Here is a 241,863-nt window from a genome sequence, read left to right as displayed (position 1 = left end):
GACTCAGCTCCCCAGGACACACTCAGTATCCCAGAAAAACTCATCACCCAGGGCACACTCAGCACCCCAGGACACACTCAGCACACCAGGACACACTTAGCACACAAGGACACACTGAGCACACAAGGTAACACACAGCACTCCAGTTCACACTCAGCACTCAGGACACACTCATCACACCAGTTCACACTCAGTACCCCGGAAAAAGTCAGCACCCAGGACACACTCAGCATTCCAAGAGAAACTTAGTAAATCAGGAAACACTCAGTACCCCAGGATACACTCAGCACACCAGTACACAGTCAGGACCCCAGAAACACTCAGCACCCAGCACACAGTCAGCACCCAGGACACACTCAGCAACCCAGGTCACACTCAGCAACCCAGGTCACACTCAGCACCCCAGGACACACTCAGCACCCAGGACACACTCAGCAACCCAGGTCACACTCAGCACCCCAGGACACACTCATCACACCAGGCCACACTCAATACCCCGGAAAAAGTCAGCACCCAGGACACACTCAGCATTCCAAGAGAAACTTAGCAAATCAGGAAACACTCAGTACCCCAGGATACACTCAGCACACCAGTACACAGTCAGGACCCCAGAAACACTCAGCACCCAGCACACAGTCAGCACCCAGGACACACTCAGCAACCCAGGTCACACTCAGCAACCCAGGTCACACTCAGCACCCCAGGACACACTCAGCACCCAGGATACACTCAGCAACCCAGGTCACACTCAGCACCCCAGGACACACTCATCACACCAGGCCACACTCAGTACCCCGGAAAAAGTCAGCACCCAGGACACACTCAGCATTCCAAGAGAAACTTAGCAAATCAGGAAACACTCAGCACCCCAGGATACACTCAGCACACCAGTACACAGTCAGTACCCCAGAAACACTCAGCACCCAGCACACACTCAGCACCCAGGACACACTCAGCAACCCAGGTCACACTCAGCAACCCAGGTCACACTCAGCACCCCAGGACACACTCAGCACACCAGGACAAACTTAGCACACAAGGACACACTCAGCACACAAGGTAACAATCACCACTCCAGTTCACACTCAGCACTCAGGACACATTCAGCACCCCAGAATGCACTCATCACACCAGGACACACTCAGTACACCAGAAAAAGTCAGCACCCAGGACACACTCAGCATTCCAAGAGAAACTTAGCAAACCAGGAAGCACTCAGCACCCCAGGATGCACTCAGCACACCAGGACACAGTCAGTAACCAAGAAACAGTCAGAACCAAAGACACACTCAGAAACTAGGACACAATCAGCACACCAGGACACACTCAGCAACCAAGGACACACTCAACACTACAGGTCACACTCAGCAGCAAGGACACATTCAGGACCAAGGACACACTCAGTGACCCAGGAAACACTCAACCCACAGGACACACTTGGCAACCAAGGAAGCACTCAACAACGCAGGAAAAATTAAGCACACCAGGAAATACTCAGTACACCAGACACACTCAGCACCGAGGACACACTCAGCACTCGGGACATGCTTAGCCCCCAGGATACACTCAACAACCCAGGTCACACTCAGCACCCCAGGATACAGTCAGTACCCCAGAAACAGTCAGCACGCAGGACACACTCAGAAACCAGGACACAATCAGCACCCCAGGACACACTCAGCATCCAGGACACACTCAGGACCAAGGACACACTCTGTGACCCAGGAAACACTCAGCAGCCAGGACACACTCAGCATCCCAGGATACACTCATCACACCAGGACACACTCAGTACCCTGCACACAGCACCAAGGACACACTCAGGAGCCAGGACAGACTCAACACCACAGGTCACACTCAGCATACAAGGTCACACTTAGCATCAAGGACACACTCAGTATCCCGGACACAGCACTCAGCTCACACTCAGGAGCCAGGGAACACTCAACACCCAGCACACACTCAGCACCCAGCAGTCTCTCAGCAGCTAGGACACACTCAGCACCCAGGTCACACTCAGCACCCCAGGACACACTCAGCAACCAAGGACACACTCAACACTACAGGTCACACTCAGCAGCAAGGACACACTCAGGAACCCAGGACACACTCAGTACCCTGGAAAAACTCAGCACCGAGGACACACTCAGACCCCAGGAAACACTCATCACTGCAGGACACACTCAATACCCAGACAAACTCAGCACCCAGGACAAACTCAGCACCCAGGACACACACAGAACCCCAGGAAACACTCAGCAACTCAGGACACACTCAGAACCCAGGACATATTCAGGATCCAAGACACACTCAGCACCCAGGACACAAATGCACTCCAGGACACACTTATCACACTAGGACACACTCAGTACCCTGGAAACAGGAACCACACACACTCAGAAGCCAGGACACACTCAACACCTAGCACATGCTCAGCACCCAGCAGTCTCTCAGCAGCTATGACACACTCAGCACCCCAGGACACACTCAGACACACTCAGCAACCAAAGACACACTCAACACCACAGGTCACACTCAACAGCCAGTAAACAGGAGGACCCAGGGCACACTCAAGGCCCTAGGACACACTTAGCAGCCACCACACACTCTGCACACCAAGTCACACTCAGCACCCAGGACACACTCAGCACCCCAGCAAAAACTACGCCCACCAGGAAATACTCAGTACCCCAGAAACACTCAGCAACAAGGACATAATCAGGATCCAGGACACGTCAGTACCCAGAATACACTCAACACCCCAGGTCACACTCAGCACCCAAGGAAACACTCATCACACCAGGACACACTCAGAACCCTGCACAGAGCATCGAGGACACACTCAGGAGCCAGCACACACTCAACACCACAGGTCACACTCAGCATCCAAGGTTACTCTTAGCATCAAGGGCAAACACAGCACCCCAGGTCATACACAGCACCCCAGGACACACTCAACACACCAGGACATACTCAGTACCCCGGACATAGTCAGCACCTAGGACACACTCAGCATCCCAAGAGAAACTTAGCACCCAGGAACCACTCAGTACCCTAGACAGACTCAACACCCAGGACACTCAGCAGCCAGGAAACACTTATCACCAGGTCAAACTCAGTCCCCAAGGATGCACTGAGCACCCCAGAACACAATCAGCACCCCAGGATACACTAAGCAAACCAGGAAACAGTCAGTACCCCAGAAACAGTCAGCACCCAGGACACATTCAGAAATCAGGACACACTCAGGATCAAGGACACACTCTGGGACCCAGGAAATACTCAGAAGCCAGGACAAACTCAGCACCCAGGACACACTCAGCACCCAGGATACACTCAACACCCCAGGGCACACTCAGCACCCAGGACACACTCAGCATTCCAGGATACACTCATCAAACCAGGACACACTCAGTACCCGGAAAACAGCACCCAGCACACACTCGGGAGCCAGGGCACACTCAATACCCAGCACACACGCAGCATCCAGCAGTCTATCAGCAGGTAGGACACACTGAGCACTCATGTCACACTCAGCACCCCAGGACACACTCAACCCACGGGACATACTCAGCAACCAAGGACACACTCAACAACACAGGTCATACTCAGCAGCCAGGACACACTCAGGGACCCAGGAAACACTTAGTACCCCGGAAAAACTCAGCACCCAGGACACACTTAAACCCCAGGAAACACTCATCACTGCAGGACACACTCAATACCCAGGACAAACCCAGCACCCAGGACACACTCAGAACCCCAGGAAACACTCAGCAACCCAGGATATATTCAGGATCCAAGACACACTCAGCACCCAGGACACAAATGCACCCCAGGACACACTTATCACACTAAGATACACTCAGTACCCTGAATACAGGACCTACACATACTCAGAAGCCAGGACACACTCAACAACCATCACACGCTCAGCACCCAGCAGTCTCTCAGCAGCTAGGACACACTCAGCACCCCAGGACACACTCAGACACACTCAGCAACCAAGGACAAACTCAACACCACAGGTCACACTCAGCAGCCAGTACACACTCAGCAACCAGCAGTCTCTCAACAGATAAGACACACTAAGCATCCAGGACACACTCAGCACCCCAGGACACACTCAACCCACAGGACACACTCAGCAACTAAGGACACACTCAACACCACAGGTCACACTCAGCAGCCAGGACACACTCAGGAGCCCAGGAAACACTCAGTACCCTGGAAAAACTCAGCATCCAGGACACACTCAGATTCCAGGAAACACTCATTACTGCAGGACACACTCAATACCCCAGAAAAACTCAGCACCCAGGACACACTCAGAACCCCAGGAAAAACTCAGCAACCCAGGACACTCTCAGCACCCAGGACCTATTCAGGATCCAAGAAACACTCAGCACCCAGGACACAAACGCACTCCAGGACACACTTATCACACTAGGACACACTCAGTACCCTGGACACAGGACTCACATACACTCAGAAGCCAAGACACACTCAACACCCAGCACAGGCTCAGCACCCAGCAGTCTCTCACCCACTAGGACACACTCAGCACCCCAGGACACACTCAGCACCCCAGGACACACTCAACACCACAGGTCACACTCAGCAGCCTGGACACACTCAGAGCCCCAGGACACACTCAGCATCCAGCAGTCTCTCAGCAGATAAGAAACACTGAGCACCCAGTTCACACTCAGCACCCCAGGACACAATCAGACCCACAGGACACACTCAGTAACCAAGGACACACTCAACACCACAGGTCACACTCAACAGCCAGTAAACACTCAGGTCACAGGGCACACTCTGAGCCCTAGGACACACTCAGCAGCCACCACACACTCTCCACACCAGGTCACACTCAGCATGATTGACACACTAAACACCTCAGGTCACACTCAGCAACCCAGGAAAATTGCACACACCAGGAAATACTCAGTACCCCAGACACACTCAGCACTGAGGACACACTCTCGCATCTAGGACACACTCTCGCACCCAGGATACACTCAACACCCCAGGTCACACACAGCACCCCAGGACAAACTCAGCACCCAATGAAACACTCATCACTCCAGGACACACTCAGTACCCCGCACACAGCACCAAGGACACACTCAGGAGCCAGGACACTCTTAACACCACAGGTCACACTCACCATCCAAGGTTACACTTATCATCAAGGACTCACTCAGCACCCCAGGTCATACACAGCACCCCAGGACACGCTCAACACACCAGGACATACTCAGTATCCCGGACATAGTCAGCACCAAGGACACACTCAGCATCCCAAGAGAAACTTAGCACACCAGGAACCACTCAGTACCCCAGACAGACCCAAAACCCAGTGTGGAGAGCCGTGCCACGAGCAATCGCCATTATAAGATGGTGCTGGCCTCTGCTGTGCCTAACTAGTAAACAAGCCTTGTACGCAGGTGTGAGAGTGAACTCACGCCTAGTCACTGCCTATCTCGGGGCATAGTAATGGGGTGATGGGCGAGCAACGAATCAGGAGCTGACACGCCACATCAGGTGCTGAAACGCCATGGCTGAGGGCTATATAAGCAACGCCATTTTCTGGGGTCTGGGTCTTCCCTCCTGAAGAAGCAATAAAGCTTTGTGCTGCAGAAGAATCCGGTTGTCCAAGTGTGTTCTTGCCGGCGAGAACGGTAGCTCGGGACAACCCAGGACACTCAGCAGCCAGGAAACACTTATCACCAGGTAAACCTCAGTCCCCAAGGACAAACTGAGCACCACAGAATACACTCAGCACCCCAGGACACACTCAGACACACTCAGCAACCAAGGAAACACTCTCGCACCCAAGACACGCTCAGCACCCAGGATACACTCATCACACCAGGACACACTCAGTACCCTGGACACAGCACCCAGCACAGACTCAGGAACCAGGGTACACTCAACACCCAGCACACACTCAGCACCCAGTAGTCTATCAGCAGCTAGGACACACTGAGCACCCAGGTCACACTCAGCACCCCAGGACACACTCAACCCATAGGACACACTCAGCAACCAAGGACACACTCAACACCACAGGTCACACTCAGCAACCCAGGACACACTCAGCACCCAGGACATATTCAAGATCCAAGACCCACTCAGCACTCAGGACACACTTATCACACTAGGACACACTCAGTACCCTGGACACACGAACCACACACACACACACAGAGGCCAGGAAACACTCAACACCCAGCACATGCTCAGCACCGAGCAGTCTCTCACCCGCTAGGACATACTCAGCACCCCAGGACACACTCAGACACACTCAGCAATCAAGGACACACTCAACAACACAGGTCACACTCAGCAGCCAGGACACATTCAGAGCCCCAGGACACACTCAGCACCCCAGGACGCTCTCAGACCCAAAGGACACACTCAGTAAGCAAGGACACACTCAACACCACAGGTCACATTCAACAGCCAGTAAACACTCAGGACACAGCACAGGGAACACTCAGTACCCTAGTACACACTCAGCATCCACCACACACTCTGCACAACAGGTCACACTCAGCACCTAGGACACACTCAGCACCCCAGGAAAAACTACGCAAACCAGGAAATACTCAGTACCCCAGACACACTCAGCATTGAGGACACACTCTTGCACCCAGGACACGCTCAGCACCCAGGATACACTCAACACCCCAGGGCACACTCAGCACCCCAGGACAAACTCAGAACCCAAGGAAACACTCATCATGCCAGGACACACTCAGTACCCTGCACACAACATCAAGGACACACTCAGGAGCAAGGACACACAAACCACCCTAGGTCATACACAGCATCGCAGGACACACTCAACACACGAGGAAATACTCAGTACACCAGACAGAGTCAGCACCCAGGACAAAATCAGCATCCCAAGAGAAAATTAGCACACCAGGAAGCACTCAGTACCCTAGACAGACTCAAAACCCAGGACACTTACCAGCCAGGAAACACTTATCACCAGGTCAAACTCAGTCCCCACCCAAGTACAAACTTAGCACCCCAGGATACACTGAGCACACCAGGACACAGTCAGTACTCCATAAACAGTCAGCACCCAGACACACTCAGAAACCAGGACACAATCAGCACCCCAGGACACAATCAGCATCCAGGACACACTCAGGACCAAGGACACACTCAGGGACCCTGGAAACACTCAGCAGCCAGGACACACTCAGCATCTCAGGAAACACTCATCACACCTGGACACACTCAGTACCCCAGACACACCAACCAGCACACACTCAGGAGCCAGGGCACACTCAACACCCAGCACACTCTCAGCACCCAGAAGTCTCTCAGCAGCTAGGACACACTGAGCACCCAGGCCACACTCAGCACCCCAGGACACACTCAACCAACAGGACAAACTCAGCAACCAAGGACACACTCACACCCCAGTAAACACTCATCACTTCAGGACACACTCAATACCCAGGACAAACTTAGCCTCCAGGACACACTCAGCACAACAGGAACAATTAAGAACACCAGGAAATATTCAGTACCCTGGACTCAGCACCAAGGACACACTCAGCACACAGGACACACTCAGCACCCAGGATACACTCAACACCACAGGTCACACTCAGCACCCTATGACAAACTCAGCACCCAAGAAAACACTCATCACACCAGGACAATCTCAGTACCCTGCAAACAGCACCCAGGACACACTCAGGAGCCAGGACAGTCTCAACACCACAGGTCACACTCAGCATACAAGGTCACACTTAGTACCAAGGACACACTCAGCACCCCAGGTCATACCCAGCACCCCAGGACACAGTCAACACACCAGAAAATACTCAGTACACCAGACATAGTCAGCATCCAGGACACACTCATCATCCCAAGAGAAACTTAGCACACCAGGCAGCACTCAGTAACACAGACAGACTCAACACCCAGGACACTCAGCAGCCAGGAAACGCTTATCACCAGGTCAAACTCAATCCCCAAGGACGCACTGAGCACCCCAGAACACACTCAGCACCCCAGGATACACTCAGCACACCAGGACACAGTCAGTACTCCAGAAACATTCAGCACCCAGGACACAGTCAGAAACCAGGACACAATCAGCACCCTAGGACACATTTAGCATCCAGAGTGTTCTCAGGACCAAGGACACACTCAGGGACCAAGGAAACACTCAGCAGCTAGGACACACTCAGCAACCCAGGAAGCACTCATCACACGAGGACACACTCAGTATCCCGGACACAGCACCCAGCACACACTCAGAAGCCAGGGCACACTCAACACCCAGCACACACTCAGCACCCAGCAGTCTCTCAGCAGCTAAAACACACTGAGCACCCAGGTCACACTCAGCACCCCAGGACACACTCAACACACAGGACACACTCAGCAACCAAGGAAACACTCAACACCACAGGTCACACTCAGCAGCCAGGAAACACTCAGACCCCAGGAAACACTCATCACTGCAGGACACACTCAATACCCAGGACAAACTCAGCACCCAGGACACACTCAGCACCCAGGACAAAAATGTACCCTAGGACACACTTATCACACTAGGACACTCTCAGTGCTCTGGACACAGGACCCACACACCCTCAGAAGCCAGGACACACTCAACACCCAGCACAGGCTCAGCACCCAGCAGTCTCTCAGCAGCTAGGACACACTCAACACCCCAGGAAAAACTAAGCACACCAGGAAATACTCTGTACCCTGGACACACTCTGCACCGAGGACACACTCAGCACCCAGTAAACGCTAGCACCCAGGATACACTCAACATGCCAGGTCACACTCAGCACTCCAGGACAAACTGAGCACCCAAGGACACACTCATCACAGTAGGACACACTCAGTGACCTGCACACAGCACCGAGGACACACTCAGGAGCCAGGTCACAATCAACACCACAGGTCACATGCAGCATCCAATCTTACATTTAGCATCAAGGACACACTCAGTACCCCAGGGCATACACAGCATCCCAGGACACACTCAACACACCAGAACATACTCAGTGTCCTGGACATAGTCAGCATGCAGGACACACTCAGCATCACAAGAGAAACTTAGCACACCAGGGAACTCTCAATACCCTAGGCAGACTCAACACCCAGGACACTCAGCAGCCAGGAAACACTTATCACCAGGTCAAACTCAGTCCACAGGGACGTACTGAGAACCCCAGAACACACTCAGCACCCCAGGATACACTCAGCACACCAGGACACAGTCAGTACTCCCGAAACAGTCAGCACAGAGGACACACTCAGGAACCAGGACACAATCAGCATCCAGGACACACTCAGGACCAAGGACACACTCAGGGACCCTGGAAAAACTCAGCAGCCATGACACACTCAGATTCCCAGGAAACACTTATCACACCTGGACACACTCAGTACCCCAGACAGAGCACCCAGCACACACTCAGGAGCCAGGGCACACTCAACACCAGGCACACTCTCAGCACCCAGCAGTCTTTCAGCAGCTAGGTCACACTGAGCACCCAGGTCACACTCAGCACCCACAGGACACACTCAAAAACCAAGGACACACTCAGACCCCAGGAAACGCTCATCAATGCAGGACACACTCAATACCCAGGACAAACTCAGGCCCCAGGACACACTCAGCACACCAGGAAACACTCAGCAACCCAGGACACACTCAGAAACTAGGAAATATTCAGGATTCAAGACACCCTCAGCACCCAGTACACAAATGCAACCCAGGACACACTTATCACACTAGGACACAATCAATACTCTGGACACAGGACACACACACACTCAGAAGCCAGGACACACTCAAAACTAGCACATGGTCAGCACCCAGCAGTCTGTCACCCGCTAGGACACACTCAGCACCCCAGGACACACTCAGAGACACTCAGCAACCAAGGACACACTCAACACCACAGGTTACACTCAGCAGCCAGGACACACTCAGAGCCCCAGGACACACTCAGCACCCAGCAGTCTCTCAGCAGATAAGACACACTGAGCACCCAGGTCACACTCAACACCCCAGGACATACTCACACCCACAGGACACAGTCAGTAACCAAGGACACACTCAACACCACAGGCCACACTCATCAGTCAGTAAACACTCAGGATTCAGGGCACACTCAGCGCCCTAGGACACACTCAGCCGCCACCACACACCCTCCACACCAGGTCACACTCAGCACCCTGGACACACTAAACACCTCAGGTCACACTCAGCACCCAGGACACACTCAGCAACCAAGGAACAATTAAGAACACCAGGAAATATTCAGTACCCTGGACACAGCACAGAGGACACACTCAGCATCCAGGACACACTCAGCACCCAGGATACACTCAACACCACAGGTCACATTCATCACCCCATGACAAATTCAGCACCTGGAAAACACTCATCACACAAGGACAATCTCAGTACCCTGCAAACAGCTCCCAGGACACACTCAGGAGCCAGGACAGACTCAACACCACAGGTCACACTCAGCATACAAGGTCACACAGGACCAAGGACACACTCAGCACCCCAGGTCATACACAGCACCCCAGGAGACCCTCAACACACCAGGACATACTCAGCACACCGGACATACTCAGCACCCAGGACACACTCAGCATCCCAAGAGAAACTTAGCACACCAGGAAGCATTCAGTACCCCAGACAGACTCAACACCCAGGACACTCAGCAACCAGGAAACGCTTATCACCAGGTCAAACTCAATCCCTAAGGATGCACTGAGCACCCCAGAACACACTCAGCACCCCAGCATACACTCAGCACACTAGGACATAGTCAATACTCTAGAACCCTTCAGCAACCAGGACACACTCAGAAACCAGGACACAATTAGCACCCTAGGACACATTTAGCATCCAGGACACACTCAGGACCAAGGACACACTCAGGGACCCAGGAAATACTCAGCAACCAGGACATACTCAGCAATCCAGGAAGCACTCATCACACACTCAGAAGCCAGGGCACACTCAACACACAGCACACACTCAGCACACAGCAGTCTCTCAGCAGCTAGGACACACTGAGCACCCAGGTCACACTCAACACCCCAGGACACACTCAGCAACCAAGGACATACTCAACACCACAGGTCACTATCAGCAGCCAGGAAACACTCAGACCCCAGGAAACACTCATCACTGCAGGACACACCCAATACCCAGGGCAAACTCAGCACCCAGGACACACTCAGAACCCCAGGAAACACTCAGCAACCCAAGACACACTCAGCACCCAGGACATATTCAGGATCCAAGACACACTCAGCACCCAGGATACAAATGCACTCCAGGACACCCTTATCACACTAGGACACACTCAGTACCCTGGACACAGGACCCACACACACTCAGAAGCCAGGACACACTCAACAACCAGCACACGCTCAGCACCCAGCAGTCTCTCAGCAGCTAGGACACAATCAGCAACCCAGGAATAACAAAGCACACCAGGAAATACTCTGTACCCTGGACACACTCTGCACCAGGACACACTCAGCACCCAGGAAACACTAGCACCCAGGATACACTCAATATGCCAGGTCACGCTCAGCACCCCAGGACAAACTGAGCACCCAAGGACACACTCATCACAGTAGGACACACTCAGTACCCTGCACACAGCACCCAGGACACACTCAGGAGCCAGGGCACACTCAACACCACAGGTCACACACAGCATCCAAGGTTACACTTAGCATCAAGGACACACTGAGTACCCCAGGTCATACACAGCACCCCAGGACACACTCAACACACCAGAACATACTCAGTGTCCCGGACATAGTCAGCACCCAGGACACACTCAGCATCCCAAGAGAAACTTAGCACACCAGGGACCACTCAGTACCCTAGGCAGACTCAACACCCAGGACACTAAGCAGCCAGGAAACACTTATCACAAGGTCAAACTGAGTCTGCAGGGATGTACTGAGCACACCAGGACACACTCAGCACCCCAGGATAAACTCAGCACACCAGGACACAGTCAGTACTCCCGAAACAGTCAGCACCCAGGACACACTCAGAAACCAGGACACAATCAGAACCCCAGGGCACAATCAGCATCCAGGACACACTCAGGACCAAGGACACACTCAGGGTCCCAGGACACACTCAGCATCCCTGGAAACCCTCATCACACCAGGGCACACTCACTACCCCGGACACAGCACCCAGCACACACTCAGGAGCCAGGGCACACTCAACACCCAGCACACACTCAGCACCCAGCAGTCTATCAGCAGCTAGGACACACTGAGCACCCAGGTTACACTGAGCACCCCAGGACACACTCAACCCACAGGACACACTCAGCAACCAAGGACACACTCAACACCACAGGTCACACTCAGCAGCCAGGACACACTCAGGGACCCAGGAAACACTCAGTACCCCGGAAAAACTCAGCACCCAGGACACACTCAGAACCCCAGGAAACACTCAGCAACCCAGGACACACTCAGCACCCAGGACATATTCAGGATCCAAGACACACTCCACACCCAGGACACAAATGCACTCCAGGACACACTTATCACACTAGGACACACTCTGTACCCTGGCCATAGGACCCACATACACTCAGAAGCCAGGACACACTCAACAACCAGCACAAGCTGAGCACCCAGCAGTCTATCAGCAGCTAGGACACACTCAGCACCCTAGGACACACTCAGACACACTCAGCAACCAAGGACAAACTCAACACCACAGGTCCCACTCAGCTGCCAGGACACACTCAGCACCCAGCAGTCTCTCAGCAGATAAGACACACTGAGCACCTAGGTCACACTCAGCACTCCAGGACACACTCAGCCCTACAGGACACACTCAATAACCAAGGACACACTCAACACCACAGGTCACACTCAACAGCCAGTAAACACTCAGGACCCAGGGCACACTCAGCACCCTAGGACACACTAAGCAGCCACCACACACTCTGCATAACAGGTCACACTCAGCACCCTCTAGACACTAAACACCTCAGGTCACACTCAGCACCCCAGGAAAAACTAAGCACACCAGGAAATAATCAGTACCCCAGACACACTCAGCACCCAGGACATGCTTAGCACCCATGATACACTCAACACCCCAGGTCACACTCAACACCCAAGGACAAACTCAGCATCCAAGGACATACTCATCCCACCAGAACACACTCAGTACCCCACACACAGCACCAAGGACACATTCAAGAGCTAGGACACATTCAACACCACAGGTCGCACTCAGCATCCAAGGTCACACTTAGTCTCCAGGACACCCTCAGCACCTTAGGGCCTACACAGCACCCCAGGACACACTCAACACACCAGGACATACTCAGTGTCCCGGACATAGTCAGCACCCAGGACACACTCAGCATCCCAAGAGAAACTTAGCACATCAGGATCCACTCAGTACCTCAGACACACTCAGCACCCAAGATACTCAGCAGCCAGGAAACATGTATCACCAGGTCAAACTCAGTGCCTAAGGACGTACTGAGCACCCCAGAAAACACTCAGCACCCCAGGATACACTCAGCACACCAGGACACAGTCAGTACCCAGAAACAATCAGCACCCAGGACACACTCAGAAACCAGGACACAATCAGCACCCCAGGACTCCCTCAGCATCCAGGACACACTCAGGACCAAGGACACACTCGGCAACCCAGGAAACACTCAGCAGCCGGGACACACTCAGCATCCTAGGAAACACTCATCACACCAGGATACACTCACTACCACGGACACAGCACCCTGCACACACTCAGGAGCCAGGGCACACTCAACACCTAGCACACACTCAGCACCCAGCAGTCTCTCAGCAGCTAGGACATGCTGAGCACCCAGGTCACACTCAGCACCCCAGGACACACTGAGACACACTGGACACACCAAACACCTTAGGTCACACTCAGCATCCAGGACACACTCAGCACCCCAGGACACACTCAGCACCCAGGGTACGCTCAGCACCCAGGATACACTCAACACCACAGGTCACACTCAGCACCCCAGGACAAACTCAGCACCCAAGGACACACTCATCACACCAGGACACACTCAGTACCCTGCACACAGCACCCAGGACACACTCAGGAGCCAGGACACACTCAACACCACAGGTCACACTCAGCATCCAAGGTCACCTTTAGTACCAAGGACACACTGAGTACCCCAGGTCATACACAGCACCCCAGGAGACACTCAACACACCAGGACATACTCAGTACACCGGACATAGTCAGAACCCAGGACACACTCAGCATCCCAAGAGAAACTCAGTACCCCAGACATACTCAGCACCCAGGACACTCAGCAGTCAGGAAACACTTATTACTAGGTCAAACTCAGTCCCCAAGGATGCACTGAGCACCCTAGAACACACTAAGCACCCCAGGATACTCTCAGCACACCAGAACACAGTCAGTACCCTAGGACACACTCAGCACTCCAGTTCACCCTCAGCACCCCAGGAGAAACTCAGCCCACCAGGCAGCGCTCAGTTCCCCAGACACACTCAGCACCCATGTCACACTCAGCACCAAGGTCAAACTCAGCTCCCCCCAGGACACACAGCACCCCAGAACACACTGAACACTGCAGGAAATACCCAGCACCCCAGGACACACGCTATACTCCGGACGCACTCAGCTCCCAGGACACACTCTGCACCCCAGGACACACTCAGCACACAGGACACACTCAGCACCCAGGACATACTCAGCACCCAGGACACACTCAGCACCCCTGGAAACACTCAGCTCCCCAGGACACACTCAGCTCCCCAGGACACACTCCGTGCCCCAGGAAACAGAGCATCCAGGACAAACTCAGCACCCATTTCACACTCAGCACCCCAGGACCCTCTCATCAACCCAGAACACACTCAGGACTCCAGGACATACTCAACACCCCAGGTCACAATCAGCACCCCAGGTCACTCTAAGCACCCAAGACACATTAAACACCCCAGTTCACACTCAGCACACCTGGACACACTCAGCTGACCAGGACACACTCAGCACACCAGGACACACTCAGCAGTCAGGTCACACTCAGCACCCCAGTTCACATTCAGAACCCAGGACATACTAAGCACACCCTGACACACTCAGTACCCGGACACACTCAGCATCCAGGACACATTCAGCACCCAGGACACACTCAGTACCCAGGACCCACTTATCACCCAGGTCAAACTCAGCTGCCCAGGACACAATGAGCACCCCAGGATACACTCAGCACACCAGTACCCAGTCAATACCCCAGAAACACTCAGCACCCAGGACACACTCAGCACCCCTGGACACAGTTAGCACCCCAGGACCCACACAGCATCCCAGGACACACTCAGGATCTCAGGTCACACTCAGCACCCCAGGACAAAATCAGCAGCCAGGACACCCTCAGCACACCAGGACACACTCAGAACCCAAGGTAACACTCAGCACCCCTGACACACTCAGCACCCCATGTCACACTCAGCATCCCAGGACACACTCAACACCTCAGGACACACTCAGCACACCAGGACACATGAAGCAACCCATGTCACACTCAGCACCCCAGCTCACACTCAGCACCCCAGCTCACACTCTACCCAGGACACATTAAGCATCCCAGAACACAGTCAACATCCCAGGAAAAACTATGCATACCAGGAAAAACTCAGTACCCCAGACACACTCAACACCGAGGACACACTCAGCAGCCAGGACACTCTCAGCACCCATGTCACACTCAACACCCTAGGACACACTTATCACACCAGGACACAACACCCAGGTCACACTCAGCATCCCAGGTCACATTTTGCACCAAGGACACACTCAGCACCCCAGGTCACACTCAGCACCCAAGACACATTAAACACCCCAGTTCACATTCAGCACACCTGGACACAGTCAGCTGACCAGGACACACTCAGTACCCCGGACACACTCAGCACTGAGGACACACTCAGAATCTAGGACACACCTAGCACAACAGAACACACTCAGCACCCAGGACACACTTATCACCCAGGTCAAACTCAGCCCCCAGAATACACTCTGCACCCCAGGACACACTCAGCATCCCAGGATACACTCAATACACCAGACACACTCAGTAACCCGGACACACTCGGCACCCCAGGACACACTCAGCACTCCAGGAGAAACTCACCACACTAGGAAACACTCAGTATCCCGGACACACTCAGAATCCAAGACATACTCAGCACCCAGGACACACTCAGCTCCCCAGAATACACTCAAGAACCAAGGTTACACTCAGCACCCAGGATACACTCAACACCCAGGGATACACTCAGAAACCCAGGTCACACTCAGCACCCCAGGATAGAGTCAGCACCCCAGGACACAGCACCCAGGACACACTCAGGAGCCAGAACACCAGAACACACTCAACATCCCAGGTCACACTCAGCACCCAATTTATACTCATCACCCAGGACACAGTCAATACCCCAGGTCACACTCAGCACCCCAGGTCACACTCAGCAGCCCAGAACACACTCAGTATCCTGGACACACTCAGCACCCAGGACACACTCAGCAACCAGAATACACTTATTACCCAGGTCAAACTCAGACCCCCAGGACACACTCAGCACCCCAGAACACACTCAATACCCCGGACACACTCAACACCCCAGAACACACTCATTTCCCCAGGACACACTCAACACCCTGGAAAAATCAGCACACTAGAAAATACTCAGTACCCCGGACGCACTAAGCGCACAGGACACACTCAGCACACAGGATACACTTAGCACCCAAGACACATTCAGCACCCCAGGACACACTCAGTTCTCCAGGACACACTCACTATCCCGGAAAAACTAAGCACCCAGGACACACTCACTATCCCGGAAAAACTAAGCACCCAGGACACACTCAGTACCCAGTTCACACTCATCACCATAGGATCCTGTCAGGAACCCAGGATACACCTAGCACTCCAGGACACACTTATCACCCAGGACACACTCAGCACACCAGTACACAGTACCCCGGGCACACTCACCACCCAGGACACACTCAGCACCCCAGGACACACTCTGCACCCTAGGAAACGCTCAGCCCCCCAGGAAACACTGAATACCCTAGACACACTCAGCACACCAGGACACACTCAGTACCCCGGACACACTCACCACCCAGGACACACTCGGCACCCCAGGACACACTCTGCACTCCAGGACAAACTCAGCACACTAGGAAATACTCAGTACCCCGGAAAGACTCAGGACACCCTCAGCACCCAGGATATACTCAGCACACCAGGACACACTCAGTTCCCCAGGACACACTCACTACCCCAGAAAAACTAAGCACCCAGGACACACTCAGCACTCAGTTCACACTGATCACCACAGGATCCTATCAGGAACCAAGGACACACTCAGCATCCCAGGACACACTCAGCACCCCAGGAGAAATTCAGCACACTGGAAATACTCAGTACCCAGGACGCACTCAGCACACAGGACACACTCAGCACCTAGGACACACTCAGCATACCAGGACACACTCAGTACCACGGACACACTCACCACCCAGGACACACTCAGCACCCCAGGACACACTCAGCACCCCAGGACACACTCTGCACACAAGGACACACTCAGCCCCGCAGGAAACACTCAATACCCATGACACACTCAATACACAGGACACACTCAGCACCCCACGACACACTCAGCACCCCAGGATAAACTCAGCACACTAGGAAACACTCAGTACCATGGAAACACTCAGAATCCAAGACACACTCAGAACCCAGGACACACTCAGCAGCCAGAACACACTCAGCACCCAGGACACAATCAGCACCCTAGGACACACTCAGCATCCAGGACACACTCAGGACCCAACACACTAAGCTGCCCAGAACACACTGAACATCCAAAGTCACACTCAGCACACAGGATACACTAAACACCCCAATTCAAACTCAGCAACCCAGGTCACACTCAGAACCTCAGGACACACTTAGCACCCCAGGACACACTCATCACAACAGAACACACTCGGTACCCCAGATACAGCACCCAGGACACACTCAACACCCAAGGTCCCACACAGCAACCGATGTCACACTCAGCATCAAGGACAAACTCAGCACCCCCAGTCACACTCAGCACCCCAGAACAAACTGAGCACACCAGGATATACTCAGTACCCCAGAAACAGTCAGCACCTGAGACACAATCAGCATTCCAAGAGAAACTTAGCACACCAGGAAACACTCAGTACCCCAGACACACTTAGCACCTAGGACACACCCAGCACCCATGATACACTTATCACCCAGGTCAAACTCAGCCCCCCAGGACACACTGAGCACATCAGAACACACTCAGTTACCCAGGATAAACTCAGAACACCAGTACACAGTCAGTACGCCAGAAACACTCAACACCCAGGGCACACTCAGCACCCAGGACACGCTTATCACCCAGGTCAATCTCAGCCACCCAGGACAAACTGAGCACCCCAGAACACAATGAGCACCCCAGGATACACTCAGCACACCAGGACACAGTCAGTATCCCAGAAACACTCAGCACCCAGGACACACTCAGCAGCCAGGACAAACTCAGCACCTAGGACACAATCAGCACCCCAGGAAACACTCAGTATCCAGGACACACTTAGTACCCCGGATGCACTCAGAACCCAGGACTCACTCAGCAACTCAGGACACACTCAATACCCCAGAAACACTCAGCACCCAGGACACACTCAGAACCCCAGAACACACTCAGTTCCCCAGGACACAGTCAGTACATCAGAAAAACTCAGCACACTAGGAAATACTAAGTACCCCAGACACAATCAGCATCTAATGTCACACTCAGCACCCAGGACACACTCAACACCCCATTTCTCACTCAGCACCCAGGACACACTCAGCTCACCTGGACACACTCAGCATCCAGGACACACTCAGCACCCAGGACACACTAAGCCTCCAGGACACACTTATCACCCAGGTCAAACTCAGCTGCCCAGGACACTGAGCACCCCAGAACACAATGAGCACCCCAGGATACACTCAGAATACCAGGACACAGTCAGTACCCCAGAAACACTCAGAACCCAGCACACACTCAGCAGCCAGAACACACTCGGCACCCAGGACACAATCAGCATCCTAGGACACACTCAGCATCCAGGACACACTCAGGACCCAGGACACACTAAGCTGCCCAGAACACACTGAACACCCAAGGTCACACTCAGCACCCAGGATACACTCAAGACCCCAGGTCAAACTCAGCAACCCAGGTCATACTCAGAACCCCAGGTCACACTCAGCACCCCAGGACACCATCATCACAACAGGGCACACTCAGTACCCTGGATACAGCACCCAGCACACACTCAACACCCCAGGTCACACTAAGCACCAAATGTCACACTCAGCACCCAGGACACACTCAACACCCAAGGTCACACTCAGCACCCCAGAAAACACTGAGCACACCAGGACATACTCAGCACCCCAGACACAGTCAGCACCCAGGACACAATCAGCATCCCAAGAGAAACTTAGCACACCAGGAAAAACTCAGTTGCCCGGACACACTAAGCACACAGAACACACTTAGCACCCAGGACACACTTATCACCCAGGTCAAACTCAGCCCCCCCCAGGACACAATGAGCACCCCAGGACACACTCAGCACCCCAGTACACATTCAGCACCCAGGAAACACTAAGCACACCCGGACACACTCAGTACTAAGGACACACTCAGCACTCCAGGACACACTCAGCATCCAGGACACACTCAGGACCCAGGACACACTAAGCACACCGGGACACACTCAGCATCCAGGACACACTCAGCACCCAGGACAGAATCAGCATTCCAGGACACACTCAGCATCCAGGACACACTCAGCACTCGAGGACACACTCAGCAGCCAGAACACACTCAGCACCCAGGACACACTCAGCACCCCTGGACACACTCAGCACCCCATGTCACACTCAGCACACAGTGGACACACTCAGTACCTCGGACACACTCAGCACCCCAGGCCATACTCAGCACCCCAGAACACACTCAGGACACCAGGACATACTCAGTACCCTGCACACAGTCATTACCCAGGGAACACTCAGCATCCCAAGAGAGGCTTAGCACACCAGGAAACACTCAGTTCCCCAGACAAACTCAGCAACCAGGTCACACGCAGGAACCAGGACACACTTATCACCAAGTTCAAATGACAGCTCCCGATGACACACTGAGCACCCCAGAACACACTCAGCATCCAGGACATACTCAGGAGCCAGGACACACTCAGTGCCCAGGACACACTCAGCAGCCAGGACAAACTCAGAACACTAGGACACACTCAGCATCCTAAGACACACTCAACTCACCAGGTCACACTCATCACCTCAGTTCACACTCAGCCCACAGGATACACTCAGCACACCCAGACATACTCAGTACCCCGGACACACTCAGCATCAAGGACACACTCAGCACCCAGGACACACTTATCACCCAGGTCAAACCCAGCCACCCAGGACAAACTGAGCACCCCAGAACACAATGAGCACCCCAGGATACACTCAGCACACCAGGACACACTCAGCAGCCAGAACACAGTCAGCACCTAGGACACAATCAGCACCCCAGGAAACACTCAGTATCCAGGACACACTCAGTACCCCGGACACACTCAGGACTCACTCAGCAACTTAGGACACACTCTGTAACCCCGGACACACTCAGCACGCCAGGACACACTCAATACCCCAGACACACTCAGCACCCAGGACACACTCAGAACCCCAGAACACACTCAGTTACCCAGGACACACTCAGTACCCCGGAAAAAGTCAGCACACTAGGAAATACTCAGTACCCCAGACACAATCAGCATCTAATATCACACTCAGCACCCAAGACACACTCAACACCCCAGTTTCCACTCAGCACCCAGGACACACTCAGCTCACCCAGACACACTCAGTATCCAGGAAACACTCAGCACCCTGGACACACTCAGCATCCAGGTCAAACTCAGCCTCCCAGGACACACTGAGCACCCCAGAACACAATGAGCACCCCAGGATACACTCAGCACACCAGGACAGTCAGTACCTCAGAAACACTCAGCACCCAGGACACACTCAGCAGCCAGAACACACTCAGCACCCAGGACACACTCAGGAGCCAGGACATACTCAGTGCCCAGGACACACTCAGAAGCCAGGACACATTCAGCACACTAGGACACACTCAGTACCCAGGATACACTCAGCACCCAAAGACACAGTCAGCACACCCAGACATACTCAGTACCCTGGACACACTCAGCACCCAGGACACACTCAGCACCCAGGACACACTCAGTACCTCAGTACACAGTCAGCACCACAGGACACACACAGCACCCCAGGAAACACTCAACAACTCAGGTCACACTCAGCACCATAGGAAACAATCAGCAGCCAGGTCACACTCTACATACAGCACACACTCAGTACCCCAGGACACACTCAACACCCCAGGACACACTCAGCACCCAGGACACATCAAGCACCCCAGGACACAGTCAACATCCCAGGAAAAACTCAGCATACCAAGAAAAACTCAGTACCCTGGACACACTCAGCACCGAGGACACACTCAGTACCCCAGGACACTCTCAGCACCTCGGGACACATTAGGCACCCCAGGACACACTCAACACCCCAGGACACACTCAGCACCCAGGACACATCAAGCACCCTAGGACACAGTCAACATCCCAGGAAAAACTCAGCATACCAGGAAAAACTCAGAACCGTGGACACACTCCACACACAGGACACACTTAGCAGCCAAGTCAAACTCAGCTCCCCAGGACACACTGAGCACCCCAGAACACAATGAGCACCCAGGACACATAAAGCAACCCATGTCACACTCAGCACCCCAGCTCACACTCAGCACCCAGGACACATTAAGCACCCCAGGACACAGTCAACATCCCAGGAAAATCTCAGCATACTAGGAAAAACTCAGTACCCTGGACACACTCAGCACCGAGGACACACTCAGCAGCCAGGACACTCTCGGCTCCCATGTCACACTCAGCACCCAGGACACACTCAGCAACCGAGGTCAGCACCCAGGACAAACTCAGCAACCGAGGTTATACTCAGCACCCCAGGACACAATCATCACACCAGGACACAATCAACACCCAGGTCACACTCAGCATCCCAGGTCACATTTCGCACCAAGGACACACTCAGCACCCCAGGTCACACTCAGCACCCCAGGACACACTCAGCACACCAGGACATACTCAGTACCCCAGACACAGTCAGCACACCAGGATACACTCAGCATCCCAAGAGAAACTTAGTAGACCAGGAAATACTCATTACCCCAGACACACTCAGCACCCAGGTCACACTCAGCACACAAGGTCACACTCAGCCCCCAGGATACACTCAACACCCCAGGTCAAACTCAGCAACCCAGGTCAAACTCAGAACCCCAGGACACACTCATCACAACAGGACACACTCAGTGTCCCAGATACAGCATACAGGACACACTCAACACCCCAGGTCACACTCAGCACCCAATGTCACACTCAGCACTCAGGACATACTCAACACCCAAGATCACACTCTGAAATCCATGTCACACTCAGCACCAAGGACAAACTCAGCACCCCCGGTCACACTCAGCAACCCAGAACACACTGAGCACACCAGGACATACTCAGTACCCCGGACACAGTCAGCACCCAGGACACAATCAGCATCCCAAGAGAAACTTAACACACCAGGAAAAACTCAGTACCCCGGACACACACAGCACCCAGGACACACTTAGCACCCAGGAAACACTCATCACCCAGGTCAAACTCAGCCACCCCAGGACTCAATGAGCACCCCAGAAAATACTCATCACCCCAGTTCATACTCAGCACACCAGGACACACTCAGCACACCAGGACACACTCAGCAGTCAGGTCACACTCAGCACCCCAGTTCACACTCAGCACCCAGGACACACTAAGCACACCCTGATACACTCAGTTCCCCAGACACACTCAGCATCCAGGACACACTCAGCACCCAGGACACACTCAGCACACCAGGACACACTCAGCACCCCAGTTCACACTCAGCACCCAGGACACACTAAGCACACCCTGATACACTCAGTTCCCCAGACACACTCAGCATCCAGGACACACTCAGCACCCAGGACACACTAAGCACACCCTGATACACTCAGTTCCCCAGACACACTCAGCATCCAGGACACACTCAGCACCCAGGACACACTCAGCAGCCAGAACACACTCAGCACCCAGGACACACTCAGCAGCCAGAACACACTCAGCAGCCAGGACACACTCAGCAGCCAGGACACACTCAGCACACAGGACACACTCAGCAGCCAGGACACACTCAGCACCTCTGGACACAGCACCGCAGGACACACACATCATCCCAGGACACACTCAGTACCTCAGGTCACACTCAGCACCCCAGGACAAAATCAGCAGCCAGGACACCCTCAGCACCCCAGGACACACTCAGCACCCCATGTCACACTCAGCACCCCAGGACACACTCAACACCTCAGGACACACTCAGCACACCAGGACACATGAAGCAACCCATGTCATACTCAGCACCCCAGCTCACACTCAGCACCCAGGACACATTAAGCACCCCAGAACACAGTCAACATCCCAGAAAAAACTCAGCATACCAGGAAAAACTCAGTATCCCAGACACACTCAGCACCAAAGACACACTCAGCAGACAGGACACACTCAGTAACCATGTCACACTCAGCACCCCAGGACACAATCATCACACCAGGACACAATCAGCATCCAGGTCACACTCAGCATCCCAGGTCACATTTCGCACCAAGGACACACTCATCACCCCAGGTCACACTCAGCACCCCAGGTTACACTCAGCACACCAGGACATACTCAGTACCCCAGACACAGTCAGCACCCAGGACACACTCAACATCTGTGGGAAGCCACATGTGCCATTGCAGGGAGGCGCTGGCTTCCGCTGGCCACCACGCATACATAGGCAGTAAAGGTTTTTGCCAAGATGAGGTTTTGAGAATTAACCAAAATTAACCAATCAGATGAAAGACAAGTTAACCAATCAGATGAGAGAGAAGTTAACCAATCAGATGTAGACATGCAAATGAGGTGGTAAGCATAACCCAAGCACAACCAATCCGGGTGTGAGACACGCCTCTCCTAGGCCTATATAAGCAGCACCAGTTCTGGGCTTGGGGTCTCTTCGCCTCTGCAATCAAGCTCTCCCAATAAACGTGTGCAGAAGGATCTTGTTGCAGTGTCGTTCTTGCTGGCGAGCCAGGCGGTGCGCGAAAGAAGCATCCCAAGAGAAACTTAGCAGACCAGGAAATACTACCCCGGACACACTCAGCACCCAGGACACAATCAGCACCCAGGACACACTCAGGAACCAGGACACACTCAGCACCCCAGGACACACTCAGCCTCCCAGGAAACACTCACCAACCAAGGACACACTCAACACCATAGGTCACACTCAGTACCCCAGTAGAAATTCAGCACACTAGGAACCACTCAGTACCCCAGAAACACTCAGAATCCAAGACATACTCAGAACCAGGTGTACTGGCTAGTTTTGTGTCAACTTGACACAGCTGGAGTTATCACAGAGAAAGGAGCTTCAGTTGGGGAAATGCCTCCATGAGATCCAGCTGTTGGGTATTTTCTCAATTAGTGATCAAGGGGGAAAGGCCCCTTGTGGGTGGTGCCATCCCTGGGCTGGTAATCTTGGGTTCTATAAGAGAGCAAGCTGAGCAAGCCAGGGGAGGCAAGCCAGTAAAGAACATCCCTCTGTGGCCTCTGCATCAGCTCCTGCTTCCTGACCTGCTTGAGTTCCAGTCCTGACTTCCTTGGTGATGAACATCAGTATGGAAGTGTAAGCTGAATAAACCCTTTTTTCCCCAACTTGCTTCTTGGTCATGATGTTTGTGCAGGAATAGAAACCCTGTCTAAAACACCAGGACACACTCAGCTGCCCAGAACACACTCAGCACCCAAGATCACACAGCACCCAGGATACACTCAACACCCCAGGTCAAACTCAGCAGCCCAGGTCACACTCAGAACCCTAGGACACACTCATCACAACAGGACACTGTCAGTGCCCCGGATACAGCATCCAGGACACACTCAACACCCCAGGTCACACTCAGCATCAAGGACAAACTCAGCACCCCCGTCACACTCAGCACCCCAGAACACACTGAGGACACTAGGAAAAACTCAGTACCCCGGACACAACAGCACCCAGGACACACTTAGCACCCAGGACACACATATCATCCAGGTCAAACTCAGCCCCCCCAGGACACAATGAGCACCCTGGAACACACTCAGCACCCCAGGACACACTCACCGCCTCAGGACACACTCAGCAGCCAAAACACACTCAGCACATAGGACACAATCAGCACCCCAGGACACACTCAGTATCCAGGACACACTCAGTACCCCAGATGCACTCAGCACCCAGGACTCACTCAGCAACTCAGGCCACACTCTGTACCCCCGGACACACTCAGTACCCCAGAACACACTCAGCACCCCGGGACACACTCACCACACCAGGAGAAACTCAGCACACTAAGAAATACTCACTACCCAGGATGCACTCAACACACAGGACACACTCAGCACACCAGGACACACTCAGTACCCCGGACCCACTCTCACCCAGGACACACTCTGCACCCTTGGACACACAGCTCCCCAGGAAACACTCAATACCCCAGACACACTCAACACACAGGACACACTCGGCATCCCAGGACACACTCAGTACCCCAGAAAAACTCAGCACACTAGGAAATACTCAGTACCCCGGACACAATCAGTTTCTAATGTCACACTCAGCACCCAGGACACACTCAACACCCCAAGAGAAACTCAGCACACTAGGAAACACTCAGTACCTGGGAAACACTCAGAATCCAAAACACACTCAGAGCCCAGGACACACTCAGCTGCCCAGAACACACTCAGCACCCAAGGTCACACTCACCACCCAGGATACACTCAACACCCCAGGTCAAACTCAGCAACCCAGGTCACACTCAGAACCCCAGGACACACTCAGCACCCCAGAACACACTCATCACAACTGAACACATTCAGTACCCCAGATACAGCATCTAGGACACACTCAACACCCCAGATCAGACTCAGCACCCAATGTCACACTCAGCACTCAGGACACACTCAACACCCAAGGTCACACTCAGCAACCCATGTCACACTCAGCACCAAGGACAAACTTAGCACCCCCAGTCACACTCAGCACACCAGGACACACTCAATACCCCAGACACACTCAGCACCCAGGACACAGCACCCCAGAACACATTCAGTTCCTCAGGACACACTCAATACCCCAGACACACTCAGCACCCAGGACACACTCAGCACCCCAGAACACACTCAGTTCCTCAGGACACACTCAGTACCCCAGAAAAACTCAGCACACTAGGAAATACTCAGTACCCCAGACACAATCAGCATCTAATGTCACACTCAGCACCCAGGACACACTCAACACCCAAGGTCACACTCAGCAACCCATGTCACACTCAGCACCAAGGACAAACTCAGCACCCCCGGTCACACTCAGCACACCAGAAAACACTGAGTATACCAGGACATACTCAGCACCACAGACACAGTCAGCACCCAGGACACAATCAGCATCCCAAGAGAACTTAGCACACCAGAAAAACTCAGTACCCCAGACACACTAAGCACCCAGAACACACTCAGGAACCAGGACACACTCACCACCCCAGGACACACTCAGCACACTAGGACACACTCAGCACGCCAGGACACACTCAGCTCACCAGGTCACATTCAACACCCCAGTTCACACTCAGCACCCAGATCACAATGAGCACCCCAGGATACACTCAGCACACAAGGACATACTCAGCACCCCAGGGCACAGCACCCCAGGACACACAGCATCCCAGGACACACTCAGGACCCTGGTCACTCTCAGCAGCCAGAACACACTCAGCACCCAGGACACATTCAGCATCCCAAGAGAAACTTAGCACTCCAGGAAATACTCACTACCCTGGACACACTCAGCAGCCAGAACACACTCAGCACCCAGGACACAATCAGCACACGAGGACACACTCAGCATCCAGGACACACTCAGGACCCAGGACACACTCAGCACCCCAGTTCACACTCATCACCCAGGACACAGTACCCCTGGACACACTCAGCACCACAGGACACACTCAGCACACCAGGACATACTCAGTACCTCGGACACGCGGACATACTCAGCACCCAGGACACACCCAACACCCAGGACACACTTATCACCCAGGTCAAACTCAGCCCCCCAGGATACACTGAGCACCCCAGAACACACTCAGCTCCCCAGGATACACTCAGCCTACCAGGACACAGTCAGTACGCCAGAAACACTCTGCACCCAGGACACATTCAGCACCCAGAACACCCTCAGCACCCCAGGTAACACTAAGCACCCAGGACACACTCAGCGCCCCAGGACACACTTATCAGCCAGGACAAAATCTGCACACCAGGTCACACTCAGCATCCCAGGTCACACTCAGAACACCAGGATATACTCAGTACCCCAGACACAGTCAGCACCCAGGACACAATCAGCATCCCAAGAGAAACTTAACACACCAGGAAACACTCAGTACCCCGGACACACTCAGCAGCCAGGACACACCCAGCACTCAGGACACACTTATCACCGAGGTCAAACTCAGCCCCCCAGGGTACAATGAGCACCCCAGAACACACTCAGCTCCCCAGGATAAACTCAGCACTCCAGTACAAAGTTAGTATGCCAGAAACACTCAGCACCCAGGACACACTCTGCACACCAGGTCACACACAGCACCCCAGTTCACAATCAGTACGCTGAACACCCTCAGCACCCCAGGTCACACTCAGCACCCAGGACACACTCAGTGCCCCAGGACACACTTATTAGCCAGGACACACTCTGCACACCAGGTCACACTCAGCACCCCAGTTCACAATCAGCACGCTGGACACCCTAAGCACCCCAGGTCACACTCAGCATCCAGGACACACTCAGTGCCCCAGGACACACTCAGTAACCCGGACACACTCAGCACCCAGGGCACAATCAACACTCAGGACACACTCAGCACCCCAGTTCACACTCAGCACCCCAGGAGAACTCAGCCCACCAGGAAACACTCAGTACCCCCAGACACACTCAGCACCCAGGACACACTCAGCACCCAGGTCATACTCAGCTCCCCAGGACACACACACTCAGCACCCCAGAACACACTCAGCACCCCAGGACACACTCAGCACACCCGGACACACCCAGTACCCCAGACACACTCAGCACCCAGGACACACTCAGCACACAGGATACACTCAGCACCCAGGTCACTGTCAGCACCCCAGGACAGACTCAGCCCCCCAGGACAGACTCACCACCCCAGGACACACTCACCACCCCAGGATACACTCACCACCTCAGGACACACTCAGCATCCCAGGACACACTCAGTACCTCGTACACACTCTGAACCCAAGACACACTCAGCACCCACGACACACTCAGCACCCAGGTCACACTCAGCACCCAGGACACAATCAGCACTCAGGACACACTCAGCACCCCAGGACACACTCAGCACCCCTGAACACACTCATCACCCCAGGAGAAACTCAGCCCACCAGGAAACACTCAGTACCTCAGCCACACTCAGCACCCAGGACACACTCAGCACCCAGGTCAACCTCAGCTCCCCAGGACACAGTCAGCACCCCAGAAAACACTCAGCACTGCAGGACACACACAGCACCCCAGGACACACTCAACACCCCATGACATACTCAGTACTCTGGATACCCTCAGCACCCAGGACTTACTCATCACCCAGGACACACTCAGCACCCCAGATACACTCAGCACCCAAGGTCACACTCAGCACCCCAGGACAGACTCAGAACCCCGTAAAAAAGGCTTAAGAAACAAATCCTAGGTAGGTGAAATGGTTGAGTGGATAAAGGCACTTGCTCTCAGTCTCTATAATCTGAAGCCTACATGGTGGAAAGCAGGAACTGATTCCACAAAGTTGTCCTGGGCTGGTAAGATCATTCAGTAGGTAAAAGTGCTTCTCAAATAAGAGTGAGCACAATCTTAAGCATCTATTTGTAACTTATTGGGGGATATATCTTGGTGGTGTAGTGATTACCTAACTAACATGTGTGCGGCACCGAGCTTACTCCCCAGTCCCACAAAACTAAAATCTGGATGTAGAAGATGAGGAATCATAAATATGTCCATTCTGTAGGCATTTCTTACTCAACATTCAACCTTGAGATAATTGTTTTTTTAAATTTTTTTATTAGGTATTTTCCTCATTTATATTTCCAATGCTATCCAAAACGTCCCCAATACACTCCCCCTCCCATTCCCCTAACCACCCACTCCCACATTTAGGCCCTGGCATTACCCTGTACTGGGGCATATAAAGTTTGCAAGTCCTATGGGCTTCTGTTTCCAGTGATGACCTACTAGGCCATCTTTTGATACATATGCAGCTAGAGTCAAGAGCTCTGGGGTACTGGTTAGTACATCATGTTGTTCCACCTATAGCGTTGCAGTTCCCTTTAGCTCCTTGGGTACTTTCTCTAGCTCCTCCATTGGGGACCCTGTGATCCATTCAATAGCTGACTGTGAGCATCCACTTCTGTGTTTGCTAGGCCCCGGCATTGTCTCACAAGAGACAGCTATATCTGGGTCCTTTCAGCAAAATCTTGCTAGTGCATGCAATGGTGTCAGCGTTTGGAAGCTGATTATGGGATGGATCCCTGGATATGGCAGTCTTTAGATGGTCCATCCTTTCGTCACAGCTCCAAACTTTATCTCTGTAACTCTTTCCATGGGTGTTTTGTTCCCAATTCTAAGAAGGGGCACAGTGTCCACACTTTGGTCTTCGTTCTTCTTAAGGTTCATGCAGTTAACAAATTGTATCTTATATCTTGGGTATCCTAAGTTTTTGGGCTAATATCCACTTATCAGTGAGTACATATTGTGTGAGGTCCTTTGTGATTGTGTTACCTCACTCAGGATGATGCCCTCCAGGTCCATCCATTTTCCTAGGATTTTCATAAATTCATTCCTTTTAATAGCTGATTAGTACTCCATTGTGTAAATGTACCACATTTTCTGTATCCATTCCTCTGTTGAGGGGCATCTGGGTTATTTCCAGCTTCTGGCTATTATGAATAAGGCTGCTATGAACATAGTGGAGCATGTGTCCTTCTTACCTGTTGGAACATCTTCTGGATATATGCCCAGGAGAGGTATTGCTGGATCTTCTGGTAGTATTATGTCCAATTTTCTGAGGAACCGCCAAACTGATTTCCAGAGTGGTTGTACAAGCTTGCAATCCCACCAACAAGGAAGGAGTGTTCCTCATTTTCCACATCCTCGCCAGCATCTGCTGTCACCTGAATTTTTGATCTTAGCCATTCTGACTGGTGTGAGGTGGAATCTCAGGGTTGTTTTGATTTGCATTTCCCTGATGATTAAGGATGTTGAACATTTTTTTCAGGTGCTTCTCTGCCATTCGGTATTCCTCAGGTGAGAATTCTTTGTTCAGTTCTGAGCCCCATTTTTTAATGGGGTTATTTGATTTTCTGGAGTTCACCATCTTGAGTTCTTTATATATATTGGATATTAGTCCCTTATCTGATTTAGGATAGGTAAAGATCCTTTCCCAATCTGTTGGTGGTCTTTTTGTCTTATTGACGGTGTCTTTTGCCTTGCAGAAGCTTTGCAACTTTATGCAGTCCCATTTATCCATTCTCAATCTTACAGCACAAGCCTTTGCTGTTCTATTCAGGAATTTTTCCCCTGTACCCATATCTTCGAGGCTTTTCCCTACTTTATCCTCTATAAGTTTCAATGACTCTGGTTTTATGTGGAGTTCCTTAATCCACTTAGATTTGACCTTAGTACAAGGAGATAGGAATGGATCAATTCGCATTCTTCTACATGATAACAACCAGTTGTGCCAGCACCATTTGTTGAAAATGCTGTCTTTCTTCCACTGGATGGTTTTAGCTCCCTTGTCGAAGATCAAGTGACCATAGGTGTGTGGGTTCATCTCAGGGTCTTCAATTCTGTTCCATTGGTCTACTTGTCTGTCGTTATACCAGTACCATGCAGTTTTTATCACAACTGCTCTGTAGTACAGCTTTAGGTCAGGCATGGTGATTACACCAGAGGTTCTTTTATCCTTGAGAAGGGTTTTTGCTATCCTAGGTTTTTTGTTGTCCCAGATGAATTTGCAGATTGCCCTTTCTAATTCCTTGAAGAATTGAGTTGGAATTTTGATGGGGATTGCATTGAATCTGTAGATTGCTTTTGGTAAGATAGCCATTTTTACTATGTTGATCCTGCCAATCCATGAGCATAGGAGGTCTTTCGATCTTCTGAGATCTTCTTTAATTTCTTTCTTCAGAGACTTGAAGTTCTTGTCATACAGATCTTTCACTTCCTTAGTTAGAGTCACGCCAAGGTATTTTATATTGTTTGTGACTATTTAGAAGGGTGTTGTTTCCCTAATTTCCTTCTCAGCCTGTTTATCCTTTGTGTACAGAAAGGCCATTGACTTGCTTGAGTTAATCTTATATCAAGCTACTTCACTGAAGCTGTTTATCAGGCTTAGGAGTTCTCTGGTGGAATTTTTAGGGTCACTTATGTACACTATCATATCATCTGCAAAGAGTGATATTTTGACTTCTTCTTTTCCAATTTGTATCCCCTTGATCTCCTTTTGTTGTCTAATTTCTCTGGCTAGGACTTCAAGTACAATGTTGAATAGCTAGGGAGAGAGTGGACAGCCTTGTCTAGTCCCTGATTTTAGTGGGATTTCTTCCAGCTTCTCACCATTTACTTTGATGTTGGCTACTGGTTTGCTGTAGATTGCTTTTATCATGTTTAGGTATGGGCCTTGGATTCCTGATCTTTCCAAGACTTTTATCATGAAGCGGTGTTGGATTTTGTCAAAGGCTTTCTCAGCATCTAACAAGATGATCATGTGGTTTTTGTCTTTGAGTTTTTTTATATAGTGGATTACATTGATGGATTTCTGTATATTGAAACATCCTTGCATCCCTGGGATGAAACCTACTTGGTCAGGATGGATGATTGTTTTGATGTGTTCTTGGATTCGGTTAGCAAGAACTTTATTGAGGATTTTTGCATCTATATTCATAAGGGAAATTGGTCTGAAGTTCTCTATCTTTGTTGGGTCTTTTTGTGGTTTAGGTATCAGAGTAATTGTGGCTTCATAGAATGAGTTGGGTAGAGGACCTTCTGATTCTATTTTGTGGAATAGTTTGTGAAGAACTGGGATTAGATCTTCTTTGAAGGTCTGATAGAACTCTGCACTAAACCCATCTATCTGGTCCTGGGCTTTTTTTGGTTGAGAGACTATTAATGACTGCTTCTATTTCTTTAGGGGATATGGAACTGTTTAGATCACTAACCTGATCTTGATTTAACTTTGGTACCTGGTATATGTCTAGAAACTTGTCCATTTCATCCAGGTTCTCCAGTTTTGTTGAGTATAGCCTTTGTGGAAAGATCTGATGGTGTTTTGGATTTCTTCAGGATCTGTTGTTATGTCTCCCTTTTCATTTCTGATTTTGTTAATTAGAATACTTTCCTTATGCCCTCTAGTGAGTCTGGCTAAGGGTTTAACTATCTTGTTGATTTTCTCAAAGAACCAGCTCCTCGATTGGTTTATTCTTTGAATAGTTTTTCTTGTTTCCACTTGGTTGATTTCGCCCCTGAGTTTGATTATTTCCTGCTGTCTACTCCTCTTGGGTGAATTTGCTCCCTTTCGTTCTAGAGCTTTTAGGTGTGTTTTCAAACTGCTAATGTGTGCTCTCTCTAGTTTCTTTTTGGAGGCACTCAGAGCTATGAGTTTTCCTCTTAGAAATGCTTTCATTGTGTCCCATAAGTTTGGGTATGTCGTGGCTTCATTTTCATTAAACTCCAAAAAGTCCTTAATTTCTTTCTTTATTCCTTCCTTGACCAAGGTATCATTGAGAAGAGTGTTGTTTAGTTTCCACGTGTGTGTTGGCTTTCTATCATTTATTTTGTTATTGAAGATCAGCCTTAGTCCATGGTGATCTGATAGGATGCATGGGACAATTTCAATATTTTTGTATATGTTGAGGCTTATTTTGTGACCAATTATGTGGTCAATTTTGGAGAAGGTACCATGAGGTGCTGAGAAGAAGGTATATCCTTTTGTTTTAGGATAAAATGTTCTGTAGATATCTGTCAGATCCATTTGTTTCATAACCTCTGTTAGTTTCACTGTGTCTCTGTTTATTTTCTCCTTCCATGATCTGTCCATTGGTGAAAGTGGTGTTTTGAAGTCTCCCACTAGTATTGTGTGAGGTGCAATGTATGCTTTGAGCTTTACTAAAGTATCTTTAATGAATGTGGCTGCCCTTGTATTTGGAGCATAGATATTCAGAATTGATAGCTCGTCTTGGAGGATTTTACCTTTGATGAGTATGAAGTGCCCTTCCTTGTCTTTTTTGATGACTTTGGGTTGGAAGTCGATTTTATTAGATATTAGGATGGCTACTCCAGCTTGTTTGTTCCTACCATTTGCTTGGAAAATTGTTTTCCAGCCTTTCACTCTGAGGTAGTGTCTATCTTTTTATCTGAGATGAGTTTCCTGTAAGCAGCAAAATGTTGGGTCCTGTTTGTGTAGCCAGTCTGTTAGTCTATGTCTTTTTATTGGGGAGTTGAGTCCATTGATATTAAGAGATATTAGGGAGAAGTAATTGTTGCTTCCTTTTATTTTTGTTGTTAGAGTTGGCATTCTGTTCTTGTGGCAGTCTTCTTTTAGGTTTGTTGAGGGATTACCTTTTTGTTTTTTCTAGGAGGTGATTTCCGTCCTTGTATTGGTTTTTTTCTGTTATTATCCTTTGAAGGGCTGGATTCGTGGAAAGATAATGTGTGAATTTGGTTTTGTCGTGGAATACTTTGGTTTCTCCATCTATGGTAATTGAGAGTTTGGCTGGGTATAGTAGCCTGGGCTGGAATTTGTGTTCTCTTAGTGTCTGTATAACATCTGTCCAGGCCCTTCTGGCTTTCATAGTCTCTGGTGAAAAATCTGGTGTAATTCTGATAGGCTTGCCTTTATATGTTACTTGACCGTTTTCCCTTACTGCTTTTAGTATTCTATCTTTATTTAGTGCATTTGTTGTTCTGATTATTATGTGTCAGGAGGAATTTCTTTTATGGTCCAGTCTATTTGGAGTTCTGTAGGCTTCTTGTATGTTCATGGGCAACTCTTTCTTTAGGTTTGGGAAGTTTTCTTCTATAATTTTGTTGATGATATTTGCCGGTCCTTTGAGTTGGAAATCTTCATTCTCATCTACTCCTATTATCCGTAGGTTTGGTCTTCTCATTGTGTCCTGGATTTCTTGGATGTTTTGAGTTAGGATCTTTTTGGATTTTGTATTTTCTTTGTTTGTTGTGCCGATGTTCTCTATGGAGTCTTTTGCACCTGAGATTCTCTCTTCCATCTCTTGTATTCTGTTGGTGATGCTCGCATCTATGGTTCCAGGTTTCTTTCCTAGGGTTTCTATCTCCAGCGTTGCCTCAATTTGGGTTTTCTTTATTGTGTCTACTTCCCTTTTTAGGTCTTGGATGGTTTTATTCAATTCCATCACCTGTTTGGTCTGGTTTTCCTGCAATTCTTTAAGGGATTTTTGTGCTTCCTCTTTAATGTCTTCTACCTGTTTATCAGTGTTCTCCTGCAATTCTTTAAGGGATTTTTGTGCTTCCTCTTTAATGTCTTCTACCTCTTTAGCGGTGTTCTCCTGTATTTCTTTAAGTGTGTTATTAAAGTCCTTCTTGATGTCCTCTACCATCGTCATGAGATATGCTTTTAGATCCGGGTCTAGCTTTCCCGGTGTGTTGGGGTGCCCTGGAATAGGCGAAGTGGGAGTGCTGGGTTCTGATGATGGTGAGTGGTCTTGGTTTCTGTTAGTAAATTATTACGTTTACCTTTTGCCATCTGGTAATCTCTGGAGTTAGTTGTTGTAGTTGTCTCTGTTTAGAGATTGGAGCAGACCCTGTGTTCCACTCACCAGAAGTCTTAAGATCCCGTGGCGGGTGTCCTGGGTAGCTGGCAGGTGTCAGCTGACTCTGTGCCCTAGCTACCCTGGTGCTGTTCGGACCGGGAGGGGAGATAATTGGTTTTATGTAGGTGCCACATATAAAATATATTGAAGTATTTTCTTTGACACAAAAACTTACACTTCCCATTAACACTATGAGGCAACTTATTTAGATCATTGGTCAACTCAAATCTTTGGATGTAGCAATAATGAAAATGAGAAAAATCACACTGAGAGATCCCACTGATTCATTGAGCAAAAAGGAAGGAAGCATAGTTCTTTAGCTATTTAGGCATATGGAGATAATGTCATTGCCACTGCCTATGCAAAAGATGTGCAGGGCCTACAAACTAGATCTCCTAGCCAGGAAACCTTTCTTCCCTGTCAGTTCCCCACTACTCCACAGTCTCTGTGGAATGTGCCTCCTAACTTGGACAATACACAAACTGTACTACTTGCAAAGTTATATCAGCAAGATGGGGCTGCAACTGATGGTAGCTTGAGTAATACCTCTCTTCCTTAGCAAGGCCATTCTGAGGCAGTGGACTGCAGGAGTAGTCGGTTTTGAAGCACAATTGGAAATAGGGGTGGAGAATGCTGTCATGCCAGATAATGAGCTAGCCTGGCAGAATTTTGTTATCCCCATGTCTCAAAAGCTAGAGTGGAGGCAAACATTTCTTAAAGACCCAGTTAGAAAGTCTCCATATAACTTATTTTAAATGTTTACCTTTTTGTTTTGTAGGTGAAGTGATCCATTTGGAAGATGACAGAATTACGAATTCACTACACAGTAGCAGGAAATGTTAACCACAGATGGAATCACAAGAAGAGGAGAAGTACCTTGAATAAAAGAAGTACTGTTAAGCAGATATTTCAGTTCAGAACAAGGGCTGGCTGATAGAATCTCAATAACTTTGCCTTCCTACATTATGCTTTGATTATCTTGAGAGTCATTTAAATACTTCAGGGACATTAGCCCATCTGATATTCCTGACCCTCCAATGATATTCACACTATTATCATCCCCATTTTATAGATAGGAACAATACAAAGAGATTAATTTGTATACTCAACTTCAAGAAAATACCCATGTAGTTGTAGATATATTGGCAGTACAGCCTCCAAAGCTCTCATAGACACACATGGGGGCTTCCAGGCAAATATTTAAGGTATTCAGCAGAGCTTACACACATCATTGGGTCACTTTGACATTAGCATCGTATGAAATTAAGAGTGAATAATACACTTGTGTGGAATATATAAAATACTTACCTCTTTGCCTCTTCTATTAAGACTAAATGTCTAATAAAGAAGTTTTTAAAAAAGAAAACAGGAATAAAACCTCCACCAAAACTGTTTCTCCACCCCTCCCCTTCTCCCTCCCCCTTCTCCCTTCCTCTCCCTTCCTCTCCCCTTCTTTCTCTCTCTCTCTCTTTCTCTCTCATTCTCCCTCCTCTCCCCCTCTCCCTTACTCTCCCCTTTTCTTTCTCTCTCAAACACACACACACACACACACACACACACACACACACACACACATCATCATCATCATCATCATCATCTCAAAGCTCAAAGTCTAAAACGTTTTGAGATATTTCAATGGAGTACCTGATAGGTTTTATATTCTATACTATAAGGGTGCATTTGTAATTCATTTTGTTAAAAGGTATCTGCCCATACATGCTGTTAAGGATTTGTTTGCTCTAAGTTAACCCCCCAGCTCAGGTAGGAATGCAGGATTCACACCAGGAGACACCAACCATATTCAGCATTCTTTGAATGAACCCAGCAGTTCAGAGTGATGGTAGTTAGAGAGAAGTAAAAATGATAAGGAGAAAGCACAAACAGCATGACTGTCAAGGATGAGACTGACCATCTGACCACCTAGAATTAACTAAAACCCAAATGGCTGGGTACACTTGTGAGGGAATTTTTTTTCTTAACTAGATAATTGAAGCTGGAAGATCTACTTTTCAGCCAGATCTTTTGTTTGTTTTTTTGTTTTTATTTTTGTTTTTCGAGACAGGGTTTCTCTGTATAGCCCTGGCTGTCCTGGAACTCACTTTGGAGACCAGGCTGGCCTCGAACTCAGAAATCTGCCTGCCTCTGCCTCCCAAGTGCTGGGATTAAAGGCATGTGCCACCACGCCTGGCTCAGCCAGATCTTTTGAGGAGGGATGATTTACCTTTACCCTGTGCCATACCTTCTGCTGTCAGCCTATATAAAGAACATGGAGAAGGAAGCACTTTGCTTGCTCTTACTCTTGCTGGGCAAGTCAATTCCTTCACTGGTATTAGAGCCTACTTTTTAGGAATTCTGGAACTACAATGAAGACATCTAACTTTGTGGACTGAACAACTACTGGAATCTTGGACTTTCTGATGTGAAACAGCATTATAGGACTAGCTAGACCACAGCCTGTAAGCCATTCTAATAAATCTCATAATCTCATACACACACACACACACACACACACACGAATACAGGACCTGTAGACTAAAGTAAAATAAAAGTTTTTTGAAAAGGTAATATTTTTAAAAGAAAAAGCACTGACATGATATTATGAGTCAAGGAATCTCCAAAAATGCCATTGAGTTAGTTATCTACTCTCCTGGGAATATCCTTAAGCATGGTTTATATACCTATTGAAACTTCATTGGAGAAAATTCTTTTTTTTTTTTTTCAAGAAATGTCAATTTTTGGAGACAGTGTCTTGTTTAGGGATGGAAGCCCATGTTCACTTCTATCTCTCAGTGCAGGGACTCCATATATCTTGAACCTGTGTAGGCCCTGAACATGCTACCACAGTCTCTTCTCTATGGGTTCGGTGTGTGTGTGTGTGTGTGTGTGTGTGTGTGTGTGTGTGTGTATTGGTGTTTAGAAGGCATTGTTTCCTTAATGGCTTCCATTCCTTCTGACTTTTATACTCCTTTCACCTCCTCTTTTACAAGGTTCCCTGAGCCCTGAAACATATTATCTGAAAATAATTATAAAAATACAAAGGGCACAACCCTCTTCCGGTCAGAAAAGCACCAGGGCAGCTGGGGCGCAGGGTCTGCTGACACTCACCAGCTACCCACAACACCCACCACAGGATCTTAAGACTTCTGGTGAGTGGAGCACAGCTTCTGCTCCAATCCAAGTGCTCGGGACCTGAGACTGCATTAGTTAGGGAAGCAGAAACCGGCCTGAGTAGGGCCACAGGCCTCATCCGGCCGGATCAGCGCCGGGGTAGCGGGAGCGCAGGGTTGCCTGACACCCGCCAGCTACCCACGACCCCCGCCGCAGGATTTTGGGACTGCTGGTGAGTGGAACACAGCTTCTGATCCAGTCCAATCACACGGGACCTGAGACTGCTCTGGTTGGGGAGAGAGAAATCCGGCCTACACAGGGCCACAACCCTCTTCCGGTCAGAAAAGCACCAGGGCAGCTGGGGCGCAGGGTCTGCTGACACTCGCCAGCTACCCACAACACCCGCCACAGGATCTTAAGACTTCTGGTGAGTGGAGCACAGCTTCTGCTCCAATCCAAGTGCTCGGGACCTGAGACTGCATTAGTTAGGGAAGCAGAAACCGGCCTGAGTAGGGCCACAGGCCTCATCCGGCCTGATCAGCGCCGGGGTAGCGGGAGCGCAGGGTTGCCTGACACCCGCCAGCTACTCACGACCCCCGCCGCAGGATTTTGGGACTGCTGGTGAGTGGAACACAGCTTCTGATCCAGTCCAATCACGCGGGACCTGAGACTGCTCTGGTTGGGGAAGCAGAAACCGGCCTACATAGGGCCACAACCCTCTTCCGGTCAGAAAAGCACCAGGGCAGCTGGGGCGCAGGGTCTGCTGACACTCGCCAGCTACCCACAACACCCGCCACAGGATCTTAAGACTTCTGGTGAGTGGAGCACAGCTTCTGCTCCAATCCAATTGCGCGGGACCTGAGACTGCATTAGTTAGGGAAGCAGAAACCGGCCTGAGTAGGGCCACAGGCCTCATCCGGCCTGATCAGCGCCGGGGTAGCGGGAGCGCAGGGTTGCCTGACACCCGCCAGCTACCCACGACCCCCGCCGCAGGATTTTGGGACTGCTGGTGAGTGGAACACAGCTTCTGCTCCAGTCCAATCATGCGGGACCTGAGACTGCATTAGTTAGGGAAGCAGAAACCGGCCTGAGTAGGGCCACAGGCCTCATCCGGCCGGATCAGCACCGGGGTAGCGGGAAAGCAGGGTTGCCTGACACCCGCCAGCTACCCACGACCCCCGCCGCAGGATTTTGGGACTGCTGGTGAGTGGAACACAGCTTCTGCTCCAATCTTTAAACAGTGACAACGATAACAACTAACCCCAGAGATTACCAGATGGCGAAAGGTAAACGTAATAATCTTACTAACAGAAACCAAGACCACTCACCATCATCAGAACCCAGCACCCCCACTTCGCCCAGTCCAGGGCACCCCAACACACCGGAAAAGCTAGACACAGATTTAAAAGCATATCTCCTGATGATGATAGAGGACTTCAAGAAGGACTTTAATAACACACTTAAAGAAATGCAGGAGAACACTGCTAAACAGGCAGAAGACAATAAAGAGGAAGCACAAAAATCCCTTAAAGAATTGCAGGAGAACACAGCTAAAGAGTTACAAATCCTTAAAGAAAAACAGGATAACATAATCAAACAGGTAGAAGTCCTTACAGAAAAACAAGAAAACACATCCAAACAGATGATGGAAATGAACAAAACCATACTAGACCTAAAAAGGGAAGTAGACACAATAAAGAAAACCCAAAATGAGGCAACACTGGAGATAGAAACCCTAGGAAAGAAATCTGGAACCATAGATACGAGCATCAGCAACAGAATACAAGAGATGGAAGAGAGAATCTCAGGTGCAGAAGATTCCATAGAGAACATCGGCACAACAATCAAGGAAAATGTAAAATGCAAAAAGATCCTAACTCAAAACATCCAAGAAATACAGGACACAATGAGAAGACCAAACCTACGGATAATAGGAGTGGATGAGAATGAAGATTTTCAACTCAAAGGACCAGCAAACATCTTCAACAAAATTATAGAAGAAAACTTCCCAAATCTAAAGAAAGAGATGCCCATGAACATACAAGAAGCCTACAGAACTCCAAATAGACTGGACCAGAAAAGAAATACCTCCCGACACATTATAATCAGAACAACAAATGCTCTAAATAAAGATAGAATACTAAAAGCAGTAAGAGAAAAAGGCCAAGTAACATATAAAGGCAAGCCTATCAGAATTACACCAGATTTTTCACCAGAGACTATGAAAGCCAGAAGATCCTGGACGGATGTTATACAGACACTAAAAGAACACAAATTCCAGCCCAGGCTACTATACCCAGCCAAACTCTCCATTAACATAGATGGAGAAACCAAAGTATTCCACGACAAAACCAAATTCACACATTATCTCTCCACGAATCCAGCCCTTCAAAGGATAATAACAGAAAAAAACCAATACAAGGACAGGAACCACACCCTAGAAACAACAAGAAGGTAATCCCTCAACAAACTTAAAAGAAGACAGCCACAAGAACAAAATGCCAACTTTAACAACAATAATAACAGGAAACAACAATTACTTTTCCTTAATATCTCTTAATATCAATGGACTCAACTCCCCGATAAAAAGACATAGACTAACAAACTGGCTACACAAACAAGACCCAACATTTTGCTGCTTACAGGAAACTCATCTCAGAGAAAAGGATAGACACTACCTCAGAATGAAAGGCTGGAAAACAATTTTCCAAGCAAATGGCATGAAGAAACAAGCTGGAGTAGCCATTCTAATATCTGATAAGATTGACTTCCAACCCAAAGTCTTTAAAAAAGACAGGGAGGGACACTTCATACTCATCAAAGGTAAAATCCTCCAAGAGGAACTATCAATCCTGAATATCTATGCTCCAAATACAAAGGCAGCCACATTCATTAAAGAAACTTTAGTAAAGCTCAAAGCACACATTGCACCTCATACAATAATAGTGGGAGACTTCAACACACCACTTTCACCAATGGACAGATCATGGAAACAGAAACTAAACAGGGACACAGTGAAACTAAGAGAAATTATGAATCAAATGGATCTGGCAGATATCTACAGAACATTCTATCCTAAAACAAAAGGATATACCTTCTTCTCAGCACCTCATGGTACCTTCTCCAAAATTGACCACATAATTGGTCACAAAACAGGCCTCAACAGATACAAAAATATTGAAATTGTCCCATGCATCCTATCAGATCACCATGGACTAAGGCTGATCTTCAATAACAAAATAAATAATAGAAAGCCAACCTTCACGTGGAAACTAAACAACACTCTTCTCAATGATACCTTGGTCAAGGAAGGAATGAAGAAAGAAATTAAGGACTTTTTAGAGTTCAATGAAAATGAAGCCACAACATACCCAAACTTATGGGACGCAATGAAAGCATTTCTAAGAGGAAAACTCATAGCTCTGAGTGCCTCCAAAAGGAAACTAGAGAGAGCACACATTAGCAGCTTGACAACACACCTAAAAGCACTAGAATAAAAGGAAGCAAATTCACCCAAGAGGAGTAGACGGCAGGAAATAATCAAACTCAGGGGTGAAATCAACCAAGTGGAAACAAGAAAAACTATTCAAAGAATCAACCAATCAAGGAGCTGGTTCTTTGAGAAAATCAACAAGATAGATAAACCCTTAGCCAGACTCACTAGAGGGCACAGGGAAAGCATCCTAATTAACAAAATCAGAAATGAAAAAGGAGACATAACAACAGATCCTGAAGACATCCAAAACACCATCAGATCCTTCTACCAAAGGCTATACTCAACAAAACTGGAGAACCTGGATGAAATGGAGAAGTTCCTAGACAGATACCAGGTACCAAAGTTGAATCAAGATCAGGTTAATGATCTAAACAGCCCTATATCCCCCAAAGAAATAGAAGCAGTCATTAATAGTCTCCCAACTAAAAAAAGCCCAGGACCAGATGGGTTTAGTGCAGAGTTCTATCAGACCTTCAAAGAAGATCTAATCCCAGTTCTTCACAAACTATTCCACAAAATAGAAACAGAAGGTACTCTACCCAACTCATTCTATGAAGCCACAATTACTCTGATACCTAAACCACAAAAAGACCCAACAAAGATAGAAAACTTCAGACCAATATCCCTTATGAATATTGATGCAAAAATCCTCAATAAAGTTCTTGCTAACCGAATCCAAGAACACATCAAAACAATCATCCATCCTGACCAAGTAGGTTTCATCCCAGGGATGCAGGGATGGTTCAATATACGGAAATCCATCAACGTAATCCAGTATATAAACAAAATCAAAGACAAAAACCACATGGTCATCTCTTTAGATGCGGAAAAAGCATTTGACAAGATCCAACACCCATTCATGATAAAAGTCTTGGAAAGATCAGGAATTCAAGGCCCATACCTAAACATGATAAAAGCAATCTACAGCAAACCAGTAGCCAACATCAAAGTAAATGGTGAGAAGCTTGAAGCAATCCCTCTAAAATCAGGGACTAGACAAGGCTGTCCACTTTCTCCATACCTATTCAACATTGTAGTTGAAGTCCTAGCTAGAGCAATTCGACAACAAAAGGAGATCAAAGGGATACAAATTGGAAAAGATGAAGTCAAAATATCACTCTTTGCAGATGATATGATAGTGTACATAAGTGACCCTAAAAATTCCACCAGAGAACTCCTAAGCCTGATAAACAGCTTCGGTGAAGTAGCTGGATATAAAATTAACTCAAACAAATCAATGGCCTTTCTCTACACAAAGAATAAACAGGCTGAGAAAGAAATTAGGGAAACAACACCCTTCTCAATAGTCACAAAAAATATAAAATATCTTGGCGTGACTCTAACTAAGGAAGTGAAAGATCTGTATAATAAAAACTTCAAGTCTCTGAAGAAAGAAATTCTAGAAGATCTCAGAAGATGGAAAGATCTCCCATGCTCATGGATTGGCAGGATCAACATTGTAAAAATGGCTATCTTGCCAAAAGCAATCTACAGATTCAATGCAATCCCCATCAAAATTCCAAATCAATTCTTCAACGAATTAGAAAGTGCAATCTGCAAATTCATCTGGAATAACAAAAAACCTAGGATAGCAAAAACTCTTCTCAAGGATAAAAGAACCTCTGGTGGAATCACCATGCCGGACCTAAAGCTCTACTACAGAGCAATTGTGATAAAAACTGCATGGTACTGGTATAGTGACAGACAAATAGACCAATGGAATAGAATTGAAGACCCAGAAATGAACCCACACACCTACGGTCACTTGATCTTCGACAAGGGAGCTAAAACCATCCAGTGGAAGAAAGACAGCATTTTCAACAAATGGTGCTGGCACAACTGGTTGTTAACATGTAGAAGAATGTGAATCGATCCATTCCTATCTCCTTGTACTAAGGTCAAGTCTAAGTGGATCAAGGATCTTCACATAAAACCAGAGACACTGAAACTTATAGAGGAGAAAGTGGGGAAAAGCCTTGAAGATATGGGCACAGGGCAAAAATTCCTGAATAGAACAGTAATGGCTTGTGCTGTAAGATCGAGCATTGACAAGTGGGACCTCATGAAACTACAAAGCTTCTGCAAGGCTAAAGACACCATCAATAAGACAAAAAAACCACCAACAGATTGGGAAAGGATCTTCACCTATCCTAAATCAGATAAGGGACTAATATCCAATATATATAAAGAACTCAAGAAGGTGGACTCCAGAAAGTCAAATAACCCCATTAAAAAATGGGGCTCAGAACTGAACAAAGAATTCTCACCTGAGGAATACCGAATGGCAGAGAAACACCTGAAAAAATGTTCAACATCCTTAATCATCAGGGAAATGCAAATCAAAACAACCCTGAGATTCCACCTCACACCAGTCAGAATGGCTAAGATCAAAAATTCAGGTGACAGCAGATGCTGTCGAGGATGTGGAGAAAGAGGAACACTCCTCCATTGTTGGTGGGATTGCAAGCTTGTACAACCACTCTGGAAATCAGTCTGGCGGTTCCTCAGAAAATTGGACATAGTACTACTGGAGGATCCAGCAATACCTCTCCTGGGCATATATCCAGAAGATGTCCCAACCGGTAAAAAGGACACATGCTCCACTATGTTCATAGCAGCCCTATTTATAATAGCCAGAAGCTGGAAAGAACCCAGATGTCCCTCAACAGAGGAATGGATACAGAAATTATGGTACATTTACACAATGGAGTACTACTCAGCTATTAAAAAGAATGAATTTATGAAATTCCTAGCCAAATGGATGGACCTGGAGGGCATCATCTTGAGTGAAGTAACACAATCACAAAAGAACTCACACAATATGTATTCACTGATAAGTGGATATTAGCCCAAAACTTAGGATACCCAAGATATAAGATACAATTTGCTAAACGCATGAAACTCAAGAAGAATGAAGACCAAAGTGTGGACACTGTGCACCTTCTTAGAATTGGGAACAAAACACCCAGGGAAGGAGTTACAGAGACAAAGTTTGTAGCTGTGATGAAAGGATGGACCATTTAGAGACTGCTGTATCCAGGGATCCATCCCATAATCAGCTTCTAAACGCTGACACCATTGCATACACTAGCAATATTTTGCTGAAAGGACCCAAATATAGCTGTCTCTTGTGAGATGATGCCGGGGCCTAGCAAACACAGGAGTGGATGTTCACAGTCAGCTATTGGATGTATCACAGGGCTCCCAATGGAGAAGCTAGAGAAAGTACCCAAGGAGCTAAAGGGATCTGCAACCCTATGTTGGAACAACATGATATACTAACCAGAACCCTGGAGCTCTTGTCTCTAGCTGCATATGTATGGAAAGATGGCCTAGTCGGCCATCAATGGAAAGAGAGGCCCATTGGACTTGCAAACTTTATATGCCCCAATATAGGGGAATGCCAGGGCCAAAAGAATGGGAATGGGTGGGTAGGGAAGTGGGGGGCGCTATGGGGGACTTTTGGGATAGCATTGGAAATGTAATTGAGGAAAATATGTAATAAAAATATTAAAAATTAAAAAAAAATACAAAGGATTTTGTGTATAAAATGACTGTAATTCTTTTTAAGATTGGGTATTCCATTCACATTCTCTGACAAAAATCATTGGTCTTCATCAAAAGGAGTGCCCCATATTCCGTGTTATTTTGTTTTGATTTAATATACTAATCTTGTTACCTCTTAGTAAGTGGAAGAGTAGAGGAACTCTTATAAATGATGGAAAGAATCCAAGAAAACTAAGCTTTTGCATCTTTTCCTTTTTAAGAATGTCACCTTTTTGTTCCTAAACCATATACAAACAAACAACAAAAACAAACTCAGCAGGTTGTGTTTATATATTTGTGTAAACATACATATGTAACAATAATAATCAAAGAAAAAGAGGCTATCAACTTGACAGTATGTGGTGGAGATGTGGGAAGACTTAGGGGGAGGAAGAAGAGGGGGAAAGCAATGTAAATATTTCAATTAAGTATAATTTATTTATTATAGAATATAGATTCTTTTCTTATGCAATAGATCCTGTTCACAGTTTTCCCTCTCTTCACTCCTCTCAGCCCCTCACTACCGTGGATCCACTCCCTCTCTCTCTCTCCCATCAAAAAAGAGCAAACAGGCCTCCAAGAGTCAGCAACCAAACAACCAAACATGACAAAACAAAACACAGTAAGACAAAGCAGAAGCCCTCACATTGACTCTGGGCAGGGCAATCCAACAGGAGGTAGAAAGAGTCCCAAAAGCAGGCAAAAGAGCCAGAGTCACACCTGCTTCCACTCTTAGAGGTTCCACAAAACCCACCAAACTAATAGATACAACTTGTAAGGAAAGAACTTGGTACAGATCCATGCAGGCTCTGTGTTTGCTGCTTCAGTCTCTGTGAGCCCCTATACACTCTGCTATTTAATTCAGTGAGTCACATTCTCCTGGCATTTTTTCCTGCCCTCAGACTTCTACAATCTTTCCTTCCCCTCTTCCAGGTCGTTCCCCAAGCTACAAACAGAGGGACCCAACAGAGACTTCTGATATAGACTCTCTTCTCATAATGTCTGGCTGTGGGTCTCTGCATCTACTTCCATCTATTGCCAGAAGAAGCCTCTTGACAACTGGACAAAGTACCAATTTTTAAGTATAGCATAATAATCATTAGGAATTATTTCATTTTTTTTTAGACAAGTCATGTTTTGTTCTACTATAGGTCTCTGGACTATCCAAATTCTGGTTCTTAGCCATATAACAGTGTAGGGAATTGGCTCCCTCATGTGGAATAGGCCTCAAGTTAAATCATACATTAGTTGGCTGTAAGCTTATATTTTTCAAAACCTACTTTAATAAGTGTACTTAAATTCTTTAACCTCCCTTATAGCCCACCACCCATCAGAGGTGGTAGAAAGGAAAGGCTAATAGGGCAAAGGAGGATGTGGACCTGTTTAGAAATAGTTATTTGGGGCAAATCCAATCTGCATTGTCAGAATATCAGCAGTACAGTTCACATAAATTAGCAGAGGTAGCTTGATGCACTTGCAAACACCATTCACAAACCCACAACAGAGGTTTGATCTAGAAGAAACAGCAAGGCTTTGCCAATCAGCTTGAGTCTGCAGAAGCAGCAATAAGCTGCTGGAACACCACCATAAGTTCTTTGGTGCATTTCTCTCGATGAAGTCACTATAGATGATGATCAGCAAAGAGTGGTAAGGTGAACCAATACCACACAGTGTCGTCTACTGACTGTTGGGTTATATTTATATCCTTTCCAAACATCATATGTTCTCTCAAGCATCTGCTTTAGCAAAGCATCACATGCTCTTTTTCCAGGCAGCTTCCAGAGAAACAACACATGTCTGTTCTCAGCAAAACATCCGTCCTTCCACTTGTTGGCTTCAGCAAAACATCTCTCCTAAGACAGTTTCCAGAAAAAACATCACATGACACAACGGAGTCTCCAAAGAAACCAGAAATTTCCACTTCAGTTGGCCACTCCCACATGTTCTACACCATCATTGTTCATCCCAGAACATCTTTCAGGCAGGGCAGATTGTTAGTCAAAGGCTTTGTGACTAGGTTAGTGTCCAGGTTTCCATTTCAATAGCCCACGGTATACCCTCCTGCATCAAAGGGACTAGAACTTAGGGATGAAGGATCCATGCAAGCACCAGCTCAACTTCTCTTTGTTCAATGGGCTGTGTGGATGTTGTCCTCAACAATGGGGCACCTGCTATGAGTTTTTTGAGACCCTGTGTTGTAGCATCAGCCTGGGTTATTTGGAGATCTCTACAGGGCCTCCCTCAACCAAATACAACCCAGTCCTGCCACTGGTAGCCTTGCCTGGATACAAGAGAAGACCAGTTGAGATTATGTATCCCACATTATTAGGAGTTCCCACTAGGATCACCCCTATAGATTCCAGGGAGTTTCTACTGCACTAGGTTCCCACAGTGCCCCAAAATGCACCTCAGTTCCAGCTGCTTACCCCTATACTCTCTTCCTCCATCCCATTTCCCACCACACCTACTCCATCCTACTCCCTTTCCCACCCACACACAGTCCACCTGTAAAATCTATTTTATTTCCCCTTCCCATTAAGATCCATGCATTCTTCCTATTTACCCAATTTTTCTGGATCTGTCAATTGTAGCTTGGTTATCACCTAATGACTAATATCCACTTATAAGTGATTACAAACCATGTTTGTCTTTCTAAGTCTGAGTTACCTCACTCAGGATGATTTTTTTCTAGTTCCATCCATTTGCATGCAAATTTCATGTTTTAAAAAAAGTTTCATAATACTCCATTGTGTAAATGAACCACATTTACAAAATATATCACATTTTCTTTCTTTCTTTCTTTCTTTCTTTCTTTCTTTCTTTCTTTCTTTCTTTCTTTCTTTCTTTCTTTCTTTCCTTACTTCTATTATTTTTGTTTGTTTTTTCGAGACAGGGTTTCTCTGTATAGCCCTGGCTGTCCTGGAACTCACTCTGTAGACCAGGCTGGCCTCGAATTCAGAAATCTGCCTGCCTCTGCCTCCCAAGTGCTGGGAGGTGTTTCAATTTTCTTGTATCTGTTGAAACTGCTTTGTGCCCAAGTCTGTGGTTAGTTTTGGAGAAAGTTCCATGAGGTGTTGAGAAGATATATTTTTTTGTGTTTTGGTGAAATGTTCTGTACATATATGTTATTTGATTTCATTTATATCATCTGTTAGCTCTCATATTTTTCTGTTTAGATTTTGTATGGATGACCTGTTCATTGGTGAGAGTCCCATCATTGTGACTTAAGTTGTAGTAGTGTTTCTTTTACAAAAGTGGGTGCCCTGGTGCTTGGGGAATAGATGTTAAGAATTGCAATGTCATTTAGTGGATTTTTCTTTTGATGAATATATAGTGTCCTTCCCTATCTCTTTTGATTATTTTTGGTTTGAAGTCCATTTTGTTAGATATTAAAATGGCAACAGCCATTTACACCAGCTTGCTTCTTAGGTTCATTTGCTTGGAATATCTTTTTCTAACCTTTTACCCTGATGTGATTGTGTATCCTTGATGTTGAGGTATGTTTCTCTTTATTGGGGGGATTGATATCATTGATGCTGAGAGATACCAATGGCCAATGATTGTTGATTGCTGTTATTTTCTTGTTATTGTCACTGTTGTTGGTAGTATGTGTCTGCTTCCCTTCTTTTGATTTTGCTTATGCAAGATTATTTATTTCCTATGTTTTCATGGATCTAGTTAACCTCTTTGGGTTGGAGTTTTCCTTCTGCATCTTTTGTAGGGCGGGATTTGTAGATTAAATATTGTATAAATTTGATGTTATGATGAGTATCTTGTTTTCTCATATATTGTAATTGGAAGTTTTGCTGGATATAGTAGTCTGAGCTGGTGTCTCTGGTCTCTTAGAGTCTGGAGTACATCTGTCCAGTCCCTTCTAGCTTTTAAAGTCTCCATTGAGAAGGCAGGGACAATCCTAATAGCTCTGCCTTTATTTGTAACCTAAGTCTCCTCCACCACCCCACCCCCGGAAGCATTTAATATTCTTTATTCATTTTGTATATTTTATGTTTTGATTATTATGTGGCATTAGGACTTTATTTTCTGGTCTAATCTATTTGTTGTTCTGTACCTTTATGAACATCTACTTTAGGTTAGAGAATTCTTCTTCTATGATTTTGTTAAATATTTTTCTGGACCTTTGAGTTGGGTTTCTTCTCCTTTTATTCTTCTTAGTTTTACATTTGACTTTTCATAGTGTCCCAGATTTCCTGGATGTTTTGTATCAGTAATTCTTTAAGTTGAACATTCTCTATGACTAATGTATCTATTTCTTCTATAGCATCTTTCATGTCTGAGATTCATTTTCATATCTTGTATTCTATTGGTGAAGCCTGCCTTTGTAATTCCTGTTTGAATTCCTAAAATTTTCATTTCCAGAGTTTGCTGTTTGTGTTTTTTTCTTGTTGCTTCTATTTCCATTTTAAAGTCTTGAACAGTTTTATCCATTTCCTTCAACTATTTGTTTTTTCTTGGATTTCTTTAAGAGATTTATTTTTAAATGAGAGATTTATTCATGGGTTAGTATTGTTTGTGTTTTCCTGGCTTTAAGGGATTTATTCATTTTCTTTAAGGATCTCCATCATCTTCATATAGTTGATTTTAAGGTCTTTTTCTTGTGTTTCAGCTATGTTGAGCCTGCTATGGTAGGGTAGCTGGGCTTTAGTAGAGACTCATTGTCGTGGCTGCTGTTGAGTTTGTTCTTATGCTGATATCTTGGGTAATTATAGATCTAGGCACTGATTTCTGGGTTTGTCTTTGTTGGGTGGATGCTTTGTTCCTTGTTTTTTGTTTCCTCTTTGGATTTTCAGATGACTGTGGGTTACCTGATTTACTAGCATGCATGGGTGCTGTGTTCACAGGGAATGCCCAGCGGTGTTGGGGACTAGGATGCAGCGACAAATGGGGTGATGGAGCTCAAGAGAGGATGCTCTGTGGGATCCACAGAAGATGTGGGCAGAGGAGGGAAGGAGGCTGAAGCTGGTAGTCTGTTGCAGCACAAAACTGAGAGGTTAGGTCTAGGTGAATAGAGAGAGTGGGGAAGTTCTGTGGGCAGCCACCTGGTTTTCTGGTAGCCATGGCCTATGGTTGAGCAGAGGATCTGCCTGAGTTGGGGGCTGGGATACAGCAATGAGTTGGGGAAATGAAGTGGAGGAGTGGTAGTCTGTGGGATCCACACATGTGGGCAAAGGGGCAAGGGAGACTGCATCTGGTGTTCTGTTACAGAACTTGGGATGAGCCTGAGGAATTGGGTCTAGAGTAGCAGTTCTCAACCTGTGGATCATGACCCCTTTGGGATGTGAAAGACCCTTTCACAGGGGTCACCTAAGACCTTCACAAGACACAGATATATGATTAATAACAGTAGCACCAAAAATATTTTTATGGCTGGGGGCGGGGAGGGTCACCACAACATGAAGAAATATATTAAAGGGTCTCAACGATGTAGGACCATGAAAGGCAGTCTGCTTTCTGGTTGAATTAAGATTGGAAACCCCGGTGGCCCTGCTGGCGATAACCATGCAAGGAGTGGTAGGCGTTTTGCCAGCTCCTGAACACTAGGCCCCTGACACAAGGCTCTCTCCTCTTTTCCTTTTCAGCCCCAGGCTAGATCTGGCCCAGCGGTCCCCACTCCATTCTCAGCTCTTCCGTGGAATCCAGCATGGGGTGCCCAAGAGCCTGAGAACTAGAAGGCCCTGGCTGGGGGGGGGGCACCAAGCCAGCTCTGGCACTCCCCTGGACCTCAGACTGCACTCCCCGCCCCCCGAGCTGTGTCTAGTGGCTTCACAACGCCCTGTGCCAGCATGGGGTAGGTGCAGTCAAAATTCCCGTGTCCCTCCTCTATCAGCGGCCAGAGCCCTGTGACGGAGTGGATGCAGGACACCTCTTAACCCAACATAACATTAGGAAGGTTAAGAAGTGGTGTAGGGGAACAGAGAGAACAAAAAAGGTCTGCAGGCAGGTTACCTCGTCTTTCAATTAAATATATATTTTAAGAAGAAAAACATAAAATAATTCTTTGGCAAAAAATACAACAAATTCCTCTATATTTCAGTTGTCTGATACTCCTTATGTTAACACCATGCTGCAGACACAATTATATATATTTTTAGTATAGCAGCAACTCAATCTACAGATTTCTCTGGATCATGCCTGGAAGCTAGCTCTAAAACTGTAAGAATAAGAAAGACTTCTGGTCCTCAGCCAGGTGGCCTGAGGAAATCCTAAGCAATATAAGCCTGTAAGTATAGACAAGTAAGTAGCCAAGGAGCTTGAAAGGTCGTCTGAAAGACACAGCTAACTGCTTAAGCCTGAAGGGAACTGAGTGGAAACCATTAGAATAGATAAAGGAATGTTCATGGGCCTTTGGAAATGTAAGAGACATAGTGTCTGCTCCCTGCCTTAGGAAGTTGAAATTTACCAAAGCACTTTTAATGACGTGAGCATGAAAAGGCAGGGAGGGGGTCCTGTCTCAAAAGAACAATACTATGTAAAGAAATAGTTGTTAAGTACTAGCAGATTTACTGAATTACACACACACACACACCCCACAACACACACAGAGTTTAGTACTTAGAATACAATTACCATGAAGCAAAACAGTCACTGAAATATTTGACAAATGTCAAAACAAAAGACAATCAGATTCATCAGGGACTCTCCATCTGGAGAAATTCATTACTTAATAATTTAACAAAGCCAAAGTATATCACTACCATTTATTTATTTTTATTTTTTATTTTTTATTTTTATTTTTGTGACAAGGTTTCTCTATGCAATCCTGGAACTTATCATGTAGATCAGGCTGGTCTCTGCCTCCCAAAGGCTAGGATTAAAGGCTTATATCCTCACTCCTTATTCCACTAACATTACTTTTGAAAATTAAAACATTACACCAAAGAGTCATTCTTGAAAGCACATATATACAAGTAATATTATATGGACTGAAAAGATTTTACACATACACATACACACACACACACACACACACCAATTAAAGAAAAAGAGCCCATGCATTTGAAAGAGAGCAAGGAGGGACACTCAGGATGGCCTATAGAAAAGAAAAAGAAGGGGAAAATTATATATATATATATATATATATATATATATATATATATATATATCAAAAATAACCCAATAAATAAGAGGGAAATCATAGATCATACCTGGCACTGGAAACTCAGCTAACTACCAAGGGCTAGTGAATACATGGATTTGGAGGAGAATTTACAACCACCACTTTTCTAAAACAGCATGATCCCTAATTACACTGTATTTGCTCTTATACTCAGAGATGACCATTATAGAAAACCACAGTCAATCAAAATGCAAAGTTGTGGAGCCCAGGCCCAGCTGATACATCTACAAATCAACCCCTGCACATTAAGGCTCAGGGATCATTGCAGAAGAGGAAGAATGTAAAAGCTGTGAAACTGTATCACCTAGAAACGTCACAAGCTACACATACAATTCACCAACATGACTTTTTAAACATGAGCGGCACCAGGAAGGACAACAGTAGATATGCTAACATGGAAGGGGGACAGGGGGAGCCCTTAAAGCCTAAACCCAATAGAAGAACTGCAGGCAACTAAGGAATGCTGAGAACAGAGAACTAGTCTCTCCCAGATAAGAACACACCAATTGGTTATCCAATACCAATCCATCAGCTCTGAAAGAATACATACAAGAAATATTATACAGACTGAACAAGGTGTATTTATGTATTTAGAAATATATGTGGATATATATTATGTATATATATATATATATATATATGTGTGTGTGTGTGTGTGTGTGTGTGTGTGTAACAACACTTAATGTAAACAGAGACCATGAATTTGAAAGAACCAGGAGGTATATGGGAGAGCTGGGGGTTGGGCAAGGAAAGGGGGAAATTATGTAATTGTATTATAACCTCAGAAATAAAAGACATAATTTTAAAACTAAAAAACAAAACAAAACAAAACAAACCCCCCAAAAAACAAAAAACAACAAATACAGGATTGGTGAGATGTCTCTGTTGGTAAAGCCACTTGTCATGAAGCCTGAAGACCTAAGTTCTGTAAGACCCCAACTCAATGTGTTTCTTAGACTCCTGGAAACAAAGCCCAGCATGGAGTTCTTTGTTCTTTCACCTTCAGCCTGAAAGAACCCAGGCACCTGACCCATTGTGTAAGGGACCAAGAATGTTTACTCAACTTCCCCAGTCTTTGTGATCTTATCCTTCCCTCACTTTATGGTTCACTCTTTAAAAACCCCCGACTGCAACTGCTTGGGGTCGATCTTCTCTGCCCTGAGCTTGGCCTCAGCATGCTGATTCCCGATTAAACCTCATGCAATATTGCATCAAGAACGGTTACTGGGGTGTCGTCTTATCCCGGGACTTGAGCGAGGGTCTCCCCGAAATGGGGGTCTTTCAGTTCTATACCCAAGACCCACATGGTAGAAGGAAAACCATCCTGTCTACATGAACAAATGAATGGATAGTATTTGCTTATTTCATTTGCTTGTAGCTTCAGGAGGTAACAAGCCCATCATTCTTTAGCCTAGAAGACGCAAATGTCCCATTGCTGTACATTATAAACTGGCCAATCACTCCCTTTTTCTTGAAGATTATCTGGGTACTTCTCTTTGCCTCATGTGATTCTTTGTGAAGTACAGATATCCCAGAGTCAGATGGGCTGATCCAATCACATCACCTTCCTTCCTACTTTGTTTCTTACTAAACTCTGTATCTTAGCATTATGAATGATACTCCCTAAATATATAAATATGTCAATATGATAATGCTCAGAGCACTACAATGTGACTTGATACTACACTTTTAAAGTATTAATTGTAAGGCCAGGAAGCAATTAGAACATATCTTGGAGAGAGTATCTTTTCAGAGATAAAGAAGTGAGGACATTGAGTAGGGCTTTAATTCAATGTAGCTGGTACCCTTAAATGATGAAAATAATTGTGTATGTACTGGAGAGAAGGCTCAGCAGTTATAGCTGCTCTTCTAAAGGACCCATGTTCAATTCTTAATACCCACAAGGTAGCTCACAACTGTTTGTAGCTTCAGTCCCATGGCATCCAACACACACTCATGGTCTCTGTGGACAGCAAGTCTCTGTGGAGAGACCTGCATGTGGTGTACAGAGATATATGCAGGGTAAAAAACTACCATTACACATAAAATAACATTAAAATGCAATGGAAAACTGTACAGAGAAACAGCTCATATACCTCAAATCAAGGAACTTGCTCTTTGGAAGAACACATTTTCAAGTGCCAAAGAGAGACGATGAGACAGGCCCTGTGAGTTACATCTAACACATGCCACAGTACAGAAAATGAACAGAGGAAGCCACAGGAGTGGAAGTTTCTTGAAGACACTTTTCTCCTAAGTGTCTTAAGTATTAGGAAGTGAGGAGATGAGATGAGGGCATTCTTGAGACCGACCTGCCTTCAACTGCAAGGTCAGAATGCACCAGGAGGTAGATAAACGGTGGATTTGAATGCAAATCCAAACAAAATGTGGGAATGAAAGGTGCGACAAAAAAACACTGAGGGTTGTGGAGTTCCTAATAGAACTATCCTGGACAGGGAGGGTGAGGGGCTATTACAGGCTGACAGTAGAAATCCCTTCTAATGTTTGAGCAGTCCTGGAAAGGACCATAATTACAACCATCCTTTTGGCTGTTTAATCCTGAACAAATTGTTTTCTAGTACTGGAAATTGAAGGCTCCCTTGCATACTAGGAAAACTCTACGACTAAACTAGCCCAGACCCATTTCCCCCGGTTTTATTAAGTTGCTCAAGCTGGGCTTGAAGTTGGTGGGTAGCTCAGGAAGGCCTTGATGTTACACTCCTTTTCAGCCTGCAGAGTATCTAGGATTACAAACATCTGCTACAATGCATGGAAAAAAAATATTTCTGAAAGGAAGGCCTCTTAGTTAGCTAGGGTTTCTATTGCCATGATAAAATGCCACAACCAAAAACAAGTTGGAAAAAGGTTTATTTCAGCTTATAATTGTAGTTCATCATCCAGGGAAGTCAGGGGGGTAGGATTCAAGGCAGGAACATGGAGTAAAGCTGCTTACTGGCTTGCTCAGAGTGCTTTCTTATACAATTCAGGTGTGCCTGCCCAAGGGCAATGGGATGGACCTTCCCACATTATTAAACAGGAAAATGCCCTTTAGACTTGCCCACAGGCCATCTGATGGAGACATTTTCTCAACTTAGGTTCCTTTTCCCAGACAACTCTGGTTTGAGTCAAGTTGTGTGTGTGTGCACACATACACACACACTCAGACCAAAACTAAAACACAAAACATCAAAACAACCAGAACAGATACTTTAAGCAACAGTCAGAAAAGAGTAGAGTGAGAATAATTATGTATGCTTCTTCTGAGATAGTAGGAAAGGCCTGTCCCATCAGAGGCTAGGCAACAAGTAGCTACATGAAGACCATAATTAAATTTGTGGATGAAGATAGAGATTTAAATTATGGAAGTATGGGTTAATGCATCCTTAGCTGGCATACACCTGGACAGGGCATCAGGCAAGCTAGGTAACCAGGTTTGACATGGTGTACTATCTTTGCTGTTATTTAATCTGAGACAAGGTCTAATGTAGGCCATCTGTCCTCACACTCATTGAGTAGCCAAGGCTGGCCTTGAACTGCTCATTCTGCCTCTGCCTACGGGAAAATGGGTACTATGGTGCATCTGTAAGAACGATGCCTTGAAAAGGATGAATATTAACCCTTGAATTAAAGTAATGTGCTGCTACTGAGGTTCCAAGATGAACCAGGTTACAGAAAGATGATGAAAGTTCCCATCAGACAAGGTACTTTGTGGTCAGCAAACATCAGATTCAACAGATTAACTATGTATTCCAGACCCACTTTTCCTGCTACAAGCCCCAAAAGAACCTTATGCTTCTAGCTTCATGTGCCCAGTAAGGTGAAAGAGAAAGCTGTGGGAGTTAAGCCAGATTGCAAGAGATCAGTAGAATGGACAGGCCATGGCCATGAGGGAGACTACAAAGATCAGAAAGGCTGCTCAGAAAGTGGTAGTACAAAGGACAATGTCATTAAAAAATAGCATTGTAGTAGGTATGTTAATGCATTTAAGATTTTAATTTTTGATTGAGTACACTCAACGTGTATGCTGTCTATTTTAGTTTGTTTTTAACTACAAGGAAACCATTTATATTTCTACACATTATTACCACTGATTTTTGTTGGGTCACACAATTATGACATATGTGATAAGTAGTCACACTGTTGACTTAGAAAGGACAAAATACACAGCAGCCTGCATCAAGCTAAATCACAAGAATTTTATCTACTATGCCCCTTTAAGGATGTGTTTGGCACCAGTATATAGAAGGAAAAACTGTGTTGTGGGTCCAGCTGTGCACCACTCTAAGGACTGGGATTGCAGGTGGTCCCCACAGTGCCTGGTTTAGGATATTTTCTGGAGGAGAAATGCTACTATTTGAACTCAGAACACCATGTTCAAACCCTTTTCCCATGGGCTACATGCCCAGCACTGGTATTTTTATTCTTTTTACAAAGCTATACAGTAGGAAATAAAGACATTCTACTTTCATTTGAAGAGACACTATTTATTTTGTTAAAGTCAAGCAAGAGGATCTGTTGATAAGTGGTAAGCATCAAGCATGAATGTGCATATTTGCCAGGGCAGAGTTCAGGGTAAAGCCACAAAAGCTGACCACAAGCAAGGTCAGTATATTTACAGAGAGTTCCATAGCTGTGCCCATGCCCATGCCTATGCATGCCAAGGACCAACCATTAGCACCAGATTGTTTCTTATGCAGTAATATCACAAGTCATAGACATATGTACATGGACTCTCTGGAATTCTTGGGTCCCTGCTAATCAGACATGGAACAGGCAAGCAGGGGGTGGATAAGAAGGTCATAATTGTTATGTGTTTCATTACAAGCATGCTAGAGCACTACATATTGTTTCCCATAACAGACAAGCTTGAAGCAACATGAAAAAGCAGGTTACAGACAAACAAAATTCCATTACTCACATGTTACACACATATCATTAAAATGTTCACAACACTGTATTTGGGGTTAAAGAACCACAGGTAAATAGCTTGGTGTAAATTAAAAACAAAATAGTCTGCAATTCCTTGGAAAGTTTGTGGAGAGCCAATATCGTGTTTTCTGACATGACCCACATTCACAGCAAGGGATGACCAAGTGGAAGGAGAAAGAGGCTGCAGTGGCAGATCAGGGACTTCAAAAGGTAGAATAGTTTCATTTAACAGGAATCACCACTTTTTCAAAGATTTTCTTCTGACTGACAGTGATAGGCTGTCAACCATGTCATCCATGGTTTGCAGTACAAAATCTCGCCCATCTTGACTCAGCTGTATGGAGGACACTATATCATCTTCACCAGAGCTTCTGCTGTCAACGTCTGTTCCTCTGGCTCAAAAAGCATGGATTCTGGTCCTTTAAGACAACTGTGTGTGGGAGTGTGAACACGTACACATACACATGGATGTAAATGTGCATGTGTATTTTGGAAAAGGTGTGGCTACTGCTAAGAGAGGGAAATCTTCGTATCTGCTGCAGTCTCAGGGGAACATAGGAATTAAATAATCCCTTGGTAGAACAAAGACTAGTGATGCCTAAATACCAAGTCACCAAGAGACTTGTTCATCACTTACCATGCATTTAGTTACAGAAACACCTTTTGAACAACACCAAATCTACACACATTTAACATAAGCAAGTTATACACGCCATTGGTTGCTGAACATTTCCCATGTGTTTATCTGCCATACATATATCCTCTTTGGTGAAGGGTCTAGTCAAGTCTTTTGCCCACTTTTTTTTTTTTTTTCAAACAGCTCCTACTGTTGGATGTTGGAAGTTCTTTATACAAATCTTTATCAGATAGATGTATGAAGTCATGAAGTGGGATATGCTGCTAAACCCAGAACTCAGGATGTGGAGGCAGGAGGATCAGGAGTTCAAGGTCATTGGACTATATAGGGAGTTTGAAGCCAATCTGGGTTAGACTCTTCTAAAACAAATAAATAATAACAAAAACAAAATGAGCAACAAGTCAGACACATGATTTAAAAATGTATTTTCCCAATCTGTCCTGTCAACTGGAAACCAACAGAATGACAGTGTAGCTTTCATGAATAACACTCTATTTGTCATCTTGCCATTTGAACTGTTAAGGACAAAACTGTTTCAAATGTAAGCACTAGCCACTCCACAGGACCTCTGACCACTAGATGGAGTCTTAAGTCTTAAGGTATGTGGCATGTGGCCCATGGTAACAGATATAAAAAGAGATAAACCACTGATTATCATTAAAGATCATATACACAAATTAGTGTTCCAGGGAAGGAAACTTCAAAATATTCCATTGGTCTCAGGAAATAAAAAGCAAGCAATAACATTATTAGTAGACACACTTTTATCCAATTAATATCACTTGGCTAGAAATTATTTAAGATGTGACAAGAAGGATACTAGATATCTGTTTAGGGTATTTCAAAACATGCACACAAGTTATGTGATAATTTTACTCTTGGAAATGAATGGACCCAATATGTAGGTTGTTCATTATATAGTTAGTTTTTAACTACTAGGAAACTGTTCGTGTTTTCTACACATGAATAAATATCATCACTGATTTTACAGAGTCAGAGAATGTCACCATGATAGAATGAGGAATGCTCACATTGTTAAATGAACGAGGACAGAACACACAGCAGCCAATGTCTGGCTAAATCACAAGGGTCTTTCCTCTCATGCACTGTAGGACTGTATTTGGCATCTACATGAGGGAGGAACACTGGTGCCACTGCTGCAAAGGACAGCTAGGGAACCCTTGTTGTCTAGCAAAGCCTGGCATTCTGTGAAATCACATGTGATATGAAACTATGTTCAGCAAACCAACAGAAATGAAAATCATAAATAAATCATCACATACTAGCAGGACATTATTGCTTTTTTACTAGCCTCGTGGCTCCAGAGTATGTCTCTCCAGAGATGGGCAAATAGGCTTGGGTTCACTCTTGTAGTCTCAGGCATTAATCTCCAGGGCTTGGTGTCCACCTTCTGCAGGAATGGGACTCTCATTTGCTTCTCTCAGGCTGTAGGCTGTCAAACAAACACTTGAGCTGCTCTTCACCCAGGTGGATTTTATCTTCCAGCTCTCGCTGCTCAATGATGAGAGCTGACTTCATCTTCACGAAGTGCTCATAGTCAGCCAGGTTCTCCTCACTGAGGTAGGTAGCCAGGATGTCGAACACAATGCGCTCACGACGGTCCAGGTTCTCTTTAAGCTCCTTGGCATCCTCATGCTGCTGAGTTAGGACTCTCTGTTTCTCCAACAGTGACTGCTATTTAGGGGGAGGGAGACAGAAAGTTCAGTTGAGGCAGGACTAAAGTAGAGACTGGCTAACCACTGAAAAGCCCTGCAGGTTTTGGAGGCTTGGAAATCTTGAAGCCGCATGGGATCCTCATAGGAATGACTAGGATGTAGTCTGCATGTAACTGTGGCTAGCTTCTCTACAGTTCTTCCTTCCTTACCCCTCCCAAAAGCTACTCGTAGGCTCCTTCTCAGTTTTCTCTGTCTGTGCCTTCTTTTCCATAATATAATATGCAAAGAATGTAGAGTTTGATTAAAATACAACCTATGAAATAAAGCCAGAAAGGAAGACACTTCTCTTGAGTACAAGAAAACTGAGGGTACACATGGTGGTACATGCTTATAATGCCCCTGACTCCCTGCATCTACTTATCTTGTTCTGTCATTTGAAAGGAAACCAAGAGAATGGACCCCAGATGTATCAGGGCACCATGCTCTAGAGAGTACACAGGCCATGCACAGATAATATGATGCTTCTAAGAGCTGACTTTCTTAGCACCTTAAGGACAGCCTCTCTGAAGGATTCTCAACACTTCCCATTTCCCAGACAGATGTGTTTGCATGTACCCGATCTCCAGGAGAAGGATTATCATCTAAATTATTAAGGGCATTTTCCACACGGGCCAGGCGTCCCGACAGTGACAGCAGGAGGTTCACCACTTTGTCCAGGTCTCCAATGAACATCCGGAACTTGTCAAACTCATTGGGCTTGCAGACATCTTTCACAATGGCTTCCACCTCATCCCCAAGAGCATTGTTGGCTTGGATGTCTTCCAGCAGGCTCTCACGTGCTTCCCGGAGCACCTGCAGCTTGCGGCTGATACTGTCGATGAGCTCTTGCTGTAGGGCACAGAGAGGCATGGGGACATTTGTTAGGATGATCCCAAGCTGTTGCCCAAAGTAAGTGTACCCAAATTACACACAGCCTAGGCAGAATTCAGCCAGATTGGGTGTGTTAGTCTTTGCATCATCAAATAATGGGGGGGGGTTGTAAAACCAGTGGGAGGAGAAGGCCTCCTGGTTCAATATAAGCTTCCTTGTTTATATGAGCCAAAGAGGTAAGTCAGCAGATAAAGGTGCTTGTTGCCAAGTCTGATGACTTGAGTTCCATTCTTATACCAACTGTACTCTAACCTCCACACACATGCTGTGGTATGTGAATGCATAACCCGCACCCCAACATACACAAATTTTAAAAGAAACTGTATTTACTGAATATATAAATTCTGATGTGTATATATAAATATATATATATATAAAATAATAGAGGGCTGGTGTATAGATCAGTGATAAAGGATTGCCTAGTATCTAAGAGGTTTTGGGTTTCAGGCTCAGCACTATTAAAATAAACAAGCCAGGCAATGGTGGCATACACCATTAATCCCAAAACTCAGGAGGTAGAGGCAGGCAGATATATGAGTTAGAGCTCAGACTGGTCTACAGATTGAGTTCCAGGATAGCCAGGGCTACACAGAGAAACCCTATCACAAAGATTTAAAAAAAAAAAAGGGAAAAGAAAAGAAAAGCCTGTCAGTTAATCTCAAGCTGTACTACTGAGCAATTGTGATAAAAACTGCATGGTACTGGTACAGCAACAGACAAGTAGACAAATGGAATAGAATTGAATACCCAGAAATGAACCCACACACCTATGGTCACTTGATCTTTGACAAGGGATTCATCCAGTGGAAAAAAGACAGCATTTTCAACAAATGGTGCTGGTACAACTGGCAGTTAACATGTAGAAGAATGCGAATTGATCCATTCTTATCTCCTTGTACTAAGCTCATGTCTAAGTGAATCAAGGAACTCTACATAAAACGAGGGTCACTGAAACTTATAGAGGAGAAGGTGGGGAAAAGCCTTGAAGATATGGGCACAGAGGAAAAGAAGCAACGGCTTGTGCTGTAAGACCGAGAATCCACAAATGGGAACTCATAAAATTGCAAAGCTTCTGTAAGGCAAAAGACACTGTTAATAAGACAAAAAGGCCACCAACAGACTGGGACAGGATCTTTACCAATCCTAAATCAGATAGGGGACTAATATCCAATATATATAAAGAACTCAAGAAGCAGGACTCCAGAAAATCAAATAACCCTATTAAAAAATGGGGTACAGAGCTAAACAAAGAATTCTCAACTGAGGAATACTAAATGGCTGAGAAGCACCTGAAAAAATGTTCAACATCCTTAATAAAATAAAAACAACCCTGAGATTCCACCCCACACCAGTCAGAATGGCTAAGATCAAAAATTCAGGTAGCAGCAGATGCTGGCGAGGATGTGGAGAAAGAGGAACACTCCTCCACTGCTGGTGGGATTGCAAGCTGGTACAACCACTCCAGAAATCAGTCTGGCGAATCCTCAGAAAATTGAACATAGTACTACCAGAGGATCCAGCAATTCCTCTCCTGGGCATATACCCAGAAGATGTTCCAACTTATAATAAGGACACGTGCTCCACTATGTTCATAGCAGCCTTATTTATAATAGCCAGAAACTGGAAAGAGCCCAGATTTCCCTCAACAAAGGAATGGATACAGAAAATGTGGTACATTTACACAATGGAGTACTACTCAGCTATTAAAAACAATGAATTCATGAAATGCTTAGGCAAATGGATGCATCTGGAGGATATCATCCTGATTGAGGTAACCCAATCACAAAAGAACACACATGATATGCACTCACTGATAAGCAAATATTAGCCCAGAAACTTAGAATATCCAAGATACAATTTGCAAAACACATGAAAATCAAGAAGAAGGAAGACCAAAGTGTGGATACTTCGCTCCTTAGAACGGGGAACAAAACACCCATGGAAGGAGTTACAAAGTTTGGAGCTGAGATGAAAGGATAGACCATCCAGAGACTGCCCCACCCAAGGATCCATCCCATATACAACCACCAAACCCAGACACTATTGCATATGCCAGAAAGAGTTTGCTGACAGGACCTTGACATAGCTCTCTCTTGTGAGGCTATGCCAGTGCCTGGCAAGTACAGAAGTGGATGCTCACAGTCATCTATTGGATAGAATACAAGGCCCCTAATGAAGGAGCTAGAGAAAGTACCCAAGGAGCTAAAAGGGGGTCTGCAACCCTATAGGAGGAACAACAATATGAACTAAACAGTACTCCCCTGAGCTGTGTTTCTAGTTGCATATGTAGCAGAGGGTGGCCTAGTTGGCCATCAATGGGAAGAGAGGCCCTTGGTATTGTGAAGATCATATGCCCCAGTACAGGGGAATACCAGGGCCAGGAAGCGGGAGTGGGTGGGTTGGGGAGCAGGGCGGGCGAGGGTATAAGGGACTTTGAGGATAGCATTTGAAATGTAAATGAAGAAAATATCTAATAAAGAAAAAAGAAAAGTGTAATGATCCATATGAATACACACATGTAATGAGCCATACTGAATCACCTTACTTTAAAATTTATTTTAAAAAAATTACACTAGAAAAAAAGAAAAGGAAAGGAAAGGAAAGGAAAGGAAAGGAAAGGAAAGGAGAAGAGAAGAGAAGAGAAGAGAAGAGAAGAGAAGAGAAGAGAAGAGAAGAGAAGAAAAAAGAGAAAAGTCTGTCAGTTAATCTTGATTGTCAACTTGACTGGACTGAAACTTATTAGCAAAGTCCTGAAGTACATACAGGTTATAATGTGTCCAGAAGGATGTTTTCAGAGACAATTAGGTCTTGGAGCTCTGACCTAATTAATGGTTTTAACCATCTACCATTTCAGAATTTGAAAAATCTATTGGAAAGTGGAGCCTGGTTGGAGAACTGACAGAGTGGACATGATCTGAGGTGCTTCATCTTGCTCTTCCTGTCGCTATTTTGTTCTGCATCCTAGCTGCGATGAGCTCAACAGCTCTACTCCACCATGTCACACCTACTACGGTAGTATTTAGTCTATGAAACCATAGTTAACAAGAAACTGTCCTTCTCTGAAGTTGTCTGTTAAGTATCTCATCACAAAAAGGTAAAAGTAACATATGTAAAGGAATGTCAGTGACATTCTGAGACATCTTTAAGTGTAATCTACTGTCTTCGATCTGATCAGAATACAAATAAGTTACTATGGAAAATTATATGTAACATAAACCATTCAACTTTCACTTTTTTGTCTTTTTTTTTTTACAGTGCTGGTGATATAACTGTGGGTCTTATTGATCTTAGGCAAGCATCACTAAAATATATAGACCTATTATTTTAGCCACTGTAAGTGTGTGGTAATGTGGAATTTAGCACATTCATACTGCTATGCAGCCACCACCATTTATTTCTAGAATCTTGTCTTTTTGAGACAGACCAGTAAACAGTAACACTATAAGCCCGCCCGCCTGCTACACAAGCCACTTAAAGCAGTGCTTCTCACACTATGGGTTATGACTCCTTTGGGCGATAGAATAATTCTTTTACAGGGGTTGCCTAAGACCATTGGGAAACACACATATTTACATTATGATTCCTAACAGTAGCAAAACTATAGTTATGAAGTACCAATGAAAATAATTTTATGGTTAAGGGTCACCATAACATGAGGAACTGTATGAAGGGTCATAGCATTAGGAAGGTTGATAACTACTGATTGAAAGAATAAGTTTTATTTATTATTATTTCTATTTTTGTGTGTAGTCTTAGGAATGAAACTCAGGACCTCTTACATGTTAGGTATGTACTCTATCACTGAGCTATATTCCTAACCTTAAAGCACTAATTTTGTTTCTGGTGTTTTATTGTTACTGTTGTTGAGATAGTCTTTCTGTATAGTCCGGAGTGGCTTACAATTTATGGTCCTCTTGCTTCAACCTCAATGCTAGGATGATGGCTGTACCCTGACTTCACTGTATGTGTATATGATGTGCATGTATGTGTGTGAAAGCCAGAGGTTGGCATGAGTGTCATTTTATATTGAAGCAGGGTCTCTCACTTGAAACTAGACAATGATGAATTGGCTATTCTAGCTAGCCAGCTTGCTCTGTAGAGTCGCTGTCTTTGTCTCCTAAGCACTGGAATTACAGGCAGACTGCCACATTCATTATATATTTATGTGTGTTCTGAACTCCAATATTCATGCTTCCATAGTAAGCATTCTACCCAAGAGCCATCTCTCTAGCCATCAAGCATTGATTTTCAAAGAGCAAAAGTAAAATAAAATGTGGAGTTGGATATAGTTGTTCATGCCTGTCTAACACTGAGGTGGCTGAGGCAGGAAGACTGCAAGACCAGCCTGGGCTACATATGAAGTACCAGGCCAGACAAGGCTATGTAGCAAGATTCTCTCTCAAAAACTAAAGTAAATATAACAAATACAAATGTGTATAGCACACACAAAGAACCCCACCCCTCATGTACACACACTTTTTTGTTTTAATTAGAAGGAAGATTGGGATGCAATTTATGGGTAGAGTACTTTCGTCCCAAAAATGGGGTGGATGAACCGCCAAATTAATCTTTACTATCTAAAAATATAAGTCTGGCTGAGTGTACTGTTGCAGGTATGTAATCTCAGAACCCAGGAGACTGAAGCAGGAGGACAACATTAGAGGCCAGCCTGGATTCCATAACAAGTTATAGGTCAGTCTGAGTTATATAACGAGTCTATGTCCAAAAATAAATAAATAAAATATAATAAAAAAATGTTCAAACTTTGATTCCCTGAGACCCAAAGTAGTTGCTTCTAGTGACACAGTATCCTAGCTCCTGGTGCCTCTCAGAGCAAATACAGACACTATACAGACAAAGGGAGGTGAGATCACTTTTAAATTGTTTTGGGGGGTGGCATTTCTTTTTTTTCTTTCTTTCTTTCTTTTTTTTTTTTTTTTTTTTTTTTTTGAGACAGGGTTTCTCTGTATGGCCCTGGCTGTCCTGGAACTCACTTTGTAGACCAGGCTGGCCTTGAACTCAGAAATCTGCCTGCCTCTGCCTCCCGAGTGCTGGGATTAAGGGCGTGCAACACCCTGCCCACTGGGGTGACATTTCTGAAATGGACTTGCTATGTAGCTCTGGATGGTGTACAAGCTGGCTATGTATCTCAGACTGACTATGAACTTGTGCTAACCCTCTTCCCTCTTCCTTCTGAATGCTAGGATTATAGATATGTGCTACCATACCTTAATTTTAAAATATTTAGATATAATTTGTAGGGTAGAGTGTTAGAGAAAGAACCCAGGGCCTAATACAAGCTGGGTAAGCATTCTCCCAATGGGCTATGGGTATGCACTTCTAAATGCACTGCAATATGAAATAACAAGGCCTAACTGTAAGGAAAGTATATAGACTGTGGCCTAAATTAAAATGCTTCAAATTCTGTGACTTGTTCTATGAGGACAAAAACTGAAAATGTTGTTTTTAAAAATATGAACATGCAACTAGAATAAAATACATAATAATCTAATTCAAAGTCTCTTGTGAGACCAAACACCCATCTCCATATTTAATTCCCAGAATCCACTGAATGATGTTTTTAATGAATAAATAGTTCATGGTATTCCCTCCCTAACATTTCTAAGGTAATTAAGATCAATCTATGCTATCTTTCAAATTACCAGGTTGGCATCAATAGAGATAACACTGTCCTTGCAGTGACTGCCATGGGTGCCACATAAGGTGATCCTGAATTAATCTCCAACCTTCTTTCTTAGTTAACAAAGCTGAAGCCTTCCCTTCTGCTGCTTCTCCCCAAGACCACCAAGCTCTTCCCACAGGGCATCTACACCTGCTTCAGCTTTCCCTCACACAGCACTCATTTATGGGGCTTGAGCTCTGGCACTGATCTGGGTCTCTACAATCAGGCATTTCTCTCTCTATGTATATATTCACTCACCCTGTTCCAACTGTCCAATACCTGATGTAGAATAACAAGGGTTGGCAAACTTTTCCTATTAGGGGCTAGAGAGGAGCAATTTTACTCCTCGTAGGTTGTTACATGGTCAGTGACAGTCAATATATAAACAAATGGATATGGCTATGTTTCAAAAAACCTATTTCCAAAAGTAGGCAGAACAGTAAGGTTTACCAAGCCTATGTTAAACATCTTTTTGTTGTTGTTGGTGGTGGTATGGTTGGTGGTGGCCTTACATAATTCCTGAGAACACAGAGACCCTTACAGAGAGCTCCTTTCTCTCTAGTCTGCCTACAAGGGTTTTGTAGAAGGCTTAGAATAACATTAAGCATGAACAGCTTATTCATGCCAATGCCTTCCATGAAAATCAAGCACAAATGCCCTCAGAGATGCTGTGGAAGGTGTCTGCTGAGGTGAGTGGTCCTATTACCTTTCAATGGCCCAACATATAATTTTGAGGGAAGGGTTACTTTATTTTATTTTTTGAAGAAGGATCTCACTGTGAAGCCAAGGCTAGCTTTGAACTTACCCCACAGCATAAACTGCCTGCCTCAGTCTCCTGCCTCACTCTCCTGCTCTCCTGCCTCAGCCTTCTCAGTGCTGGGATTACAGGCATTAGTCACTATGCTCAGAAGGCAAGGAATTTTGTTTGTATAAAGGCAGATCTTGCAATTTCTCCCAAGCTGGTTCAGAACTTCTGGCCTTAAATGATTCTCTTGCCTCAGCTACCTTAATAGCTGTGAGTTGGAGCTACTGAGGTGGCATCAGACTTGTACTTCTCTTTCTTACCTTCTTAACAGAAAGGTCATGATCCAAGTCACCTGCTGAATACTCTTCAGGCTCCTGCAGGTCTTTCATCTTGATAAGAAGTTCTGCTTTGGGGGCTGATGTGCTGTAATAGGTAGAATTGGTGGCCAAGGACACAACCCCTGGCATACCTGGGTCCTGTTTCCTGGGTGAAGAGGCCAAAATTTTAATCAGCTGTGACACATGCACACCCTTTGAACTTAGTACCTAGGTTGTAACAAATGGCACTGAGAGAAGGACAAGAACCAGGGAAATGAGAAAAGAAGACTAAGCCCAAAATGTTTTCAAAAACAAAATAAAAAAAAAAACAACCTTTTTCTACTAATACAAGACTCACAGACTGTTATTCATTTCTGCCATTGTTTTTTAGTACTAATTTAGAAACTGTGGACCTTGCTATATTGGGCAAGTACTCTCATACCTAGCTATATCCCCAATCTAGACTATAGGGTTTTAATTTTTAAAAATGTGTGTGTGTGTGTGCGCGTGCGTGTGCGTGCTTATGCATGTGTTGGGCTATCCTATGCTCTGCTGAATCTTGAAAACAACCTCTGGGTTCTATATACTAGATACCAACTGCATGCCCCCAGATATAGCAAAGAAAATGTCTTTAGACACTGTCACATGGTCACATGTCTTCTGTAGAAGCAAAATTGTTTTTCTTATCCCATCAGTGATTTGTATTACATTCAAGGCCATACACATTCTAGGTAAATACTTTACCTCTGAGTTGCATCCTCAGCCCCTAGGTAACTGAAATTTAAACACACAAAAAACATCTCTAATGAAAGAAAATGCTGTTCAACTAGAGGCAGACTTTGTAACGTGCTTCAAAAATAGGTGAAAGGCAGGTAGACAAAAAGAGATACAGATTAAATATATGTAAAGATTACATGATAGCTGTATAGACCAACCTAAGATAAATAGCCAAGTGTGGTAGCACATACGTGCAACATCAGCTGTTAGGAATCTAAGGCAGGAAGATTTTTTGAGTTCAAAGCCAGTCCAGTTAACTTGTCTCAAAACAAAATAAAATGGGTGTGACTTGTAACTTAGTGATGACAAATTTACTTAGTATATAAGAGGACCTAGGTTCTATTTCAACATTATCAAGAAGGGTGTGGGAGGGAGATAGGCAGGTATGGTGGTAGATCCTATAAATCTAGCATTCAGGAAGCTGAGGTAGCAGGATCAAGTTTAAGGGAGCCCAAGCTTCTCAGAGAGACCCTACTTCAAAAACAAATGGATGGACAGGCACATCATATGCATATTAAATACAGAGATTAGATGATGGACATAAGACAGGTAATGGGGTGGACAGTTAGCTTCATATTAGTAGATGGGCTATTTCACACACTATAAGATCTTTAGTAGTACCTACTGTCTTTCCACTAGATGGCAGGAGTGCCCCATTCTCCAGAGTGATAGACAAAACTGGAGAGGATTTAGCTGTAAATTTGCTAAAATTTAGCTAAGATTTGCTGCAGTGGGCATCATCTTGCCTCTGCTAGATCCAGGTATGGTAATTTTAAACCTTACCAAACAGTGCTAAGGTTGAGGACCCCAAGGAAAACCATCACCTGTCCGCAGAAGCAATCATGAATATAAATACACCCCCTAAGTTCCTTCTTTCACTTCTAAGCCTATGAGATAGGGACTGAGAAACAAGCAGCTATGGTGTGTGCCATCTACTTACTTGTCCTCTGTGACTCTGGGTAAGGGGACTTTAGGGAGCAGCTTTCTCCGCTGCTGAGCTTCCTCTAGGAGGTACTCATCTTTGGGAAAAATTCCCTCCATCAGATCCATGGTAGTTTTGATCTTCACACTGGGGTCCAGGATGTCAGCCAAAGACTTGTCCTTTCCCACAATCTCCCTGGCTAATTCTTCAGACTTCAAGTCATCCATGGTCTTCTCCTTGCCCTTCCCATAGTTGAGGGAGGGAGGGGAGGAACAGCTATCTCTGACAGGAGGTGCTGGGGTGCTGGGTGGCCGGGGCTCTGGAGGGCGGGCTCTTTGAGGGGCTTCCACCTCCTGTCGTGTGTACACACAGAAGCGGGAGTAGCATTGCTCTGATGTACTCAGTGTCTTGATCTGGTCCCTCTCTAGCCCACTGGGCAGTGGGGGCAGCTCAGCTGGGCATGCGAGACTCTGACGGCTCTCCTTCTCAGGCTGGCTTTCTGAGTGCACGATTTTTATGGGCACCATCTTCACAGTGGTGTTGTTGTCCATCACCCGCTCGATTCTGCAAAAACAAGGGCTGTCCTCTGAAATCTTGACATGTACAGATTTCCACCCACGACCCACACAGGGATCCCAACACAAAGACCCACTGTCAACCAGCCAAATAGAAAGATAGCAGGAGGATGGAAAGTGTCCTCATCTGACCCCTCATGGTCTCTGGATGCCTAGCAGTCCAACTCAAACTCTGCCACACACCTGGACAAAGACAAAGAGATCCTGAATGACATAAGAACTGTTTAACTCATTTTTGTTTTCTTATGAAAATAGGCATTGAATTCCCAAAGGGCTTGCATTGGGAAGACAAATGCTCTATCGCATGAGCTACAGCTATAATATACTCTTTGATTTCTTGTTTTTATTCTGAGGGCAATACAAATGCATCAAGCACCATTTATTAATTCACCCTTTGTAGGAAAAATTATCAGTGGACAGAATCACCACAAACCTAAAAGTAGGCTGTTGCATATCAGCAGGTACCTGGGTGTTCCTCCTTCTCCCTAGAATACATATTGAGAGTTGCTGTGTTTAGAATTATTGCTGAGCACCTCTACCTATGGGTTCCACTCTGGGGCTTTGTCATGTGTTCCATGTGTCTCCCACATATTGATACCTAAAGCCACCCTGTGAGGGATACAATGCAGTATACTGAGAACTTACTTGTTCTGTATTAATCTCAGTGACTCACCTTGGGCAAACATAGTTTAAAAACTACAAGTTTCTAGCTAACTCATGCCTGTAATCCTAGCACTAGGGAAGCTGAGGCAGGAGGATTACTGAATTTCCGGCCAGTCTGTCATAAATAGCAAACGAAGTCAAGGAAGGGGGGGGGGGGAGGGAGAGGGTGTACCAGCCAGTATTCACTGGGACAAAAAGCCATTTCCTAGACTCACACAGGTCTTGAGCCCCAGTGTAAGACTTTGTTTCACCACGAAGTCCATTGTGCTCACTGTAGTTCTAGTGACTTGAGAAGCTAGAGCACCCTAAGCTGACTGGCATGAGAAAATGGTATACAGTTTGTCTACCACACACGTCATCTTATTGCGTTTCCTACTGGTATGGAAAACAAAACATGTATATGTACCCAAATTCTTAGGTTGATTTTTTTTTTTTGAGATAGGCTCTCACTATGTAGACCAAGCTCATACAGATCTGTCAGTCTTTCCTCCAGATGTCCTGAAAATTGAGCCTCATGAATAGTATTAGTGTCTTTATTAAAGAATAGTAGAGAACTTCCTGCCTCCTCTACCATGTGAGCACACAAGAAGGTGTCACCTATGAAGCACTTTTCTGAATCTGCCACACCTTCTTGACCTTGGTCTTCTAGTCTCTATAAAACAGGAAGGAGCAAGCCATGTCTGTTGTTTCTAAGCTACTTAGCCTGTGGGGTTCTATTAAAGTAGAAACTACCAGACTAGAGCTTTTCTCTCCAGATCCCTAACAGTGCTACCAATTGAAAGATGACTAACACAGCTGAGGCACACACATAAAACTGTGGATTCAACACAGTCACTAGAGACTGTGCTGGTTGGTATTTTTGTTAACATCACACAAGCTAGAGTCCTCTGGGAACAGGGAACCTCAACTGGAAAATGCCTCCATCAGATTGGCCTAAGTCTAGAGCATTTTCATGATTAATGATTGATGTGGGGAGCCCCTCCCACTTTGGCAGGAGGTCCTGGGTTGTATAATAAAGCATGCTGAGTACACTGTGGGGAGCAAGCCAATAGTAGTGGTTCTCCCTCCAAGGTCTCTTGCTTCAGTTTCTGCTCATACTTCCTTTAATGGTGAACTGTAAACTGTGAGAGGAAAGTGACCCTTTCATCCCCAAGTTGCTATTGGTCGTGGTATATAGCATAGCAGTAGGAACCTAACTAAGACAGAGATGCAATAACAACATAACTGATGTCCTTTCTAAACTTAATCTTTATTGTTTGATAATTTCATACATACTTACTTATGTTTTCATCAAATCCACCCCACATTCCTCCACTATTCCTTCTCACTTTTATGTTTTGTTTTGTCTTTTAAAACCACTGAGTTCACTTAGTGCTGTTAGTATGTGCATAAGTGCAGGACTATCTATTGGAGCATGGGGAGCCTTTCAGGGGCCACATCTTGAAAGAAAATTGACTCTCCCTCTCCCAGTAGGTACTGATTGCCAACAGCTTCTTAGATAGGTGATGGGACTTTGTGCTTCCATTTATGCTGGGATTTGTATGGCTTGATCTTGTGCATGCAGTCAAAGGCACTGTGAGCTCACGTGCACAACTGCCCTGTCCTGTCTGGAAATCAGTTTCACTATAGTCATTTACTACCTCTGCTACTCTTCCACAATGATCAATGAACTTTGGGAAGAGGACGTGTAATACTGATGTTGCATTTAGGGTTGAAAACTTAGAAGTTTCATATTTTCTGCATGTTTAAAAGTTGTAGATCACTGTGTTAACTGCTATCTATTACAAAAGAAACTTTTCTGATGAGGGTTAAGAGATGTACCAATCTATGGGCATAAAGACAAACACTTAAGGGAGGGTTTAATGCTAAATCCACATAGCAGAATGATAGTAGTTCTCTCTTACAGTCTACGCACTGTTAACAGTAGAAGACATTAAGTTCTGTTTTGTGAAACAGGTTTTAAAACCTTCCTTAAAATTTCTGTCACTATTGCATGAGTAGGCATATCTTGTCAGTTCATTATTATAGTTCCCAGAGTTCAAAGCTGGGTAAGGCTATTAATTACTCCCCTAGTATCATCCATAACACCTTCTTGTACTATGAAGGTGCTTAGCTAGTGGGAATGAAGCTTTAATATCATTACCAACTTCTTTTCTCCATGTTTTATGACTCAAGTATGTGGTGTCTTCTACAATAGGCAATAGGCATGAAGTTCTGGAAGGTAACCAAGAGCAATCACAATAACCTATTATGGTTAGGGTCTATGAGACCTCACTGACCAATAACTTGAAAAGAGGTAACCCATGGCACTCGGCCTTTTATCTGGGTTATTCCAGAGTTTAAAGGGGTTAGGCTGAGAAGCTAAGGATATAGCTCCTTGAGTCCTTGGCTATCTTAGCACTTTGGAGGTTAGAGGCAATAGGATAAGGAGTTCAAAGAAAGGTTAAGTTACATAGACAGCCTAGGCTACATAGTGGGTTCAAGACCAACCTAGACTATACATCAAGAGCCTGTCTCAAAAAAAAAACAAATAAAAACTGAAAGAGTGAAGGAGTATTTTTTTGTTTTGTTTTGTTTTGTTTGAGACAGGGTTTCTCTGTATAGCCCTGGCTGGCCTCGAACTCAGAAATCTGCCTGCCTCTGCCTCCCAAAAGTGCTGGGGTTAAAGGCATACACCACCACGCCCGGCTTGTGAAGGAGTATTTTAAAGAATATGAGAATACTGGACATTACTCAACTTTACTTAAAGATCTTATACTTAGGCTAAATCTGATTTTGATCATTGGCAAAACATGCATAGTTGGCATGTATCAGAGTTTAACGCAAATGAAATGCATTAAGATCAAAGGGGATCCTGATGTCACTAAATCACAACTGGTCAATTGAGCTGTGTCTCATCCTCCACACAATTTTCTGCGACTGAGTTTTACCCCAGTGCTTGAAGCTGCAACAATGCTCCAGCAACAAACACTCGAAGCCTGCATGGGATAAATACATAGCATGCTGTCATAAGACAATACCTTGCTGAGTTGTCTTCATGGATAAGCAGGGGAGGTTTATCTGTCAGCTTCTGTGGGGCAAACTGAGGCGAAGGGGAGCGAGAAGTTTCCATGGCTGATGCCTGTAGGTGTTGACACTTGGAAGAGAGCTGGGTTTCTGGTTGAGGGAAAGTTGTGTCTTCATTCACATGCTGGCTGTCTTGCGGCTGGGCACTGCTGAGCACAGAGGAGCTGTGAGAGAGGGACAGTCAAATCACATATATACATCCACGGACTCAGTAAATGATGTTGGTAAGGACTTGTGGACAGCCACAAGTGAAGCCACACGTGAAGATGTGCTGTTTAGGCCCTAGTACTTCCTGGGCTCAAGATTAGGCAATCAAGGCCTCTTTAGGGTACAAGGTCATGCTCATTATCCACAAAGTGTGTTTCTGAGCAGGCAGGGGGTTAAGGGGGAATCCTGGACTTGGGGTCCTGAGTCACCAGTGTGTACTCCTCTGAGTTATGTATACTCTCGAGGTAGAGTCCCAGATTAGTTCAGGCTCCACAGATTAGATTAGAGCTCCACAGGAGGGAGCTCTGGGTCTTTCTTGGAATGGGACAATTCAGGCAATATGGGATTGGCCTTTGAGTTCTGTTTCAGTAGGTCCTGCAGTGTTCTCAGACTAACTTCCTAACACAGGGCATCAGCTTGTCTAGAAGATGATGGAATAAAAATTAGGCAAAAATTCCAATTATGATCTTTTCTCTTGGATCACTTTAAGGACTACATATTTTTTAAACACCTGCGCTCACTGCCACTTGTGATCTGTAACACATGTTAAATGTTAGGCTATATGTGAAACATGTTATATAAGGAATATATGAGGCATTAATGACACATATACACAAACCTGGTATACACACACACGCGTGTGTGTGTATATATATATATATATATCAACTACATTTCTTTAATAACCCCCTAAAATAAAATAAATACCTAAAATAAATATCCTCTCTTAAAAAGAAAAATCATGTTTTTGTGAAAATTGTCAGATCCACATATATTTGGGACTATTTACTTCAAGTTTTAATATTTTTACATGGCATATGGGAAATGCTCATATACACAGGGATAGGCCTTTCTAAGATGTGCCAAGAATCAATTCAGTCATAAAAACCTTAAAATTAGACATGCAAAATGAGAAAGACAACTGCTTATTGGAAGCAGCTATGACTTACAGAGTTTTCCCTTATACTATCCAATCTCATGAACATGCACATATACACATAGGCCTGCCTATGACACACAGATAGAAGCTGGTCTGGATGTATGATTGTCTATGCCATTATTAAAGCCTATACGTTGACTACTAGCAAACTTAAAACAACTCAGAGTGCAGTGCCTCTGCCAACATACCACACCAAACAAAGCCCAAGGAGAAAAACAAACCTCTGATTTAAGGAAAAGAGCAATTCTCAGTCTAAGATTGACTTCTGGGCTGGGCATGGTGTTTCATATAATCCCTGTATTTGGGAGGCCAAAGCGAAAGGAATGCATGTACTTAAAAGCAAGCCTAGGCTACAAAGTGAGTTGTTTCAAAAACAATCAGTTGATTTTTGAGGGATAGAGTATATAGCTCAGTGGTTGAATGCTCGCCTAATGTGTCAAAACCCTAAGTTTGACTCCGAGGTTGGTTGGTGGGAGTGGGGGTAGGGGTAGGAGCATACTACCAAGAAAACTCCACTGCTGACTCAGACAAGGGCAGCACAGATATAAGTAGCAGTGAGCGGATATATCATAGTCATTGAGAAGAGGAACCCATCCCTGTTTCATACCTAGAGTACTTGAGGTTCTGCACTTGTTACAACCTGCACCTGATGTATAATATCAGTGTTACAGGTGGGATCTGCAGGGCTATCATGTCAGTGCCCTGCCTTGTGGATAACCCTGTTGTGTCCTGGGGAAATGGGAGGGGAAGGTCCCTTCCTCGGTTAACATGTTCCAGAACAGAGCAGAACCAATGCCTCTCTGCTGCCCTGTATCCCTGCAAATAGAAGTAGTTAAACTCCACTAGCAATAGAGCTAGAAACTGATATCCTAATGACATAGCAGCAATAAAGGCTCAGAGGAACTTATTTCCTCTGGCAGAGAGGATGAAATCTCTGGCCTGTGCAGAGATTTAACATTCCTAGACAAGTTATTGACCTAGCTAAGGAACCATCCCTCAAGAGGGTGGGTTCATCTTCAAATCCTGCTAAAAATGATAGAAAGAATAGCTTTTTAATTAGACAATGTACTTTTGCTTCCCTGAATTCCTGCTCCCCAGTGTAGTCCCTACAAGCTGCCATGAGATTCTGTAGTGTCTGTCTGACTTAGAAAGGTTTAACTTTTTTCTTTTGCTGTTTGTCTTTTCTTTTCAATGCTGGTCAACGCCTAAATATACTTTCTCTAATACTTTTGACTTTTTCATTCTTTTTAGGCAGATACCAACTAAGCTACATGCCACCCCTCTTTTCATTCTTTCTATAAAGCTCTGTTCCCCACCATATGGTTGGCCTCCATACTGGCTTAACTCAATCAGCGTTGCTTCTTCTTTCTCTCCTCCACTCTCTCCCTTCTGCAAAGCTGCTTAAGTCTACAGCTTGCCTACCCTGGGGTTCTTTTAAACTCTAATGAAATTGTCCTCAAGCTTATGCTTGAGTCCATTCTTAATTCTTGTATTATAAGGGGACCCCAATTTCCCTGATATCACCAAGAAAAAGCAAACAACTTAGGTTCTCATGAGCCATTTAGGAGGCCAGGCACACTTGTGTTGTTGCTCAGGAGATTAAAGACTATTTAGAAAACAAACTTCAACAAAACTACTAAACTTACCAGAGCAAGAAGACAAGACTCAAAGAAGTGCCATTTTCTATTTGTAGTATACAGACATTCACAGAAGCTTCTAGTTTGAAGTTTCACCAAAGTATCTTAAGCAGAATAGTGGATAGTTTAGGGAACAATACCTAGTTTAACAGCTGTTTTTGTTGCAAAACTCTTATTAGTGCCACTCCTAGCCATAAAGCTTAGTTCTTTCTGAACTTTCACCTGAATCAGTATACACACACCTTCATTCACTATATATACTATATATGGAAAATGAATTGATTACATTTCTGGCCAAATCCAGGGAAAAAGAAATTCTCAGTATGTCTCTGCCTTGCTCATAGCACTATCCAAATTTATATAAAGAGAAAACAAAGGACAAGAAATATGCACATGTAAATTGAGTTGTGTGGGAACTGGGAGATAAACCAGGGCTTTAGGTAAAGGTCATTTTGATTCCCAGCAAGGTATTTCCTCCAGGGATCCTAATTTCTAGGACCCCATTCTAGGACATTAGATTGCTGTCAAACTGAGGATGCATTCTGAGAAGAGCGAGTCATGTGTTAGCTGTCACCTGTGTCATTTCAAAAAAGTTGGAATATACATGAACTGCTTACCCTGCAGTTCCTGAAATGTAGTAGCCATGCTCCCAGTCAAAAGTTCCTAGTACTTAGTATTATTTGATAAATAGTCACTCTATTATATAACCAGAATCAAATGAACTCTAATTTGTTGCTAAAATCTATGCATTATTAGTCACTAACATTAGTCACTCACAATCGTCCTTCTCTTTTTCTCTTGGTCCTTTTCCAGCTCAAGCTTTCAGAATCAACACTATAGAATCACCAACTAATTTGAACTGTCGCAGTTAGTAAGAATCTAGTAAACCAGGTCACAAATATACACAATAAAAAAGGACTAAAATGTAGCAATTTGGAGTTCTGTCAAAACCAAATTCAAATCTATGTTTTTAATGGTATCCAAGAGATATATAATACACACAGGGTCTAGTAGGGCATATCTGTGATATGCTTGAATGTAGGCATATTTATAAATAGATGTAAACTGTATATGCTATATATGTCATCTGTGCAGATATGTAAATGTACATGTGTGCCAGTGGTGTATGTATGGCATATGTGTATGTGTGTTGTGCTATGCATCCTTACTGTGTTGTATGTTATACATGTATATGTGTGGCTGTGTATATGTGGCTATGTCATGTACATATATCCCATGTCACTCTACTTGTTTGTCTGTCTGGATCTGCCCTCCATTTGTGCATATATTCTTCTGTCTAGAACTACTTCTATGGCCTTCACAGTCTCACTCCTCATTTTTGCAGCTAAACTCCACCCAAGTCTGTGAATTCTACAGCTTGACTCACAGCAAACCTTCAACAGAGCTCATTATAATATACTCATTCCCACAGAGACTCTTAATGCTGATTAAGAAACTTGGCAAATTCCTGCTAATAAAACTGATGACATACTTTGTGGTGGCACCATAGAAAGGTACAAATGTGTCTGTTCTGGTATAGCATGTTCACAACACCAATGGGAGAAAACAGACAAAAATTCTAGAAATCTTATTAACTCCACTATTATTTAAATCGACATATCAGATCCTGCTCTGGAGACAAGCAAACTCAGACCTCAATGGGAAGTTTCTGCATATGAGGAATGGCTGTTTTACTTCCAGACTCTATCTGCTCACTACAGCAGCTGAGGAATCTGGGTTCAATGCTCTCAGTTTCTTTTCTCTGCTCCCTGTAGTCACATCTTGGGCATGCCTGTCTTCTTACTACATGGGTCCTTATACATGCCAACCCTATTACAATCTTCATGTCCCACCCTAGCATGGGACTCTAAAGTGACCTTATAGTTCATTTCTACTCAGCCTGTGCTCCTGTGTGTAGAGCAGCCTGTGTGTGGAGACCTATAACCTATTTTCTTCAGTGTCTAAAAGGCAACCAATTAGATATATAAATACACTTGTTGCTGTCACTCACTTTTAGTCAATGTGAAGAATGTTATATACAGAGGGGTGGTAGGTACTTTTACAAGATGCAAACAGCTAAGTTTTTGGTGAAATAACTTTATGTATGGACAATCTAGATAAACATTTTTTTTACTGCTCTATCGTCACTAATTAATTCACCACTGTTTGCTAATGGAGTTTATAATCACCTTTATAAAGGATGATGGGGAAATTGTCCACTTCTTTTAGATGTGTTAATAAGGAAACACTATAGAGTCTTTTCCATCCATTTTTGGCTTTTGCTGTCAATGACAGGAACAGGACTCTGATTCATGGTCAGTTATTGCTCTATCAATGGCATAGTGTATGAGGCCTTAGTAAAATATGAGTCTCATGTATCCTAGGGATTTCACTGGCAGATACTTCAAATCATGATCCATGGTATAACCAGCCTTGTGTTATCTAACCAGTAAACAAACCTGAGGATGCTTTGTATCCTTTCAGATACATGGTCATCACAGGCTATACTGTGTCACATAGGTGTACATTACTCACTTTTCTTGTTACTGTAATAAAATAGCCAATAAAACATAGAAAGAAAGCTTTCTTTGGACTCCTGGTTTTGGAGGCATTTCAGTCCATTATTATGCTGCGATTCTGCGGGAAACCCAGGAGAGTTTAAGAACTGCAGAGTCCGATGCAATCATGCAGAAGAGTCTTTTTATTTTCAAGTCAGACTCAGATCGCAGACCTTCCCACAGCATAGGACAGGAGTACAACCACGAGCTTGGAAGGCTTGATGCTTATATACAGCATAGTTAGAGATTCTTTGAATACTTGGGGGGTGGGGGGGAGGCGGATGAGGCAAGTCATAATTCAAACACGATACCATTTGGTAGGGTGGAATTTCGAGGCTAAGAGGGGGATACTTCCGACCTAAGAAGTGTCTTTATGGGGACTAGTTTTATGACCAGCCATAACTGTCTGTGGCCTCTGATCACCTCTCTTCCACAATTCAAATGTGGGACCCTAATCTCCTTTTTCCAAGGACAGGAACCAGCTGCACCTGGAAGTGCCCAGCCAGTTATCAGGGAGAGTGCTAACCTCAGTGTCACAGAGGCGAGGGAGGCTGTCATCCATTGTACTCAAGCTGGTACCTGTGGCTCCTCAGGTTCTCTCGGGAGCGGCCAGGAAGGGGGAGGAAGCTTTGCAGTTATAGTAGGAAGGAGCAGGGGGTGAAGGAAGAGGGGACTTCTGCGAGAAAGGGCAGAAGCAAGCCACCTGTACACTTCATCATAGCTGAAGATGACATGGTGAAGTAGTTCGATGATAGTGGGAACATATGATGGAGCCTTTTCATATCTTAGTGGAACAGGAAGCAGAGAAAGCAGGCCAGAATAAGGATAAGGGGCAGGAATAACCTTCAAAGGCTCATCCCTATTTCTACCAGCTAGGCTCCACAACCATCAAAATTGTGCTATGAGCAGTGATTGAACAATTCAAACCATGAGCCTATAGGAGGCATGTCAGATTCAAACCATAGCTGGGAAGCTGTAAGTATCGAGGCACAGAGATCCCACAGCATAATAGGAGGATTTGGGTGGAATTCCTCTGAGCCATGCATCTAAGACACATGCAACAACAGATGACAAAATCACTATACAACTGCTGAGACACAAATCACACAACCTAGGCAGAATATAAAAAACTCAGGCAGAACAGCCTCGCCTTCTGAATTAGGAAGGACATTCCCCCAAGAGGCCAAGCCAGCCACTTAGTGATTTATAAACATCAAGGCTACCAATAGAAGTCTGGGCTATGACAGAACAAACAAACTTTCAATAGATGATAACACTGAGTGTGGTAGTTTGAATAAGAATGCCCTCCTAGGCCTTAGGATATGTAGCCTTGTTGAAGAAGGTGTGCCACTGGGGGCAGGCTTTGAGGTTTCAAAAGACACGTGCCATTCCCAGTGTGTTCTCTCTCTGCTTCCTAATTGCAGATGAAGATTTGAGTGCTGAGATATTCCTGCTGCCATGCTTATGTTTCACTATCATGGACTCTAACCCCCTGAAACCATAATTAAATACTTCCTTTAATAGGGTGCCTTGGTCATGGTGTTTTGGTACAACAATAGAAAAATAACTATGACACTGAGATATTTCCTCCTTTCATTAAAGCATGATGCAAAATGCTAACATGCTTTACACATATCTATATATTGTCAAGAATAGCAATATACGCTGAAGAGGTGGCTCAGTGACTAAGGTAATTGCAGTGTAAGTGCTGAGAACCAGCAATTCCATTGCTTCCATGTTGAGGTGGGAGGCAGAGAACAGGAGAATTCCTAAGTTTGTATGCCAGTTACCTGGTATGTGCAACAGTGAAACAATAAGAGTTCCTGTTTACAACAAGGAGGTGAGGACTACTATCTAAGGTTGTCTTCTGACCTTCACATATGTGATGTGGCATATACTTCTATTATAAACACACACCCTCTACCTACACACACACACACACACACACACACACACACACACACACAGAGCAAACAATGAATAGGAGCAGTTCTGCACTGTGGCCTGAGAATCACACTTGAGAGCTAGCTGCCCAGTTGGTTTGTGAAGTGCCCAATTAACTCATAGAACAACTAGGCTGGAACCCAGAATCCCTGCCTTGGAAATAGCTGTCTTTCCAGGAAGGGGAAATGTCAACATCACTTAAGTCCCATGTTCTCTTTAGTTTCACATTTACAGTTTGAATGTGGCATCTCTTCTGGTTGTGAGTATAGAGAAAAGTGTTTGGGAAAGAGTAGACTTATTCATCATCAATCATAGATAACTAGTCTTCCCTACAGAGGGATATATCAGCTAGATCTGTGTATAGAAGTCAGACAGCTAAGAGACAGGACACCCAAGTCATTCCATATGTAAGTCTGGTACATGAGACCTCATGGTGAGCTCCTGGTATTTCTCACCACCCTTCCCACATTCCTGATACTTCTTAGCAGTCACATAAATTCCTTGTCCAAGTACAAGCAGGAAGCTCTTCCATCAACACAGCATCTCCTAACTGTCAAATGAAGTGGGAAATGTGGCAGTGAAATATAGCACTAGAGCACCAAAGAGGCAATCAGTTAAACAATTGACCAATCAACAAAGGCACAGAGTTCATCAGAAACATTTAAAGAGCATGAACATTTAAGAATAATGATACTGGTTAGAAATGCCAATTAATCATCAGACATCCTAAAGCATAAGCAGCTGTAGAAGAGGGACTGTCTGATTATCCTCTGACTGTCCAATTTCTAGGGATGGAAACAACATGGTTGAGTATATATTATTTCAAATGTTTGGGGGAAGAAGTATTTGAATTTGGAATTAAAAGACTTTTTGGACTATTTTCATGTATATATACATATAATATACATATATATGTGTGTATATATATATATATATATATATATATATATATATATGAATGAACCTAATTATATGGAACTTAATTATAAGCTTGAATGCAGTAATTCTAACTTATGCCATGCACTTATATTTATAGATATACATTTACATTTTACGTTTCATATATATATATATATATATATATATATATATAAAAGATAATTTTTAAAGAGTTATTTATTATTATATCTAAGTACACTGTAGCTGTCTTCAGAAGCACCAGAAGAGGGCGTCAGATCTCATTACAGATGGTTGTGAGCCACCATGTAGTTGCTGGGATTTGAACTCAGGACCTGCAGAAGAACAGTCGGTGTTCTTAACCACTGAGCCATCTCTCCAGCCCCGAAAGATAATTTTAATATATTATTTTTAGTGTACCTGCATTTTGACTGCAACTCATCAGAGTATAATGTGAGGTCAAATGTAGAAATTTGTCTTTTGTGGCAATATGTAGGCACCGTTTCTGACTCAAGAGAATTTCAGATTTTAGGTTTGTGAATGATTAACCTGTAGTTGCTAAAGTAACAGGCATATTATGCTTATGATGCTAAGGAAGAGAACTATTTCTGCAAGTTTTGTTAAAATATATGGATCTTTTAATTTAACAGTTTCCTGTGTTTTTCTTTGGGGATTTAGGGAAGATGTACTTAAGACAAGGTCTCACTATGCAGCCAAAATTGATCTCAAACTTTCCACATGGCCCACAAAAGCCTGCTTGAACTTGAGTAGTTGAGATAGCAAATATACACTACCATACCCAGTTGTCAAAGTCTTGTGTCTTGCTGGATGTACTTTGGGGAGAACACAAGCTCAGAAGCATCCTGACATTGGTCATGTGTTTACTACAATTCCTCCTGGCTAAAGCTTTTCTCTCTATGCCGCCCTGTGTTTTTCATGCCATGTGGGAAAAGCAATTTAGAAAACCAGATGAGTTTTATTTCCTCAATGTCTTCACAGATGGATAAAAAAGGTTTGCAGTTTCCTTGGAATTTCATTTTAGCTTACAGAGACGCAGATGCCAAGTAATAATGAAGCTGAATTGGAAAAAAGGATAAATCATTTGTGGTTAAATGGATAGGGGAGAAGACATATTTAAAGAGAAATTTCACTCACAGATGATGCAAACCCAAATTAACAGGCACTGACTTTTTAATAGTATTCAGTAATTTTTAAATGGGGTAGTGGGCTGGGGAAATGTCTGCTGTGCAAGCATGAGGACTTGAGTTTGGATCACCAGCATCTATGTAAAAGCTGGGTATAGTGGTATGTGTGGTAGTAACCCTAATGCTGGGGCAGGTGTTGGAGACAAGAGGATGCCCTGAAGCTCAACTGGCCTGCCAGATGAATTATATCAATGAGTTTTAAGTTAAGAGACTTCCTCAAAAAATAAGGTGGAGAATGATCAAGAAAACTACCGATACAGACTTCTGGACTCTACAAGCACACAAATACATGTGCACAACAGTGGCCTGAATTTGGAGATTATACTCTCTAACTGCTGCTCAAGTATCCCAGGGATCTATGTATGCTCTTACAACATTTATTCTGAGAATCTGTGGCAAGGCCTTTCTCATTTCCGTGGCTCCATCCCTTCATACTTGGTCCCAAGATTTGATGTAGCAAGAAACTGGGCTCTTCTTAAAGATAGTCAGAAGGCCCTGGAAGAGGGTTGAATAGTCAAGGATGACATGCCTCCAAATCTATTTCAAAACCAGCCTTCCAAGCAATCTGGATGTGAAGAAAACATTAAGAATCTGTTTTGTAAAACTTCCCCTCCCAAATTCCTTCTCTCCCACTTTTCTACCTACTACATGTATGTGGGTATCAAAAGCTATATTCCAGGCATTTTTATTCTTGGCTCGGAATGTCCCTTCCAAAGAAAATAATCATTATCTATAAAAATGGTGACACTGAAAGTTCCTTGGCACTAGGTCTAGGGGGAATCTACCCATATTCCAACAGTCAGAACAACTTTCTGAGCCCTGGGCCAGGATATCTCTTTGAAATGATATACCTTCAAAATAAAATCTGTGGAGCTCCACTTAGGTGTAGCAACATTGCCCCACATTTAAAGAGGCCAGGAAACTTTGTTTTTAAAACCTCATTACACCCTGCACTACATAAACTCTTCTGTCCCCTTTCCTGGCATTCTCATATACATATTCTTTCTCTTCATCCTTCTCTCCACCTGTCCCCTCCCTCCCTACTTTTCTTGAGGCAGGATCTCATGTGTCTCAGGCTGATCTTGAGCTAACTATATAGCCAAAGACAGCCCTGAACTTCTGATTCTCCTGCTTCTATCTCCTGAATGGTGGAATTCAGGTGTGCACCATAATGTCCAGTTTATGTAGTATTGGGATTGAACCTAGGGCTTGCTGGATGCTAGGCTTTACCAACCAATTGGGGTATATCACTAGCCTTAACATTCTCCTTATATCCTTCACAATGTTTATTAAAATGAGCACTTATATACACTCTGTTGTTACTGTTATTTCACCTTTGACAATACTGGGAACTGCAAAAACCTAAGGCCTCGGTTCTATAAAACAACCACTCTACCACTGAGCTACATTTCCAACCTTATACTTTTTATTTTCACATAAATTGCCCAACCTGGACATGGATTTAGATTTTCCTGCCTTAGCTTCCCAAGTAGCTGAGATTAAAGGCTTGGCAATGCTAGGTCAGGCCACTTGTGATTTTAAAATTTTAGCATATGCCTTGCTATGTAGAACAGGGATTAGCAAATTAGAAATTTTAATCCTTGGTTTGGCATGTCACTTTCATTAAGAAAAAATATGGGTATTAAATTGCTGGTGTGTTACATGGTATATAAACTGAGTTTTATCAGAATATACTGCTCTGGAAGAATTTGGTCCTGTGAAAACCTGCCCCAAAATACTGTGAGCCCTATGGGAGAAAAACAGACAGGGGCTGGAAAGATGGCTCAGTGATGACAAGTACTTGTTGCTCTTGCAGAGGACCTAGGTTTTATTTCCAGCCCCTATGTGGTGATTCACAAACATCTGTAACCACAGTTCTAGGGAATCTAACACATACATATAAAAAAATACATGCATGCATGCATGCAGTGAGGCAAAACATTCATTTACATATTTTGGGGGGAAAAGAAAAAAAAGAGAGGCTGAAAAAAATCCAAGACTGCACACAGTACAATTTACTGACAGATTTACTAGTAGAAATGTGGTCATAGGTTATAGCAAAATCAGTTGGAGACCTACCATTTGAGTCAGAAAGAGGAATATATATCTAATGACTTCATCCTACATGTAATATATTGTTTATCTTAATTTAATATCTAAGAAGCAGGAGCATGCCTGGAGCAAGGATCTGGTTAGCTTATTTGCGGTATATTGGGTAAATATGTGAAGCAAACAGACCAGAATCAACTATGGAGGTGATAAATGAAGATTATAACATTCAGATCAAGCTTGAATCCCTTTTCCAATTTTCATTTCTTTGTTTGAGACAGCATCTTAATATGTAGCTCACTCTGGCATTGAACTCAGTGTCCTTCTACCTTAACAACTACAAATGTTAGGATCACAAACATTTCTAAAGTCCTCAGAATAGCCAATTCAATTTCCAAATACTTTGCAGACTAAGAACATAGCTGAGTACATAGGACATGGCACTGTCCTCTAATACTTGAGCACTCCAATCTCCTACAAACAGTCAGCAAGTCCTACCAGAAGCAACAGCTTGTTTTAAGCTAGGATTTACATCTGTCTTCTGAGTTCTCCATTTCTCTTACAATACAACATAACACATCCTCCTTAGCCACTCTTTCTTCTTTGCAAAGCATTGAAAACCATTTCAGAATTGACAGAACTGTAGACGGTTGCATGTAATGCCATGCAATTGGTAACTAGACACTGGCAACAAAAACACATAGTTGCTAAAAGCTGATGGCTGCTAAAACACAGAACTGGCAATACAGAGTAGCCAAATATGGGCCATAACAAGAGGATTCAATAACAAGAGGTTACGGTTAGAAATAATCTAACCCAAACCAACTGTAAATGTGTGAAAAGTAGACACCATACTGCACAAATACATTGTAACCTAAATGACGATGATTAAGAAAGGCCCATTTTTACTAGGAATGTGAACAGTAATGAATAAAAAAAAATCAGTAAATATATGAAAGAACATTGCCTTTCTCAAGCCCCTAAGAAATACATGTTAAAAATGGGTTACTTAATAAACCACAGAATTGCCCTTCCAGTCAGCATCAGCACCAGGTCACCTTGGGCACAGAGTCGGCGGACACCCCCACAGTCCCTAGAGGACTCTCCCCGAGATCTTAGGACCACTTGTGTGTGGAATTCAACTTCTGTTCCAATCCAATCGTGCAGGACCTGAGACAGCATTAGGGAAGCAGAAAACAGGCCTGACCAGGGGCACAAGTCCCTTCCGGTCGGCGCCATCACTTGCTCACCTTGGGCGCAGAATTGGCGGACATCCCAACGGTCCCTAGAGGACTCTCCATTCGATCTTAGGACCACTGACCAGACAGCTCCACGCTCCTCAAAGGAGACAACACATCACAGGCACTATAACATGCCCAGGATCTTTGACAACAGGATCCCAGGATAAAAGGAGCTTGGTCACAACAGTATTTCAGGGTCTCAGAGGAACTTCACTGCCAAGAACTCTGGCACACCCAGAATCTCAGGTTCGCAAGAGCCCACAAGCAAAGGATCACAGAGAAAGCTGGACTCTGAGGAGTCCTGAATCAACTGGGATTATAGGAAGGACAGGCTCCAATCAGAGGACAGCAAATACTTGAGATAATCAGATGGCAGGAGGCAAGCATAAGAACTGAAACAACAGAAACCAAGGTTACTTGGCATCATCAGAACCAAACCCTCCAACCAGAACAAGTCCTGCATACACCATCACACCAGAAAAGCAAGACATGGGTCTAAAGTCACTTCTTATGATGATGATGGAGGACATTAAGAAGGAAATACAGAAAAACGCAGGTAAACAGCTAGAAGTCTTTAAAGAGGAAACACAAAAATGCCTTAGAGAGTTACAGGAAAACAATTCCAAACAGGTAATGGATCAAACGGGTGATGGAATTGAACAAAACCATCCAAGATCTAAAAATGGAAGTAGAAACAATAAAGAAAACCCAAAGGGAGACAACTCTGGAGATAGAAACCCTAGGAAAGAAATCTGGAATCATAGATGCAAGCATCAGCAACAGAATACAAGAGATGGAAGAGAGAATCTCAGGTGCAAAAGATTCCATACAGAACATCGGCACAACAATCAAAGAAAATGAAAAATGCAAAAAGATTCTAACTCAAAACATCCAGGAAATCCAGGACACAATGAGAAGACCAAACCTACGGATAATAGGAGTTGATGAGAATGAAGATTTTCAACTTAAAGGGCCAGCAAATATCTTCAACAATATTATAGGAAAAAACTTCCCAAACCTAAAGAAAGAGATGCCCATGAACATACAAGAAGCCTACAGAACTCCAAATAGAATGGACCAGAAAAGAAATTCCTCCCGACACATTATAATCAGAACAACAAATGCACTAAATACAGATGGAATATTAAAAGCAATAAGGGGAAAAGGTCAAGTAACATATAAAAGCAAGCCTATTAGAAATACACCAGACTTTTCACCAGAGACTATGAAAGCCAGAAGAGCCTGGACAGATGTTCTACAGACACTAAGAGAACACAAATGCCAGCCCAAGCTAATATACCCAGCCAAACTTTCAATTACAATAGATGGAGAAATCAAAGTATTCCATGACAAAACCAAATTCACACATTATCTTTCCACGAATCCAGCCCTTCAAAGGATAATAACAGAAAAAAAACAATACGAGGTCGGAAACTACACCCTAGAAAAAGCAAGAAAGTAATCCTTCAACAAACCTAAAAGAAGACAGCCACAAGAACAAAATGCCAACTCTAAAAACAAAAATGATAGGAAGCAACAATTACTTTTCCTTAATATCTCTGAATATCAATGGACTCAATTCCCCAATAAAAAAACATAGATTAACAGACTGGTTACACAAACAGGACCCAACATTTTGCTGCTTACAGGAAACCCATCTCAGGGAAAAAGACAGATACTACCTCACAGGGTAAGTCTCGAAAACAATGTTCCAAGCAAACAGTCTGAAGAAACTAGCTGGAGTAGCCATTCTAATGTCGAATAAAATCAACTTTCAACCCAAAGTTATAAAAAAAGGCAAGGGGCACTTCATGCTCATCAAAGGTAAAACCTTCCAAGAGGAACTCTCAATTCTGAATTATCTATGCTCCAAATGCAAGGGCAGCAACATTCATTAAAGAAAATTTAGTAAGCTCAAAGCACACATTGCACCTCACACAATAATAGTGGGAGACTTCAACACCCTACTTTCATGAATGGACAGATCCTGCAAACAGAAACTGAACAGAGACACAGTGAAACTAACAGAAGTTAAAACAAATAGATTTAACAGATATCTACAGAACATTTTATCCTAAAACAAAAGGATATACCTTCTTCTCAGCACCTCATGGTACCTTCTCCAAAATTGGTCACAAAACAGGCCTCAACAGATACAAAAATATTGAAATTACCCCATGTACTATATCAGATCACCATGGAATAAGGCTGATCTTCAATAACAACATAAATAATAGAAAGCCAACATTCACGTGGAAACTGAACAACACTCTTCTCAATGATACCTTGATCAAGGAAGAAATAAAGAAAGAAATTAAAGACTTTTTAGAGTTTAATGAAAATGAAGCCACAACATAACCCAATGGGACACAATGAAAACATTCCTAAGAGGAAAACTCATAGCTTTGAGTGCCTCCAAAAAGAAACTAGAGAGAGCATACACTAGCAGCTTGATAACACACCGAAAAGCTCCAGAACAAAAGGAAGCAAATTCACCCAAGAGGAGTAGACAGCAGGAAATAATCAAACTCAGGGCTGAAATCAACCAAGTGGAAACAAAAAGAACTATTCAAAGAATCAACCAAACCAGGAGCTGGTTCTTTGAGAAAAATCAACAAGATAGATAAACCTTTTTAGCCAGACTCACTAGAGGGCACAGGGACAGCATCCTAATTAACAAAATCAGAAATGAAAAGGGAGACATAATAACAGATCCTGAAGAAATCCAAAACACCATCAGATCCTTCTACAAAAGGCTATACTCAACAAAACTGGAAAATCTGAATGAAATGGACAAATTTCTAGACAGATATCAGGTACCAAAATTAAATCAGGATCAGATTAACGAACTAAACAGTCCCATTTCACCTAAAGAAATAGAAGCAGTCATCAATAGTCTCCCAACTAGAAAAAGCAGATGACCAGATGGGTTTAGTCCAGAGTTCTATCAGACCTTCAAACTATTCCACAAAATAGAAACAGAAGGTACTCCACCCAATTGGTTCTATGAAGTCACAATTACTCTGATACTTAAACCACCTAAAGACCCAAAAAAGAAAGAGAACTTCAGAGCAATTTCCCTTATGAATATCGATGCAAAAATAATAAAATCCTTGCAAACCGAATCCAAGAACACATCATAACGATCATCCATCCTGACCAAGTAGGCTTCATTCCAGGGATGCAGGGATGGTTTAATATACGGAAATCCATCAATGTAATCCACTATATAAACAAACTCAAAGACAAAACCACATGACCATCTTGTTAGATGCTGAGAAAGCATTTGACAAAATCCAACACCCATTCATGATAAAAGTCTTGGAACGATCAGGAATTCAAGGCCCATATCTAAACATGATAAAAGCAATCTACAGCAAACCAGTAGCCAACATCAAAGTAAATGGTGAGAAGCTTGAAGCAATCCCTCTAAAATCAGGGACTAGACAAGGCTGTCCACTTTCTCCATACCTATTCAACATTGTACTTGAAGTCCTAGCCAGAGCAATTCGACAACAAAAGGAGATCAAAGGGATACAAATTGGAAAGGAAGAAGTTAAAATATCACTATTTGCAGATGATTTGATAGTGTATATATAAGTGACCCTAAAAATTCCACCAGAGAACCCCTAAACCTGATAAACAGCTTCAGTGAAGTAGCTGGATATAAAATGCTCAAACAAATCAATGACCTTTCTCTACAGAAAGGCTAAACAGACTGAGAAAGAAATTAAAGAAACAACACCCTTCATAATAGTCACAAATAATATAAAATACCTTAGTGTGACTCTAACTAAGGAAGTGAAAGATCTGTATGATAAGAACTTCCAGTCTCTGAAGAAAGAAATTAAAGATCTCAGAAGATGGAAAGATCTCCCATGCTCGTGGATTGGCGGGATCAATATAGTAAAAATGGCTATCTTGCCAAAAGCAATCTACAAATTCAATGCAATTCCCATTAAAATTCTAACTGATTTCTTCAACGAAATAGAAAGGGCAATTTGCAAATTCATCTGGAATAACAAAAAACCAAGGATAGCAAAAACTCTTCTCAATGATAAAAGAAACTCTAGAGGAATCACCATGCCTGACATTAAGCTGTACTACAGAGCAATTGTGATAAAAACTGCATGCATGGTAGTGGTATAGTGACAGACAGGTAGACCAATGGAATAGAATTGAAGACCCAGAAATGAACCCACATACCTATGGTCACTGATCTTTGACAAAGGAGCTAAAACCATCCAGTGGAAAAAAGACAGCATTTTCAACAAATGGTGCTGGCACAACTGACAGTATCATTTAGAAGAATGAGAACTGATCCATTCTTATTTCCTTGTACTAAGGTCAAGTCTAAGTGGATCAAGGAACTCCACATAAAACCAGAGACACTGAAACTTATAGAGGAGAAAGTGGGGAAAAACCTTGAAGATATGGGCACAGGGGAAAAATTCCTGAATAGAAAAAAGTGGCGTGTGCTGTAAGATTGAGAATCGACAAATGGGACCTCATAAAATTGCAAAGCTTCTGTAAGGCAAAAGACACTGTCAATCAGACAAAAAGGCCACCAATAGATTGGGAAAGGATCTTTACCAATCCTAAATTAGATAGGGGACTGATAGCCAATATATTATATATAAAGACCTCAAGAAGGTGGACTCCATAAAATCAAATAACCCCATTCAAAAATGGGGATCAGAGCTAAACAAAGAATTCTCACCGGAGGAATACCGAATGGCTGAGAAGCACCTGAAACAATATTCAACATTCTTAATCATCACGGAAATGCAAATCAAAACAACCCTGAGATCCCACCTCACACCAGTCAGAATGGCTAAGATCAAAAATCCAGGTGACAGAAGATGCTGGTGAGGATGTGGAGAAAGAGGTACACTCTTCCATTGTTGGTGGGATTGCAAGCTTGTACAACCACTCTGGAAAGCAGTCTGGCAGTTCCTCAGAAAATTGGACTACCAGAGGATTCCGCAATACCTCTTCTGGGCATATACCCAGAAGATGTTCCAACTGGTAATAAGAACACATGCTCTACAATGTTCATAGCAGCCTTATTTATAAAAGCCAGAAGTTGGAAAGAACCCAGATGTCCCTCAACAGAGGAATGGATACAGAAAATGTGGTACATTTACACAATGGAGTACTATCCAGCTATTAAAAACAATGAAATTATGAAATTCCTAGGCAAATGAATGGATCTGGAGGGTATCATCCTGAGTGAAGTAACCCAATCACAAAAGAACTCACATGATATGTACTCACTGATAAGTGGATATTAGCCCAGAAACTTAGAATACATAAGATACAATTTGGAAAGCACATGAAACTCAAGAAGAATGAAGACCAAAGTGTGGACACTTCGCCCTTTCTTATATTTGGGAACAATACACCCATGGAAGGAGTTACAGTGACAAAGTTTGGAGCTGAGACAAAAGGATGGACCATCTAAAGACTGCTGCACTTGGGGATCCATCCCATAATCAGGCTCCAAACGCAGACACCATTGCACATGCCAGCAAGATTTTGCTCAAAGGACCCTGATATAGCTGTCTTTTGTGAGGCTATGCTGGTGCCTGGCAAACACAGAAGTCTATGCTCACAGTCAGCTATTGGATGGAACACAGGGCCCCCAATGGAGGAGCTAGAGAAAGTACCCAAGGAGCTAAAGGGGTCTCCAACCCTATAGGTGGAACAACAATATTAACTAACCAGTACCCTCAGAGCTCGTGTCTCTAGCTGCATATGTAGCAGAAAATGGCCTAGTCGGCCATCATTGGGAAGAGAGGCCCCTTGGTCTTGCTAACTTTATATGCCCCGGTACAGGGCAACACCAGGGCCAAGAAATGGGAGTAGGTGGGTAGGGGAGTGGGGTTGGGGGAGGGTATGGGGGACTTTCGGGATAACATTTGAAATGTAAATGAAAAAAAATCTAATAAAATTGGAAAAAAATAAACCACAGAATTCCAAATTAATGCTTAATATTGGTAAAATTGTGAGAAAAACAGAACTTTCTAGACTGCTGGTGAATGAGGCATAAATAGCAAGGATACACTTCACAGATCCACAACTTGTTATCTCCTAAATATGTATCTATCATGCCTTAAGACAACCCACATGGAAGGGTATGACTCTCTCAGTACAATATGCCTACTAAAGTATTATTTGTAATTGTGAATGGCCAGAATCAGCTTTAAATATCTATACTGTAAGACAGATTTTTTCATATCTTAGAATACCATGCATAATACATATAAAATCTTTTTGTATTTTTAAAGGCAGTTTGCATATACCATGTGGAGAATGACTGGGTATGTAAAATATATATTCGTGCTAAAACAAGACTTCAAAGCACACACACTTTCATGTTCTACAGTAGAATCACTGGGTGAGGAGATTAAGGATGATTTTAATTTTCTCTCTTTAATTTTTCATATTAATTTGAACTATCTTCCCACCCTATCTAAACATTTATTTTAAAGGGGTGGGGGTAAAAAGAGTTAAGTAATTAAATAGATTCTGAATCTCTTCAGACATCCAGAAATGTCTACAATTCTATCAGTGATCTGACTGTTAACTTGCTCTAGCAGAAGCCAGGTAAAACCTCTAATGTCCAAGAAAGGGAAAGATGGATAGCTCAAGGTAGACATAAAATGCAATTTTTTCCCCCATGATACATCTTCCTTCCGTCCTTCCCTCCCTCCCTCCTTCCCTCCATTCCCCCCCCCTCTCTCTCTCACACACACACACACACACACACACAGATCTAAAGTAGTAAGAGCCATATAAATACATTCTAAAAGGGCATATAAATTATTACCTTCCCCAACCTCCAGCATCCAAAGTCAGACTTTGGGGGAGTGGCCAGTCTGTGCAAAGCATGCAGCAGTTAACAGGCTTTTACTAAGTCATTTGTCACTGCAGCTGGGTAGCAGAAGCCTTCTGTAACCCATCTAGTTGACACACACTTGTGATTATTTCCAGAATGTAGGAAAAAATATCTTTGTGTATGCTTTAATGAATAAGAATGCCCCTGTAAACTTTCTCCTTAAGACAGAGGTACGTGTGGGTATGTATATGTGTGAGCATGTGCACATATATTTACACATAAAATATTTTCCTACTATATATAAAATATATAGACTAGTCCCTTTTTCTACCACAAAAAGCAATACTCTGTGACAAAAATCATCAAAAGTACTTATATCTACTTCAACCAGAAAATATGCCAACCATTCAAATTTGTTCCGGTATTTTATGCTTGAAAATTATTTTCCAATCATTTAAAAAAAATGTAGCTGGTAGACAGCAAGCTATTTAGTTATAATGCTACCGGATTCTGGAAAACCTTTCCTTAATTTGCCTTTCCTCCTCCTTTTTTTTTTTTTTTTTTTTTTTGCCTCTGCACTGGCACAATCAATGCCTAAATGTGCAATTCAAGATGACACCTACTCCCATGAGTCAGTGAATACAGACTCAGATAGTGTATGTATGTGTGTACAGAGACAGCTATGCAGCAGTTTCCCTGTGAAAATGGCATTCCTTCTACACATGCAAAAAGCTTCCTTGCCTGCAGCAAAGGCAATTCATCATTTAGCAACATGGCCCAAAACAATAACCTGCATTTTTAATCACAATGAAAGAGGCAGAATGAAAAATGTAAACACATGTACACTAACACATTTAAAGAAAGACATTATCATGATCAAAACAATAAACTATAAGAACTAAAATATTAAAAGCCACAGAGATTCCATTTTCTCCTTATAGAGTTTTTTCACTGCAGTTAGCAAGCTCTGGGAATGTACACATGGATCATTTGCATGACCAAGCATGCACACCTGGTTTTACAACCCCACTACCCCCCAGTTTGGATGTGGCTAACTCACCATTTTCTTTCAGTGTCCACACTCAGTGTCTCAGGAGTGAGAATGCCTGTATCTTATGGCTACTGAAAAAGAAACGGCAACGCAGACAAGTCTTCACAGATCCCTCCTGCCTGCGTTCTTGGGTAATCAATGTGCAGAACTCACACAGAGCTATTTTTCCACACAGCAAGGGCTACCAGTCCCACCAGTTAGGGACGACAGCTTTCAGTTCCAACGTGCTTTTATCCAGCTTTAAAAAACCCAGGCTGAAAAAACTGCCTGTGCCCTTAAACATGCATGCAGCATGGACAAATGTGCCCCCTGTCACATGTGTGCATGCTTGCAGAGTGTTCCATCTAGAATCTGAACCCTGATTTGCATGATTTTTCATCTTTAGACAGAACAATAAACAATGAGAATGTTTGCAGATCTTGCTAGATCAGACCCACGCCATTGTGAGCTGACAAACAACCTGCCCTTTAAGACTGTAGAACAAAAGAGGCATTGGGAACTACACCCTCCTCACAAATAGCACAAGTGATTTTTAAAACAGTTCCCCTCGGGGATAAGATGCCCTGAGAAGGAGCACTGGAGTCTCTTACCTGCATCCCTGATTGCTGCTGTAGACTGTGGCTCATTCAGCCTGCAAAGGCAGCTAAGTGCTTCAGGGACCCAAAGCCCGCCTCTGCCACCGCAGAATCCTGCTGCCTACAGCATTGTGGAGTCACGAAGGCATGCTGGCAACAGCTGGAATATCAGAGCCTGCTGTCTTATGATGTACAAGTTTATGAAGGTTCTGTCAACTCCAGAACCCAGTATTTCTGGTCTCAGGGAATATTCCCAACACTTCCCATGATTAAGCTGTAAGAGGCTTCTACTTTTAAAACCCCTAATAGGCATGGAGAAAGGGTGTCCTTTCTTTTTATATTTTCTGAAAGTGGAAAATACAGAAGAACCCACTGCAAGAATGTCATTCATGAATTCTACTTAAAAACTCTCAGCAATGCTATATCACAGGCATACATAGTCCAACTCTACAACTACAATGAAGTTAAAGAAGATACTCAATAGCCTATTTTATGTCAATGGATATTCTTACGCTGATTACACACTCATTAGGAATGTAATCCATCAACTGACAAACAAAGTGTTTTAGAACTTTTTCTGTGTGCAAGGGCACTGGGGCAAGAAGACAAAGCAACCAGACTGACCCGATTCACTCAATTCATCACATCACAATGACTTGCATTTAAAGGCTCGGTGCCCCACCTCCACTCTGACCACAAACCCCCAACCTCATTGGCATGGTCCTAAACAGAAATTGCCCCCTCACAAATTTTCTTCATAGCTCCTTCCCACCTAGACAGCCCTCAACATCTGAGTCCTGGGCTTAGCCAACAGGGCTTTTGCTTTCCAGCTTGTTTCCATAAAGCTCTTCTCAATACACAGTAATTATTTCAGTTTCCTGCGCATTTTACCAAGTAACATGTTATTATGCAGCCTCCAATATAGCACACTGCTAATCTATTATCATTATATCCATTAAGCATTTACGTTTTTATTAGTATATATTCACTTTTACAGCATTATGGGTTTCACTTCTACATTTTCATACATTTAAATCACAGTTTACTCATTATTATCTTATATATAATATTAATTATATATAATATATCACATATATATTATATATAATTATAATTATATATAATTATTATCTTATATTATCTTCCTTAGCCCCCTTCTTATCCACAATCTTCACAAATACTAACCTTTCTACTACTTTCATGTCATATACATATACATGTATATGTATTTAATCTAGCTTCCACATGAGAAAGAAAAAAAAAGTTTTTCCTGATCTAGCTTATTGTACTAAACACGATGATCTCCAGTTTCATCTAATTCCCTGCAAATGACATTTCATTTTTTTCTTTGTGACCAAATAAAATATATATACTCTCCAGCCTACATTTTTCTTTACTATTCTGTTTATGGGATACTCAGGCCAACTTAATAACTTGGCTATTGTGAACAGTGCTTCAGTGGACAATGATGTGTGGGTGTCTCTGTGGTATACTAACTTGGATCCCACTAAATGCTTAAATGTAAGAGAAAGGTTTACAAGAGGTTACTAAATCTGGATGACCTGATACAAAACAAACACAGTGAAGATTTGCTCCTGTATTTTTGATTGCAAAGCTCACACTCTTTCCAGTGTTTTTCATGTCCACATAATATTTTTTATATGTCCTCATATACAGTGATGTCACCTCCCTGACACCCCCATCCTTGCCTTCCTCTCCTAAGAGGCTTGTACATGTTAAAGTGTTGATCAAGTATTCTATCAACTGGGTATATCCCTAACAAAAACATTTCATTTTCAAATGAAAAAAAATTACAGGAAACTTAAATAAAAGAAACAAGTTTCCATATAATAGACCAAGTGTTCTCTATTATTAAGCTTCAGATTTGCATGATATCGTATACTATCATTTGAATCTTAAGTATCTCTCATAGTTCTGTGTTTTAAAGGCTTGGTCCCTTGAGGGCCACTACTATGAAATGGAAGAACCTTTAGGTAATAGGGACAAGAGAAAGGAAACTAGGTCACTAGGATTATATACTTGAAGGAGACTGTAGTCCATCAGTTCCCTCTTCCTCCCCCTCTGCTTCTCTGCTACCATGAATTAAATGGATTTTCCCCCATCACGTCTTTCTTCCATGATGTGCTGCTTCATTATAGGCCTAAAAGCAATGTAACCAACCTTAGGTGGAAACCTCTGAAACCATAAGCTAAAACAACCTTTTTCCTTTGTAAGTTGACCACGTTAGTCATTTTGTTGTACTGATGGAAAACAGTCTGATATATATTTACCCTAGCTAATCAACCAATATCGGTACATTTTGAGACTGATACACTACCTATTGTACTAATGAATCACCTCAACATTAATGCATTAATAATTGTATTATTATATTTTATAGATTATTTTATATTTTACTAATTATTATATATTATTTATTGTTCCTTTCCTGGCCCAGGATCCCAGGCAGGCACCACATTGTATATAGTAACTTCGTTTTATCAAGTCCCTTTCATTGTGATGGTACTATTAACACTGAAAGTTTCTCCCTCCCCTCAAATGTGTATGTTAAAAGCATAACTATGCAGACATGGTGATATGTTCTTATAATCCCAGAATTCGGGATGAAGGTGTTGTGTAGCAATTTACTAGGTAAGGACATTCCACTAGAGGGAAACTCTTTAAGATGCAGAATACAAAAAGGTAGGTGAAACAATAGCATGTTCTAAGAGGAAGTGACTCTATCCTATAGGGAAGCTTGTTAAAACAGGAGGTAAAAAAACAAACTCAATAGCTTCAAGAAGTCCCTGGAACTGACTACATTCACTGGGCTCTTTTCAAGAGTATAAAAACAGTAAAGGCTGCTGAGAAGACTCAGACAAGACTGGAAGAAGCAGAGAGTAGTTGAGCTGCCTAGAAGACTCTCAGACATACTGAGCTGCCTGGAAAAGACTTAATAACTGAGCTACCTGAAAATGACACTTTCCAACTTGCTGTCTGTAAGTTGTATAGTGTGCTCCAGGTCTCCAGCTTTTATAAGTTGTTATAAGTTGATATCCCATGTTGGGATGGGCTTTGGTGATGCAGCTGTCTTTGAGACCTTCTTGTTCCTGTAAATAACCCCATTAAAACTCACTTGTTCACTGTACTGGCTATTTTTGTGTCAACTTGACACAGCTGGAGTTATCACAGATTAAGGAGCTTCAGTTGAGGAAATGCCTCCATGAGATCCAACTGTAAGGCATTTTCTCAATTAGTGATCAAGGGGGAAAGGCCCCTTGTGGGTGGGACCATCCCTGGGCTGGTAGTCTTGAGTTCTATAAGAGAGTAGGCTGAGCAAGCCAGGGGAGGCAAGCCAGTAAAGAACATCCCTCCATGGCCTCTGCATCAGCTCCTGATCCCTGACCTGTCTAAGTTCCAGTCCTGACTTCCTTTGGTGATGAACAGCAGCATGGAAGTGTAAGCCAAATAAACCCTTTCCTCCCCAACTTGCTTCTTGGTCATGATGTTTGTGCAGGAATAGAAACCCTGACTAAGACATTCACCAAGTTGGACTTTGGCACTATCTGTACTTTGGTTTGTCATCAGATCCCTATCTGGGATGAGTGACATTTGTTCACATCTCTCAAGGAACAATGTCACACAGCAGAGGGTGAGGCAAGAAGATTGTAAATTCATAGATAACCTAAGCTATAGTCAAATCCTTTCTTAAAAACCAACCAACCAAGTGACTTTAACCTCTTAAGAACTGTGAGGTAGAGCACTTGGGGAATAAAAGTTCATGCAAATGTCTATCTCAATAGTCAGACTAGTGTCTTTATGTGTGAACACAGAGGGAAAAAATGTTTATCTTTAGGCCAGAAAATGAGATCTCACAAGGCACCAAATCTGCTTATGCCTTAACCTTGGACTTCAGCCTCCAGAATGGTTTGAAATACCTAGTGGTGTCTGCATGGTACTACATGGTTTTAATCCTGACACCCAGGAGGCAGAGGTAGGAGGATCTTTCTGAGTGAGGCCAGCCTGGTCTACAGAATGAGATCCAAGCCATCCAGGACTATATAGTGAGACCATACCTCAAACAACAATAGAAATACACGGTAGTAGAACCTTTTGGCTATGACTAGACACACTGGAGTGTATGCCCTTGAAGACACTATCTTATCCTAAGTCCACCCCTTCCCTTTCTACTTCTTGATGGTATGAGGTGAGCAGCTTTGATCTTCTAGTCTAAGATATTTTGCTCCATCATCCTGAATGGAGTAGGAGATAAATAATTAGACTTCCCTTTGTTTTGGTATTTTTGATACTTCTAAGGATTTTTCAGGCACCTGTAACATGTTATTCATTTGATTTTCCCTCCCCTTATAATTAGATTATGTCTATGAGTTTCTAGGTAAAAACTACAGAGGTGAATTATCATTTGTTATCGCCATACAAAGGGTACATACTGCTAACATGTCTTATTTCTATGGTATCAATCCAATCATGTGGTTAATTTGTAAGCTTTCTCCATACTCTTCTGTCTGCATTCTTCTATAGAATGTTATTATATTACTGAAGGCCCAGAGTTATGCTCCACCTCCTTGAGGATAGACAAACTAAACTTTCCCACTGCTGTAACAAAATATCTGAAAAAATTAACTTAAAGGATAAAGGCTTTATTTTGGTTCATCATTTTAAAGATTCAATCAAAGATTACCCTGATTCCATTGCTTTGCTTTGAGCCTGAGTGAGGCAAGGTATCACAGTGGCCAATTATATGAAGTAAGGTCAAAATATCACAGCACCTCTGGTAAATATGGTGCTATGACTGTATAGCATTCAGGAAGCAGAAAGGAGGATGGAGACTGAAGGTAAGATAGCCAAGGATAGACTCAGGTGACACGCTTCCACCAATCACACCCAGCTCCAAAAGATTCTACCATCCCCCAGTACTCAACTTACTTGCTTAGAGCTCTTAATATCTAGTTACTTCTCAAAAGCCATCAGGTTGCTACCACGCCTTTAGTATAGCAACTCTGGGAGATACTTTAGATCACAATCATGAGAGTAGAGTATACTCACATTTTGTCTGCATGATACACTTGTCTACTGACCATGTATTAATTTACTCATTCATTTTTGTAAACACCATGAATTTATTTTAAATGTTGGCTGATATCTATCACTATTTTATTTTGTTGCTTCAAATGTTCCAGCTTTATTCATTATAGGATTCAGGGACCCTGAAATGTGTCCTCAGTGTGTGTGTGTGTGTGTGTGTGTGTGTCTGATCTCCTTCCTTTCCAATCTCTTCCAGGCTTACCCACCTTTGATATTTCCTAACCAGTCTTCAAGGTAGCCCTGGTCCTTCCTATGGGATTAAGACTTAGGTGAGGGCTGCACTTTAGAAATATTTATTTATTCATTCATTCATATTCATTCTCTCTCTCTCTCTCTCTCTCTCTCTCTCTCTCTCTCTCTCTCTCTCTCTCTCCCTCCCTCCCTCCCTCCCTCCCTCCCTCCCTCCTTCCCTCCCTCCCTCTTTCTCCCCATTTATAGCTGATTGAATTATTAGTATTAGATAAACATCACAGCATCAATTCACATTAGCTGTGTCTATGTAGGAAGACAGATTTGATGGATAAGATAAATGAACAGAAGTAATATTCTTAAACTAGCATCACTGTAAAGCTACCTTTTAGTGTTAATTGTAATTAAATAATCTGAAAGGATATTTAAAACCTGTTTTATTTTCTCTGTTTGTAGAGCTGCTAGTCTATAACCACTGAACAATTTGGCAAATCTGTATGCAAACAAACTGCAAAATCTATGTCAGCTTAATATGGAGGGTAATAGGCCCAGCTATAAAAGGGTTCATTTTCTACTAGATAGAATGATGTGTGTACTTGGGATCCCACTAGTTGGATGGTTGAGGCAGGAAGACTATAAGCTCATAGCTAGCTAGGATTACATGGTGAGTTCCAAGCCAGATAGACTACATAGCAAGACCTTATCTCAATGTAGCAAAACAAAAACAAAACAAAAGCACTGAGGGTTGTATTTGAGAAAAGCTGACAAAGACACTTCTCAGGGTACTGTGGTCCCTATTCATATATCATCTCTCTTTGTCCTTTGTTTTCCTTCCCAAATATATAACATGTAGCACTTTCAAATTGGAGTCAAGGTATTTCAAGCAAAGCCTGCTGGCAATGCACATTGTGACAAAGTATATCCTGCTGTGTGTTCAGAACCAAGGCTGCAGCACAGTCATGAGATACACACACCATGGGTCAACACTGCTATAAACATTTCAGATTTCTTACCCATTTGACTTTTAATATGGTTTTACCTTATATATTTAGAAATATTTTATTCTTATCAAAGTCCTGTGACTCACATTCAGTTAGGTAACACAACCTGAGGTTATGACCCACAGCTTAAGAAACTGGGATTTAAGGTAAGCTTACAAACAAATAATAACATTGAGGATACCCCGCCCCCATGTATGTACCTACAAAGCCTATGTGTGTTAAGGAAAGTCAAGAGTTCCAATTCCTGTAGCTGCTTATTAGATAGCTTAACCTCAACAGGCCTTTGCTTTCCTAAGAATCGTTATAGTTTCATAGCTCTAATATACAAGAGCTAATATACAGAGAAAGTAGCAAAGGGAAAAGTCAGTCAAGCTTTCTTGCCTATACTCATAAGAGGCTGCCTGCTTCTAGAGCCTACTTTTTAGTACTCTGAAAACTAAATGTCTATAAGGGCATTTCTAGATTGGGTTAATTGAGGTGAGAAGATTCACCCTATGTATGGGCAGTACCATCCCATGGGCAGAATAAAAGGAGAAAGTGAGCTAAGCAGCAGCATTCATTTCTCCTGATTCCTGATTAAGGATGCAAATTGAAGCTGCCTCACACTTCTGCTGTCATGAGTTTCCTACCATTGAGAATAGTACCCTCCAATTATGAACCAAAATACACCCTCCCTTAAGCTACTTTTTCAGTATTTTGTCGCAACAATGATAAGAGAAACTAATAATAGACATGAAAACAAAGTCTGTCCCTGTGTGGTGGCACACATCTTTAATCTTAGGTGGTTCTCTATGAGTTTGAGTCCAGCCTGGTCTTCAGAGTAAGCTCCAGAACAGCCAGGGCTACATGGAGGGACCCTATCTCGAGAAACCAACCAACCAACCAACCAACCAACCAACCAACCAACCAACTAGTCTTATGCCTCTGTCTTTTTCTGGCAGTTGCTGTTTTTCATTTTTGGGATGATGGTCTTATGTTTGCATAAACAGAAAGAGTGCTTCAGTTCAGAATTCTGCCTGGTCTTATGAAATGGAAGCTCTGCTTCCTCATCCCTGTCCACCCTCCCCTATCCCTCTACATCTAAGCTTAAGTTTCACCTTTTTAGCCTGACCCACCCAGCACTGGATGTATAATTACCTAGCACAGTCCTTTAGAAAACGCAGGCTGCAATTGCTGGACAGCTAATTGAGGGCCAGAGACAATAAACATCTGCCCTAGAGCCATGAACACAGGGTAGAGCTCTCCCATAATCAATCTCTGTTACTTCCAAAATCCACTTGGCAGAAGCTGGTTTTCTAAAGAGGAAATTGGTCTTCACATAATTTCTACACATCAAGTTCTCTCTCAAGAGCAAACAACACAAAGTGAGTTTGCTTTGTTGGTTAATGTATATTACAGCAAAATGTCTCTAAAGATTTTTCCCTCACATGAATTCAGTTTTCAGAATTCCTCTATAGGAGTAAGTTCTTTCCTTCTCCCCCATCCCAATAAAATACAATCTTGAAGTCAATGACAAATCAGCTGTGGTGGTCACCCCCAGATCTCATCTCAGCCCAATTCTGTAGCACATCCCAGGAGAAGCTCAAATGTAAGGAGCAAAACTCAAACGTAGTATGTTAACTTTCTTATAGAGGTTAAAATATGATTGTAGAAAACAAGTCAGTTTAATGATTTCTTCTGAGATGCTTATGTCTTCTTAACTCTGGAACAAGTGCAGATAGTAAAGCCCATTTCACTTACTAATATTTAACTAAACGTTAGTAATCTTTAGTAAAATTTCAACGCAGAGCATATACTACGATGGAATGCTGATCAAGGACTCAAGGAAGATTGAGCAGCAAGCCATCTACTCATCTACTCACCTATTCTTCCTTCTGTCTGCTCATTCACTGTTTAGTATCCCCTACCCACGCCTCCAACAACCCCTCACTTATCAATCCAAACAACCATTTACCTAACTGAGGGATAATGAGTTAGACAAACTCTTTGGTAGGCCATCAGAGAGATGCCCTGGCTACTTCCTAAAACTGGTGAGCTTCTAAGATGTCTGGTTTCCTCCTCACCCTCCAAACCTGAGTCAAAAGCCTGACCTTTAAGACCTTGTGGGCTTTCTTCCTGGCAGTAGGGTGGCTGCTGATGGACTGGTTCAACAAGTTCACAGCAGCATCAGGACATTCTACATAACAGTTGGGCCAATTAACCATCCTGTTTTCAAACCTTAAATCATTCGAGGAAAACTCTTCAGAGACTTTAAAAATCCCCAGCTCTTTTGTGAACAGACTGGATTTTTAGCTTTCTGATTCCTCTCCTCCCCCCGGGCTTTAGAAAGGGTCATTTTTCTCTGTGCGTCTATTGCATAAACATGTTTCCTCATCCCCAATAAATAAATGCCTTTGAACTGCTGATTCTGTTTGTGTTCATTTGTTGCTACCTGTCATGCTCACGATTGTTCTTGCGTTTTATGTCTTTGACTGGCAGGGAAAATGAATCTAATTGAAGAGCCCTAGACTATATTCATAACGACATATCCATCCATAATCAACTCATTCATCCTTCTATCTATCTGCCTATTCATCTATTCAGGCGTCCAACCATTCATTCAGCTACCTACCCTTCTCTGTATCCATCTACCCAAGGACTGGTTTATCTGTCTGTTCCCTCACCCATCTATCAATTCACCAGTGTATTCATTCACCAACCATTTATTTGGCACCTAATCTATATAGAAACTATGTCTGACAAACAGTGAAAAATTAAAATCCTGTTCTTCCAAATTGCCTATCAGAAATGAGGAGGGAGAGTCCAGAGAACAGGACAATGGGGTGGAAATATATTCATGGTATCATTCTCTCCCCACTACCCCAATCGGCAGAAGACATCATTGTTCACAATATAATGGGCATCTACTTTGAGGGTATAAGGAAAAACTAATTTTTGTGTTACAAAAAGTAATACATGAACAAAATGAAAGTAACTCAGTATGGCAATTGCTTTTTGCAAAAAGGGTATGCTCTGCCCCAGGATAAAGCTAGTGGAATTGCAGCACATATCACCTAGATGGTTTCAGTCTTTTATCCCTAAGGTAAGGGAGTCGGGTTGCCTGTTCCTTATTGGCTGGGTTTAACCTTAGTGTCTACTAATGACTGGCTAATTTAAAAAGCCGTGGCATGAAATGGAAAAATAGAGAGAGAAAGGGTAGAATTTAAGCATTTTAGGAATTCTAGGAAGCCAATTACACCTGGTCAAACAAAATTTTCTAACAAAGGACTGAGAAAAGGAGTTCTGGTCGAGGAAAGGACAGAAAAGGAAGGAGCCATCATGTTCTTAACCTGATGTTAAGAAGAAAAATGTCTTACAAAGCCAAACTCTGAAAAGCAGAATTACAGAACAGAGTTGGGAGCTATACAATAAGGCTGCAGTTATACAGTGTTCCGAAGGCTCCAACTACCTACCATCTTGCTGCCCCATTAGCCACATATAAGACAGAAGCTCCTTTATTACTCTCCATTGTAAGTGCTCTCCCTTCACTTGTGAGTGTGAGAAAGCTGACAGAAGAACAAAACTCACCAGCATAAAAGGTGTATGGGAAAGGTGTATGGTTATTACAACCAGCATGGTCATCTCTCCTAGTGTAAGGAACTGAATTGAGACCTCTCCCAAATTAATGTGTTGAAGTCCTATATCTTCAGTAGCTCAGAGTATAACTATGTAGGCAAACGAGACATTTAAAGTGGTGATTAAGGAGAAATGAGGTCACTAGGGTGGCTCAAAACTAATCTGTTTGGTGTCCTTGTAAGAACTAGAGATTAGGAACAGAGAGACCCACAATGTAAACAAATGAGGACATAGCAAGTAGATGGAGTCTACATAAAAGACAATCAGAGGACAACAGAGGAGCTGGTTGCTCCTTTGACTATATGTATTCCAAGGATGGAACTCAAGTCCACAGGCTTGGTGGCAGGGTCCTTTACTAGGTGGACCATCTCACTAGCCCCTGTGAGAACATATTTTTCTTTTTTTAACAATAGATAGGCCTTTAGAAGTCACATATTGAACATTTAAGTGACTCTCAAGTCAGTGATTGAATGCATTTGCAAGAAACAGACCATGCTGGTTGTAATAAACTTGAATATTCAGTCTGAAATCCCTGAGAACAGTAAAAATCTCTAGGAAAATATCTCCAGAACAGGGAAGATAGTCAGAACAAGTGAGGTGGGCTGCTCAAGACCGAGTGTGATGGAGGGGAGAAAAATGCCACTGGATCTGCCATTTTGTGATCAGCCTTCCCGGCTACCCAGTGCTTTGTTTTCCCCTTAATCTCCACTGATTTCTGATGTTTCCTGTACCTTTTTGTTTGTCTGTTTGTTTATACTAGAGAAGGTCTTGCTCTACAGCCTAGAGTTGATCTTGAATTTATGAGCTCCCTCCTCAGCCTGAGGGCTGGGATTACAGGCATATGCTGAACGGGCAGTTCCCCCAACCACCAAAAAAATGTACAATTATGTACTTTCTGTTTAGCTCTAAATACTTGTAATTCTTTCCTTGCTACACAGTAATGTCCTACAGGATCTTATATACATGTACAAAAAAGATGTTACTAGCTGCATGTAATATAATACCTCTTCCCTGAAACCCCAGCAAGTTCTGAGATAGGAAGATCAGCATGAATTTGATGACAACCTGTGCTACACTATGCAGGGAGTTTTTGGGTGTGAAGTGACATTGTATCTCAAAAATTAAGAAAATTTTAAATTAAAAAAGTTATTTCTATTTGATTTGGATGAATAACCAGTAAACAAAAAATGTCTATTTCAACGTTTTTGTGTTGTCTAAACAAAACACAACAAAACCATTTATTTCCAAGCATCAATTAGCAGATCAATAATTAATTTCTTATAGAGACATGTTTATGTTTATTTAAACCTGTGCAGGGATACTAGGTATCTTTACATCTCTGCATTATAAACTTTTATTATTCATTTTTTAAAGTTCATTGATATTTTGCCTGCATGTGTTTCTATATGAGGGCATCAGAAGACAGTTGTGAGCTGCCATGTGGGTGCGAGGATTTGAACCTGGTTCCAATGAGTCACCTCTGTAACACCCTTATTTTTATTATTCTTTAATGTCCCAAGCATATTATTTCTTGCTGACCCTCCAGAAATGTATAAATAATCTCTGGAAAAAACTGAAAATGAATTTTTAACATTCCTATTACAGAATTTCATTGGCTTGACACTCTTACACTTACACACACACACACACACACAGAGAGGGGGAAGAGGGAGATAGGGAGGGAGAGGGAGAGATCACGAGATCGCAATTCTGAAAATTGCTAAGTTTGTAACTCAAAAGCAGATTGCTACTGGAACTAATTTCTTCAGAGTAGTTAAGCAGTCAGCTGAGAGGCACAGCCATGATAAATAAAGCAGAGGGCCCCTCCTCCCTTCCTCATATCCCTGTAAGCTCTGACAGTGCCACTGACATACATAATCACATGTGCACACACACCACATGCACATTATAGCTGTCCATGGTGACATTCTCTATACATAGCAGTGTGCTGCACCCCACTACCCTGCACAGCTGGTGCTCAGCACGTGACTGACTCAGAATCCAGGAATAAAGCTCTAATTGTCCTCCTCAGACACTGCTAAATTCTGTAGGCGGATTATTCAGCAGCCTTTCTTACCCATGGGTGCATCGGTTTAGCTGTGCAGACTGTTAAGTAATGGCAGGGATTTCTGAGGTAGGCACACAGAGTATCAATCTGGTCACCTCAGAGTCACATAAACATGTGATACTCTTGAATAGAGCTAACAACAGTTAGTAGAAAAACATGTGAAATAAGACCCCAACATAAAGCTCTTGAGAGCATTCATCTAAATTGGTTATTTCTGCAATGGAACCTTGAGCTTTGAAGTCAGTGTTTCGTTTGCATATCACATCAGCCACATAGGATGTACAAGGCATTAGAAAGATTGTGGTGCATGCTGATTTGCATCCTTCCACCAGCCCTTGTAACCCAGGGTTATAGTACATCTGCAAATATACACTCTTCACTTTCGCCTTCCACAGAAAGGGCAAGATCACAATGTGTGCACATCTAATCAAATTTATCCTAGGCAGAGCTCAATAGTTATCCACTCCAACAATCTGGAATTGATTGTTTCAGGCCACACTGGAACAACATGGATCTTGCCTCTCTCTGGAGAGTCAATTGACTTCTATTTTAAAGCTCAGGTTAACTCATTAAATAAGCCCAATTTAGAAAATTTGGCCAAAATCCTTTGAGACAATACTGAGACCATGGCCTACAAACACAGCTGTGTGCCAGACAGTAAAAGTATCCCTTCAGTTAAGTACTTTGTTCAAGGATTTTAAACTGGACATTTATTTTGTCCTCATAAAGCATTTCACTGAAGAAAATTACAACAGTCATTTTTAGAACACTAAAGGCTATTACTGCCCTGCTTCTCTGGGCAGGGCTGCAGAACCCACAGGTTTTCTCTCCTCCAAACTTTAAGATCTCAGTGATGGAAATCACACTCAATTAGCAAAACCCAGACTTATTCTGTTAGCCTAGCATTCACCTTCCATAAAGTTGTTCACCCTTAAAACAACTTTTCAGCAATCCCAAATCCACCATTTACCTACCTTGGAGCAGAGCATCCCTCCTCAGCTTGTAGTGTACAGAGAAGTGTTTCTTTGTGGTCACCAGAGTCCTCTGCCTGCCTGTTTGGTTCAACAGGCACTTCCTGTGAAGAACAACACTGTAAGACACGGAGTCATCAAACTGCCTGCATGCCTAAGACAGCTGTTATTATGAAACCCTTCATTTGTGGGTTCACTTTGTGTGCCTGTCTCACAATGCCTGTGGTAAGACCCGTTGTTTCAGACTTGAGACCTGGTCACAGGACATGGCTGTTCATTTCTGCAAGGCACTTTATTGAGACCACTGACCTAGGACCCCTGCATCCACTTCAGTTCTAAGCAGGAAACAGAACTCCTATGTGAGAGCTGTTACCATGTGACACAATTGGCTAAAAGAAACACAATAAAAGACAGCTGGTCACAAGTCATTACTGTGAAACCTCACGGTCTAGGACTTGTGGGGGCTGGGCTCTTAGTCCTAACTGAGAAGGCACAGAGTTCTCAGAGATCATACTGAACTGTAGATAAATCAGAGTTCTAGAAACAGCAGAAACAAGCTTTCCCTAGCTCTGCATGGAGTTTCAGTACCAAATGCCAAAAGCCAACAGGCAACTATCCCTTCATGCACAACATGATGGGTAGCTTCTAAAAAGTTACTACTCCTCCTTTTATAAGAAAATGAGACTGTTAATACTATATTGTTACATTTCCCCCCACAGGTCAGATACATAGAAAAAACACAGAGAGAAACAGAGGAAGAAGAGAAGCACAGGAAAAGTGACTGACACTGAACACTAAAATACTGATAAGAATATATAGTTTTCTAAAAAGCCCAAAGTTAACTCAAACATCAAACTTAAAACAGTGCAAGAGGGCCTGGTATGGTGGGCATAGCTCAAGTAAGATGATATAGCCTAATAATCATGAGGCCCTAGGTTCTACTCCCAGTACTATAAGGGGAGAAACAGTGGATTAGATTAATGCATCACTAAATGCATTTTACCAGAGCAAAACTCTATAATCTTAAGTACTGAGAAAAGAGGACCACAAGTTCAAGATTTGTCTGAACTGCAAAATGATCCTGTCTCAAAAAAGAAAAGTAAGGTAAAAAGACAACTGTGGTTATAGATCCATAGTAGACTGATTGTCTAGAAAGTATAAATTTCAACCCTAGGAACTGAGGGGCAGGTATAAATAAAATAAATACTAGATAGTAAATGACATCAATTTTATTATTTTTAACCCCACCCCACCCCATATCAATATTTAAAAGTAGATGGGTGGGGTTTGCTAGAGAAATGGTTCAGCAGAATCCTTGCTGCTCTTGGAGAGGACTGGAGTTCAGTTCTTAGCACCCACATTAGGCAGCTTACAATTTCCTGTAACTCCAGCTCTAAGGAATCCATCTGGTATCCATGACACTAGCACACATGTGGCATACAAACATACATATACATGAAAATAAAATCTTTAAAGAAATGGCTTGTATATGTTTACACAAATCACCCATTTTCACGTCACTAGATAAAGTGACTGCTTCCTATAGTCTCCCAGCACCTAGAGTTACTTGCTGAACATGAGACTAGATACAAACTAATTAGGTACAAAGATGGTGAAGTATAAGTTAGGGAAGAGAGAGCTGGAAATAAAGAGATGTTTCTGCACAAAAATGGCACTTACAATGATAGTGCTGGATGCCATTTCATCCCCTCATCTTTCAAACTAGAAATGATACTCTCTCATCTCAGTGAGCTATCATATATGTTGGATATGCCCTAAGAATCTTAAAGTGGTGCTCAGTGCAAGCTAAGTTGTGGCTTATTATACACTGCATACCTGTGAGTAGTGATCTGTGGACGGTGATGAACGAGACCGTTCATGAATATATTGTGGCCTCTGCTGCTGATCTAGACCAGCATCCAGAATATCATCTGCTGAATGGTATCGTCCAGAACTCCTGGCTTCCAAAGGTTTCTTCTGTTCCTTCCAAGATGCTTGATATTCTGCGAAGGTTCCAAGCCTTCTGGGTGGGTTCAATTTCTCTGATGCCTTTTCGACTTTTCTGTCATCGCTGAGGATCTCTCCACAGGAGGTGGCCAGTGACCTCTTCTGGAACCAGGGCTCTGTACTCTCACATTCATGGTGCCCTGTTTGTGGCCTCTCAGTCTTCTCTCTTGGGAGCCCACAGTGAACTTGCCTCTGGCCTGACTTCTGGAGAAGAGATTTGCTTGTTTCCTCAAAAAACTTCCACCTGTCAGCAAATGTACCCACGGTATCTACCTCAGGTGTCCTGACAGTAGGATGAGGACGGTAGGCCCCTGAGAGCCCCACTTCATTTATTTTCTCTGGCTCAGAATAGGACTTTAGTTTCTGCTCTGCTGTGAACCGTTTCCGGCCTCCAATTCGAAGAACATGGGGTACACCACCTCCAGAAGAGGGTGGTTTGGCTAGACCTGTCTCACAGAAGCGTGGGGCAGAGTCTGGCTCCCCAGGGAAAGAAGATAAAGAAGATGAGGCACTGTGGTCAAAAGTCCTGTGTTCTGATGGTCCTGAATACTGATCTGCTGGGGTGGGATCTAAATCTCGGCGTTGGAAAGAGGTGGCTTTCAGAACACGTGTCTGGGCCTCTTTCAGGTGCTCTTTATAGGTGCTGGGGAAGGAACCTTCTGGAACTGCCCCCACATCAGCTCTCCAGTCACCAGCACAGTCTTCAGCTTCACTGTCTCCAGCTAGTGTCACTGTACTTTTGCTCTTCTGCAGCTTTGCTCTGCGCATTTGGATCTCATTCCTCAGTGTTGTGGCAAAACGGTCACTCCTCCGTGTGGGTTTACCCACCTGGGCATCAAACAGTGGTGGCTTATCATTTCCACAATCCTTGCTGTTCCCGGGTCTCCATGCACCATCTTGGGTCAGAGAATGCAGCATGGGTGTCCTCTGACGAGAAATTCTCCCACTCTCTCCATCCACTAACTTGAAGTCATTGCTAGGACACTGCAGACCAGTTCTCACAGTGCGGCTGGCTCTAGGAGGCTCTTGGATTCCAGAGCAGCAGCCTTCAATCCCTGCATTTAGCTGGTGATACCCCTCTTTTTCATGAGAGGCCGGAGTCTCCTCATGCTGCTGTAGGTAGGTCCTCTGGCCTACTGGGCGTAAGAGAGGATATTCAAGGTCCACAGGAGTTGTATCTGAATGCCAATAGTCACCTTGGGGTATCACAACCTGGGCACTCCCCTGTACAGGCTGCCTGAGGGACCCAGGAAAATAGTGGCTCCGCCCTCTGTCATCTAGCTTCTGGTTAGCAGAACCAGGCCACCTCACCTGAGTAGGGTTGTCATCCTGAGATGGTTCAGGAGGCTCTTGCAGACCTCCACCAGGAGTTATATGAAGCAGTTCCCTTGGTGATGAGGGGACCCTTGGGCTCTCGTCACTGCACTGCTGTTGGTGCTGGCTCCCATGATAAGACTTCAGAAAGTGCACATCGGAGAATTGGAGCCTACCTGGAGGCCCTGAGGGCCTACCTGACCTATCATCAGAGCATAGCCAACGGCAATCCAGGTGGCCTTCTGCCTGGTAACCCACATTTCCTATTTCTTTGCCACTGCTTAGGTGTGTGAGCTTCCACTGACGATCGGTAGTTTCCATTCTATGGTCCCCCCGGGGTTGCACATGGGGCAGGGTGATAAAGTGCTGCATACTGGCCAAGTCTGAGAATGGAGGGCCCCGGGCTTTTTCACGGCCCCTGGCTGCCACAGAAAAGCTATCACTGCGCAAAGGAAGTCCAAGAGGTGGGGGAGAAGGGGCTTTTTTCTTGTCAGGAACATACCACACAGGCCCAAAATTGGATCTCCCATGAGTGGCTATTTTGGGCTCAACATTATCCTCCGGCCTTGGACTTTTACTACTGTTACCAGGAGCCCTAGGTATGAAACATGATGGCCTGTCCTGTAGTCCCTGAGGATCACCTGTAGACTGGCTTTGTCGGCTGCTGCCTGGTCTGGAGGCCTCCCAAAGGCCAACTTTATAGAGAATGTTCTCAGTGGAAGAGGCATCAGCCTTGGGCAAGGTGTGGTCAGGGGTGCTGGAACATGTGGAAAAGGAGCCATAAGCTGAGTCTCGCTTGCTGTGGCCACCCAGGTGGTCAATGCTGCTATTGGACTTGGCAGATGAGAGGTGTCCAGATGGGTAGAGCTGGGAGCTGTGGTCGAGGCTGTCTATGCTGCCCATGGAGCTGAAGTGGTCAGAAGTGCGCTGTAGGCTTGTATGCTCCCATGAGCCAGATAAATCATGAGAGGAAGAACTACAAGGAGAAAAAGCACAAAGAAAGGTTTGCAAAGAGCAAGGTCTGAAGATAATAGCATTGTGAGTACAGCTGGTCCTCTTCTGAGGAGGACACTTAACATAACTGACTGGGAACTGGGAGAAGAGGGCATTTCTGAGGGCACACTAAAAAGGCTGTCAAACTACTGAGTGACTTTTAAAAATCCTTTTCAATGCTACCACATTTTCTTAAACTAATGCCCCCAGTGATGCAGGTAGTGCCTGAAATAACATTTCCACGGTCCTTCATTGGTTAAGAGCAGAGACTGGAAAATGACAGCTCATAAACTAAGAATGGTACTTACATTTATTTTTTATTATGTGTGCATATATACATGATGTGTGTGCATGCAAGCATGTGCCATGGCACATGTGTAGAATATCAGAGAACAATGTTTATGGAATTGTTTCTTTCCTTCTGCCTTTCTCTGGATTCCAGGAATTAAGCTCAAGTCACCTTGCACTGCAGGCACTTTTACCCACTGAGCCATCTCATGAAATAATTTAAACAGAAATAACACCTGATAATGTTGAAACAATTAAAACTCTTCCAACTTAGCTGGGCGTGATAGCACATACCTTTCATCTCAACATGTGGCAGAGGCAGGAGGATGTGAGGTTGAGGCCAGCCTAGTCTCATGAGCAAGTTTCAGGACAGCCGGGACTGTGTAGTGAGACCCTATCTTGAAAAACAAAAACAAAAACAACCACAAAATCTAACTTAAAAATCCAGGGCTAAAAGGATTCAGTGCAGAATTCTATCAAAACTTCAAAGAAGAAACATCAATATTCCTCAAAGTGTTCCATAGCAAAGATATTCTCAAATTATTTTTATGAAGCCAGTATTACCCTGATACTAAAACTGGACAAAGACTCAACAAAAGAAGAAAATTATTTCTGCAGGAACATGATGGAAAAGTTCAATAAAAATACTTGCAAACCAAATTAAAAAAAAAACCCAACAATAAAAAGATTATCTACCATGACCATGTCACCTTCATCCCAAAGATGCAGGGATGGTTCAACATACATAAATTATTAAACATAATCCACCACATAGACAGACTCAAAAAATAGAAACCACATGACATCTCTCTCTCATTAGATGCAGAGAAGATCTTTGACAAAATTCAACATTCATTCTTGACAAAACTCTTGGAGAGTCTGGGAACACAGGGGATATATAATAAAGGCAAGCCCATAGCCAGCATCTTCCCAAACAAGAGAAAAACTCAGGAACAAGACAGGGCATCTACTTTGCCCTATTCTGTCCAGTCTAGCACTTAAAGCCTTAGCTAGAAGGAGATATAAGGGATACAAATAAGAAAGGAAGAAGTCAAAGTAACCTTATGTGCAGATGATTTTATACATAAAGACCCTAAAGACTCCACAAAAACTCCTATAGTTGATATGTGCTTTACTAAGTATCAAGATGTAAAATTAACATATAAAAATCAATAGCCTTTCCATATACAAACAGCTAGCATGTACCAAGAAATTGGAGAAATAATTCCATTTATAACAGTATTCAAAAACAAACAAACAAAACAAAACAAAACAAAAAAACTTTAAACCGGGAGCTGAAGCTGTTCCACAGCCCACTGTGTACAGGTCTTGCCAGAAGAGAGCTGTTCTTCCAGGAGTGCTCTTACTCCTGGACCAAGAGGTGAAATCTTTACTTTCTCTCCAATAACTTTCTGGAGCGGGGGCCCGCCAGGAGTTCACAGGGCCCAGGAACTGTGGAGCAGCTGGGCTGGGACAACATCCTTCAAGTCACCATCTGCACCCTGAGCTTGGGCTGTTCCACAGCCCTCTGTACAGGGGGCTGGCAAGAAGAGAGCTGATCTCCCAGGAGTACTTTCACTCCAGGGCTCAGAGGTTAGATAGCCACTTTCTCTCCAATAACTGTCCAAGGCAGGACCAGCAAGGAGCACACATTGTACAGGAACAGTGGAACGACTGGGACAGGATCCTTCCGGTCACCATCTGCACCCAGAGCTTGGGCTGTTCCACAGCCCTCCATGCACAAGTTCAGCCAGGAGAGAGCTGGTCTCTTAGGAATGCTGACACAGGCATAAAGGCCCACAGGAGGGACAAACTCCAGCCAGAGAAAGCAAGAACACCTAACATCAGAGATAAACAGATGGCGAAAGGCAAGCGCAAGAACCATACCGACAGAAACCATGGATACTTGGCATCATCAAAAACCAGGTCTCCCACAAAAGCAAGTCCTGGATACACCAACACATTAGAAAAACAAGATTCTGACTTAAAATCATAATCTATCATGATGATGATAGAGGACTTTAAGAAGGACATGAATAACTCCCTTAAAGAAATACAGAAGAACACAGGTAAATAGGTAGGAACCCTTAAAGAGGAAACACAAAAATCCCTTAGAGAATTACAGGAAAATACAATCAAGCAGGTGAAGGAATTGAACAAAACCATTCATAATCTGAAAATAGAAGTAGAAACAATAAAGAAATCACAAAGGGAGATAACTCTGGAGATAGAAAACCTATAAAAGAGATCAGGAGTCATAGATGCAAGCATCACCAACAGAATACAAGAGATAGAAGTGAGAATCTCAGGTGCAGAAGATACCATAGAAAACATTGATGCAACAGTCAAAAAAATACAAAATGCAAAAAGATCCTAAGGCAAACCATCCAGGAAATCCAGGACACAAGGAGAAGACCAAACCTAAGGATAATAGGTATAGAAGAGAGTGAAGAGTCCTAACTCAAAAGGCCAATAACTCTCATCAACAAAACTATAGATGAAAACTTCACTAATCTAAAGAAAGAGATGCCCATTATGGACCAGTAAAGAAATTTCTCCTGTAACATAATAATCAAAACACCGAATACACAAAACAAAGAAAGACTATTAAAAGCACTTAGGGAAAAAGGTCAAGTAACATATGAAGGCAGATTTATCCTGGGCAGATGTCATATAGACTCTAAGAGAACACAAATGTCCACCAAGGCTACTATACCCAACAAAACTCTCAATTACCATACATGGAAAAACCAGAAAATTCCATGACAAAACCAAATTTACACAATATCTTTCCACAAATCCAGCCCTACAAAGAATAATAAATAGAAAACTCCAATACAAGGACGGAAACTACACCCTAGAAAAAGAATAAAATAATCTTCTTTTAACAAACCAAAAACAAGATAGTCACATAAACATAATCCCACTTCTAACAGCAAAAATATCAGGAAGCAACAATCACTTTCCCTTAATATCTCTTAATATCAACGGACTCATTTCCCCAACAAAAAGACATAGACTAACACACTGAATACATAAACTGGACCCCCATTGTGTTGCATACAGGAAATGCACCTCAGTGACAAAGAGACACTACCTCAGTGTAAAATGCTGGAAAACAATTCTCCAAGCAAATGGTCCAAGAAACAAGCTGGAGTAGCCATTCTAATGTCAAATAAAATCGACTTCCAACCCAAAGTCATCAAAAAAGACAAGGCGGGACACTTCATATTGGTAAAAGGAAAAATCTACCAAGATGAACTCTCAATTTCGAACATCTATGCTCCTAATGCAAGGGCACCCACATTCATAAAAGAAATTTTACCAAAGTTCAAACTACACATTGGATCTCATACAATAATAGTGGGAGACTTCAACACCCCACTCTCATCATTGGACAGATCATGGAAACAAAAACTAAACAGAGACACAGTGAAGGTAACAGAAGTTATAAACCAAATGATTTAACAAATATCTACAGAACATTTTATCCTAAAACAAAAGAATGTACCTTCTTCACAACACCTCACGGTACCTTCTACAAAACTGACCATATAGTCAGTCATCAAACGGGCTTCAACAGATACAAGAAGAGTGAAATAATCCTATGCACCCTATCAGATAACCATGGACTAAGGCTGGTCTTCAATACCAACAAAAACAATGGAATGCACACATACACTTGGAAGCTGAACAATGCTCTACTTAATGATAACCTGGTCAAGGAAGAAATAAAGACTTTTTAGAGTTTAATAAAAATGAAGACACAACATGCCCAAACTTATGGGACACAATGAAAGCAGTGCTAAGAGGAAAACTTATAGCTCTGAGTGCGTCCAAAAAGAAAATGGAGAGAGCTTATACTAGCAGCTTGACAGCACATCTGAAAGCTCTAGAACTAAAGGAAGCAAATTCACCCAAGAGGAGTAGACAGCAGGAAATAATTAAACTCAGGGCTGAAATCAACCAAGTGGAAACAAAAAGAACTATACAAAGAATCAACCAAACCAGGAGCTGGTTCTTTGAGAAAACCAACACGATAGATAAACCCTTAGCCAGACTAACCAGAAGGCACAGAGACTGTATCCTAATTCACAAAAGCAGAAATGAAAATGGAGACATAACAAAAGAAACTAAGGAAATCCAAAAAAATCATCAGATCCTACTACAAAAAGTTTATACTCAACAAAACTGGAAAACCTGGATGAAATGGACAATTTCCTAGACAGATACCAGGTACCAAAGTTAAATCAGGATCAGATTAACAATCTTAACAGTCCCGTTACCCTAAAGAAATAGAAGCAGTCATTAATAGTCTCCCAAACAATAAAAGCACAGAACCTGATGGGTTTAGTGCAGAGTTCTATCAGACCTTCAAAGAAGACTTAATACCAATACTCTTCAAACTATTCCAGAAAATAGAGACAGAAGGAACACTAGCCAATTTATTCTATGAAGCCACAATTTCTCTGATACCTAAACCACAAAAGAACCAACAAAGAAAGAGAACTTCAGACCAATTTCCCTTTGAATACCAATGCAAAAATACTCAATAAAATCCTCACAAACCGAATCCAAGAACACATCAAAATGAACATCCATCATGATCAAGTAGGCTGCATCCCAGGGATGCAGGTTTGATTCAATATACGGAAATCCATCAATGTAATACATTATATAAACAAACTCAAAGAAAAAAACCACATGATCATCTCATTAGATGCTGAGAAAGCATTTGACAAAATCCAACACCCCTTCATGATAAAAGTCTTAGAAAGATCAGGAATTCAAGGCCAATATCTAAACATAGTAAAAGCAATCTACAGCAAACCTGTAGCTAACATCAAACTAAATGGAGAGAAACTTGAAGCAATCCCACTAAAATCAGGGACTAGACAAGGCTTCACACTGTCTCCCTAACTATTCAATGTAGTACTCGAAATCCTAGCCAAAGCATTTAGACAACAAGAAGAGGCCAAAGGGATACAAACTGGAAAGGAAGAAGTCAAAATATCAGTATTTGCAGATGATAAGATAGTATACTTAAGTGACCCCCAAAATCACCAGACAACTCCTACAGGTGATAAGCAACTTCAGCAAAGTGGCTGGATATAAAATTAAATCAAACAAATCAGTGGTCTTCCTCTACACAAAGGATAAACAAACTGAAAAAAAAAATTAGGGAAACAACACCCTTCACAATAGTCACAAATGATATAAAATTCCTTGGTGTGACTCTAAGCAAGTAACAGATCTGTATGACAAGAACTTCAAGTCTCTGAAGAAAGAAAGAGAAGATCTTCTCAGGAGATGGAAAGATCTCCCATGCTCATGGATTGGCAGGATTAATATAGTAAAAATGGCTATCCTGCTGAAAGCAATCTACAGATTCAATCCAATCCCCATCAAAATTCCAACTCAATTCCTCATAGAGTTAGAAAGAGCAATTCTCAGATTCATTTGGAATAACGAAAAACCCAGGATAGGAAAAACTATTCTCAACAATAAAAGAACTTCTGGAGGAATCACCATCCCTGACATCAAGCTGTATTACAAAGCAATAGTGATAAAAACTGAATGGTCGGGGGCTGGAGAGATGGCTCAGCGGTTAAAAGCACTGACTGCTCTTCCAAAGGTCCTGAGTTCAAATCCCAACAACCACATGGTGGCTCACAACCATCTGTAATCTGATCTGATGTCCTCTTCTGGTGTGTCTGAAGACAGCTACAGTGTACTTACGCATAATAAATAAATAAATCTTTAAAAAAAACCTGAATGGTATTGGTACAGTGACAGGCAGGTAGATAAATGGAATAGAATTGAAGACCCATAAATGAACCCACACCTATGGTCACTTGATCTTTGACAAGGGAGCTAAAACCATCCAGTGGAAAAAAGACAGCATTTTCAACAAATGGTACTGGTTCAACTGGCGGTCAACCTATAGAAGAATGCAAATTGATCTGTTCTTATCTCCTTGTACAAAGTTCAAGTCTAAGTGGATCAAGGACCTCCACATAAAACCAGATGCACTGAATCTAATAGAAGAGAAAGTGGGAAAATGTCTCAAACACATGGGCACAGGAGAAAAGTTCCTAAACAGAACACCAATGGCTTGTGTTGTAAGATCAAGAATTGACAAATGGGACCTCATAAAATTGCTAAGCTTCTATAAGGCAAAGGACATTGTCAATAGGACAAAACAGCAACCAAAAGATTGGGAAAAGATCTTTACCAATCCTAAATCTGATAGGTGGCTAATATCCAATGTAAAAAAACGCAAGAATTTAGACTCCAGAGAACCAAATAACTTTTAAAAATAGGGTACAGAGCTAAACAAAGAATTCTCACCTGAGGAATATCAAATGGCTGAGAAGCACCTAAAGAAATGTTCAACATCCTTAGTCAGCAGTGAAATGCAAATCAAAACTGCTGTGATCTCAGTGACACCAGTCAGAATGGCTGATGCTAGCAAGGATGTCTGAAAAAGAGGAACACTCCTCCATTGCTCGTAGGATTGCAGCTAGTAAAACCACTCGGGAAATCAGTTTGGCGGTTCTTCAGAAAATTGGACATAGTACTACCTGAGGACACAGCTATACTACTCCTGGGCATATACCCAGAAGATGCTCCATCATGTAATAAGGACACATGCTCCACTATATTCGTAGCAGCCTTATTTATAATAGCCAGAAGCTGGAAAGAACCCAGATGTTCCTCAACAGAGGAATGGATACAGAAAATATGGTGCATTTACACAATGGAGTACTATAAAAAATAATGAATTTATGAAATTCTTAGGCAAATAGATGGAACTAGAAAATATCATCCTGAGTGTGGTAACCCAATCACAAAATAACACACATGGTATGCACTCACTGATAAGTAGATATTAGCATTTTCTTTAAGGACAAACTGCATCCCTAATGAATAGAATATGTTCCAGATTAGTTATTACCATAAACTCATCCAGATACAAATAGCACAAAGCCCAGTTTATACATAGATGTGGCTAGCATAGATGCTTCTCTAATGGGGTGACTGGTTAAGCTGGTAAGTGGAAGATTCTATTACGTTCAAGGCACTCCAATGAGGAAATATGAAACACATTTTCACCGTTTTCTTGCTCAGTTGAGAATCTGTGGTTTTTTCAAAATAAATACTATCCAGTCTTGTTGCTGTAAATATTATGCATTTGAGAAGTACTTCCTTCACGTCACATAAGCACTTACTCTGCAATCTGTTATCAGAGAGGCATGTACTAACAGCCTCAATGAAATCTGAGATGCTTATAAGAAGAAGAGTTGCTGAGCTTGCGACAGAACATGGGTAGAACATGTGCCTAGTATGCAAACAGCTCTGGGTTCCATCTCTATTTGGGGATGGGAGAAGGGAACTAGATGTGGTGGTATACACCTGTGATCCTAGTACCTGAAAGGCTTAGGCAGGAAGATGGCCAGTAGTTCACGGACAGTCAAGTCTATTTAGCAATTACAAGACTAACCACAACATACACAGTGAGACCTTATCTCAAAAATAAGAAGGATGAGGAAGTTAGGAAGATGATGAGGAGTGGGAGGTAGAATGCAGAATGAAAGTGTAGGGGTGAGGCGGGGGAAGGGGCTACTGGGATGAAAAAATGGGTAGTAACTAAAAGTCAATATGAGCAAAGTACAAAAATATATGTGTACTAAAATGTCATGAAGCAAACTATTATTTTGTATGCTAGAAAATATAATCAGGAGAAAAGCACCTGGGTAGCTAGGGCGCAGGGTCGGCTGACACTCGCCAGCTACCCACAACACCAGCCACAGGATCTTAAGACTTCTGGTGAGTGGAACACAGCTTCTGCTCGAATCCAATTGTGCGCAGGACCTGAGACTGCATTAGTTAGGGAAGCAGAAAACCGGCCTGAGTAGGGCCACAGGCCTCATCAGGCTGGATCAGCACCAGCATAGCTAGAGCCCAGGGTCGGCTGACACCCGCCAGCTACCCACGACCCCCGCCACAGGATTTTGAGACTGCTGGTGAGTGGAACACAGCTTCTGCTCCAGTCCAATCACGCGGGACCTGAGACTGCTTTGGTTGGGGAGGCAGAAATCCGGCCTACGTAGGGCCACAAGCCTCTTCCGGTCAGAAAAGCACCAGGGTAGCTAGGGCGCAGGGTCGGCTGACACTCGCCAGCTACCCACAACACCAGCCACAGGATCTTAAGACTTCTGGTGAGTGGAACACAGCTTCTGCTCCAATCCAATTGCGCGCGGGACCTGAGACTGCATTAGTTAGGGAAGCAGAAAACCGGCCTGAGTAGGACCACAGGCCTCTTCCTGCGTACCAGCAGCTACCCACGACCCCCGCCACAGGATTTTGAGACTGCTGGTGAGTGGAACACAGCTTCTGCTCCAATCTTTAAACAGTGACAACGACAACAACTAACCCCAGAGATTACCAGATGGCGAAAGGTAAACGTAATAATCTTACTAACAAAAACGAAGACCACTCACCATCATCAGAACCCAGCACTCCCACTTCGCCCAGTCCAGGGCACCCCAAAACACCGGAAAAGCTAGACACGGATCTAAAAGCATATCTCCTGATGATGGTAGAGGACTTCAAGAAGGACTTTAATAACATACTTAAAGAAATACAAAGGAACACTGGTAAACAGGTAGAATACAGTAAAGAGGAAGCACAAAAATCCCTTAAAGAATTGCAGGAGAACACTACTAAAGAGTTACAAATCCTTAAAGAAAAACAGGATAACATAATCAAACAGGTAGAAGGCCTTAATGAAAAACAGGAAAACACATCCAAACAGATGATGGAAATGAACAAAACCATACTAGACCTAAAAAGGGAAGTAGACACAATAAAGAAAACCCAAAATGAGGCAACACGGGAGATAGAAACCCTAGGAAAGAAATCTGGAACCATAGATACCAGCATCAGCAACAGAATACAAGAGATGGAAGAGAGAATCTCAGGGGCAGAAGATTCCATAGAGAACATCGGCACAACAATCAAGGAAAATGTAAAATGCAAAAAGATCCTAACTCAAAACATCCAAGAAATACAGGACACAATGAGAAGACCAAACCTACGGATAATAAGAGTGGATGAGAATGAAGATTTTCAACTCAAAGGACCAGCAAACATCTTCAACAAAATTATAGAAGAAAACTTCCCAAATCTAAAGAAAGAGATGCCCATGAACATACAAGAAGCCTACAGAACTCCAAATAGACTGGACCAGAAAAGAAATACCTCCCGACACATAATAATCAGAACAACAAATGCTCTAAATAAAGATAGAATACTAAAAGCAGTAAGAGAAAAAGGCCAAGTAACATATAAAGGCAAGCCTATCAGAATTACACCAGATTTTTCACCAGAGACTATGAAAGCCAGAAGATCCTGGACGGATGTTATACAGACACTAAAAGAACACAAATTCCAGCCCAGGCTACTATACCCAGCCAAACTCTCAATTAACATAGATGGAGAAACCAAAGTATTCCACGACAAAACCAAATTCACACATTATCTCTCCACGAATCCAGCCCTTCAAAGGATAATAACAGAAAAAAACCAATACAAGGACAGGAACCACGCCCTAGAAACAAGAAGAAGGTAATCCCTCAACAAACCTAAAAGAAGACAGCCACATAAACAGAATGCCAACTTTAACAACAAAAATAACAGGAAAAAACAATTACTTTTCCTTAATATCTCTTAATATCAATGGACTCAACTCCCCGATAAAAAGACATAGACTAACAAACTGGCTACACAAACAAGACCCAACATTTTGCTGCTTACAGGAAACTCATCTCAGAGAAAAAGATAGACACTACCTCAGAATGAAAGGCTGGAAAACAATTTTCCAAGCAAATGGTATGAAGAAACAAGCTGGAGTAGCCATTCTAATATCTGATAAGATTGACTTCCAACCCAAAGTCATTAAAAAAGACAGGGAGGGACACTTCATACTCATCAAAGGTAAAATCCTCCAAGAGGAACTATCAATCCTGAATATCTATGCTCCAAATACAAAGGCAGCCACATTCATTAAAGAAACTTTAGTAAATCTCAAAGCACACATTGCACCTCATACAATAATAGTGGGAGACTTCAACACACCACTTTCACCAATGGACAGATCATGGAAACAGAAACTAAACAGGGACACAGAGAAACTAAGAGAAATTATGAATCAAATGGATCTGGCAGATATCTACAGAACATTCTATCCTAAAACAAAAGGATATACCTTCTTCTCAGCACCTCATGGTACCTTCTCCAAAATTGACCACATAATTGGTCACAAAACAGGCCTCAACAGATACAAAAATATTGAAATTGTCCCATGCATCCTATCAGATCACCATGGACTAAGGCTGATCTTCAATAACAAAATAAATAATAGAAAGCCAACATTCACGTGGAAACTGAACAACACTCTTCTCAATGATACCTTGGTCAAGGAAGGAATAAAGAAAGAAATTAAGGACTTTTTAGAGTTCAATGAAAATGAAGCCACAACATACCCAAACTTATGGGACGCAATGAAAGCATTTCTAAGAGGAAAACTCATAGCTCTGAGTGCCTCCAAAAGGAAACTAGAGAGAGCACACATTAGCTGCTTGACAACACACCTAAAAGCACTAGAACAAAAGGAAGCAAATTCACCCAAGAGGAGTAGACGGCAGGAAATAATCAAACTCAGGGGCGAAATCAACCAAGTGGAAACAAGAAGAACTATTCAAAGAATCAACCAATCAAGGAGCTGGTTCTTTGAGAAAATCAACAAGATAGATAAACCCTTAGCCAGACTCACTAGAGGGCACAGGGAAAGCATCCTAATTAACAAAATCAGAAATGAAAAAGGAGACATAACAACAGATCCTGAAGACATCCAAAACACCATCAGATCCTTCTACCAAAGGCTATACTCAACAAAACTGGAGAACCTGGATGAAATGGAGAAGTTCCTAGACAGATACCAGGTACCAAAGTTGAATCAAGATCAGGTTAATGATCTAAACAGCCCTATATCCCCCAAAGAAATAGAAGCAGTCATTAATAGTCTCCCAACTAAAAAAAGCCCAGGACCAGATGGGTTTAGTGCAGAGTTCTATCAGACCTTCAAAGAAGATCTAATCCCAGTTCTTCACAAACTATTCCACAAAATAGAAACAGAAGGTACTCTACCCAACTCATTCTATGAAGCCACAATTACTCTGATACCTAAACCACAAAAAGACCCAAAAGATAGAAAACTTCAGACCAATATCCCTTATGAATATTGATGCAAAAATCCTCAATAAAGTTCTTGCTAACCGAATCCAAGAACACATCAAAACAATCATCCATCCTGACCAAGTAGGTTTCATCCCAGGGATGCAGGGATGGTTCAATATACGGAAATCCATCAACTTAATCCAGTATATAAACAAACTCAAAGACAAAAACCACATGGTCATCTCTTTAGATGCGGAAAAAGCATTTGACAAGATCCAACACCCATTCATGATAAAAGTCTTGGAAAGATCAGGAATTCAAGGCCCATACCTAAACATGATAAAAGCAATCTACAGCAAACCAGTAGCCAACATCAAAGTAAATGGTGAGAAGCTTGAAGCAATCCCTCTAAAATCAGGGACTAGACAAGGCTGTCCACTTTCTCCATACCTATTCAACATTGTACTTGAAGTCCTAGCCAGAGCAATTCGACAACAAAAGGAGATCAAAGGGATACAAATTGGAAAAGATGAAGTCAAAATATCACTTTTTGCAGATGATATGATAGTATATATAAGTGACCCTAAAAATTCCACCAGAGAACTCCTAAGCCTGATAAACAGCTTCGGTGAAGTAGCTGGATATAAAATTAACTCAAACAAATCAATGGCCTTTCTCTACACAAAGAATAAACAGGCTGAGAAAGAAATTAGGGAAACAACACCCTTCTCAATAGTCACAAATAATATAAAATATCTTGGTGTGACTCTAACTAAGGAAGTGAAAGATCTGTATAATAAAAACTTCAAGTCTCTGAAGAAAGAAATTATAGATCTCAGAAGATGGAAAGATCTCCCATGCTCATGGATTGGCAGGATCAACATTGTAAAAATGGCTATCTTGCCAAAAGCAATCTACAGATTCAATGCAATCCCCATCAAAATTCCAAATCAATTCTTCAACGAATTAGAAAGTGCAATCTGCAAATTCATCTGGAATAACAAAAAACCTAGGATAGCAAAAACTCTTCTCAAGGATAAAAGAACCTCTGGTGGAATCACCATGCCGGACCTAAAGCTCTACTACAGAGCAATTGTGATAAAAACTGCATGGTACTGGTATAGTGACAGACAAATAGACCAATGGAATAGAATTGAAGACCCAGAAATGAACCCACACACCTACGGTCACTTGATCTTCGACAAGGGAGCTAAAAACATCCAGTGGAAGAAAGACAGCATTTTCAACAAATGGTGCTGGCACAACTGGTTGTTAACATGTAGAAGAATGCGAATCGATCCATTCCTATCTCCTTGTACTAAGGTCAAGTCTAAGTGGATCAAGGAACTTCACATAAAACCAGAGACACTGAAACTTATAGAGGAGAAAGTGGGGAAAAGACTTGAAGATATGGGCACAGGGGAAAAATTCCTGAATAGAACAGTAATGGCTTGTGCTGTAAGATCGAGAATTGACAAGTGGGACCTCATGAAACTACAAAGCTTCTGCAAGGCTAAAGACACCATCAATAAGACAAAAAAAACACCAACAGATTGGGAAAGGATCTTCACCTATCCTAAATCAGATAAGGGACTAATATCCAATATATATAAAGAACTCAAGAAGGTGGACTCCAGAAAGTCAAATAACCCCATTAAAAAATGGGGCTCAGAACTGAACAAAGAATTCTCACCTGAGGAATACCGAATGGCAGAGAAGCACCTGAAAAAATGTTCAACATCCTTAATCATCAGGGAAATGCAAATCAAAACAACCCTGAGATTCCACCTCACACCAGTCAGAATGGCTAAGATCAAAAATTCAGGTGACAGCAGATGCTGGCGAGGATGTGGAGAAAGAGGAACACTCCTCCATTGTTGGTGGGATTGCAAGCTTGTACAACCACTCTGGAAATCAGTCTGGCGGTTCCTCAGAAAATTGGACATAGTACTACCGGAGGATCCAGCAATACCTCTCCTGGGCATATATCCAGAAGATGTCCCAACCGGTAAAAAGGACACATGCTCCACTATGTTCATAGCAGCCCTATTTATAATAGCCAGAAGCTGGAAAGAACCCAGATGTCCCTCAACAGAGGAATGGATACAGAAATTATGGTACATTTACACAATGGAGTACTACTCAGCTATTAAAAAGAATGAATTTATGAAATTCCTAGCCAAATGGATGGACCTGGAGGGCATCATCTTGAGTGAAGTAACACAATCACAAAAGAACTCACACAATATGTATTCACTGATAAGTGGATATTAGCCCAAAACTTAGGATACCCAAGATATAAGATACAACTTGCTAAAAGCATGAAACTCAAGAAGAATGAAGACCAAAGTGTGGACACTGTGCCCCTTCTTAGAATTGGGAACAAAACACCCAGGGAAGGAGTTACTGAGACAAAGTTCGTAGCTGTGATGAAAGGATGGACCATTTAGAGACTGCCGTATCCAGGGATCCATCCCATAATCAGCTTCTAAACGCTGACACCATTGCATACACTAGCAAGATTTTGCTGAAAGGACCCAAATATAGCTGTCTCTTGTGAGACGATGCCGGGGCCTAGCAAACACAGGAGTGGATGTTCACAGTCAGCTATTGGATGTATCACAGGGCTCCCAATGGAGAAGCTAGAGAAAGTACCCAAGGAGCTAAAGGGATCTGCAACCCTATTGTTGGAACAACATGATGTACTAACCAGAACCCTGGAGCTCTTGTCTCTAGCTGCATATGTATGGAAAGATGGCCTAGTCGGCCATCACTGGAAAGAGAGGCCCATTGGACTTGCAAACTTTATATGCCCCAATATAGGGGAATGCCAGGGCCAAAAGAATGGGAATGGGTGGGTAGGGAAGTGGGGGGCGCTATGGGGGACTTTTGGGATAGCATTGGAAATGTAATTGAGGAAAATATGTAATAAAAATATTAAAAATTTAAAAAAAATAAGAAAATATAATCAGAGGGCTAGAGAAGTGGGCTGGCACTTAACACACTTACTACTCTTACAGAGGAACTTTTACAAATGTCTGTATCTTTACCTCCAAGGTTCTAAAACCTTCAAGGTTCCACAGGTACCACACTTATATACCCAAATCACACTCTGACACACATAGACACATTGTAGAAAGTGATAAAAATAAAATGTTTTTTAAAAGTAAAATAAATAATTTTTTTAAATTAAGAGAAAATTTGGACACAATGTGATAGCTCATGCCTATAATCCTAGTACTTGGGAGTTAAAGAGACAGGAAGATCAAGTCCAAGGCTAGTCTAGGCTGCATAGTTTGAGTCCAGTCTGATCCGTATGAGACCCTGCCTCAAAAAGTAAAACTAGGACTGGAAACATGGCTCAGTGGTTAAGTGCACTTACTGCTCTTCTGAAGGTCCTGCATTCAAATCCCAGCAACCACATGGTGGCTTACAATCATCCATAATGAGATCTGATGCCCTCTTCTGGGGTGTCTGAAGACAGCTACAGTGTACTCAGATATAATAAATAAATAAATCTTTAAAGGGGGGGGTGCGGGGCTGGAGAGATGGTTCAGTGGTTAAGAGCACTGACTGTTTTTCCAAAGGTCCTGAGTTCAATTCCCAGCAACCACATGGTGGCTCACAACCATCTGTAAAGGGATCTGATGCCCTCTTCTGGTGTGCCTGGAAACAGCTACGGTGTGCTCATATAAATAAAATAAATCTTAAAAAAAAACCTAAAATTTTAAAAAAAGTAAAACTAATATATAACAAAATGTAATGGAAATGTACAAGATACTAATATTATTTCCAAACATACATAGATATCCACATGTGTATATAAACATATATATAACTTATACTTGTACACTCATACTTGTATATTATATATGCATACTGGACTGCATGTACATATATACATATATACATACATACATAAAATAACACAGATGCATACGTGTACAAATACATTTACCACACATCCACAGCCATACATAGGCACAAATGCATACAGGGGAAAAACAATTCATACAGCCATGATGATATACTCATGCAAAACACATGCCAAAACCATACCAGCCATCATTACTGTCATCCTTCCATCAGAATATGTGAGACATCTAATCAATAACATTTGTAGAGTACTGAAGACTAGATGTAGACATAGTAAACCCTCCCCATAAACATCACCTGCTTGCCAATTCATCAAAATATCTTTGAAAGAAGATGATGGCCGAGAAGACAGACACATAACGGGAACCCCACCTGCTAGATTCAGAATCCAACTCCTTGATATCACACTTGACAGTCTCAAAGGATTCCACAAGAATAAAAACTGAAGCTTCCTCAAGAAACACGAGAGAGAGAGAGAGAGAGAGAGAGAGAGAGAGAGAGAGAGAGAGAGAGAGAGAAAAGCTTGTTCATTCTTTGTCTTACCACTTAATTTTTTTTTTATTTTCTATTATCAGATGTTTCTGTGCTCAGTGAAATATTCAGTTCAAACCCTAATTGAGGATCAGTAGCCTTGACTGTTCTGAAGTCAAATCCCAAAACTTAAGGGAATTTCTGAGTACTCACAGAATGTCATACTTACATGGTGTTTGATCTCCGGGAAAGAGTACCTACCTAGCCTGGTGCTGGCTCTTCCAGGAAGGGGAACTGCTGGTGTTCAGAAACAGTGAGGCTGCTGTAGGCTCAGGGTGGACATCAAAGTACTTGGTAGCATGCCAGGAGTGGGGCCTCCAACTTGGATCACTTTTCCTGGAAAAGAATACAAAGAAAGGGACTTCACACACTTCTTCCTGTCCGGGACAACAGCAGGACCCAACAAAGGAAACTAATGGTATCTGCTGCCACCCAAAACACATGGATTCCAGCTGCTTTCTACTACATATGGGCATGCACATTACTTCAGATGACTGCTAATGACCAAACTGCCGTGATACAGAGCGGGAATCATGGGCTCTAAAACCACCCTTAGTCTTTTTAATTTATTCCTCCATAAATGGATAAGGTTGTTGTCAGTTAGAAATGTTATAAGCATTTCTGAGACAATGTCTAATATACCCAGGGCTAGCCTTGAACTTCTGATCTTCCTGCCTCTACCCCCTGAATTCTCAGGAGCATCTCTACACCCAGTTTTATGCAGTGTTGGTGATAGATCTCAAGAGTTTTCTATATACTAGGCAAACATTCTACCAACTGAGCTGTTATTTTGTTTTCTTGTTACTGTTCTCTGTGTTTTTTAAAGACATTATGTATGAGGCCTTGGGACTGATCCCCAATACCCCCAAAAGAACAACAAAAGATACCTGCAGCAGAATATCACAAACATGGAGATCCAACCGAAGTCCCTTCCACTCCAAAGTCACTGCATGAAGCTACCCTTACCTCTCAAAGCTCCAATTAAAGAGGAGTTTTTGAGCCAGTCAAGGATGTCAAAAGATCACACAGAACAGCTTTAGGTAAATAACAGACTAGACATTTTCTCCCACAGGCAAAAATATTGAAGAGTGTTATATAATAAAGAATAATTTCTCTAGCTCCTCCATTGGGAGCCCTGTGATCCATCCAATAGCTGACTGTGAGCATCCACTTCTGTGTTTGCTAGGCCCCGGCATAGTCTCACAAGAGACAGCTATATCTGGGTCCTTTCAGCAAAATCTTGCTAGTGTATGCAATGGTGTCAGCGTTTAGAAGCTGATTATGGGGTGGATCCCTGGATACGGCAGTCTCTAGATGGTCCATCCTTTCGTCACAGCTCCAAACTTTATCTCTGTAACTCCTTCCATGGGTGTTTTGTTCCCAATTCTAAGAAGGTGCACAGTGTCCACACTTTGGTCTTCATTCTTCTTGAGTTTCATGCGTTTAGCAAAGTGTAACTTATATCTTGGGTATCCTAAGTTTTGGGCTAATATCCACTTATCAGTGAGTACATATTGTGTGAGTTCCTTTGTGATTGAGTTACCTCACTCAGGATGAGGCCCTCCAGGTCCATCCATTTGGCTAGGAATTTCATAAATTCATTCTAAAGAGCTAAAGGGATCTGCAACCCTATAGGTGGAACAACATTATGAACTAACCAGTACCCCGGAGCTCTTGACTCTAGCTGCATATATATCAAAAGATGGCCTAGTCGGCCATCACTGGAAAGAGAGGCCCATTGGACACGCAAACTTTATATGCCCCAGTACAGGGGAACGCCAGGGCCAAAAAGTGGGAGTGGGTGGGTAGGGAAGTGGCGGGGGAGGGTATGGGGGACTTTTGGGACAGCATTGGAAATGTAATTGAGGAAAATTTGTAATAAAAAATATTTTTAAAAAGTTAAATCACAAAAAAATAAATAAAAATAAAAATAAAGAATAATTTCTAAGATAAAACCAAAAATCATTATAACACAAACCTTTTAATGACTTGTATAGTCTTTTTTTTCTTTTTTAAATTTTATTATTTTTTTAAATTAGGTATTTTCTTCATTTACATTTCCAATGCTACCCCAAAAGTCCCCCAAACCCTCCCCCCCACACTCCCACTTCTTGGCCCTGGTGTTCCCCTGTACTGAGGCATATAGCATTTGCAAGACCAATAGTCTTAATGAGTATGCAAGGCACCAAAAAAAAAAAATGTTGACTTCATGATCCTTTTCCAGGTACTAGAGAAAGAAGATAATAACTATCACACCTCGGATGTAAAGAATTACAAGATCAGGAATATACCTCATAGAATTCCTCAAAACCTTCAGAAGTAAGGCTCTAACATGCACTTTATTCTGCTGGCTTTTCCTATGGTATAGTATCTGTAGCTTTTTTCCATCTCTCTTTTCAGTTAACTTGTAAGAAAAATGAACTAGATTGACAGAGCATGAGGGCAGAGGGAAGGAAAACTATGGCTAAGGAAAGAAAATGCCTCAACTATGATGACACTATTTGCACCTCCATACTAGAATGCCTTGAGATACTAGCTGAGGCCATGGGAAAGCAATGTCTAGGACAACTACTACTGGTAAGCAAATTCTAAAACAGTAGCTTTTTAAAAAAAAAAAACAAAATGTGTAATAGATTTAAAGTGGCTGTAACATCTTTGCTACCTTCCCATTAGTTGTACCCCTCCCCCTTTAGTGTGAGCTTGATTAGGGTAACCAGCAAGCAACAAAATGGAGTCAGGTGTATGAACTCTTGCCTACAAACCAGCGCTCAGGAAGCTGAGGCAGGAGGACTGGTATAAGTAGGAACCTAGCTTGGGCTACACAGTAAGTTCTCAGCAAGCCTGAGTTCACTGTATTAGACCCCACTTTTTGATTTAATAAAGGTAGCAGAATGGGAAGAAATAACATTCTAGGGAATTTGAGCATGGTTGTAGGAAGCCTGTACCTTCTTCCGGGCTGTTTTAGAATGTTTCCTCTGAAGAAAGCCTAGTAAGAGCCATTAGTTAGCATAAAAGAACCAGAGCCTGATACTATGGAAGAGGGCTCTCCACCACATCTAGGAGGATGTTTGTGTGCAAGGTAGCTAGAAGAAGTTCTCCAAGGCTAGAGAGAATAGACTAAAAAACGTAAGACAGGAATATATCTTTGAAAACTGTGTACAGATAATGCACTATGTTCTGTGAGGCCATGAAAAATCCCAAAGGTTATTATTCTTTCTTTCTTTTCTTTAAAGATTTATTTATTATTATAAATAGATACACTGTAGCTGTCTTCAGACACACTATACAAGGACATCAGATCTCATTATGGGTGGTTGTGAGACACCATGTGGTTGCTGGGATTTGAACTCAGAACCTTTGGAAGAGCAGTCAGTGCTCTTAACCACTGAGCCATCTCGCCAGCCTCTGAAGGTTCTTAAAAAGAAAATACACAGGGCTAGCAATATGGCTCAACTGGAAAAAGGCACTTGCCACACAAGCCTGAGACCCTGAGTTCCATCCCCAGAAGCTACATAAAGATGGAAGAACACTGATATCTCAAGGTTTTCCTTCGGCCTCCACAACTACACAGTGCACATACACATCATACATACAAACACACACACACTGATAATACACTGTTGATATTTAAAAGACAATGCACAGATAGATGTGTCAATTTCAATATATAGTCAGCAGCTGAGATCTTACTGGGACTCTTTTAAATAAACTAAGGAAGACAAACAGTAAGAAAGGGTAACTGAAGACTACTAGAATAGTGGGGATGTCAAGAAGACTTAGGGTTACTGTGTTTACTGGGGCTGTTTTTAAAAAATAAACAAATGAAGATATATAGAGAAAAGAGTTATGCCCTATATGCAATCACTGAAGATTCCAATGCCTACCAGGGACAGAAAAATTTCCCTAAAGTGCAAGTGACTGCTTCCATATCCTCTAAATTTACTAGTATACCATGACCACATTTTAGAATCAAGGACATCAGGCTTGTTAGCATTTCAGATACTGAGAAACAGCTGGGGTTGTATTAATAAGAAACAGCAGCACACACTAGCAGCCTGAAAACAAGCACACACTAGCAGCCTGACAACACATCTAAAAGCCCTAGGAAAAAAAGGAAGAAATTAACCCAAGTGGAGTAGACGGCAGGAAATAATCAAACTCAGGAGTGAAATCAACCAAGTGGAAACAAGAAGGACTATTCAAAGAATTAACCAACCAAGGAGCTGGTTCTTTGAGAAAATCAACAAGATAGATAAACCCTTAGCTAGACTCACTAGAGGGCACAGGGACAGCATCCTAATTAATAAAATCAGAAATGAAAAGGGAGACATCAAATGGATGGACCTGGAGGGCATCATCTTGAGTGAAGTAACACAATCACAAAAGAACTCACACAATATGTATTCACTGATAAGTGGATATTAGCCCAAAACTTAGGATACCCAAGATTTAAGATACAATTTGCTAAACGCATGAAACTCAAAAAGAATGAAGACCAAAGTGTGGACACTGTGCACCTTCTCAGAATTGGGAACAAAACACCCAGGGAAGGAGTTACAGAGACAAAGTTCGTAGCGGTGATGAAAGGATGGACCATTTAGAGACTGCCGTATCCAGGGATCCATCCCATAATCAACTTCTAAACGCTGACACCATTGCATACACTAGCAAGATTTTGCTGAAAGGACCCAAATATAGCTGTCTCTTGTGAGACGATGCTGGGGCCTAGCAAACACAGGAGTGGATGTTCACAGTCAGCTATTGGATGTATCACAGGGCTCCCAATGGAGAAGCTAGAGTAAGTACCCAAGGAGCTAAAGGGATCTGCAACCCTATTGTTGGAACAACATGATGTACTAACTAGAACCCCGGAGCTCTTGTCTCTAGCTGCATATGTATCGAAAGATGGCCTAGTCAGCCATCAATGGAAAGAGAGGCCCATTGGACTTGCAAACTTTATATGCCCCAATATAGGGGAATGCCAGGGCCAAAAGAATGGGAATGGGTGGATAGGGAAGTGGGGGGGCGCTATGGGGGACTTTTGGGATAGCATTGGAAACGTAATTGAGGAAAATATGTAATAAAAATATTAAAAAAAAAAAAAGAAAAGGGAGACATAACAACAGATCCTGAAGAAATCCAAAACACCATCAGATCCTTCTACAAAAGGCTATACTCAACAAAACTGAAAAACCTGGACGAAATGGACAAATTTCTAGACAAATACCAGGTACCAAAGTTAAATCAGGATCAAGTTAACGATCTAAACAGTCCCATATCCCCTACAGAAATAGAAGCAGTCATTAATAGTCTCCCAGCCAAAAAAAAAAGCCCAGGACCAGATGGGTTTAGTGCAGAGTTCTACCAGACCTTCAAAGAAGATCTAATTCCAGTTCTGCACAAACTATTCCACAAAATAGAAGTAGAAGGAACTCTACCCAACTCATTCTATGAAGCCACAATTACTCTGATACCTAAACCACAGAAAGATCCAACAAAGGTAGAGAACTTCAGACCAATATCCCTTATGAAAATTGATGCAAAAATCCTCAATAAAGTTCTTGCTAACCGAATCCAAGAACACATCAAAACAATCATCCATCCTGACCAAGTAGGTTTCATTCCAGGGATGCAGGGATGGTTTAATATACGGAAATCCATCAACGTAATCCATTATATAAACAAACTCAAAGACAAAAACCACATGATCATCTCATTAGATGCAGAAAAAGCATTTGACAAAAATCCAACACACATTCATGATAAAAGTCTTGGAAAGATCAGGAATTCAAGGCCCATACCTAAACATGATAAAAGCAATCTACAGCAAACCAGTAGCCAACATCAAAGTAAATGGTGAGAAGCTTGAAGCAATCCCACTAAAATCAGGGACTAGACAAGGCTGTCCACTCTCTCCCTACCTATTCAACATTGTACTTGAAGTCCTAGCCAGAGCAATTTGACAACAAAAGGAGATCAAGGGGATACAAATTGGAAAAGATGAAGTCAAAATATCACTTTTTGCAGATGATATGATAGTATATATAAGTGACCCTAAAAATTCCACCAGAGAACTCCTAAACCTGATAAACAGCTTCAGTGATGTAGCTGGATATAAAATTAACTCAAACAAGTCAATGGCCTTTCTCTACACCAAGAATAAACAGGCTGAGAAAGAAATCAGGGAAACAACACCCTTCTCAATAGTCACAAATAATATAAAATATCTTGGCGTGACTCTAACTAAGGAAGTGAAAGATCTGTATGATAAAAACTTCAAGTCTCTGAAGAAAGAAATTAAAGAAGATCTCAGAAGATGGAAAGATCTCCCATGCTCATGGATTGGCAGGATTAACATTGTAAAAATGGCTATCTTGCCAAAAGCAATCTACAGATTCAATGCAATCCCCATCAAAATTCCAACTCAATTCTTCAACGAATTAGAAAGAGCAATCTGCAAATTCATCTGAAATAACAAAAAACCTAGGATAGCAAAAACTCTTCTCAAGGATAAAAGAACCTCTGGTGGAATCACCATGCCTGACCTAAAGCTTTACTACAGAGCAATTGTGATATAAACTGCATGGTACTGGTATAGTGACAGACAAGTAGACCAGTGGAATAGAATTGAAGACCCAGAAATGAAGCCACACACCTATGGTCACTTGATCTTCAACAAGGGAGCTAAAACCATCCAGTGGAAGAAAGACAGCATTTTCAACAAATGGTGCTGGCACAACTGGTTGTTATCATGTAGAAGAATGTGAATTGATCCATTCCTATCTCCTTGTACTAAGGTCAAATCTAAGTGGATCAAGCAACTTCATATAGAACCAGAGACACTGAAACTTATAGAGGAGAAAGTGGGGAAAAGACTTGAAGATATGGGCACAGGGGAAAAATTCCTGAATGGGACAGCAATGGCTTGCACTGTAAGATCGAGAATTGACAAATGGGACCACATGAAACTGCAAAGCTTCTGCAAGGCAAAAGACACCATCAATAAGACAAAAAGACCACCAACAGATTGGGAAAGGATCTTTACCTATCCTAAATCAGATAGGGGACTAATATCCAATATATATATAAAGAACTCAAGAAGGTGGACTCCAGAAAATCAAATAACCCCATTAAAAAATGGGGCTCAGAACTGAACAAAGAATTCTCACCTGAGGAATACCGAATGGCAGAGAAGCACCTGAAAAAAATGTTCAACATCCTTAATCATCAGGGAAATGCAAATCAAAACAACCCTAAGATTTCACCTCACACCAGTCAGAATGGCTAAGATCAAAAACTCAGGTGACAGCAGATGCTGGCGAGGATGTGGAGAAAGAGGAACACTCCTCCATTGTTGGTGGGATTGCAAGCTTGTACAACCACTCTGGAAATCAGTCTGGCGGTTCCTTAGAAAATTGGACATAGTACTACTGGAGGATCCTGCAATACCTCTCCTGGGCATATATCCAGAAAATGTCCCAACCGGTAAGAAGGACACATGCTCCACTACGTTCATAGCAGCCTTATTTATAATAGCCAGAAGCTGGAAAGAACCCAGATGCCCCTCAACATAGGAATGGATACAGAAAATGTGGTACATTTACACTATGGAGTACTACTCAGCTATTAAAAAGAATGAATTTATGAAATTCCTAGCCAAATGGATGGATCTGGAGGGCATCATCCTGAGTGAGGTAACACAATCACAAAGGAACTCACACAATATGTACTCACTGATAAGTGGATATTAGCCCAAAACTTAGGATACCCAAGATATAAGATACAATTTGCTAAAAGCATGAAACTCAAGAAGAATGAAGACCAAAGTGTGGACACTGTGCCCCTTCTTAGAATTGGGAACAAAACACCCATGGAAGGAGTTACAGAGACAAAGTTTGGAGCTGTGATGAAAGAATGGACCATCTAGAGACTGTCATATACAGGGATCCACCGAATAATCAGATTCCAAACGCTGACACCATTGCATACACTAGCAAGATTTTGCTGAAAGGTCCCAGATATTGCTGTCTCTTGTGAGACTATGCCGGGGCCTAGCAAACACAGAAGTGGATGCTCACAGTCAGCTATTGGATGGATCACAGGGCCCCCAATGGAGGAGCTAGAGAAAGTACCCAAGGAGCTAAAGGGATCTGCAACCCTATAGGTGGAACAACATTCTGAACTAACCAGTACCTTGGAGCTCTTGTCTCTAGCTGCATATGTATCAAAAGATGGTCTAGTCGGCCATCACTGGAAAGAGAGGCCCATTGGACACACAAACTTTATATTCCCCAGTACAGGGGATCGCCAGGGCCAAAAAATGGGAATGGGTGGGTAGGGAAGTCGGGGGGGGAGGAGGGTATGGGGGACTTTTGGGAGAGCATTGGAAATGTAATTGAGAAAAATACGTAATAAAAAAATATTAAAAAAAAAAAAAAGAAACAGCATCTAGTGGCTAGTTGGCTTGTCATTCACAATTCTGAAGAGATGGTGTGTTCTCTGATGCCACCTACTGGCCCCCACTAGTTCTACCCATTCTCAGGTGACAAGAACATTTGAAATCCACTTAGAAATTAGGCTCTCCTGTTTCCCCCCATGCAGGGACTTAAAACCAGTCCTCTCTAGTAATATGGGTATAGGACACAGATATAACCCAGTGTATGTCACAGCAGAAGAGACAAACAGCCTGAAGTGCCTAATAGTAGCGAGTTTGTTCCCAGAGTCTAGGTCATGGAAAGAACAAGAAAGATATTACTGTTGATCCTCTTGTAACTTTTCCTGAAATCAACTGCCTTAAATGTACAACAAACTGATTTTACTTCATTTAAAAAAATTTGTGTGTGTGCATGCACCTATGTGTTTGCATGTCAGTACAGGTTTGTGTATATACGTGCAGGCACCCATGCTGCAGTCAATATATGTCTAGTTCCAAGACAACCTTGGATATCAGAGCTTATAAGCCTTCTTGTTTGAGACAGGGTCTTTTGATTGTCTCCCCATATGATATGCTAGCTGGCCCATGAGCTTTTAGGAATTCTCCTGTCTCAACCTACCATTTCGCTGCAGGAACACTTGTATTATAAGGATGTGCTATTGCATCTGGGTTTACATAGATCCTGGAGATCCAAACACAGGCGTTCATGCTTGTATGGCAAGTGGATTACACACTAAACCAAGTCCCCAGCCTAATATTGGATACATTTCTTTTGAAAGAACTGGTTTCATCTTACCAGTATAAAAACCGGAATAGAGTGATAAAAAAAAAAAAATTTAAGGAGGGGGAGGAGGACAGTCTCTTATTACATAGTCTGGGATAAACTGGAATTTGCTCTGCAACCTACAATCAAAATTGTGATTGAACACCAGAATGCCCAGCTTCTGTTACATTCTGTTAATTATTAGCATGAGTATTTTAATGAAATTTTCTTTATTCACAGGAAATACAGGATCCTTTACTCTCCTCAAAAAATAAACAATCACATATGAATTGGGTTATTTTTGTAATATTAGGAAGATAGTGAGGCTGTGCCTCCTCCCCAAATACAAGCTGTGTCTGGTTGTCCTGCCCCAATTAGTTCTGCAAGTGGTAAGGAGTTAAGTGGCTGTTCAAATTCCTGGATGCCTGAGGAAATAGCTCAGAACATTCCCTTACCTTGAAAGTGACCAAGGAGGTTAGGGGGCTGTTTCCACATACTGAGAGTGAAGGAAGAAGGATGCTTGGTGTTTTAGAGCATCTATGACATAAGAGGCAAAATTTACAAAGGCCTTACTTCATTAAATGGGCAACGTAGAAATATGCTAGAAATACTTGGGCCTCAGTGACTTCAAAAGCAGCAGTGGGAGAGCCCACAGCCTTTGGAGAGATATACAAAGCCAACACATCCCACCCCTGGCAAGGCTCACAGAAGGCAGGATGCTTTCAGAAGGTCCAGGGTAAGGGAGATGGAATTTAGCTGGATCCTGGCAATTTACCCACACTTCCAGTTTTTCAAACAAATTAAGAAGTACCTTCATGCAGAGTGGACACTGGCTCTCACCTGTGCACTTCCTTCCTTTTCTTACTAAGCCTCTAAAATAACACTCACTCTCTCTCTCTCTCTGAGTCAGTTTCTACCTTGTAACTTAATTTTTTCAAAACCTATTGTTAATGGTGGTTCTTAAACACTTTAACCTTCCTCTTAGCCCACCACCCTCCAGAGGTAGTAGAAAAGAAAGGATAAGGGGAAAGTGGATCTGTTTAGAAAGGTTCTTAGGAGCAACTCCTTAACTTTTTATTTTTCTATTTTTTTGAGAAAAGGCCATACTGTGTATCCCAGACTGAGTCTTGGAACTTGAAATGTATCCCAGGCTGGCTACAAATTCTAGATTTTCCTGAGTGGTGGGGTTACATGCCTGTACTCTCAGACCTAACTACTTTTTAGTAGATTCAACAGTGTTATCATCAAAAATGCTCTAACATATCTTTTATATCTTATGTTCACTTAACTTGCAAGCAACACACCAGCCAAGTGGTTAACATCATTCCAGTAAGTTCTGCTTTCTGGGATGCTCTCAGCTGAATGGGCTCATAAAACATGGGCCACCGATGCTCTAATTAGTGAGTGGTAACTTCAAGAGGGAAAATGCTGTCTGTCCTGAAGACAAAGCTCTGGAGCTGTACTTCAATTGCTGAGCCAGCTGTTAGATGAAAATACAAACCTAAGTCAGTCATACCAAGTGCACCTGAGACGGAACACAGCTGGGAATCCTAGAGTGGCAGTGGAAAAGCAAGAGAAAGCGTGTTTGTGATTGACAACCTGGGAAGACATGAGCAACTATCTATTCACCCCAGGACACTGATGACAAACGAAAAATAATTCTACCCAAGTCCAGCTTAGTGCACCAGTGAGTTTACTGGGGCTACTTATGGGACCATAGGTGAGACAAGGGCAGCTACAAGCTATACAAAACAATAAATAGAAGAAAGGAAAAGAAAGAAATGTTGACTGTTTAATGGCACTGTGGGAAATTAACAGAACAGTACATTCTTTCCTAGGCAGTGCTGCAGAGATTTCATGCTGTGAATGAGAGCATGGTCCCTGATAAGATCTGGTCCTTTGGGACCAGAGTGAGAGCCCCTGCTTTTATACATTAGAAGAATTCAGGAAAGATACAAATGTCCTGATACACTCAGCAGATGAAACTGATACAAGCCATCAAAGGCCAATCTTCAGCAATAACAGATGCAGTCAAAGGATGAAAGCTTCACAGTTGCTCTTTTCCCAGCCAGTACAGTCTCTTATCTCAGCCCTGGCCAGAGCAAGGAAGCTGCTTCTAGTGTCACTCTTCCCACTGCTGAAAGAATGTCACAGAATAAACTCACACCATACCCACTTTTGAAGCACACCCAAATAAACTATCATTTTTCTTACCTTTTGTCACAACCTTTTACTAGTACTGGAAAGAAAAGAAAAAGAAAGGCTACCTCTTTATCCTCTCCACTCCATACCCAAGCCACTCGCGATCAATAACACATGATAGTCCAGCTGCCTAACACATCAAGCAGCATTTAAAAGGACTCCAGTACAACTCCCTGGCCTCACTTCAATGAACAGATAATGTTGGCTGAGAAACAAAAGACATTCAAATGTGCAGCCATTAATGTAACTACTATAAATAGCCCTAAGGAGTAACAGCAGGGCTAATGAGTCTTATATATAAGAACAAAGACACAAAATAAGGTATAGTGATTCACATCTATAATCCTAGCCCTGGGGTAGTGAAGGCAGAAGGATTCTCACAAGTTTGAAGTGAGCCTCTTCTACAGAGCAAGACCCCTTTCTTCAAAAAAAAAAAAAAAAAGTAGCCACAGAATCAGCATGTCCGAGCTACAGCTGATTATGGAGATCATTTCCCAAGAAACCCATGAGGATGGATGTATGATGGGTCCTCCAAGGTTAGAGGGAAGGAGTCTTAGGGAAACGGAGCCCCACCCCCACCCCATTCCAGGACTTTTACAAAAGGAATCTTACCTAGTTCCTGTCAGCAGAGAGAAAAGGAGGTAGAGGTTGGAAAATCCCTGCTATAAAGGGCAAAAGGAAAATGCACTGAAAATACTGTGGTAGTCTCAGTGACTAGAGACGTGCCAGTGGGAAACCTTCTGGTCAAGGGGCCAGGGCTGGGGGCTGGGGGTTGCTGTAAAAAGATCCCAAAGGGACAAGTCTTACAGCACAACTGAGCAGGATGCTTCTGGAAAGCCCAAGGTAGGAGAAGAGTAGAATTGAGCTGGCTTTTTGCAATTGCACATACTAATTCTTCACAAGCAATAAAAAGCACCCTCTCTCCATATCTATTCAATATAGTACTTGAAGTTCTACCTAGAGCTATTAAACAACAAAAGGAGGTCAAAGGGATACAAATTGGAAAAGAAGAAGTCAAAATACCACTATTTGCAGATGATATGATCCAGAGAACTCCTACATCTGATAAACAACTTCAGCAAAGTGGCCGAATATAAATTTAACTCAAACAAATTAGTAGCCTTTCTCTACACAAAGGATAAACAGGCTGAGAAAGAAATTAGGAAGCCGGGCAGTGGTGGCACACACCTTCGATTCCAGCACTTGGGAGGCAGAGGCAGGTGGATTTCTGAGCTCGAGGCCAGCCTGGTCTACAGAGTGAGTTCCAGGACAGCCAGGGCTACACAGAGAAACCCTGTCTCCAAAAAAAAAATTAGAAAAATGACATCCTTCACAACAATCACAAACAATATAAGTCGAAGATCTGTATGACAAGAACTTCAAGTCTCTGAAGAAAGAAATTGAAGATCTCAGAAGATGGAACGATCTCCCATGCTCATGGATTGGCAGGATTAATATAGTGAAAATGGCTATCCTGCTGAAAGCAATCTACAGATTCAATCCAATCCCCATCAAAATTCCAACTCAATTCCTCATAGAGTTGGAAAGAACAATTCTCAAATTCATTGGGAATAACAAAAAACCCAGGATAGGGAAAACTATTCTCAACAATAAAAGAACTTCTGGAGGAATCACCATCCCTGACCTCAAGCTGTATTACAAAGCAATAGTGATAAAAACTGAATGGTATTGCTACAGTGACAGGCAGGTAGATCAATGGAATAGAATTGAAGACCCAGAAATGAACCCACACACATATGGTCACTTGATCTTTGACAAAGGAGCTAAAACCATCCAGTGGAAAAAAGACAGCATTTTCAGCAAATGGTGCTGGCTCAACTGGTGGTTATCATGTAGAAGAATGCGAATTGATCCATTCTTATCTCCTTGTACAAAGTTCAAGTCTAAGTGGATCAAGGACTTCCACATAAAACCAGATGCACTGAATCTAAAGGAAGAGAAAGTGGGGAAAAGTCTCAAACACATGGGCACAGGGGAAAAGTTCCTAAACAGAACAGCAATGGCTTGTGCTGTAAGATCGAGAATCAACAAATGGAACCTCATAAAATTGCAAAGCTTCTGTAAGGCAAAAGACACTGTCAATAAGACAAAACAACAACCAACAGATTGGGAAAAGATCTTTTACCAATCTCACATCTGAAAGAGGACTAATATCCAATATATATAAAAAGAACCCAAGAATTTAGACTCCAGAGAACCAAATAACCCTTTTTAAAAATGGTGTACAGAGCAAAACAGAATCCTCAACTGAAGAAACTTGAATGACTGAGAAGCACCTAAAGAAATGTTCAACATCCTTAATCATCAGGGAGATGCAAATCAAAACAACCCTGAGATTCCACCTCACACCAGTCAGAATGGCTAAGATCAAAAACTCAGGTGACAGCAGATGCTGGCGAGGATGTGGAGAAAGAGGAATACTCCTCCATTGCTGGTGGGATTGCAAGCTTATACAACCACTCTGGAAATCAGTCTGGCGATTCCTCAGAAAATTGGACATAGTACTACTGGAGGATCCAGCTTTACCACTCCTGGACATATACACAGAAGATGCTCCAACATGTAATAAGGACACGTGTTCCACTATGTTCATAGCAGCCTTATTTATAATAGCCAGAAGCTGGAAAGAACCCAGATGCCCCTCAACAGAGGAATGGATACAGAAAATGTGGTACATTTACACAATGGAGTACTCAGCTATTAAAAACAATGACTTCATGAAATTTTTAGGCAAATAGATGGGACTTGAAAATACCATTCTGAGTGAGGTAACTCAGTCACAAAAGAACACAGATGGTAAACACTCACTGATAAGTGGATATTAGCCCCAAAGTTCAAAATACCCAAGATTCAATTCACAGACCACATGAAGCCCAAGAAGAAGGAAGACCAAAATGTGAATGCTTCATTGAGTGCTTCATAGAAGGATGAACAAAATACCCATGGGAGGATATACAGAGACAAAGTGTGGGGCAGAGACTGAAGGAAAAGCCATACAGAGACTGCCCCACCTGGGATCCATCCCATACAGTAACCAAACCTGGATACTATTGTGGATGCCAGAAAGTGCTTGCTGACAGAAGCCTGATATGGCTGTCTCCTGAGTGGCTCTGCCAGAGCATGACAAATACAGTGGTAGGTGTTCCCCACCAGAGCTCGGGGTCCCCAATGGAGGGGTTGGAGAAGGTACTGAAGGAGCTGAGGGCAATAGGCGTGACCCCCAGGAGCTCCTGGGGACTGGACCACCAACCAAAGAATACACATGGAGGGACTCATGGCTCTGGCTGCGTATGTGGTAGAGGATGACCTTGTTGGACATCAGTGGGAGGAGAGGCCCTTGAGCCTGAGGTTGTTCGATGCCCCAGTGTACTATAATGCCAGGGCTGGAAGACTGCAGTGGGTGGGTGGGTGGAGGAGCACCCTCATAGAGGAAGCGGGAGGGGGATGAGATAGGGGGCTTCTGAAGAAGAGACCTGGAAAGGTGAAAACATTTAAAATGTAAAGACAGAAAATATCCAAAAAATAAAAATAAAAAAATCAAAGCACATTCATCCAAGCATACAGTAGATCCTGTCTCAAAACAGAAATCTCCTTCTTAGAGCTTCTGGTAATGTTCGGTATCCACAGATAAAACGTTATTTGAGAATTCAGAAGGTTCTAGAAAAAGGACCAAGAAATAGATATGATATATACAAAAGATACATAACACATAGAAAGGCAACCTAAGAGACTGATATTAGCATCACCATGTAGCAAAAAAATGTTGAATTGAACCTTGGCCTTGAGATAAGAACTCTATTATAAAATAAAAATAAATTACTTTCATGAAATCTATCACTAAGTCTGTTAACCACCAAGAATAGTAGGCATACTGTTTATGGTGGTATACACCTATAATTGATGCACCTGAGAGGTTAAGGCAGGAGGACAGCATAGTTAAGGGCAGCCTGGACAAGACTCTGTGTGGAGGTGGAGGAAACAGCCAACTGCTGCAGGATGAATGTGAATAGTCAAATGCTATTCTGATTAAATAACACTTGTCAACAAGTTCTGGTGGCACAAATGTGCAATCCCAACACTTAAATAGAGACAGGAGGACTAGGAGTTCAAGGCCATCCTTAGGCTGTACATACTGACTTTACAGCCAATGTGGGATACCTGAGACCCTGTCTTAAAATGAAAAAAAAAATTAATTAGATGACATTTTCAAAGGAAATCTGTTGATTTACACTCTTTACAATGTTTTCCATAGTTGGAGAACTAGTAAATAATATCTCACATATTTGGTCACTCTATATCCATAAGTGCTAAGTAGCTATGGGGAAATTGCCACCTGTTTTATTATACATCAGATCAATGAGGGTGGATGGTCCTTTTCTTTGGAAAAGCACCAAGCTACAAAAACACCCTCTCTATCCTTAACTTTTATTATTATTATTATTATTATTATTATTATTATTATTATATGTAAGTACACTGTAGCTGCCTTCAGACACTCCAGAAGAGGGCGCCAGATCTCGTTACGGATGGTTGTGAGCCACAATGTGGTTGCAGGGAATTGAACTCAGGACCTTCGAAAGAGCAGTCAGTGCTCCTTAACCGCTGAGCCATCTCTCCAGCCCCTGTCCTTAACTTTTATAAACCCGAAGACCTGAGATGTGGCTCAGGAATAGAGTGCTTGCCTGGTATTCAGGAAGTCCCCAATTCCACCTAGTTCTATAAACTGAAAATAGTAATAATGACAATAAATGAACAACATTTATATTTGATTGTGCTTAGAAACTGAAGCTAGAGAAGATGCTCAAGAAAGAACTGTATACTTTGTTTTTATGGATTTTGTTGTCATTGCTTGTTTCTGTCATTTCACTACAGCTACAGACAAGCAAATATACACCAACAAATTAATACAGCCATTTTCCATAGTGGAGGCCAGATACTTGCCAACCCTTTATCCAAACCATGATAACAACTATTCTACCTGAAAGAATACTAGAATTCTCACAGGCAAAAGGGCCTAAGTTATTTAGTTAGTTAGTTAGTTAGTTTAATTAGTTTGTATTTTTCAAAGTGTCACCTTATACACTCTATGCTAGCCTGGAACTCTTGCTCTTCTTGCCTCTGAGAACTGGAATTACAGGCATGTGCCACAACTGAGTTAGTCAGACATTTCATAATCACATTAATAAAAGCATTAACAATGCAACTTCATTAAATGAAAAAGTTTTGAATTTAACTACAACGAAAAGGCTATATAAAATTCACTTCACTGGAATCTATTCTAAAGAGTTTTTTTGTAAGGGTTGGGTTATACAAGTATCTTGAGTGGCAAAGACAGGGAAATATTTAAGCACTGGAGAAAAGAGCAAATATCAAGAGGGTAGGAGGGAGACACGCTAGGCAGTTCTCATAACATGAACACTTTCCTTGCATAAATGAAGCAGATGATGCAAAACAAACAAAATGCAAAGTGAAACTTTTTTTTAGAAAACACAGGTTTTATATGGTAAGACGTGTGTTTGCTTCCTTCCTAAAAGACAATCAAGAGATTAGTAGTAGCAAACTTGATGAGACAAGCGTAAGAAAAGGTGACACTTATTCACTCTCTGTGATCTACTGGGCAGCCATCTACAGTTCTACCAATATAACCTCTCCCTGCCCCTTGGTGAGAAATCAAAAGTATATTTTCCTAGGTCAAGTAGTCAGCCCTGATAAACAGGGCATCCTCAAAACATAGCCAAGGGTAGGACAGATACCTCTGAGAGTCACAGGTCTCCTACAAGTAGTAACAAAGGTGAGCAACATGTTGGACATAACCAAAACATGGGCCTCCTGCCCAGGCAAATTCATTGAGAAGTTGCCAGAATTCCTGGTGCCTGCTGGGCTGCTGGTCCTGGCACTCCTCCCATATATCAAGGAAGAATACTCCATAATCTCATGAGCATACTTCTCATTACAATTCAACTGTATATAGGGAAATCTTTCTTCCTAAAGTATCTTATCTTAGGTAGATCTCATCACTAGTAATCCTTTTAAAAAGAATATAAGTTGAGAGACTAGTCTGCACAGGTGACAGTGCGGACTACAGAAGCGACACAGCTTCTGGGAGAGACCCCATTTCGAGCTCCAGACATCCTAGCATCTTCCCCACCAGAAGAGAGGTGTCTGTCCAGGAGGGCTCTTTCAGAGCAGGTGAGGGAGCCATCATGGGTCCCGGATCCCTCAGAAACCAGTCTGCACAGGTCAGCTCACAGACTGCGAAGGGTGAGCAAGTGGACTGCAGAAGCTACACAGCTTCTGGGACAGGCAAAAGCAACACAGCTTCTAGGACAGATCCCGTTTCAGGCTCCAGACATCCAGGCACCTTCCCCGCCAGAGGAGAGGTGTCTGCCCTGGAGGGCTCTGGCCACCAAAGCAGCTGAGAGAGCCATCTTGTGTCCCGAATCCGGAGACCAGTCTGTGCAGGTAAGCATAAAGACTGCAGAGACAACACATCTTCTGGGACAGGCCCTGTTTCGGGCCTTTAAGGACTTTAATAACTCACTTAAAGAAATATAGGAGAACACTGCTAAAGAGGTAGAAGTCCTTAAAAAAATACAGGAAAATACAACCAAACAGGTGAATGAATTGAACAAAGCCATCCAAGACCTAAAAAGGGAAGTAGAAACAATAAAGAAAACCCAAAATGAGACAACACTAGAGATAGAAACCCTAGGAAAGAAATCTGGAATCATAGATGCGAGCATCAGCAACAGAATACAAGAGATGGAAGAGAGAATCTCAGGTGCAGAAGATTCCATAGAGAACATCGGCACAACAATCAAAGAAAATGCAAAATGGTCCTAACTCAAAATATCCAGGAAATCCAGGACACAATGAGAAAACCAAACCTACAGAAAATAGGAGTAGATGAGAATAAAGATTTTCAACTTAAAGGGCCAGCAAATATCTTCAACAAAATGATAGAAAAAAACTTCCCTACCTAAAGAAAGAGATGCCCATGAACATACAAGAAACTCCAAATAGACTGGACCAGAAAAGAAATTCCTCCCGACACATAATAATCAGAACAACAAATGCACTAAATAAAGATAGAATATTAAAAGCAGTAAGGGAAAATGGTCAAGTAACATATAAGGGCAGACCTACTAGAATTACTCCAGACTTCTCACCAGGGACTATGAAAGCCAAAATATTCTGGACAGATGTTATGCAGACATTAAAAGAACACAAATGCCAGCCCAGGCTACTATACCCAGCCAAACTCTCAATTAACATAGATGGAGAAACCAAAGTATTCCATGACAAAACCAAATTCACACAATATCTTTCCACGAATCCAGCCCTTCAAAGAATAATAAAGGGAAAACACAACACAAGGACAGAAACTACACCGTAGAAAAAGCAATAAAGTAATCCTTCAACAAACCTAAAAGAAGAGAGCCGCAAGAACAGAATCCCAACTTTAACAACAAAAAGACAGGAAGCACCAATTACTTTTCTTTAATTTCTCTTAAGATCAATGGACTCAAATTTCCCAATTAAAAAAGACATAGACTAATAGACTGGTTACACAATCAGGACCCAACATTTTGTTGCTTACAGGAAACCCACCTCAAGGAAAAGGGCACACAATACCTCAGAGTGAAAGGCTAGAAAACAATTTTCCAAGCAAATGGTCCCAAGAAACCAGCTGAAGTAGCCATTCTAATATGGAATAAAATTGACTTCCAACCCAAAGTTATCAAAAAAAGACAAGGAAGGGCACTTCATACTCATCAAAGGTAAAATCTACCAAGATGAACTCTCAATTCTGAATATCTATGCTCCAAATGCAAGAGGAGCCACATTCATTAAAGAAACTTTAGTAAAGCTCAAAGCACACATTGCACCTCACACAATAATAGTGGGAGACTTCAACACACCACTTTCACCAATGGACAGAGCATGGAAACAGAAACTAAACGGGGACACAGTGAAACTAACGGAAGTTATGAAACAAATGGATTTAATAGATATCTCCACAACATTTTATCCTAAAACAAAAGGATATACCTTCTTCTCAGCACCACATGGTATCTCCTCCAAAATTGACCATTCACTTGATCACAAAACAGGCCTCCACAGATACAAAAATATTGAAATTATCCCATGCATCCTATCTGATCACCACGGACTAAGGCTGATCTTCAATAATAACAAAAATAATAGAAAGCCAACATTCACTGAAGAACAATCTACTCAATGATTCCTTGGTCATGGATGAAATAAAGAAAGAAATTAAAGACGTTTTAAGAGTTTAATGAAAATGAATCCACAACATACCCTAACTTATGGGACACAATGAAGGCAGCCCTAAGAGGAAAACTCATAGCCCTGAGTGCCTCAAAAAGAAACTAGAGAGAGCATACACTAGCAGCCTGACAGCACACCTGAAGCTCTAGAACTAAAGGAAGCAAATTCACCCAAGAGGAGTAGACACCAGGAAATAATCAAACTCAGGGCTGAAATCAACCAAGTGGAAACAAAAAGAACTATTCAAAGAATCAACCAAACCAGGAGTTGGTTCTTTGAAAAAATCAACAAGCTAGATAAACCCTTAACCAGACTCACTAGAGGGCACAGGAACAGTATCCTAATTAACAAAATCAAAAACGAAAAAGGATACATATCGACAGAACCTGAGGAAATTCAAAACATCATCAGATCCTACTACAAAAGGCTATACTCAACAAAACTAGAAAACCTGGATGAAATGGACAACTTCCTAGACAGATACCAGGTACTAAAGTTAAATCAGGATCAGATTAACGATCTAAACAGTCCCATTTCCCCTAAAGAAATAGAAGCAGTCATCAATAGTCTCCCATCCAAAAAAAGCCCAGGACCAGATGGGTTTAGTGCAGAGTTCTATCAGACCTTCAAAGAAGACCTAATTCCAACTCTTCTCAAACTATTCCACAAAACATAAACAGAAGGTACTCTACCCAATTCATTCTATGATGCAACAATTACTCTGCTACCTAAACCACACAAAGATCCAACAAAGAAAGAGAACTTCAGGCCAATTTCCCTTATGAATATCGATGCAAAATACTCAATAAAATCCTAGCAAACCGAATCTAAGAACACATCAAAACAATCATCCATCCTGACCAAGTAGGTTTCATCCCAGGGATGCAGGGATGAAAATCAATCAACGTAATCCATTGTATAAACAAACTCAAAGACAAAAACCACATGATCGCCAGGCGCACGCCTTTAATCCCAGCACTTGGGAGGCACAGGCAGGCGGATTTCTGAGTTTGAGGCCAACCAGTTCTAAAAAGTGAGTTCCAAGACAGCCAAGGCTACACAGAGAAACCCTGTCTCGAAAAACCAAACCACCCCCCCAAAAAAACAAAACAAACAACAACAACAAAAAACACATGATCATCTTGATAAATGATGACAAAACAATTGACAAAATCTAACACCCCTTCATGGAAAAGTTATTGGAAAGATCAGGAATTCAAGGCCCATACCTAAACATGATAAAAGCAATATACAGCAAACCAGTTGCCAACATCAAACTAAATAGAGAGAAACTCGAAGCAATCCCACTAAAATCAGGGATTAGACAAGGCTGCCCACTTTCTCCCTTCCTATTCAATATAGTACTTGAAATTCTAGCCAGAGAAATTTGACAAAAGGAGGTCAAGGGGATACAAACTAGAAAGGAAGAAGTCAAAATATCACTATTGGCAGATGATATGATAGTATATATAAGTGACCCTAAAAATTCCACCAGATAACTCCTAAACCTGATAAACAGCTTCAGTGATGTGGCTGGATATAAAATTAACTCAAACAAGTCAATGGCCTTTCTCTACACAAAGGATAAACAGGCTGAGAAAGAAATTAGGGAAACACCCTTCACAATAGTCACAAATAATATAAAATATCTTGGCGTGACTCTAACTAAGGAAGTGAAAGATCTGTATAATAAAAACTTCAAGTCTCTGAAGAAAGAAATTAAAGAAGATCTCAGAAGATGGAAAGATCTCCCATGCTCATGGATTGGCAGGATTAATATAGTAAAAATGGCTATCCTGCCAAAAGCAATCCCCATCAAAATTCCAACTCAATTCTTCACTGAGATAGAAAGGACAATTTGCAAATTCATCTTGAATAATAATAAAAAACCTAGGATAGCAAAAACTATTCTCAACAATAAAAGAACCTCTGTGGGAATCACCATGCCTGACATTCAGCTGTACTACAGAGCAATTGTGATAAAAACTGCATGTTACTGGTACAGTGACAGACAAGTAGACCAATGGAATAGAATTGAAGACCCAGAAATGAATCCACACACCTATGGTCACTTGATCTTTGTTGACAAGGGAGCTAAAACCATCCAGTAGAAAAAAGACAGCATTTTCAACAAATGGTGCTGGCACAACTGGTGGTCATCATGTAGAAGAATGCAAATTGATCCATTCTTATCTCCTTGCATAAAGCTCAAGTCGAAGTGGATCAAAGACCTCCACATAAAACCAGAGACACTGAAACTTATAGAGGAGAAAGTGGGGAAGAGCCTCAAAGATATGGGCACAGGGGGGAAATTCCTATACAGAACAGCAATGGCTTGTGCTGTAAGATCAAGTATTGACAAATGGGACCTCATAAAATTGCAAAGCTTCTATAAGGCAAAAGACACTGTCAATAAGACAAAAAGGCCACCAACAGATTGGGAAAGGATTTTTACCAATCCTAAATCTGATAGGGGACTAATATCCAATATATACAAAGAGCTCAAGAAGCTGGACTCCAGAAATTCAAATAACCCCATTAAAAAAACGGGGTACAGAGCTAAACAAAGAATTCTCAACTGAGGAATACCAAATGGCTGAGAAGCACTTGAAAAAATGTACAACATCCTTAATCATCAGGGAAATGCAACTCAAAACAACCTTGAGATTCCACCTCACACCAGTCAGAATGGCTAAGGTCAAAAATTCAGGTGACAGCAGATCCTGGAGAGTATGTGGAGAGAGAGGAACACTCCTCCATTGCTGGTGGGATTGCAAGCTTGTACCACCTCTCTGGAAATCAATCTGGAGGTTCCTCAGAAAACTGGACATAATACTACAGGAAGATACAGCAATACCTCTCCTGGGCATATACCCAGAAGATGTTCCAACTGGCAATAAGAACACATGCTCCACTATGTTCATAGCAGCCTTATTTATAATAGCCAGAAGCTGGAAAGAACCCAGATGTCCCTCAACAGAAGAATGGATACAGAAAATGTGGTACATTTACATAGTGGAGTACTACTCAGCTATTAAAAACAATCAATTTATGAAATTGTTGGATAAATGGATGTATCTGGAGGATATCATACTTAGTGAGGTTACCCAATCACAAAAGCCATTAGATATGCACTCACTGATAAGTTGATATTAGCCCAGAAACATAGAACACCCAAGATACAATATGTAAAACACAAGAAAATCAAGAAGAGAGAAGACTAATGGGTGGATACTTCATTCCTCCTTAGAATAGGGAACAAAATACCCATGAAAGGAGTTACAGAGACAAAGTTTGGAGCTAAGACGAAAGGATGGACTATCCAGAGACTACCCACCCGGGGATCTATCCCATAATCAGTCACCAAACCCAGACACTATTGCATATGCCATAAAGATTTTGCTGAAGGGACCCTGGTATAGCTGTCTCGTATGAGGCTATGCCAGTGCCTGGCAAATACAGAAGTGGATGCTCACAGTCATCTATAAGATGGAACACAGGGCCCCCAATGGAGAAGCTAGCGAAAGCACACAAGGAGCTGAAGGGGTCTGAAACCCTATAGGTGGAACAACAATATGAACTAAGCAGTACCCCCAGAGCTCGTGTCTCTAGCTGCATATGTAGCAGAAGATGGCCTAGTCAGCCATCATTGGGAAGAGAGGCCCCTTCGTATTGCATACTTTATATGCCCCAGTATAGGGGAATGCCAGGGCCAAGAAGAGGGAGTAGATGGTTAAGGGAGCCGGGCGGGGGGAGGGTATAGGGAACTTTTGGGATAGCCTTTGAAATTTGAAATGTATAGAAAGAAAATATCTAATAATAATTTTAAAAAGAATATAAATTCAGAGAAGAATATTGATATAGAATATGAATCTATGGTATAGAACCACAAATGAAAATATAAGCTGCATTGTTAATGCTACAATTTACAACTTAATTCCTCAGATCTCAAAATGAGATAATCCGTAACATGTAAAGCTAATTATACAATTTATGGTTCCTCTGAGATGAGTGCCATGGCACACACTGTAATCCCAGATTTTGAAACCTGAAGTAGAAAGATCTCATGTTTGAGGCCAACCTGGGCCTAGTGAAACTTTGTCTCAAAAACTAAACAAAAAGAAACAAGTTCTTGCTGTGTGTTGGTGGTGCACACCTTCAATCCCAGCACTTGGGAGGCAGAGGCAGGCAGATTTCTGAGTTCAAGGCCAGCCTGGTCTACAAAGTGAGTTCCGGGACAGCCAGGGCTACACAAAGTAACCCTGTCTCGGAAAAAAAAAAAAAAACCAAGTTCCTTTAGAAACTTGAAATAAACAAAAATAACAGTTTCTCTTAATGTCTCTTTTGATATAGTAAATATGTGTCTCTTAATATATTAAAAACCATCAATGGGGTTGGGATGGGATTCAATAATAAGATGCTTACCTAGCATCAGCAAGGCCCTGGGTTCAGTCCTTAGCACCAGAGGAAAACAAAAGGCAAAGTATAGTGATAATTATATGCAAGGAAATGTCATAATAAAATCTATTATTATGTATTACCAAAAAATTAACAAAATAGTATAACTAATGAAAACTAAAAGCCATCAATGATTTCAAAGTATTGTCTCTTTTACTCATTATGACTCATTAGACAATACTTCTGCCAAATTGAACTTTATAAATGTTATTTGCATGTCTTAGTTACAGTATGCATACAACCTTCATAAAGATCCAGTTCTTTATTTTCACAATGAAGAAAGAAGGAAAAACAAAAGTCTTAACTTTGACCTAGAAAATTAAATGTTTCAGAGACTCATCTGATTAAATTACTTAAGCTATATCTACGTCCAAATTCAAGATAAAACTCTTATGAACTATGTGGTTTTATTTATTTTCTTGACTTTCATAAAGAAAATACTGAAAGAAGGGCAAACAAATCAGGCTATAAAGTTCAACATCTCTGCTTCAACAAGTAAATAAGCAAAGTAGCATGCCCCCAAAGCTCACAGAATAGAAATAATACCCTAAGCCATTAGCAAAGAACAGCAAGCTACTGTAACGTATGGATTTCACTTGATACCCATAGAAACCCCACATCCCAAGAGTCCCTATTTTGGGAGAACTCCACCAAGGAAAGGCTCACTGGAAAGGAGAGAAGAGAAGAGGAGAGGAAATAGGAGACAAAGGATCTGTTGCTGTCTCAAAACCCATACCACTCACTGAAAGTTGCCACTCACAGGAACATCTGTGCTAATAATTAGCACGGAGGAACTCCAGCTACACTCTCAAAGCCATGGCAGAGGCCAGGGCAGAGGAGAGCACAATAAAGTACTAGTCTGAAGTTGATGGCAATGAAACTCTGCAACATTAGAGAGTGATAAATGCTGCAAGAAACTTGCTCCCAGCAAGCAAGTCTACTCCCCAGCTTTTGAAGCCTGCTTTCTGCAAAATGTGTAACCATCTGATGCAGGCTGTCTAACCCTTGCAGCTTCCAGCAAAAGAAAAGCCTCCTCTTTGGTGTTAAGCTGCTACTGAGTGAAAGCTTAGGAGATATAATTAGATTCACAAGACGGTTTATGGCTACCAGCAAAGACACAAGTAACATGAATCAAACCTACCCTGGCTTGTCCCCAACAAAATGGCATGTAATCTAGGACAGGATTACAATGAACTACCAGGGTAAGATTTAAAATAAGGCAGCTATACTTCATTGTAAAGGAAAAAAAAGATTGAAAATAGATCAGCATTATAAAAATAATTTATGGCATAATATTTAAAAGAAATTTTCCCTAGGGTTCATGTGTACATTTTGGTGTGGTTTTGGTACATATGCTAGATAAGTATTCCAATTACTGAGCTGTATCCCCCAGACTTACTTTATGGTTATTATTTTGAGACAGCATCTCAAAAAGTACCCAAAGTGTCATTAAACTCATTCTAGACCAGGCTGAGCTCTCTAAGTCCTTGTGTCTCTGCCCCCCTCTGTTTTTAATCCAACTGAGTGGCCAAACCAATACTGCTAAATTGTGGATGCCCTGGAGCTAATTATGTTTAATGTTAATTCCATTGTCCTGTGAGGGTTGCGAACTAGGAAAGAGTCAGCACTCAGGTGATTTCCTGTAAACCTGCTTCCCAACTTAATTTGTATAATAAACGAGAGCTGATGATAGGGCAGATAAAGGGAAGGTGGAGCAGAAGGTGAAGAGAGAGAAGGAGGAGAAAATGGAAGAGGAGAGGACGCAGAGGAGGAGGAAGAAGAAGAAAAGCGGAGCAGAAACACATGGCCTGGAGATACCGCAGGTTCTAAGGGGTGTCATTGATGTGGATGATAATGTAGCAGTAGAACTGCCCAATCTAGGCGCACAGCATGTATTCATAATAACTGAGTCGTGTTTTCATTGTTGGGGCATATTTGGGTTGAAGATTTACCGCAACACTGGTCCCCAACAAAAAATCTGTAGCCTTCTGTGAAAACCTTAGAGCCCAGATCCATGCCAGCCCTTATCCATGAAATCACCAGGTGCAGAACTGTGCACTGAGGAGGACAAAGCAGGTGACAACTCTATAGAGACAAACAAATATATACTAAAAACTACATAGCACTGCAAAGGGACACACTGAAACATCAAACACCTTGGACACCAAAGAACAAGGTAGGCATGCTGACTCAACCTGTGATAGCCCCACAGATCTGGCTCCTATAGAGTCCCCCACCCTACTGCTCAAGAGCCCCGAATGCCACCTGGACCTCATGAAGAACATGTGCTCTTTCTGGAGATGATAGTTGAAGTTCTCTTCTTCCCCAGCTAACCCTGAGAAAAGTAACCATTCTCTTTTGTCTGTGGAAGAATCTTCACTGGGAATACAGATATCACCATGTCCCTTCAGGCATTAAAGTCAGGGCACTGCTTCTCAAAGAGGACAAGATTGCAGGGCCTTGTGAAACAAGATACCATGGCTTTGTGAAACTGCCCTATTGAAATCTCATTCCAGTTGGCTGTTCCCCTGGCTACCTCACAAACTAAGATAAAAGAAACACGGGAAATAAAAGCAGGGAGCAGCTGTCATTAAGGGGAGAGGAGTCTATGCTGGGACAACAATTCAAATGTTAACAGCTACACGCTATGAGTCACTTTCAGAGTGACTTTTTGTGAGCTAGACTCTTCTTTGGGTGCTCAGAATCAACCTGGGCCTTAGGTGCTGAGCACATGTTTACTATGGAGCCACCCCAAGTCTTGAAGTTTTTGTGAGAAGGCCTGTTCCACCTTGGAACTCAATATAAAATATATAATACTAGTAAATGCTAACTAATACACGGTACAGAAAGCAGATTGAGTGGTTGTCAGGAGCATGGAGAAAAAAGTGAATGAATACATGCTGAATTTTTAAAAACAACTGGTTTATTTGAAATGAAGCCTGTTATTCTGGAGTGTTGAATGGCTTTATTATGTTTATCTTTAAGATTAACAATAATTATTCACCATGCACTAAGAAACACACAAAAATCCTAATATTAACTAATTTACCAGCGTGGGAACTGTCTTCACATCTCTAAACAGAACCATGTCAAATTTGAATAATACCTACCCTTATTACTTACAATTCATACAAAATTATTTACAAAAATTTAAAACACTAAGTATGTTGTTAAAATGTTTCAGATAAATGCTTGAATAAACTGCTTTGTTTTAAAAATCTTCCTACTTAAACTAATCACTTTTATTTACTTAACACAAATAATTGTCTATACTCCGTATTTAAAGGAAACAGCGTGTAGAATACAAAAATAGGAGTTCTCCATAATGGCTTCCATCAAGCCTTCAGGAGTAAAGTTTAATTCTTCTTCCTGAAATGTTTTACACATCTTTTTGGCTATACCAGCCAGTAAAAGCTTTATGGTCTCCTCTCTTTGCTTCCTAGGTGGCACTGACATATTTTAAATAGGCTTTAGTTCATCTATTGATATCCTCATATAATTCAAGATTCAAAACAATTATATCAAGCACATTAAGAAATATATGTAGCAGCCGGGCGTGGTGGCGCACGCCTTTAATCCCAGCACTTGGGAGGCAGAGGCAGGCGAATTTCTGAGTTCGAGGCCAGCCTGGTCTACAAAGTGAGTTCCAGGACAGCCAGCAGGGCTATACAGAGAAACCCTGTCTCAAAAAACAAACAAACAAACAAAAAAGAAAAAGAAATATATGTAGCAATGCCCGCTTTACCTCATAATTATAGAAATGCAAAGTAAAAAATAAAACTATTTTTCCCCAACTAAACCCATGGGCACACACACTTAAAACACCAGATTTGACACTAAAAAGAAGCGGACTTATGAAACCTGTTCCATGTTTCTGTACATACTACCTTCTGACGGAAAAAAAATTCCATTGCTACATTTGGTGTGGTGGTACCTTCAATTCCAGCATGTTAAAGGTGGAGGTAGGTGATCTTTTTGAGGGTCTACAAGTTCAAGGCTAGCCAAGACTATACAGTGAGACCCTGTCTCAAAAGAAAAAAAAAAATCCTATGCTAAGAATTCATATGCCCAGTTGAAGGGATTTGAAATTTGTATCTTCCCTATTCAAAAGTCAAGTTAGTCAAAGGGTGGGAGTTCTAGCCCCTCACGACCAAAGAATGAGGTTTAAGAGGCAGTGACAATTCCCAGAGGCAATGTGTCACTCCTAGTCTTACCTCTAGAATTAGCATCCTCCCATGACCATCACTTGACTAAGACTAATTGCATCTCATGACAACAAAGGACTTCTGTACTGGTTTTATGTCAACCTGCCTGAAATGAGGGGACCTCAACTGTAAAAATGCCTAAGACCCAGCTATAAGGCATTTTCTTAATTAGTGACTTATAGGGGAGAGCCCAACCCATTTTGGGTGGTGCCACCCCTGGGCTGGTGGTCCTGGCTTCTATTTAAAAAGTAGGCTGAACTTTCTTATAGCAAGAAAGAGCAAGCTAGTAAGCTGCATTCCTCCATGGCCTCTGCATTGGCTCCTGTCTTGTTCTGCCTTCCTTCAATGATGAACAGTAATATGGAAGTTTAAGCCAGATAAACCCTGTCCTCCTCAAGTTGCTTCGGTCATGGTGTCTCATCATAGCAATAGCATTCCTAAACAAGACAACTTCCTTCTGAGGGGTCATGAGGTAATCAAGGAATTATACATTAATGATACCTCATATTCCACCTTCTGAAATTATATCTTCTGAGCTACAAGGTCTGATTAAAGGGGTGTTTAGGACTGGAAGTGCTGTAGTTCAGTGGTAGAGCACCTGCTTAGCACATAACAGTACCTGGGTCTGATCTCTAGTACTGCCAAAACATAAACAAAAGGCATTCAAAAGCATATCCCACTTAGAAATAAGGGTTGATAACACTTTTCTTTCTTTATTTATTTATTGCATGTGTACAAGGGCTCCCAAGCATTGGACTGCACACATAGTATGTAAAAATTAAATTTTTTTATCTTGTAATTTGTTATCTTATATCTTACTTGATCCCTATTTACTTTATATCCTTAGGGAGAGAAATGTTCCTCTGGTTGAACACAGAACTCACTGATTTGGCTAATCTAACTAGCCCGCTTGCTCCAGGGATCCTGTCTCTGCTTTTCAAGTGCTGGGGATTTGAACGCCAGTCCACACACCTGTGTGCTTTACCCACTGAACTACCTCCCCAGCCTCTCCTTACTCGTCTCTGAGCCTCTACCCTGGATTCTGCCTGCAGCTAAAAAACAAGGGGGGGTGTGGGGAGGGAAAGGGAGAGTTGCTCTGTAGAAGTATGTTTTTCAGTGTGTGATAAAATCTGAAGTAAATGTTTACTTAACTTTTGAGAAAAGCACAAGTATACATATTTATATGTTCAAACTCACAGTGATCCACCTGCTTCTGCTTCACATATACTGCATGCATCAATATTGATTTAACTTTTTAATTAAATCAACAACTCCATTGATTCTATAAAAACAGACATGCAACAAGTCTCAGAGGCACATGCCTGAAATCTCTGAAAAAATAAAAGTTTTCTCATGGTAGTACTGTTTTTATCCTGTACATAAAAGTATCAAGTCCCGCCGGGCGGTGGTGGCGCACGCCTTTAATCCCAGTACTTGGGAGGCAAAGGCAGGCAGATTTCAGAGTTCGAGGCCAGCCTGGTCTACAGAGTGAGTTCCAGGACAGCCAAGGCTATACAGAGAAACCCTGTCTCAAAAAAAAAAACCAAAAAAAAGAAAGTATTAAGTCCCTAATTTCATTTTCTTAGCATCATCTAAGTGCCAACCCCCAATCTTTATAGGAACAGTTATAGGAACATGCAGTTTGTCCCCCAAACTGCAGCACAATACTATGAACCTAGTATCTGTTACTTGCATCTATGACACACCCACTCTTGTCTTTTATGCTTAAGAGTTAAACAGGCTGGGGGGTGGGGGGAGTGATGGCACCTGTCTTTAGTCCCCACACCTAGGGAGCAGAGGCATTGGGGACTTCTGTGAGTTTGACACTAGCCTGGTCTACAGAGTGAGTTCCAGGACAGCCAGTTCTACACAAAGAAACTTTTTCTTAAAAAACAAATGAACAAACAAACAAAAGTAATCAAAACTACCTGCCCTTCATCTTCTATGAACAACAGGCAACAATATATTCCCTTATTGGGAGTAGACTGCCCCCAACAGCTTGTGTTTTGAAGACAGTAGAGCCTTAGGGAGGTGGGGTCTGGCTACTGGAAGAAGGTTACTGAGGGCAAGCCCTTGACAGTTTGAGCTCAACTCTAGTTCCAATTCATCTCTTCTGCTTCTTAGTCAGCAAAACTGTGAAGGAGGAGTGTACTGGCTAGTTTTGTGTCAACTTGACACAGCTGTAGTTACCACAGAGAAAGGAGCTTCAGTTGAGGAAATGCCTCCATGAGATACAACTGTAAGGCATTTTCTCAATTAGTGATCAAGGGGGAAAGGCCCCTTGTGGGTGGGACCATCTCTTGGTTGGTAGTCTTGGGTTCTATAAGAGAGTAGGCTGAGCAAGCCAGGGGAAGCAAGCCAGTAAAGAACATCCCTCCATGGCCTCTGCATCAGCTCCTGCTTCCAGATCTGCATGAGTTCTAGTCCTGACTTCCTTGGTGATGAACAGCAGTATGGAAGTGTAAGCTGAATAAACCCTTTCCTCCCCAACTTGCTTCTTGGTCATGATGTTTGTGCAGGAATAGAAACCCTGACTAAGACAAGGAGTCTGCAAAATACTTCTACCGCTATCAAACCCAGTCCTTCTCTACTGTGATGGGCAGAAATCTCTTGAAATCATGAGCCCAAAAGTAATCTTTTCTCCTTGAGGTTGTTACTGTCAAGTACTTTTGTCATGGCAACTTAAAAGTTTAGGTCCTTAGAGATTATTTAAAGCATGTAAGAGGATATGCCTAGATTAAAAACAAATACAATGGCATTTTCTAGAAAGGCCTTAAACATGTGCAGGTTCTGGTATTCAAAAGGGGAATCCTAGAACAGTCTTCAGAAACTAATGAGGAAAAAGTGTAATTTTAAGCTCACACACATATCAAAATCTCTAACATATAAACAAGCCACATAGGCTTCATTTTATGCCTCTCTGTTTGTCTTGGTTAGTAAAGAAGTGACACACATCTTACCTTTTGACCACAAGCTTCAGGGTCTTGTGGGAGCCTTTCACCAGGCAAATTGCTTCTTGTCTGAACCCTGAGAGACTCACATCATTAATGGCCACTATCTCATCTCCAGCAAGTAGCTTGTCCACTGCTGCAGCTTTGCTTCCTTCTTCGATCTGTAACAGAGAAGGGGGTTCTGTGAACATTCCTGAGCCATAGCAAGATCCTCTAATGCAGATTGGAATTTAGTATGTGCGGGCTTGAAGCAGGTCACAGCTTTAGGATAACCCAGCAGTAAAAAGATCGGGAAAGTTTGGGGCAAACAAGCTGAGTTTATTCCCACTGAAAGACCAGGGTTACACTAATACAATGCCGCTTATATAGCATCCCTCATCCCTGTCAGTCCCCACACAAGTTCACTGAAAAATGAATGGAAAGACTCAGAAATTCATATAACCAAAACCAGATTCATATTCTGGAATTCCTACATCCGAACAATAATTCTGGATCATTTTTACAGTTTGGTAATTATTTTCATACATTAATCCTGCACCTTGTTTTAGTAGCACTTGTGATAGAATTCAAATTTCACATATCCACTCATAAAAGTCATACAATTGTACAACTTTGAGTTCATTCAGCATTCCATAGTCACCATCAAATTTCAGAGCATTGCCTTGATCCCAAGAGAAATCTCATGCACATTAAGCAGTCTGATACTAATATTCCTAATCTCCTTTTTTTTTCTTCCTTTCTTCCTTCTAGTATGGGAAAATGAACCCAGCCCTACTGAGCTATGTCCCCAGGACTATTCATTCATCAGTCATTCATTCACTGAGAACGGGTCTCATTATATAGCCCAGGTGGTAGCCTTGAACCTATGATCATCCTGACTCAGCTTCTGGAGTAGCTGGGATTTCAGGTCTGCACTGCCACCACAACATCCAGCTTTCTAATAAATTCTCTAGTACTGGGTCCGGCATGACTGCATAAGGGAAGGTGTAACACAGTTCCTGCCCCTGGAGCATTGCCAGGCCGTTGACCCCATGATCTCCACATTGATGGTTGCTGTTGCCCCGAGGTTGATCTACTGTCTTTACTACTCTACTTTCAATCTTTCTTTCTGGGAATCTACTTTCCCCCATTACTCAGAGCTAAAAATGCCATAGTAATTGAAACAGATGCCGTTTTCAGGAATGAGGAATGGAGGCTGTAGAAGATGAGGAATAGACTTCCACTTGGCCTTTAGGGTCTAGACAATATAACCACAGGAGCCATAAAGGCCTATATGGTCCTTTTTGGAAATGGTTCGTAGCCAGACTTGGCCTTGATTTTGGAATCATGAGGAAGCATATACACCATCTAGTTTAATGACTGATGCATTGATTAGCAAGGGTGAACTTGGAGGCATCAAGGATAGAGAGTTAGAGTAGTCTCAGGAAGAAAAGGTATGGATAGAAAAAGTAGGGTGGGGGCAGGGTATAGGGGACTTTCGGGATAGCATTTAAAATGTAAATGAAGAAAAAACCTAATAAAATTGGAATTCTTTTAATGTAGGAAATTATATATGATTTAAGAATAAATAGTATTAGAAGGAGAATGCACGGGGCTATGGAATTGCTAGGATAAGGAAATGAAGATTAGAGAATTAACAGATGATGTAGAAGCAGATAAAAAGTCAGTACTCTGTTTTTCTAACTGAAGAATTGAAGATAACAATGCCTGGAAAGGTATTAGAAAGAGCTGTTTTACTTACAGAAATTCAAAACTTTGTAAGGAATTATTTTAATTTTAGTAGTTTCTCATTTTTTTATTCTTATATGGAAGCAGTTACTAAAGACTGCTATCTGCTGTACCAGAAAACTGGAAGAGCTGTGCTCAGGTACCCATAAAGAACAGGCTGTGTAAACATATAAGGAAATGTTCCATCCTCAGCATTGGAAAAACAGGCACACATACACAAAGCTTGATATTATCTTCTACATCTCCTACCTTAAAAACAAAACAGTGATCACTGAACCCTTAGCCAATTTATCTGATCTATTACTTATACCACTTAGTAGAGACTAAACCCTTGTTAGGCCAGCAATTAATCACAAATCCATACATACACTTAACTTCTGCATAACTGGTAAGCTAACAAATAGTCGTTGGCCAAACAAAATCCAGCCAGGGGTCTTTACTGTCCTTAGTTTTTAATAAAAATTTATCAGAACACAACCACACATTTAGATAATGCCACAAAGCACCATTGACTCTTAGGTCCACAAAGACAAATATATTTTCTACTTTGCTTATTATACCCCTGCTTCCCCAAAACCCCTGCAATTAAAGAAGCAGCAAAGAGCCCCAGTGGCAATCAAATATTGCTTAGTATGCAGTTTGTTAGCTGACTTGTTTGTTTTCAGACAAGGTCTCACCATATACCCCAGGTTGGTCTCAAACTCAGGATGCCTTTGTCTCATGTTCTGTGGTGGTGCACACCTTTTATAGCACCACTCAAGAGACTGAGACAGGAGATTGCTGTAAGTTTTAGGCCTGCCTGAGCTACAAAGTGAAACCCTGTTTCACATACAAATAAACACAGCTACATTTTTTTTTTAATCTCTACCAAGTCCCTAGGAGAACTGAAGTTTTATGCTAAAAAAAGGCAATTTAGTCACTGGAGGTCAGTATTACACATAAAAATTAAAATTTTACTCCTAGCTTATCATGAAGGTACAAGCCTGAGTCTCAACTACTCAGGAGGCTTAGGCAGTAACTTATCAGCCCGCGCTCCCAAACAAACAAACAAACACCAACCAACAAACAACAACAACAGCAACAAAAGGAGTTGGGAGCAACAAGACAGTTCCGCAGATAAGGTGCTTGCTATTAAGCCTGATGAACAGATTTTGCTCTCCAGCCCCAACATGGTAAAAAGAGAGAACCAACATCCATTCATGGGAAGGAGAGAATTGATTCTTGAAAACTCTCCAGAGTTCCACAGATGTGTCTCACACACACAGACACAGAGAAACACTGGGGGGAGGGGAGATTTGAGTAAATTAATCAATGAATTAACAAATAAAAATTTTAAATTTTTAAAAAATGGGCTGGGGATATAATTCTGTGGTAAAGCATGGGCCTCATACATGTCTTCATGTATGAGGCCCTGGGTTCAAGCAAACACTCCTAGCAAAAACAGGAAGTAGTCCATCTAATAATAACTCACTTCAAAAATCAAGACAATATTTTTTGAGACAGGATCTCACTGTGTAGCCCTGATTGGCCTGGAACTTGCTGTATAGACAAGCCTGACCTCACACTCACAGAAATCCACCACCTGCCTCTGCCTCTCAAGAGTTTGAGATAAAGATATATGCCAATGCACCCAACAAGTCTAGACAATTTTATCCCAATATCATAACAGACATAATTTATAATTGTCTCAACACTGTACACATAGCATGAGACATCTGGAAAAAAATGAGGTTTTGACAAGTCTCATGTAAAAGACCCAAGAGCACCCAGGTGAAGAACATGTAGGCAAGTAGCTGTCTGAGGGTAGGACTCAAGGAAAGGCATCCTACATGTGGAGTGAACAGAAGCAGGAAATATGTAAAGCTTGGAGGTGAGCTTGGAGGGTACCAATGGAGTCAACTTAGATATATAATACAGACCATGGAGGAAAAAGAGGAAGAATGAACACCAAGATCAAATTGGAACGACCTGGACTACTAATAGTGGTAGAAGAAAAGACAACCCAAATCCCAAAAATACAACACTGTAGATGGTATTACTCCCCTGAAGCCAGCTGGTATAATCTCAACACCATATCCTTAAGTTTGGTAGGAGTCTGAGTGCCTGGTTGGTGGGCTGAGAAACAGAAACTAACTTTGGCCTTACTATTAAATAATTATGCTTTCTAGGAACAACCCACATGGCCATTGTTAAATACATAAGTAAAATGTATACATGTACAAAGGACTATTATCCAGCCCTTTGAGATGTAGCTCAGTGTTAGGGTACCTTCATGGCATGCATAAGATCTGAGGTTCCATCTCACTATCCTCATGGGGCCAAAAAGGATGCTTTGTCTTATGTTACAATAAGGATGAATTTTGACATTACACTGTATGACATACACTACATTAAAAAATATATAACTCCATTTATATGAGGTACCTAAGTACCCAAAACTATAGAGACAGAAACAGAATGGTGGTCCCAAGGGGCTGGAAAATGGAAGGAGAAATGGATAGTTAGCACTTAATGGGGCCAAAGTTTCAGTATGACAGGATGGAATGCTGTCAACACACAGACACTGGTGATGGTTGTACAACAATGGAAAATTTACCTAATGCCACTGGATCTACATCTCAACATGCTTAAAATGCTCAATTTTATATTGGATATATTTTCACACAATAAAATGTTGTATACTCTCCAATATAGGAAAGGAAGAAAATGACTTTGGCCCAGTATAAAACTGATAGGGACTAAACTTTAAAATACATCCTTGACCCCCAAAACTTTTCATTGTACTAACATTAAGAAAATATTTAGGGGAGGCATGGTGGGGAACATCCTCTTGAAGACAGGGAAGAGGAGGAAGGGGATAAGGAACTGTGGGAGGGTGGACGGGGAGGTAGGTAATGACTAGACTGTAAAAAAAATAAAAGTAATTTAAAATTAAGAAAGCTGTGGTAACAGGGTTATTGTGCTAGGAATTGAGCCCAAGGCTTTATGCATGTAAAACAAGCACTTCATAATAAATATCTCCAGTCCCAATTTTTCTGAGACTGGGTCTCATAAAGTATCTCACACTGCCCTAGAAATCAGAATTATTAAGTATGCCACTATGCCTGGCCAAGACAGTTTTTGGCGGAGTATTTCCTCAAAATGATGTATTATGTGTGTCTGAGTCAGCTATGGTGATTGGGTTTCAAGAGTCAGTTTTTTGTCCTGTTCCCACAAATGCTTATTTGATAAGTTCTGGGACATTCTATCAAAGTGATCTCATCTGAACCCTTCTACCTTCTCAAGGAAGGCTGATGCCTGCCACCTATCATTTCTTGTCTACAAAGGTCTTTATTTACTAACAGAACACCCATCTTCCTTTTTCAAGTATGCCCCATCTATATTTTCCAGGGAAAACATGTTTGCATTTGGGAGACAGCATGGTATTTTCTTTTCTATTGCTCCCTTGACAAGAGATATTTATATATGAAGGAGGAATGTAATCAAAAAACAAAAAGCTGGTGCTCTAGCCTGCTGCCACTGTAGCCTACAATCTGATACTGCTCCAGTATGGTGATTGTGCCTAGGACCTAGAGAACAGCTTCAGTACCAACTATGTGGGCAAACAAGCTGACTATGAATTTGACATCTGTTTCACCTCAGTGCAGAAAAAAAAGCAATCGGATCCTCTGAAAAGCTGCCAATAGAGAAGGCCTAGCACCTCAATGAGTATGGGGGTCTGACTGGCCTAAATAAAGTAGAAACTGCTGCCAAGCATTGAGGGGCACAGGTAAAGATCTGAAGGTGCGCCTATGATGTTCCACCACCACCGATGGTGCCTAAACATCCCTTCTACAACATCAGTAAGGAGCACAAATCAGATAAGACAATAGAGTCCTTTAGACTCTCACAAGAGACTGTCTTTATTATAGCTCATGATAACAGCCTTTAGGATATCATCAAGTATCTAGAGGGTCTTCTTTAAGAGGTCATCATTGTGGACCTTAACCTTACAACCTCTCCCCTCTTTGATCTGGGAGATCTCTTCAAAGAAGGAAACTTAGACAATAGCTTAAGCCCATCAAGCTCATGCAATTCCTTGGGGATGAAGAAACCCAAATGTGAAGCTGTGAAAATTGTGGCTCCTTAGGGCAAGGCCAAGAAATAAAGGCAAGCAAGCACACTACTCCAAAAAGAATGTTCCCTTCTCATGCAGGTCTTCTGTATCTCATGTCTCCAACACCTGTCACACTGATTTATATCTTCAGGATCTTAATTGGTAGTTTCAAATGGAGTCCTGTGGCTCCCATTCTCATTTCAGTATTTTGTCTCCTAAGCCCACTCCCTTCACACAATCTAGTCAGAATAGCACCTCTAGGGTACAAGTCTTAGTGCACTGTTTACTAAGGACCCACTTGGGAAGAAGACAAAAGAACCATGATGGGGCATGCCCAGTGAGCAACTAGAGCCTATTTTTGTCCCTGGAACCTGTCTTGTGTGTTAGGTCTCAAAGAAACCCTGAACAAACGTCTAACTGAGCTGTCTATTTAACATATCAAAGTGGATACTGGCCACTGGATTATCCCAGAATCTCTCAACTTTACAAGCACCAGTTACAAAGTTGCCCTGGCTGGCAAACCCTGCCAAGCCCTGAGCTTTCACTTTCTTGTCCCCAGTTTCTCTTTTCCTATAAAGCCTAACCATTTCAGCTATGAATCCTCTTGCTCCCCACAGACTTTCTTGGGTCCAAGAGAGGAAATCCTCTCTTGGCCTCCTCCTCTCTCTTCTCTTCTCTTCCTCTCTCCTCTCATAGTCCTGTTTAGTCTGCTGGCCATGTTCAGTCTGAACTCTTCCATATTCCTCTGGCAGTTCTTTAGACAATAAACCTTCTCCACCATACCTTGGAGACAAGGAGACATATCATGTCCCCATTTTTCATTCACTATGTTGTACTTCAGTTGGGTAACTGGGAGAGTGGTTGTTCACATGAAAGATAAATGTGTCCTGCATAGTGATTAAAACAAAAACAAAAACCAATTCCCTCCCTGGCCCTAAAGGAGCTGGTTCTAGAAGGCTGGAATCAATCCTGAATCAAGCTTATGTGCTATATTTAATAGTATACAAACCCCTTCTAAGGTTTTCTATTGGTAGCTGAAATAGTCCCACATGTGCTCAACAGAAAAATCAACCATTCCCTCCACCAAATTGGGATAAATTCCTTGGCCTCAAAGGACCAGGAGTCCATCCTGTTGTGTATTTTCTGCTTTGTTTTGTAGCAGTGAAATGATCCTTGGTAACATCTAACACACAGTATTTCATCATGCCTCATAAATCAGGTTCAGTTGCTTGGCTCTGCTATGTGAATACTGCTACTCACTTTGTACAAAACAGAATGACATCCTTTTCCAGATCAGTATAAGAAAATGATGTACAATTTTTTAAAAGAAAATGTTTTATGAATTTCCATTCTATACTAAACTCATACGCTATCTCAAGTTGGACTTAATTATTCATGCTTGTACTAGACAACCAACTTAAACTTAAATTAACTTAAATTTGGCACCAATTTTCAAGGAATAATGAGCCAGTCCAATGATTGGCTACAAGCAACCACCTCTGTATTTGTCAGGCTCTGGCAGAAACCCAGAGCTCCCAGGAACTAAACTACAACCAAAGATTACATGGAGGGACCCCATGGCTCCAGCCACATATGCAGCAGAGGATGGCCTTGTCCGACATCAATGGGAGGAGAGGTCCTTGGTCCTGGGAAGGCTCGATGCCACAGTGTAGGGGAATGTCATGGCAGGGATGCGGGAGGGAGTGAGTGGTTCGGTGGGGGAGCACCCTCATGGAAGCAGGGAGAGGGAGGATGGGATAGTGGTTTTCAGAAGGAAAAAAAACAGGAAAGGAGATAACATTTGAAATGTAAATAAATTAAATATCCAATAAAAATAAATAAAACGTTAAAAAAAAAAGAGTGACTCAGGCATGGGTGGTACACATCTGTGATCCCAGAACTCAAGAGTTTAAGAAAAAAGATTATGAGTTTGTGGCTAGCCTGAGCTACAAGCAAACCAATAAAAAGAGAAAACAGAATTGCCGCATGATACTTTTTATACTGTAGTCCTGTGCGTGTAAGGAAAGGCCAGAGTGTGTATTTAACTACCAATGCAAAACTATAGATTTTTTACTGTAAGTAGAAAGTGAAGCCTTGGGAAGACAAAAGAATATAAATTCTACAGGTAACCAGGTGCACTGTGGATGAAACATTGTAATTTGGTATAATGGAAATATGAAGGGCCATATTCACTTCAGGTTCAAAGTGCTGATGTAAAAGCTCCACAAACAAAATGTGTAGGGCAACTTGAAAGGAATACAGCAGCATTAGGGAGGACATTCCATGGAGGTCTTGACATGAAGAAACATGCAGGCAGGAAATGGAGGCATGCCAGAGGGATGAGTCAGGGGAAACAGTGTAAAGAATACACAGGAGTGTGGGAGTATCCTGGCAGAAGGTGAGAAGACTGAGAACTTGACCTTGAAGCAGAACGTGGGCACTGTTCTTCAAGTAGTGGAGGTGGGTAAGGGAGGGCAGAGAAGTCAAGTGTGAACTTATGATGAAAACAACTACTTCAGGATATTAACCTTGTAGTGAGAATAAAACAAATGTCTTCAACAAAAAGAATAGAACAGCAAAAGCCAGGCATGGTGGTAGACACCTGAAATCCTGGCATTAGGTGGGTGAGGCTGAAGTAGGAGAATTACAAGTTTGGGGACAACTGCAGCCATGCTGAATACCCACCCTGAAGCCTTTTCAGTGCTCTTGACAGAAGTTATCTTTATAGTGTGAAGACAACTAAGGTAAGCAGGATTCTGGTGGTGGAAGGAAGAAGACCTAGCTCACCATTCATGGTGAAGTCAAATTCTGATCTTGGAGAAGTGGAATATACCCCATGTCCAGTCATCAGAATGAAATAGGGAAGAACAACTTTGCTGTTTTATGAGTCTAAGATCACACTTCAAAATGTGAGTCACACCTGGAGGTTATCAGCTGTAATTATTTCCAGAATATTTTACCTTCCAATGAATAGCCTAAAGTGCATGACCAGGCCATGCCTTTTGTTACACAGGAGAATAATAACCTCCCCGTCTTCTTAAATCCATTACTCATTCTGTTTGGTCTCAGTTCCTTCAGAAAGGAATCTTGACTCAGGCCACGGGTGGGGTATTTAACAGGTTGGGAAATGCCACTAAGGTGGGACTTCAGGGAAAAATAATATAGAGGTCTAATAATCCTTCCATTCATCCCTGAAATGAGGTTCAGGTTATACTTGGCCCTAAGACACAGAGAGGCAAATGTGGCCTGGATGGGGTGACAGAGACAGGTAAATGAAATGTTTAAAAGGAAGGTAATGAATTGGTGACAAGTTCTGATGCAAGGGCAGGGTCATGTAGACACGAAAATGGAAAACAGAAGTACCTATGGGGCCTTAGTCTCCCAAGAGATCCAGGGGCTGGGCAGATAGATATTAGTGAACAAAAAGGAGCTGACTGCACTGCTGACTGTGAGAACCAGGCATTGGTTCAAAGTTTTGCAAGGCAGAGAGGCAGGCTCAGCATCCAGGTAGGATAGACTGGGAACCAGAGAGCCATTTACATTCTACGGCAAGGACTCACAGTTTTCGTGATGATGGGTGACCTCTTCCCCAGATGAGGTAAAAGTCTGGCAAATCTCTATCAGGACAAGATTGTACTCTAAATAGTGCCAGATACAGTCTTCCTAAAAGACACCCAGGGTCAGAAAAAATAAACTCAGAAAAAAATTTCTGGAGAAAGTTCTATTTCTATAAAAACAACGGATTTTAAAACAGCATATTTTCAGTACTGCAAAGCACCACCAGTTAGCAATCCAATGTCCTAACTCGCAACTTTAAACCTAAAACAAAAGGGGAAAAAAGCTTATCTATAGGGCCTAAGCAGTGTTGGAAGAAGGAAGAAACGTAGAACCTCCCTGATTTAACTCTCCCAAGCCAAGACTCACATCTCAATGACAGTAAAACACAAGCTCAGAAACAATACCCTACACCGGGAACATCTCTACTTAAGTCACAACTAGCACCTTTTCAGTACAGTCAGCAGAGGGCACTGGAGGGACACCAAGAGAAGACTGGTTTCCCTTCCTTATCTCACATGCCTTCCTCTCTGCCAGCCCTGTGGGACATGCAGTCCTGTGGTACACCTAGTGACAATAGTTTCAAAAGTGTCTTTCTTAGTTTCATTAGCACCCCTTCAGCAGTTTCCCAGTGAGTTTTAGCAACAACTTTCAAACAGCTTTCTAGTGAGTTTCAGGGCATCCTAGCCAGTTTCCTAGTGAGCTTCAAGAACAGCACAGGGCATTTTACTGATTGCCTCTGGGCCTGTGGGCCTGATTGTCTTCCCTATCTAGAGAAAAGACAGTCAGGTGTCACACAGTCTCATTCTCATTCCACCCCCCTCTTTCTCTACCACCACCACCACCACCACCAAGCTTTTGGGGTGCTGAGGAAGGGAAGACAGATTTCTCTTTTTGTACATACCCTGGAGATTCTGCCTTCCTAATGCCAGGTGAAAGAAAGAAAGAAAGAAAGAAAGAAAGAAAGAAAGAAAGAAAGAAAGAAAGAAAGAAAGAAAGAAAGAAAGAAAACAAAAACAATAGCCTGATGCTAGTTAATGATTCTGTACAATATTTAAGTGATGAGTCCACATTATAGTGTCAAAACTAGCACCAAACTACCACATTCAAGCAATCTCTTGCCTCAGCATCCTGAGAAACTGTGACTATAGGTGCATGAACAGGAGAATTTTTTTTTTTTTATCAAGAGCCACGGGCATAGAGTAAATCAGTCTTGTTGAGGCAGGCGGATTTCTGAGTTCGAGGCCAGCCTGGTCTACCAAGTGAGTTCCAGGACAGCCAGAGCTACACAGAGAAACCCTGTCTCGAAAAATTTAAAAAAAAAAAAATCAGTCTTGCTTTGCAAGACCTCTGGTTTCTATGGCAACTGCTCTAATTTGTTTTTATAAAGAGACAAGACAGAATATAACACAGCCAATTCACCAAATTCTGATTTGTATTAAGCAATCTTTATTCTAATTTCTGTATGGTTTGTTACCCAAACCTAATTGATAAAAGTTCTGAGGTAAATGCATTACCAGATACACAGCCCTAATGGCACAGAGGAAGAAAAAAACCAGGTGGCAAGGTAGAAAAAGGTTTGTGTCATAGAGGGTTTCCAAAACATTGAGGCAAGAAATGGGACCTAAGACTTGTTTGTACAGGATTTGGAAAAAAAAAAAGTCACTTATTTTTCTTTAATCTCACTTTGGTTTTCCAAAAACTGATTATCTTAAACTGGGTTTGCCGATGCACTGCTGTAATCTCAGCTACTTGGGAGGCTTATTTAAGAGAACTGGTAGCTCCAAGCCAGTCTGGGCTTCAGTGAGACCAAATATCAATAAAACAAAACAATAAAAGCAATCCCAGAACTGGAGAGGTAAGAGGCAAAAAGATCCAGAGTCCAAGGTCATCCTCAACTATATTATTCTACTCAAGACTAACTTGAGCTACACAGATCGTACCTCAAATAAGAAAAAGGGAGAAGAAAGGAAAGAAAAGGAGAAGAAAGTTAAGGGAATTGGGAAATGAGAAGAAAAGGGAAAGGGGGAAAGGACAAGAGAGAGAAGGAAGAGAAAGGAGAATGGACAAAAAGAAAACACTCAGTACAACCAGGAAAGACAACCAGGAAGATAAAAGGTAAGATAAAAATGGAGATATGTTGCAAACTCATAATACTAAGTATACTCACAGAGCACTGTTGTTACAATCTGTTTATGTCAGAATGAGATTAAAGTCTGGTGTGGTGGCAAGTGCCTGTAAAATCCAAGCATTTAGGAGATGAAGGCAGAAGGATTAGTTCAAGGTCATCCTGCATAACTATGGGATACAAGACCCTGCCTCCAAAAAATGAAAACACCCTAGGTCAACTATAGGCTATAACTGAGATGTTTGAAACATGCTACAAACTCCAAGTACTATACAAATGTATTCACAAATTACTATTATTATTATAATCTATTTATGGTGGATTGGGACTGGGAGCTGGGCTTTGTAGAATATGCCTGCAACCCAACACTTGGGAGGTGGAAGCAGGAGGATGGCAAGCAGTTCAAAATAATCCTTGGCTAGTGAGTTTCAGGTCATCTTGGGCTATATGAGACCTTATCTCAATAACCAAAAAGAGTGGTCTGAAGAGGGAGGAAGAAGAAAAAGAAAAGGGGGGGTGGGGGTGGACTGAAATGAAGTACAAACAATCCCACTCTCAGGTTCAGTGGCAACTTATACAGATCCTGGTAATAACATAAGAACCTCAGAAGCTTAGTGGAAAGGAAGACCTCTCTACTAGCCATTTTCTCCAAAGTTACTTAGGTAGAATGTTTCCTATTTAGAAAGGTTTGTTATCCTGTACATTTGTATTGTCTAAACAGTAAGTTTTCTATACAGCTGGTATAACATTACCGAAAACACATAAGTTGCAATTTGTAAGTGGGGTGACTTTTAAATTTTTAGCCTAAGTGAATTATGTAGAAACCAAGTCACATTTCCCCTGTGAATTAAAGGTTACCTAATAGCTGGAGCTGGAGGTTGGGGATGGGGATGGCTAAGTGGTGGAGCACTTATTTAGCCCTGACAAGGACCTGAGTTCCATACTTAGTGATGTAAGAAAACTAAAGAACCTTCTATGCATCTTGTCTGACACATAACCACTGATTTTGTTGTATGTGACGGAAATAACCTGTAATCCCAACACTCAAAATGTTTGAGGCAGGAGGATGGAGAGTTAGAGGCCAGCTGAGATACAAACTATATAGCAAGTCTGAAGCCCTATATAGAAAGACAATAGAGGGGGAGGGGAGTAGGTAACTTGTTAGGCTAATACAAATCTCTCTTTAAAATGTCATGGTCTAAATATCCTGTACTTACAATCAAGCGGGTAACAGAAAACACATCTCACCAGCTGGCCCTCTGAAGGAAGAGATTGTGCATGGGTCAGGAAAACTGTTTTCAAGGATCTCTATTCATCAGGTCAAAAGAGGAAGCTGCCAAGGCAGAGGTGGTGCAACAGATGGAAGAGGTCATGTCACAGTCACACGAGATGATAGATAGATGCAGAAGGGCCCAGAAGGGGGCTCCAACCTCTTTTCACACTCCACTGCTCTACATCTTCTTCACCTTGACAAGCAAGGGCTGTGTTAACCACCGGCAGTTCAACTTAGTTAAGGGATAACCAGTATAAGGCCCTCTATTTGCCTGTGACCCTTCTCCCACTCTCAGCAGTTTCTAATGCTTTTAAAATCCCCTTGCCACAGAACCCTTGGTGCTTCTGCTCCCTGACTAAGAAAGAAAAAGGTTCCTGTCCTCAGGTCCTCAGTTGTGCACCGACAGCCTATGCAGCCAGCAACGTGGGGAAACGCCCAACTTCAGAATGGTACTAGGATCATGATATCTACAGGGCCAAAAGCACATGCAACCATCTTTACATATACAGCTCAATAGCCAGATGCATAATGCACAAGAGAATAGCAGATAACTGGAGCTATGTATATAGATGTGTGATAATCAGCTTTTCAAAACTATGACAAATGCCTAGGAGAATCACTTGAAAGGCTGCTGACAAAGCAGTAAACTGGGAAGCAGAAGCACCTGGTAAATAAAACACATCTGTTCACCTCAAAGCAGTCAAGACATGAATGAGGCAGAGCCTGGGGTATCAACATTTCCTTAAAGGGTGTGTTCTTAATGGCCCATCTTCTAATTACTAGGTACCACTTCCTAGAGGTTTCACCATCTCCTAATAGTACCACACATCAGCAACTTTAAATACAGGGACATCAGGGGGCCTTTAAGATCCAAATCATTCCATTATATTTATCAAAGACGCTCAGAAGAATGTTTACACCAATATTGAGTGTAAGAACTCAACAGTGGCTATTTTACTCAAATATCTGGTTATTAAAAATTTGTGGTAAAAAAAAAAATTGGATAGTCAAAACAGAATCCCTTACCTAAACCAAACTTCTCAGCAGCACTGATAACATTTGATGCCAGGTCATTCTTTGCTTTGGGCAGAATGGATGTCCAATGCTCCTCAACTTTCACCTGCTAGTTACTGCTATCATCTCTCCAGACATTGTCACATGCCTCCTGAGAGACATAATCCCTCCCAGCGGAGAACCACTATGTTAAATGATATATTGGAGATATCTAGAATGGCTCATGTTGAACAGAAAACCAAAGCCAAGTCACTTCCTATGTAACATTGCAGGAAGCAGGGAGCAACCAGGGTCACACAAATCAGCCTCCTTCTGGTCTGCAGCAGAATGTCTAACAGCTCAGACAGTCCAGATAGGCCATCATATTTAACACTGTTCTATCACTTCCATGCAAATAAAGCTTTGATATTCTATTCATCATTTGCCTTGCTGTCACACTCAGTACTAAAATGTACATCACTCTGGCCCATTCACATTCAGCCTAGAGAATTCCAGACCTTATGTACTGGAGGCCTGGTTGTTCCTGGTGGAGCAATTGAGAAGTAACTAGGTTGTGAGGGCTCTGACCTAATCATAAAATAAGCCATTGGTGAGTTCATAATATTATCATAGCTGGGAAGTGAGGTGTAGTTGGATAAACTAGGTTATGACCTAGATGGGATATATCATGTCCCTGATCCTGTGCCCCATTCTCTGCTTCCTGGCTATTGTGAGATGAATAGTTCTGTTTCACCACACCCTTTCGTCATCATGTTCAGCCTTACAAGAGATACAGAAGCAACTGAGGAGCCAGATCACCATCAACTGTAACGTCTGAAACTTGGAGCCAGAATAAGTATTTACTCCACTGAATTATGTTTATCAGATGGTCTGTTACAGTGACAAAAAAGCTCTAATACAACTAGCATTTTTCTTAGGACAAAGACCAAATTTAATATATTTTTTTTCTCCTCTCTTGTACAGATGTCCTGACCACACAACAGACACCATTTCTGGAAAGGAGGAAAAGGAGGAAAAGAATCAGCAAAGATAAAGAAAGTTCCTGACTATACCCTACTATTCATCTTATAACAATGTGAGGGGGGGGAAAGGGGTAGGATAGTCACCCACCACCACCACCACTACCAAACACACCATACCACAGTGGCTGTTCAAGAAGGTTTCCAAATATTTAGCTTTCCAAACAGGCTTTCCACCCATCTAGCAACAACGCTTATGTGTTACTAAGCAGTTCTCACAGATCTCTGGGTAAAGAGGAGTCAGGTCATTTAAATGCTTGCTTCCATAGAGATTACTAGGATTACTGAAATCTGCAGTTTTCAAAGCACAAAAGCAATCTGGAAGAACAGATACACAATCAAGAGACAGGAAACGGAACTGCTGAGTGTTAGAACATAGAGTTCCAGATGCTCAGGACACATAGCTGTTTATTTTTAATGGGCATTCCCATCCTAGGGCTAGTTCAAAGGATGCATTGCTCTTAAACAATTGAATGCACTGTGGCTGTGCACATAAGAAGGAAAGAGGGAGGGGGAACTGAGCTACAGTGACTTCCCTTGAAGTGAACTCAGGCACCACCACCCCCAGCCTTCCTCTTTCTCTTGAACACAATATGATGCTCTTGCTATTCACAAAGACTATCTTTTATTGGGAAAACATTTTGGTGATCCTTTTCAAAAACAAACATTTAAAAAAAAAAGCTCTGGCTTTGACATGCAAGTGTTTACAGGGTTGAAAGGGTGAATACAGGAGGGGGGGGGGCAGTGCTGGAAGTACAAAACACCTCGGAGCAATGGCATGATCCTATGTTCAGAAGCCACAGCCACTATCCAGGGCCACAGAGAAATAACTTTAGGGAAGAGCAGGTATCTTCAGCTATCAATCTTGATTTTACAGGGTAGACTGTTTTCAAATGTTTACATTGCTTTTCAAAAGAATTGATTCCTTTATTCCATCTCACCCTGCAAAAATAGTATTATGTTGCTGGGTATGATGATAGACATCTGCCATTCTGTACTTGGGAGGCTAAGGAAAGATCATGAATTTGAGATCAGTACAGAGTACATTGGGAGGCACTATCTTAAAAAGGGTTGATAGCTAGGGTTACTGTTCACTGCTAGAAGCCTTGTGTTATTTTTAAATCCCAGTAATACAGGATTTTAAAAAATTAAAGAACCATAAATTCATGTCCATGGCTGGCTCATTTAATTCAAAACCTATTCTCAGATATAAATACCCATAGGGTTTTTAATCATCCATTCCCAGTACCTCAAGGTGTTCAAGTCCCTAATAGAATGGTTTGTTATTAAAAAGGCAAATTTCACTTTCCTTGTTTTCTTTGTCCTGGATTTACCATTCAAAAGTTCAGGACTCTCCATAGTTGACCTTTCCCTGTAGCTTGACTCATGTCCAAGTTCCTTCCCTGTGATCCTTGATTGTGTCTTTTGGAAGTCTTCCCTCTCCCTCCTTCATCAGTAATACTAAACGCTCTGTGTTAATTTCCAGCCCCATTCTTTCCAGTGTCTGAATCCTCTGCAGAGGGAAGAATGTGCACTATGCAGAGAGAAGAGAAGAAAACTGCTAGAAGCTGCAGAGCAATGTAAGGGCAGAGATATCTGGGGCCATCTCTTTGCTCTGTCCTTGAACTAAGACAGAATACCTGTGGATGCAGAAGCTACTTGGCAACAAGGAATACTTGAGGGCTATAGGCCCAGGTGTGGTATGGCTACAGGTATAGACAAAGCTTCAGGACTCTGAGACTCCAGAAAATTTTCTGGTCCAGGATCCCAGCTATCTACCTAAAGAGCCTAAAATGAGGTAGTTAGAATAACTCTTCCTAGAAAAGTCTGATGTTTCAGATGGTTTCTCTCTCTATTTACTTATTGATATATTGTTTGTTTGTTGGGGGACACACTACCACTCTGTAGCCCAGGCAGGCCTCAAACTCCCAATCCTCTCACCTTTGCCTCTGAAATACTGATATTAAAAATGTGCAACATGCCCAGCTTATATACTTGTTTATTTTATTTTATTTTTATTTATCGGAGATGGGGGTCTAATCAGTCCAAGTCGACATGGAACTCACTATGTAGCTGAGGTTGACCTTGAACTTCTGATTCTCTTGAATCCAAGCCTGGGTTAAATTTTTGTTTTGTTTTGTTTTGTTTTGCTTTGTTTTGTTTTGTTTCAAAACACAACACCAATGAGAACAGTTATATGTGGTAAAATATTGCTTACTTTTATAATTAGAACTATGAAATAGTAAAATTCATTATTGTTGCTGAGAAAAATAAAAAGCAAAGAAAAACCTTGCTGGTTTTGCTTTCTTTCAGAGTAAGACATATTGGGTTAAGTGTGTTAAACATGGATGAGGCTGTAGGGTCTCCTCAGCACCATTAAATAATTAATAAGAGTAAAAATAGATTAAATTTACCCTACATCTACCTCCTATAATGGCATTATTACATTTCTATTTTTATCTAATGTCTGAATTTCCTGATTATCCCAATACAATGCAAGTGCCATGTACATAGTTGTTACACTATGATATTTAAGGACTAATAACAAGAGGAAAAGGTCTATATATGTTTAACACAAATTTTCTTCTCTAAATTTTTGTGACTCATGGTAGTTACACCTAGTAGACCATGGAGTCAATGAACTTAAAAAATATATAAGGATTAACGTGTATGAAATTCAATTTCTTTAAGAGCAAAGGAAATACATGAAGGCAATTTTTGTTATTGTTTGTCTGTCTGTTTCAAGAAAACCAACACAGTTCTCATCTCATTAGTATTACTTATCCAGGCAGAAATGATACTACAATCAAACCAAAATATCCTATTATCTAAGTTGTAACTCTTCTGACACTTAAAACACAGCAAGGTACTTAAAATTTATGCCACACTAACCAAGACAAGACTAAACAAAAATGAGACACCCTATGCTGATTTGCTCAGCAGCCAACTCTCCTACAGAAAAATCTTAATTCCTTAATGATATGTTTATTCCTTCTAAGTTCATCCACAGTTCGAGTGGATATAAAAGGAAAAATGGGGCTAGAGAGATGGCTGGGCAGTTAACAGTGCTTGTTGATCTTGCAGAAGCCCTGAGTTTGATTCCCAGTACCTACTGCAAGTGGCTCACAATTACCTGTAACTTCAGCTCCTGAGGACCCAATATCCTCTCTTTCTGGGCTCTGTGAGTGCGCCCCCCCCTGCCCGGGCCCCAACACACACCTAAGAATGGAGCCATCATTTGTTCTAGCTGGGCTTAAAATTCTTGACATAACAAAACTGAAGCCTCAAAGCCATTTCTGGTTCATTTTCATTTTTTTGTAATCTGACTTATTTTGTGTCCTGTTCTGTTCTCATTCAGCCCTTTCAGGGACAAATTATTATATAAAACAATACATTCACCTGCTAAAGTTAATATGGAAACATTTGAGGAATTTGTCCATCTTCAAAAAGAAATACAAGCCAGGCGTGGTGGCGCACGCCTTTAATCCCAGCACTCGCGAGGCAGAGGCAGGCGGATTTCTGAGTTCGAGGCCAGCCTGGTCTACAAAGTGAGTTCCAGGACAGCCAAGGCTACACAGAGAAACCCTGTCTCGAAAAACCAAAAAAAAAAAAAAAAAAAAAAAAGAAATACAGATTTTTTTCATTATAGACTACAGATTTTTTTTCAGCCCAGTGTGGTAGCTCATATCAGCACAGTAGTCTGTGCTACTCAGGAGGCTGAGGCAAGAAGAGTATAAATTCAAGGCCAACATGGGCTACACAGTAAGATAACTGTTTCAGAAACAAAACAACACACACACACACACACACACACACCCTGAAATATGACAGCTGGGCAAGAATTTTTCTGTCAATTCTACAGGAAAATAAAATAAGGATCATAAAGATAAGTGGCTTACTGTCATAGTTACCATGTGTATGGAACTTCCAAAAGAACAGAAAAGAATTTGTGGCTTTTAAACAGAAGAAAATGCAGAAGAATAAAACTCCTACCAGTAGGTCAGAGACTTTCCCATCTAAACTCAAGTCTCAAACAGTGTGACATGGAGATGGGGCTGGCTAAGAGCTGCAGTCCTCTCCTGCCACCCACACAGCCACAACAGAAGCATAAGCAAAGGGCTATCAGAGTCCAAGGTGACAATGACAGATAGGAGTGACCTTTTCACATTAAGAATATAAATGGTTTTACTGTAGATTCATTTGATAAAAAAGAACGTAAGACAGAATCTCTAGCTTCAATCTAATTATTCATACTCAAAATGCAATTTGTTCTGTAACAATATGCTTTACAAAAAATAGAGTTCCCAGGAAGCCATGCAAGTTACAAAGTCAAAGTGCTGATTCTGGTTCACAGCATGACACCCTCATCATTGAATGTTAGTGTACATGGCCTAACTTACATCCTACTTCCTCCTAATTAGTTAAAGCCTGAGTTATTTATCAGCCAGCCTGTAAATGAATTAAGACTCAGTTTAATTTATGATAGGCACAGGTTTGCAGAGCAAGGCAAAAAGAGGAACCAACACATCCCTTTGCTTACATGTCAGCAAAGTACCAGATTAAAATCTAAAATACACCAACCATACTAGAAGAATATTGAGACAGAATATTCCAACAGGACTTCCTTGAAAGGTGTAGGTAGGATCGGGGGCAAAAAGGGTCAACAGAACAAGTCTTCTATTTCTTGATATGGGTGATTACAGAGATTCCATTCTATAAAAATTCATTGGGATCTATGTTCATGTTGCAAGCATTTTCTCAAGAAAAATGAAAATGTATTATTTCTGCCTTAAGTTTATATGTCACTGAAAGAGGTATGCTGTAGAAGAAAAAGAGAACGGGATGGAAGTACATCAAAGTCTCTGCCCCAGAACATGTGGTGGTGGCCTTATTTAGACACATCATTACAGATGTAATTAGTTAGGATGAACTCATCTTAAATTGCTATAAGAGGTAAACTCAGACATAAATGCATGGTAGATGCATGACGGAGGTAAAGATTAGAGTAAAACAGCCACAAACTAAAGGATGCCTAGGGCTACAAGAAGCTGAAAGAGGCAGAAAGGACCCTGGCTGGAGCATCCAAAAAGGGTGTGGCCTGCTAACATCCTTGATTTAGGGTGTCTGGCTTCCAGAATTTCAACAGTATATTATATATTGTGAAACAACTAGACTCAATTGGGCAGGGATGAGGCTCAGTGTAGACTACTTGCCTTCCATGTAGGAAGCTTTCACTAGTGCTATAAAGACCTCCTTTGACTTTTAAGGGTTTAGAACTACAACTGTTGTCTTTACTTTGGATCAAATGCAACCCCCCTTAAAACTGGAATTCATGAGGATTGTCTTCACAGATATAAAATGTGGCAGGTGATGAGAAGGATGATACATAACAAGAGAAAAAGCTGTACACCCAGCTTAAGGCAAGCCTTCAAAATGATGGCAATAAGAATGAATGAAGTCTCACGTGCTACACAGAATTGGCAAGGAGCTAGGCAGAACCCAAACAGAAACTTCCCATAGGTGACTGGGAATCTGAAAGCAATACATTGAACCTACTATTCAATCAAACTACAAAGAAGAATTTTACTGTAGTGCTGAGAATCAACTGCAGGGACTAGATTCAACTCCAGAAGTTAGCACATGCTAAGACAGCCAATAAGTACTTTCTAGGCCAGCCACACCAGGACTGACAAGGAAGGCCACTGCACTGTATCCCAGTCTTGGAATGTATGTTCTTAAAGCAAAGCATAGGGAAAAAAAATAGTTCTATTTACGGCATTAGCTGATGTCCTGCTGGGAGGTTACCTGAAGGTTTTTTGTTTTTGTTTTGTTTTTTTCTGACAACCTTCATAAACCTTTTCAAGGGCACTAACCTGCTCCAAAGTTTTTTAATTGCTCAGCCAGATACAAGTCATGCTTTGCATTCCAATATATCTTTATCATCTTCACAATGGGCTGCTTTTAATGAGCAAGCCCTTTCTTCTGGACAATACTATTTTTTTGAGGAAGTGATGGTGCTGGGCAATAGAACCAAGGCCCTCACACATGTGAAGCATGCATGCTACTACTGAGCTACACCCCAGCCCTCAGGCATTAAAGGAACAGAAGCCTTCTTTCAAATATAGTAAACTTGTCAACTGAAAACTAGAAGCTGAAGGAGTAAAACAGACTTCGATCACTCACGGAACATCCTCAGCAGTTAAATGTACCTGAATGCTTGATAATTGATTAACAGTTTTATGACCTAATAATGTTTTAAACTTTTTATCTGTTCAAATGAAAGCTAGAAGTGGTGTCTGTCAGTAGGCAGAAATTAAAAGAACACAATGGAATCTTACAGGGGAAACTGCAGCATTTTTAGAGTGTGCAGTGTTAACTTTCTAGGTGCCTGTATGTGCTCCTGACAAAGCACTGTTGCCACACAGATACATTCCAGGTGAAAAGTAACTGTAAGAATGGCTGAGGATCAAATCATCTCAGGAGCCAGCCCTGACTAGTCTCTGTCTAAATACCATCTTCCCATTATCCAAACTAGCCTTTCAGGGTTTCATCTACTTGATACTGGAAGTGCCAACTGAGAACATCCCCCCTCCCCCAAAAAAAATTCACTTTTCAAATAAAGTCAGACTCTACTAATATCAGAGTTTAACAGCGCTGTCTTAGAAGGGAAAAAAAAGCCAAATAACATACAAATGCAGACCTATCAGAATTATACCAGACTTCTCAACAGAGACCCAAAAATCCAGAAGAGCCTGGGCAGATGCCACGCAGACACTAAGAAAACACAAATGTCAGCCTAGGCCACTATACTCTAAAAAAACTCTTGATCATCATCGATGGAGAAACCAAAATATTCCAGGACAAAAACCAAACCTAAACAATATCTACCAAACTAGCCCTACAAAGAATTCTAGAAGGAAAACTCCAACACAAGGAGGGTATCTACACCAAAGAAAAAACAAGAAATTAATCATCTCACAAGAAAACCAAAAGAACAGAATCACATATATATAATGCCACCACTTGAAACAAACATAACAGAAACTAACAATCATTTGTCTTTAATATCTATCAATATCATCTGCCCAATAAGAAGACCTACAGACTGGATACTCAAGCAGGATCAGGCATTTTGCTGCATATAAGCAACACACCTCAATGACAAAAACAGACACTACCGCAGAGTAAAAGGCTGGGAAAAAGTCTTCCAGGCAAATAGTCCCAAGACACAAGCTGGGATTCTATTCTAATAGTCAATAAAATAGACTTTCAACCAAAAGTTATCAAAAAAGATGGGGAAGGACATTTCATATTCACAAAAGGAAAAATCTATCAAGAAAAAGTTTCAATTCTAAACATCTATGCCCCAAATGGAAGGGCACCCACATTCATAAAAGAAACTTTATTAAAGCTCAAAACACACATTGAAACACACAATAATACTAGGAGACTTCAATACCCCACTCTCACCAAGTGACAGGTCATTGAAACAGAAACTAAACAGAGACACAGAGAAACTAATTGAGGCTATGAACCAAATGGATTTAACAGATATATACAGAATATTTCATCAAATATACCTTCCTCTCTGCATCTCATGGTACCTTCTCCGAAATTGACCATATAAACAGTCACAAAACAAGCCTCAACAGATACAAGAAGATTGAAATAATCCCATGCATTATATCAGATCACCATGGACTAAGGCTAGACTTCAATTAAAAAAAAAACAAAACAGAATGCCCACATACCCATGGAAACTAAACAATTCTCTTTTCAATGATAACTTGGTCAGGAAAGAAATAAAGAAATTAAAGACATCCTGGTATTCAATTAATATTATGAAACACAATACCCAAATTTATGGGATACAATGAAAGCAATGTTAAGAGGAAAATTCATAGCACTAAGTCCCCTCATAAAGAAATTGGAGAAAACCTACACTAACAACTTAGCAGCATACCTGAAAGCTCTAGAACAAAAAGAAGCAAACACACCCAAGAGGAGTAGACAGTAGAAATAGTCAAACTCAGGGCCAAAATCAAACAAATACAAAGAGAATTATACAAAGAATCAACAAAACCAAAAGCTGGTTCTTTGTGAAAATCAACAAGATATATAAACCCCTAGCCAAACTACGGGGCACAGAGACATTATCCAAATTAATAAAATCAGAAATGAAAAGGGAGACATAACGAAAGAAACTGAGGAAATTCAAAGAAACATCAGATCCTAATGCAAACGCCTATATTCTATAAAACTAGAAAATCTAGATAAAATGGATGCTTTTCTAGCAAATACCATTCACCAAAGTTAAGTCAAGAGTAGGTAAACTGATCCTCTGCAACAGGGCTCCATACCCAAATAGCACTGGGAGAAAGCTAGCCTCCCAGGAGGGCCAACAAGCCTGTAAGTGCAGGTAAAACCACCACTGTTGCTCAGAGGGACCTCCCCTGGACCCTTAGATCACAGGACACAGGAACCAAGGAGCAACCTGGGACAGGAGCCTTCTGGTTTCTGTATGACCCTCCACATAAAACCAGAAACACTGAAACTAATAGAAGAGAAAGTGAGGACAGTCTCAAACACACAGGCACAAGGGAAAAGTTCCAGAACAGAAGAACACCAATGGCTTATGCTCTAAGATCAAGAATCAATAAATGGAACCTCATAAAATTGCAAAGTTTCAGTAAGGCTCCATCCCATAATCAGCTTCCAAACGCTGACACCATTGCATACACTAGCAAGATTTTGCTGAAAGGACCCAGATATAGCATTGTCTCTTGTGAGACAATGCCGGGGCCTAGCAAACACAGAAGTGGATGATCACAGTCAGCTATTGGATGGATCACAGGGCCCCCAATGGAGGAGCCAGAGAAAGTATCCAAGGAGCTAAAGGGATCTGCAACCCTATAGTTGGAACAACATGATGAACTAACCAGTACCCTGGAGCTCTTGTCTCTAGCTGCATTTGTATCAAAAGATGGCCTAGTAGGCCATCACTGGAAAGAGAGGCCCATTGGACATGCAAACTTTATATGCCCCAATACAGGGGGAATGCCAGGGCCAAAAAAATGGGAATGGGTGGGTAGGGAAGTGGGTGGGGGTATGGGGGACTTTTGGGATAGCATTGGAAATGTAATTGAGGAAATTACCTAATTAAAAAAAAAAAGGTTAGCAGTAAACTAACATATATATGATTAAAATTAAATAAATAAGGTATAATGTACTCCAAAAAAAAAAAAAAAAAAGTTTCAGTAAGGCAAAGGACACTCTCATTAGGACAAAACGACAACCAACAGACTGAAAAAAGATCTTTACCAATCCTACATCTGATAGAGGGCTAATATCCTATATATACAAAGAACTCAAGACGTTAGACTCCAGAGAACCAAATAACCCTATTAGAAAATGGGGTGCAGAGCGGGGCGTGGTGGCGCACGCCTTTAATCTCAGCACTAGGGAGGCAGAGGCAGGCGGATTTCTGAGTTCGAGGCCAGCCTGGTCTACAGAGTAAGTTCCAGGACAGCCAGGGCTACACAGAGAAACCCTGCCTCAAAAAAAAAAAAAAAACAAAAAAACAAAAACAAAAACAAAAACAAAAAAAAACAAAACAAAAAAATGGGGTACAGAGCTAAACAAAGAATTTTCAACTGAGGAATACCAAATGCCTGAGAAGCACCTAAAGAAATGTTCAACATCCTTAGTCATCAGGGAGATACAAATCAAAACAACCCTGAGATTCCACCTCATACTAGTCAGAATGGCTAAGATCAAAAACTCAGGTGACAGCAGATGCTGCCAGGGATGTGGAGAAAGAGGAACATTCCTCCATTGTTGGTGGGATTGCAAGCTTGTACAACCAATCTGGAAGTGAGTCTGATGGTTCCTCAGAAAATTGGACATAGTATTACCTTAGGACCCAGCTATACCACTCCTGGGCATATACCCAGAAGCTGCTCCAACTTGTAATAAGAACACATGCTCCGCTATGTTCATAGCAACCTTATTTATAATAGTCAGGAGCTGGAAAGAACCCAGAAGTCCTTCAACAGAAGAATGGATACCGAAAATGTGGTACATTTACACAATGGAGTACTACTCAGCTATTAAAAACAATGAATTTATGAAATTCTTAGGCAAATGGCTAGACCTAGAAAATATCCTGGGTGAGGTAACTCAACCACAAAAGAACACACATGGTATGCACTCACTGATAAGTGGATATTAGCCCCAAAGCTAGGAAGACCCAAGATACAATTCACAAACCACATGAAGCTCAAGAAGATGGAAGACCAAAGTGTGGTGCTTCAGTCCTTCTTAGAAAGGGACTCATGGGAGCAAATATGGAGACAAAGTGTAGAGCAGAGACTGAAGGAAAGGCCACCCACAGACTGGCCCACCTGGGGATTCAACCCAGATACAGTCAACAAACTCTGACACTATTGTGGATGCTAAGAATAGCTTGCTGAAAGGAACCTGATATAGCTGTCTCCTGAGAGGCCCTTCCAGAGCCTTACAGATTCAGATGATCACAGCCAACCATTGCACTGAGCATGGGGTCCCCAAAAAGAGGAGTTAGAGAAAGGACTGAAGGAGTTGAAAGGGTTTGCAACCCCATAGAAAGAACAACAATATCAACCAACCAGATCCCCCAGAGCTCCCAGGGACTAAGCTACCAACCAAGGAGTACACATGTCTCCAGCTGCATGTGTAGCAGAGGATGGCCTTGTCAAGCATCAATGGGAGAAGAGGTCCTTGGTCCTATGAAGACTAGATAGATGCTACAGTGTAGGGGAATCTAGGGTGGGGAGGTAGGAGTGTGTGGGTGGATGGAGGAACACCCTCATAGAAGAAGGGGGCGGGAGGATGTAATAGGGTGTTTCTGGGAGGAAGGGGGAAAGGGGATAACATTTGAAATGCAAATAAAGTAAATATCCAATTTTTTAAAAGTCCCCCAAAAGAGCCCCCCCCAAAAGTATTAGAAAGATCAGGAACTCAAGGGCCATACCTAAACACAGTAAAAGCAATATACAGCAAGCCAGCAGCCAATATCAAATTAAATGGAGAGATATTTGAAGCGATCTCACTAACATCAGGGTTAAGACAAGGCTGCCTACTCTAAGAGATCAAGGGGATACAAATTGGCAAAGAAGTAGTCAAGGCATCACTATTTGTTGATGATAATATACATAATTGTACTGGCTAGTTTTGTGTTAACTTGACACAGCTGGAGTTATCACAGAGAAAGGAGCTTCAGTTGAGGAAATGCCTCCATGAGATCCAGCTGTACAGCATTTTCTCAATTAGTGATCAAGGGGGAAAGGCCCCTTGTAGGTGGGACCATCCCTGGGCTGGTAGTCTTGGGTTCTATAAGAGAGCAGGCTGAGCAAGCCAGGGGCAGCAAGCCAGTAAGTAACATCCCTCCATGGCTTCTGCATCAGTTCCTGCTTTCTGACCTGCTTGAGTTCCAGTCCTGACTTCCTTGGTGATGAACAGCAGTATGGAAGTGTAAGCCAAATAAATCCTTTCTTCCCCAACTTGCTTCTTGGTCATGATGTTTGTGCAGGAATAGAAACCCTGTCTAAGACAATAATCAACCCCAAGACTTCTACCAGAGAACTTCTACAGCTGATAAACAACTTCAGCAAAGTGGCTGGATATAAAATTAACTCAAACAAATCAAAAGCCTTCCTCTATACAAAGGATAAACAGGTTGAGAAAGAAAATAGGGAAACAACATCCTGCGGGGACAAAAATGGAAAAGAGACTGAGAGAAAGGAGGTCCACTGACTAGCCTAAATTGAGGTCCAGCTCAGGGGGAGGCCCCAAGGCCTGACACTATCACTGATGCTATGTTGTGTTTACACACAGGAGCCTAGCATGGCTGTCCTCAGAGACCCAACAACAAGCAGCTGACTAAGATAGGCACAAACACTTACATCCAACCAATGGAAAGGCTGGAAGAAGCTGATGAGGATAGCGACCCCATAGGAAGACCAGCAATCTCAACTAACCTGGACCCCTGAGATCTCCCAGGTACTGAGCCACCAACCAGGCAGCAACCGTGAGCTGGTCTGAGGCCCTGGACACATATACAGAAGACTGCCTGGTCTGGCCTCAGTGGGAGAAGATACACTTAACCCTTGAGATACTTGAGGCCCCAAGGAGTTGAGAGACCTGGTGGGTGGAGACATCCTCTTGGAGATGGTGGAAGAATGCAATGAGGAACTGTGGGATGGCTGACCAAGAGGGGGCCAAGGACAAAACTATGTATTTTTTAAAAAGCAATAAAAAATGGAGAAATCTCATACTAGCAACTTAGCACACTTAAAATCTCTAAAACAGAAATAGTAACCATACTCAAAAGGAGTAGATAGCATGAAATCATCAAATTCAGGGCTAAAATCAATAAAATAGAAACAAACAAGAGCAATACAAAAAAAAAAAACAACAGGGAAACAAAGTTGATTCTTTGAGAAAATCAATAAGATTGACAAATTAACTAAAAGGTTGAGTGAGACTATTGAAATTCATGAAATTAGAAACAAATCGGGGGGGGGGTGCATAACAAGAGAGACCAAGGAAATCCAGAAAATCGTAAGGACACACTTTAAAAACCTGTACTCTATCAAATTGGACAATCTAAAAATAAATAAATAATTTTCTTGATATACACCACTAACCAGAGTTAAATTTATACCACATAAGCAATTTGAACAGGCCTATCTATCCAGTAGTGAAATAGAAGTAGTCATTAAAGTCTCCCAGCCAAAATAAATAAATAGCTCAGGGCCAGATAATGTTTGTAAAGAATTCTACCACACTTTCAAAGAAAAGCTAATGCCCATATACCTCAATTTATTCTACAAAATAGAAACAGAAGGAACATTGCCCAATTCATTTTACAAGTTACCCTGATAACAAAACCACATAAAGACACAACAAAGAGAATTACAGACCAATTTCATGTATGAACATGCAAAAATGCTTGCAAACTGAACCCACAAACAAATCAAAAAAGATCATCCACCTTAATCAAGTAGGCTTCATCCCAGAGATGCAGGGATGATTCAACATTTATAAATGAATAAATGTACTCCACCATATAAACAAACTGAAAGACAAAAAAAGAAATAATCATCTCATTATATGCAGAAAAGGCCTTTTACAAAACCATCACTCCTTCATAAGAGATTAGGGATACAAAGCGCATACAAAAAAAAAAAAAAACCAATAAAAAGGCTAATTAACAAAGGACATACAAAATATATTTTAGTATGCCTGTACATAATAAAAGCCGTTTACAACAAACCCATAGACAACATCAACTTAAATTAAGAGAAACTCAAATGAATTCCACTGAAATCAGAACAAGACAAGGTTGTCCACTCTTTCCTTACCTATTTAATATGTTACTTGAAGTCTTAGCTAGAACAATAAAATAATGTAAGGAGATCAAAAGAATACAAATTGGAAAGAGTCAAAGTATCTTTATTTACAGATGATATGATAGTATATGTAACTGACCCTAAAAATTCCACCAGGAAACTCCTACACCTGATAAACAAATTCAGCAAAGTAGCTGAATACAAGAATAACTCAAAAAATCAGTGCCCCCTATATGCAAATGACAGTCTGAGCAAGAAATCAGGGAAACAACGTGTTTCACAACAGCCTCAAATATAAAATACCTTGTAAAATACCTTGGGGTATTTCTTCCCAAGCAAGTAAAAGGTGTGTATGATTTAAAAAAAAAAAATCAAGTCTTTGAAGAAAGAAAGATTTTCCACACTCATGGATCAGTAGAATCAGCATAGTAAAACCGAACATCCTGCCAAAAGCAATCTATAGATTCAATGCAATCTCCATCAAAATTCCAAAGCAATTCTTCAGATATTTAAAGGACAATTTTAAACTTCATGTAGAAACAAACAACAACAACAAAAACACCCTAGGATAGCTCAAGCAATCCTGAAAAATGAATGAACTGCTAGAGGTGTCACCATCCCCAACTTCAAGCTGTACTCTAAAACTATAATAATGAAAATAACATGATACTGGCACATCGACACACTGATTAATAGAAGTGAAGAACTAGACATAAGTCCACACACCTATGGACTCTGGATTTTTGATAGAGGCCAGACACATACACTTCAACATCTTCAACAACGGTGCTGGTCTAACTGGATGTCTGCATTTAGAAGAATCCAAATCAACTTTTTATCAACTTTTCACAAAAATCAATTCCAAATGTACCACAGTCCTCAACATAAAACCAGATATAGTGAACCTGACAGAAGAGAAAGAGCAGTATAGCCTTGAACTCACTGGCACAGAGGTATATGCCTATGTCTTGCCTCAATGTGAGGAGGGTCCTGAGAAAGGAGGAAATGGGAACGGTGCTGAATCAATAATAATTTGAAGTCAGTAGTAGATGGAAGCTCCTAGTTCAGGTACTCTCTCTATTCCCTGATGATTCTCAGTATTCATTATTCTTCAGCTTAACTGTTCTTCAGCTTAATAACCAGAGAGAGCCTGAACCCACTTGTCTTAGTCAGGGTTTCTATTCCTGCACAAACATCATGACCAAGAAGCAAGTTGGGGAGGAAAGGGTTTATTCGGCTTACACTTCCATACTGCTGTTCATCACCAAAGGAAGTCAGGACTGGAACTCAAGCAGGTCAGAAAGCAGGAGCTGGTGCAGAGGCCATGGAGGGATGTTCTTTACTGGCTTGCCTCTCCTGGCTTGCTCAGCCTACTCTCTTATAGAACCCAAGACTACCAGCCCAGAGATGGTCCCACCCACAAGGGGCCTTTCCCCCTTGATCACTAATTGAGAAAATGCCTTACAGTTGGATCTCATGGAGGCATTTCCTCAACTGAAGCTCCTTTCTCTGTGATAACTCCAGCTGTGTCAAGTTGACACAAAAATAGCCAGTACAATTGACCCCTTGTCAACTTGACACACAAACACATCACTAGTAAGCCTCAACCCTTACATTCTTATTCATCCCCAAGATCTAAATAACTTTAAAAGTCCCACAGTCTTTACGTATTCTTAAAATTTCAATCTCTTTAAAATATCCATCTCTTTTAAAATCCAAAGTCTTTTTACAATTAAAAGTCTCTTAACTGTGGGCTCCACTAAAACAGTTTCTTCCTTCAAGAGGGAAAATATCAGGGCACAGTCACAATCAAAGCAAAAATCAATCTCCAACCGTCCAACGTCTGGGATCCAACTCACGATCTTCTGGGCTCCTCCAAGGGCTTGGGTCACTTCTCCAGCCATGCCCTTTGTAGCACACAGGTCGTCCTCTGGGCTCCAGATGCCTGTACTCCACTGCTGCTGCTGCTCTTGGTGGTCATCTCGTGGTACTGGCATCTCCAAAACACTGCATGACCCCTTCAGTCCTGGGCCTTCAATTACAACTGGGACTGCACCTTCACCAATGGCCTTCCATGGCCTCTCACAGTGCCGAGCCTGAGCTGCTGTGTGACCCCTTCATGCCTTCAAAACCAGTACCACCTGGGTGACCCTTACACATTACCAAGTCCCACTGCAGAAGGAGTACAACCTTGCCTATCTCTGGAACACAGCCTCTTTGTGCTTTCAGAAAACACTTCCCAGAAGATGTCACCTCAACGATGCTGGTCTCTTCTTAATCACCGCTAATTTCTTAGCTCCAGCTAACCAGCATCAATAGTCCCAGTAATGCAAAGTTTTTGCTTTAGTAGTTCTGGTATCTTGTTAATCACAGCTGATTCTTCAGCCCCAGCTAACCAGAACTACAAAATCTTCACAATAAAAACAGCAATGGCCCTGAAGAGAGTCTTTAATTTTCCCCCTGAAATTTCACAAACCAGGCCTCCATCTTCTGCACTGTTCTCAGCATTATCTTCTAAGCTCCTACACAACATCTGACAGAGCTCTTAACAACGAATGGACCTTCAAGCCCAAAGTTCCAAAGTCCTTCCACAGTCCTCCCCAAAACATGGTCAGGTTGTCACAGGAATACCCCACTCTGCTGGTACCAATTTGTCTTAGTCAGGGTTTCTATTCCTGCACAAACATCATGACCAAGAAGCAAGTTGGGGAGGAAAGGGTTTATTCGGCTTACACTTCCATACTGCTGTTCATCACCAAAGGAAGTCAGGACTGGAACTCAAGCAGGTCAGAAAGCAGGAGCTGGTACAGAGACCATGGAGGGATGTTCTTTACTGGCTTGCCTCTCCTGGCTTGCTCAGCCTACTCTTATAGAACCCAAGACTACCAGCCCAGAGATGGTCCCACCCACAAGGGGCCTTTCCCCCTTGATCACTAATTGAGAAAATGCCTTACAGTTGGATCTCATGGAGGCATTTCCTCAACTGAAGCTCCTTTCTCTGTGATAACTCCAGCTGTGTCAAGTTGACACAAAAATAGCCAGTACACCACTCTTATTTACCAGAGCTCCATGATCAAGGCTTTGATAGTTGTTAATAATTATCAAAAATTCTTAGATTAGGTTTACATAACTCTATGAGTCCTGGATCAATAGTCCCAACCTCTGTTTCCTTAGAGCAGAACTAAATACAAAGCAAAAGCACATTTCCTTATAGGTTTTCACAGCCTGTTCTTCATGGGTAGCTGGGCACAGCTCTCACAGTTTCCTAGTACAGCAGACAGCAGTAGCAGTGTTCAGTAACTACTTTCAGAGCAGAAAAATGATAGACTAGTAAAGTTAAAATGATTCCTTACAAAGTTTTGAATTTCTGTAAATGGTAAAACAGCTCTCTCTAATATCTTTCCAGGCATTACTATCCCCAGTTCTTCACTCAGCTAGAAAAACAGAGGTACTGACTTTTTATCTGCTTCGACATCGTCTGTTAATTCTCTAATCTTCATTTCCTTATCCTAGCAATTCCATAGCCTCATGCACTCTCCCTCTGATACTATTTACTCCTAAATCTTATATAATTTCCTCCTTTTTCTATCCATACCTTTTCTTCTTGACACCACTTTAACTCTCTATTCTTGATGTCCCCAAGTTCACCCTGGCTACTTAGTGCAGTAGTCATTGGACCGGAGGATATATGTATCTCCTCATGTTTCCACATTCAAGGCCAAGTCTGGCAATGAACTATTTCTACAAAGGACCATCCACGTAGGTGTTTATGGCCCTTGTGGTTATGTTGTCTAGATCCTTTCCCATGGCCCTAAAGGCCAAGTCGAGGGCCTGTTCTTCATCCTCCCCAGCCTCATGACCTCCTCCATTCCTCAGTCCTGAAAACTGCATCTGTTTCAACTACTATGCTGTGATTAGCTCTGAGTAATGGGAGGAAAGTAGATTCTCCTGAAAGAAATATTGAAAGTAGAGTAGTAAGACAACTGATCAACTTCGGGGCAACAGCAACTATCAATGTGGGAGATCATGTGATCAACGGCCTGGCAATGCTCCAGGGCAAGAGCTGTGTCACACCTTCCCTTATGCAGCCATGCCGGACTAGCAGGTATAGCCTTGAACTCATTGGCACAGAACACTGTTAGCACAAGCACTAAGATCAACACTTAATAAATGGAGACTCTTGAAACTGAGAAGCTTCTACAAGACAAAAGACACCACCATTCAAAGCGCCTATAGACCAGGAAAAGATTTATCAACTCCACATTTGATACATAGTATCCAAATCATATGAATAACTCATGAAACTAGGTATCAAGAAACAAAAAGTCAATTTAAAAATGGGAACAGATCTAAACTGATAATTCTCAACATAGGACACTCAAATGGCTAAGAAACTCTTAAAGAAATTTTCAACATCCTTAGTCATCAGGGAAATGAAAATTAAAACTGCAATACCAAGGGTCCTCTCTTCCCAATGATGGCCAACTAGGCCATCTTCTGCTACATATGCAGCTAGAGATACGAGCTCTGGGGGTACTGGTTAGTTCATATTGTTGTTCCACCTATAGAATTTGAAATGTAAATAAAGAAAATATCTAATAAAAAAGAACCAAAAAAAGAAAATTAAAACTACTTTAAGATTCATGTTACGTGTCAAAATGGCTAAAATCAACAAAACAAGTGACAGATAAAGGGGTGAGGGTGGCTATCTAGTAAGTGGAACATTCATATATTGGTGGTGTGAGTACAAACTCATACATCCATTATGGAAATAAGTGTGGCAGTTCCTCAATAAGATAGCAATTCAACTACCTCAAGAGCTAGCTATACTACTCTTGGGCAAATACCCAATGAATGCTTCATGATACCACAGACACACTTGTTCAAACATGTTCATTGCTGCTCTACTATTACTTGCCAGAAATTGGAAACCTAGATATCCCTCAATAAAAGAATGGATAAAGAAAATGTGGTACATTTACACATGGAAGCTACTCAGCTGTTTTTTAAAAAACTGACATCATGAAATTTGCAGGCAAGTTGATGGAACTAGAAAACATCATCTGGCGGGGTGTGGTGGCTCACACCTTTAATCCCAGCACTCGGGAGGCAGAGGCAAGTGGATTTCTGAGTTTGAGGCCAGCCTGGTCTACAAAGTGACTTCCAGAACAGCCAGGGCTATACAGAGAAATCCTGTCTTGAAAAACCAAAAGAAAAAAAAAGGAAATAAAGAAATAGAAGAAAGAAAGAAAGGAAAGGAAAGGAAAGGAAAGGAAAGGAAAGGAAAGAAAAAAAAAGATAGATCATCTGAGTGAGGTAATCCAGAAAGACATGCATGGTAAGTACTCACTTATAAGTGTTTGCTGTTAAGTCAATGATAATCATGTACTCCACAGAACCACAGGTATAGAGTAAAGGACTAGAGGGAACAGATAGATCTCACTAGGAAAGGGAAATAGAATAGGAAATAGAATCCACTATCTATGGATAGGTGAGGGGTTTGCACTGGGACAATCAAGTGGGAATAGGAAGGGAAGAAGGGGTAGTGGAATGAAGTATGGGGAGAGACAGGTAAAATTAAGGGTCATTTGAGGGGTAATATGGCAAACAAATATAGTAGAAATCTCCTACAATATATACATATATTAAAGCAATCTAAATGAAATCACCAAGTAATGGAGGAGACGGTCCCAAATGGCTATCTCTTGTCACTAAAGTTTCCAGTTCCAGGTTTGGGTTACTTCTAAAATTGAGTTGTTGGCCAAAGAGTTCCTATGTGAAACTCCAAACAACCCAGACTGTTGCCAAGACTATAGGCTGCTGTCCACAAACTGACAGCAAGGGTCCATTGGTGACAACACCGCCTTCACAACTCATTGAACATGGAGAATTTGAGCTGATACCTACACAGGATCTTTGCCTCTAATGTGCTAGTATCTTTGGTACTAGAAGGTACTCTGCAAGCTACCAAAAGAGAAACATAAACACTAAACCAACCACAAAACCTTTATGTACAATGGTGTGCTGTCTGTAAGATCTGCTAGACCAATGGTCACACAGATTGTGGGGGTAACCAACCAATATCTAGTTGACCTAAAGCTCAGTGCATAAGATAGAATCCATACCTGATAATGCTAGGATGACTAACAAACAACTTGAGACTAGATAACCTAGGGACCTAGGGTAAAACCAAATTAGTACTGGTCTTAAAAAAAAAATCTTTTTTTCTCATAATGATATTCTGCTATACTCAAGAGATCAGTGCCTTTTTAAACCATCATCAGACAAACTTTCCTCCTGCAGCAGATAGAAACAAATATAGAGACCCACAGCCAGACATTACACAGAAAGGGAAAGACCTTGTCTCCATCCAATCCATCCCCCTCAGAGCTCAAGGAAACCTTACAAAGGAGACAGAGTGTAAGAGCAAGACGGGATGGAAGACACCAAGAAAACAAGGCCCTCTGAAACAATATGATCAAGGTACATTTGAACTCCCAGACTGATGCTGCAAGCACAGGGCCTGAATAGGTGTGCCCTAGGGCCTCTTCATTTATACACTGTCTCCTTCTGTTAATTTGTCTTATCCAATTTTGATGTGACAGATTTTTTATCTTATGTTTTATATATGTTTAATAATGAATGAATGAAAACCAAGCCACTGGTGTAAAGGTTAACAACAGAACTATCACTTATATCTAATGGGAGAGGCGAAATCAGTTTTCTCTAATGGAATGATACTGGGTATATCAACCATTCCACAGCAGATCTCATGTTCATAAATAGTTGACCAAGAAATAATGAACTTGGGGTTGTGGGGTCGGTCGTGTTTTTCTAGATTTGCAGTGTTTTGTTGTTATATGGACTTTTTTTTGAGTTGATTTTTGAGAAAGAACTTAAAGTTGGGTGGGTAGGGAGGCATAAAAGACCTGGACAAACTTGAGGAAGGTTAAGAATATGATCAAAACTATATTTAAACTTAAAAGTTGTTTTAAATAATATAAAATGTTTTTTTAAAATTAAAAAAATAAAACCATCATGATGTTCTGTGGTCTTTATTCTTCAACAATTAAGTTTGTCATCTTATACATACAGGTTTGAGAAGATAGAAAAAAGTATCTTAAGAAAATATTTTTTGAAATTATAACCAAAAACAATTGGAATTCTTAAATATAAATTCTTATACTAAATATAAATTTTATCCCTACATATGAAACCTACTAGGACCTATAGTATGATTTTATTTATCCTAGAGAATATCACATTTAAGTTTTTATTATTGGTGGTTTTTAAAAACACTATGTTAAAAATAATACATCTGTCTTGAATTGACAAAAATACAATGGAAGGAAGGAAGGAAGAAGTCTCTAAACTGGAAGATGCAAAGGGAGGTAGGTTAACCCTGTGGCTGTGCCAAGACTCACCAATGAAATATCTCTTTCAAAAGAAAATGGGTTACTATGGAAAAGGGAGATAGATAAGCCAAATGTCAATGAACACTGGCCTGCTCTTGGCCTAGCCCTTTCTTTTGAGACAAGAGTCTCTTGTAGCCCAGACTAGCTTTAAACTAATAATCTAAGGATAACCTTTATCTTATGAGCCTCTTGCCTGGTACCTTCAATGTGTTAGGATTACAGTAATGCACCAGGTTCATTGGGTGCTGATGATCTAACCTAGCTACCCCACCAGCCTTCCTCAACTCCCATACCCTACACACTTCTTTTGCTGTGGTACTGGGGGTGGAATCTTGGAACTTTTTTGCTTGTTGTCTTAGTCAGGGTTTCTATTCCTGCACAAACATCATGACCAAGAAGCAAGTTGGGGAGGAAAGGGTTTATTCAGCTTACACTTCCATACTGCTGTTCATCACCAAGGAAGTCAGGACTGGAACTCAAGCAGGTCAGAAAGCAGGAGCTGATGCAGAGGCCATGGAGGGATGTTCTTTACTGGCTTGCCTCCCTGGCTTGCTCAGCCTATTCTCTTATAAAACCCAAGACTACCAGCCCAGGGATGGTCCCACCCACAAGGGGCCTTTCCCCCCTTGATCACTAATTTGAGAAAATGCCTTACAGTTGGATCTCATGGAGGCATTTCCTCAACTGAAGCTCCTTTCTCTGTGATAACTCCAACTGTGTCAAGTTGACACAAAAATAGCCAGTACAATTGACCCCTTGTCAACTTGACACACAAACACATCACTAGTAAGCCTCAACCCTTACATTCTTATTCATCCCCAAGATCTAAATAACTTTAAAAGTCCCACAGTCTTTACATATTCTTAAAATTTCAATCTCTTTAAAATATCCATCTCTTTTAAAATCCAAAGTCTTTTTACAATTAAAAGTCTCTTAACTGTGGGCTCCACTAAAACAGTTTCTTCCTTCAAGAGGGAAAATATCAGGGCACAGTTACAATCAAAGCAAAAATCAATCTCCAACCGTCCAACGTCTGGGATCCAACTCACGATCTTCTGGGCTCCTCCAAGGGCTTGGGTCACTTCTCCAGCCATGCCCTTTGTAGCACACACGTCGTCCTCTGGGCTCCACTGCTGCTGCTGCTCTTGGTGGTCATCTCATAGTACTGGCATCTCCAAAACACTGCATGACCCCTTCAGTCCTGGGCCTTCAATTACAACTGAGGCTGCACCTTCACCAATGGCCTTCCATGGCCTCTCACAATGCCGAGCCTAAGCTGCTCTGCATGACCCCTTCATGCCTTCAAAACCAGTATCACCTGGGTGACCCTTACACATTACCAAGTCCCACTGCAGAAGGAGTACAACCTTGCCTATCTCTGGAACACAGCCTCTTTGTGTTTTCAGAAAACACTTCCCAGAAGATGTCACCTCAACGATGCTGGTCTCTTCTTAATCACCGCTAATTTCTTAGCTCCAGCTAACCAGCATCAATAGTCCCAGTAACACAAAGTTTTTGCTTTAGTAGTTCTGGTATCTTGTTAATCACAGCTGATTCTTCAGCCCCAGCTAACCAGAACTACAGAATCTTCACAATCAAAACAGCAATGGCCCTGAAAAGTCTTTAATTTTCCCTCTGAAATTTCACACAGACCTCCATGTTCTGCACTGTTCTCAACATTATCTTCCAAGTTCCTACACAACATCTGACAGAGCTCTTAACAACAAATGGATCTTCAAGCCCAAAGTTCCAAAGTCCTTCCACAGTCCTCCCCAAAACATGGTCAGGTTGTCACAGGAATACCCCACTCTGCTGGTACCAATTGTCTTAGTCAGGGTTTCTATTCCTGCACAAACATCATGACCAAGAAGCAAGTTGGGGAGGAAAGGGTTTATTCGGCTTACACTTCCATACTGCTGTTCATCACCAAAGGAAATCAGGACTGGAACTCAAGCAGGTCAGAAAGCAGGAGCTGATGCAGAGGCCATGGAGGGATGTTCTTTACTGGCTTGCCTCCCTGGCTTGCTCAGCCTACTCTCTTATAGAACCCAAGACTACCAGCCCAGAGATGGTCCCACCCACAAGGGGCCTTTCCCCCTTGATCACTAATTGAGAAAATGCCTTACAGTTGGATCTCATGGAGGCATTTCCTCAACTGAAGCTCCTTTCTCTGTGATAACTCCAGCTGTGTCAAGTTGACACAAAAATAGCCAGTACACTTGTTAAGCAAGCAAACTCTCGAACACTGAGCCACACCCCCAATCCTACTGCTATGTTTAAAGGAGATGATGGATCCTTGTAGAACCTTTCAGAGAAACAGGCTACCAACTTACTTCACAACTAGTTTATAAAACAAATCTAGTTCTCTTTTCAAAATTAGAGAAATAGTAGACATGGTAGCACATCAATATAATCCTAGCAAAGACAGGAGGATGGTGAGTTTGAGGTTAGCCTGGACTACATAATGAGTTACAGACCAGTCTGAGCTACATAGAGATCCTGTCTCAAAATAAACCAACAAACAAATCCCTTTTTAAAAACCTTGAATTATAACTGTGTCAGGACCTAAGTGCTTGTTGATTTTGCAGAGGACCTCGATTTGGTTCCCAGAACCTTACATGGTGCTTCAAAAATATCTGTAACTCCAGTTCTGGAAATCTGACACCTTCTGACCTATATGTGCACCAAACATACAACGTACTGTATACACACATAGAAATAAACAAACAATGACTACGTCAAAGTTCTAGTATTACGTGTGGCTTCATTTGTTATCAGTCACCCAATAGGTTAGAAAATGGGAGGGGGGACTAATGAAAAATGAAAGCAATCAAGAAAAGTTGCACAGAACATAAGTATCACCCCTTTCTTCGCAGTAATTCTAAGCAAACCCGATTTTGATTTTAAATCAATACCTTTCTCTCTCTCTCTCTCTTTCTCTCCCTCTCCCTCCCTCCCTCCCTCCCTCCCTCCCTCCCTCCCTCCGTGTGTGTGTGTGTGTGTGTGTGTGTGTGTGTGTGTGTGTGTGTTTGTTTGAGCTGTGTTGGGAATTGAACCATAGAGCCTTACCATAGAACACTCTACCACTGAGCTACATCCACAGCCCCACAAGATTTGTATATCCTGAAACATATTTAGCACTTAAATACTTAAGACACGTACAATGAGTTTCTCAAAAAATATCTAAAATAACATCAGTAACATAAATATCTACAAGAGATACATAAATTCAAACTGTTTCTTGAGCTAGCCATATGAAAATTCAAGATAGTTATATCATTGGAGAAATGAAGCTAAAGATCATCTGTAAAGGGCTCTAGGCCCTTCTAGAACATTAATACAGATGTTCTCTTTCTTTTCTTTTTCTTTATATATTTTTTTGTATTTGTTTTTGGTTTGGTTTGGTTGGGTGGGTAGAGGAATCAATGCTGTGGATGGAGCCCAGAGCTTTCTGCATGAGTCCTGAATCTGGGTAGTAAGTTACATAGCTTTGTTCATCCTTTAAGATATAGAAGAAGGTTTGTCAGGAGAAACATTTTTCCATTAATTCAAAAGGAACTATCTCTTTTCTTTTGTATTTATATCTATGAAAGTTTTGCATGTATGTATGTATGTATGTATGTACATCATGTCCATGTCCTGTCCAGGACATCAAAAGAGGCTGTTTGTTAGAAGAGGCTGCTGGATCTCCTGGGACTGAAGTTTGGGGTGGTTGTAAGCTGCGATGTGAGTACTGGGAACCAACACAGATTATCTGCAAGAGCAACAAGTTCAAAAGTTTGGGATCAACCTGAACTGCAAAGCAAGGTGCCATCTCAAAAAAAAAAAAATTAGAAGGCTACAGAGAATTTATCAGTTAGGAGTATATTCTCGAAGAGAATCTGCATTTGGCTAGAAGCACCCATATATCCTTGGTACAACTGCCTATAACTCCAGCTCCAAGGAGTCCAATACATAGTGTCCAAGTATTCATACTCACATGCACAGACACGTACACATAAATAAAAGTTTTATTAAAATGTTCTTTAAAAAAAACAAGAAAATAAGAGCAATAAGGAAAGTAAATTAAATCATGGGATTCTACTCATGACAAACAATGTGTTGGTTGACTGCTACATACACATACAATAGTAATATAGTAACAATAGTGGAAATCGGTGGGGACTTAGAACTCAACTCTGTATTATGTTTGCCTCAGCCATGGAAAACCCAGCCCCAGAGGGCCAGCAATGGTGTGCTCCTGTCCAGGGCTAGCAGCTACAACCTACTTCCCTGATAGGTGGAACCTTTTAAAGAAAGGATACAGAAGAGACCCCAGAGAATTTTAGAAGCAAATTATAGTTTCTTCTTTTTTTCCTGCTCCTTCCCTTTCTAGGATAGGTCACCCTGCCTACTGGGCAGTCAGATCTGGAAACAGCAAGAAAAAAAAGGGTAGTCAGAGCTGAAAACAGTCCAGAGCATCCCACTCCTGCCTCACCCCCTTTATGGAATGCAACACAGCATTCTTAAGCCCTGGTTGCTAGCTTTCTTGTGGAAACCAAGTAACTAATTACTACATAAACCTCCCTGGCTCTCAACCTTTCCTTTTGGTAGAGGAAGAGTGGGAATCCTTTTGAAAGTTACAGACATTTACTCATTCTCAAAGGTGCTGGTGGCTACAGACTCAAAAACTAGGAAGAGAAGGTTCAGGGCTTCTTGGAGTGTGTGGCAGGGTACCATGTTTTAGACTTAGCCTTAGAAATGACCCACTGTGTTCTCTGCAGCAGAAATTACCTCAAGGCCAGGAGGATAGGCTGAACAGAGACTGCTGAGGGTGATGCAGAGAAAATGCAACTGTATTTTAAAGAAATTCCATGAATCCCATGAGTCTTCAGGAATTCCTTCAAATAAAAACACATATGGGCTTTGTGTGTGGCTTAATGGACCATAGCTTCTAGTCTGCCATGTACAAAGGTCCTATGTCCCTTCCCCAGCACAGGAAAAATAATTAATTCATATTAATCACAAAGCAGGACAATAAGCTAAAGAAAAATTATACAATCTGTAAATTTATGAATTTTTTTTGGCTTTTCAAGACAGGGTTTCTCTGTGTAGCCCTGGCTATTCTGGAATTCACTCTGTAGACCAGGCTGGCCTGTCTCTGCCTCCCAAATGCTGGGATTAAAGGTGTGCGCCACCACTGCCCGGCAATTTATCATATTTTAGACATTACAATGAGGGCTGGTGAGATGGTTTGGCAGGTTATGGCATTTGCCTCCAAGCCTGACAACCTGAGTACAAGCCTCAGTACCCACAACGTGAAAGGACAGAACCAGCTCCTTAAAGATGTGTGTTCATTTTTGTTCCCCTCCCTCCCTCCCTGCCTCTGTTTCTCTATCTCTCTCACAAACACATACACACAATAAATGTAATAAAAATGAAAAAAGAAACAAGTCATAATTGAAAAAGTCATAATTAACTATGTTTACTATATAAATTGTCAAATTACAATGTGACGCTTGAACATCAAATTACAGTAGAGCCAGGCATGGCAATTAATGCTTATAATTCCAGTACTCAAGTACTTATAATTCAGTACTCAAGAAGCTGAGGCAGGAAGACCTTGAGTTACAGGCCAGCCTAAGCTATATAGTAAAACTCTGACTTTTTAAAAAAAAAGCAAGCAAACAACAGCAGCAGCAAATTTATAACATGACCCAAGTGGACAAGGTAAATAAATCACAACAAAGGAAATAGATTAGGGTGTAACTTATGGGTATAGCATGCACACTCTGATTCTGTGCAACAATACCACAAAAAAGGAAGGAGATATATAATAACATAAATTTTATACATTATGAAAATCCACTTATTATTTTTCATTGTCATGGAGGATACAATTTATTTTTAATTATTTAAAATTTATTTAAAAATAAAATTATATTTATTTAAGGAGGGAACATACATGCATGCCACATGGAAGTCAGCTCTGTCCATCATGTGGGTCCAGGGGACTGAACTCAATTTTGTCAGACTGGGCAGCAAACAAGTGCCTTTTACAGCTGAGCCATCTTAATGATGCACAGAAAAAAAATGTTTTTTACAAGGAGAGGGAGAAAAATAAATCTAAGTCCAGAATGGAAGCACATACCTGTAATCCTCTAGGGCTCAGGAGGCTTGAAGCAGAAAAATTCTAAGTTAAAAACTAACCCAGGCTACACATTGAGTTCCAGAACAGCCTGAGTTATACGACAAGACCCCATCATGAAGGAACAAGACTATGTGAAGGATTAGGAGAAGGGGGAAGAAGGGAGGAATAGGCAGCTTTTAGTTTTTAACTCCAGGAGAAAATTGTTTTGCAAATCAAGTTGGTACATTTATCTGTTTAAAATTAAATATTGGTTACAGAAGAGTGCTAAAGGGCAAGGAGAGCACCCATGTTCAACAACCTTAAAAGCAACATTTGGCAATTTTAGAATACTATCTCAATTCTTCCTTCTCCTTCCTGTAGTACATGTAGCTTTTTACACGCAACTGTAAGCAACTGTTCTACCCTAAGCTCCTTACAACAACATATGGGAGATTCCATAGAACTCTAAACTCCTGGATTGTTTATTTTTTATTTTTCTTTTTAGATGTATTTTATGTGTACTAAGTGTTTTGCCTACATGTATGTATGAATACCATAGTCATGCCTGATGCACAAGGAGGTCAGAAGAGTCACCCTGTAACTGTAGCTGAGGATAATTGTGAGTCACCATGTGGGTACCAGGAATCAAATCTGGGACCTCTGCAAGAGCAGCTAAATGCTCTTAACTGCTGATCCAATTCTCCAGTCCTAAGTCTATTTTCACTTAGCAACAGTGAAAACAGCAGCAAGGGATCTGAATCTTGAGGTAAAAGTTGTATTTTCTGTCATACCTTCATAGGAATTTGAAACAAAAATCCACTCTAAAGCCGCACGTGGTGGCGCACGCCTTTAATCCCAGCACTTGGGAGGCAGAGGCAGGCGAATTTCTGAGTTTGAGGCCAGCCTGGTCTACAGAGTGAGTTCCAGGTCAGCCAGGGCTACACAGAGAAACCCTGTCTCGAACCCCCCCCCAAAAAAAAAAAACAAAACAAGAATCCACTCTATTTTTTAGTTTAATGATCTTACAATGAAGTGCCTTGCTCTTAGCATATATAAAGATATTCTTTCAACTTTTTTTTTCCCATATGACAAGCTTTAATAGTTAGAGATGTAGTTACAAATTATGACAATTCTATAAAGGAATAATATTCTTTTTTTTTCCTAGTTTACATTTCCAATGCTATCCCAAAAGTCCCCCATACCCACCCCCCCAATCCCCTACCCACCCACTCCCCCTTTTTGGCCCTGGCGTTCCCCTGTACTGGGGCATATAAAGTTTGCAAGTCCAAAGGGCCTCTCTTTCCAGTGATGGCAAACTAGGCCATCTTTTGATACATATGCAGCTAGAGACATGAGCTCCGGGGTACTGGTTAGTTCATAATGTTGTTCCACCTATAGGGTTGCAGTTCCCTTTAGCTCCTTGGGTACTTTCTCTAGATCCTCCATTGGGGGTTGTTCTTTCAACTTTTAAAAAACAGTAATATAAAAAAGGGCCTTCCTTCCAAATGATTCATTATTGTCTAGGCCACCACTCTGACAGAACCCAATCTAAGAAGCTAAACAGGGTCTGGTCTGGTTAATACCTTAATGGAAGAAAGGATGTCTATTGAAAAGAAGTATGCAGCACTGTATTCTCTAAGTTACACCTCTCTTTTCAAAGTATCTTTTTCCCTTTGGTAGTGTTGGGATGGAACCCAGGACTTTTGCTATAATAGACAGGCACTCTACCACTGAGATATATATCCTAACTTTGCACCATTTAATGGCTCCAAAATTCTCTTGTCCTGTGGGTGCTAAACTGCAGAAGACCTTGTCTCCAACCAGAGAGAATATAAATCTTATGTGACCTTGGAAAATGAAGTCAAAGTTACAGTCAGTGTTCCATGACATTTCAAATGAATGCAGGAGTCAAAGAAAATAAAAGAAAGGCTGGGAAAAACAAGGCTGAGTGTTGAAACTGGGTTCAACAATGGAGTCATGTGAGGGGAATTCTGAGTGCTTGTGAGAAAGCTCCAAAAAAACAAGACAAGAATCCTGTGACTTCTGTTTCTTCAAAAACATGGAATTGTTCTTGGAATGTGTTTTTGTGCCCCTCCCAGGTGTAGTGGATAGGAGTGAGGTTACTTCAGCTGTTGTTAGTCATATGTTTTGCCACATGCAGCTTGTCCTTGTGATTGTATCCTTTACTCAGGTGACTCTGTTCTTAACCCTCAGAGTACAAATTATCTGATGCTCTGAATAAAGTTGGCTATTACATTTAGATGCCACTGTCCCAGGTTCATGTTACCAACTAGAGTGATAAATAGCTGGGATCATAACTCAGTGACACATTACTTGCCTAACCTGCATAGGGCTGTAGGTTTAATCTTTAGCATCTAAAATTTAAAACAAAAATTAAAAAAAAAAACAAGAAAGAAAAGGAAGCATCATGTTTGCCTCAACAAGAAGGGAATAATCTGTACAAACCTAGGGAGTTTTCTTTGATCATCCTCTTAGATTTCCTTTCAACCGTCTCTTTAAAATTAACTTCTAGGGGCTGAAGAGATAGCCCAGTGGTTAATAGCACTTTCTGATCCTCCAGGGGGCCCTAGTTCACCAACATCAGGCAGCTCACAAACTCCTGTAACTCCAGATCCAGGGGATAGAATGCCTCCAGCCTCTTGGGCACCTGCACTCATATTCACATACCCACAGACAGACAGACAGACAGACAGACAGACAGACAGAAACATATACCCACACAATTATATTTAATTTAAAATAATGAACACAAATCTTTTAAAAATCTAATGTTTAAATAAGGAAATTATCAACATCCAGCTTGCCCACCTGACAATGTACTATCACACATTAAACAAGGGCAAGTGTCTAAGTAATAACTGAGTGAAGGGAGCCAGCAAGAAAAGAAGACCTGCTATAGGATTACATTTGCATAAAACTCTAAGTAGAATGTGGTGGTACAGAAGGTCTGTAATCCCAACACAGGCTGAGGCAGTAGGATAGAGAGTTCAATGCCAGCCTGAACTACATAGTAAGTCTGAAGCGACCTTGTTTAGTGAGACTCTGTCTCTAAGACAAAAAAACCATTTTATACATTCTGGAAAATGTACACTAACCTATCATGGCAGGACACACATTAGTGTTGGGGATGAATGATCAAGCAGAAGGGACATAATTCCAGTAGACTCTTGGGAATTGGGGGATAAGCTCTGTGCCCCTCAGACAAGCCAGATGAACAAACAAGATTTTCTTTCTGGTTAGATTCCACATCTGGTTAGGAAATGTGAATGACAAGAAAATGACCAATTCCTAGCATACACTTCACCCAAACCCATGAAAGGAACACATGGGAAACTGTTCCCATCCCTTCAAGCCACTGCATCATCCATTCAGGACACACACATCAGCTGTTGCTCTCTTAGACACTAATTAGTAAATGGCAGAAATAATACTCAGTGTAACTCAATATTGATCTGTGATGCGTATCTCTACACCAAAAGGCTCCTGGTGAAATTTCAGTCAGGAAAAAGATGAGACTCTTTTCATGCATCTGGTTTTCATTTGGTTTCTGATTTCTTCTCATTAGACTAAAAGTGAAGTCTTAGCAGATCATAAGCTATAAGGTGAGACATGTGTGTGTGTGTCTGTCTGTCTGTCTGCCTCTCTCTGTGTGTGTTGAGACAGGATCTCACTTTGTAACCCACAGAGGCTTGGAATCACTATGTCACCCAGGCTGGCCTTGAATTCATGATGGTCCTTATTCTACCCCCAGAGTGATGGGATAACAAGTATATATCACCAATGTAGCTAGAAACTGTATTTTAGTGGGTGATTTCTTACTTATGACTTTGTGATGCTGTTACAAAGAACCAGGTAGCCTTCTTGAACTAGAAAATATGTTTTTCTAACACGGTTGAGGAAAAATGGAGCAGTGATTTTAAATTTTTCTTCTTTAAAATTTCTGTCTTTTGACAGACATGGGGGCATACACCTTTAATCCCAGCAGGCAGGAGGCAGAGGCAGACAGATCTCTGTGAGATCAAAGCCAGCCTGGTCTACAAAGAATTCCAGGACAGTCAGGGCTGTGACTCAGAGAAACCCTGTCTTGAAAAAATATTTTTTAAAACATTTGTCTTTTTTTTTTTTCATTCACCTTGCTGGAGTACACAGGTCTGTACTGGACTTCCTATGGAAGCTTGGAGAACAGTGGAATGTATACCAGTAGTTCACTCTAACCCAAGCTTGAAAGGATCAAACTCAAAAGCCTGGTTGACATATTGAGCCACCCCCACACCCAAAACATTCCTCAAGGAAAACAAATGCTAAGTATAGTTGTTCCCTACATAGATTCTTTCCTGCAGATTACCTCAAGTCCACCCTTAGTTGTTATGATTTATCTATGTATCAAAGGTTTGTGCACCCCAAGGCTCACTGTGATTAAAACATGCTAGTAAGCTATACATACAACAAGCCTTTTACATGCCATTTACAGCTTTCCTGTATGTCAGCACTAATCCAACTCCAACCAGCTGCCCATATTTAAACCCTGAGTATAGTCAATACTCCAATTCCCTACAGTAATGCTTGAGATCAATCAATTCCAGCTTCACTGCTCATTTAACTGAGCCCTGCTATGAGAAAAGGCCCAATACAAGGGCAGCGACAAGGGCATTCACTATCTAAGGCTGGAAGAAGCAATTGCAATGTCCCATTGAAGGTGTCCTGACTGGTTCATGAAATGTCTTGGGAGAGCTGCTGTTCATTATTCAGACACTGAGCTCAGGGTTGAGACAAAATAATGAGGTGTTCAGGCAGCTGAGAGGAGCTTGTGTACAAGGACACCAGACAGCATCCTACTGGAGAAAGCAGATAAAGCACAGGGCACGTGACCAGGTCTAACATGTGCCTAACTACCTATTGGTGTCTCTACTTTATCAAAGAGAACTATACAAAACTAACTAAGGTTAGCTTCAGAGCACAGGCCTCTACTACACTACAGCAAAACTGCTGCTGCTGTTGAAGTTAGGTCTTTCTGTCTAAGCCACTTCTACATTCTACCGCATCAGGAGGGCAAAAGAGGCAGGACATTCGTACAATGTGTTTTATCTCCCAAGAAACAACTCAGAGAATATGCAGAAGGCTTTATCCAGCCAGTTGTCAGATTAATGATGTTACAGATTTTTCTCCATATGACAAAAATTGAGAGCTACTTCCTGAGGTCAGAGAGAGGCAACATGAAACACATTTTTTAAATATTTGGTTTATTAAATTTTACCAACCATCCTAGAATACATATATAAAGAAGAAAGTCATCCCTGATCACAAGGAATAAAGTTTATATTCAAAAGACTTTCATGACCTGACTCCCACAAGCTACAAAGCTTACTCACTCTCAGAGAGCCTGGGCCATCTCCCAGGCGTGTACCCATGGGGGCTGGAAAACTACTCACAGGAGCAAATAATTCAGAGTTCAGTGAAGCAAAGACAATGTTCATCAGCTGATGAAGGAGACCACCCAAGTGGTGGTCTATCCACACCAGAGATACATACATACTCAGGACCAGGTGGAAATGAACTGCCAGGCCTTCTGCAATATGCATGAACCTTGACTGTGCAGTGCTACATAAAAGCTGGACATAAAAAGTCAATGTTATATGATTCTACTTACAGGAAATGTCCATAGCAGGCCCAGAGTTGAAGAGCAGACTCTCAGCTGTTGGGTGCTAAGGCAGGAGAAAAATTGGGTGCTTTACAAGTATAAAGCATCATTTTGGGGAGTGGAATGAAAATGACCTGAAATTGTGTTGTGATGGATGCACAAACTCTGAAATTACTAAGTCATTAAACTTAGAACTAGTAAACTTGTGGGCCTGATCTACAAAGTGAGTCTAGAACCAGCCTAGGCAACTTTAGTGACATTCTGTATCAAAAATCAAAAAGAGGACTAAGGATCTATCTTAGGGCCTAGGTTGGGTTCAAGTACTAGTAGTACATGCACACAAACAAAGAACAGATGAAGTTATTATTGTAAAAAGTATAAGCCCCCATAAAATTCTGGAAAAAAGAAAAGGCACTTAACAAAGTATCTGGGATCCAGGTTGAGACAAGACTGAAGGGAGACCCTATTTCAAGGGGTGAGGGGAAGAAAGAAATGCCACCTGAGACTACAGAGGGAAGACAGATTCCAAAAAGGCACAAATATGGCAGTAATTCTTAACCTGTGGCTCATGGTCTATTTGGCAAACTTCTATCTCCAAAATTATTTCATTATGTCTCAAAAATAAAAAATCATTAGATTTCCAATAGTAGCAAAACTTCAGTTATGGTTGGGGGTCATCACAGCATGAGGAACTGTATTAAAGGGCTGCAGCATTAGGAAGGTTGAGAACCACTGGACTATGGAAACAGTGCTGCAGAAGTTGCATCCCTGGTTTACAGATGAGACCTGCTGGAATATGGTTCCTGTTTAACTTACAGTCACCTTGGAAAACAGGTACTTGGATGAATAGACTCAGGAACTATGCCACCAAGCATGCTGCTTTGGGCCTCGAGTCTTGAAGGGGATGGTAAGGGGCTTCTGGCATCATTTGTGCTATAGGCTGCCCTTTCCAGGCCCTCTAGATCAATAGGCTGCAGCAGGTCAAGGACAAATTCCTTCATAAGTTGCACTAGTTATGGTGAATGTTCACCCATCCCCACCCCTACAACAAGAATTCCAGACTGGGCTCCATAACAAAGCTATCCTCATACCTGAGACAATGGAGATCTCCAGTTCCTACCAGACCAGCTAAACTTGGTGAATATTGTTTTTCCTCCAAACAGAAACCACCCATCAGAGTGGTGGTGATGGTGGTGGGGAACAATGTGGGCTTGTTCATCCAGTGACTAGGGCATGTCTGGGGACCTTCCAGAGACCTGGTTTCGAAAATCAAAAGATAGAAACCTTCTACCAGGCATAGTCTTTGGGACTATACCAACTCAAGATTATTAACAACAATTTGCTAAAATTTAGTGCTTTTTCTCAATTATACTCTGCATTCCTAATATAGTCTCAAGGGGACAAAGTGAATGAAGTTGCTGTGGATCTCTTTCCCTTAGAACAGTGAGCTCAAAACATTATGACTGCTGGAAGAAGGGAAACAGAAACCCATGACTAGCAAAGTACCACATACCCTTTCTCCTCCAGACTTCTAGTCTTTAGAAGCAATCACAAAGAACAGAACTGTGTGCCCAATTTCCTGACACTCAGTTAAGAAATGAAAATACAACGCTGTATTTACAGTAAACACTGTCAGCTGCATTTTTCCCCTTCACTGAGCAGCCTGTCAAGTTAATATAATAAAACCTCTCCATAAGGACATATTCATCCTCTGAAAAATGTGCTGGCCTCTGTGGGGATTAAGGCATGACCTTGACTGAGCTAGAAACACCAGCACCCACCTCCCAATGGAGGAAGCTGCTGATAGCAGGTGCTGGGTGGAGTTTCAGAACAAATCCAGTCAGTGCAAAGGGAATCAGACAGCACCAGGCAGAGACAGGGCTGCTTGATAACAGCTCCTCTCCCTTTCCCCAGAACAGCTCTCTAACAAGGAAAGTCCCAGGACGCGCTTTGCATACTTCTAAGAAATTTAATGCTCAAACTGTGTGCTGATGGATTTCAGGCACTGATGGCTTTCAGGCATTTGGAAGTCTTTCTGCTTAGTCTTCATCTCAAAAAATCTCACAGCCCTTGCCCCATCCCTTCTTGAACTCCCCCCAAAGGCTCAAAGTAAACTGGCTGCAACATCAGGGCATTTGTAGAAATGGGCACAAGGGAGCTGGTCACAAGGGAGCTGGGTCACTAGGGTCCCTTAGAAGGGAATCCAGTAATTTTTATGTCTTGGCATTGGAGAGCTATACTACTCATTCTATTCTCCTCTTCACTTGGTCCCTCCTCTGCCTATCCTCTTCCAGCCTCCTGGGTGGCTCCTGTTTTCTCTTCCCTCATCTCTTCCTTGTCCTTTCTCTTATTCCTCTCTGGGTAACCTCCAATCCAGCATCTCCAAACATGGCTCTCTACAAAAGGAAAACCTGCAGTTCTCCACCTCTATTCCCCTGAAGGTGGGTGCTGCCACCTGCCTCATGGACAAGCCTAGGTGCAAAGAGAAAAGAATACAACAGATTTTAGAGCTAGTCTAGCCATCACTGTGATTCAAGTAAAGCATGTAGCACTCTGTAGGCAGCTACCCCAGTGAGGCAAAGTATGAGCACACTATACAAGGAAATTACAGGAAAACAAGCCAACAGGAGAGGCAACAATGATTGTCTAGTACCAAGAAAAGACATGGAGTCAAAAGTAAAAGAGAAGGTTCTTCATTGCACTGGATATAAACATAGAGACAGGAAGACTTTTAACTATGCAGAAAGATTTGTAAGGTTAATCAACATGAAAGATTGTTGTGTTGATTTCTACCTCATATTTAATTCTATGGTCATCTTTATGAAGAACCTGACTATGGTTTTATTTTTGCCTGTTCAAAATGGGAATGGCCATTGCACTGTCATTTCTAAAAACCTTATGTGTAGGTGAATTGATAGATGATTGGCTGACAGGCTGAAATAAGACTGTTTAAATCACCAAGTACCAGTGATGCTAAAATAGAAAAGGAGAAGCCAGGCAAGGCAGCCTGTGTCTGTAGTCCTAGCTTTTTGAAAGGCTGAGGCAACAGGGTCATTTGAGCCCTTAGGCAACATAGTAAGACTTTGTCTTTAATACACATATATACATACGCTTGTATACACACTCATAGGGAGTAAATGTTGTCAAGCTTTGAATATGAACTATTTCCTGTAGGTTCATATATTAAACCCTTGGTTCTTAACTGGTGGTGCTATTTTGGAAAATGCTATAAACTTTAGAGAATCGGGGCATGTAAGTTTCCAACATCAGCTAGATATAAGGAACAGAGCTCATTATAGTTGACATTCCTAAAGTCTAACCTAGAATTCAACAGAATGCAAGCTAAGTCTTTAACCCCTAGTTTGTGACTAGGGAAATCTTTGTTGGGGCCTGAGACTCAGCATGTCTCTGGATATTTTCCTAGAGCCTGCTTCAATTAGGCATTTAGCGGAATGCAGACTCATGGTCCTTTGCCTCTCAGCCTAGCAACACCTTTCACTTTCCAGACCTGTTCTCTCCTTTGTCCTGTTTCTTTGAAACTCTTTATGCTTTAAGACCCACTAGTTTCAGTCACAGCAGAGAGTGTTCTTTTCCTTTCCTATCACCTCTCAGTCACTAGAATCCAGACAAAGTTTCACTCCACCACTATGCCAGGCACAAAGAGAACATGGTCTCTTGTCATAGAAAACATATTCTGGCCCCCCAGAATGGGCCAATAGCCAAGTGAACATAAATTATTATTATTATTATTATTATTATTATTATTACTATTACTATTATTATTTTGCAAGGAATGCTTGGTGTTTAGCTGTTAACCTCAATCAAGAATTAAGGCTACTCAGGGCTGGAGAGATGGCTCAGTAGTATAGAGTTCTTTCAGAGGATCCACGTTTGGTTCCAAGTACCCACATGGTAACAGTGCCCATGCCAAAGCAAGCTCCTTAGCAAGGCTGTTAGGAAGCAAAGACAAATAAGTGATTGGCGCCCCACTATCCCCTTCAAGAATATGTCCCTGATGATCTACCCTTCTTTCAAATGAAGCCCCACTTCTTAAGGGTCCTACTACCTCCAAATCATACTACAGGCTTGAGACCAAGAAAGGCTAAGAGATGACTTATAATAGCTACATGCAACCAGGAAGACTGGAATTCAGATCCCTAGAACCTATGTAAAGTCAAATGCAGAATCACAGTGTGCTTATTACCCAGAAATTCACGGGCCAACTAGCTTGGCATATGCTGTGCTGAACAAGAAACCTTGCCTTCAACAAAATAGAAGGCAGGAACCAGGATTTGAAGTTGCCTTTTGACCTCCACAGTCCCTACCTAGTGTGTGTATGTGAGCAAACACAACACACAAACAAAAAAAAATTAATTATCGAAGTGACTAAAACATTCAAGACTCTGGTGAATGGTGGATGAGTGCTGATTGAAAGGGAAGCCATTCTGAACTGATCTGCCTTGCTGAAACATGCTCACACATCCCTCTCATGGTACCAGAAATACAACTTGAACAAAGAATATCCAAAAAAAAAAAATCTAGGAAATGCCCTTTTCCTAAGGCACATTGTCTTTGACACTCAAGTTCCTGACAGATAAACTATACAGGGTTGCCTTTTTATCAGTGTTGGAGGTAAACACAGGAAGCAGGAGAGAAGTTACAATGTAGTTGTCGCCAAACTCCCACTCATTAATTTTCTCATCCCCAGTAGAGCTTATGAAGACAAAATCCCACAAGATTTTCACAACACTATGAGAACCAAAACAGTTTTTGCTACAATTAAAACTTCACCTTGTCATAGGATGATTAGCATACCTCCCTCCCCACCCTTCCACCCCATCTCTTTCAAGGCAGAAGTAATAACACAATGAACAGAAGCCTCTGCTAAGAGTCACAGGACAGTAAGGAAACCCAGGCAAGGAAGCTGATATTAAATACTGTCACATGAGCAACAGTAGAAAGCTTGCCTAGCTATACAGCTAGGACTCCAGCCCCAGAAACAATACACACCTTCATCAATCTTTTTGTTTTATTTCAAAGTCACTCATTTAAGTATGACATCACAAAAGGTGGGGTCATTACATTTATTTGTGTGTGTGTGTGTGTGTGTGTGTGTGTGTGTGTGTGTGTATGACATGCAGAGAGTACAAGTGCTACCTGTGTAGAAGTCTTAGGACATTCTACAGGAGGAGTTACTTCTCCCCTACCATGGATCACACTCCTTCTTGTGCTTTTCCAGTAGAGCCATCTCCCTGACTTCTCTTTTAAATTTTCTAGATGGAGACCTTAAAAGCCATTCCAAGCACAGATTACCCTACAACCTCTGTAGTATGATTTTTTTAGGGAGACTTATCCAAATTTATTACAAGCATAGTGAACTTTCACTTAGGAAAAACCTTTGCTTCTTTTACATTATTTGTATGTGAAAATAAGATACTTCATTCAAAAAGGTCAAACTGCCCTCCTCCTTCCCTAGAAACACCCCTCACAAGCACACTCATTCATTCATTTACTCACTTACTCAGTCCTGAGACTATAGGAAAGACTGGGGTCCTAGAGGCAGATTGCTAAGTACCACTCCATAGGAGACTTTGAAGAACATTTATCTTGGAGCTTTTCTCACTATTTTCCATGTATTGAGCAGTAACTGAACACCCCTAATAGGAAAAAACACACTGCCAGGTTCAGCCCAGCCCAGCCCAGCCCAACCAAGACCTTGCACAGTTCAAAATGGCAGATTCTTATGTGCTAGGATCACAGAAGCACAGCAGAACTGCTGATCCATGCAGCCAAATTCCAATACCCAGACTGCTTTCCTGCCTTCCTCCATGTTCCTTAATAGAAGATCTAGGAACTAGCTAAGAGGTTTCATGAAATTACCTTTATCCACATAAATGAGTTATTGGAATGGAGGGTGAGGGTTAAAAGAAGGGGCAGGGAAAGAAAGGGCAATAAAGAAGAATAAGATGGAAAAGGAAAGAGGAGAATTTATGGAGGATTTCTATCTAGGTTTATACAGACTCTCTGTTCTTGCTGCAATTTTACTTTTTTATATTGTTGTTTAAACTTAAAAGATGAGAGAAAACTTAGAACGTATGCAAACTCCATTCCTCTAAACACCTAAATATTGAGCTAGGCATCAAGACTGACCTCTTAGTTCCAGCACTAGGCAAGAGGATAGTGAGTTTTTCAAAGCCAGCGTGGGACTCTTTCAAAAAATAAAACAACCTTAATGTTGGAGCAAGTGATGAGGATCAATGGTAGAGTTCTTTGGCTAGCAAGTACAAGACCCTAGTTCCATCCTAACACTGAAAAAAATAAAATATAAAACCTTACGTTATTTCTCCACTTATATCTGAAATATAATTATAAAATCACTATAAAGAGCTAGCCTGACCCTATGAAAAGTAACTGCTACAAACTAAGTTTTCATGGCTCAAGTTCACACTATTAGAAAGTAAAACAAACAACACATGTAAGAACTTTATTTTTTTTTTTTTTTTTTTTTTTTTGGTTTTTCGAGGCAGGGTTTCTCTGTATAGCCCTGGCTGTCCTGGAACTCACTTTGTAGACCAGGCTGGCCTCGAACTCAGAAATCCGCCTGCCTCTGCCTCCCAAGTGCTGGGATTAAAGGCGTGCGCCACCACCGCCCGGCAAGAACTTTATTTCTTGTGATGGAATTTCAAATGCTTCCTTTTAGGGATATAGAGGTAGCTCAGTTGGTAGGGTACTTGCCTGGCATGGGCTTAATCTCCAGTATCACATAAACTAGGTATGGTGGCACATGCCTGTAATCCTAAGAACTGGGACATGAAAGCAGGAGGATCAGTTCATCCTCAGTTATATAAGCAAGTAAGTTTAAGGCTAACTTGAGCTAAATGAGACCCTGCCTCAAAATGAAAAAGTAAAAAGGAAATTCCTAAGAACAAAACATCGAGAAAACTTATTTGGTCATAAAATAATGAGCTTTCATTCCAAAGTGCAAGTAATTTGGCAATGGCCACATATAATAAAGTAGTTACTGATCTTTGCAAAATTAGGCAGTTCATCGGATGAATGACTGTTCCATGGTGATTAATATTCACACTGAGCTGTGTAAATTACCATAACAAATTAGCTTAAAGCATTAGTAGTAGAATTGGGTCCTCAGAGCACTGACAGTTGAATGCAGTGGCTTTAATAGCCAAGGTTTCCCTCAAGCAGACTCACTGAATTACTTTTCTCTCTGCTAAACATACAGGTTTATTCTGCCCATGTTCTTTAATCCCTTAAGACAGCACACACATTTCCAGATAAAACATTTGTCAGGGCTACATATAGCTACATATATAGCTCAGTGATAGGAAGTATGCTTATCATATACAAGGACCTGGCTTCCATCCTCAGCACAAGAAAAAAAAAAAAAACAAAAGAAAAAAAAGTTATACTTTGTAGCCTTGGCTAGCCTAGAACTCTCTATGCTCCAATTCTGGGCCAGCCCAGACTGGCAATATCTGCTTGCCTCTGCCTCAACTAGCTAGTTCTGGCTGATACATTTCTTAACTGTTAGGGACAGGTAGCTTGCCTATCCATCTTGTCACTTTTTGTGTTACTAAAATCATAATTATGGTGGTATTCAGTCTCCATGTTGTAGCTAGCTGTCTGCATGTTATTTTCAAAAAGAAAAGCAGATAAGACTCTAATCTCGGGGCTGGAGAGATGGCTCAGTGGTTAAGAGCACCGACTGCTCTTCTGAAGGCCCTGAGTTCAAATCCCAGCAACCACATGGTGGCTTACAACCATCTGTAATGACATCTGATGCCTTCTGGTGTGTCTGAAGACAGCTACAGTGTACTTACATAAAATAATAAATAAATCTTTTTTAAAAACTTATTAAAAAAAAAGACTCTGATCTCTATCCTAACAGGTAACTCCCATGTTTGCTAGATTCTTATTTATGACTTACAGTGTTTCTTTAAACAAAGGAAATTTAATCCTAGCATGTGAGAGGGGGAAACAAGAGTACCTCAAGTTCTAGCCAGAACAAGCTACATAGCAAGACTGTCTCAAAAATAAATAAGTTAAAATAAGGTAAATAAGTAAAAATGTAAGGAAAGTAAAATGAAATTTTATATCAAAGTGACCCAAATGTGTCACCTAGAAAACTATTTTATAATAATCCTTATTTTTTCAAAAGGCCTATTGGCACACACCTGGTCGCTTCAACACTCCCGGGTCTGGAGGATCTCAATTTCCATCCCTCTTGGTAGCTGTTGGAACTGAGCACAGAAAATTCACACCATTTGTTTGATTGACTCTCTAAGGAGGGACAATGCCCTAGGGTGGCTCAGCCCCCAGCTGAGGCACCTAAGCACACCTGTTCCAGGTGTGCACCAAGAAATAGAAAAAGGTATGGCCTGTACAGCATCTATCAAAACACCCAGAGCTTTCAGGAGCTGCTACCTACCTAGTGCATGGTGCAGCACTAGTGCATGGTGTAGCCAAGCCTCCAGTAACCAACCATACTCAGCCCTGGCCTCCTCCAGGCATGGGTTACAGAGGAAATTAAATGAAGGGAGCAGACTCTTAAAGCCATAGAGCATCCTCCATTCAAGGGTCAGGTGTTCCTAACAGTGCCTCAGGGATAACACTTGAATCCCTGGACACTTCTCCCCAGCAGCCCAAAGTTTCCTGATACTCTGCACACCCCTGCATCTGTTCACACACCTGGTACCAGTGGCCCTGGCTTCCACATCCTTGCTTAAAAATGTCCACGGTACTGGGAGTTAGTGGCAGAGCACATGAGTAGAGTATATGACTAGTATACTAGATTTGATCACCAACAGAAAATAATAACAAAACAAAACAAAAAAACTTTCCATGGCTCTCACTGCCTTTCAAAAAGGATCTTGCCCCTCCTACCTCACCTATTGCCTGCTATGACCTCTCTTCTCCAGATCCCTTCAGTCAGCATGGGATGATGAGGCCTCTTAAAAAGCACCTATCTCTCTTCCAAGGACTGTCCAGCCATGGGTCAGATCCAAGGCCAAACCAACACAGACATACACAAAGCATTTAGCAATGACTACTGTGAAATGCATGCTGGGCCATCCTAATAACTGACAATGCATGTGATCCCTAAAGGCCTTCCAAGAGCTCAGGGTTTTGCAATCTAAAGTAAAATATATGAGGCCTTTTGTTCCATTATGAAGATATGCTGGCCAGCACTTGAATCTGTGTGTGGGGGCATCCCCCTTTCTTTGAGACAGTGTCTCATATATAGCCCAGGCTAGCCTGACACTCACCACCAAGTAGTCTAGTTTGACTTCAAACTCATGATCCTACTGCCTCTATTTTCTCTTGCAGTCAATAATCTGTTCCAGGCACTCCCTATCCAAGTCATGGTGCTGAACAGCAGTCCTCAACCCATCTTCATTTCACACATCAAAATCCCAGCCTCTCCAGCCCTTCAGAATACATTGAGGTACCAGGATAAGTAAAACCATGTGTATAGGCATGTGAATGCAGAGACTGGAACAGTTACTCTGGGTAAAGTTCATGAGACAAAAGAAAACCATACAACACACATCTCCAGTTTTCCACATTCACAATTTTCCTTGCAAACCACCTCAACTGAAGTGAAGGCTATAGTTAGAAAAGGTTCCCTGATGCCTCCTGTTTGCTTCTAAATTAATTATTTTAAAAATATTTATGGATGTTTTATCTGTATGTATGTCTGTGCATTACATTTGTGCAGTGCCTACAAAGGGACTAGAGTTATAGTTTGTGAACCACCACATGAGAGCTGGGAACCAAACTTGGGTCCTCTAGAGGACCAGTCAGTGCTTCCTTCATAGCCATCTCTCCAGAAATCAGTTCTGATTCTGGTGTGCATCAGACCATCTGGATCAGTTGCTAAAATTTAGCTTTCTGGGGTTCAGAAAACATGGTTTTTGTTTTGTTTTGTTTTGTTTTTCTTGCACATGTCAATAATTGTCTCATTTGGACTTGGTGGCCCACACTGGTAATACCAGACCTATAAATATCTGGCTGCAGAGAGAGATCCAGACTTTAAAAAAAAAATCTAATGATGAAATGGACAAGTTGTACTCATGAAATGATATTCTGAATAATTATGTTCAGGGTTAGAGAAATGGTTCAGCAGTTAAAAGCAAAGTACTATTCTTGAAGAGGACTCATGTTCAGATCCCAGCACCAGTGCTAGGTGGCTTAAAACCATCCTTAAGTCCAGCTTCAAGGGAATCAAATGCCACAGGCCTCCTATGGAACCTGTACTCACATGTCTACCCCTACACACACACACACACACAGTTTTAAAAATAAACCTAAAAAAATAAAATAACTATATTATCTCCTTACATTACTGATACTATCAGCTTTGGTAAGATAAGTTCTTTTTTTTTTTTCAACAGGAAGTACTAACTGCAAACTTTTAACTGACCAATGTGCTGAAAATAAGTGACTTTTGAATGCTTAGCAATAAATAGGACATCTATATCACCCCCTCCACTCTCAGGGAACACTGAAAAATGAGGTGAAAAGAGCCAGAGAATAGAATGTTGAAACATGATATGGATGGTCCTCTCTTGAGCTCAAAACAGCTGTGATTACCTATACAAGAGGAAGGACACACTCATACCTAAGGATCTATGGCCAGTTAATGGTTGCAGGTAAAGATGAGATTTTTTTTTCCCAGTGGTATAGCTACTGGTAAAGTATCCAAGCTTGTGTAAGCAACCTTAATTAAATTCAATGGGTCATCAAAAAGATGGTTTTTTTTTAAGGCATGAAAAGGGAGGAAGAGGACTAGTTGGCAAGAGAAGAGAATCAGGGGAAGGGAAACAAGGGAGCATTTTGGGGAGAGATAAATATGATCAAAATACACTATGTGCATATATAAAAATATAATGAGTCGGGCAGTGGTGGCGCACGCCTTTAATCCCAGCACTTGAGAGGCAAAGGCAGGTGGATTTCTGAGTTCAAGGCCAGCCTGGTCTACAGAGTGAGTTCCAGGACAGCCAGGGCTATACAGAGAAACCCTGTCTCGAAACCCCACCCCACCCCCCAAAAAAAGAAATCAAGTATGTACAATATATACTAATAAAAACATTTTAAAAATTCAAATGATGATGGTGATGATTCTCATGCAAAATGACCTTACCTCCTTAAGGCAATAGTCCTCAAAATAGTCAGTAGTAGAATAATCTGGCTTATCCTCAACAGCCTTGCAATATGGAGTTCATTAATTCTAGAGCAGCGTTCAAAAGTCTTTATCCTAACAAATTCTCAGTGGATACTGATGCTGCTGAAACCACACTGAAAATGCACTGCTTAATATCAGCATACCAAATCCTTCCCATTGCCTTTTTGGGTAAGAACATTGCCTACCTATATGTGTACCACATACATGCCTCATGCCCATGAAGCCCAGAAGAAGGGTCCAGATATCCCGGTGAAGCTGGAGCTACAAACAGTTGTGAGCTGCCACCTGGTTGCTGAAACAGAGTCCTCTGCCAGTGCAGCAAGTGCTCTTAACTACTGAGATCTCTACAGCTGCCCCCTCAACTGCCAACTTTTGTGAATAAAGTTTAATTGCTACATGGTCCTTTCATTTTTATATTGTCTATGGCTATTTCTGGCTACATAGACACACAACCCTCAAAATATTTACTCTGTGGACCTTTAAATAAAATGATTGTTGGTTCTTAATTTACAGACAGTTATCTGGCTATTAGAACCATCCCAAGCACATGTATTGTTAGATTGAGACTTCTGGTACTTCTTATGGAGCTAAGAATGGGTGAAGGAAGCCAGGTAGTTGTGCATAGCCTTTTTTTTTCTTTTTTTTTTTTTCTTTTTTTTTTTTTTGGTTTTAGCAACTTTTACTGTAACAGTCCAAACTGGAAACAACCTGAATAATAAATTGTGGCATGTGTACACAGTGGGATGTGGCTCAGTATTCAAATAAACAAACAATCGATTCCTGTAATAGATTACACGAATCTCAAATAATTGTTCATTTGAGTAAAGGAATCCAGATATAAAGAACATACCTTGTAATTATATTTATGCAGAATTTCTAAAGTACAAATTCATTTTTGAGACAAAAAGCAAATCAGGAACCTCATGAAGGAGCGGGGTATAAGGAGAGCATGCTCAGTGGCTTAGTTGTGATGTTCCAGTGTTCCAGATGAAGATAGTCAAAGCTTGTACACCTTCTAGAGAGGCGGTTTATTGTATGTGAATTGTAATTTGGTTGCTGTCTGAAAAAACATCCAGAGAGTAAAACATTACCTGTAAAAGAATGCCACTTGGACAGAGGTGGCTTTTTTTTTTTTTAAAGAAATGGTCAAAATATTTTATTTTTTTAATTTTTTTCTTCTTAAATTTTCTTATTATTTAAATGCATTTTATACATCAAACATATTAATAATATTGAGTATTTTGAGAATGAAATAATACATAAAAAATTCATTCAACTTTTTTTTTTTTTGGTTTTTCAAGACAGGGTTTCTCTGTATAGCCCTGGCTGTCCTGGAACTCACTTTGTAGACCAGGCTGGCCTCGAACTCAGAAATCTGCCTGCCTCTGCCTCCCAAGTGCTGGGATTAAAGGTGTGAGCCACCGCCGCCCAGCTCATTCAACTTTTAAAGTCATATCCTTTCATACCCTAAAAATATCATTAATGAACATTTAATACTACCCATAACTGAGGATCCTATATATAATGTTGAATACCAAACTGTTTCAAAACATACAAAATATTCTTTGGGAATTAAGCATAGTAAAAGAGTATAAAATATTAAAAATGAATCATTAAGAAATATATTTAAGCTGGGCAGTGGTGGCTGAATTTGAGGCCAGCCTGGTCTACAGAGTGAGTTCCAGGACAGCCAGGGCTATACAGAGAAACACTGTCTCAGGAAAAAAAAAGGAAAAATAATTAAGATAGGCTTGGTGGGGCACACAACTGAAATCACACACAGAAAGCAAAAAACAAACACGTAAGTGAAATATTCACAGAAAAACTATAAACCCTACAATACACTCAATGACCCCTAATTCTATAAATAACAAATTTATTAGGGTAGTTCCCTTCTGATGTGGAATGAAAACATAACCAGAAACTATCAAGAAACATGGTTTGCATTTTCTTTTGCAGCAGAGTTGTTGCTTATTCTAAAGAGGAAAGAGTGAGGAGGGATAAAAGAAGACTACTGGGGGCTGGTGAGATGTCTCAGTGGTGAAGAGTGCCAACTGCTCTTCCGAAGGTCCCACATTCAAATCCCAGCAACCACATGGTGGCTCACAACCATCCGTAACAAAATCTGAGGCCCTCTTCTGGAGTGTCTGAGGACAGCTACAGTGTACTTACATATAATAAATAAATAAATCTTTAAAAAAAAGAAGACTACTAATTTCCCAATAGGATTGCAGGATCAGTTCATAGTGCTGAAAAGGACATTCTCCTACTAGGCCAACTGAAGAATGGATATTGACACACACTCTTGCGAAAGAAAGATGGCCACCTTGTAAGAAGGTAAGTCTACATTCTTGTCCCCCGAACAGTAGACATGTGAACTACTTCCTGTCCCCATCTGAAGGTGGCACTATGAGAGAATACAGTCTCCCCTCACAACAAAATTGTGTCCTTAGTAAAGTAGAAAATCATCCTGTTTACTTCATAGGACTATAAAGAAACTATCATGGCAATCCAAAGCACAAATATACTCTGGTAACTAGTTGGGAGGACCCTGAGAGCTATCATGAGATACGATTCATGTTTGGATAAGCAAGGGCCCATACAATTCTACAGCTTTTGAAAAATTGTAATATGGGAGAGGCATGCAATATTGTAGGTGTAGAGTTGTTCTCTCCATCCATCTTTGCTAGGATTCCAGGGATTTGAACTTAGGTTGCAAAGCTTGAGCAGCAAGTACCTTTAATCTGATGACCCATTTCACCAGTCCCATCATTTTATAAATTACTACTTTAAATTCTGTGTAAGCAGCCTCAGAGCCAGAGTGACCAATTGTATTCCTTTATGAAGCACAGGGTTCCTCCCTATACACAGGGCCTCACAGACACCATGCCTAGAGGATGAAGGTAGGGGGGAATGTAAGAAGCCTGAAACACAAGAAAAAAATTCCCCAAATGAAAATGCCTAGGCAAAGTTAGTAAATAAATGTTCAAAGCAGCAGCATTCATAACACTCCCAAAGTGGAAAGAACCCAAATACCCGTCAGCAGATGAATAAAAATTGTGGTCCATTTATAAAATGGAATAGTATTGGATCGTAACTGATACATACTACATCATACTACATATGAATGAGCCTCATAAACATTATGCTTTGTAAAAGAAACTAGGCACAGATGACTACATAGCATGGTTCTGTTTTTATGAAATACCTAAACTAGACAAACCCAAACAGAGTTAGAAAAATAAAAATACTTAGTAGATGCTATAGATGTAGTGAGAGGCTAGAAAGGAACTGCTAATGGAGGTGCAAGATTTCTTTGGGGTTGATAAAAATGTTCTGGCATTAAAGTGATAACTATGAGGTTCAGTAAATTAAAAAGAAAACTCTTAAGCCTACACATTAAAAAAGAATTTTAACTGAACACAGTAACTAACACTTATAGTCCCAAGTACTAGGAAGTCTAATACAGGAAGATTTCTTGAACCTAGGAATTTAAAGCCAGCCTGGGAAACAAATATTGCATATTCCCATCTGTTATGATTATTGTTGACTGTCAAACTCACAGGATTCAAATTAACCTAGGACACAAGCCTCTGAGCATGCCTGTAAAGAGTGATCTAGATTAGGTTAACTGAGGTGGGAACATCCACTCAAACATGGGTAGCATGTGCTTGGATCCTGGACTAAATCTACAGGAGAAAGTACGCTAAACACAAAGATTCATTGCTCTCTGCTTTTTGACTACAGGTATAATGTGACCAGCTACATCATGCTCCAATAACCGTAACCTTGCTGCCACGATGGACTGAATCCTTGCTGTAACCTTGCTGCCACGATGGACTGAATCCTTGCTCTAAACCAAAATAATTCCTTCCTTGTGTTGTTTGTGTCAGGTTGCAGTAGCAATCTTAAAAGTAACTAATTTACCATCTTAGAAAAAAACAAAATTAAAAGGGATCGGCCTAGAGATAGCTCAGTGATTAAGAATCACTGGCTGCTCTTTCAGAAGACCTGGGTTTGATTCCCAGCACCTACATGGCTCCAAGCCCTCTTCTGGCCTCCATGGGCATCAGGCATACAAGTGTCACAACCTCTTTGGGGTCACATATCAGTTATTTATATTATGATTCATCAACAGGAGCAAAATTACAGTTATGAAGCAGCAACAACAACAACAAAAAAAAATGTATGGCTGGGGGTCACCAAACATGAAGAACTGTATTAAAGGGTCACAGCATTAGGAAGGTTGAGAATCACTGTATTAAGAGAAATTCCTACAACTCAAGATCAGAACGCTTTCAAAGCTACAAGGTCAGAAAGAAGTGGAAACTGTTTAAATACAACAATGCTCCTCTTTATCCAGGACAAAACCTTAGTTCTCTGCGCTCAAGTGTACCTCATAATCAGCCTCTCTATCTTTATATTTGTTGGGTCCTGCTGTTCCATGATCTTCCTTATCCTGAACCACACCTCTTTCCAATCACACCCACACCCACCAGATGGTGACTTCAGAAACAGCTAAAGCAGGAAAATACCAACAAACTCACTGGTTCATCAGGAGGCACTTAGAGGAATCCTTTCTGTTTTGTGTCTATGCCCTTCCACCTGAGTAAATAAATAGATATTTAACATCTCACCAGGAAGATTATGTGACAAGTATATGTTCATGATCAACTGGTTATAGAAGTTTAATGAGAGAATTATCAAAGATGATTTCTAGATTTAGTAATAAACCTATAGCCAAGATTAGAAATCCAGGAGACTAGAAAAGATAAATGATTCCCATTTGGCTCAGAAACAAACTCAGTGCTCTGAAAAAAACTAAGCCATCTCTCTAACCCCAAAAGTCATTTCTTAACAGTTCAACGTGAACAAATTAAACTTCTTTTGATCTGTCTTCTGATTCCAAAGATTTGGCAGTATAGTTCTTTTTTTGTGTGTGCTTGTTTTCCTTTTTGAGGTATGCCTTTAGGTAGCCTGAAACTAATTATATAATGGCAGAAGTTAACCTTGAATTCCTGATCCTCCTGCCTCCACTTTCTAAGGGCTGAGAGTTATGATTTCTGTGCTACCACACCCAGTTTGACAATGTGATTCTTAAGATAATTATCTTCAAGCATTTAATCGTTAAGTCTTACACTGTTTTCAGCACAGAATTCCTGAGTAGAGAAAAAAATAAATATAGTTATACTTCCACAAGGATCATATTATGTTTAAGCTACTAATTAATGTATTTTCTGTGTCTGTGTGTGCTATGGATCAAACCCAAGACTTGGCTCATATGAAGCAAGTGCTCTATCAATGAACTACAACCCCAGACAATGTTAAAATACCATCATACCACCACAAACATGTAAAACTAACAATGATAAACATCAAGTTGTTTGCAAATTGACAAACATGTACACAATTCACATACAGATAAAATGTCATCAGATACAGGAATTTGGATCTGTAGACGAAAAACTACCTTTACCTACTTCACAAATGCAGGAAGGACTTTCTGCTACTTACCTAGCATTTCCTCACATCTTCCCCAGATATCACACTGCTGATTCAACTCATATGTGTCTATGTGCTGCTTTTACTCCTCAAGGGAAGAAAAAGTCTGCCATTCAGGATTATAATTAGCTAATCTGATGAAGGCAGCTCCATTCATGACCACTTAACAAGTAGCCTTCCCTGCAACATGTTCTGCACTTAAAGCCATGTGGTTAAGAAAAGGACAGCACTGCCAAGGTACAAACTCCAACATCATTACATCACTACCTGAGGGCTAATTATCTATGCTAAGCATTCGCACAGCTTTCTGCTCTTCCTCTACAGAATTCCCAAGTAAGCATCTACAGACCTGGAGGAAAAGCAAGACTAGGTAAAATTTAAATTACTGACTAAAGGAAAGGATAGAGTTGAAGAAGCCACAGGTGTGGAAGTCTCACATTACATAATGAGTATGTAAGGAATAAGCTGTGTGCTAACTGGACAACCACTGTGATTGTCCCAACAAAGTAAAATATGTCCTCATACACAGGTTTCAAGCATTATATATTTTGTTCCTTGAGCATATTTGTTAAAAGAAAAATTTTTGATTAGTGCCAGGATTTCATTTGTTAGAACAGTCTGACTTAATAAGCAATCCAGGAACCAAATCGCAATGCAGGTTTGTTTCATGTAATAGTAGTATAGATAAAGTGAATGATCATGCTGCTCATACAGTAGTAGTACTCTGTGAATGACCACCAGATCCTGGGAAACAGTCCCATTAGTCATTCAAGGACCTATGTTGATAAAGCCCTGCTCTGAAACTTTATCTTTATCCCAACCAGGCAGAACGGGACTTTGGGGGGGGGGTATAAAATGGCAGACATTACTTCTGTTTGGACTTCACTGAGGTAGGATGGTCACACAGCCACACATGCATGCATGGGAAGCAGCGACATGGAGTTTTCCACAAAGCACACTCACACCACACCTATGAATTCAACTCCTTGAATGATTTTCTATTACAAATCAATAAAGGAGTGAAGTAAAATGTAGCCTGATGTCACAGGCATGTTTAGTGTTTATCCTTCCCATTAGTTTCATTCACCTTAAAAAAAAAATCACCTGTGACAACTCCTGTTGCTCTGAAAGAATGTTTATGCTATTATAAAATTAGCAAAATGTGATATTGTTCACTTGTATTATAATAAGCATTACTTTAAATTTTTAAATTTTGGAGAGATAGAAGAAAATAATCATTTCTGGGGCTACATAAAATGAAAACAACAGACTGAAGCTAATATTGGATGTAGCTTTTACTTTCATTTAGTCATGTATCTATAATTTGCAGCTTTGGATCAAACCCAGGGCCATACCAGGTAAGCACTCAAGCACTGAGGAACATCCTCAAATTAGATCTATCTTTAACTTAAATGCATTATCCATGAAACCTATACTAATAAGTAGTATAAAAATCACTTTGGGGGCTAGCGAGATGGCTCAGCGGGTAAGAGCACTGACTTTCTTCCAAAGGTCCTGAATTCAAATCCTAGCAACCACCCATAATGAGCTCTGACATACTATTGTGATGGGTCTGAAGACAGCTACAGTGCACTTATGTATAATAAATAAATCTTTAAAAAAATCACCTTGGTACATATTAAATTTCTATACCATGCAAAATCCAGCTCAAATTCTGTCTATAATAAAAAAGTACTTTGATACTATGGTGGTATATATATGCTTGGCCCAGGGAGTGGCACTATTAGGAGGTGTAGCCTTGTTGGAGGAAGTGTGTCTCTGCAGTTGGGCTTTGAGACCCTCCTCCTAGCTGCCTGAAGAGAGTCTGCTCCTGGTTTCCATTGGATGGAGATATAGAACTCTCAGCTCCTACAGCAACCATGTGTGGAGGCTGATGTACTTCCTGCAATGATAATGAACTGAACCTCAAAAAGAACCTGTAAGCCAGCCCCAATTAAATTTTGTCCTTTATAAGAGTTGCCTTTATAAGAGTAGCAGAAGATGGCCTAGTCGGCCATCATTGGGAAGAGAGGCCCCTTGGTATTGCAAACTTTATATGTCCCAGTACAGGGGAACACCAGGGCCAAGAAGTGGGAGTGGGTGGGTAGGAGAGCATGGTGGGGGGAGGGTATAGGGAACTTTCGGGATAGCATTTGAAATGTAAATAAAGAAAATAATAAATTAAAAAAAAATTTAAAAAAAGAGTTGCCTTGGTCATGGTATTTCTTCACAGCAATGGAACCCCTAACTAAGACAGAAGTATACATAAACAGTTTTTTTAAATAATAATTTTTCAGGGGCTGGAGAGATGGCTCAGTGGTTAAGAGCACTGTCTGGTCTTCCAGAGATCCTGAGTTCAATTCCCAGCAACCACATGGTGGCTCACAACCATCTGTAATGGGATCCAATGCCCTCTACTGGTGTGTCTGAAGTAAGCGACAGTGTACTCATATACATTAAGAAACAAAAACACAGAGCGCACACACACACACAAAAAAAAATAATTTCTCAGTTTTATAATGAATCTGGATTGAGGGAAGAGGAGGAAGAGAATGAATTCAAGTTGATTAGAACTAGCTTTACATGCTGATTCATTTAATCCCCTACAGTAATACAATAAAACAGAAATGATTCTAAGTTTAACAAAGTGTAGGATAGAGAGTTAAAAAGGCTAAGGACCAAGTGAAAGAACTAGCTGTGAACACAAGCAGGCATTGACAACTTATTACTAGTGGATGGCTTGGCTTCCTTCAAGCTGGAACCATTATGGCTAGAATACGGAACACGGCTACTCTTCTGTCTTGTTCACTCAGCTGAGCAAGGGAAGGATCTCTTCTATTGTTAGCCTTCCACCTTGCAGTCCACTCTACACAAAAATATGTGCAAAAGTTACTATATGATAAGGATATGACCACTCTCAAAAGAAACAACCTGAGGTTTGGACTTCCAAGATTTCCCAGGGGAAAAAAAAAAAAAAAACAGTCTCACTGGGTTACTCATGCATATGCACAGTATATGTAATTCAAAGCAGTCTGTTCTTTAATGCCAGTGGATGTCCAAAGACCGCCAGAAACTTCTGTCAGGGACGAGAGAAAACCAAACAAATAATAAAAGCCAACTCCAGAAACAAAATCCTTATGGAAAGCTGATAGTTCTGAAAACCGGCTCAGTATTATTAGACAAAAGAATTAATCAAAAAAGAAAGAAAGAAAGAAAGAAAGAAGAGAAGAGAAGAGAAGAGAAGAGAAGAGAAGAGAAGAGAAGATCCATATGGTGTCAACAAAAAGAACAACTCTGAAACAAAATTTGGAATTTGGGGGGAAAAAAGAAGATTGGAAGATAAGGTTAAACAAAATCTCCCAAGATAAAAACCACAAGTAAATGAAAAATAAGAAAGAAAAAATAGAGAAAGTCTAGCAGATCATAAACCAGAAATGTCTGAGCTTATTTCTATAATATTGCACTGCAGAAAACGGAGAACTGTGACCACCAGAGTGGCAAGATAACCCCTAATATTGCAAAGTGAAGAAAAGCTACTTTGGTGTGTATAAAAATATATGAAGAGATGTGCCATCACTGAGGATTTACAATAAGTAACAACTGCAGAAGAAATTAAGCAATGAAATAAAACTCTCTGTCTCTCTCTATGTCTCTCTGTCTCTCTGTCTCTCTCTGTCTCTCTCTGTCTCTCTCTCTCTCTCTCTCTCTCTCTCTCTCTCTGTCTCTCTCTGCCCCTCACTACTCCCCTTCTCTCTCTGAGACAGAGTGCCTCTGTGTAACAGCCCTGGCTGTCCTGGAACTCACTTTGTAGACCAGGCTGGCCTCGAACTCAGAAATCCGCCTGTCTCTGCCTCCCAAGTGCTGGGATTAAAGGCGTGCACCACCAACGCCCGTTTGTTTTTTTTGTTTGTTTGTTTGTTTTTTTGTTTTTTTGGGTTTTTTTTTTTTTTTTTGTAAAATGTGTAGCCCGGGCTGGCCTCAAACTTCTGATCCTCCTACCTCTGCCTCCTTCAGCAAATCCTACCAGCGTGCGCCACCACTACCGGCCCAAGTGCAATCTTATAGAAGAAAAATAATCACAATGTTCCTGTAGTCTCCTTCCCATGGGCAAACAGTGAGATCATTTGCCATCCAAATTATAGGACTATAGTAACTCAGTGGGGGAACACTTGCATAGAATAGATACAGCACTAAGTTGATCATCAATACCACAAAATACTAAAAGTAAATATAGAAAGCAAGCTTTAAAAATCTTTGCAATTGAAGATATAGCTCAGTGAGAGAGATGTTAACCTAGAATACATGAGGCTCTGGGTTCTATCTCTACCACCACAAAGTAAAAAAAAAAAAAAAAAAACAAACAAACATAAAATAATATAAGCACTGAAAATTGTTAGCCTAGTCCTCAGGATGTTCTAGTTTGGTTTCTGTTGCTGATAAACAAAATGAGCAAAAGAAACTTGGGGAGGAAAATATTTATTTCATCTTATAGGTATTAGTGCTGTAGGAAGAGAAGTCAGAGCAGGAACCTGGAGGTAGTATGAATTAAGGCAGAGGCCATGGGGGAGTGCTGGCTTGCTTCCCACTGCTGGCTCAGCCCACTTTCTCACACAAACCCTGGGATTACCTGCCCTAGGGTGGCATTACCTACACAAATAACCCTCCCCCACAAATAACCAACCAGTCAGGATAATGCACCACAGGCTTGCCTCTATGTCATTCGGATAGAAGCATTTTCACAACAGGGGTCACCTCTTCCCAGATGACCCTAATTTGTGTCAAGTTGACAAAAAAAAAAAAAAAAAAAAAAAAACCTAGCCAGCACACAAAAAACATCTACCAATATCTGGGGGTCTGTTTGGCTGTCACCAGCTGTCACTGAGGGGGGATTAGCCTAAGATGACATCCTACCTTGTACAAATGACCTCATGATAAAGAATCATTTGGCCCCAAATATCAATAATGTCCAAGTTGAAAAAATATTCTTGTAGCCAAAATTATGGACTCACTGGGAATGGCAGAAAAGACAATAAATATGCTCAAGGAGTTGGGAGATGACAGATTAGCAGAGGAGTCTTTGCAGAGGCAAGACTAAATTCTAGTCTATAGTGCAAAGGAAAAGCAACAAAAACTAGAGTAACATCTATAAATGTTTAAGGATAAGAAATAAATGAAAGAGTTTCAATAGTTGGTACTGTACCTCACTGGTGGTCATGGAGAACCTATACTAAAGCCCTTGCCTAGTATACAAAAGGCCTACCCTTCAGCACCTGGGTAATTCAGAGTACATAAGAACAACCATTTGAGCCAGGCAGTTGTGGCACACGTGCATGCCTTTAATCCCAGCACTTGGGAGGAGGCAGAGGCAGGCAGATTTCTGAGTTCGAGGCCAGCCTGGTCTACAGTGAGTTCCAGGTCAGGGCTACAGAGAAACCCTGTCTCGAAAAGCCAAAAATAAAAACAAACAAACAAACAAAAAAAAAAAAAAAAAAAGAAAAAAAAAACCCTTAATACCAAAGAGCTATTTCCATAAACATAAAAACAAATCTGGGGTGGGAATCTTATTTGTCTTGTTTGTATTTTGCTTGTTTATTTTGATTTCTGGTTGTGTTTTTGTTTGTATGTCTGGTTTTATGTTTTATTTTTGTTTGTTTAAGAGAGAAAACATAAAGATGGGTGGGTAGAGGGGTGGGAAGGAACTGGGAGGAGTTGGAGATTGGGGAGGGAAAACATAATCAAAATATACTATATGAAAAATATTTTTCAGTATAAAAAGAAAGCTGCCGGGCGTGGTGGCGCATGCCTTTGATCCCAGCACTTGGGAGGCAGAGACAGGCGGATTTCTGAGTTCGAGACCAGCCTGGTCTACAGAGTGACTTCCAGGACAGCCAGGGCTACACAGAGAAACCCTGTCTCGAAAAACCAAAAAAAAAAAAAAAAAAGCTGAGTCTTATCTTCAGGGACCACCAATTCCCCTCACTCCTCATCCAGCTGTATGTTTTAAAGTCCTAATAGAACTCTTTCAGAATCCTCTTGTGGGTTAAAATTCTCAGCACACATATATCAAAAGAGCCTAATCTTCCAAATACTGTACAATTTCTCCTACAAGACCTTGGCCCCACACCTTTCTAGTGTCTGAAAGTAAAAGACGGCCTGAATAAAAAGCCCATTCAGCCTTTATACCCTGAAATTATCTTGTTGAATGTTTCCTCCTTGCCTGGCATGCAAAGAAAACAGACCCCAGGACTTTTCCTCCTTTGCTTCTAAGAGTTGGGCCATAAATCCAAGCCTATTTGCATGCTGACACAAAACAACTTCTGCAAGGAGATAATCCCAAAATGCATTTTAAAAAGTCCTCCTAAGAACCATGAAATATACAAGTAAAAAACAAAACAAAACAAAACAAAAAAACAAAAGACTATCTCATTATGTCCAAGTGAAAACTACTATTTATTATTCGACATGTAGCTCTTAGGCAAACTAGCTTTCTACCTTTATTATTTTCCCAAGAGATAAATGTTAGGACATGTTAAGCAATACTCCTACCTCCGCCAGGAAGACCGAATTCAGCACAATACAGAAGTGTGGGGCATAGCTCAGGTTTATCGTTTTTTGTAATGGTGGAAGCCTCTGGATTTATAGGTGTGAGTCACATACTCTAGTGCCTCCCATAGGGAGAATCCTCCATGATTTGAAGCTGAAAGCCTCCAGCTATAAGACCTTGGACTACATCTTTAGACACTGTGCCTGGCTCCCCACCCCCTGGGCCTAAAACATCTCTGAAGGAACAAGGATTAGAATTCCACAAGGCCAAGTTAATTTGCAAGCTGGAAGGGGTAATAAAGATATATTTGAAAGCCAGTTGGCAAGGCAAGTCTCCCAAGTGAAAAGGCCTTTCAGCACAGGAAAGAAAACTTACCTAGTGTTTTTAACCAGACTATGAATTTTCACGACAAATATATCTTTAGAATTACAGTCATCTTAATAACTCCAAATCCTGCTGTGACTGCCACAGCATAGAGACAGGGTTTTACAATTCTGAGGACTTATATAACCTTAGCACCCTAGTGTGAGGAGGTGGGTGTGGGAGGTGGGGAGGTGACCCAAGCTCTCTCAAACACTAACAAAGTAGTGGTTTGGCCTGCTGTGAACTGTGTGGCACACAGAAGTGAACCAAGATCCAGACAGAAGTTCACATTTATCTTTCCACTGCTAAATTCAATGAGTCCCACTTTCAAAACTTCAACTAGAACTTCATGCCTTTAAAAAGCTCTGGATCAACAGCCAGCAACCCCACCACCACCAGCACCACCAAAACAAAAAACAAACAAAAACAAAAAAAACAAAAAACCCTTAAGCATAGTAGCACACTCTTATAATCTCAACACTCAGACTCAAGTAATTTGACACAGATTTCCAGGCCAGCTTGGTGATCAAATCAAAATCAAATGTAGGGGATAGGGATGGGACTCAATGAGGATGGTACCTCATTGTCTCTCAAAATCCCTAGCACCATACCCCATAGCTGTGGAGGCATAGAACTGTAAAAGACTTAGTTGGAGCCAAGAGAACAAGAAGTTTAAGTCATCCTTCTCTGTATACCAAGTTTGAGGCCCACCTGGGCTCTATGGAGACTCTCTCAATAATAAGGTCTGGAAAGATGACTCAAGTGATTACGAGCCCCAGCTGCTCTTACAGAGAATTCCGGTTCAGTTCCCAGTACCCACATGGTAGCTCACAACCTTCTGTAATTCTCGATCCAATCTATCTTCTGGCCTCTGTGGGCACTGTATTCTGTGCACTTACATGCAGGCAAAACACTTATGTAAATAAAATAAAAATAAAACTTAAAAAAAGAACCTGCAAAGCCGGGCATGGTGGTGCACGCCTTTAATCCCAGCACTTGGGAGGCAGAGGCAGGTGGATTTCTGAGTTTGAGGCCAGCCTGGTCTACAAAGTGAGTTCCAGGACAGTCAGAGCTGTACAAAGAAATCCTGTCTCGAAAAAACAAAAACAAAACAAACAAACAAACAAAACAACAACACAAAAGGGTACAACGGACAACCATTGGGCTACTGTTTTAACATCTCTGGTCTCAGGCCACCATGACCTTAACTCCACACAGCCTCTAAACTCCTTTCTCAATCGCTAAGGTATTATTGTTACACAGTAGACCTCACACACATATCCATCACCAACTGCTTGTCTTGGTCCATAAAACACTTCCAAGTATCCTATACCACTGTATTGCACATACACAAATACACACATCAAGAATGTTGTATTTCCCAAAGACAATCTGAAAACTAGGTTTTCAAATGAGCTTGCCAGGAAGGTCAAGCTAGCCCAGGCCCTGATGAATGTGTTCTTAGCAATTTCTGGCATTCTTAAGGGGGGAAGGGGGCTTTAATAAAAGATGAATAGCCAGCGCTTCATTCCTTCTTCCTTGATAAACATTCCTGAGGTTGCAGGGGGCCTCCTGATACCCAGCTGGCAGATGCAACTCTCCAGTAGGTGACATCATAGAAATGAGCTTGGTCTCCTCCCCCACTGAAATTCTCAGTGGCTAAATTGAAAGAGGAACAAGTAACACCCGCAAGACCTGCCTAGGAATGTCACTCAGTGGTAGAGCACTTGCAAAGCCCTGTTTCCATAATATAGGGGAGAAAAAGGCGGAGGGGGGGGGACAGGGGGAACAACAACAACCCAGTGGCTCACCTAACTTACAAATCACCATCAACGAAATAGAAAATTAACTGTGTAATATTCCAGTGCCCTGAGAATTTCTGAACACATGAATACTCTCAAAGAGTATTAATTACCAAGTCATACACCTCTTAGAAACTGCAAGTTGTTCCTGTTTTTCCTACAATATCAGAATGAAAAAATGAAGTTTAATGTGTTTTCATTTTTTTAGTGGAGGACACACATACACACACTCACACACACACACACACACACACACACACACACACACACATGTTTTGCTTGTTTGTTTGCTAATGGTAGAAAAAATTCAAGCTGCAATGTTATAAATATACTCAGAAGTTATGACTCCTGACACTATCCTTCAGCAGAGGTCTTGTTGAGTTTTAGGCCTGTATCTGAAATTCTACAAACGCTCCTACTTTTCAGGGAAAGTTAACATCCTTTAACTTCAAACCGGATCCTGAGAAAAGTCAGACCTTCTCCAACATCTATTTGGATTGCCCATAAAACACACAGTTCTGGGGAGTCTCTGCTCTCTATTTCCTTTCTCCAACTACAAAAATGCAGATGAAGCAAGTACTTGTTTGCATTTTACTGTGTAAATAAAGCCTTTTCTCAAAGCCAAGAGCTCATCTCAAAAAGAAAAACAGACCTACATGAAAACACTGGAAATGCCAAGTGCCTTCAAACACACCACCAAAAGGCCACTATTTTAAAAAATAAAAAATAAAAGTCCAAAGTCTTTAAAAGAAAAAGTGACTCACCAAGAGCCTAATAAATGATTTCTAACTGTAGATTGGGGTCATGTAGCAATGTCTGGAAACATTCAGACTGTCATACCTGGAGACATGTGCCAATGGTCTTCAGTAGGTAGAAGCCAAAGAAGCAGCTAAATGGACTACAGTGCATAGAAAAGACCCCACAACAGAATATCAATGGTGCCAAGATGGAAAAACTGTCACCCTACAGATGGCATCGAGTTACTCAGTATAAATAACACAGCAAGGGAGTTCAGTCCCAAGCAGATAGTATCTGCTGGACAGGAAGCAAGACAGATACTCACAATCAGAGTCTGACTTTCCTACACAGGACTTGCCATGTCTGTGACCTCACAGTCCACCATTTTACCCTCACTTGGTAATAGCTGTTAATCCACAAAATGGGCCAATAAGACTTCTTCAGTTAAAAACCAGGACTAAATCAGCCTGGTTTTTACCATCTCTTCTAGTTTTGTTTTGTCCTGTGATGTTGAAGATCATACTCAGCATCTTATATAGCTACACACATCTCCAGCCCTTCCCAGTTCTAAGATATGTGCTCATAAGATCTTCAAATGATAGTCACATTATTATCAAAAGAATGTGTCCTCTTAAATTAGATCAAGCTACTCCCAAATCAGTATCAGCTAAACAGAAAATTATTAATAAACAGAATTAAAATAATAACAAATATATAGTATAAATATAAAAATAATATAGTTCTAATTAACAGAAAATTAAACAGAAAGCTCTTGTGGTATACCAAGGATCCAACATTAACTATTGCATAGATTTTTTTTAAATGGAAAAAGAACTATCAGAAAAACATATTTAATATGCTTCAATAACATTTCAATAGCTACTAGAAAAGTAAAAATTTAGATTAAATTCCAGGTGACAATTTTCCACAAGTATCTACAGAACAGTCTATTTCTAACTTTAATTGGCTGTAAACAAAAATGTTTCCTTCATCCTTTTTTGAGATTGAATTTCACATGTATAAATGTTTGTCTGAATGTATATCTGCATAACACACGTGCAGACACTGCTTGTGGAGGCCCAGAAGAAGGTGTCAGATCCTCTAGGACTGGAGTTACAGAAGTTGTAAGTCACCATGAAATGGCATGTGAGTCCTCTGGAAAAACCACCAATGTTCTTAACCACTGAGCTACCTCTCTACTGAGCCCTTTGTCATTTTTAAATAATATGGCAAATAATTACCAGATTTCACACTGTAAGCAAACACCACTGATAATCGTTTTGTTTTTATTTTTACTGTATGTGTACCATGGTGTTCATGTGGCTTTCAGAAACCAAACTCAGGTCATCAGGCTTAGTGGCAAGTGCCTTTAGGAGTTGAGTCATCTTGCTGGGCCTATGTACTAGTATTCTTAACAGTAAAGAATTGACAAGTATATGAAATACTGTTAATTCTATACAATAGAACATGTGGTAAAAGTCCATGCATGTGCACACAGGAGCAACAGTACATGAATGTCTATGTGCGCATGGAAATACAAAACCCCAAGTTGATCTGAGTCCCATTCATCCTAAGCAACAAACCTATAAATTTTCAGTTATAATGAAACGTGAAAATTATGCATAGGTGAGAATATAGCTCAGTAGTTCAGCTTAGCATGGCTGAGTTTGACCAGCACCTACTTCCATTTCTAAAAAGCTGAGAGTGAGCCAGGACTATCTGATACAAAGGAGCACAAAAATCCCTCTAGCAAATCTTTCCATTTAAAATAACCTCCAACTTTCGTTTTTGTGATTTTTGTTTGTTTGGTTGGTTGGTTTTTAGAGACAGGGTTTCTCTGTATAGCCCTGGCTGTCCTGGAACTCACTCTGTAGACCAGGCTGGCTTTGAACTCAGAAATCCGCCTGCCTCTGCCTCCCAAGTGCTGGGATTAAAGGCATGCGCCACCATGCTGGCTAACCTCCAACTTTCTTATACAGTGAAAGCCCAAATGCTAGGGCCTAGAGATGGCTCAGTGCTTAAGAATACTTGTTGCAGAGGAGAGAGAGACACACACACACACATATATGCATGTGCATATATATATATATATATATATATATATATACTGTTTTTAAAATCCTAAAATTTTAGCCGGGCATATATATATATATGTATATGTGTGTGTGTATATATATATGTGTGTGTGTGTGTGTGTGTGTGTGATATATCAAAAGAGTTCCTCAGAGGAGGATAAAGAAGAAACAAACAACAGCTGAAAAAAAAATGTGAACCGTGAAAGAACTGAGACATGTACCTGATATATTTTTAACTACATCAGAAATGACCTTGAAAACCTTTATTAAAAGGCACAGAGGAACATTGGCTGCTCTTCTAGAGGACCCAGGTTCAATTTCTAGCACTCATTCATGTGGCAGTGCAGAACTGTCTGCAACTCCAGTTCCAGGGGATCTGACACCCTCACACAGATGTATATATGCAGGCAAAACACAATGCACAAGAAACAAAAGTAAGTATTTTTTTAGAGCCACAGATGAGATTCTCTGTGGTAGTATATCCCTGTAATACTAGCACTCAGGTGGCTGAGGGGCTGCAACTTTAAGGCAAGCTAGTGAAACTTAGTGAGCCATTGTCTCAAAAAATAAAAATAAAAATAAAAATAAAAATGGGGGCTGTAAATAGCTCAGTGAGAGAAGAGTACTTGCCTAGTACTGGCAAGGCTGAGTTCAATCCTAGCACTGAAAAGAAAAACGGGGAGTGAGTGTATCAGACTCGGACTTGGTATAGAGCTCAATGGTACAGAACTTTCCTCGAATGTGGAATGCCCTGGGGTTTGGATTCCCTGGAATGGCACAATCAAACAAAAAAGAATCCACTTTGATATAAAAGATTACATGGTGGCTAACTTTGTAACAGGGTGAGGGGTGATTGATCGATTTGAGGTCTTTTGCTGTTTGAACACCACCACCACACCACTTTTCAAAGTCAAGACCAGTGGAGCCACCTAATTCTTCACGCTTTTAATCCGGGTGGGAAGATAAGGAAATTTGTAAGTCATTTTCACACCTTCAAACACCTCTAAGGAGCCAGGAATATTTGCATTTTAAAGGAGACTTTGCCCTTAGGACTGGTAAGACTCAACTCTGCTTAGAGAACAGGGCCCTAGTTTCCTTTAACCAGAACAACTGAGAGATTGGCTTGTTGTTTATTTATACAAGTTTATACATGTTTAGTTGGTAAGTATCAGGATAGATTGCATTTTAAGAGAATACCAATTCTAAAGCAACCTACACACACACTCACATGCGTTCATTAATTCCAAGTAAGATCTCTTTTCTTACTATCAGAACTCAAATTCTACTTTAAAAGCACTCTGAAAAAGTTTCATTAAGTGTTGGTAGATATCCTGAGCGCGTGGATGTAGGACTGGAAGCCGAAAGTCAGCAAATATTGATGAGCTCCTGGGAATCGTGAAACTGCCTGGCAGCAGCTTCTAGTACGGAGTTTCAGACTGTAAACCCGTACAGATCAAAAGGGTGACAACCAGGGGCCCTAAACAAGCAAACAAAAGTTGGGAAAGCTGTACCCACTCCCTGGTTCCTGAGAATTTTTTTTTCCTTCATCTCATGGCAGCCTCGCAGGTGTAGGTCCACCGCTGGACAGGCCAGGAGTTACAGGGGACTGCCAGGCCCTTTCCCAGAGGGGGGAGGGGAAGGAGACCCGGAACAGGAGCCATTGAAACTACCAGCAATGTTGGGAGCCGCCCGAGGGCGGCTAGGATGGAGCCGGAACCACACACCTATGGCTGAACAGAACCCAGCACCCACAGGTGACTCCCAACAGACGCGTCCCAGAAAGCGAGGCCGCGAACCGGACGTCCCATCCAGCGCCCCGAAACCCCGACCAGCCTTCTGGGTCCGGACTATCTCAGGACTGTCACGGGGCAGACCCCGGGGTAGCCTTACCTTGGTGATGACCAGAGGCTCGCCATGCTCGCGGCCGCCCTTCAAGGTGAAGCCCCAAGGGGCGCCGCCGCTCAGCTGCACCTCCACCAGGCGGACGCCGTCGGTCGCCGGCGCCTCAGCTTCGGCCAGGCGCTCGGGCCGTGCACGGGGCTCGGCGCCCTCCATGACGCGGGGCGCTCAGCCCCTCCACACTCAGCCCCTCCACCCGCTAATGCCCACGCCCATGCACTCCGGGAAGCACGAACCGGCCCACCACCTAGGAGCCTCCAGGCGGCTGGGCCACCGCCGCCACTACAGCCGCCGGCCACCGCTGAACTTGCTTTGCAACTTGGAAAGCGCTACGCGGGCCGGACCAGGAGGGAGCGCGGAAAAGGGCGCGGGGAGGGGAACGGGGAGGGGGCGGAGCAGGCGCGCTCCTCTCCAGCATGGGCAGGGGAGAGGGAGGGGCCGGCTCCCGGGGGCGCGCACACGGGGTTTTCGCACTGACTGCGCTAGAGGTCCAAAGGGGTTTCTCTAGTGCGCTCAGCCGCTAGGGGTTAAGGCGCGCGCTCCGAGACCTGCGAAACCTGCCCGAACTGGACCTGGTCAGGCGTGAGGTCCCACGCACGGTCCCTCCCGCCCAGCTCTAGAGGCGCTGATGGGCTCGAGGAGGGTTGGGCGCCACCGGGGAAAGCCCTTGCAACAGGTGAGGCGGCGGAAGTGTCCAAACCGGACTAGGCGGGACCTGGAGGCGATCGGGAACCGAGTAGCTGCAGGCCAGCCCCTTCCAACTGGGAGCGGAATCGACCCAGCGCCTCCTCCTTTGAGCCAGTGAACCGCAATTGCACAGGTGAAGCTCTGGCATTCCGGCTGTCCTGTATGGCCGCACCTTTGCTCCAGCGCCAAGACTCTGGAAAAGCTGTTCCGAAAACCAGTAGCACAAGAGAATGCCTGACCCCGGGCCACTCGCAGGCACATCCCAAAATTCTGGCCCTGAGGTTAATGCTGAGGGCAATTCCTTGCAGCAAAGGGACTCTGGACCTGACCTGTTGAGGGCCTTCTCACTCTTGCAAATTCCTTTCTGTGATACCAGCAGGCAAACATAATAAATGCCATCCACCCAGTTGGCACTTTTGTCACAATTTAGTAGACTTTTCTTCCATCCAATTTCTACCCTTTATGTTCATAAAATTGTGCCTCAAGTTGGGAGGGGGTTCCCCTCATGTATGTCTGAGCAGCATGTGTGTGCCAGACAAGAGACCAAAAAAGGGCAGACATCAGACCCCCTGTGACTGGGGTTACTGATCCTTCTGCTTCACCGTGTGGGTGCTGGGAACCAAACCCAGCTGAGCTACAACCCCTTGCCACAAGTTCTTAAAATGTGTTCTGCGTTTATATCTCTAAAAAGGAGGAACTATTTGTTTGAAGTTAATGAAAGTTTGCTACTCTTTACATTTTTATTTATTAATTTTAGAAATTATCTCAAAATCTCTGTAGCCACTGATGACTGAATTCCTTTCTATTCTCTTGCCTGCATCTCCCCAAGTGCTGTGATTCCAGGTATGAGTCACCATGCCTATTAATACTTTGCTGCTTTTCCATTTCCATGAAACTAGCCCACCTTAGAAATGTATATATACACTGATAGGAGTTTACACGTTTTACAGAGGGGATAAGGTTTTTTTTTTTTCCATTAATGTTTGTATTGTATCTGGAGGCGGTTCCTGTTTCCCCAAACAGTTCCATCCTGATACTTTTAGTGCCTGACAGCACTGGGAGGTGAAAGCAAGGACAACCAAGAGAACACTGGACCAAGAACACCTTTAGGCTTGGCCACTGTGAAGCTTGGATAGGGAGGCTCAACTCTAGTCAGTTTGTTCAAACAGACCAGATGCATCACCCAACAGAGACAGAGTGTCTTGGTTACTTTTTTGTTTGTTTGTTTTCTTTTTCTTTCTATTATTTCTTGTTGCTAGTGGGGTTTTTTTGTTTACTTGTTTGGTTGTTTTTTTTGCAGGGGGTGGGGGGATTCTTTTTTTTTTGAGAAAGGATTTTTCTGTGTAACTTTGGCTGTCCAATCTTGCTCTGTAGACCATCCATCCAAGTTTTGTGGGGGTATCCAAGTTGACTGCATCTGTCCTTGCTCTCATCACACCTAGATTTCTGTTTCTTGGCTATCTTGTGAAAATATCAAAATCTTGTAACAGGTGACAGGGCCAGTGAGTTGGCCCAGCAAGTGCTTGACATTCAAGCCTGACAACCTAAGTTCAATCCCTGGAACCCATTTAACGGTGGAAGAAGGTAAGAACCGCTCTCACAAAATTCTATGTGTGTGCATGCACAAATACCACAACACACACCATACACATGCAAATCAATAAAGTTCTTAAAATTATATTTATTTATTTTCTGGATATGAGTGTTTTGCTTGCAGGCAGGTCTATGCACCACATGTATACCTGGTGCATGTGGAGGCCAGAAGAAGAAGATATCAAATCCCCATAAGACTAGATGTATAAACAGATGGGATATGCTGGGTAGTTGCTGAAATTTGAACCCAAGTCCTCTAGCCAGTGCTTTGGAAGAGCAATCAGTGCTCTTAGTAGCTGAGCCATCTCTCTGGCCCCACAGAAAATAAAAACATAAAAACTTTCTGATAAAACTCTAGTTTTCTCTTCCGGTCTCTTTGGCCTCGCCAGTAAAAGCAAGAAGACAAAGGGAACGTCATCCTTTGGTAAGCGTCTCAGCAACAAGATGCACACGCTGTGCTGCCGCTGTGGCTCCAAGGCCTACCACCTTCAGAAGTCGACCTGTGGCAAATGTGGCTACCCTGCCAAGCGCAAGAAAAAGTATAACTGGAGTGCCAAGGCTAAGAGATGAAACACTACCGGGACTGGTCGGATGAGGCACCTAAAGATTGTCTACCGCAGAATCAGACATGGATTCCGTGAGGGAACAACACCAAAACCCAAGAGGGCAGCTGTTGCAGCATCCAGTTCTTCTTAAGGATTTCAATCAGTCAGAAAGTAAATGTTCTGGTTTCAAAAAAAAAAAAAAAAAAAAAAAAAACTCTAGTTTTATCAGACTTGTACACTTCTGGTAGTAGCATCTCCCCCTCCCCATCACCACACAAGGACACACAATCTGACTGGGATTCCTAAAGTTACAATGTATTAGTTGATATATTCAGTTTCCCTTGGAAAGGCAGATATATTTTGTTCCTGGCTTCTTGCTCCTTGAGTTGAGTATTCTACTTCTTTACTCAAGAAGGCAAGGATATTCTGCTGGTGGTGACCTAGAAGCCTCTACATCCATGGATGCAAGAGCTAAAGGTGTCTGTTTCATTTACATAATCTGGCATTTATTTTCTTTGAGAGAAAAGAGGTGAAATCCTAGGTAATTATGCATAATTTGCTTTGTCCACAGAAATGGATAAATAACCAACTTTCATGCTGTAATCAACAACTAATCTATATGAAAATGTGATGATTGTTAACATTCTGTCTAAGCTCCGCCCCACAGTTACCTAGCAACAGCCAGGTATGCTTGACTAACAATAAAAGGGACTGCTTGCCCCTGCCTCACTCTCTTGGTCTCTTGTTTCTCTCTTGCTCTTTCTCTGCTTCCCTTCCCCCCTTCTTCCCTTCTCCCCCTCTCTCTCCACATGCTCATGACTGGCCTCTACTCCTCTACTCCTCTACTCCTCTACTTCTCTACTTCTCTACTCTCTCTGTCTGCCTTTCTCTGCCTCTACTACCTTCTTAACTCCCCTCCCCATGCCCTGAATAAACTCTATTCTATACTATACTGTCATATGGCTGGTCCCTCAGGAAGAAGGGATGCCTTGGCATGGGCCTGCTGAGGCACCCCCTTCCCTCATACCTCACCAAACCTCGATAGAACATATCTCTCCTCTCTTTATCTTTTTATAGACACGTCAATAATGGAGCTGGAATGGACCTTAGTATTTTCCTAGCAAGTGAATTATGTCGGGGTCAATTACCAACACTGAAAGAAAATGTTGCCTTATTCTGGGTTTCTACAAGCTATTTTGTGAACATTAGAATTAATTTAGCTGCAGAGCTACCAGTGATAAAGCTACATGCTAAATGCCTGCTTCTGCCCAATCAGATGGCAGAAGAATTTCACACAAGATCTCATTAGTTGCAGTATTTATAGATCTTTGTTTGTAGAGCGATGTGCAGGGAATAGAGGGGGTTCATCTAGTCTGTTTGTGACAAGCACCATTACTGTACTTCACATGTCATAAATTCATTTATTTTGCATAATTAATATACATTAATAAAAATGTTATGCTTTTAAAATAGCTAATCTTTATGAAATGAAGCTCAATTATTTTAGGCTTTTCTTCTAACAAAGGAGATTTATACTCAAGATGTTTTTTTGAGAACAGAATGCCACAGTTTTTTAGATTTATTTATTTAATATGCAGTGTTCTCCATTCATATATGCCTGCACACAAGAAGGGACCAGATTTCATGATAGGCGATTATGAGCAACCATGTGGTTGCTGAGAATTGAACTCAAGACCTCTGGAAGAGCAGCCTCTGAGCCATCTCTCCAGTCCAAATGGCACATTTTTTACACAAACCGTTCAATTTATTGGTAAAATGACAAATATGGCTACATTATCCACACAAATTTCTAGTATAGTATTATTTCAGAGAGTGGCCAGAAAGATGGCTCAGTGGTTAAGAGTATTTTATTTTATTTTATTTTGGTTTTTTTTGAAACTGGGTTTCTCTGTGTAGCCCTGGTTGTCCTGGAACTCACTTTGTAGACCAGGCTGGCCTCGAACTCAGAAATCCACCTGCCTCTGCCTCCCGAGTGCTGGATTAAAGGCATGCGCCACTACGCCTGGCAAGAGTATTTTTTTTTTAAGATTTATTTATTTATTATATGTAAGTACACTAGCTGTCTTCAGACACACCAGAAGAGGGCATCAAATCTCATTACAGATGATTGTAAGCTACCATGTGGTTGCTGGGATTTGAACTCAGGACCTTTGTAAGACCAGTTTGTGCTCTTAACCGCTGAGCTGAGCCATCTCTTCAGCCCCAAGAATTTTCTTTCATTTCTTTCTTTCTTTCTTTCTTTTCTTTCTTTCTTTCTTTCTTTCTTTCTTTTTTTTTTTTTTTT

At 42.1% G+C, this 241,863-nt stretch overlaps 1 protein-coding gene and 2 pseudogenes across 6 annotated transcripts; 2 read left to right on the top strand and 1 right to left on the bottom strand.

Annotated features, from left to right (window-relative positions):
- Positions 1 to 55,508: 55,508 nt before the first annotated feature.
- On the bottom strand, positions 55,509 to 237,095 carry Shroom2 (shroom family member 2). Of its 6 annotated transcripts, none has more exons than XM_029473111.2 (10): positions 236,725 to 237,095; positions 159,230 to 159,381; positions 128,096 to 128,230; positions 109,481 to 111,941; positions 107,648 to 107,748; positions 73,504 to 73,713; positions 69,264 to 69,809; positions 67,550 to 67,712; positions 60,487 to 60,759; positions 55,509 to 59,890 (listed from the first exon to the last, which is right to left on the bottom strand). In XM_029473111.2, exons 1-10 carry the CDS (start codon positions 236,887 to 236,889, stop codon positions 59,624 to 59,626), a joined length of 4,473 nt encoding a protein of 1,490 aa, XP_029328971.1. In that variant the 5' UTR covers positions 236,890 to 237,095; the 3' UTR covers positions 55,509 to 59,623. The 6 variants fall into 6 exon arrangements, with proteins under 6 accessions (XP_029328971.1, XP_029328972.1, XP_021009266.1 ...); XM_029473112.2 differs by having other exon boundaries at positions 73,504 to 73,698; XM_021153607.3 differs by having other exon boundaries at positions 73,504 to 73,695.
- Positions 162,889 to 165,052, top strand: LOC110287033 (phosphoglycerate mutase 1-like; annotated as a pseudogene).
- A 487-nt stretch (positions 237,096 to 237,582) lies between the features above and the next one.
- Positions 237,583 to 239,709, top strand: LOC110286425 (large ribosomal subunit protein eL37-like; annotated as a pseudogene).
- The last annotated feature ends 2,154 nt before the right edge of the window (positions 239,710 to 241,863 follow it).

The sequence above is a fragment of the Mus caroli genome, unplaced genomic scaffold (assembly GCF_978045245.1).
Source record: "Mus caroli unplaced genomic scaffold, Mus_caroli_1 scaffold_5, whole genome shotgun sequence".
Lineage (NCBI taxonomy): Eukaryota > Metazoa > Chordata > Mammalia > Rodentia > Muridae > Mus > Mus caroli.
The sequence above is the reverse complement of the archived record's forward strand: the minus strand, read 5'-3'. Positions and strand labels throughout refer to the sequence as shown.

What these genes read in the sequence shown, in the direction of transcription:
- Shroom2 (XM_029473111.2), bottom strand. Translation starts at nt 236,889, where the DNA reads ATGGAGGGCGCCGAGCCCCGTGCACGGCCCGAGCGCCTGGCCGAAGCT. An exon ending in CTGAAGCTTGTGGTCAAAAG is followed by an intron (nt 128,231 to 159,229) that starts GTAAGATGTGTG and finishes ATTCTTTTCCAG; the next exon opens with GAAAAGTGATCCAAGTTGGA. An exon ending in CCCAGAGTCACAGAGGACAA is followed by an intron (nt 67,713 to 69,263) that starts GTAAGTAGATGG and finishes CTCTTCACCCAG; the next exon opens with GAAACAGGACCCAGGTATGC.